A 273,134-nucleotide genomic window follows, 5' to 3' on the forward strand; every position below is an offset into this window, starting at 1 on the left:
GGCCGGTTGGTGGAACTGGCATAGCCACACATGGTAAACAGTGAGAGGAATACACAAGATGTTGGAGAAATAAAAAAGGGTCAGATGGTGAAGGACTTTGTGAGCCATGGTAAAGAGTTTCAATTTTATTCTATAACCAACAATTTATTTGGTTTAATGCATGAGAAAGGTCACTACCACCAGGTTATCACAAATGTAGTAAAGTAGGTCAAGAACAGTAGCTGAGGGACCATGCAAGACTAGCTGACACAGAGGTCAGGAGAAAAAAATGTTGGTCAGGACTAAGTGATAGTACTGAATTTGGAAGGAGGCAGATTAAAGACAATTTTGAGTCAGGCATGATTGTGCACACCTACAATTCCAGGTCTTAGGAGGCGGAAGCTGGGAGATCACCACAAATTGAAAGCTAACCTACTCTACATAGTGAGTTCCAGCCCAACCAGAACTATGCAGAAAGATTCTTTCTCAGAAAAACCTATTTGAGTAATAAAACTGATCGATTAGATGGTCTACTTTGTAAGGAACTAGTCATAAGAGAAGCAGAGGTGGCCTCCGGGTTTCTGACTAGAGAAACTGGCTGAAACGTGGTGCCATTTATTCAACTGAACAACTGATTAAGAGGAGGAAAAAGATGGTAACAAGAGAGGAAGAGGGGAACCTGAAGCTACTCAAAAGGCCAGAAAGAATGAGATGCACAGAGCTGAGAGAAGGGCCTTCAAGCTTTTTTCACAGTCACAAAACGGAAGGTCATTTCCATACACTGTAGCAGGAAGATGAGGAGGTCTGTATACAACTCTTGTTTCTCAGAGAAATATGAAACAAAAGGGACACTCTGAGGCGATACATGCATAGAAACAAGTAGACCTAGAGTGGGGACCAAGAAGAGCGTAGGGAAAAGATTTGAAATAATGTGTTGAAAGTAGAAGAGGTTGGTTGAGTTTTGTGATTTTCTTAAAGGAAATGGTCAGTTGTTCCGGTCAGGCCAGTGCGAGGCAGAGGTTACCTACAGCCAGGGTTGGATTGTTTTGCTAGGAAAATAACTTGGAAAAAACTGAGGTTTGAGAGTGCTGAGAGAATTGCATTTCAAGGCATGATTATAACGGGCTATGGAATCTGGGCTAGCCAAGGAAATATATCCAAGACATGGCCTGCTCAACAGCAGAAAAATGAGGTCAAGGAACAAAGAACTCAGGACAGGAGGATGGTGATCAGAGAATGGAATGTCTGGTGTGTCAGTTCAGGTCCTAGCAGCAGACACCAAGACAGAGGTCATTGTGCAGCAATTGTGTTGAGGGGACACCTGAGAAAGACAAAAGAAAACAAGAGGAGAGAAAAGGGCCTTCATGCCATAAGGCAGGTCTGACTCACCTGTGAAAGGCAAGAGCAAGAGGGGCTACAGACTGAAGCCGGCAGTCCTAAGGAAATTTCCGCCAAGAGTTGAGGGGCCCCCACCCCAAAATAGTTCACTGAGGGACCATGAATGTCACATGAATGTCAAGGCTACCTTGGCTATGACCAGTCACGGGTAATAGCCCAGGAGAAGCACAACCTCGATGTAAACCCAGGGGCAGAGTCCCTGGGAACACAAGAAGGGCTCAGCCAACCAGCCTTCCCCGAGCAGCTTTGAGAGGCACATGATCACCCCCCGAACAATATTCTAGAGAGGATCCAGTTTCTAAAAGGTGACAAGCAAGGACCGACTCCAAAGAGAGGAAGGGTAATTGGAGCTGAAGTTACAGGGAAGAGAAAGCCTAATGTTCGAGTACAATTACAGTCGTGCATGACACGACTCTGCAAGGGCCACCCAAGGGCCAACGAGAATTTGGACAGCAGGAATCTTCAGCAGATGGGCGTGGGAGGTGGAGCTTGATGAGGCCTTGAGGTGAAGAGAACGAAGTTGGCTTCGAAGAACTAATAATGAAAAGAATCTGTGTGGGAACAGGAGGTCATCACAAGAACTACGGAAAAGGAATCGTGTGCGGTGAGATTTTCCAAGAAGCCGGGATTTTGCAGGCGGGCTGAAGAAACGCGTTGCACGCAGCACTGAGAGGCCCGGCGTCCCGAGGGGCAGGGCAGGCGGCGGCAGCGGGGTTCGGCGACGCCGCCGCCGAGGCGACGGTGGACGCGGCGTCTGCGGAGGCGACCCGGGCGCCTGCGGTCCGGCGGTGCGCGCGGCCGCGGGAGCGCGCGGCGGCGGCGGCGGCGGCGGCGTCACGGGGCGGCCGGCTTGCCGAGGGCGCGCGCCGCGTGCTGGCGCTCCCTGGCGGCGCCGCGGAGCTTGGCGCGGCAGCTGGAGGCGGCCTGGCGCGTGGTGACGGCGCCCGCGGGCGGACGCAGGATGGCGGCGCTGCGGGGCGACGGCTTCGCCAGGCTTCGGCCCCCACGGGCGCAGCGGACCCCAGGGAGGAAAGACAAAGACACGCCGGTTAGCAACGAGCGGGAACCGCGCAGCCCGGGGCTGAGGCGCCGCGTCCCCCGCACCCACCAGGTAAAGCTGCGTCCAAGAGCCCGGCACCCCGCGACACCCCGCCGCACCCCGCGACGGGCAGGGTTGCAGTCACCAAACCCGCCGTGAGCTTGACCCAGAAATTCTTTTCACAAATGTTCCCTTAAAGAATAGCTATGAATGCAAATAAAATTTCAAAGAATGTTCAGTGCAACATCCATAATAGAAAACGGGGAAAGGGAAGGTAGGAAAATTGAAAATTTTTCATATCCAGCAATAAAGTATTATAATCCTGCAGTGTGAACTAACTTGCTAATAAAATAATTCTGTGAGATAATACTTAACAATATGGGAAAGTTAGTCAATGACAAAATCCATTTCATCTGCATTTGTAGTGTGAGCGTATGTACTTGTGTAGGATTCAGACAACACAAACTTATAAAATGATGGAGAAAAACCACAACAGTGTGTTGTTATTTTCAGGTAGTAGGCTGAAGATAGTCTTTATTTTCATTTTATTTATGACTCCCAAAATTATACAAGAAGTGTATTCCACTATTAAAATAAAAAATTAATGATGTTTAAATTTTATTCCACTTATGAATTTATAAAGTCCTCTAGGGTAGCAAGGTGGTAGGCATAAGGAGATTTTAAAGAATGGGCTCACTGAGATCGCCTGTCTTCACTCTCAGCTCTGCAGAAATCACAGTATTACAGAGTACTTTATCCCTTACACTTTTAACAGTTAATCAAAATGACTGTCTTTTATAAAACTATACCTTATTATATTCTGGTCATTTCCACTTGAGAAAGAAAGTTTCCTGAGCTTTTGACAGGTTAATTTCAACTTGTAATTTCCTCAGAGTTCAGAACATGGTAAGCCAAAAACCAGAAAAATCTACCATGATTTTGGAACAAACATTTTAGATAACATTTAGATGTTTCAGATTCAGTAGTGGTGCCTGTGCCCGAAAGCACTCAAGCTAAGAAAAGTGAAATACTACAGGAGCTATTGGCTAGCTGTCGGTCGTTCAGGGAATCTGTTTTGCTAAATTATTCCAGGAAACTACAAAAGGGATAATAATATCAATGTGTGCCAGGGCTTTGTTATTAGACAGAAAATCCATTGTAACATAAGCTTCAAAAATATTTTAAACTAAAGCAACCTCAGAGTTGTCAGATGGATTTTATTCGGTGATAAGCAAATCAAAGGTTAGATGTTTATGGGCATGTGCTCTGTTGTTTAAGTTGATGACAGAATTAATCAGACCACCCCGAAGTTTCCTGCCCTCTGAAGGTTTTGGATAGAATTATGCCCAAATTTAGTTAAAAAAAAAATCACATACCAGAAATAAAATTTACAAAGAGAACAAATCCTAAGAAGCCAAACATTTGTGTCAACTTCCTGAACAAAATGAAGGCTGTAAGAACTTTCGAAGAAAGCATTAGGTCTTAAAAATCTAACCATCACCAAATGATGTCGAGTTAGTGACTTTTAATTTTTTTAAATTATTTACTGTTATGTAGTCCAGGGCATGTGGAGGTCCAATAGCAACGCTGGGAGTTGGTTCCCTACTGCCTCCATTGGGTTCCAAAGATTGAAGTCCCGCTGACATGTCAGGCTGGGGAGCAAACACCTTCATCCGTTGAGCTATCTCACCAGCCCTGATTTCAATTTAATTTAACATTCTGGAATGTGTATTATGTCTTAGGGGCTCTGCTCAGACAATAACAGTATAGATGATAGATAGATAGATAGATAGATAGATAGATAGATAGATAGATAGATAGGATAGATAAGATAGATATAGATGATAGATTGATAGATAAGATAGATTAGATAGATAGATAAATAGATGATAGATAAGATAGATATAGATGATAGATAGATAGATAGATAGATAGATAGATAGATAGATAGATAGATAACATAAGGTCCCTATTTCTGAGGATTGTCTAGAAAACTAGTTTCCCAGTATTAGGATGAGTCAGACTCTACACTGCAGACCTGCCAGGGCTTTTCTTCTCATATTCTTCAGATGAACCTTCTCATTTCCTGTCATTCATTCCTTTGCTCGGATTCATAAAAGCATCCCACTGTCTGCATACTAGATGAATCAATAGCTGTTAACCTTTGAGGAGAGCCAAAGACCAGTCTGAGGCTCTGCCTAAAAATGTCATCCTCCAGAAGCTTGCACAGAACCGAACTAGAAACTGACTTCCTGAACACAAACATGTGAGAACAAACAGCTGCTTCCCTTGCATTGCTACTTTTCATATGTGGAAAACTGATGCTTCCGGGGTGGGGGTGTCTGTAATTTAAAAGGTTTTAACTGCTCAGTACTAAGTCTTGATGAGATTTGATTTACTTAATTTAGTTAAATCTGTGATCTGGCCTATATTACAGCAAATATCCTTCATCTTCACCGTCAATTGGGCCATTCCTCCTGAGGCAATACCAGAAACTTTGGCTCACCAAGGTATGTAAAGCCCAAACAGAATGTCATACAGTGTTCTTGCCAGGTTAAGTTAGCCTGTATAATGGGACAACCAAATTCCTCCAAGACGCGTGTTAGAATCAACACACATTATATCTTCTCCCATCAAGTTCAAATAAGTGATCTGCTAAGTCAGAAAATTTCTGTGTGCTACAGAGAAAATATACTCTGTTCTTATTTCTTGGCAAGACCTCTTGAAAAGACAGTGGCTGCTGCTGATATGCAAAGGAATGAGATACAATAATGTGGGCCAGTCCTTTGCTCACCAAACTGGAAAGCCACACTATGTGCCTGGCATCACCGGTGCACCTCTGACCTTCCCCTGAGCCTATGCCTTTCTCCCCTCCATTGGAATATTTCCTTAAGGGGAACTGAAAGCTAGAGCGAATAGTATTTAAGGATGCTGACAGTCTTCTGCTGTGGAATACCCACAGTTCTGAAATGAATTTATTTGCTGATACTAAAACAGACATGAAAACAAAATGGATGCACTGGGAGGCATCAAGTTTCATTCAGTTACATGCTAAAGAAAAACCTACATCAGTTTTCTCTTATAGATCATTATTTTAGAAAATGTGAGCCAAAATATTTTATTCTTTTTCCCTTAAAAAATGTTTCCCTAAGCCGGGCGGTGGTGGCGCACGCCTTTAATCCCAGCACTCGGGAGGCAGAGGCAGGCGGATCTCTGTGAGTTCGAGGCCAGCCTGGGCTACCAAGTGAGTTCCAGGAGAGGCGCAAAGCTACACAGAGAAACCCTGTCTCGAAAAACCAAAAAAAAAATGTTTCCCACCTGTGTGCTTTTCTTGTCACTTAACTCATTAAAGGGGGGAGGGGTCTTCCTACTATTCAAGTTCTCATTTTCTCTCTACATCCTGCCACCCCCTACACACACACACACACAAATTTTCTATAGCGCTTTCTCTACCATTTCCTACTCTATGTTGCTTTTCTTAAAAAACAAAACAAAACCAAAAAAAACCAAGCCAATCCTCCAGATGTGTGGAGAAGCGCATGAACAGCACTTATTGTTGATAGGGTGACTGGCTGGTTCATCTGAATCATCTCTTCTGTACTCACATTCATACAGAAAGTTTTGGTCTGCCTACTGTGTTTGCCAGATCAGCAATGTCGTTGTTGCCTGCTGAATTAACCAACCAATGTGCTATCTCTACGCTTAGAATTCCAACCATTACCTCCCAACACTATGGCCAACTCCTTACTCTAAGACACTGCCTCCATTTTAAAAATAATTCTCTACTATGTAAGAGAATTGAAGCAGAGCTTGAAATAAAAATAAATATGGCTTGATGGAAGTCACAACTAATATCTACTCAAATAAAACATAAAATCAAATATATTATGAAGCCAAGCACTAACATTAAGATCACATATCCCAACAATTAATACTATAGATGGAAGAAACATGAGAATATAGTATTTGGGTACAAGAAACTAAAATTTTAAAGTAATAAATATCTTAAATACAAAATAGTTGTAAAATAATTCAGAGTGAAATGATATTACCCTAATTAGTTTAGAGAGCCAACATTAAGGACAAATTAAGGAAGTAAATGAAAAGAAAGAATTGCAAGAATGAAAATTACTCAGAATTGTTCAGTTGGAACTCCTGCTTCCCCTTGCACAAGCTGGGAAACCCTGTCTGCCCTACTTACCCCATCCCTCCCATGCTGAGAAAACTCTCAAAGTTTTGGAACAAAAAATGGCATTCAAGTGCATGCCCAGGGACCAAGCTGCGCACAGTCCTAGCTCCTGGCTGGCACGTCATCACCTCTTGCCTAAGATCTATAAAACCTCCCTGCCTTAGCCTGGGCATGTGACTTATCTGGGCCTACTTTTGGTACTGGTGAACCTGCCCAGGAGGCACGTCCAATAAACCTCAATTTACCAGTTTTTAATCTAGTCTGATCTGGCCTTTTGCATCAGCAGACACATATCAAAAATATATGATAAAATAGAATAGTTATCTACAGAAGTGACCCAAAAGGCTCTTTCTCACTGCAGGTAACAAAGTGAGGTAGACCCAAAAGCACTTGTGCTTATTAATAGTTACCATTCACTTGCTGGATACCAAACATTAAGCTATGTGTTTTCATATACATTACCTCAAATTTCTTTTTATTGAAGTCAGTTTTGTAAAACTCTAGTTTTAAAAAAATGTGCTCAAGGAGATAATCTATACCTCCATAAGTAAAGAAATCAGGAAAGCAGAAATTGTCAATGCACATGGCCTGGTCTAATATGAGAGGACACCAAAAATTGAAACTGTCTAGTCTGCGTAGCATTTGTGCTCATAAGAGAAAGATGTCACACTAAACTGACTCAATGCTTATCAAGAAACTAAGCTTACACTACCAAAAGAGAAATATAAACACCAACCCAGCCTCAAACCTTTTGATCTATAATAGTGTCCTGACTGCAAGATGTGCTAAGTGCAATGATGGCACAAAGCTTATGTGAGTAACTAAACAATATCTAATTTGACATAAGCCCCAGTCTATGAGATGGAACCCATACCCAGCACTGCTTGTGTGATCAAGAACCTGAGACTAGATAGACAGCCCAGGAACCTAGGTTAAAATTAAATACTTCTGTACTAAAACAAAACAAAAACATGTAGTACTAAAATGACTCCTAATGACATTCTACTATACTCATAGACCAGTGCCTTGCTCAGCCATCATCAGAGAGGGTTCCTCCTGCAGCAGATGGGAACAAATACAGAGACCCACAGCCAGACATTATGCAGAGAATGAGAGACCCTGGAGCACTCAGCCCTAAATGAAATGTCTCCTTCAAATCCTTCCCCTCAGGGCTCAGGGAACCCTGTGGAAGAAGAGTTGGAAAGAGTGTAAGAGCCAGAGGAGATGGAACCAAGGAAACAAGGCCTTCTTAATCAACAGGACTGATGCACATACAAGTTCACAGAGACTAAGGCAGCATGCACAGGGCCTGTATGGGTCCACACCAGATGGGGTCCTACAGCTGAAAGGAGAAGTGAGCATATGCCCTCCTCCATAACCCAGAAGCTATCTCCAACTGATATGCAGTTGCAAATGAAAATTTAATTTTCTCCAAGAGAATCTCACTGAGGAAACAAACTCTTAAGGGTAGGCTGCCTGCCCAGCAGTATATGACCAACAGAAAACAAAATTGAGCAGCATCTTTGCTTATCTCAATGTCATGGAAGAGCTCTTTTATTTTTATTTTTCTCATTTTTTACTCTATAGGTCTTCTGCATATATATATGGCTTCTAGTTTTGTGTTTTTATGGGATTGAGTGTGCAAATGAGTGGGTTTCTGTGTCTGAATCTGCTTTGTGCCTTTTCTTGAGCTTGTTTCTTCTGACCTATTCCAATGTGTTTTTATTTTATCTTATTTTATTATATCTTGTTTTATTATTATCCCTTATAAGCCTGCTTGTTTTCCAGTGGGAAACAGAAAGGGGATGGATCTGGATGAGAGAGGAGTTTGGCAGGAACTGGGAGGGGTAGAGAGAAGAGAAACCATAATCAGGATATATCATATGAAAAAGTGTGTTTTCAATAAAAAAAAATATAAAAAGAAACTGATTATAATTTGCTTTCCCAAATTTGCCTACTGGAGGAAAATGCACTGACTGAATATTAGATGCCACTGTACCCAGTACTTCCTACTGTAAATTAAAGGTCTGGCACTGTGGCATTCACACACCAGCACTTGTGAGGTCAGGTACAGTAAGTGTTCTCTAGCACTAGTCAGTTCTTTAGGGGAGCCAGAGAACAGGTGGCTCGTGGAGACTGAGCATGGATCCCCAGGACCCATGGAAAGTGAGGGCATCCAGAATGCCACCCACAGAAGGCCGGAAACAGGATGATTTCAGGAGCTCACTAGCCAGCCAGCCCAGTCAAGGATGAACTCCCCGGAGTTCATTCAGGAAGAAACTCTCAGAAAATAAAGTGGAAAGCAATTTGGAAAAGCAGCCATTGTCAACCTCCAGCCTCCACATCCGCACATCCATATGTCTAGACCCACATGAACACATTCACACAAATACATCCACATGCCATACACACACACACAGATTGACGAGCAGTGTTACTTCTCACTGGCCCCAAGATTGAACATTTGTACATTACCTTACAAACTTACATAAGTCTAAAAGCAAATGAATTTTTCGAAACCTTCCTACCATTTCCTTCTTAGTTTTTGCTTTGTTATTATTTTGTTTTGTACTAGGGACTGAACCAAGAGCTTCACTTACATTAAGCAAGAGTTCTACCACTAAGCTACATCCCAAGGCTTCTGCCATTTTTTTCCTTTTTTTAAATAGAAAAGTAAATATTCAGATTTCCATTTTTGGTAACTAACAGTAATAGCTGCTGTATAAATTTCTCTAAATATTTTTAACATCAGCATGATTCATTATAAAATAAATCAACAACCATGGCTTCCTTTTCTCTAAAAGAAATGTGAACAGTACATTAAATTAAACAGAAAATGATTTGATATGATATACTAGAAATAAATCATTATTTTAAAGTCTATTCACTTGGCTTAGCAAAAACCAATTGCCTAAATGATATATAAGTGGAAAGTTCATAGACCAAAAAATAAAAATACCTAGATTCTATAATTTTCAGGTATACTTTTGAACATGTCTTTTAAAAAAAGATACCAAAACTGTGAATGATATGGTGCAATTTGCAATGGTTGCATTTCAGCTCTCAAAAGCCCTAGACACTGGTTACTGCCTGCCTCTTGGGGAAAGAAAAAAAAGAGAATGGATGTGGTGGAGAGAAAACTTATCTTCCACAGCACCCTTTCTGCAATGTGCTTTTTCAGATATAATGTTATTACCTAATGAAACAACCCTTACGAGACAGCTTCTTTCTCTTCAGGAACTACACATGACCTGGGCAATCAATTTTCTCCATTTTAAAATGAAGTTACACTAAGTCTCTACATCTCCATGTACATTTCAACAGAATTATGGCTCAACAGGTATACATGAAATGCCAGCTGGCAAAAGAAAACCATAAGCCTTACTTTGTGGCAGCTTACATCATGTAATTATTTACACTTCTGCCTGCAGTTTCCATGAAGGCTGTAAAAAACAGCAGCGTAATCAAGAGTCTGGAAGAAAATTCAGGTTTGCAAACTTAACAATGTTTTCCTTTTTTCTATTCTGTACCAAGTAAATTGTGGGTAAGTGCACATCCAAACTATTGCCTCCAACATACACATCCCAATGAATGAACAAATCATAGATGTACATACAAACAGGCTGACTTCTATGATAGTTTAAAATAAATCCTAAAATAAGAAAATGTTGAAACTCACCCTTTTCGTACCCCAGAATCTCCTAAAACCATTTATAATCTTCTTAAACAGAAGATAATAACAGAAGATATAGCAAAAGTAGCAAAGTATAAAGATAGTATTAAGAACAATAGTGTATGAAGAAGGCACTATAAAGAGACCAAAACTCAGCTGCTTCCTTGCAAGGCAAGAAAATGGGAAGAGGCCTGATGGGTCATTCATTTATAACCATATATGACATTGCTTTAAACTGATGGATAGTCTTGGTCTCCAAGGGCTAGATTTGATTCACAAGGACAGCAAAATTAATATGAATGCAATATTACTAAGAGTAAAAGTGAAATAAACAGAAAGGCAGATACTGGAAGATCAATGGAGGAAGACATCTCTGTGGACTAGAACAGTCAGGAACAGATTTAGAGAAGACAGGCTTTGAAGTCTGTATGATCAGCAGAGGGATGGTGGCACCATGAACAAAGGGAAGAAATTAACAACAGGAATCTCTTCTAATATGATGAAGCAGTAGTAAGATGATGATTCAGTTTATCATGGCTTGCTTCTAAGTAGTAAATTCATTAAAAATGTTCAAAATTATTTTCTCAAATTTTCATTAGAGAATGATGGCATGCTAGTAATAGATTTCAGCTGACTACTAGGGGCTCAAGAAATGGCTCAGTAGTTAAGAGCACTTGCTGCTCTTCCAGATGGGTTTGGGTCCTAGTGCTGCACACACTGAGCAGCTCACAACCACCTGTAAGCCCAGCTCTAGGCCAGTCAACACCCATCATCCAGCCTGATGATACACACATGCATGTGTACATAAAAGCACATACACATAAATACAAATAAAAAAATCTTTTTTAAAGAAACTGACTGTGTAATTCAACTACAAGGTCAGCATGCACCTAGATCCACTTTTTAATAGGGCAGAACCCTAGGCATGAGAAAACTGTACTTACACAGAATGTTTGGCAACCTTTCCCAGTGTTTTCTTGCAGGTACCTCATATTATTTCCTGCCATAACCTTCATACTCAGAAATCAGCTCCACCCAAAAAGCACAAAACCAGGAAATCAAGTGGTGCCAGTTTTCCACTAAAATTATGTACTGGGCCTGCTGAATGAAATAAACTCTGGGTTTTTACTACATGAAAAAGAAAGTCATCTAAATTAATATAAAGCAACAACAAAAACAACAACAATAAAACTCCCTTCTATCTTTGTAATCTGTTGATCTTAAAAAGTAAAGAAAAGAACAATGTATAAACAAGTATGGGCAAAATACACAATACACATTGATGGTGCTCACTGTGAGAGGGACAAAGAGTGGGTGTGCTATTGTTGATTACACACTGATAAACATTGCAAGAAATTTCTCTCTAGAATGTTGGCAGATAGGTGAGAAAGAACAGCATGTATAAAAATGCCATGAAATAAGTGATGTCTTCAAGTCAGAAAATATACTCTAAACTTCAACTCTACGGTTTTTTGTTATATTTTAAACACCTAAGCATACTATTACATTTATAATCATCTCCTAATGCTTTGTTGGAATGTGGGTTGGTATAAGGAAGCCTGGAGGGACAGGATCAGTGTTCACAAAATTAAATGTTTAAAACTATAGTAAAATGTTATAGTTAAAATACAGTCCAGTGGTACAGCAGTCTGCCTTGTTATGTGATGGGGATATCAGGCCTTTATGCTAATATTTAATGATTAAGTCAAAGTTAAAACATAAAAGAAACCATTTTCAAGGCATTAGAACAGAAAATTATAAGCCTCCACCCCCAATTTTCTATAGCTCCTGTAGCTTTACTCTGTCTTCTAATTCATGTCTGTTAGCATTCTATCGCTGAGCTTAAGTTTTAGGGTCACAACTCATCCAAAAAACTTACTCTACTGGGACTTCACACACACAGTCTCCTGGGAATTCTTCCCTTTAAAATTGGATATTTGAAGTCAGTCCCCAGAAGTGGATAGCTCAAGAGGTATGCAGGCTTACAGTTCCTGTATTAAATGAATGGAGTCCATGACACGGAGTGGCTGACTTTTGAAAAGCCACTTGCTGTACCTTCCCGAGGACCTTGGCCTAGGGTAAGCAAGCTCCTTCATGTCTTGGGACAAAAGTATCCATCTGAACTGTTGTATTGTTCAGCGCCAAGATCAAGGCAAGTTTTATTGATAGCTTTTTCCTTCAGAAAGGTGGAACAAGGAAAGAATAGTGAAGTCCAGAGGAATGTATGTGATAATGTATGACCTAATGTATTAGCCCACGTTCTAACATCTAAGAATTCATCAGCCCAAAAGATGCAGCTCTGAAAAATAAAACTAGCATATTTCAGTCACTTGTTCAGCCTTTAATAGCATTTTTTCCTTATACTCTGGCTATGGTTACTAATTAATCATATGTCTTATACCCTACTTAAGTACATATGTATGGTGTATGTTGTATATGAGTTTTAGGAGTATGTGCCCATGCATGCACATGCAATGACCACAGGAGGATGTCAGCTATCTTCCTCTGCTTCTGTCCATCTTATTGCCTTGGGACAGGGTGTCTCATTGAACCAGAAGTTTGCAATTTGCTAGGCTGGCTGGCAGCTACTGGAATCAATCTAGCTATTCCCACTTCACAATACGGGGTTACAGGTACATCCAGCTACTCCTGGCCTTTTCTACATGGGTGCTTGGAATTCAAATTTAGGTCCCTGTGCCCTGCCCCTACTTGATACTGCCTAAGCTGAAACACAGGCCATTCCTGTCCAGTCAGAGGCATAGAGATTGTTCATGGAAAACACCTACAGTTCAAAACTATGGGGTTCAACAACAACAAAAAAAACTTGTTCATTCCAAGAACACCAACATATTGTTTTATTTAAAAAATAAAATATTTCTCTTTAAAGGAGTGGTCTTTTAAAGTAAGTATCAGAGATTTACCTCAAAAGCCCTCTGAATAAAATGCATCAATTAACTCACATTTCATGCTACTGCAATTTATGTACCACTTTTAAGGTAATAACAGAGATAACCAGTTCTTGTTAGACACCATTTCTCAAATGAACCATTAAAATAGAAACAGAGAAGATAGGTGTTACCCTAATCACCAAGGAAACCAAAAGAACGCAAGAGGTAGCAGATACATTGACTCCATTATTCTAACTGGTAATTCTTCAAAACCTGTGGCTTCCACATCTACATCAGTACTAATGGACCCTAAATGTCTGCCCTGGGCAGTCTCTCCTGACCACTAACCTGAATGTTCTGAAGAAGAACCTCAAACTCAACACACTGAAAAGTTAATTCATTCTCTTTCCTCCTCCTGAATTCCCTACCTTGGAGAATTCTGCCCAACCAGAATGCCTGAAACTGGAAATCATCAGGGTTCGTTTCTATCTCCATTGTCCAGAAAATTCCACTCCTGAAATTGTGTTGGCAGCCTTCTTTTTGTCTCATTGCCATTGCCTAAATTTTGCCATTTACATGTTTACAGGGCTGAAGCTCGTTCATAATTAATTTTCCCACCACATACATCTTTTCACTCCACTCCACATCTGTCTCCTCAGTGCTACGAGAAGACCCCATTTAAAATCCTCCAATGGCTACTCCTAATCTTGAAAATGTAATTCAAAATACTTACTGGGTCTATAACATCTCAATTTGGCCACTGTCTAGTCTCATATTCCTTCATTTAATCTAAATGTAGTTTCTAGTCTCTTAATCTAAATCTGGCAATTTTTTTGTGCCTCTTTTAAAACTCAAGGATAAATTTAGGAATTAGAAGTGACTTTCCCGCCGGGCGGTGGTGGCGCATGCCTTTAATCCCAGCACTCGGGAGGCAGAGCCAGGCGGATCTCTGTGAGTTCGAGGCCAGCCTGGGCTACCAAGTGAGTTCCAGAAAAAGGCGCAAAGCTACACAGAGAAACCCTGTCTCGAAAAACCAAAAAAAAAAAAAAAAGAAGTGACTTTCCCAACCCCAGCATGCCTTAAGATTACACCTTGTGTCCTTACAGTGCATTTACTCCTCTCTCACAGCACCTGAGTCCACCACATAGAAAGCTGCGCTCAAAATGTCTATAGATGAATGATACAAAACAGCAAAAGCTGTACAATACGTATCCCATGGAATGGCTTTTGATAGCTGAACAACTAACTGCTGGGGGTGGAGAGTGTTAAGCAAGACATGGTGGCAGATACCTATAATACCAGCATGTGAAAGACTAAGGCAGGAGAATTTGAGTTCAAATCCTGCCTAAGCAACACAGTATGTTCCACCCCAGTCTGGACTATATAACAAGATCCTATCTAAAAATCAAAACAAAGACAATGTAATTCACTTATTACTGTAATACTAACTTCACTGTTGATACTTTAAAGTTTCTTTCACCTTTTACTCATTAAAGTTTAAACAAATTTTTAATCTCTAAAAGGGAAATAAATACCAAACTTCAGACACAACTTGACTGACAAGTAATAAACTCTTTTATTAACGTGATACAAAAGTGTGCATCAGTCAGGAATCTGGGTTAATTGGATCTAGCAAACACCTGTTTGACTACATGCCTAGGATACTACCTATGCATCAGCAGCAAGTAAACAACTTTCTACACCACCCTATGCCCCCACTACACTGCAGTCATAGTGGTAAACTTCTTATCATGTATCATAGTCCCCAAACAAAACTAGTTTTCTTTTTTGCTTCCAGATTTTTTGATGTGTTCAGTATAGAGGTAGACATAGTTTTATAATCTTTAAATAACTAAATTACCTTTGCTGATAAGAATTCAAAAGAACTCAGCTAGGCAGTAGTACCACACACCTTTAATCCCAGCACTCAGTCGGAGGGGGAGGCAGGCGAATCTCTGTGAGTTCAAGGCCAGCCTGGTCTACAGAGTGAGTTCCAGGACAGGCAGCTACACAAAGAAATCCTGTCTAGAAAAACAAAACAAAAAACAAGCAAACAAAAGAAAGGAATTTAAAAGAACCCAATTTCACTGGAGCTGATTATAGGAAGCTGAAAGGATCTGGGCCTATGATTAATGACAGGAAATTTATAACAGTTTTTAAACACACAACAGGCATATTGATCCAAAAATCCAAAGTCAGAAACTTTTTGATTGCCAATAACAACACAAACAGAAAATTCCAAACCTGACCTCATATGATGGATCACAATAAAAATGTAACCACATTAAAAATACTAAGTAAATATCTCCAGGCTATCTGTACAGTGTCAATAAAACCCAAACGAACTTCATTTTTGATGTTAGATCCCATTATTAAGGTATCCTATTGTTTAATATGCAAACATCTAAAATAAAAAAAAAATCCCAAATCTGAGATGCTTCTGGTCTCAAATATTTGAGACAATAACTTGTACACAGCATCACCCACCACCACCAGAAACGACAGTATATAGACAAGGAGAAAGCCCAGGTATCTGTTTCCAGTTTCAGTTTTCCATAGGAAATTCAAGTTCATATCCTGGTTAAACAACCACCCACTAACATAACCCAAGAAACTGGCTTTAGAGAATTCCTTTAAATACCAAACTCCTCTTGCACTTTGAAAGTAAGATATGTATTCACAGTACTGCAGGCATTCTGTAGTGTAAGATACAGCAAATAGTGATTTGTGTCTTTATATAAACTCCTTTACACAAGATGAATAACCTCCCTCTACAGAAAAGTTGAGGTCAACTAAGAATGCCTATTTCTAAAGCAGCAGTTCTCAACCTGTGGGTCATGATCCCTTTGTGGGTCAAAGGACCCTTTCACAGGGGTCACCTAAGACCATTGGAAAACAGTTATTACATTACGATTCATAACAGTAGCAAAATTATAGTTATGAAGTAGTAACAGAAATAATTGTATGGTTGGGGGTCACCACACATGAGGAACTGTGTTAAAGGGTTGCAGTGTCAAGAAGGTTGAGAACCACTGTTCTAAAGAGATCCATCCACAGCTGAAGAGATAGCGCAGTGGTTAAGAGCACTTGATGCTCTTCCAGAGGACTCAGGTTCAGTTCCCAGCACTCACATGGCAGCTCACAACTGTTTGTAATTCCAATTCCAGGAGATCCAGAGCCCTCTTCTGGTCTCCATAGGCACCAAGCATGCACATGGTGCACAGATATACATGCAGCCCAAACACCCAAAAACATAAAATAAAGAGATCTACCCACATTGATTCTTTGTTAGAAAAAAATACATTCTAAATCACAAAGTACTGCTAGCACAAATTTGTGGGATTTTTTTTTAACAACATGGTAAGAATTATCTGAGTGAAATAGTATTCATACTACTCAACCAAAAATGAAAAATCAATTTCACAGATTGTCATTGGAGTCATGCAATCTAAGTATGCAAATGTGTTTAGAACCTAAATTAAGTCATAAATGAAGATAGAAATTAGCAATGCTTCTCTCAATAATAAAGAAATGGTCATGGGATATTTCTGGAGCAGTTTTTCAGCTCACTAAACTCACAGTTTCCATCCAAACCTCATTTCCTGCACAAATCCTACTTAATGATCACATATTGTGTAGCAGATGCCGTACTGGGCATCTAAGACACAGGACAAAAGGATACAGCCCCCTTACATGGCCTTTTCAGTACAGTTAGGGAGACCCCACCACACAGGTAATTGTAAAGCACTGCAGTAATTGCTACAAAGGAAAAAATACAAAGTGGGACACTGAAGAGACATCTACTACTGCCTTGGAGACAGGGAAGGCAAGTCCTCAGAGAGGAGATGGGAAGGTAGTAGATGGTAAGCTCCAAACAAGAGGCCGCAGTGTCTTCTAGAAAGAGTGTGGCCCTGGGCTTCCGACTTTAGAGAGCACCTGGCTCCAGGCTGAGGTGGCCACCATGTAAGCACAAAACGAGCGTCAGAACAGTTTTATCACCTCAGTCATGCTGCTAGTGCAGGTAGGAAACAGGTGACCCCAATCAAGAAAGGGCAGAGCCCAGGACAGGAAGGGCAGGACTGAGATGGAAAGGGAGGAGAGTGGCTGAGAGAAGAATGAAATGGTTTGCAGGGAGAAGTCAGGCAACTCTCATTTCTAAGGTGAATAATCAGGAGGGTATCATTGTAAAAGGGAATATAAAGGGAAATAAAGTTTAAAGGGAAGATAATTCAAACTTTATATGATTAAGAAATATGATATGAAAATATCCTTTAGAACACACAGCTCAAATGAAAGACATGAAAAAGTCTACATTTAAACTTTTTCTTGAAAATAACAAAATGGTATTTTTTTTCAAACTCTAAAATGCTTGGTACAGTCCTCTTGGCACAAAGTAGTAACTCAAGTATACTTAAAAGAATAAAGGAGGAGCTGGAGAGATGGCTCAGTGGTTAGGAGCACTTGTTGCTCTTCTAGAGGACACAGGTTTGATTCTCAGCTAACAACCATCTGTAACTCCAGTTTCAGGGGATCTAACATCCTCTTCTGGCCTCTGCATATACCAAACATGTACATGGCACACAGACAAACTTACAGAAAAAATATATATATATATATAATATATATATATATATATTTTATAAGAATAAATAAATCTCAAAAAATAATTTTTAAACAGACAAAAGACCACATAGATTTAACCAATGAAGTGAATGCATGTGTTCATTCACACTCACTTATTCTGTATGTTCCAAGTTTCACCTACTTGTAGTGATCCCAGAGGGACAAACAAGGCTTGTAAAGGAAGTGCACCTTTTAAAAAGGTCATCATTCAGTCCTTTTGATTCAAGCCTTAGAACTTGAGGAAAAGCTGCTGTCACTATAACAAACTAAATATATTATCTCCTAAGATGCTGAATAAATAAAAGGTACACAATGAATGCCCTGTGTGAGTTCTTTGACCTCAAGAAGTAAAGAATTCCTATACAGACACAATTATTCCAAGCCCCACCTTCAACGCCACCTATCCCAAAAAGATTTCTGGAGAAAATGCACTAGAAAAGTATCTAATGACCAGCTACCTGTCTGATTTTCCTCAGAAATGCAAATTACCTGAATGAGACAAGAGTGACTCTATAGCTGTCTTCACTGAATCGTGATCCTATGGTTAGGAAAGGGTCCACATTTCCTTCACTGCAATGTAGTGTGGGGCAGTGTAATTACTGATTCCCATCTTTGGGGGGAGTAAATGTAAAAGACAAAAGGAAGAAGCCCACTATTATATCAGAAAGGAGAGCACTACAACCAAGATCTATGCGAATGTAAAGAGTTTAGGATCCTGTAATACATACTCTTACCTTACGTTCTCATCCACCCACTTTTTCAACAGTTTTTAACAACTACCTTGTCCCACCTACTGTGCTAAACATGAAAGTGTGGAAGTGTACATCAAACTTACATAAATCTTTTCAGTGGAAAGACACACGTTAAACAAATCAATTCACAATATAAGCATGATTACAAACTCTATTAGAGAACACTAGGAAAAGAAGAGGATATTGAACTTGAAGGAGAGACGTTTTATTGAGAAGCAACATTTAAGCTGATAATGGATGAATAAATAGTCAAGTAATGGACATACAGCACAACCTGTTTTAGGAAGTCAGCTCTGGCAACACACACAGGCAAGGTGGGAAAAGAGGTTGGTTAAAAGACTATTACAAAAGAGAATGTAAGAGACAAGGTCTACACTAAACTACTACTGGGAGAGAGAGCACGAATCAAATGTGAAGCTTTCAGAAGTCAGACAGACACACACTGATCAGTGATGACAGCAAGAGTGTAAGGGGGAAATGTCAAAATACTTTCCAGGATTCTGATTAGCCAGGTAACCGGAAGGGCAGATATGAGAACTATTCAACAGGGAACACACAAAAGAGGAATGAGTTTGAAAGGACGATAAGTTTGATTTATTGCAAAGGTGAGCTGCATTTTATAAAATTCAGTAGTTATAAATTAAAGGTAAATCTTAATTATCAAAAACGTATTAAAAGCATACTCATACAGTGTGCACTTAATTACAGATCAGCAGTCAATATAGCACTTCTCTAAGTTTGAACTTTAACCATTACTTAATAGCAATGACATAAACAGGGAGACTCACACAAAGGATGTAGGTGGAAGCCACACTAACAGACCTCATGGTTGGAGGCTATGTGAATTAGATGATAAAGTGAAAGCCAAGATAGACTGTGGACTACTGGTAAACCAGAAATGAATGATGCTCTGTTCTTTTCTTCCCTTCCTTCAACCATCTCTTAAGAGCTGTTATGTGCCAGGTGTATCACAAAGCATTGGCCACACAAAGACAAGGCAACACTTGCCTGTAAATACGTTCATGCACCTACAGTAACGTTTACCAAGAAAAAGGAGTGGGAACAGTGAGTGGAGAAAGGGAGGAAGAGAGGGAGGGAGGGAGGGAGGGAGGGAGGGAGGGAGGGAGGGAGGGAGGGAGGGCTCCCCTGAGTTCATGACTTAGAATGACACGTTGTTGAATAAGATATTACCAGTCAAGAAGCAAACTATCAAGTGGTTCTGCCAAAACTGGCATCAAACTCCCGCTCCACCACACTCCAGTCCATAAATAACGTTTGCTCTAACTTCATAAACTGCTGTGTGTCTTGGCTTTATCATAGATGTTACATCTGACTTTTCACTAAACAGTTAAGAGTAATGCCTCCTCAAAAGGCAACGAACAGCAAATGGCCAGGAAAGATAACCACAGAAACTAGGTGCTAGAAAGAATTTCCGCAGTAACTTGATAGCAACTTCAGGATCACTACAAGAGTCACAAGTATTTTTGACTATTAAATGAAGCAAAGAAGACCAAGTATATTAAATGCAATACAATGTGAAGTTTTTGTATATACTGTATCATTAATTTATAAAATTCTCACACCAAACCTATGTTGATGATAGTTTCTAAAATTATTGTTTTATAGACAAGAAATTTCAAGTTGATAAGTAACCTGCCCAAACTACAAAACTGTAAATAAATGAGCCAAGACTTGAACTTGAACCCTAGTTTGCAAACTCCATGCTTTAACAATGACATTATTCTCTTTTCACTTAAAGAGCAGAATGGTGCCAGGTACATCACAGACACTATATAGTATCTGTTGTGAAAAGAATGACTAACAGAATGGAAAGCAGCTATCACAGTAAGTCAAATTCCAAAAACACAAACAGAAAAGCAAGAACAATGCCTTTAAAATGTAGGGTTCACTACTCCCTATGGTAGGATGCCTCCCTCAGCCCTGATACAGGAGGGAGGAGCATGGTCCTGCCTCAACTTGATATGCCATGCTTTGTTAACTCCCATGGGAGGCCTTAACCTATCTGAGGAATGGATTGGGGGGCAGAAAGGAGGTGGGGAAGGGAACAGGAGGAGAGGAGAGAGGGGAAACTGTGATTGGTATGTAAAATAAGTAAAGAAGGAAGGGAGGAAGGGAGGGAGGGACGGAGGGAGGGACGGAGGGAGGAACGGAGGAAAAGCAAGAGAGAGAAGCGGAGGGTTCACTAAATTGCCAGCTCAAATTATACAGTGTAACAGAGTGTTTGGCAAATAGTAACAGCTTGTTACAGAACAACCTAAATGCTGCTATAGGAAACACAGGGGCATTTTCCATTAAAATAGCAGGATTTTTATGACTTTACAAAGCCAAAGATGGAAATGCATCAGACACTTCAAAAGGAACTGCAAACGTTGATCAAAGGACTATCTCATATTTTCTTAGTATGGTTAAGACTATTAATGTATTCAAGAACATGGGCTGCCTTTAAACTAAGGTTTTCATGTATATTAGAATCCTTATATTCTAGCACTATCCTTTAAATAATATTCTCATCGAAAGATTCCTTCTATTGAGCTCAGGAGCATGTTTTATGCTACTGACTTTCCTAAGATGATCACATGACAGGACCAGCAGAGAAAAACCTGTCCAAAGACTACTTACTACACTATAGACTAGCCAGCAACCTATGAAGAAACCTACCATGATAGAGAAATTTGCTAAATATACCTAATTCAACCAATCTCACTTTCCCTTAAGAGCCTGACAAGCTACATGAGAAAGGAAAGCAGCTAAAAAGTACAGAAAAGACAGGAAGCAGAAATAATGGGCAACTACAACTATATTGAGAAGACATAGAGTGACATATCTTTTTTAAGTGAGTCTTAGAAGGGCTACAAGAGAAACAATACTTCTTGCTGCCAAGACAGCAACACCCAATCACTAGATTTCCCCCCAATTTTCGTATCACCTACGTAATGGAAATCTAGTGAAGCCAATTTAACTGGATTTTCACAAGACCTGGCCACTTCCTTCTCCCTTATGTGACCCACATAAAACTTACAGAAAAACCTCCTCGCCTTACCAGATACAAGCCAAACAAAATTACGTGCTTGCAACCAAAAAGGAATGAAATATCCTGACAGCTTCTTTACTGAGTGCACATGTACTCGCACACCAGCTTCTAGACACTAGACAAGCCAGGTGGTGGCTGGCGAGCCAAGCCTTCTGATTCCCACATCTATTTTGCAGCATCTGTGGTTTAGATACTGTATTACTGAGCCTTAGTTACCTAGTCTCAGAGTTCAAAAAGGATACTAAACCTTAAAAATTAATGACTTGGGGCTGAGGAAATAGGTAAAGTGTCTAGTGTGCAAGCATGAGGACCGAGTTCAGATCCCCAGCACCTACATAAAAAGTTTGGCATGGCAGCCTGTGTATGTAACTCCAGTGCAGGGGGTGCAAGTTCGGGAAAACGGGTGGAGTCCTCTAATCTTGCTTCAGTCTATCCAAGCATTAAGAACCAGATTCGTGAGAGACCCTGTCTCAAAACATAAAAGTGGGTAGAAATCATGGAAGACACCTGATGTCAACCTCTGGCCTGCATGTGTGCATGCACAAACACACAAACACACACACACACACACACACACACACACACACACACACACACACACACACACACACCCCGGCATGCACACGTGTGCACACACAAAAAAAATTAAAAACTCTTCATTATAAATTCCATACTTCAATATTAACAAGAGCTCCAGAGCAATTACTAGAAACGAAACTATATCCTTTAAAAGCTCCTTGCTTTTATGTGGGCATAAATGCATGTGTGAAGATTTTTGTGGTAAGTGAACTGGTTTTCTTAGAATCAATAAATGTTGATTAGTCAAGGTAGTCAAGCACAGAAATGATAATTAAAAAATATGAAGATAGCCGGGCGGTGGTGGCGTGCGCCTTTAATCCCAGCACTCAGGAGGCAGAGGCAGGCGGATCTCTGTGAGTTCGAGGCCAGCCTGGGCTACCAAGTGAGTTCCAGGAAAGGCGCAAAGCTACACAGAGAAACCCTGTCTTGAAAAACAAAAACAAAAAAAAATATGAAGATATCTTGTGGAAAAGTAAGACCTGCTGGCCTATCTCATACCCTGAATCCTGTCCACACAAAGGATAATGCTAAAATATTCTCAACATGATGCCCATAGATGCCCAGTAGGCAGCACACCATGGAACTCAATATATCTAATAAGCAAAACCTATGAAAATAACTCTCCTACAGAAACTCCTATTTCCCTAACTACCTCTCTGTAAAAATTAGAGGACACTCCTTTCCCTGGCCACCCCCACCCCACCCTGTAATCCAGTTCCTGTGCACGTTGTGCCTAGGGCTTCATTCCTTTTTCTCTTAGAGGTACTCCTTCCTTTCTTACTCCCATTCAGAACCAGAGCTACCAGTCACTACTAGCACATACTGTGACTTCAGGGCTGCTAAGGCACCTTACTACTGAACAAGAATCTCAGTTACTTCTTAAAAATATTTGCAGAGCTGAGAATGTCTGACTAAATGATACAGTTCTGTTTCTCAGAGCTAGTTTATTTTCAATATATTCCCAGATAGTAGGTAGCAAAGTTCCATATTCAAAACCTAAATTATAATGAAAACTACATGCACTTAAAGTACATTCTTACATAGTAATATCTCATCTAAACCTAACATTATTAGATACTCTCAAAGTGTTTCCAGATTATATGGAGCAGTAAAGGCAGAAGCTGGTTATTACTGCTCAAGCATCCAAAACAGGGTTTTTGTTTTTGGAAAGGTGGCTAATTTAACCATATCATTCTATCACTTAAACATTATTTCATTTGCCATAAATATACCTCAGATACTGGACACAAGCATTTGAGTACCAGAATCATCATGAAAGGTAAGCTCAGCACTCAGGAGGCTGAAGGGGATAATCTTGAACCCGAGTCCATACTGGACTAAATAAAATAGCAAGTGTCAGGCCTGCCTAAGGTACACAGTGAGACCCTATCTCAAAACAGAAAGGGCTAAAAAGGCAGTTCAGTGGTAGATGCCTGTGTAACATAGGCCCTGAACTCAATTCCAAGCACCACTACAAAAACAAAAGCAGTCACATTTCTTTAGTTTAAGATCAAAGATTCACCTAGGCCCTCAGAGAAGCAAACTGAACCAACAAAAGCTCCAAGGTTGAAAACAGTTAAAGACTGCCATTGGATGGGCTTGTTTCTTTATCTCTTTATAGCGCATTCACCAGACATTCCCAATTCAGATAAATAGTGTGCCCCTGAACAATCTATTCTTTCCATAAGTGAATGACTTCTTTCAAACAGTACTACATATCTATAAGGCTTGTTTTATTTTTAAAAATTCAACAATGTTATTTAATACTTGTTCCCAGTCAGTAGTTTGCACATGACCAAAAATATTTGTGTGACAGAGCAGATGCCAATGAGATTTTTGAAACAGATGGATGGTTATGGGAGGGCCATAAAAACAAAGCTAAATTTACAATGAACATGCTTTTTAAAACTCCCCAGTATCTTATCAAGAGAATGAAAAAAAAAAAAAAAAACCTGTAAGAAGGATAAGCTACTAACATCTGATTATTAAGTACAAAAGCAATAGATCTAGTGTGTAACAAAGTTCTCTTCCAATGCACAAGTTTCCATCTAAACTTAATTTAGTAGTAATGATAAAGTTCCCAACTGACTATGTCATTCAAGTCTTTTCTAGAAATAACATCTAACATTTATGGTAACATGCCAGGCACTGTTCTCAGAATTTTGCATGTAGCCTTTCTCTTCTGAAAAACCCATTAAGTAAAATACACCGGTTCTATTTTATAGGTGAAATAACCAAGGCAGAGAATGTTAGAGTAGATTTTTTTGCAAAGGTCACAAGGGATATAATTTGTGGACCCAAAATTTTACCAACTACTCTAGCTCGAGCTCATTGTTATAAGCTACCAGTAAGATGACTATGTAGTGAATCACTCTGCATTTGATAAAATGTGCAAATGTTAAGGTTGTGTCAACTAAGGGTGTACACTTTGTTTCCTAGTAGCTATGTGGCATAAATATGTTATTGAACTTTTCCAATCTTCAGTTTTCTTTCTGTAAAATGGGAATAATGAAGAAACAGGTCTTATGTCATAGGTCTATCAGTAGGGTTTAGAGACATTACGTATGTGATGTGTTAACAGAATGCGTGGTATACAAGTACAACATAAATATTATTAGCTATCACTAGGACTTATCTTCATTTTCATAAACTCTTCTTAGAGGTAGTATTTCCTAAAGCGAATCTCCCCAACACTGGGATAATAAAGAGACCTAGAACCACACATGGTAACACACATCTGGACCCCCAGCACTGGGGAGGCTAAGGTAGAAGGATTGTGAATGTGAGGCCAGCACAAGCTACAAGGCAAAACCCAAGAATGTGTTAGGCATTGTAGGAACTTACAGTCAATCCTCTGACATCAAAAATATGCAATCAAACCAACTAATTGCAGAACAGACACAAATACCAAAAACTATCTTTGAGCTTTTTTTCCTAACCAGATGTACCTATGGTTTCTAAGTTTTCCTTTCCTTCTGAAGGTGTGGTAGCAAAAATAGGTGGAGAAGCTTGAAAACTCCCTCCCAAATTCAGTGTGAAACATGGAAGCTTCAGAAGAAAATGAACTGCATGCTCTTATCCTTACCTCCCCCAAATGGTTTAGCTCTCTGGGACTAATGGTCTCTTTTAACCAAACAGAAGGGAAAACACAAGGTAGGAGCTAGAAGCTCAGAAGAAAGAAAGAAAGATGCAAATTAGAGAGGGGAAAATGAATTAGGAAGGGAAAATACTGGTTAGTAAGTTTAAGGAAACATGTTGTTATTGTGCTTCATTTTACCATGTGTCTATTGCCTCGGAAACCAACCAATTGGCTGCTTCTAAGATTGTCTATCCTGACACATTTAGCTCATAAAACCAGAGTATAAAGAAAGGCACAGTGCACAGGAGGACTTTTATCTAAGAGCAGAGCCAACATTATACTATGTATCCTACAGCCTGGCTTTCAATCAGCTCTCAGAACCATGGCTAAATCGTAATCCTCACAGACTGTGGATTCCATTAGAGAAGTAGCTTCTACAACTCCAAAATAAGGATCTAAAACATTCCTGTGGCCACAGCAGGAAACCCAGGAACCTAATTTCTAAATCATAAGGCCATTTCTCTGTCGTTTTCAGTAGCCATGCTATTTGAAGACCTTTTGCAATGTCACACCAGGGAGTGATATTGTGCCTGTTTCCATAAGTATCTGCCACATACCTATAGGATAATCCCCTGTTCTCACAACATAAAGTCATAGCAAACCACACAGCTCTCCACTGCTGCATCCACAGTTTTAAAGCAGAGTAGAATTTGTTGCCTACAAATTAATATAATAAATAATTTCTTTAAAAATGTGAAAGTACTTTTCAGCAGTAAAGCAGCCTGTGCAAACCAAGAGCTCAGTTCATACAAACAAAACTATGTTAAAAATTAATAGAGAATGTTTTTCCAGGGGGTTCTTCTGGATGAACAACAAATCCACCTGTGTATTCACCGTCAGTCTATCCGTCTGATGAACACCTGCTTACTGTCACCCAGACCTCATCCAGTTCTCACCTGCACTATCCAATCCAACCAAGGTGAAGTATAACTGTGTCTGTCACTGTTTCTGTTCTTGACTACCCTTGGGAAGAGAAGGTGTCTTTAGAAAGGAAGATAAAGTCTTGAAAAAATTCCTTTAAAATTTCATAAAGAGGGGTCTATTTCTTTTTTACTAAAATCTGGATCACAAAATATGGACAAGAATTCATTATTTTCAATTTTACAGTAGGAATCAAATATTATCTAAAGCAGTTGTTTAAAATTCCCCTGCCTCTGCTTCCTAATTGCTGGGTTATAGACATGTGACATCATATCTGACTTGGAAAAAACTCTTGATCAAATAGCAGCTAAAGTGGATATAATTTTATAACCAGAGACAGGTCTAAATATAAATGACCAGTTTGGATGACTACTAACTCACTTCACAGTACACTAACAGAAAGTCATATGAACATTTGTTCATATAGACTATGTGCAGAAAAGCTTTGGGCACAATAAACCCAGAAGGTAGACAGATACACAGGTCAGAAAGGAACAGGAAAAGCAAATACTTTCAAATACCCTTATTTGTTCTCCACTGGTCCCAGTTTAGCCTGTTATGTCTACTATAACAAAACACCCCCACCTTAGGCAAGTTCTGACACAGCACTGCTTTTTCCATAATGGCCTAGAAAAAAATCTTCTGAAGACACATACGTTTTCTACTTATAAGGTCCTGTTCTGTGGCGCACGAACTTTAAGGGGGAAACATACTGTAAATAGCCCTGTGAGGGTAGTAAATAACTTCCAATGTTGTCTCCCCCCTCCAACATCAAGCTATTTTTCTTTCCTTCCTACCATAATTAACAAGTCAAACAGACTGGAAAAGGTCAGCAGAGTATGTATTGTGTGTAGGAATGCACAAAAAAATAACACCTTGCAAATGTCAAAAATACAGGTTTAATAATGTGCAACTAATGAAGATGGTTTATAAATTAAATGCCACCTACTACACATTTGGTCCCTAAATATATTATGCTATTAGTCATTAAAGTTAGACCTCTAAGTACAAATTCTCCATCTGTGGAAAAGTTATCTGTTTTTAAATTAAAGAGAAATCATTACTTCTTAAAAATAAAACTATCAGGATATAATTCAAGTGTAGCTGCTCATAGTCACTGAGTAAGTTTGATAATAAAACATTTAAATTTCAACCAATGTACCTGTGTTGAAGCACATTTAGCTGAAATAACTTTTAGTCTGGTTTATTTTCATCACATATAGTACATTTTTCCAACAAAAACATGTACATTCAATATAGAACATTTCCAGCAACAATTACAGTCTTTCTAATTTCCTTTCACAGTATATTTTAGTGCAAAGCACTGAGAAGGGTAAATGTTTTTCTAACTATAGAAGCATTTTATTATGACCTTCTAGATCTTCAACATTTAAAAATTTTTACAAAAAGTATACAGATGGACAGGGTCCATTCTAAGTACAGCTGTGAACCTACATAAAAACATGGTATATTTTCTGCAGTACCTTTTAAAATAATTTGACACAAATTACTGAAAAATAAAATATTCCCTAAAAGTACAAAATATCGATACACAAAACCTGCCCAAAATTTCATAAAGATAAATGTATTTCTTTTTTCCTAAAATCTTGATTACAAAAGATGGACAAGAATTCATTATTTTCAATTTTACAGTAGGAATCAAATATTATCTAAAGTGGTCATTTAAAATTTTTCCTTGGGAGAAAAAAAAATTAGGATGGACACCCCTATCTTCCTTTTCCAGCAACATTTAAAGAAATAAAACTAGAAACACAAGAAGTGGTTGCATATGGATTGTCTGCCCCTATAAAATATTAGTAAGCTATTTATTACCTTCATATAAACATTAGTAAATGTGTGTTCTTTAAAAAAATAGGAACTGAGAAATAAGATCGCATCTATCATTAAAGTGCTTTATATAAAATTTAAAGAAAAATAGGGGAATGTTTAATTTTCATAAAAACTTCTGATGTTTACAAATGATAAATGTAATAATGATCTATGCATAAAATGAACTGGAACTTTCTTTGAAGTATGTATTTTAGAATAAAACTTTCAAACATTTAAGTGCTAAAGAAAAACTCAAATATAAATGGATGCAAAATAATTATAAATATTCAGTAGGCTACTAAATATTCATAATATATTGATACTAATTTGTCTTTTGATCCTAACATACTTTCTACAAAAAAAAATCATATTTACCTATACAATCTAGATAAAATTTTGCATGTAAAGTGAAATAAACTTAAACCACTAAAAATACAAAGTTTCTATCAATTAAAAACTATTATTTTCTTCATGTTGTTGATCATTTTAATCAACAAATTATTTGGAAAGCAAAATTCCCAACATTTTTATAGAAATTGTAGACCATATATACAGGGTCTATGAAGACAATATAGAATATCACAGCTACTCGAAAGTGCTGGAATGGGCATTGCCTTAGAAACTGGTTAGATGGTTACTGTTTTAGTCAGAAATCAGCAGTTACAGTTGAAAATTTATGAAAATGTTCTTTTTTTTCCTCATAGTACCATGTGAAGACGTTTAGTGGTTCTAACAACTTAAAGTCTTTCCACAAAAATGAACTCCAAACCTTTTCGTACATCACTTGAAGTTATCTGAGGAGAAATAGGAATAAATGAACACTTTTGAGTTTACCAGTGAAACCTTGGTCTTAAGTTACACAACAGTAAATGACTTCTAAAGGACGGCTTCATCTCAAGTTTTGCACACAAGTAAAACAATGTGACAATCAAACCACATTAACACCTAGGCACTCAAACTAAAAGACCTTTGCTCTAGAGCCTGTATCTCAAGCGTGTTTAATACTAAGTACATTAAATGTCTCATTGCAAGGGGCAAAGGTGCTGCGAGCAAACCCTAAAATATCTAGACTTAGGAAAAACAAGTATTGGGAGTCTACTCCTTATTTTATATTGCATTTTAAAATCTTTAATTTGTTCCAAAACTTTCTTTAAAAAGTAGAACTGTTCTTTCTTCCAAATGGGGGTTTTGCCTTCCTTTTGCGTTCTCTCTCTCTCTCTTTCTCTCTCTTCTCTCTCTCTCTCTCTCTCTCTCTCTCTCTCTCTTTCTCTCTCTCACACACACACACACACACACACACACCTACTGAACAATACTATGTTGAAATGATCACTGATAAGTTTATTAAACAGAAAGGGAAACAGGAGTGTATGTACCTAAAAAAATCTTTCCCCTATAGATCAAAACTTAAAAACTCACTAACACATACTCCCAAAGAGAAGAAAAAAATTCAAACTTTTGTTTGCTAACTTTTCCCCTTCCTCTGGAAGCTAAAAGTAAATAACAAGTGCTAATTCTTCTAAATTCCATCTGGGGATTTTTTTTTCCTAAGTGCTACACTTCATTTAACCTACAAATTTTTATAATTACAGTGCCTTAAAATGTTTTCCTAAAATTATCTCCTTCATAAATTCATTCTGATATACTTAACTTTCCTACAATGAATTAGGATTAGTAGACTAAATAAAATTAGTAGACTGAGTCAAATTAAACCTGTGCAAGTTAGTTCACCGTGAGATTCTATGTAAACATAGACCAAAATAAATGTACTTTACAACGTTAAAACAAAAGCACTAACCCTGTGTCATCTGCCTAAAACTACATTGCATTGTCCTCTGGAAGGCAAGTTCTGAGATTAACTTTTGTTCCCAAGCTACTAGAATAAAGGTCACTGAGAGATAAAAGCAATAACCATCCCTCTTGCTGTTCCTACTGCTATATGATTTATCAAAGAAAATGTTAAAATGGAACCAGCTATAAATTATGGCCAAATGACTTTTTTTTTTTTTTAAGTTCGATGAGGGGGAGGGGGAACAAAACTCTGTAACTGTTCCTCACCAGACAAGAGCCTTAGATCTTGTACTTCGGCCTTTGGTTTTGTTTCCTTCAGGTGAATTGGTAGCATTTGCCTTATGAGTTTTCTTATGATGTTCAAGGTAAGTCTTTTTGGCAAATGCCTTTCCACATTTATTGCATCTGTGAAGAGAAAAGTTTTTTGTGACTTTCACTTCGATACCGACGTCAGCTACTTCATACTTTTTACTAGGAGAACTGGAAGTGCCATCATGCTTTGAATCACTATGTTTCGCTTCATCCCTTGAAGGGCCTCTTTTTGCCACTTTGTTTAGAACAAAATCAATAGGCTTTTTTATAGCTCTGATTTCTAAACTGGCTGTTATTTTCCCAAGGTAGCGAGATGACTTTTTATGAACCACAGTTATATGTCTTATCACATCACGTTTCCGACGAGTTTCGTAAGTGCAGAGAGGACACTTGTAGAATTTAACATAAATGTTATTTCCATCTGTGTGCAACTCTATGTGTTTAGTCAAGTTCTGCTTGGAAGTAAACTGGCGTTTACAGAGTTTACAGTAAAGTTGCTTAAAGTCAAAGCCAGCTGAAAGTTTTGGTTTCCTGACTTTTTGCTGGCCACCTGCAGCCGAAGGACTAGCTGATTTAGGGCTTTCAGAGTCCTGTTTAACTTTATTTTTCTGTGTTGCCGGTGTGTTCTTTTTCTCATTTGAATGATTTGTTCCCTTTAATTCATTCTGTGGAGAATGGGTAATAGAAGGGAGTGAAGATTCCACAGACTCTGCTGGTTCAACTTTAACTTTTATTTCGGAACTGCTGGCAGTATTATTCGGGCCTTTCTCTCTCTTAGAGTTCGCTCCAGAAAGAGTTATCTTGTGGACAATTTGCATATGTCTCTTAAGCATTATTTGTGAACTATATTTCCTCTTGCAAAGGAGGCATTTGCATGCAGTTAAATTGTATTCAGCCTTTGAAGACTTTTGTTTCCGAGTCTTAAAAGATTTTTTAGGAGAAGCGGAATCCAGGAACAAAGGCTGCCCAGGCTTTGTTGCTATATCAGGAGTAATTGAATCCCTCCTCAGTCCTCGATGAACTTCATCAAAATGCCTCCTTACATTCGCCTTTGTAGCAAATGATTTACAACAAACCGGACAGCTCCTGCTTAATGAAACTAGAACACTCTTACTGCGTCCTTCCAAAGACTGGTTTGGAGCCTTCCGTGTTTCAATGTACTTTTTCAGTTCCTCCATCTTTTTCTTGTGCACTTTCCGAATGTGACGACGGACACCTCGTCTAGAATTGAATTCTTTTCTACAAAGACAACATATCAACTGGTGACCAAGGTCAGAACTATCAGACGTTTCCACGTCAGCCTGGGATTCCTGAGGTTGCTCCTCAGAGGAAGGTGCAGCTTCATCGACAACAGTCTCTACAGGAGGAGGCTCCACGGCTTCCACCACATCTGGATCTGTGTCTGGGACTGCTTTTGGCTGCTCCGTGCTTGTCTCCTGTACTTGCACTTCAGTTTGTTCAGGGGTACTGCTCGACTCTGTGACTTCAGCAGGGTTATCAGTCCTTGAAATATATTGAAACACTGCATTCTGATTGGTTTCTATGGGTTCTAGCTTAATAATATACTCTCTCTTGTCCACTCTTGGATATATGGCTTCTAGGAGATCATTTATGGCTTGGCTTTGCTTATCATTTACATCAGGAAGGTCTGTTAAGGAAAAAAAAAATTGTTTTTAACCTGAAATGATTAACCTATTCTAACCCTCTAATATTTTAAAATATATAATGAAGTTTATCTTTTAGTAGTATGTTTCTTTTTATAGCATTATCTACTTTTCAGCATTTTATGAATATAAAATCTAGCTATTAACTAAATTAAAACTTTGCTTTAATTTATCATCAGATGAGAAAGGTGAAATATGAAGCATTACTTCTACTTCTAAGTTCCCTTATTATAAAATACATAAGCACATGGATAGTCCTAAAGAATAAAAATACTATTACTTATTTATAGTCTGAAAATTTAAGAGAACCAAAGCCAACTCAAGTTCTTACAACCTGGGATGGATAAAATATCAGGAAGGATGCTACCATATATAAATGATTTTTAATACAATATAATAGTATTCTAGCTAATGTAAGTCTAATAAACAATGTAACTTAATTCTACTGGGACAGTTGAACATCTCACAGAAATAAAAAATGTCTGCAAGCCAACATAAATGGCATGAGGTATAAAAACCCAGTCTTAAACCATTTTCTCAACATGACAAAATTTTACTGAAACAACTGGTTAGAAACTATTAGTCTACAAATAGAGCTGGTTTTACTTACTTGTACAATAGCAACCCCCTCTATAGGCAACCAAATAGTCTGCTGCAACAAGACTGGCTGGCATCCCTTATGTTTCCACATACAACTCTAAAATCTAGTTACAAATATAATACTAAATCTAGTAACTATTTAGAAATCAAAACATAATCCATTGTAGTTCTTCTAATCCTCTTTCCCTTTTTCCTCATTTTTCATGGGTGTGTTTGGGTGTGAGTGTGTTTACATATGTGGGTGCTTGCGTGTAGGTATATGTGTGTGTGTGCATATGGAGGCCCAAGGTTGATGCTGGGAATCATCCTCCATCAACATCACCTTATTCATTGAGGCAGGTTCTCTTAATCAAACCTACAACTCCCTAATGTGTCTGCTTGCTTTAGCGATTCCCCTGTTTCCACTTTCTGAGGCTGGACTTACAGGCAGGCTACCATGACCACTCTGTATGTATGGGGGTTTTGGAGACACGAACTCTGACCTCAACCTTGTGTGACAAGAGTCATTCTTTGTTTTTGTAAATAGTAAAGCAGCATGGTAATACTTTCATAAAAGTATATGTAGAACTGCCAAAAGAAAGTACGTGTAGAAATGCCAAGAAGAATGCACAATAATCTGGCAAGTCCATTTATAATTTATACTATGTAAATTACCTCTACATCCTAAATGTAATGAAAAACATCAAGAAATAAAATACTACTTTAATTAAAATGTTAAATTTTTAAACTGATTCCTCTAGAATACCTTTTAATTTATAGCTTAATAATAAAAAGTTCAGTAAGCTCAAATACAAGTATACGGATTGTCTTAAATAATAAAAAATGGCCAGGTAATAGTGGCCCACACCTTTAATCCCAGCCCTTGGCAGGTGGATCTCTGAGTTCGAGGCCAGTCTGGTCTACAGAGCAAGTTCCAAGACAGCCAGGGCTACACAGAGTAACCATGTCTTGAAAAACCAAAAACAAAAATAAAAACAAAAAAAAGAAAGATTTAAACACTAAAAATGTTACTATTTTTAGTCTCAAAGTTTTAGACTGGCAAAACCAACCCAAAGTTTCCATAACCCAGGATGGATAAAACACCATGAAGAATTATCTTATAAATGAGTTTCCATAAAATATAACCATATTCTTCATGTAAAAATTTCTAGACAAATATGAAATATTTATTCAATCTATACCCTATAGCACACTTAACATAGTTTGATAATAATTAAAAAAATACTCCACTGTTCAGTTTTTATATTATATCTCCTTACCAAAAAACTTAAAAATAAAAAAGGTGAGTTGAGAAATGCAAAAGATCCAAAATATATCTATGGTATCAGGCTAATAAGGTAAGTATCTAATTTTTTTTAAGTCCACAAAGTTTAAATCCCTGAACAAGAAAAAATGAAGTTACTTAGTATTACTATGTTTTAAAGAATGAATTAATTCTTTAAAGTAAGAAAATAATAACACTATACATATTACTTATTTATTCATACAAGAAAAGTACATTTAATTCAGTCATTTGGTTCTACAAAGACTATTAGCATGTCACTTGCCTTCATCACAAGAAGTACTAATCCTGTTAGTCTAGATATACTCTAACACTGATTATGTAACATCTAAATAAATTCCACTAAGAACAAATCTGACCTTCAAATTAAGGTCCAGAAAACACTAGAAAAATTAATAAATATTTTTAATGCTCTCTGCGATTCCCAAAATATCAACTAATTTACTCATTCTCTGCTATTTATTGGAGGCATTCTCATTTACTTAAGGAGACTCTAAGTGATCAATCACATTTAGCAACAAGTTGTTAAATTAGAAGAAATATACCATGAAATTGCTCCCTAAAAGACAGCTTAATATTGTTAACTTTCAAATACTAACTAAACTATATGAACCACATAAACATTCAAAAACAATCATCAATATTTCAATACAAATAAATATACTCACAGATATAAATTCACAGATTAGGAAAATCCAAATGGAAAACACTGATATAAAAGTACTATCCAAGGAACTAAATATAACAATGTCAAGTGTTTCATTTTATTCTCCATCACTAAACTATCTATAACTAGAATACCACTTTTGTGCAAAATACATAAAAGCAGTAAAAAAAAAATACTTAACTCTAAAATGCATATAAATAAAACTTACTGTCATCCATTTGGAGACTTGGTGGGCAGTAAAATTTCTTATGGGTAATTAAATTTGGTAATCCTCTAAAGAGACTACGGCATAATTTACATTCAAAAATAGTGTCCACATCTTTTAACAAAATATGTTTAAGTTGTTTGGTTCCTGGAGGGAAAAGAAATACATGAAAGTTAATTCTGACCAGCACTTTTAAATAAGGTATTAACTGTTGATAATTCAAAAACGGTTACTCTGAAAACAAAATACAGAAATAATGTCAATTTCTACCACAGAATATTTATTAACTAATTGATAAAATAAGTTCTAAGCAAATATTATATGATTTGGCAATTTACACAGCCAAAAACAATGCCCTTTTTCTACTTCAGTAGCCAATCAATTCACTGGCTACACCAAGGCAGTAGTTTTGACATCTGATTGAACATTCAAGTGAGGTGAGAATAAAGATATACATGGCCCTTCCTAGAGATTCTAAGTCAGTAAGTCTGGAATAAGGTGAGAAAATGTTTCCCATCACTCTTGAAAATTTTCTGCTAGTTCGGCCAGCTCTTTTCTAAATCTGCAAGTGAAAAATAAGAGGTTTTGGTTTTGGTTTTTATCACATTTCCCAATTCATTAAAGGTCCAAATTCTTATCACAGGATTATTTATGAACATCCTTTTAAAATTCAGTTATAGTACTTTAGGCTCTGGGCCAATACAGAGTTATGTGATAAAGCAGAGAATCTCTTTCCCTACTGAAAGAGAATTTTGAATTTTGCTCAGGCTTCTTGATAGCATTATCAATTTATATATCTCAATCCTTTATCCATGAGAACTCTTACCCCAATTCCAATTACTTATCAATATAGTTACTGTAGTCCAATATCTGTCTTATCCATTGATTATAAATCCTCAAAGCAGCCAACACCAAGCTTACTATATTTATAACCACAAGGTGTTCAGTTCTAATAACAGAGAAATGCTACTGACCTAAGGAACTAAGCATTATGGTGGAAGATCAAAAGACATAGAATAATTGGCAAAAATCATCAACTCTTTAAAGCATCCACAAGGAATAAAGCATAAGATTTTTTGTTGTTACTTCCTACAGGTCTTTGCTATAGTAACTTACTAATTAATAATAAATACCTTAATTTTGTTACTTTCATTGACAAGGTATTCTGCATAATACCCTTAAGAACACTTAAGTGCTGAATGTCCTATCATTTAACACGCATTTGACTGTCTACAAAGCTCTGGTACTACTGAAAAATATAAACTACCTTAACATAGTGAAATTAAAACTGTAAGGTCTGTCACATCCAAAACATTAGATGGAGCTGGTAGAACCCCTCGGAAGAGGAGGAGGAACGATTGTAGGAGCCAGATGGGTGGAGGACACCAGGAAAGCAGAGCCCACAGAATCAACTATGCAGGGCTCACAGGAGCTCAGAGACTGAAGCAGCAGTCAGGAGCCTGCATGGGTCTACTGTAGGTCCTCTGCATTCATACTGTGGTTGTTTAGCTTGGGGTGTTTGTGGAACTTCTAACAGTGGGAGTGGGGTGTCTCTGACTCTTTTGCCTGGGACACTTTTCCTCCTCCTGCGTTGCCTCGTCCAGTCTTGATGTGAGGGTTTGCGCCTAGTCTTACTGCATTTTGTTATACCGTGTTGGGTTGATATCATTGAGAAGCCTGCTCTTTTCTGAAGGGAAAGGAAGGAGCAGTGGATCTGGAGGAGAGGGGGTGGGGGAGGGGGAACTGAGAGGAGAAGAGGAAGGGGAGGCTGCTGTCAAGATGTATTGTGTAGGAGAAGAATAAATAAAAAGAAAAAAGAAAAACATTGTAGGGGCTATAAAAGTTCAATGTGTCTAACCCAATCTTTAGCAATCTATTTTTACTTAGCGCTCTACCACTAAGCTAAATCCCCAACCCCTTATCATTTTAAAGATGGGTCATCTCTCAAAATTCTATTGCAAAATATTGCTTAAAGGGTTATTAGAACATTACTAAGTGTTTAAAGATAACAAGTATGATCCAGTCTAGTTATATTATCTTCAAGAGCTATATAATATCTGCATTTTTGGTTCATCCACCTTGTATCATAGAGCAAAACAAACCAAAACTAGTCATTTCACATTACAAAAGAATTTCATGATAGACAGCTATACTTGGTTCCTAACTAGCCCCAAAATGATTAACAAACTAGATGTGGTAAACCTGGGATTTAAATACTTTGGTTAAACCTCTTTAACAGATGCACGCACATTTAGTTTCACAAAATGTAGCTGAATATAGGACTAGTGGGAAGAAAAAAATGAAAATTATACATACTAATTCTAAATTAAAAGATCCACTATATTCAAAATAGAGATTGAATCTTGCCTTTAAAAATTGTCAACAGAACCTACTGTGGTAAATGCACCAGCAGCATGATATACTGAAGAGGCAGAGGCAAGAGGATCATGAGCAAGGCAATCTGGACTATACCTTTGGGGCTCGAGAGATGGCTCTGCAGTAAAAAGTACCTACTGCCCTTGCAGAAGACCTGGGTTTGGTTCCCACCTCCCATGTGGAGGCTCACAAGCATCCATAAATCCAGTTCCAGGGGATCCAACAACCTCTTTGGCTTCTGTAGGTACCAGGCATGCACATGGTACCAAACATGCATGCAAACAAAACACTTGCACACATAAAATAAAAATAAATAAATCTTTTTTTAAAATAGTCAAAACATTGAAGGAAAAAAGGTTGAAGAAAAACAAAGAAATCTATTTAACTAAAAAAATGCAACTAAAGGGGTTAGAAAGACAGCTCAGTGACTAAGAGCATCTGCTCTTGCAGAGGACCCAAGTTTGGTTCTCACAACTGCCTACAACTCCAGTTCCCCAAGGGTTCTAACACCTCTGGCCCATGCAAGTACCTACACTCATATGTAAACCCACACACACATATACACACACATAGACATAACAATTAAAAAAACTAAGATTTAATTCAACTTTAAATTTAAATAAGTGAATAGCAGCATATTGAAAACATTACCCATCTTATATAAACATGGTTATAATTAATTTAAAAATAGTGAAGTGCAAAAGATTATATCCTTGAATTAAGTAACCACTTCGTTCACTAGGATCTCTCAATCATAGAAAAAGAAAGACATCAATTTCTTAATTAATCCTAGTTAGATAGTTATATTCAGTACCGAGCATATTACTTACTCCCAATAGGCATTTAAAAAATTATCTCCTCTAACCTATCAGTTATAAACACTTTCCTCAAAATGCAAACACACACACACACCAGTTACTGTTGACTCAGGCACACCAATTTCTTTTGGGTCAAAAATACAATAAACCCTTTCTGAATGGAGATGGAGGAGGAGTGGATGGGGCGGGGGATAGAAGGGAGGTGAATGGGAGGAGAGGAAGGAGGGGAAACTGTGGTTGGTATATAAAATAAATTTTAAAAAATTAACAAGAAATACAACAAATGTTCTCTTGCTCCTCTGTCCTTTGTATGCCATCACCCATGTTATTCTTACTATAACGTCTCCTTCCCTAGTCTGATTCACTTATGACACTTCAGATCCAGGTAAGCAGTCACTTCTGCCAGTATGCCTTCTCTGACCTTCCTATAAGACGCTCTCACCTGCACTCTCAGTGCCCCTTACATCTACCCAACTTTCCCCACTATCCTGTACGTAGTTACTGTTCTATGTACCTACTATGCCAAGATACCTAAAGGAAAAGTTCTCTTTGACACTCACTTGTACTACTATCCTCAGGACAATGCCTGAATGACTTTCAGTATAACTTTCTATATATTTATGAGTATCACTGTTTTCAATCTATGTGTAGTTGACTTGATAATCAAAAAGGTTTTCTAATTCCACATACAAACATTTTACAAAGGAAAAGGTAAGATGTGTCTTGTTGCATAAACAGATATTAAAAGATTTCCTCTAGTTTCAGCCACCATTTAAGATGTTATATTTTTCACATCAGAACACAATGGATTTCTTCAAAATCAGCTACCATTTTTCTGATTGCTTTGTCACAGCAGACACAGGCTCTGTCATACTAAAATTCCTCCTCACCCAAGAAACAGGCAGGGTCATCTAGACAGCAACATAAAGTTCGTCTACACTCTGAATCCTGAGAAACAGAGCCATGCTGATTTTCTCTAAACAATTCCTTTTTGAAAAAAATTGCTCTCTTTCTTGCTTAGGTTCTTAAATTAAATTAGAAGTCACTGCTAACTGCTTAATAGATCATCAACCAGAATCTTAAAAAAAAAATGCCAAAGGGTAAGAGTTTCGAAATGGAATACTGGCACATAAATTTATAAGTAGGATAAAATTACTTTAAAACTATACCTACTTGCCGGGCAGTGGTTTGTTTGTTTGTTTGTTTGTTTGTTTAAAGATAATATAACTTTAGATATAAAATATATATCAGAGACTGAAGAGAGTTTCAGGGTTGAGAGTACTTGCTGCTCTTCCAAATGACTACTTTCAGTTCCCAGAATCCATGTCAGGTGGCTCACAACCGCCTATAACTCCAGTTCCAGGGGATTGGATGTCCTCTTCTGGACTCCTCAGACACTGCATTCATGCACACAGGTATACACACACACACACACACACACACACACACACACACACACACACACACAAAGAAAGAAAGATCCCATCAAAGAATAGAGCACTCTCTGTTATATACCTTTCACAGACCTTACTTCCATGCTAAGCTTATCTAGAATTAAAAATACAGCAACATAAATTCAGTCATGGCTTACACTAACTTCAACTAAAGTTACTTCAATCAGAAAAAAAGTACTTTGAGATGATAAAATCTAGGAAGGCAACAGCAAGAACTATTACACAAAATACTTATTTTTCACCAGCATACCACAAATTAACAATTTATTCTTTCCTGGGGAGGGGACGATGAAGTTCCTTACATATAGTAGTATAGTATATTCTATATGTACAGAACCTTTTCTCTATAATTTGATATAATATTTTTATAATACATTTAAATTTTAACATGTCACTTTCATATTAAAGACTAGTTTTGTTTGAATGCTGGACACCTTCCCTCATTTTCCTGTTTCTAACTTTGGGGCATTCTACAGCTTCTTTGCCTCTGTAAGATGACTAAGAGACTAAAAGAATATAATCTCAACTAAATCAGTGTAAATAAATATCTAAAAGATGTTCAGTAAATATCTAAAGGTGTTGTGTGTTTTTTCTTCAAAACTGTGTTTTGAAGGGAGTGAGAGAAGAAGATCAGCCAAACATGTTAAGAAAAAGGAGGGAAGCCTGAGGACATCACATCTCAGGTGTGATCCTACAAGTATTTATTCAGGCATGATAAGACTCCTGGAAGGCATAGGGCATGGAATAGGTAGTACCAGAGGCTAGTATTTGGAGCAAACAGCAGCTTTCAAGTCATCCATCAGGGTTCAGAGTAGAAAATGTAGAGCCACATTTAACTCTACAGTAATTTCAACAACCAAATCTACCCACGAAGCAAAGCTAGACAAGAATGTACATCTGCTACCATTTCTACTGGGAGGAAACAAGAATATGCTTATGCATGGATAAAAGGAAGAGGACACAACTAGGCACCAGTAGTCACTTGTGCAAAGGGGTAGGGGAAGCTTTCTTTTTGCCCTATAAACTGTTATATCCACATTATCATTTCTTCCCCCCCCCAAAAAAAAAACTACTTAAATTTTACAAATCAAGCAGTTAGAAATAATAGATAGCAGAGGTCAGAAAGAATTTTTTATTTAAAGCCAAGAAACTAGTACAAAGCAAACACAAACACTGAAATCTAAAGCAGTAAGAATGGGTTAAAACTGCCCAGGAGTCAATGCAGCACACATGAGCTGGTGAAGATGAGTCAACTTCTTCTCCAGACAGGCCTTTAGGGGTTTCCAGCTTGGGTAGGAATTAGTATCAGCTCAGGGACAGCCCAGTGTGGAAGGAAGGAAGTAAGAAACTCAAAGATGGCACAGGAGTTGAAGACCAACATCTGAGCTTGAAGATGCAGGCAGATCCTACAGCACTCCTATCCAACCTGAGTTAGCCTGTCACTTACTAAGCAGACTCATGGACTTCACAGTTGTACTGTCAAGTACCTATCGGATACACAGCACTACCAGGATAGTTTTTTCAACACAAAGTGTGTGACCTAGATACAGTGGAAAGAGGCTGGAAAGAGATGAGTCACTGAGGGTGTGCTTATAGAAGACTGGGTCAGGGAGGAACTGAATCTCAAGTCAGAATGGACATTAAACCCGTAAGTCATTCTCCTAAGGTTTACCTTAGCCTGAAACACCTTTGTCCTACAAAGAGCTGCTTCAGTAGACTTTAGATTGACTAGATATGTGAGAGATTATTGTCCTGGGGAAATTAAAATTTCTGACTTATGGGACACAATAATGAATTAATTCTCCCTTAATCCAAAATTAATTTCTCTGCACAACTCTGCACATTTCTAAATCACCTCTAATTTAAATTATAGTTATTTTCAGAATTTTTCTATATTAAAAAATAACTCAATGTGTTGGGGAAATTTTTTTTAAAGCACTTTTAGCTAGTTTTATATCAACTGTATGTCAAGTTAAGTCATCTGAGAGGAAGAGAGCCTCAACTGAAAAAATCCCCCAACTAGATTGGTTTCTAGGCCTGTCTGTGGGGCATTTTCCTGAGTGGTGACTGATGAGGGAGGGCCCAGTCTACTGTGGGTGGTGCCATCCCTGGGCAGGTGGGCCTGGGTGCTGTAAGAAAGAAGGCTGAGTAAGCCATGGGAAGCAAGCCAGTAAGCAGCCTTCCTCCATGGCCTCTGCATCAACTCCTGTTCCCAGGTTCCTGCCCTGACTTCTTTCAATGAAGGATTGTGATGTAAAAGTGTAAGATGAAATAAACCCTTTTCCTGACCAAGTTGCTTTTGGTCATAGTGTTTTATCACAGCAATAAAATCTCTAACTAAAACAAACACATTTCAAAAGACAAACAAACAACTATGGAATGACATCGATTCTGATCACCTATCTCACTGCCCCATCTGTAGCTTATGTAGTAAAGAACTGGCAAACACAGACAACCAATGACTGCAGTGCAGGAAGAGAACACTAACTTCATCTCTGGTTTCCTTCTCTAGTGGTTTGAGTGGGAATAGCCCCTGTTGTGGAATACTATTTTAAGATGTGTTCGTTTATGCTGTGGAACATTTGTTTAATGATGTAAAGCTGTGCTGCATTCTTTTATGATGCATTTGTTTAATTCTGTGAAGCTGTGTTACTGTGCCTGTCTAAAACACCTGATTGGTCTAATAAAGATCTGAATGGCCAATAGCCAGTGGGGAGAAAAGATAAGCGGGGCTGGCGGGCAGAGAACAAATAGGAGAAATCTGGGAGGAATAAAGAAGAAACAGCAAGAAAGAAGCAGCGAGAAAAGGAGCCAGCCACAGAGTAAGAGTGAAAGTAAGATTTACAGAAGTAAGAAAAGGAAAAAGCCCAGAGGCAAAAGGTAGATGGGATAATTAAAGTTGAGGAAAGCTGGCAAGCAAATAAGCTAAGCTAAGCCTGGGCATTCAAAGAAATACTAAGTCTCCCTGTGTATTTATTTGGGAGCTGGGTGGCGAGCCCTGCAAAAGAGCAAAAACAACCAACAACAGCCCCTCTAGGCTCATATACTTGGATGCTTGGTCACCAGGGAGTGGCATTATCTAAAAGGATTAGGATTAGGAAGTGTGACCTTGTTGAAAAAAATTTGTCACTGGGGGTGGGCTTTGAGGTTTCAAAAGCCCAACCCAGGCCCAGTGTATCTCTCTCTCTCTCCCTCTCTGACTGTGGACCAGGATGTAGCTCTCAGCTCCTGTTCCAGTATCATGCATACCTCAATTCTCCCTGCAATGATGATAATGAACTAAATCTCTGAAACTGTAAGCCAGCCTTGATAAAGTCTTTTGTAAGAGTTGCCATGGTCATGGTGTCTCTTTACAGCAATAGAACACCTTCCAAAATTAAAAAAAAACACACTAACTTTGTATACATAACCTTCTGAAAAGCATTTTATAAGATAAATCGTTTATGGAGTAATCATAAAATAATACAGTAATAAACTAAGGCAGTAAAAAGTAACCTTAACTCTAAATTTTGAATTTTTTAAAAGAAGCCAAGTTATACTACTAAATGGGAAAAACTATTATTCTCATTTTCATTACAAAGAACAAAAAAATATTTATCTCTGTTTTAAAATTGCTAAAACAAACAGAAATGAACTAATATTCTCTTATGCAAGAAATATAAACCACTCCTAACAAATGAAAGTTGTCTATTCATCATAGGTGACTTTGACTTTAGATTATTCTGTTAATCAAGGATGGGTATCAAAAGTAACAACAACAAATATTCAAAATCAGGTAGACACCTAGCATAAAGATAGTTATAAGACGGGCACTGTGACACTTCTTGTAGTAAAGACAACAGACATAAAAGCCATGTCTAAGTCCACAAAATGGTTCTTGGAGCTCAGAGAAAAAGTTAATCTATTTCTTTGAATCATAAAGTAAAGCAAATGTTTATTTCACTTCTCTACAATTTTTTTCTTTAAAAACAATTTATTAATGTATTTTGTTTGTGTGTGCCTGAGTGTGTGTGTATGTATGTATACATACATATATACATATTACATGTATGAAGTCACCTGCATGAGAAGAGGATGTTGGTTCCCCTGGAATTAAGAGTTACAGGCAGCTATAAAGTGTTACATGGATGCAGAAAACTGAACGTGGGTCTTCTGCAAGGATAATAAGTACTCTTAACCACTGAACCAACTCTCCTATCCCTCCCTATGCTATTTTAAAACAAGGACTTCAAAAAACTTATTATTATTATTATTATTATTATTATTATTATTATTATTATTTTAAATAATGATGAGATCCTACTATCCATTAATTAGGTGCCAATTCATTGTATTTATCTGCTTATTGATGCTTGACTGAACGGTGATGTCCGAACATAAATCTATGAAAAATACATAAAGAGTTGTAAGAATCATAGCAATCTATGATCTCACTGATAACACAGGAGCCCTCACTTCTCAGTCACTTACATGTAATGCATAACACCTATTCTAAAGCACTGAACTGTAACTTTACAAATATAACATAGCCAATTCCTATAATAATCTACAACAAACAGAAGCTTGGGTTTGGACAAGTGGCTGAGAGGTTAAAAGCACTCACTGCTCTTCCAGAGAACCCAGGTTCAATTCCCAAGCACCCACATGGCAGGTCATAACTGTTTATAACTATACTCCAAGGGCTCCAATGCCCTCTTCTGGCTTCTGTGGGCACCAGGCATGCAAGTGGTACAAAGACATACAGGTAGTCAAAACATTCATAAGTGTAAAATAAAATTTTAAAGAAAAGGAATAAAAACTTAATAAACGTATCTAAAGGTATCAGGGCTAGAACAAGTCTTTTTTTCTATCCTGTGCTCTAGTGAAGATAATGAAAACTCTAGAGTTTGGCAGGAGGTAAGCCCTTAAAACAGAAATGATAAGAAATTAATCTAGAATGATATCTCACATAATTTAATATAATTTACACCCAAGTTTATAAAGAACCAGAATAATTGACTGCCTTAAGAAGTAACAGCATTTTATCTTAAAATATACTAGATTCCTCTAAACTATAGTTAAAAAAAAATTTTAATTACTATTTAGTAGGTAGTATTGAAAATTTCCAGACTAGGTCAATATTTATTCATTTGTCTTAAAAATATGACAACTCAAATATACTATAAAGAAAACTAATATACAGGCTTTCTAGATAGTTTTTAATTACTGTGTGATGTCTGAAAAATATAACTAAAATGTTCATACCTGATCGAAAGCACTCAATTATTTGCTGAATACCAGATTTGGATGTCTGTAGTGGTTGCTGTAACAAAGGAGGATCTCCAGGTTCCAGGATATAAACTACATGGGAGACAAACACACACCCCAACCCACAAAAAAGGGTTATTTAAATCACTTTCTATTAAACAATAGTTTGCCACAATCATGTTAATAATGAGAATTATAAGACAAATGAAGCAATGGAGGGAAAACCTCAATCATTCTCAGTATTAAAGACTCAATCAAGGCTAGTTATTAGGTCTGACAGCCAATGCTTACTGCTTTGGCATCAGCAGATACTGTTTGCCTTTTTATTCCCCTTAGAGAACTATATTTAACAAAAACCCTTAAGGCTATGGTGGCTTAACCATACCCAGTAAACCCTTCCAAAAGCCTTAAAAAAAAAAAAAAAAAAAAAAAAAACCTGATGAAGCACCCTGGACAATCATGAGAACAAAACTCAAACCCAACTGCCTAAGAAAGAAATAGACAAGTATAGAATTATAGGCATACAAGACTTCCATTGAAGTACTCTGTAGCACTGTATTAACTGAGAGAAACTTCAAATTTCGAAGTCTCTTTATAGGGACCAAACTAAAAGCTATGAAATAGTCACATAACAGCTGAAAAGCACCAGCCAGCTCTACTGTACTGACAACAAAGGATGTCAGTATTGTTAAATAATAAAAACAGGGTATAGACGATGACCTATTTACATTAATACATATTTATGCAGATACAGAAATAGAGAAATTTAGTTGATATCGGTATGTGTGTAGATGATAAGAGAAAGTTATCTTGGAAGGGTACCAACAGAATTTAGCAAAGGTTTTGTGAGGGTGGTTTACCAAGGATAATGTTCACTTTCTGCCTCACATTTCTATTACTTCAGAGCATAGAAATTAGGCATTTTAGAAATAAAGTAAAAATAACTTTTCCATTTTAAAAATAAAAATTTTCACTTTCATATCTAGTAGCATTATTGCCCCCTCCCCTTTGCAAATTCTCAGATGAGCAGAAAAATGAGATCACGTGACACAAGGTAGCTGAAAAGGACAACTGTGTTTCTATCACTTGTCAAATAGCAGGCTGTAGGGAAGAAAAACTGGCCATTTACTTACTTTTAAGAACATAATGTCCTACCCAACTAATGCCATCATAACTCAGGGACCATTCTCTCTGTGTAGGGGTTGGGGCAGCAAGTTCCCTTCAACTGGATGTGCTACTGCCGCTTGGCATCTTAGGCCTGGAGAGCAATTCCATTTTCGACACAGATAAGCTGAGGCTATGGTGCTAGGCATACAGATGCAGCCCTAGACTCTCCTTCACACTTCAAGTACTCAAGTAAGAGGAACCTCTTCTCAGGACCGTATCATCTCACCAAATAAAATCTTACACACTTCAGGTGCATAAAAAGAATATACACAGACAACTAACTCAGTCTGAGAACAATGACAGTAACTGCAGTAATAAGAAATTTAAGTCTCCGAGGCACACTCCTGCATGTCAATTGTGTGGCTCTTTGATGAGGTATAACTAAGACAGCTAAATGCTCAGATCTCTTTTCCTTGTCTCTAACATGGAGCTAACAAATTACCAAAAAAAAAAAAAAAAAGGGAACTTTGTAATTATTAAATAAGATATGATAAAAATTAATCAAAACACAGCCTGGGATATAGCAAGTGCTCAGTAAACATTCCAGCAACATCAGCAATATCATGTACAACTGTTTTCCTTGCACCAAAAACAATCTTTTCACAAAATGTAAGTCAAATCAACCTTTAAAAGCGACAAGAGCAGAGGTTTATTAGCAGTCTGTTAGTGCTGAATTAGAGGGATTGCTTTTCAGTACTTGTGTATGATAGCAATTAATAACTATAAAGCATAATTAGCTACAAAGAGAGTGAAAATCTATCAACTGCAGAGAACTATGGTTTGGCTTTCTAAGGGACAAGAAGCAGAGAATCAGAGAACAGAAAAAAGAAAAATAACAGAGACGGTAAAGGAGAGCTCTGAGGAGAAAGAGACTTTGTCAGAGTTCCTCATTTGGGGGTGTGCTCCAGAAAACTTTCTGTAATATACCACTTCCATTTCCATGTGACAATATCCAACTTCAGGACTAGAGCAAAGTTTCTTATCAACGACCTCACAACACTTCCACTAGAGCACATACACACCCTGAGACAATATTCTAAATAAGCCTGATGTCTTAGCTCTGTCTGCATGGACACATTTACTTAGTAGACATATCTGTGTAGCTCCCACTGTTAAAATATACTTTTTCATTTGAAATGTGTTTGCAAATATATGTATGTATATGTATCCATCTATATGTATACATGTGTGTATACATCTATATATACATATATATGTGTGTGTATACACACACACACACACACACACACACACACACACACACACACACACATTCTAAAATGTCTTCTTATACAACCTGTTGCCTGTTCCAAGATCAGATGATCAGACTCATCCAGGCTATAAACATTTAAAAAACATTATCTCCCCCAACAAAAAACACCCAAACCCTCAGAACATTTTACTTTACACTCTTCCAAGAGCACCTATCTATTTTTGTAGTTCTTGCCTGCCTTAAAACAAGCTCCTTAAAGACCTTTCTAATTATGATATCCAGGATTTGTTACCAAAATACAGAAGTTGGGGGAGAAGTTGGAGAACAGAAGAGAGAATTGTCGGGGAAAGTGAAGAAAAGATGATGGAAAAGAGATTTTCCATGTACTGATAAATGATTAAGTGCATGACGCTTACATCAGATTCCTTGTACCATTGTACTTTTAACAGCTGAAAACTTCTGTTTAAAAAAATTGTTAAAATGAGAATATGTGTGTGTGTGTGTGTGACTTCTAATGCCACCCCTCACTATAAATTGACCCATTCCATCAAAACATAATGGTCTCTTCAGGAACATTCTCATCTGAGGTCTCACCCTCTGTTCATAATGCAAATGAAGACAGACCACTCATGAAAGCCCATTAAAGAATTTCTCAAACATCACATCATCATCCCTCCATCGGAGGACATCTTAATCACTATTATACCATACTTCTTTCAGATCTGGAAATGTCCTCACTCAGCACAGGCCTCCCCTGAAATAATGACAATGAACTAACCCAAAAGTCAGCAAATGTCTAGCTTTCCATTGAAATAAACATTCCTAAGTATTTAGTTCTACCTAAGGAAGAAAATATTAATAAGCAGTAACTTAATTTTTTTAATTAATGGTATTTACTGATTTCTTATTAATGGGAAAGAAAAAATTCAATCCACATTAAAAAATTAAATTCCAGGAAGCATTTTTAAAGGCATTAAGTCTTTTAAATACTTAATTAACATAAATCATGTTCAGAAATTACCTTATTTATTTGTTTAAATCTATCTCTTCCCACTCAAAAGCTATAAAAAAAGCACGGTCTTCTTCACCATTTATATCCCCATTGCCTTGGGTAACACCTGGCACCTAAGAGGTGCTCAATAATGACTTGTTAAAGAAATGAATGAGCAAACAGTAAATGCTATTCAACTCCAGACTATGTAAGCAATACATCTTCACCTCAGATACACAAGAAGTCAGCATGAAGGGCGCTGACATTAGATGGTCCAGGAGCTGAATAAAAACTAGAGGCAATTGTTCTATTAGGATTACTGACACAACAAAATACAACAGACACAAGGCTGGAGCCAAATGGTTATTGTCATGTTCAGCAATGTTTTCTTAAAAGGAGTTTCTTCCCCTTTATTACTACCATTTTTCCCTTCTCAAAAAAAATTATTTAAAATAAACTATGGTAAAAACCTAAATACATGAGTGTAATTAAAATATTTCAATTAAAAACAAGCCAAAGTAGAAAAAAACATACCAACTCTGGTAACTTTTAAGTAAAAAGTGATAAACACTTGTCTTTGAACCAGAATAAAACAGCCTTTATCTGTAGTAACAGTATGTTTTCCATGATGCCCTTTTAAGTTAAGGCCAAAGTTCTAAGAACCATCAATAGCTTACAAGTACAATGTCTGTCAAATTAGAATTCACTAATATTTTTCGTGAGTCAAAAAGTTTTAATATCATAAATTTAACCGAATCACTTCAACTGAAAAATACCTGAAATATACTTAAGTATTCTAAGTAATTTGCAATACAATAAATTCTATCCCAAACATTTTAGATGTTTTTAAATTTAAAAAAAAAAACTTTTTCCCTTCAAGTGCAATCAATCTTCTTGACCCAAACTAAACATTTGAGCGGGACAGGGCATAAACATTATCCTACGGTTTAAAAAAAAAACCTGCTTGGGAAACTTACTTCAGTGATAAGCAATGTTCATGAAGATGAATGCTAGTACTCCACCACCCATCCAGCTAGCTAGCTTTGCCTTTTCCTTCCGTTTGAAACATTCAGAGCGTGGAGTAAACCACTAACTGAAAGCCTTGAAAAAGGAAAAGAAGCTGACTGATCTTGTGGAAATGATTGACGGTGACACTTGCAGCACTTTCTCTAGGGGACCAAGCAAGGGAGATCTCTAGTTTGTCCCGGCTTTGGGTTTTACGCTGGAGAAACAGACCCCGCGTTAGTTAGGGAAGACTTCTTAAGAGACAACACTGAAGGCAGAGTGGCTCTGATGGAGGAGAGCAAAGACACTGGGCAAGAAAACGGACTTACCTGGTTCACAGCATCCGTGATGATGGTGGTCAGTTTGACAGTATTTGTCCCTCAAAGGCATTTTTAATGGGTACGACCTATTTTCCTCTTCACTGTGAGAAGCTCTTCATTGCGGCTTGGCTGTGGACAGAAGCACAAACCCGTCACCGACCGACCCTGAACTTGGCGGGGTGGCTGTGGCTGCAGTCTCCACAGACCATCCATCCCACCATGCGCTCTCTGCTCTCCCACCCCGGGGCCCCGCACCCTCCGCTCGGAAAAGAAACGGACGCCCGCCGGGCCTCCAAGCCTCAAGTCCCCCGCACAGGTTCATCGCCCTACCCGGAAACGCAGCGTCCGGCGCGCAGCGCAGCGCAGCGCACGGCCAAGGCCTGGATGGCCGCGCAGGCGGCTGCGGCCTCGCCGGCCGGGCCGGGCGGGACCGGGCCGAGCCGAGTCGGGCCGGGCCGGGCCGGGCCGGGCCGGGCGGGCGAGCGCGCGGAGAGCGGGGCGCGACCGGAGCCCCTGCGCGGCCGAGGACCCGCTCGCGCCCTCCCGCCACGCACGTGCGTCGGGGTCTCCCCGGAGCAGGTCGGGTCCGCGCCGCCAAGTGCGCCCAACTTACTCAACTCCCGGGACGGGCGGGCGAGCGGGCGGGCCGCGGCACCAGGCGGGCGCACGACGCGGCGGAGGGCCCCACCTGGCGCAGCCCCGGGCGCACCGCGCGAAGCCGAGCGGGCTGCGGCCCGGCGCGCTCCCCAAGAGTCCCCCGGCGGCGCGGACGCGGAAGCGCTAGAGCTCACCACGTCCCCGGGCCGCGGTGGCGGCTCAAGGCGGCCCTCCGCGCTCGGGGCCGGCGAGCTGGCGGCGCGCGGGCGCAGGCAGTTGACAGGAGGAACCGCCGGGCGCAGCAGCCGAAGGAGCTGGAACCGGAGCGGGCAGGACTGAGGCGCCCCTCGCCAGAGCAACGGCCGCACCGAGCCGGGCTCCCCTCAGCGCCGCTCCACCTGCAACGGTCCCCCGGGGCTTTGGAGAGGGGCGGGGAGCTGCGCGGGTCCCCCACCTGGGGCCTGGCGGGTCGCAGATGCTTCGGGAAACTTTATTGAAGTCAGTCCCGTTCTTCTCGCGGCCGCCCCCCTCCCCGGACAGCCTGAGCGACCGCCGTGGAGAGGGTAGGAAGGGGGAAGCAGAGAAGTCTCCGGCGGCGACAGGGAGCGACTGACTGACCCCGGACGGAGATGGGGCGAGGGCAGGAAGTGACAAGCTCACGGAGTGGGTGGGGGGAGTGTGGCCGGCACGCCCGGCAGCGCGGCGCGCATGCGCTCGGCGGGCAGCCCCGGTGGGGAGGCGACGCGCGCGCGGGGCCGGCCTCGGGGGGGTGGGAGGCTGCGGGGCTGGCGGCGCCGGGGGCGGCGGGCTGGATGGCGGGCCTCGCCGGCGCGCGCCCGTGCGTCCTGCCGCCGCCGCCGGCGGCTGCGGAGCCCCAAGCCCGAAGCTGCGTGCGTCCGGAGGTGTGAGAGCCGCGGACGCGTCCTCCTCCGGGCACGCGCTGTTCTCGCTCGGGCACCAAACTGTTGCTCCGCGCTGCGCGCTTCGGCCAACCCGAACCAGGCAGGCTTGGGAAGGCGACTCAGAGTGTGAGCCCGAAGTCGACGCGATCCGAAAAGGCTGTCAGGTGTTGGCTAGCCAACAGTTGTGTAAATGTGCCTCCTGGAACTTGGGAGACCAGAGTCTCCATCAGGCTCCCAGGAGGAGAACGATTGGTAGGAGATTGGTACTCCTGCAGCGTCCTGATGGTGCAAACCTGAAAGTGAAGTTGGATCCCTTGGCTAGCACGCACTTTGCTTCTTTGGCCCCAGCATCCTGCTTGGAAAATCCCCGAATGTTGAAGATGACCGTCTTCTGTCAAGTCTGCAAACCTCGAGCTGCTTCTCATGGCGAGTAGCTGCTGCCCTTATCTTCCCAACACTGAGAATGGAATTCTTGTCCTTGCTAACTTCAAGTGTGTGACAGCTACTGGTCAGGATAGTTTAAGAGCGCCCATTTGCCCTTATTAAGATTAACGAAAACCACGATTATCTATCTAACTTAAGCTTCCAGTTTGTGAGCTTCCGAAACAGTAAATTTTAGGAAGGTAGTAGGCTCTATTTTTGACATAGTCTTGCTAAGTCACTCAGCTGGCCCGGTACTCACTTGAGTAGTCCAGGTTGACCTTCACCTCAGGATTCTCCTGCCTTTGTTTGTGCTTTCCTTCTTAAAGCTGGGGTTACAGGCTGGCCACCACGCTCAGCTCTGTGTTTGTAAAGAAAATCACCAAAATCCATTTTGAAAATCCCAAAGTTTATAAACAAATGGAGTTTGTAAACAATTAGTGGGATTGTTAAATAGAATGCTTGCAAAGGTCCTGTCCAATTGGAACAGAATAGGATAGAAAAATGATCTGCAGCTACGTAGTATATATTATGTATGATCTGTCCCACTGTCAAGAAACAAATGGAGATTATAGGTCAATATGCTATAAATTGCTACTTCTATGTGATGGTATTATACAACCTCTAAAAATCTTACTTGGGGTTTGGGAAGATGACATTGTCAGTAAAGTGCTTGCAAGCAAGCAAGAAAACCTGAGTTTCTGCGGGACAGAGCGGCAGCAGTGGCGCACGTCTTTAATCCCAGCACTCAGGAGGCAGAGGCAGGCGGATCTCTGAGTTCGAGGCCAGCCTGGGCTATGGGGCGAGTTGCAGGACAGCCAAAGAAAGCTACACAGAGAAATCCTGTCTCAAAAAACAAAAAGAAAAGAAAAATACCACAAGGGTGGAGGGCAGATATGGACGGACTGGGAAATGAGTGTGATTGGGGTACATGATGTGAAATTCACAAAGAATCATTAAAAAAAAATATGGGGAAAAAAAGAAAAAATACCAAGTCTGTAGTGGTAGTGGCAGTGCACCTGCAATCCCTGTGCTGAGGAAACCAATACAGAAGAATCCCGGGGCTTGCTGGCCAGCTGGCATAACCAAACCGCTGAGGCCTGGGTTCAGTTAGAGACCTGAGAGCAATTTAAGACATACAACGTGGACCTTTATCCTGTTCACACACAGTCCGTATATCACATATGCACAAAAATTATCTTGTCCAATATTAGCTGTATGGAACCAAAATGATGTATTTTTTTGAAATGTAATGGAGCTATAATTATAGATGCTTTTGTCTGAAGCATAGAAGATTTTAATAAGAGTTAGCAGTCGAAAGGAAAGCTGTTAACATATCTTACAGTGTTCTGTAAATAGTTAAAATTCCACTCTTTTAAATGGCTATAATTATGTGAAATTATATAAAATAGTAATACAAAATAAATACAAAAATGTACACACCACTCAAAACTGCAATGGAAAAAATGAAAGACAAGACTATCAACATTGGAGATAGTTGAGTGGTAAAATTTAAAGTAAAATATTTTTGTTTCAAAGGATATTTTCCTTAATTTTATACCTTAAGTATTTATCCTATGCATAAAAATAAATACTAAATTTTTCTAAGCCAGGAAAGTATTATGTATGGGAATTTAAATGTTTGCTTTCTGAGTATTAGTTTTAAAACTTGTTTTATGGAGGCTGGAGAGATGGCTCAGTGGTTAAGAGCACTTGTTGCTATTGCAGAGGACCTGGGTTTGGTTCCCAGCACCCACATGGTGACTCACAACTATAACTCCAATTCCAGAGGATCCAATCCCCTTCTGACCTCCAGAAGCACCAGGTACATGTGATGCGAATTACATACAAGCAAGCAAAACACTCATACACATATAAGTGTTTTTAAATTTTTAATAAAAATTATCACTTATAAGTGCAGTGTTACAAATAACTGGTCATCACTAGAAGGTCCTAAAATTGCTAAGTAAATTTTTTAAAAATCTGGAAAATACAGACAAAATTGAGATGTAGATAAAACAGACCCTAAATACTGGGTCATAGAATTTTAAAAATGAAAATAAACCATGGGAATTACATAGTAAACCTTACTTTATACCTAAGAAGACAGAGACCCAGAAATACAAAGTAACCAGACTAACTGCTGTCCAGACCTGGGTAGCTCCCTACTGTAATGACAGTACTAATATCTAAGATGCATTTAGTCCTTAAAATGTTTTCAAGTACTAACTCTTAATGCCATCAGCAATCCAATGATGTTTCCCTCTTCCATTCTATAGTGAAACTGAGGTTAAAAAAAAATAGATTTGCAGCTGACAAGCGGTTGAGCCAACATCTGAAGCAATTTGACATGGGAACTCATGAATTTAGCCACTAATACTCTTCTGTGTTGCCCTCACTATATCATAGCTGTTTGGGATCCATCACATTGTATATGAAGGATGAACCAATAGATCCTGCCAGCTTGAAAGGTGTGATATGTCAAGATACTATGTACACAGTGGGCATAGTGATCCCAGGAGGCAAAGGTAGGAGGAGTTCAAGGCCATTCTTGTCTACATGACAATTTGATGCTAGCTTGAGCTACAAGAGAACCTTTCTCAATAAATATGAAGTCAAAATGGAGTAGCTAAATCATAAGGACTTAGCTGAAATTTCATGGTGCTCTAGAACTTAAAGAAATTTTGGTTACCTAGAATTTTCACTCTACCTTTAGAGACAGTGTTCACAAACCATCCCAGGTATGAATGTGAACTATATCCCAGGGGTCCATATGTTGAACACTTTTTCCCAATTTGGTGACACTGTTTTGGGAGGTGTGAAAACTTTGGGTTTGTCTGGAGGAAGATCACTGGAGATGTAACAGTGAAGGTTATATCTGGTTCAGGTCTCTTTCTCTGTTTGTTCTTTCTGCCTACCATGAGATGAACAGTTCTGCCATATGATTTTGCTTGTGATGTTCAGCCTCACTTTGGGTCCCAGAGCCAACAAAGCCAAGAAGTATGAAGTAGGACCTCTGAAAACATGAGCCACAGGCCCCCTCTGTTTGAGTTATCTCAGATAAATTGTTCACAGAAATGAGAGGTCTAGATAAATTATAACAACCTTAATTTTTTTTTTTGAGACAGAATCTCACTGGCTCAAACTGGTATTACTTCTTAAAAGTCTAGAAGTACATCCTATTGAGTAACCCAAATTCTATTATATGGTTTAAAGTTACTCTTTCTTATTCTCAGTGTTAGAGACTAAGACACATTGACACACGTAATTATTGCATACCAAGCCACCACTGGAGCATCAAGCTATTGTATATGCTCTCAATTTGTATATCAGTAATTTGGGTTAGCCTTGTCTGAGTCACCAAGTTGCTGCTCATCTGGAGGCTTGACTGAATGTATCACACAGCTGGCAGCTAGTGCTGTATGATGACTGGAATCCCTCAGTGTAGCCTTTCATCCTTAAGGTGAGTAGCTTGGACTTCCTCATGCAGTAGCAGCATGCCAAGCCAGTCCAGTGAGAGCTGTAGGACCTCAGGAGTTCTATAACATCATATCCACCACATGCTTTTAGTCAAAGCAGGTCAAAAGTCCAGCATACTGTGTTACATTCCCATAAGCAATATATAAGAGTTCCTGTTTCCCACATCCTCAACAGTGTTTGCTATTGTTTTTAATGATACTCATTTTAATGGGTGAGAGAAAACCTCAGCAGTTTGTGTTTCCATGGTGACTGGATGTTTAGCATTTCTTCATGTAGGGATTGGCCATCTTATATTTTGTCAGTTTGTTAACTGGATTGTTTGAGTTTGGGGTTTGCTTGTTTGTATAGTCTAAACATTAGTTCCCGGTCAGATGTGAAGCTGGAAAAGACTTTTCTCCAGTTCCACGGCTGTCGTTTCACTCTGTTCATCGTTGTCTTCGTTGTACAGAGCTTTTCTAATGCAATCCTATCCTAGTGTAACCACTGCCTCAGCTTTTGGTCCCTTGTTTTGTTTTTGTTTGTTTGCTTTGGTTTGGTTTGGTTTTTGTTTTTGTTTTTTCGAAACAGGGTTTCTCTCTGTAGTTTTGGTGCCCATCCTGGATCTCGCTCTGTAGTATGCTGGGATTAAAGGCATGTGCCACCACTGCCCGGATTGGATCCCTTTTCAAAAAGTTCTTGTCTATACCTGTATTTTGAAGTGTTTTCCTAGAGAAGTTTGATAGTTTCAGATTTCTTATTTTTTAATTTATTTTTGTACAGAGTGAAAAATAAGGATTTAGTTTTATTCTTCTATACGTGCATATCCAATTTTCCCAGGATCGTCTATGGAAGTTCCACAAAAACTAAAAACTATCTTGTGATCCACCTATACCACTCCTGGAAATATATACAAAGGAATATAAGTCAGCATATTATAGAGACATCTGGTCATCAAGTTTCTCATGATACTGTTCATTATGGCTAAGTTACAGAATTAGCCTAGATATCCATCACCAAATGGATTAAGAAAATGTGGTACACATATACAATGGAATGTTATTTAGCTGTAAAGAATGAAATGACAGTTTTAGACTAGAGTGAAACTGGAGATCATTACATGAGATAAGTAAGCTAGATTTATACAGCTAGCACATATTTTCTCATGTATAGAATCTAGATTTAAATATATACACATATAGGGATAGGTATATAGATAGATAGGTGGGTAGGTAGATGGTAGATAGATAGATATAGATAAATAGATAGATAGATAGATATAGAAGATAGATATAGAAGATAGATAGATAGATAGATAGATAGATAGATAGATAGATAGATAGATGATAGAAACTGAAAAATAGAAGTCTAAAGGGAAGGGGACTATGGAAAGAGGATAATGTGTGTGACACAAGCAGAAGATGGAAAGAGGATGGGGTAGGCAATAGGGATGAACAAGAGTAGAGTTTAATAATACATATTTATGAAAATTCCATCATGAAACAGTATTTTATATGATAACAATTTACAGAAGATTGAATGCACATCCTCCAGGTAATGACTCTCACACCACTATGATCTTGATCTGCCACTTGAGGACCACTGGTCCTGAGAACCCCCAAGTAGCCCCCACCTCTGCTACAGTTCCACCCCTGCATACCTCCCTCAAGTAATAATACTCAGTCCTACTTGGACCCTAGCCCTTGACACCTCAGGACCACCTATAAGACACTGTGAGCCTTCTACAGACTTCTGAGGATCTGCAACAAAAATCTACCCCTACAGAAGGTTTTCTCTTGGGCTCACAAGCTGCACCCAGCCCTAGCTGAGCTAGGACTACTTCTGATACCCTATTTGCACATCAGCATTGAGTGGCCCCAAGACTGGAGCAAGCACCATTCAGCTTGTCCATTACCTGACAAGTTGTCATAATAGGAAACATATCAACTCAACAAAGGATAGATAAACCAAGAAACACTACCAGTGGCCTAACTCCAGATGCCTAAGTCTCATCACAAAAACACAGTATGAATAACTAAGACAATATGTCTGCTTTGAAAATACAGTACTCTCATGGTAATGTCCCTAAGCAAAGAAAATTAGATGACTCACAATGTTTTCAAAATAGCAATTATAAATATATTCAAGGAACTCATAGAGGATATGATAAATGCTGAGGTGGACACAATGCAACAAAACAAGATATGAAAATAAAATTTAATAAAATAATTTTTGAAGTGCAACCTAAAATGAAACTTGAAAAATTCAGTAAGTCAAATGAAAAACTCAATGGAGAAATTCACCAACAGAGTGGTCTAAGTGGTCAACAGAATATCAGGACTTGAAGAAATAGAGGAATTGGATCACTCATTCAAAGAAAATGTTAAAAAAATGAATGGAAAATATAAAACCTCTGGAACACTATAAAAAGACCAAAAACTAATTATATATATGGAAAAGAACCCCAGATTAGGTCAAAGGCACAAAATATTTTCAACAAAACTATAGAAGAAATGGTCTCAAATCTAAAGAGATGCATGTCAAGATTCAAAAGGTATACAGGACACCAAATAAAAACTGCACATATCATAAAGTACCCAAAAGACTAAGTATACAGAACAGAGCTTTTAAAGCAACAAGAGCTAAAGACCAAGTCACATGTAAAGGAGAGCCATCAATGTAACAGCTGTTTTTCAATGCATATATAATACAATTTAAAAGCAAGAAGAGCTATGATAGGTATTCTACACATTCTGAAAGGCCATAGATGCCATCTAGACTACTACACCCAGCAAAATTATAGAAGGAGAAATAAAAGCCTTCCATGATTAAAACATTGAAGCAATTTTTGCCCACTAATCCAGCTCTACAAAGGATACTGGAAAGAATAGTTCGGTCTAAAGAGAAGGATAAATATACCCAAGATGGTATTGGGAATAGTCCTAGAGCAGTTAGTCAAAAGAGGTCTAAAAAAATGCACAAAACAACAAAATGATAGGAATTAACATGTTGTTCAATAATAACTCTTAATGGCCTCAATCCTCAGGGGGGACAAAAAGCACAGACTAACAGATTGGATTGGAATATAGAAGTCATCTTTTTGCTCCCAAGAAACACATCTCATATTGATAATAGGCACCACCTTAAGGTAAAATAAAGGGGAGTAAAGGGTGTTCCAAGCAAATGGAACTCTTAATATCTGGCAAGATAGACTTCAAAACTAGTCAGAAGAAATAAGGAAGGTCACTTCATACTCATTTAAGGAAAAAAAACAAAATATTAAAATTCAAACCACAGATGAGCCCAACACAAGTACTCAATACTATTAGATCTAAAAATATATTATGCCAAAGCCAGTGATAGTGATTTCAATAACCTGCTCTTACCAATAGACAGGTCATCTGGGAGAAAAAAGAAATATTGAAGTTAAATGACATAAATCAAGTAGGTCTAACAGACATCAAGTAAGTCTAACAGACATCAACAGATGTCCACCCAAATGCTAAAGAATACATATTCTTTTTAGCAGCCCATAGAACTTTCTCTAAGTTGACAAAGTATTATGATACAAAAACAAGTCTCAATAAATATAGGACAGTTGAAATAACTTTCATTCTGTCTGATCACAATGAAATAAAGCTAAATAGCAACAGCAATAGAAAGCACCAAAATTTAAGGAAATGAAACAATATTCTACTGAATGAATATCGGGTCAAGGATTTTTTAATCAAAAATTTTCGTACAATATATTTGATCATGGTTTCCCCTCCACCAACTCCTCCCACATCATCCCCACCTCCCCACCCACCCAACTCCACTCCCTTTCTTCCTCCTTCCCTCCTCCCCCCGGCCCCCCACAAAAAAGAACTAAAGAAAAAAATGCACACATGGACAGACACACACACACAAAAAAAAAAACATAAAAACACAAAATTGGAAATCATAATATATAAGCAACAGACAAGTAAGACAAGAAATGCCCAAACAAGGGAGTATGAGGTGGAAAGTCTGCAAAAATCCCAATGAATTCATTTTGTGTTGGCCACTACTGCTGAGCATGGGCCAACCTTTAGGTGTGGTCAACATACCCAGTGAGACTACATTGGAGAAAACTATTTTTTTTCTTTCTAAGATATCAATTGAAGAGCGCTTCTTGGTTTATGGATGGTAGTCCATGTCCACTTCCCCCTCTCAGAGCTGGGACCTCATCTGGTTAGAACCTGTGCAGACCCTATACATGCTTCTAGAGGCTCTGTGAGTTCATATGTACATCTTTCCTGTTCCTTGGAGTTATCCATCCCCTCTAGTTCTTATAATCTTTCTGCCTCCTCTTTGGCTTAGCTCCCTGAGCCCTGAAGGGAGAGGTTGGATGAAGACCTCCCACTTAGGACTGAGTGTTCCAAAGTCCCTTACTCTCTGCACTTCATTCAATTGTGGGTCTCTATAGTTCCATCTACTTCAAGAGGAAGCTTTTCTAAGAGTGGCTGAGTGAGGCTCCAATCTATGGATATAGCAGAATGTCATTTTATCATATCACTATGTTCCTTTAGCAGAACAGTAGTATTTGGTTTTCCCCTAGGCCCATGTCCTATCCAGTCTCAGGTTCTAGGCCACACAGTATCAGGCATGGGGTCCATCTCATGAAGTGGGCCCTAAATCAAGAGAGTGGTTGGTTACTCCTACAACATTTGTGCCACTATTGCACTAGCACTTCTTGCAGTCAGGTAACTAGTGTAGATAACCAGGTTTGTACCTTGGTTGATGGTTACGTTTCTCCTTTGGTGTGCAAAGTAACTTTCAGTATCATGAACACTAGTCAGGAGAGGTAAGCCTCTAGATAGGCATCAGTTTAACTTCTCTATGTTCAACAAGATATATGTTATTAGAAGGAAATTTTAAAGTTCCTAAAATTGAGTGAAAATGAAATTACAATATACCAAATCTGTGAGATTATAATGTACTCCTAAGAGAAAACTCTATAGGGCTAACTGCCTATATCAAAAATGTTGAGAGATCTCAAATTAATAATGATGCACTTGAAGACCTTGTTTAAAAAAAAAAGAACAAGCACGAAAATATGTAGATGGGAAGATATATTTATTGGACTGAAATTTTTTTAAAAAATCAATTCAAAGAATTAATGGAACAAATTGTGTCTTTGATAAAATTAAGAAAGTTGACAGAACTTTAGACAAATTAACCAAAAGAAAGAAAAGATCCAAGATAATAAAATTAGAAACGGGAGAGATTACAAAACCATTACTCTCACCCCTGAACTATGGAAATTTCACCTGAAAGGGACAAATTACAACAGACACTGAGGAATTACAAAGACTCATAAGAATATACTTAAAAATCTACATTCTACTAAACTGGAAAATCTGAAAGAAGTGGATAGAGTTATAGATGTATAACCTACCAAAGTTAAATAATGATTAAGTAAATAAGTAAAAAAAATTAATCAACAAGATGGAGCAATATTTTAAAATTTCTCAACTAACAAAAAAGACCAAGGCTAGATGGAGTCATCACAGAGTTACCATTTTCATAGATGAATATACACCGATAATCTACCAATTATTTCACACAATAAAAAAAAGAAAGAAACATTCCAAATTATCTTCACAAAACAAGTATTGTCCTGACAGCCAGACCAGATAAAGACTCCTCCCAAAAAATTATAAGCCAAATCTTTTTGATGATTACAGTAACAAAAATTCTCAATAAAATACATTTAAAAGATCATCTACCACAACTCAGCTTCATCACAGAGATGCAGGGTTCAACATATGTAATACAACAAATGTAATTCATCATATAACATGACTAATGGACACAAACCACATGACCATCTCATTAGATACAGTAAAGGCCTAGAACAAAATACAGCATTGTTTTATGATTTAAAAAAAAGTCTAGAGAATTTAGAGATATAGAGGACACAACATAATAAAGGCAATATACAACAAGCCCACAACCAACATCATGTTGAATGGAGAAAAACAAAGCATTTCCACTAAAATCAGGAACAAGACAAGGATGTCTCATCTCCTCACTCCAGTTCAATATAGCACTTGAAGTTTTAGCTAAAGCAATAAGCCAAATCAAAGGAGAGATAAAGGGGATACAAATAGAAAAGTAAAGTCAACATATTTTTATTTGCTGATGTTATTCTATACATTAAAGACTCTACCAGAAAACTCTTACAGCTGATAAACACATCCAGCAAAATAACAGTATAAAAATTAGCAAACAAGCCAGGTGGTGGTGGTGCACAATTTAATCCCAGCACTCAGGAGGCAGAGCCAGGCAGATCTCTGTGAGTTCGAGGCCAGCCTGGTCTACACTGCAAGATCTAGGACAGACACCAAAATGACACAGAAACCCTGTCTCAAAAAAAAAAAAAAAAAAAAACCAAAAGTCAGTAAGTAGGCTTTCTATATACAAACAATAAATATATCAAGAAAGAAGTCAGGGAAACAATTCCATGTGCAATAGCTTCCAAAAAAGAAATACCTTGGAAAAAAAATCTAACCAAAGAAGTATACAACTTTAAAGCATTGATGAAAGAAAATGAAGACACCAGAAAAATGGAAAGATCTCCCATGCTCATGGATTGATAAGATTCATTTTGTGAAAAGTGGAGCCTACAGATTCAACATAATCCCCATCAAAATTCCAATGCAATTCTTCACAGAAATTGAAAAAATATTCTGAAATTTCGGATTGAGATCCAAAAGATTCAGGATAGTCAAATTAATTCTGAACAGTAAAATCACTCTTGGAGGTATCACTATCCCTTATTTCAAGTTATACAACAGAGTGATAGTAATGAAAATCTAATACTGGCATAAAAGCAGACATAAGGATCAACGGAATAGAATTAAGGACCCAGATACAAAACCACACACCTAAAGCCATCTGATTTTTGACAGAGAGGCCACAAATACACATTAAAAAGAAAAGAACTTCAACAAACAGATGTGGTCAAACAAGATAGCTACATGTAGAAGAATGAAACTAGATCCTTACCTCTCACCCTGGAATTCAATTCTAAATAGATAAAGACTGCAACCTAAGACATAGGTAACATAAATCTGATGAGAAAGTGGGGAATACACTTAAACATACAGGCATAAAAGTGACTTCCTGAACAGGACTCCAGTAGCACATGCATTGAGACCAACAACAGACAAATGGAACTTCATGAAATAAGATCTTCTTATATCAAAGGGCACTATCATTTAAGTGAAGTTACAACATAAAGAATGGGGAAAATCTTTACCAGCTACACAATTGAGAAAAGGTTAGTATCTAGAATATGAAAAAAAAAAAAAACCTAAAAAGCAAAAAAAATCCCTAAGTATTAAGAAAACAAACCAAATAAGAAATGGGGCATGGACAGGCAGTGGTGAAGCATGCCTTTAATCCCAGCACTCAGGAAGCAGAGGCAAGTGGATCGCTGAGTTCAAGCCAGCCTGGTCTACAGAGTGACTTCCAGAACAGCCAATGCTACACAGAGAAACCCTGTCTTGAAAAACCAAAAAAAAAAAAAGAAAGAAAGGAAGGAAGAAATGTGACATGGAACTAAACAGGACTCTTAAAAGAAGAAAAATGAATGACTGAGAAATATTATTTTGAAGATTCAACATCCTTAGCCATCAGAAAATACAAATTAAAATCATTTTAACACTCCTGCCAGGAAAGCAGATAGGTCAACTGCAGGTTTTCACCTGTTCCTCCTCTCCTCCAAATCCAATTCCCCAGTCTCATCCCCAACTCTGTAGCAGATTGCCTGCTGAAGCCTCTCCCTCTTCTGTGACCCCATCTCCAGTGGACCATGCAGATCTTAATCTCAAAGCTCCCTCCCCATTCATCCCATTATCCCAGCTGCTAACTCCAGCAGACATTCCCTAGGAACCTTACACCCAGGTCTGCCAGAGAATCAGGGAGGACAATGAAGAAGGTAGGCAAGCATCAGATCTTCACTCTACCACCTCTCCTCCAAACCCAGTCATCCAGTTTTATCCCCAGCTCTGCAGCAGACTACCTGTTGTGGCCTCTCCTAACTCTGCCCTCATCACAGGGGACTAAGCAGGGCCTGGTGGAACACCCTGCTTTCCTCCCTCCTGTGGATCCACCTCAGTCCTTCCCTTCTAGCCCATACCCAGTCCTAAGTATCAGTTCCCAATACCTAAAAATATATGTTGCTCAGAACACGGAGAGTCAACAAATAGAAGGATCACAGAATTCCTACCAGGCAACACACAGCCACCAAACTTTCCTAAGAACCAGAGAGGGCAACAAAAAACAAAAAACAAAATATCCACCCAACAAAGACAAGACCAGATATCACACCTAGAATCACAGTTATCCCAAACCCAGATACCTAGACACAAGCCTAAAAACACAATAACAGCCAGGACATTCTGTATTCACTAGAGCCCAGCAACCCTACCAAGTATGTCCTAGAATTGCAACATACCTGAAGGACAAAACAAAGACCTTAAAATAGCCTTTATGAATACTATGGAGGTCTGTGAAGAGAAAATGAATAAACACCTTAAAGAAATCTGTGGAAAGACAAACAGTGTAAGGAAATAAATAAATAGTCCAAGACCTGAAAGTGAAAATAAGATCAATAAAGAAAAAAACAAACTAAGGGAAATCTGGAAATGAAAAATTTAGGAACTCAAACAGGAATCTCAGAGGCAAGCCCCACCAACAGAATAGAAGAGGTAGGAGAGAGAATCTCAGGCATTGAAAACACAATGGAAGAAATGGATACCATGGTCAAAGAAAATGTTAAATCAAAATTTTAAAAAATTCTGTCACAAAATATCCAGAAAGTCTGGGACACTATAAAAGATCAAATCTATAAATAATAGGAATAGAGGAAGGAGAAGAAACAGAAGGCAAAGGGCCAGAAAATTCTTTTTTTTAAAAAATCATGGAAGACAATTTCCCCAACCTAAAGAAGGATGTGCCTGTAAGGTACAAGAAGCATACAGAACACCAAACAGACTGGTTCAGAAAAGAAATTGTCCTCAACACATAGTGACCAAAGCATTAAACTTACATAACAAAGAATATTAAAAGCTGCAAGGGAAAAAGGTCAAGTAACATATAAAGGCAGACCTATTAGAATAACACCTGACTTCTCAATGGAGATTCTAAAAGCAAGAAAGGCCTAGACTAATGTTTTTAAGACCCTGAGAGACCACAGATGCAAGCCTAGACTACTATATCCAGCTAAACTTTCAATAACAATAGATGGAGAACACAAAGACATTCCATGATAAAACCAAATATAAGCAATACCTATCTACAAGCCCAGTCCTACAGAAGATGCTAGAAGGAAAATGCTGACCTGAAAAAGTTTACCCATACTCAAGAAAACACAAGGAATAAATAACCCCATACCAGCAAATCAAAAGAGGTAAAACACACACACACACCAAAACAAATTAACAAGAATTAACAAACACTACTCGTTGATATCTCTCAATAGAGATGGTCTCAATTACCTCAATAAAAAGACACAGCCTAGATCTTGCTCCGGACTTCCCTTTTGGAAAACTGGTGAGTGCCCTTCCTTGCCCCAGACCCCATCCCTGGGCACCAGCCACTCCAGGGAAGACCTGCCCAACTTGGCCCCAGGTTCTGGCCACCCGGCAGGTTCCCTGCTAGCCCCACCGGGAAGGATCCCCTTCTCCAAGACCCCTGGCAGGCCCTGCAGTCTCCACGCCCTGCCCCCACGCCCATCCGCCTGAGCCCCAAGCCTCTTCCTGAGACTTAGAGGCCGGCCCCCAGCTCCCATCTTGCTCCGGACTTCCCTTTTGGAAAACTGGTGAGTACCCTTCCTTGCCCCAGACCCCATCCCTGGGCACCAGCCACTCCAGGGAAGACCTGCCCAACTTGGCCCCAGGTTCTGGCCACCGGGCAGGTTCCCTGCTAGCCCCACTGGGAAGGATCCCCTTCTCCAAGACCCCTGGCAGACCCTGCAGTCTCCACGCCCTGCCCCCACTCCCATCCCCCTGAGCCCCAAGCCTCTTCCTGAGACTTAGAGGCCGGCCCCCAGCTCCCATCTTGCTCCGGACTTCCCTTTTGGAATACTGGTCTGGCTGAACCAAGTGTGCGGATAAGGCCAGTAAGGAAGCACAAGGAGATGGGCAGACGTCAAGGCAGAAACATATACAACAAAATGAATAGCAATACAGCATCACCAGGCCCTAGCCCTCCTCCAACACCTAGACCTGAACATCAGAAATTGGAAGAAGCAGAAGAAAACAGCCTTATGAATGACATCATGAAGAAGCTAGAGGCTTGTGTAGAGGAAAAGACAAAAAAATGTGAAGAACGCTGTAAACAACTAGAGGAAAGGGCAAACAAATTAGAAGAAATCAATAAAGTCCTGGAAGAAAACAATAAAATACTGAGAGACAATCAAGAAAAATCAATGAAACAAATGAAGGAAACAGTCCAAGACCTGAAAAGGGAAATAGAAAAAATGAAGAAGACACAAACAGAGGGAATGCTGTAATAGAAAATCTGAGAAAACGATTGGGAACTTCAGATGCAAGTATAATCAACAGAATGCAAGAGATGGAAGAGAGGATCTCTAGCGTTGAAGATACAGTAGAAGAAATACATTCATCAGTCAAAGAAAACACTAAAGCCAACAAAGTCATGAACCAAAATGTCCAAGAAATTTGGGACACCATGAAAAGACCAAACCTAAGAATAATAGGGGTCGAAGAAGGAGAAGAATACCAACTCAAGGGCACAGAAAATATATTCAACAAGATCATAGAAGAAAACTTTCCCAACTTAAAGAAGGAAATGCCTATGAAGATACAAGAAGCTTATAGAACACCAAACAGACTAGACCCCCAAAAAAAGTCCCCTCGCCACATAATAGTTAAACAACTAAACGTACAGAATAAAGAAAGAATATTAAGAGCAGCAAAGGAAAAAGGCCAAGTGACATATAAAGGCAAACCCATCAGAATAACACCCGATTTCTCAATGGAGACTTTGAAAGCCAGAAGAACCTGGACAGATGTAATGCAGACACTAAGAGACCATGGATGTCAGCCTAGACTAATATACCCAGCAAAACTTTCAATCACCATAGATGGAGTGAACAAGACATTCCATGACAAAGCCAGATTTAAACAATACTTATCCACAAACCCAGCCCTACAGAAAGCACTAGAAGGAAAATTCCAACCTAAGGAAGTCAGATACACCCTCGAAAACACAGGCAACAGATAAAGCCACAGCAGTAAACCCCAACGTATAGAAGTACCCACACATCACCACCAAAAAATAACAGGAATGAACAATCACTGGTCATTAATTTCCCTCAATATCAATGGACTTAATTCACCTATAAAAAGACATAGGCTTACAGAATGGATACGAAAGCAGGACCCATCTTTCTGCTGCATACAAGAAACACATCTCAAATTCGAAGATAGACACTACCTAAAAATAAAAGGCTGGGAAAAGACTTTCCAATCAAACGGTCTTAAGAAACAAGCGGGTGTAGCCATCCTGATATCCAGCAAAATAGACTTCAAACTAAAATCAATCAAAAGAGATCAAGAAGGGCATTACATACTCATCACAGGAAAGATCCACCAAGATGAAGTCTCAATTCTGAATATTTATGCCCCAAACACAAGGGCACCCACATATGTAAAAGAAACATTACTAAAGCTTAAATCACATATAAAACCCCACACATTAATAGTGGGAGACCTCAACACCCCACTTTCACCACTGGACAGATCTCCCAAATTGAAACTTAACAGAGAAATAAAGGACTTAACTGATGTCATGACTCAAATGGACTTAATCGATATCTACAGAACATTCCATCCTAACAAAAAAGAATATACCTTCTTCTCAGCACCCCATGGAACCTTCTCTAAAATTGACCACATACTTGGCCACAAAACAAATCTAAACAGATACAAAAGAATTGGAATAACCTCCTGTGTTCTATCAGACCACCATGGTCTAAAGTTGGATTTCAACAACAACAAAAACTACAGAAAACCTGCAATCTCATGGAAACTGAATAATACCCAACTGAATCACCAATGGGTTAAGGAAGAAATAAAGAAAGAAATTAAAGACTTCCTAGAGATCAATGAAAATGAAGACACCACATATCCAAATTTATGGGACACTATGAAAGCAGTACTAAGAGGGAAATTCATAGCACTAAATGCCCACATAAATAAGTTGGAGAAATCTCACACTAGAGACTTAACAGCATACCTGAAAGCTCTAGAACAAGAAGAAGCACAGTCTCCCAGGAAAAATAGACGCCAGGAAATTATCAAAGTGAGAGCTGAAATCAATAAAATAGAAACAAAGAGAACAATACAAAAAATTAATGAAACAAAGAGTTGGTTCTTTGAGAAAATCAACAAGATAGACAAGCCCTTATCCAAACTAACCAAAAGACAGAGAGAGAGCATCCAAATCAACAAAATCAGAAATGAAAAGGGGGACATAACAACAGACATTGAGGAAATCCAGAGAATCATCAGGTCATACTTCAAAAACCTCTATTCGACAAAACTGGAAAACCTAAAAGAAATGGATAACTTTCTGGATAGGTACCACATACCTAAGTTAAATCAAGACCAGATAAACTATTTAAATAGTCCAATAACCCCTAACGAAATAGAAACAGTCATTAAAAGTCTCCCAACCAAAAAAAGCCCAGGACCAGATGGTTTCAGCGCAGAATTCTACCAGATCTTCAAAGAAGAGTTAATACCAATACTCTCTAAATTGTTCCACACAATAGAAACAGAAGGAACATTACCAAACTCCTTCTACGAGGCTACAATTACCCTAATTCCTAAACCAAACAAGGATACAACAAAGAAAGAGAACTACAGACCGATCTCCCTCATGAACATTGATGCAAAAATACTCAATAAAATATTGGCAAACAGACTCCAAGAACACATCAAAACAATTATCCACCATGATCAAGTAGGATTCATTCCAGGGATGCAAGGGTGGTTCAACATACGAAAGTCCGTCAATATAATACACCATATAAACAAACTCAAAGAAAAAAACCATATGATCATCTCACTGGATGCAGAAAAGGCATTTGACAAAATCCAACACCCCTTCATGATAAAGGTATTAGAGCGATCAGGAATACAGGGAACATACCTAAACATAATAAAGGCAATTTACAGCAAGCCAACAGCCAACATCAAATTAAATGGAGAGAAACTCAAAGCGATTCCACTAAAATCAGGAACGAGGCAAGGCTGTCCACTCTCCCCATACTTATTCAATATAGTACTTGAAGTTCTAGCCAGAGCAATAAGACAACATAAGGAGATTAAGGGGATACAAATTGGAAAGGAAGAAGTCAAGCTTTCCCTATTTGCAGATGACATGATAGTATACTTGAGCGACCCCAAAGATTCCACCAAGGAACTGATACAGCTTATAAACACCTTCAGCAACATAGCAGGATACAAGATCAACTCAAAAAAATCAGTAGCCCTCCTATATACAATGGACAAAGAAGTGGAGAAGGAAATCAGAGATACATCACCCTTTACTATAGCCACAAATGACATAAAATACCTTGGGGTAACACTAACCAAGCAAGTGAAGGACCTATATGACAAGAACTTTAAGTCCCTGAAAAAAGAAATTGAAGAAGATGTCAGAAAATGGAAAGATCTCCCATGCTCATGGATAGGCAGGACTAACATAGTAAAAATGGCAATCTTACCAAAAGCAATCTACAGATTCAATGCAATCCCCATCAAAATACCAACACAATTCTTCACAGACCTGGAAAGAATAATACTCAAATTCATATGGAAAAGCAAAAAACCCAGGATAGCCAAAGGAATCCTGTACAATAACACAACTTCTGGAGGCATCACGATCCCTGACTTCAAGCTCTACTATAGAGCTACAGTAATAAAAACAGCTTGGTACTGGCATAGAAACCGACATGTGGACCAATGGAATCGAATTGAAGACCCTGACATTAATCCGCACACCTATGAACATATAATTTTTGACAAAGAAGCCAAAAGTGCACAATGGAAAAAAGAAAGCATCTTCAACAAATGGTGCTGGCAAAACTGGATATCAACATGTAGAAGGCTGCAAATAGATCCATATCTATCACCGTGCACAAAACTTAAGTCCAAGTGGATCAAGGACCTCAACATAAATCCAGCTACTCTGAACCTGCTAGAAGAGAAAGTAGCAAGTAGTCTTGAACGCATTGGCATTGGAGACTACTTCCTAAATAGAACACCAGTAGCACAGACTCTGAGACAAACAATCAATCAATGGGACCTCTTGAAACTGAGAAGCTTTTGTAGAGCAAAGGACACGGTCAACAAGGCAAAGCGACAGCCTACAGAATGGGAAAAGATCTTCACCAACCCCACATCTGACAGAGGACTGATATCCAGAATATATAAGGAACTCAAGAAATTAGACATCAAAATGCCCAACAGTCCAATTAAGAAATGGGCTATAGAACTAAACAGAGAATTCTCAACAGAGGAAACTCAAATGGCCGAAAGACATTTAAGGAATTGCTCAACATCCCTAATCATCAGGGAAATGCAAATCAAAACAACTCTGAGATACCACCTTACGCCTGTCAGAATGGCTAAGATCAAAAACACTGAAGACACCTTATGCTGGAGAGGATGTGGAGCTAGGGGAACTCTCCTCCACTGCTGGTGGGAATGCAAGCTTGTACAACCACTTTGGAAATCAATATGGCGCTTTCTTAGAAAATTGGGAATCAATCTCCCCCAAGATCCAGCTATACCACTCTTGGGCATATACCCAAGAAATGCTCAACCACACCATAAGAGCACTTGTTCAGCTATGTTCATATCAGCATTGTTTGTAATAGCCAGAACATGGAAACAACCCAGATGCCCTTCAACTGAAGAATGGATAAACAAAATGTGGTACATATACACAATGGAATACTACTCAGCAGAAAAAAACAATGGCATCATGAGGTTTGCAGACAAATGGATGGATCTAGAAAAAAATCATCCTGAGTGAGGTAACCCAGACTCAGAAAGACAAACATGGTATGTACTCACTCATAGCAGGATACTAGACATGAAACAAGGATGAATTGTCTGCTACTCACATCACCAGGGAGGCTACCCGGAAAACAGGACCCCAAGAAAGACACAGGGATCGCCCAATGACAGAGAAATGGAATGAGATCTACATGAACAGCCTGGACATGAGTGGGGGTAATGAAAGGCGAGGGTCGAGGGAAAGAGAGCTTGGGGGAGCGGGAGATCCCAGCTGGATCAACAACAGAGAGGGAGAACAAGGAATAGGAGACCATGGTAAATGAAGACCACATGAGAACAGGAAGAAGCAAAGTGCTAGAGAGGCCCACAGAAATCCACAAAGATACCCACACAACAGACTGCCGGCAATGGTCGAGAGACAGCCCGAACTGACCTACTCTGGTGATGGGATGGCCAAACACCCTAATTGTTGTGCTAGAAACCTCATCCAACTACTGAGGGATCTGGATGCAGAGATCCATGACTAGGCCCTGGATGGATCTCTGGGAGTCCAATCAATGAGAATGAGGAGGGTTTATATGAGCGAGAATTGTTGAGACCAAGGTTGGATAAAGCACAGGGACAAATAGCCAAATGAATGGAAACACATGAACTATGAACCAATGGCTGAGGGGTCCACACTGGATCAGGCCCTCCGAATGGGTGAGACAGTTGATTGGCTTGATCTGTTTGGGAGGCATCCAGGCAGTGGGACCAGATCTTGTGCTCATTGCATGAGTTGGCTGTTTGAAACCTGGGGCCTATGCAGGATTGTTTGGCTTGGCCTGGGAGGAGGGGACTAGACCTACCTGGACTGAGTCTACCAGGTTGACCTCAGTCTGTGGGGAAGGCTTTGCCCTGGAGGAGATGGGAATGGGGGGGGGGGGCGTTGGGGGGAAGGTGAGGGGGACGGGAGGGGGGGAGAACAAGGGAATCCGTGACTGATATGTAGAACTGAATTGTATTGCAAAATAAATTAAAATAAATTAAAAAAAAAAGAAAAAAGAAAAAAAGACACAGCCTAACAAAATGGGTGTGAAAACAGGAACCATTCTTCTGCTACACCTAACATGAAGGATAGACATCATCTCATTGAAAAAGATATTCCAAGAAAATAGACCTAAGAAACAAGCTGATTTAGCCATTTTAATACCTGATAAAATAGACTTCAAACCAAAACTAATCATAACATTGCATACACATTCAAGGAAAAATTCACCAAAAGGACTCACCTGGAACTCTCTCTGTAGACCAGACTAGCCTTGAACTCACAGAGATCTGCCTCCTGAGTGCTGGGATTAAAGGCGTGTGCCATCACTGTTCAGCATGAAAATGCAACTCTTAACATGTATGTAACAAACACAAGGGCACTTAAGTTTATAAAATCAAAATACTACAGCTTAAATCACGTATTGACCCTCCTACATTGATAGTGGGAGACTTCAATACCCCGCTCTCACCAATAGACAGGTCATCCAGACAAAAACTAAACAGAGAAATGCTGGAGATAACTGACATTATAAACCAAATGGGCCTAACAGATATCTACAGAACATTTTACAAAAACACAAAATAAAATACCACCATCTCAGCACTTCTTGGAACTTTCTCCAAAATTAACTACATACAAACCAAGTCTCAACACATAAAAGAAAATTGAAATAACACACACACTGCATCCTATCTGACCACCATGGATAAAAGCTAGATATAAACAAAAACAGAAATCTTACAAACTCATGAAAACTGAAAAACTCTATACTGAATGAAAAACAGGTCAAGGCAGAAATTAAAGACTAGAACTGAATGAAAATTAATGCACAACATACTCAAACTTAAAGGACACAGTAAAGGTAATTCTAAGAGGCAAGTTCATAGGATTAAGTGCCTACATAAAAAAGTCAGAGAATTCACACTAACAGCACACATGAAAGCTTGAGAATAAAAAGAAATCACACCCAATGGAGTAAATGGAAATAAATAATCAAACTGAGGGCTGAAATCAATAAATAGAAACAAATAAAATAAGAATCAATGAAAATAAGGAATTGGTTCTTTAAAAAAAAAAACCAATAAGGTTGACAAACCCTTACCCAAATTAACTAAAAGGCAGAGAGAGAATATCCAAATTTACAAAATTAGAAATGAAGGGGAACATAGCAACAGACACTGAGGAAATTCACAGACTCTTAAGTACATGCTTTAAAAACCTGTGCTCCACCAAATTGGAAAAGCTAAAAGAAATGGATCATTTTCTCAATACATACCACTTACCAAAATTAAATCAAGATCAGATAAACAAATTAAAGAAACTTGTAATGCTTGGTGAAAGAGAAACAGTCATTAAAAGTCTTCTAGTCAAAAAAAAAAAAAAAAAAAAAAAAGCCCAGAGCCAAATGGTTTCAGCACAAAATTCTACCAGACTTTTAAAGAAGATTTAATGCCAATACCTCAAATTATTCCACAAAATAGAAACAGAAAGGACATTACCAAATTTGTTTTATGAGGCCAAGGTTACCCTAATATCCAAATCACATAGAGACCCAAGGAAGAAGGAGAAATACAGGCCAGTTTCCCTTATGAACTAGATGCAAAAATACTCAATAAAATATTTGCAAACCAAATGCAAGAACACTTCATAAAGATCATTCACCATTATCAAGTAGGCTTTATCTCAGAGAGTCAGGGATAGTTCAACATAAATAAATCAACAAATGTATTCCACCATATAAATAAACTGAAAGACAAAAAAACACATGATCATCTCATTAGATGCAGAAAAGGCCTTTGGCAAAATCAACACCCCTTCATAATAAAAGCCCTAGAGAGATTGATACAAGGGACATACTTCAATACAGTAAAAGCAGTTTATAGCAAACCTATAGCCAACATCAAATTAAATGGAGAGAAACTCAAAGCAATTCTACTAAAATCAGGAACAAGACAAGGTTATCCATTCTCTCCATACCTATTCAATATAGTACTTGAAATCTTAACTAGAACAATAAGACAACTAAATGAAATCAAGCAGAGGGGAATGGAAAGTAAGAAGTCAAAGTATCCTTATTTGTAGATGATAAGATGGTATACATTAAATGACCCTAAAAATTTCACTAGGAAATTACTACAGCTGATAAATACTTTCAGCAAAGTATCTGGATACAAAATTAACTCAAAAAATCAGTAGCCCTCCTATATACACATGATGAACTGAGAAATCAAGGAAACACCTTTCACAATAGACTCAAATAATATAAAATATTTTGACCAAGCAAGTTAAAGACTAATATGATTAAAACAACAACAAAAAAAAACTTTTAAGACATTGAAGAAAGAAATAGAAGAAGACATTAGAAAATGGGAAGATCTGTCATGCTTAGTAATCTATAGGGGCAATATACTAAAAATGGTGATCCTGCCAAAAGCAATCTACATATTCAAAACAATCACCATCAAAATTCCAACACAGTTCTTCACAGATCGTGAAAGTATAATTTTCTGCTTCATATGCAAACACCAAAAATCCAGGTGTTTGAAACAATCCTGAATAATAAAGAAACTGCTAGAGATCACCATCCTCAATTTCAAGATGTACTACAAAGTTAAAGTAATAAAAACAGCATGGCATTGGCATAAAAACAGACATGTTGATCAATGGAATCTAACTGAAGACTCAGACACAAATCAACACACCTATGAACACCTATTTTATATATATATAAAATATTTATTTATTTATTTATTTATTTAATTTTGTATACAGTGTTCTGCCTGCATGCCAGAAGAGGGCGCCAGTTCTCATTAGATGGTTGGGAGCCACCATGTGGTTGCTGGGAATTGAACTCAGGACCTCTGTAAGAACAGCCAGTGCTCTTAACCACTGAGCCATCTCTCCAGCCCTATTTTTTTTTTTTTTATAAAGAAGCCAGGCATATACACTGGGGGGGAAAAAACAGCATCTTTAACAATTGGTGCTGATCAAATTGAAAGTCTGCATGTAGAAGAATGCAAATAGATCCATACTTATCACCCTGTATAAAACTCAATTCAAATGGTTCAAAGACCTCAACTTAAGGCCCAATATACTGAATCTGAAGAAGAGAAAGTGAGAAATAGCTTTGAACTCATTGGCATAAGGACAGGACTTTCTGAACAGAACACCAATAGCGTGGGCACTAAGATCAACAATTAATAAATTAGACCTCATGAAACTAAAAAGCTTGTGCATGGCAAAGGACATCATCATTCAGACAAAGCAGCAGCCTGCAGAATGGGGAAAGAGTTTTTACTAACTGTACATCTGATAGAGAGCTAATATCCAAAATATATAAAGAACTCAAAAAACTAGATATCAAGAAAATAAATAATTTTAAAAAGGGCACAGATCTAAGCAGGGAATTCTCAAAAGAGGAAAGACATGTGGCTGAGAAACACTTAAAGAAGTGTTCAAAATCCTTAGCCATCAAGGAAATACAAATCAAAACTACTGTGAGATTTCTCTTACACTTATCAGAATGGCTAAGATAACAAAGTGAATGATAGCTCATTCTGGAAATGATGTGGAGTAAGGGGAACATTCATTCACTGCTGGTGGGACTGCAAACTTGTACAGCCACTGTGAAAATCAGTGTGGTGGTTCTTCAAGAAGCTAGAATTAGATTTACCTTAAAGATCCAGCTAAACCACTGTTGGGTATATACCCAAAGAACACTTCATCCTACCACAGAGGCACTTGTTCAACTGTGTTCATTGCTGCTCTAATAGTCAGAAATTGGAAATAACATAGATGTTCCTTAAGAGGTGAATGAATAAAAAATGCAGTGGGTTTACACAATGCAACATTACTCAGTTATTAAAAAATGAAATTTGGCTGGGTGTGGTGGCGCACGCCTTTAATCCCAGCACTCAGGAGGCAGAGCCAGGTGAATCTCTGTGAGTTTGAGACCAGCCTGGTCTACAGAGCAAGATCCAGGCCAGACACCAAAACTACACAGAGAAACCCTGTCTCAAAAAACGAAAAAAAAAAATGAAATTTGCAGGAAACTAATGGAACTTAAAAAAAAAAATCATCCTAAATGAGGTAACTCAGACACAGAAAGAAAAATATGTTATGTATTTACTTTTATGTAGAAATTAGCTGTTAAGTCAGTGATAACCAAGTTACAATCTGTAAAACCAAAGAGGTTATGTACAGAGTAAGGGAGTAGGGGACAGATAGATCTTCCTAGGGAAGATAAATACAATAGGTTTTTCTAGATAGATGGGGAAGGGATTGGAATGGGAGAATCAAGTGAGGAGGGGGAAGGAAGAAGGAGATGAGGGAGAGAGTATAGAGAGACAGCTGAAATTAAGGGCCATTTCTGGGGTAGTATGGTAACCTAATATAGTAGAACCTTCCTAAAATATATACATATATGAAGGCAATCTAAATGAAATCACCAAATGGTGGAGGTGACAGAGGCCCAACTGGCCATCTCTTGTCCCCAAATGAAGTTTTCAGAACTGAGAATGTGTTACATCTAATTGAATTGTTGGCCAAATGGGTCCCATGAGATTCCCCCAAACAACCCAGTCTGATGTCAAGCCTATAGGTTACTCTCTACAAATTGATTGCCAGGCCTTATTGTTGAAGACACCTATACACAACTCATTGAACACGGAGAAGTCAATCTGGTACCTACATAAAGCCTTCATGTTACATTCTAGCAGGAAGGAACTCTGCACACTTACAGAAAATAAACATGAACACCAATCAGCCACAAATCTTTTGATCTAAAATAGTGTCCTGCCTATAAGATATGCTAGAGCAATGATTTCACAAAGCTTGTGAGAGTAACCAACCAACATCTGATTGGATTTAAGACCCGCTCCATGAGGTAGAACCCATACCCATCACTGCTTAGGTGACCAAGAATATGAGATAAGGTAGGCCAGGGATCTAGGGGGAACCAATTACTACTGTTCTGCTAAAGAGACATAGCCATAAAATGACATTTTGCTATACTCATAGATCACTGTCTTGAGCAGCTATGACCAGTGAAATTTCCACAAGTAGATGGGTGTAGGGTCTTCACCCACCTGAATGAGGATGGACTGGGTCCAAGGAAAGGTAAGTGCACCACTGCTCACCTGTTCCCCAGCTTCCCTTTTGTCCCAGAGACAATCAGACACTGCAGGGAATCAAGTCAAGCAGGAACACATTTATTACTAAGCAGTGAGCATCTTTTAAAGTAGAAAACCGCAGAACCCTAGGAGGGGGTAGAAGGAACCAACCAGTCATTTTAAAGGTCGCCCTATACTCATTCCTTTGTCCACAAGCTGTTTATGTGTTAACATCATCTTGCCTGATTTTTGTATCCAGTCTAATCTCAGTGTAAACAACTTAGGCTCCACCTGTCCAACTTCCTCTCAGCGCCATCATTGTGGCCCATGTGTCCCACAGACTCCCCCTCTTTTTGTTATTAAGCAGGCCCACCTTATTCTAAGGTTCAGGCTCAAGGCACCTCTTTATGAAACTCACCCGTTTGGCATCTTTTTTTTTTAAAGGTATGCCTAGAATATATGGGGAGTCTTCGGTGCTGAGCTTGTCATAATGGGTGTGGAGAGTCATGAGCTGGATTTCCTGAGTCTTAGTCCTTATGAGTCTAACCAATCTATTTAATATGCAGGGCCCAAAGGTACAGATCAGGGTGAGTGGTCATGGGCAGCCTTGGTTGTAGGGGCTCCACCAGCTGTGAACCCTGTATCAGCTGAATTGACCTCTGGATAGAATAGAGTAGTCCCTGATTATACCCTTTTTGATATAGCCAAAGTCCCCACATCCTGCCAACTTCCCAATTGGTAACCCTCCTCCCCTCCTCTGTGAAGGTCACTTTAACAGGGTTACATAGATATGAAGTACATCAGCCTTGTAGGGGATTTGTAGCAAGTTGGGGGAGCAGGACCCGTTGAACAATGATGGGCCCCTTATGTTTGATCCATGAGCCCATCCTAGTCATTTCACATCCGCATTGGGCACAATAATGGGTTTCTGTGCCACCACATTTGGAAACATCTATGGTAGTTTGATTACTTCCAGGGCATACATAAAAGTCAGTGTCTCTTAAGGCTGCCTTCTTCAGAACATGAGAGCAGCCTGGATGTTGAAGGTTTGACACTGTGGCAGATTACATCCTTGTGGGCCCCTGTACTTGGGCCATCCTTTATGAAGGCCCCAATGTCCCAGATTCATCTGGCCAGGTCACAAAGGTCAAAATAAAGATTGGGCCACCAGGTCTGTGGGACGACTTCCCTCGTGGTGCTGTTGAGGGTCTCTGCATTGCCAGCACTGATCACTGCCCAAGTCACCCACTGAGGTTGGTGTGGGTCCCTCTGGGCTGCAGCCGGAGCCAGGAAGAGCAGGATGACCACCAGCTGTAGTACCACCATCCTGAGAGACTTAGCCTTGGCAGAGATGTTACTTTTTGGGCCCCATGTTGGGCGCCAGAAGTAGGGTCTTAGCCCACCCGAACGAGGATGAACTGGGAGGAAAGGTAAGTACACCACTGCTCACCTGTTCCCCAGCTTCCCTTTTGTCCCAGAGACAGTCAGACCCACAGGGAGTCAAGTCAAGCAGGAACTCATTTATTATTAAGCAGTAAGCATTTTTAAAGCAGAAAACTGCAGAACCCTAGGAGGGGGTGGAAGGAACCAACCAATCATTTTAAAGGTCACCCTATACTCATTCCTTTGTCCACAAGCTGTTTATGTGTTGACAACATCTTGCCTGATTTGTGTATCCAATCTAATCTCAGCATAAACAACTTAGGCTCCACCTGTCCAACCTCCTCTTGGTGCCATCATTGCAGCCCATGTGCCCCACAAATGGGAACAAACACAGAGACCTACAGACATACAATATATGTAGAGAGAGATCTTGGAACACTCAACCCTAAAATGTATGTCTCCATCAAATCCTTCCCCTCAGGGTTCAGGGAACTCTGTTGAAGAGTTGGAAAGAGTGAAAAGTGCTAGAGGAAATGGAGAACATCAAGGAAATTTGGCCCTCTAAATCATATGATCAATGCACATATGAGCTCACAGACAGAGAACGCATGTACATGACCTGCACGGGCCTGCCCCAAATGAGGTTCTAGAGCTAAAAGGAGAAATGGACACATGCCCCCATTTCTAACCCTGAGGCTATGTCTAATTGATAACCACCTGCAAATTAAAATTTAGTTTTCTCCAAGGGAGACACTGGGGAAATAAACTACTCTTAAGGCTAGGCTGCATGCCCAGCAGTAAATGAGGAACTTAATGGCACCTTTGGAGGTTCCTTGTCTCACAATGGCATGTCAGGGCTTTTTTTCTTATCTTTTTATTTTATTTATATGTTTTTTTCTCTTTTTTTAACCTACAGGTCATTTGTGTATACATTATAGCTTCCAGTTTAGTGTTTCTGTGGGATTCCTGAGTGTGTGAATGAGTGGACCTCTGAGTCTCTATCTGTTTCTTGGGCCTTTTCTTGTGTTCTTTTCCTTCTGTTTGTTTTTGTCCTATTCTAGTGTGTTAGTTTTTGTTATATCTTATTATATTTTCTTTTATTATTATCCCTTAGAAGCGTATTTGTTTTCTAGTGAGAGACAGAAGGGGGTGGATCCATATGGAAGGGGGTGTAGAGGGTAACTGGGAAGTATAGAGGGAGGGAAACCATAAGCAGGAGCTATTCTGTGAGGAAAACAAAAATCTGTTTTCAATAAAAGGAAACAGTAAATAAATAAATACACTTTGAGATGTCATCTAACCCCAGTCAGGATGTCTAAAATTAAAAGAACAAAATGGCAGCAAAGCTGCTATTGATATGGAAAAGGGGATATTATGCACTTTTGGTAGAAATGTAATTGTTGCAGCCATTATAGAACTCAATGTGGGTGTCCCTCAAAAAGCTAGAAAATCTACCAAATGATTCAACTATAACACTGTTGGCATGTATATCCAAAGCACTCTATTTCCTACTATACAGATAGTTGTTCATCCATGTTCATTGTTGCTCTATTCACAATAGCCAGGAAATGGAAACAGCCCCGTTGTCCATCAACTTATGAATGGATAATAAAAGTGGGTATATTTACACAATAGAATGTTACTTAGCTGTTAAGAAAAATGAAATGTGCAGGTAAATTTAGAGCTAGAAATTATTCTTAGTGAAATACCCTAGACCAGAAAGACAAATATCTCATGTTCTCTCTCATATGTGTAAACCAGTTTGAATCTTTAGATATATGTGTTTAAATTGGAGTACCCATAGAATTCAGGAAATGGGGAGCAATAGGATGGTTGAAGGGAGGGGAGACAGAACCTAAGTGGCATGAAGGGGGAATGGGGAATAATAGAGCAAGAAGAAATAAGTGGGGTGGGGGATAGCAGTACAGGGTAAAAAAGAAAATATGAGGAGGGATAACTAAAACCAAGGACCTTTGAAATGCCATATATAAACCTACTACTGTAGAAGCTTCCCAAAATATGAACATATACATATATGAAAAGAATTTAAATGAAGTAACACTATAACAAGGAGTATAATACCCCTCATAGACACTATAGGCTATCAAATTTAAAGTTCAATGCCAGAAATGAGTTACCTCTTTTAGAATTGTTGGTCTGTTGGGTCTATAACTCATACATTACAGGCCATTACTCTTGGTTGCCCTCCAGAACTTGACAGTAAGACCCTGTTGATGAAGATACCACATACTTGAGTCATACAGTGTGGAGAAATCAAGCTGGTACTGACCTAGAAGCTTTATCTCTACTGGCCAGCTTTCAGTGATAGACAGTATTGTGTGTGCCACCAGGGGGAAAAAAGTAATCATCACTCTTATCTACCTATCAACTCTGAAAGCTACAATAACAACTTCCCTGGAAAAAGAGGCCCTCTGATGCAATAGTGGCATGAATATTATGGGAGTAACCAGCTATTTTCAGATATATTTAAGGCCCACTCCACAAAATAGTACTCATTCCTGCCACTGTCAGTGGGGACAAGAACCTGTGGCTAGGTAAGTTATATGACCAGAGGGAGAACCTGCTACTTTATTCTGCTAAATGGACACAGTCTTAAAACAACTTCTAAGATTTATTATATCCATAAACTCATGTATGTCTCAACCTCATCAGAGAAGCTTCTTTTTGCAGTGGAGAGCAATTAACACAGAGGCCCAGATGGGTCAATATGCAGAGAATAAGAGACTGTGGAATGCACAGCCATAAATGGGATATCATTCCCCCTTTCTGCAATAACCTCTGAGCCTCTCCCCCAAGGCTCAGAGGTTATTGCAGAAATGGGGAATCAAAAATTCTAAGAGACAGAGAAATGTAGATGGCTACAGCAGAACAGTGTTTTCTGGACACAACAGGGCTGCTGCACATATGAACTAGAATAATTGTGACAATCTGCACAAAATTGAGCAAGCCAAAATCCCAGCATGGACAGAGGATGGGGCTCATGAATTCTTACCTCCTGGCTGAAGAGCTATTGGCAGTAAATGGCTTCTGGACAAGGAAGAGAAACATTTCTTCAAGGATGAGACCCCTGAGAAGCTACCCATGCTCCACTAGATATCCCTACACCCATGTACATACTGGCAGCATTAAGTGTGCTTAGTGTATTCTAAAAATATATACATAAAATTGGGAGGGAAAATAGCGGTTGGAGGTTATCAGCGAGGACATGGAGGGGAGAGAATAGGGAATGCACTTGACCAAAATGTGTTATATGCATGTAAGAAATTCACAAACATTAAAAATTGACAATTGTTATAATGGAGTTTTCACAAGTACCTCTATCATAATCTAATCATAATGATGGCAAATTCATCACCAGATTCAGACAATATTCTTGTATTTTTCTCTCTGAACCCTCACAAAGATACTGAGTTAGATAGTATCCATTTATAAATAAGGAAACACCATGTCTGAGCTAGCATTAAATCCCAAATTCAGAGTCTGTGCTTCAAGTTACCTGTAATCTGATGGTCCTAAAATTTTAGCTACAGCTCAAGACTTGCCCTTGGAGCCAATGAGATGTGTTTCTAAATGCCCATGAAACAGACTATGTGCACTTCCCCAGGCATCTCAAAATAAGCACAACCAAAACTAAGTTTATCTTCTCACCAAACCTGTTCTTCCCCTTCCATATTTTAATAATAGTGTTGCTATCCATTCAGCCACTTAAGGCCAAGTTCTGACTCCAGGGAATATTGTAAGGCTGTAAAAGCAATGAAAACTACTGATACAAGATCTCTCTCCTACTAACCCCTGACATCTAACCTGGAAAGCTCTTGGTTATAAAAATAAAATTCCCTGTCCAAATATGCACCATCATTTTTGTTACCCGAATTTCATTTCTAGGCCACTGAAATAACCACCTCTTTGGTCCTGGTAACCACCAATCACTCTAATATTCCATCAGTCAACACACACAATTATAGTCCAAAGGAGTCTAATGTTACTGCCCTAATTTTTTTTTTTGACAGGATCTCACAATTTATTCCAGGCTGGCCTCCAACTCACAATCCTCTTGCCTTGGGCTCCCAAGTATAATTACACCTGGTTTCAAAAAATCCCTCTTGACTGCCAACTGCATACATAGTTAAGGGAGATATTGACAAGAAGCATTAGTTTAAAATGGCAATTGTTTTAGAGGCAGTGAAACTTGGGAGTTCTATCTTCACCCCAAGGTTTTGTTTTATTTTTGGTTTTTGGTTTTGTTCTTTATTCTAAGCAGGTGAAGCTTTTCTTAAGCTTCAGTGGCCTCAGCTAATTTTAGGATCATGAGAAATCAGTTAATGAAGAAACTCCCACAGAGCTAGACCACAGTACACACCATATGATGCTGCACCTTGTACTCCCTCAAGTTCACATGCTCAGTCCTCCAAATGCACGAGGTGTCTTATCCTTTGGAGAACTTGAAGCAACATTTAAACTGGATAGGAAAGGAATATGGGACGCAGAATTTTAGAGGAAGAAATATGATAGAGGTATTAGTTACGTGATTGTTTCTGTTTAAGTTGTACCACTAACATTTTTTCAATGCATGCACATTTAAACAATTAATAAATGGGAGCTCATGGAACTGAAAAGCTGTGTGGAAAGGACACCATCATTCAAACAAAATGGCAGGCCACAGAATGGAATGAAGATTTTTTTACTAACTACAAATCTGATAGAGGCATAGCTAATAATCCAAAATATGTAAAGAACTAAAAAACTGGACATCAAGAAACCACCCAATTTTTAAAAATGGGGGACAGATCAAAACAGAATTCTCACAGGGGGAAATACAAATGGATGAGAAGCACTTCAAGGAATGTTTCATATCCTTAGTCATCTGGGAAATGCATATCAAAACTACTTTGAGATTTCATCTTTTACTAGTCAGAATGACCAAGATCAATAAAACAAATTACAGCTCATGCTGAGAGGCTGTGGGGTAAGGGGATACTCATCCATTGGGAATGCAACCTTGTACAGCCACTGCTGAAATCAGTGTGGCAAATCCAGAGAGTTAGGAAAATATCTACCTAAAGCCACTGTTGAGCATATACCCAAAGAACACTTCATCCAACCACAGAGATACTTGCTCAACCATGTCCATTACTGTTCTATTCATAATAGCCAAAAATTGGAAATAGCCTAGAAAAATAAAGAAAATATGGTACATTTACAAAATGGAGTATTAGCCGTTGAAAAAGTGGTGTGGTGGTGCATGCCTTCTCAGGAGGCAGAAGCAGGTGGATCTACATGAGTTCAAAGCCATCCTGGTCTACAAAGCAAGTTCTAGGACAGCCAGAGCTTGCTTCGAGAAACCAAAAGAAAAGGAGAAGGAAGAGGGGGAGAGATAGGAAGAAGGAGAAGAAGAAGAAGAAGGAGGAGGAGGAGGAGGAGGAGGAGGAGGAGGAGGAGGAGGAGGAGGAGAAGGAGAAGAAGAAGAAGAAGAAGAAGAAGAAGAAGAAGAAGAAGAAGAAGAAGAAGAAGAAGAAGAAGAAGAAGAAGAAGAAGAAGAAAGGGGGTGGGAGGGGAAGGGGAAGGAGAGAGAGGAGAGGGAGGGGGAGGGTGAAGGAGGAGGAGGAGAAGAAGAAGAAGAAAAAGAAGAAAAGAAGAAGAAGAAGAAGAAGAAGAAGAAGAAGAAGAAGAAGAAGAAGAAGAAGAAGAAGAAGAAGAAGAAGAATGAAATCCACAAGTAAATGAATAGAGCTAGAAAAAAATTATCCTGAGTGAGGTAACCCAGACCTAAAAGGACAAATATGCAAACATGGTATATATTTGTTTATATGTATATGCTAGCTGTTAAAGACTTCAATAAGCAAGCTATATTCCATATAGTCACAGAGGTTAGGTATAGGGTAAGGGAATATGGAGGAGGCATGGATTTCCCTAGGAAGGGGAAATCGAATAGACAGTTATGGATGAACTGGGGTAGGATCAGGAGGATCAAACTGGAAGGAGGGGGAGAGGGAGGCAAGGGAGGAAATACAAGAAGAGACAGCTAAAACTAAGGGCCACTGGAGGGTTTATATGGAAATCTAATACAGTAGAACCTTCCTAAAATATATACACGTATGAAGGTGATCTAAATGAAATTGCCAAATAATGGGACAGAGCCCCAACTGGAAATCTCTCACCATCAAATGAAGTTTCCAGTGCTGGGAATGTGTTACATCTACTCAAGTTGTGGGTCAAAGGGTTCCCATGGAAACCCCCAAACAACTAGGCTGTTGCCAAGGCTATTGGTTGCTCTCCACAAACTGACAGTAAGGCCTGAAAACAACACCTACACAACTCACTGAACACAGAGAAGTCAAGCTGGTGCCTACCTAGAGCCTTCACCCCTATGAACTAGTGTTTATGCTACTGGAAGGTCCTCGGCATGCTATTAAAAGAGAAAGGTAAACACCAGCCCAGCAACAAACCCCTCAATCGACAATGATGACCTACCTTCAGATTGTGCTACTGCAAGAGGCACATGAGACTTCCGAGAGTAACCATTAGCCATTGGATCTAAGGCCCACTCAGGTGGACCCATCAATAACACTGCTCAGGTGGCCAAGAATCTGAGAGCAGAGAGGCCAGGGGCCTAGGGGGACAAAGACTACTGTTCTCCTAAAGAAATGTAGCCATAAAATGACTACTGATGACATTCTACTATACTCATAGATCAGTGCCTTGATCAGCTATCATCAACAAAGCTTCCTTCTGCAGGAGATGGGAACAAATACAGAGACTCACCACCAGACAATGAGCAGAGTGAGAGACCTTGGAACACTCAGTCCCAGATGAGATGTCTCCATAAAATCCCTCCCCTCAAGTCTCAGGGAACCCTACCAAAGAGGAGGAAGTAAGAGTGTAAGAGTCAGAGGGGCTGGAGGATACTGAGGAAGCAAGGTCTTCTAAACACAGCAGGACCAATGGACATATGAACTCACAGAGACTGAGGCAGCATGTATATGGCCTTCAGGGGTTTATGCCAGATGGGTCCCAGTGCTGAGAGGGGAAGTGGACACAAGCCCACATCCCTAACCCAGAGATATCTCCAACCGATAACTGCTCGCAAATGAAAAATTAGGCTTCACCAAAAGCGTCTCACTGTATACAAACCACTCTTAAGGCCCCCTGCCCAGCAGCAGATGCCCAACACAAAAACAGCTTGATGGCATCTGGGATATACTTTGTCTCATAATGTTTTGTCAGGGCATTTTTTGTTTTTACCTTGCAGATCTTTTGCATATATATTTTGATTTCCAGTTTTGCATTTTTCTGAGATTCCTGTATGTACAAACGTGTATATCTCTATGTCTATGTGTTTCTGGTGTTTTTTTCTTTGGTTTGTTGTTTATTTGTTTGTTTTGACATATTCTGGTTTTTTTTCTTTTATGTTATTTTATTTTATTATTATTCCTTAGATACCTGTTTGCTTTCTAACAAGAGAAAGAAACTCCCCCGAGATTCTCCCCACCTCCTCTCCAGGATTAAGATGGGAGGGGAGGTGGGGAGAATCTCGGGGGAGTTGGGGGAGGTGAAACTATAATCAGAAAAAAAATTATGAAAAAATCTATTTTCAATGAAAGAAAAATAGAAACTTTAGAAGGTTGGGCCTGGCTGGAGGAAGCCAGTGATTGGGAGTGTACCTTTCTCTCTGCCATGAGGTAGCCTCACTGCCACAGTGTTCTGCTTCAGCATAGGCCCCGAATCCCTGGAGCCAAGGTCTATGATCTGTCAACCACAGTGACAATGGACCCCTCACTCCACACCTCCCATTGAGACTTCAAACCCAAGAGCTCTTCCCCCGGCCCTGTCTAGGAGGTTGCATTCTATCATTCATTTCCCTAAGTCTTTACTGAAAGGAGGATGTTATTTGCTCTTATGTAACAGCATGGTCCACAAATTTAGAAAACTTAACATTGATGTAGAGCTGTTATTCAACCTACCATCCGTATCGTAATCATCATGTTGCCTCTTACCATGTTTCAGGCTTTGCTGACATTCTTGTTTTTCTTTTGATGTAAGGCCCAACTTGGGCATGCTGTTAGTACATCTACTATCCTTTAAGCCATACCAGTTCTTTGGCCTTTCTTGGTCTTTGTGACATTTGAAAGAATTAAAACAAATTGTTTTATAGGATGAGTCACTTTAGATTCATGGTTCTTCAAGACTAGATTGAATTCATGCACTTTTAATAAAGTGGAAGATAGATCTTTCTCGGGTTGTCACATGCAGAAGCAATATGATATCTATTTGATATTAATCTTGAGCACTGGCTCTAAGGCAGTGGTTCTCAACCTTTCTAATGTTCCTCACGTTGTGGTGATCCCCAAACATAAAATTATTTTGCTACTACTTCATAACTGTAATTTTGCTGTTATGAATAGTAATGTAAATATCTGATATGCAGGATATCTAATATGCAACTCTTGTAGGGAGCATGTGTTGTGAAATATTCCCTTACACTGTATGAGGATATGTCACTGTAATTGGTTTAATAGAAAGCTAAATGGCCAATAGCTAGGCAGGCTTTTGGGGACAGAGAGAACACTGGGAAGAAGGTGAGGTCACCAGCCAGATGGAGAGGAAGCAGCATGGAGAGTACAGAGTAAAGGTAACTGAGCCACATAAAAGAACGTAGATTAAAAGATATGGGCTAATTAAAGTTATAAGAACTAGTTAGGAGCAAACCTAAGCTATCGGCTGAGATTTTATAATTAATAATAAGTCTCCATGTCATTATTTGGGAGCCAACAGTCCCAATGAAAAAGTCCAACTAAAGTCAGGACCCACACATTGAGAACCACTGCTCTAAGGGATTGTTCACTCTTCCACACTACACACTTACTATTTTTTCCCTTTTGTTATTACTGTGCAATTTGTTAGAAGGAGCAATGCTTTTAGAAAGTTCTTTTTAAAGTGCTTGTCATGATGCCACTTAGTTTTTAATAATTATCTGTGTCAAAGAAGTTAAAAAAGAATGAACAGTGACTGAATTAAATGTGTAATATTATAAGAAATCAATGTTACATCATAGAATCGGAAATTTTTTCCAGTTAATTCATATAATATGAAGTTAGAAAAGTTTACATCTACCATAGGGATTAAGTCATTATCAACAAATCCATTTTATCAACATTTACTAAGTGTCATATTTCAAATGCCATGACCAGACTGGGAGTATATTAAGGGATAAGAAAGTCTCTTCAGTAAATAAAACTCCCTTAGTGTCTGTGTACTAGATCCTACAACTATATCCATAGATAAGGAGGTTCTTGTTCATAGAGATTCTGATACAATGGTTGAGGGACTCCCAGCCTAAAAATGAAGGTGAGAAAAATTGCATGTTTTTGTGATAATCACATGGCATAGGAACAAGAAAGATGATTAAAGCCGTGGAACACAGAAGGTACTTAAGAGGTTGGTCATGAAGACAGAAGAGGCAGAGAAGGAAATGTGCAAAACTGGCCTTTCAATCCACTTGAATCAAAAAAGAGATAATAATAGGTGATGAAGACAATGTGTTATTTCTTTCAAAGTAAATACTATGTTAGCAAGATGTGTTTTGTAGATACCTGACTAATAATCCTAGCTATTGTTATAAATTAGAGGGTAGTTCATCCCAGTACATAACTTGGAAATGCTGTGACTCAAGTCGAATGGGCAATCACTACACAGGTTTGGACCCCGTGTCATCAAAAGGTGTTGGAGTTTTTCATCCATTCTCCAGTTGCTCCTCCTCATGGGCAAAGAGATCTGTTTGCACAGTGGAAGTTCAAGGGTGTGGAACACAATGAAGTTGGCTCTCACACGCATGGACTTGTTACTCTAATTTCTTTTGTTTGTTTGTTTGTTTGTTTGTTTGTTTGTTTGTTTGAGACAGGGTTTCTCTGTGTAGCTTTGCGCCTTTCCTGGAACTCACTTGGTAGCCCAGGCTGGCCTTGAACTCACAGAGATCCGCCTGGCTCTGCCTCCCAAGTGCTGGGATTAAAGGCGTGCGCCACCACCGCCCGGCTTTTTACTCTAATTTCTTTATCATCTTGATGGATCTTCCTTAGAAAGTGGAAAGGGTGTCTTTCCACAGTCTTGTAAAGTCAAGAATTCAAAATCCGTAGAACTGAATTGTATTGTAAAATAAAATAAAAAAATTTCAAAATCCATACCCGTGTCTCAGGTCTCAAGTCCAGAAGAACACATTGACTATAATAAAATCACAATTTTCAACAAAACTCTCCACTAACAGAACATTTCACTTTGATGATGAATGGTTGTGGGCATCACATTTCTCTGTTTTTAAAAATTCCTATAAATGGCACACTGATTTACAAAATGACCATATTTTCATCTTTTAAATTTAAAAATTTTTTCTCATTCAAACTCCCTTCTTCCAATTAAGATTACGTCTGAGAAAGTTCTAGAATAAGAGCATAGGAATATATTTTATATGTAGTCAGGGGCTCGCAGAGCATTTCTTCCACCTGAAAGTCATTAGCTATTGACAGTCAACATCCTTTTCATACCGCAATGTCAGTGTTGCTATTGTCCTCTACAGAGTGAAAGATGAGGTCAGTGAAGGATTTTGAAGGAGATCAGGGAAGCCTGGTAGGAGAAAGCCCCCTAAAACCATTGTCCAGATCCTTGGAAGTCTTATGCACTGAGTATTACTTGGAATTGAATTATCCCCTAAGTTCCTGTTTTGAATGCTTATATCCCAATGCGTGGCAATATTTTAGGAAACAGGAACCTTTAGGAGGCAAGACCTGGCTGGGAAAAGCAAGTTACTGGGGGCAGGCCTTTGACATCACAGCCCCAGACCCAGCTCCTGTTTCTGAAAACTCCTCCATGCCTTCTCTGCCAGGACAGACTGAAACTTATAAAACCAGCAGCCAAGATCAACCCTCCCTCCTTTAGGTTGTTTCTGACAGGTGTTTTGGTCAAACTTCTGAAGGCAAAAGTAGCTAATATTGTCAGTCAGCATCAGATCACCCAGAGACACCCAGCTGGGGGGCTGGAGGCGGCACCCACTATTTTCAATGCTGCTCCAAAACTCTCCTCGGCACCTGGCTGGGGAACGCCTACATGAAGTACTACTCCATTTTCTAAAGTTGATGCCTTTGCCCTGAACAAATTGCTCTGACATTCAGTGATTTTTTTTTTATGATCTTATTCTTGGGAGAGCTGCCAGAGCTCTGGGTAACCAGGTTTCATCTATACAACAAGAACAAAGTTGTTTCCTTTCTTTCTCTCTCAGAAGTGAAACAAGTACTGTAGGATGTTCAAAAATCTCCCACAGCATTAGTTCACTTTTCTTAATCTCTTGTTAGACTAAGAACTACACAACACTGTAGTTGAGGTGAGAAAAGGCATCATTGAAACCCTTCAAAGCTTGTTCTTCCTCATTTAAAACACACAACCCAGCAGAGAAACGAAGATGCATTCGGGTACATGCAGGATGTATGTAATATGTAAGATGAAGGAGTAGAGTTTGTTAAACTGGAATGCTCCATTTGAAAATATTGGAAGCACACCTTGCTCTGTATTTATCTAGCTGGCTCTTAGGATTTTGCTTAAAGAAAAAGAAGAAATCGTGTCTTCTGGGAAGTAAAGGAAAGCCAACAATCTACGACCTGCTAATTCATCCCTGAATTTCCTTTGTGCTAACAAGACAGAAAAAAAAAAATCCAAGAAATACAAGGAGGGGACAGGAGGAAAAGAAAACTAAGACTTAATGAGTCATTTTTATGCCAGACAGCAGGCTGGACACATTAGATCCAGAATCCACATGTAAGCAAAAGGAAAACTATTACCAGGCTTTATTTTAACCTTCACATGACCTCTGAGCATGTGATCAAAGGAAATAGGCACTCTCTTCCGTAGTTTGCCCTGAGATCTAGAAAAGAATCATTTTCCCCAACCTGAGCTGTCTCACGCTGGCACGTCTATGAGACAGAGTTGGAGACTAGTAGGAGCTGTCAGTACACTATCAGGAAAAACAGTCTTGGACCCCCGTGGCAGATGCAAATGACTACACATAAACCACACCTAAAATTCTGGCGAGCATGTGTGTGCCACACACTTTTTAAAGGGTATGGACAGGAACACAGTCCCCCCAAAGGGAGCTCAGAAAAGGGCAGACAGGAAACTATGCTCTACTTACAACATAAAATGGGGAGATGGTATTAACTTCAAATACATATGGGGGTGATTGATGGAAAAGGAAACAGGTATGTTTTAAGTACATAGTCTTGCTCTAGTGTGAGAAGCCTAGAAAGATAAAGTTTAATAAAATAAATGCTTAACTAAACTGAAATAAAATTGATCGGACTGTCATGGGAGGTAGTAAGTTCCCCTTCACTTGAAATCTTGGACTATGTCCTTAGCAAACTATTGTAAAGATAAGGTGGGAGGTTGTGGGGGAAAAAACATTGAAGTTCTGTCTAACCCCGGAATTATATAAAAATGGAAGGGGTAGATTGATATCAAATCTTAATCCAAATTTCCAGGATTCTAAACTCAAAAGCAGAAATACAGTAATTCTGAACAAGCTTGTCTCACACAAACTGTGCAGTAAGGAGTGATTTACATTTGGTTTTTTTTTTTTTTTTTACTTGCTGGTTTCTTCTGTAAACTGAGACACAAACCAATAATTTCGCCTATTGATGCGTACAGCACTGGGATCAGGCATTGGGATTATATCCTCTGTGGGTATCAAATACTCCATGTAAGCATGGCCATTCATCTGGGTAACGTATTTATTAAACGTCTGCTACATGACAGTCATAGGACTACACACTCCAAAAAGGGACGGAGGCTCCACCTCCCAGAACGTATGATCTATGATTCTTGCTTGCTCTCCATAGATTATATCGAGGCTGCTGTTGTCATGTTTTTGTTAACCTACTTTCTGATTAAAAGCACCAAACTAATTTTTTTTTATAAAAGGATGAAGCAATATTCTTCCATGAGACGTTCAGCCGAAAAATGATAGTTATCAGCTTAGAGGAATCCAATTCACAGAATTTGAGAAACCATATTTATTTAGAACAAAAATATATTACTACTTACACTTCTGGAGTTAATTTGAATATGTAAGTCATTCTTTTTTATGTTTAATATAATCAGCATTAATTTGCATTGACTTCATTCATTAAAAGAATACAATTGAGATCAACCTGGTAGACTCAGTCCAGGCAGGTCCAGTCCCCTCCTCCCAGGCTGAGCCAAGCGACCCTGCATAGGCCCCAGGTTTCAAACAGCCAACTCATGCACTGAGCACAGGACCCAGTCCTACTGCCTGGATGCCTCCCAAACAGATCAAGCCAATCAGCTGTCTCACCTATTCAGAGGGCCTGATCCAGTTGGGGGCCCCTCAGCCATTGGTTCATAGTTCATGTGTTTCCATTCGTTTGGCTATTTGTCCCTGTGCTTTATCCAACCTTGATCTCAACAATTCTCGCTCATATAAACCCTCCTATTTCTCGACAATTGGACTCCCGGAGCTCCACCCGGGGCCTGGCCGTGGATCTTTGCATCCAGTTCCCTCAGTCATTGGATGGGGTTTCTAGCATGACAAATAGGGTGTTTGGCCATCCTATCACCAGAGTAGGTCAGTTCAGGCTGTCTCTCGACCATTGCCAGCAGTCTATTGTGGGGAGATGGGAATGGGGTTGGGCTGGGGGAAAGGGGAGGGGGGCGGGAGGGGGGAGAACAAGGGAATCCGTGGTTGATATGTAGAATTAAATTATATTGTAAAATAAAATTAAAATTAAAAAAAGAATACAATTGGTTAAAGGACTAAACATCATTACGAAAGCTGAATTGCTGCCTTTTGGCAACTTCAGATGGGCAGAGAATGTCTAGACTAGGAATAGAAACATTTCTGGGCATTATATCTCCTTCTTACACATACCAGTAACTTGATTTGCTGTAAAACAATTGAGTTGTTATGCAGTTGAGTTGGAATTTTAGCAGTAGGATTTAGGTTAAGACCTATAAAAAAAATTCAAGGTTATGTTATGTTATTGGTTGCCTGACACTATCAAACATAATGTACTAGAGTTCAAGGCCAGCCTGGTCTCCAAAGCGAGTTCCAGGAAAGGCGCTAAACTACACAGAGAAACCCTGTCTTGAAAAACCAAAAAATAAAAAAAATAAAAAAAAATAATGTACTAAAGAGTCCAAAGGGGACTGGGATGGTGATCAGTGGAAGAGTGCTGCCCTAGTATGTGCAAGGTCCTGGATTCAATCCCCAGCAGAGAGAGATGGTGGTGATGGGTGGAGCGGGGAGGGAGAATGATCTTAGGTAAGCATTCCTGTATTCTTCCTGGGACCCATTCCGAATCCTCCTGAGGTAAAAATGACTCTTTCACTCTTTTTCCTGATTATCGTTTCACAAGCAACTATTCACTGCTTGGTGCATAGAAAACAGTCAGTGGACGTTTTTGGTGAACAAATGAATAGGCATTGTCAAGAATGAACTAAACTGACCTTACAAGGACAAAAGAGGATCCATTTCTTTCCTTAACTCATTTAGCAGATGCAAATTACTACAGATCAGCTAAGTACTAGGTGTTAGATACTGTAATGTATCTAAGAATCATCAAAACCACTATAATACTAGCCTTCAAGGAGTTTATAGTCTGATTGGAGAGATTAATTCAAACAATGCCATTAAAATGCAAATTTAATGTGCATAATATGTTAAGTGGTCTGATAAGAGATGGAGCCTATGAAAGTTATAGCAGGGATTTGACCTTGACAGGAAAGATAGGGGAGGCTTCTTTAAGGAAATAACAAGGAAGTACACTAAAAGAAAGTGAGGCAGAAGGTCCCAGGAAGAAGTTCTGGCAGGTGCAAAGGTCTTCATGTAAGAGTGAGGGTCGGTGTGACTGCTGCACAGCGTTCACATGTGACATGAGGTTGGAAGGCCCCGGAGGCCACGTAAAGAGAACTTTAATCTTAAGATTGGATTTAAAAAATGAAATGAAAGGAGGAGGTCATGGGTGTTCCTGAAGTATGGAGAAGACTTTTATTGTAGATGTAAGGGAGAAAGCAGGCAGAGGGAAGAGTCCAGGCTGAACACAGTCAGCAGACTAAGCTGGACCATGTGGGGGTGGGGGAGAATGAGAGAGACACCACAGCCCAAGAGGCTGGCCAGGCCAAGAGGCCGAGAGACTGGCTTAGCCAAAATGACTGAGCTGTATAGGGACCTAGGGGGAGTGAGGTGGAAGCATCTGGGCGGGAGAAGTTTAGTGTAGGGAGTGGGGTATGCCAGCCGTACCCTGTAACAGACAGGGACTGAGGGATGCTGGGAGAACCTGGAGGCCAGGTCCACTGTGATATGTTAAACAGGCACCACAGTTAGCCATTTGTCCCAGGTTTGAGACCTAACAAAGATCCAAATAGTAGCAGCAGAGTGTGTAACACACACACACACACACACACACACACCACTCTTCATTCAAAAGTGTACATTAGATGTAGCATCATTTTGTTATGTGCCTATATGTTCATATGTATTTATCTCTCTTCATTGCAATATCATTGGCATACAATTAAGTTCACTTTTTGAGATGAACGATCTAGTGGGCTTTATTACATTTACTAAATTGTGTGAGCATCCACAGCCTAACTGCGTAAACTTCTAACTATCCCCCCAAAGAAATCCATACCCCTTAGCAGTCGCTCTTCCTCTCCTCCTCCAGGAGGAGAAAGTCAGGAAATCATTAACCTGCTTCAGCTTTCCTCTATGGAGTTGCCTACCCTGGAATTTCATAAAAATCATAGACATGACCGTTCCTCTTTTTTTTTACTCACATTTTCTGTTTTGTTTTGTTTTGGTTTTTATTAAGTTAATTCCTTGACAATTCTGTGCATATATATAATGCATTCTGGTTACTCTCTCCTCCACACTTTCACTTCTCTCCCTCCCATTCCTATTAACCCCCAATCTGCCCTACCTGTGCCTTTTCCAGATTCATGACTTTATTATTATGTGGCTATTGGTTTAACCAGAGCCATATATGTGGATGGCCATTGGATTAAGACTATCTATTGGAGGCTAGTGAGGTCACCAGTCAGTACACCACTGAAGACTTGCCCTTTCCTTGAAATAGTTCAGCGGTGAGGGGCTAGCCCCTGAATTCGTCCTCCATCTTTGTCTGGCTGTTAATGGACCCGTTCTTGTCATTCGCAGTAGATAGTTCATGATTGCAAATGGCTGTGTATGTCCAGAAGATGGCGTTCCACTACCCTCCTCCATACTTGTAGCTCTTATTTAGTCTTCCTACCACCTCTTCTGCAGTGTTCCCTGAGCCCTGGATGGGATGGTTTTGTTTCTGGCTTCTTCAACTTAGTATAATGCTTTCAAGGTTCATGCAGGCTACAACATACACTTTATTTCTGCTGAACGACAAATACTATCTTATGGTTTCAATATAGACCATATTTTATTTATCCTTTGTTGGACATTTGAGTTGTTTCTAGTTATAGACTACTATAAATAATGTTAGCATGAACCTTTTTTGCAAGTTTCTTTTAGAATATATATTTTAATCTTTCTTGAGTGTATTCCAAGCAGTAGAATCCTGGGCCAGCTAACATTCTACTACTGTTCACTATTAATATGTGTAGGAGATGAACTTCTAACCTGTCCTTCATTGTGCCCAGAAATTTGTGAGGAAGGATGAAGATTCAGTGCATGTGGTCATCACTCAACCTTCTCTGAGCTCACTGGTGCATTGATCACACACACCCCATACAGCCATTTGCCCACATTGTCCACTGCAGCTGACAACACTAAACTCAGCATCCACGTCACTTAAGAACTGAGAGAATCAGGTTGTACACTACACCCCTCTTAGATTGACCACACAGCACTACCCTTTCGGTGGGTGTGGCATTGCCCTGCCCTGAAGCTCCCTCTCTGTATCTACACAGTAAATCAAGGAGTAATCCATCCACGTTGGGGGCTCCTCCTCCTTAACTAATACATTTGTGTATAATGAGAAAATCAAAGGGAAGGCCAGCAGCTCTCTTCTTTCCTGTGGAGTTTGAAAGCTTTAGAATAAAGAGAGGAGAACTTGTTCAAAAATTGTCCATCCTACTTTCTGTCCTCATCTTTCTGGTCCATCAAAATGGGTGGATTTCTCTTTTTCAATTTTCTTACTATGGGCAGTTCTGAAATGGTAAGAGGAGCGGTTAGTTGTCACAATGGTGGATGAAGTATGGTCAGCATTCATTTGAACAGGATAGGTGACATGAGATGTCTCTCTTTGCTTGGACCATCTCTCACAATATTCTGCTCTGATTTCTTTAGTAACAGCTTTATTGACATACAAGTCACAAACCATAAAATTCACCTACTTAAAGAATTATTCAAGAGCTTTTATCTGTTCATTTTATGCATATTTAATAGGACGTACATTGGCTTTAACATAGATATTGCAATTCTCCCAAATGTGGCAATAGGTTTTCAACATTAAAATGCCTTGAGTAGCCAGTCCTGGAGCTTACACCTTTAATACTAAGCAGATATTTGTGAGTTTGAGGCCAACCTGGTCTACATAATGAGTTCCAGAACATCCTGAGCCAAGTAATGAGATCCTGTCTCAAGGAAGAAAAAAAAAAAAAGCCTTAAGGTTTTTTTTTTTTCTCATTGTTATTTGTGATGTTGTATTTTATTGAGTATTTGTCTTAGGGTTTCTATTACCATGAAGAGACACCATGACCATGGCAACTCTTATAAAGGGAAACATTTAATTGGGTCTCACAAGTTCAGAGGTAGGAAGCACAGTGGGACGCACGCAGACATGGTGCTGGAGAAGGAACAGAGAGTTCTACATCTGGATCCACAGGCATCAGTAAGAGAAAGAGACACTGGGCCTGGCTTGAGTATTTTCAACTTCAAAGCCCACCCCACACCCCAGTACACTTCCTCCAACAAGGCCACACCTCCTAAAAGTGCCACTCCCTTTGAGCCTATGGGGGCCATTTTTATTCACACCATCACAGTATTACTTTTATTTATTTATTTATTTGTTTGTTTGTTTGTTTGTTTGTTTGGTGGTGGTACACACGTGCCATGGTACTTAAGTGGAGGTCAGAAGACAACCTGTGGGAGCTGGCTCTCTCCTTCCATCTTGTAGATCTTAGGGACCAAACTGAGATCATCAGGCTTGGCAGCGCCAATGCCCTTATCCACTAAGCCACCTCTTCAACTCTCTTCCAGCTTTTTTAAAAATACATTATCAATAGTCATCTCACTATGCAATATAACAGCATAACTTTTTGTTCCTAACAATAACTATATCACTGTATAAATCTTTCCTCATCCCTCCCTACCCTCAAAGGCTTTTAGTATATTCAGAGTTATGCAACTATTGCCAATCTTAGAACATTTAACCCTGTGCCTTTTTAACATCCACTCCCCACTTTTCCTCAACTCCCTATCCTTAGGCAATCAAAAATCTGTTTTCTGTAGCTATGGATTTGCCTATTATGTGCATTTCACATAAAAGGAATCATCCAGTGTGTCTCTGGCTTCTTTCACTTAACACAATGCTGTTAATGTTCATCGATGTAGTATCATATTGAAGTACTTATTTAAAGTCTGAATAATACACTATTTTACCGGTATACCTCTAAATTTACACCTGCTATAGACACTTAGGTTGTTTCCATTTGGGGGTATTATGAGTTAAGTTGCTAATGAGCATTAGTATAGAAGTTTTGTGTGGACAAATAGTCTTGTTTTTCCTGGATATATATCTAGGCGTGTAATTTGGGGGTCACATGGTAACTCTACAATTAAGATTTTTAGGGGAAATTATTGTTCAGTTTTACTGTATCATTTTACAATCCTGCTAGAAGTGTATGAAGGTTTCAGTTTTGAAGCATTGCCAATACTTGTTATTGTCTTTTTATGATAGCCATCCTCGGTGGTGGAAAATAGTATCCCTTTGTGGTCTGATCTGCATTTCCCAGATGGCTAATAAGGTTGGGCATCTTTCCATGTTGGTTTGCCATTTGTATATCTTTTTGTTGTTGCGGTGGTGGTGGAAGTGGTGGTGAGCATGCTTATGTATGTGTGTGTTCACGTGTGTGTGTGTGTGTGTGTGTGTGTGTGTGTGTGTGTGTGTGTGTGTGAGAGAGAGAGAGAGAGGGGGGGGGGGGGGTGGGGAGGGAGAGGGAGAGAGGAAGGAAAGGTTGGCTCCAGGGGTCTTGCTCAGTCCTTCTTGACTCTATTTACTGAGGCGGTGTCTGTTTCAGAACCCAAGTTCCCCCATTCAGCTGGTCTAGCTATCGGTTCGCTCTGGAGACCCCCGTCCCTGCATCCCACGGGCTGGAATTACAGGTAGGCCATCACACCCCCAGCTGGCATTGATGTCAGTTTGGGGAATCTAAACTATATGCTCAGAGGACACAGCAAGACGTTATCCTCTGAGCCATCTTCCCAGCCTCCCATTTGTGCATCTTTGTTGGAGAATTACCAGGCCTGTCTCTGGAATACACCATTAAACTTTCCTACAGGTAAAGACATTCCTTACCACCATCTAAGCCTAGCATCTAACACCAGTCCACATAGAAGGATCATGTGCACGGCTACATATACAATGAATTCGAGGGATGCAAGAACTGTGTGAACAGTATCAATTACACCTTGTTTTATTTGGAAGAACTGTTCATTACTTAAAAACATCACACATCATCAGCGATGGGCAAATGTCCTTGTGGTATTTGAATTGCTAGTGCAGCATCTTTCTTATCAGTGTGCTCTTGTCCCCTTGTCACACACAAACGTCCCCGACAGAACTCAAGACTCCTTTCTAACACATGCAGAAACATAGACATCTCACTGAATGGCAACAATGAGTCATTTTTAAAATACTCAGTCATTGCCAACTCAAATATTTCAATGTTGTTTGATGTTACATAAGATTAAGTGACTTGTGGTGTAAAAGTTACATATTAAAATTACATAATTTTAATGGTCTATTGTTTTTGAACCGTATTTCAATCCTGTCCCCAGAAACCTGCCAAATAGTCCTCTTGGTTCCACCTTCTGATACTATTTTGCTTTTCAGTCAGCCCTCTTCTTAGCCTAGTCAAGGATTTAATATCTAAAATCTTTTCAGATACCAAAAATTGGACATAGTAGGATTTTAAGAGAAGAGATGCATCTTCTGCTTATGCTATTTTATCACATTTTTCCAGTGTCATAATAAAGGGACTTAGTTTCCAGTGTACTAAAAAGAAAGAGCAAGTTCATTTGTATGAATACTGTACTTCCCCATTTCCCCTCCTCGGCTCCCTGTCATTTCTCTCGGCCATTATCCATGCTTCAATTACGGTTATTTCCTCTTTCTCATCACATTCAAATAAGTATGATCTATTATTGCACACCCTAATTCTAGCTGGTATTTTTATTTCCACCCATACTTCTCCTCTTTCATTTTCTTGTACTTCTTATACAAAGCAGTTTCTTCCCTTAAATTTAAGTTTTCCACACATAAGACAGACACACCTGACTTCTTCATTATGTGTTCTGGTAGGAACATGCCTGGGCACTTACACATTGAAAGACTCATTATTTTGTAATATATTACTTTCTTCTTGGTTCTCTTTTTTATTGGGTTTAGGTTATTATATTGGTTTTGGGAATTATATGTGGAGATAATTTGTATTATCTGTGACTTTCACTTGAGGGTAATAAAAGATTCTTCATAACACATTCATTATAGAAGTAGGCCAGAAGGTCTAGGCGGCAAGAGCCACATCAGTCGACTTCACATTTTCCTCATGCTCTCATGCGAGGGAAGGACACCTTCTCTGCTGTGGCAGGTTCCATGGTCTCGGGTGAGTGGGCTGGGTTCCCAGTATTTCAAGGGAATCTAGATAATCTTCGATAACACAAGCCAGGTATTAAGATTAATAAAGTCAGGTAACTACCCTCCCATCCCCAGCACAGTAAGGCCCTGGCTCAACTTCAAAGGCTAAAACAGAAGTCAAAACTTCAGAGATATGTTGAAATATATGTTATCAATGACTGCTAACTAAAAGGGCTTAATCCAGGTAGGAAGTAATTTAATCGTCTGATTCTATAAACTCCAGTGTATTAGTCATGGTTCTCTAGAGGAACAGACTTATTACACACACACACACACACACACACACACACACACACACACACACACACACACATATACATATATATGTATACATATGTAGAAAGGAGATTTATTAAAATGGCTTACAGGCTGTGGTCCATTAGTCCAACAACAGCTGCTTACCAATGAGGAGGGTCCAAGAATCCAGCTGTTGTTCAGTCCACAAACCTAGATGTCTCAGCTGGTCTTCAGTATATTCTGGAATCCTGAAGAAGTAGGCTCTAATGCTGGTGAAGGCATTGACTTGCTAGTGAGTTCCTTGACTTAATGGAAGCATGGCTTCAGTCGTCACCTGGTATTCCCCCTGTGTACTCATGTGTCCCAACTCCCCTTTGTATCAAGACATTGGTCACAGTGGCCTAGGGACACACCTTATGATTTCACCTTTAGTCTGTAATTATTCTGTAATGACCCTTTTTCTAAACAAAGTCGCATTCTGAGGACTAGGGGTTAGGAACTGAAAATAAAAAATTTGAGGAAGGGAACACAATTCAATCCATACATGACACATTCCTTTTTGCTGTAGCAATAATGCTTGTTGCCTGTGAAATCATGGCTGTGGGAAGAGAAGGGAAGTAAAACAGTGGCCTCCAATGGTAGCATAGCAACAACTTCTGCTTTCACTCTCTAGTCCTTCCATTTATCTAGTGAAGAAGAAAGCTGATCAGCATTTTTGTAAGAGCTCATATAATACCACTTGAAATTTAACTACTTGTGAATGAACTGACAAAATTACCAACCAATCTGCATCTTCAAAAATAGTATCACTTTTTAAAAATTTAGACATCCTTATTTTCTTTTTTAATAGTTACATGATGTATTTCAAAATAGCTAGAAGAGCTCAAAATTCCCCTCACATGAAATGATTAATAAGTAGAGTTGGAAATACTTAGTGTCCCCACTGGATTAATACATACAGTATATAACAACTATATATGCGCCAAATTACCATAATGTGCCCCATAAAACATAAGATTAAAAATAAAGTATGCTGCTACTTTTAATACATAAGTAATATGTCTATAATTAGCAAAGTCTGTATGTAAGTGTACCACATGCCTGATACCTATAGAGGCCAGAAGAGGACATTGGATCTCCTAGAACTAGAGTTACAGATGATTATGAATCACCATGTGGCTTCTGGGAACCAAATCCAAGTCCTCCTCTAGAGCAATAAGCACTCTCAACCACTGAGCCATCTCTCAGTCCCTGCTCCTTCATTTTTGAGCACGTAAGCTCTGCTACTATGCACCTCCACCACTTTCTTCTGGATTGCGAATTTTTAAAGCCAAATCCAATGCAAGCAAAGTTGTAAAATAAAGGAGAATTGCCTTCTGGCTGTTCCTTTCCCTACCTGCCCTGCTCTATCCCCCTGCCTAGCATGCTTAAAGCCTTGTCCTGTGCTCTGTCTGCCCTTTCTGGCCGTACCCTTGGGTACCCTAACTTACCTGCTTAAGCCTTGATGTGTGGTCCTACTTGTCTCTACTGCTCAGGAATTATTATTAGGAGTTCACATAGAGAAGTCAGTCAGTTCTATATTTCTCTGGCATTAGACTCTTTAAGATGTTTTATTTGGTTGTGTGTAATAAAACTAACTAATTGACCCATGCTAATGTGGCATACAAGACAAAGAAAGAAGTCACCCAAGATCCTTCTAAACCATCCAGGAAAATGACTGTTGGAGACAAAAAAGGAAAGTAAGAGACCAGTTTGGGGTGTGTGGTGGTTTGAAACAAAATGGCCCCCAAAGGGTGAGGCACCATTAGAACATGTGGCCCTGCTGGAGGGAGTGTCACTGTGGGGATGGGCTTTGAGGTTTCTCAAGCTTCTCTCAGTGTGACTCTCAGACCATTTTCCTGCAGTGCCTGCAAGATGTAGGACTCTCAACTACTTCTCCAGCACCAGGTCTGCCTGCACTCTGCCATGCTCTCTGCCATGATGATAACAGACTGAACCTCTGAACTGTGTCTCTGAGCTGGAGTCTCTTCACAGCAACAAAAACCCTAACTAAGATGGGGGGGTCTTATAATTTGTCTAATCAAGCCTAACAGCTTTTGTTGGGACTTTTAGGAAAGGCGAACTAAATGAACTAATGAACCTAGGGTCTAAAGCAAATGTAGATCCCTATACCCAACTTTATAACTCCCAGGAGACAGGCAACCACCCAAAGGATTGTAACCTCCTTAATAAGCTCTGTGCCTTGTCTTCCCCCCCCCCCCCGACAAATGCACCATGATGCTATAATTCTAAAACGGAGATGACTGACATCTTATCCTGTCTTGAGACAATATACGGCATGCATCAGACTCTGGCCCTCCTTGCAACTAACCCAGGACCCTTGTTTGGGCAGGAGGCAACAATGATATTCTCCTGAAGCAACCTGGTTGCTGACCCAAGCAGACAGTGGCAAAGGTCATTTGTGGAGGCAAGGTGGACCCAGGGCACCAAGATACAGAGAGCTGCAAAACCTAACAAGGGATGACAGAGAGACACAGGGAAGACGCTTCGTGTATCAGCACTCTACATCCCCAAGACATTGTTCCACCAAACTTACTGTTAGAAGTTTCAAGACAGCAGCCACAGAGCATGAAACCCCAAACATGGAGGCCCTGTAGAGAAGGGAGTAATATTCTCACCCATGTAGATATTTACAGAGTTCCTTCAACCACGTGACATTTAAAATGACAATAAAACATCCTGCAAAAAGCATAAAGTCTAGATGAGAAAAGCCACATTTGTCCTGAATTTCAGGCTTGCTACCTGAAAGTTGTTATCATTAAATTTTTCAAAATCACGCTATTATCAGTAAGACAGTCTCGTATTAGAAGATCTACTACAAGGGTTAAACAAGCAAGAGCAGTGTGACAGAGCCCATGACTTGTCTGCTGGCTCCAGTCACCTCACTTTACAGGGTTACAGCAGGTCTCCTCTTCCTACTCACAGGTAGGTGGAGCCGTATGACCAAGTTCTTTCTCAGAAAATGTAAGCAGAAGTGACGTCTGCCAGGCCCAGAAAAATCTCCTGCAGCCCTTTCTCTGCACATTGATGAACTCCAGATGATAAAGAGAGCCTGGAACAGAAAATCCAGAAACATGGGAGCCACAATACATAAATAGAAGTCAGGGAATCTATTATTTAGATTAGAAAGATCATTAAAACTTTATGTGACCAGCCTCTATTTAAAATTCAGTATTTCCTACCATTATCAAGATAGATACCCAAGGCAATATATGAACAGAAACCAACTTTTTCACAATAAAAATCACCAGTATTGTCATATTTTAGTATACTTATTACAGATACATATTTCAAGATACAATGTATTCTCATCAGTTCTTGGTATTGCAATACCTATTAGACCTATTGCTAGTTCTTAATATTTAAGGAGTTAGTAGAAAGTACATACTAACATAACATAAAAATAGTTCTTTTAATACTTTAATAACAAAGTTTCAGATTTTCATTATATAATCTTACATATATTTTATGCTTTTGTAAATGTTATTCAAAGAAGAAAGTTCGGTGCTCGACAAGACCTCCTAAAGTGGCCTATAACAGACACAATAAACTTCAGAAAACCTGAGGGTTATGCTAAGATCTATACTATCATGGAAAGGGCAAATCTGCAGAGACAGAGCTTGGGAAGAGAGAAAGCAGATTACTACAAAGAGTGACCTCATTTTGTATCTCAAATGTAAGTGGTTCCACAAGAGTCTAGATTTTTCAAAAACTGACTTGTACATCTAAAAAAGGAAAGATTTTATTGTATAAAAACTACAACCAAGTAAATATGACTTTTAAAAAAAGCTGCTATGGGATGGCAAGGATTGCAGAGTGACAAGAATGAAGTCGTTGTCACAATGGTGACGTGAAGGAGGATCATCCACCGACCTGGAGCATTGCGTCTGACAGATGTAACTGCAGCTATGTATCCACTATAGCCACTCGACAGGGAGACCCCTGCCTCAGACCTTCTACTCAATCCCTACTGTAATTGCAGAGGGGAAACAGTGTGAAGGAAATATGACTAAGGGACCTAAGACAGCATCCACACTCCACTCAGTACAAACCACTTCTTTAGTTCATACCATCACCACCATCAATCCCAAAGTTACCATCACCAGAGTCACCATCACCACTACCAACAACAACCAGCAGCAGTTCCACAGCTACCATCCCCACGATCACTACCACCATTACCATTGTCCCATCACCACCACAAACACCACCAGCAGCTACTCCACTGCCACCATAACCACGTGGCTTCACTACCACCATTCTGTAGCAGCCCTTTCACTGCCACCGCCACCACCACCACCACCACCACCATCACCAACCTTCAGCAGCCCCACCACTGCTACTACCACTAACACCAGCAATACTTCTACTACCACCATAAACACTATCCATATCATCACCATCACCACCAGCACCATCTAACTGGAGTCAAGGGCTTTACCTGTTACGTGTAGTGTAGGAGCAGAGATTTGGGTCAAGTATGAGTTTAACATTTAGATTTAATACATTTTTATTCCTATCCCAAGCTGGTAGGAAATAGTATTGAGTCTTACCACATGGTTGAGAGACTCTTCTAATAATGTGTGTGCCTTCAGAGTTGTGAGGATTATACCCCATGCATCACAGCAGCCTATTTATGCCAAGCAGAGTACAATCTGAAAACAACTGAACCACTTCCTGTTTATAACCACAGTGATTTGAGACTTTTTGACAGAGTGAACAATAACTAGAAAATTCCCTGAACACCAAGTTCATCCCAAGCACTAAGCTTGGCATGTGTTTAAACATAATCTCCTTCACACCTAGGCGATGTGTTACCTTGAGCCGAGGTAAGTGGATGCATTCCTCCAACTCCAGTGGCAGAGTTACTGGTTTACCAATAGACTGTGTCCACATATGTCTTAACATTTGCTGACCTGGCAGTCACTAATTCCTTATGCATGAAGATCACGAGGCAGAAAAAGAGGTTCAGTGAATCACGGAGCACTGCCAGGCAACAGCCCACCAGGGCATTAACTTGTTGGTTAATGGGTGTCCACAGCAGGAAGCATGGAATGTGAAAACTGTTTCTTGTCACTAATGCCCTTGGTCGTAGCTGAACGGTGTGCATTTGCAGTCCTGAGGCATATCAGAGCCAAAAGCTAAGTCACAACCAATTGCTTCCCGTGGGTTTTGGTGGTCACAGCGGTGAAATTTGGGGGCGGGGGTGTTTGTTTACTTGCTTGCTTGTTTGGCTTTGTTGCCTTGCATAGGCAAAAGTTCATCATGAAGTGATTCACCAAGGCAGAAACTAAAAACCAAAAGCTAAAGATAAATTCGTCATGTTTTTCAATTAAACCCAGAGCAGGGAAAAGTCGAGGAAATGCATCTTAGCCGCTGTTACAAGCTGCTCGGCTCCCTCATTCATCCACTGAAGGTCAGACTCCCAGTGTCTCAGAATGGGATTCAATTCAGAGAGAGTTCTTCAAGAATAGATTAACTTAAAATAAAGTTACTTGTATGCATGTGTTCAGGGCTGACCATTTGGCGTTGGATAACTGAGTGGTGTGCTCGTCCCCAGGGAAGAACATTTCTCCTGCTCTCAATATTCCTTAGTTGTCTGTAGTGCTTTGTATAGGATTGAGGCCTCATGGGCTTTCCACCACCCACTTTAGCATGTCTATTGCCCTGAAAGCATACATACAAGTAATATTATATAGACTGAGCAGGTTTATGTACTTAGAAATATATATGTATATACATATGGATATGAAAACAATGAAGAAAGAGGGCATGAATTTGAAAGAGAGCAAGGAGGAATATATGGAAAGGTTTATAAAGAGGAAAGGGAAGGGGGAAATAATGTAATTATATTATAATGTCAAGAAAAATTATTTATATAATAAAATAAAAGTGAAAACTCCAACTTAATAAATCAAGATATATTTGTACAGTAATTGATGTAATAAAGGGGAATGAATATCCCCAAGAGAAAATGAAGTTCCCAAATGGGGCCCTGATCCAGGAAGATTGGTATCCCTATAGGAAGGAGAAGCTAGACACAAACAATACACACCAAGAAAGTCATATGAAGAGACTACAGGGTTGGTAGGGAGCCAGAAGGGAGGCCTCAGCAGAAAACATACCCCTGACACCTTGGTTTCAGATTTAGAACTCCCAGAAATGTGAGACAATTTATTTCTGTGGTTTGGGCCACCTAGTGCAGCCCTAGCAAACTGACAGGGCCATCGTTATTTTTCAACAATCTCTTTAACATTAAATTGTATCGTTACAGAGCAGAAGTGTACAAGCATGCATTATTCAGCCCAATCCTTCCTTTTATTTATAGTAATAAGAACTAGTAGTATTGAATGCCAAGCAATACAGACACTGTGGGGGGCATATATTTAGATCCACCCTCTTCTGGATTTATTGTCATCTCTAGTTTTATAGATTCATAGGCCCTACAGACACCGAAACCTGGTATTCAAAATAAGTACTGCTTGACCCCAAACTGCTGATCTTTTTTTTTTTTTTGGTTTTTTGAGACAGGGTTTCTCTGTGTAGCTTTGCGCCTTTCCTGGGACTCACTTGGTAGCCCAGGCTGGCCTCGAACTCACAGAGATCCGCCTGGCTCTGCCTCCCGAGTGCTGGGATTAAAGGCGTGCGCCACCACCGCCCGGCCAAACTGCTGATCTTTTAATCACTGCCCTGGAAGGACTTGGGCAGTTTGCCTAAAATCAGCAACTGAGTCACTACAGACTACAAAAGGAATGGAAGTTACTTGACTCCAAAATTCAAATTCCATCCCAAGTACTATGAAAACATTTTGAAACACAAATGTTTAAAGTTACCAGCCGGTGTGTACTTATCTAGCCAAGCTCTGAGACCCACTGAATCAGCCTCCTGTTTTATAGTATTTGATGGCTAACATTATGTTTTAAGTTTAAATTACTGTGCTTAAGAGATCTATAAAACAAAAATGCCTCAAACCTGAAAGCTCCATTTGTCCAAAGACAGTTAAGTCCCCCAGAATACTGGGAGCTGTTGTCCATGTAAGATAACAAGCCACGTGTTTTTGCTTCTGTAAACAAGCTTAGTTGCCCCAACTGCACAGGATTGTGCTTGATCACACACAGGCAGGCGGTACCTTGGAATGTATGCTTGCCCCTGATTAGACGAAGGCAGAAAGCATGTAGCCTTGTGGGTTTAGCCTTTATAAGGCCCTGACTACTGTAATTTGGCACCATACTCTGGGAATTCCAGGTCCAGTGTCCATGGTCCTGGCCAGTTTTTAATAAAGCTTGCTTCAAATTTGGTTCAAAAATTGTTGTAGTGGTCTTAGTCTCATCCACTGGGATTAACAAATATACTTATAAACACAGTTCATAAGGCATCATTTATAAAATGAGTGTGGTTTCTGAGGACCATGAACATCTGGAGCTGGGTACTTATGGATAGAAGAAGGTGAAGATCCCCCAGGTGCTTAGTTTGAAGAAGAAAACACTAAGAAATCACGTCTAGAACACACGAAATGATTATCACCACACCTGCCGATTGCACCGTAAATCCTGCTGTTTTCCGTTGGTTTCCCCTTCATTCACAACTGGAATCCCAAATCATACCTAAATGTGTTTATTCTGGGAGCAACACATTTTGTACAGATGATTTTTTACATTTTTAAAATTTAACACATAGTAGTAATTGAACATGTCTTTTGGATGCAGTGTGGCATCTCAATGCACATATATCATGCATAATGATCGGATCTGGACAACTGGCAGAATGTTCTAAATGCTTTTACAGGCAGTCTGTATACAAGTGGGGAAGCGTGCCCTTAGCAGGTTTTCTTCTGAAAGAGCCGCTGTGCCTTCTCTGTGCACTTGGGGCTTTCACTTGATCTCACAGCCACTCTAGAACTGGCTGCAGATGTTCTCGTTAAAAACCAGTGTAAAAGTTCATTTGTAAACTCCTTGATAAAAACCTACAACTTATCACTGCAATGTGAAATATCACACATGGAAGATGCTGAATTATAAGCATGAAACTCTTTTTTTCAGTGATGGGAGAAAATGCTTCTGAGACACTGTGTCATATGTTAGGGGTTCTCCAAATGTGATCCTTAGGGCCACATGGATGCAGATAGGACAAGAAAGTGCTAGGTCGTACCAAGTGAGAAATGGGTCAACCCATGAGCCAGTGAGATGGCTCAGCCAGGGAAAGGTTCTGCCTGTCAAACATGAGAACCCGGATTCAGTCCTGGGAGCCGCATGGTGGAAGGTGAAACCAACTCCTACAGGTTGTCCTCTGACCTCCACACGCACACACATAAATAAACAGATAAGCTCCAGGGCAGGACTACACAGAGGGACTCTGCCTCAAAAAATAAATAAATAAGTAAAATTTTAAAATTAAAAAAAAAATGGCAATCACTGTTCTAAGACCTCCAGCAGATTTGGGGACAGACAAACACATACACACACACACACACACACACACACACACACACACACACACACACACACATTTTAGAACCACTGTCTGATTAGTACTAGAAATGCTAATGTCTTTAAATGCTGAATTCCAAAATCTTTTATAAAGAACATGATTTAAAATGGAAAATTTTCAGAATGATCCAAACTCTTAAATCTTGTTCCATCAATGGCACACTCTCACCTTTTGCCTATCTATGACTATTTTGACCTCTTAGATGTCTTAAAATGTGTGTTGGGGGGGGGGGAATATGTCAGCATTGACCGGAAATGATCTTTTGATTAAATAAATGTATAATTATAAATTATGGTGCTGTCTTAGGGTTTTGTTTTGTTTCTGTTTTTGGTTTTTGGTTGTTTTTTTATTATGTTTGTTTTGTTTTTGAGACAGAGTTTTTCTGTGTAGCCCTGGCTGTTGTGGAACTTACTAGGTAGACCAGGCTGGCCTCCAACTCGGAGATCCACCTGCCTCTGCTTCCTGAGTGTTGTGATTAAAGGCATGCGCCACCATGCCCTGGCCTGTTTTAGGATTTCTATTGTTGTGATAAACACCACAACCAACAGCAACTTAGGGAGGAAAGGACTTAATCATACTCTTCCACTTAACAGTCCATCACTGAGGGAAGTCAGGGCAGGAACTCAGGCAAGAACCTGGAAGCAGGAACTGATGTAGAGCCCATGGAGGGTGCTGCTTACTGGTTGGCTCCTCAAGGCTTCCTTAGCTTGCTTTCTTATACACCCAGGATCACCTGCCCAGGGGCGGCACCACCCACAGAGATCTGGGCCCTCCCACATCAATTACTAATTAAGAAAATGCCCCCACAGGTCAATCTTATAGAGGTATTTTCTTAATTATTTCATTGAAAATAGATTTTTTTCAATGTATTCTGACATATTGAATACAGTATATACACATACTGTAGAATATAATCTGATAGTGGTTCCCCTCCCTCAACTCCTCAACTCCTCATCTGCCCCATCCCACCCACCCAAATCCACGCCCTTTCTCTCTCTCTCTCTCTCTCTCTCTCTCTCTCTCTCTCTCTCTCTCTCTCTCTCTCTCTCTCTCTCTCTCTCTCTCTCCATCCTGGAGTTGGGGGGAGGGCAGAAGCCAACCACAGGTCTGCCCGATGGGCACCACTACCATGAACAGGTATATGGTGGGGAAATGCGAGAGAAGCTGAGTGGTTTTTTGCACTGTAGAGAGAAGTAGATCTGAAGACACAAAGACGGTGAAGAACAAGCTGATATGGATGGCCTACGCTGCCACCTGGGGCCACGTGATACCCGGCCTATGCTGCAGCCAAGGGCCGTGTCTAGGTTTATGGCCCTACAGCAGCTGGGATCTGTGTTGATGCCCATGGGTCGTGTTACCACCAGGGGCCATGGAAGAGCTGGCCTGAGGTGGCCTGGGCACCAGAGAACTGGTCCTGCTCCTTGCTGGACACCTCAGCAGAAGAGCTTTTCCCCCACCAGCTGGTCCCAATGGCATGGGTATGGGAGAGCCGGCCCCGACTTTCAACGGCCCTCAGAGAACTGTCCCCCACCTCACTGGCCACCACCAGGGAAAGAAGAGCTGGCCCAGCATGCAGGAGAGCTGGCCCCGATAGCATTGGCACTAGCGAGCTGGACCTGACCTCTCCTGAGTGGGGCAGTCCCAGTGGAGGCCCAGACTGACCAACTCACTACCACTCAGGCCACATCCAGGGCTTTGGGTTGGTCCACCCCAACAACTACCCCATCTATGACCTGCTAGAGCACAGAAAGGGACTGGTCCTTCTGAACCATAGCTGCGGAATCTCCACGACTCACAGTTATAGCAGGATATCCGAGAGAAGTTTCCGTGAGGGTCCAGTGTTGATGATGTACCAGAATCCAGAGGCCTGAACCAGACCAAGGACTCATTGCAGTGAATATCTGGAAGCAAAGCTGTTTGAGCAAAAGCTGCTTGACACACTGCAGCTCCCAAGGCCACTCAGACACATGAATATGTGATGGAGAGGCAGGGAAGATGGAGGAGCGAAATGTTCTTGTTTGTTGTTTGCTTTGTTTTGTGTTTCTTTTATTTTGGTGGGGAGGCTACGAGAGTGGAGGGTGGACTTGGAAGGACTGAGAAATGAGTGAGGGTGGCATGGACAATGTGAAGTTCAAAAAAAATCGATTTTTAAAAATGAGGAAGAAACCGGGCGGTGGTGGCGCACGCCTTTAATCCCAGCACTCGGGAGGCAGAGCCAGGCGGATCTCTGTGAGTTCGAGGCCAGCCTGGGCTACCAAGTGAGTCCCAGGAAAGGCGCAAAGCTACACAGAGAAACCCTGTCTCGAAAAACCAAAAAAAAAAAAAAAAAAAAAAAAAAATGAGGAAGAAAAAACCAACCAGGCGTCTAAAAATAACAATAATAATATAAAATAAAATAAAAACCAGAATAGAATAAAACAAATAAACAGGAGAAAAAGGAGACATAGAAAAAGCATGAGAAACACATTTAGATGCAGAGACACACATTCACACACACAGAAATCCCATAGAAACACAAAACCGGGAACCATAATATATAAGCAAAAGACTTGTAAGATTTAAAAAAAAAAATAACCAAAGCATTATGAGACAAATAAACCCTCTAAAAATACCATTGATTTCCTTTTCTGTTGGCAATCTACTGCTAGGCATGTGGCCTCCCTTTAAGAGTGGTTTGTATATGACCCCATTGGGGGAAAACTAATTCTCATTTTCGAGCAGATATCAATTGGAGATTGCTTCTGGGTTAGGGATGGCGGCTTGTGTCCACTTCCCCTCACAGCACTGGGACCACATCTGTTGCAGACATGTGCAGGCCCTGTGCATGCTGCCTCAGTCTCTGTACAGCAGTCCTGATGTGTCTAGAAGGCCCTGTTCCTTGGGATCTCTCCATCTCATTGGTCTTACAGTCTTTCCATGGAGGTAGTTTCTTAATTAAGAATCCTTCCCAGGCCGGGCGGTGGTGGCGCACGCCTTTAATCCCAGTACTCGGGAGGCAGAGCCAGGCGGATCTCTGTGAGTTCGAGGCCAGCCTGGACTACAGAGTGAGTTCCAGGAAAGGCGCAACACTACACAGAAAAACCCTGTCTCGAAAAACCAAAAAAAAAAAAAAAAAAAAAAAAGAATCCTTCCCAAATGAAATCTTATCAGTTTGACATAAAACCAATATAAATACTTTTTTTAAATGTTTTTATTTTCATCCTCCTCTGAAAAAGTAGGGGAAAATTTTTCTATGAAAATATCCTTTGGAAGCTTTCTCTACTCCAAGTGTTCTAAAAGCTATGAGAGGCTAATGGGGCAGGGGGTTGATTGTGACCAAAGTATGTTATGAGCATCTACAAAAAAACACAGTGAAACATATCATTTTTGTGACTAATATATGCTAGTTCTTAAACATAAGTTAATAACATGAAAAATGTTAACAGTGCTTATCTCTGAGCAAAAGAATCAAGAGTCCAATTTCATGATTTATTTGTACATTTTAGGGAGAAAATTAAGGTGAGGTTAAATAAGCATTGACGTTGTATCAAATCCAATAGAAGGTCATCATTCATGATTGCTACGGCAAGATCCAGTTAACAGGCAAAGAATTGTGCTTTCGGAACATTTACATAGAAAGCATTTTTAACAAACAGGACTGAACACGGCTATTTTTTCCATTACCTTTCTCTTTTGCCTTCTAATAGGTAGCAGATGGACTGACTTAAGTGGGAAATAGACAGGAGCTGTTCCAGAGAAGGAGTCCAAACAGATTTCTTTTAATTGTAACAGAGTTCTTCTAAACGTTGAAACATTTCCCACTCTGAGTAAAGAGTGTTCTGGAATCCACAGAGGAATGCTTTCTGTAATACCCCTGCATATAGCCCTCACCGTGCCTGATGGCCCTCCATTCCACGGGCTGCTCTTCTTTGGTTGACTGGCAGTTACGTTGTAATAAAAAAGGATTCCTATTTTAGCTGTTCTCTGTTCATTGCCGTGACTGAGTGCAGGTTTTTATTTTCTTCACTTGAAATCTTTAAAACATGTTTTCTTTAACATCAAGCTACTGTTTTCATTTTTTAAATGCTCTTCACTTAGATTTCTTTTAGGTACTTCCTGTGAGTTTTATGAGTCCCCGTCCTTTCTAGTGTTGTGTCTGTCATCTTTGAAAGCAATGAAGCACGGCCGTTTATGAGGTTGGCTTGTACCAATCTAGTGAGCGCAAAGAAAGCTTAGCATTCTATTTCTCTACAATTTCCTACCCAGAAAATGACTCTGTATGTGAGTTTGCTAGACTAGCATTTGAAATCCCAAATATAGTCATCTTTTCCCTTACGCTCATTTTTGTCATTTCCCAAATACCGAGCTATTGTCTTCCCACCATGATTTAGTGAAGTGTAATACAGAAGGAGGCAAAAGCCCTTGGAGAAGCCCCAAGTTCTGCTGCTTACTGATTCCATGAATCACTTAACTTCTTTGAACCCAATTTCCTCAACTGTAAAACGGGAGTAACATTAACTACAATCCCAGAGGTTATAAAAATAACAGTGTTGCAGTAAAATCTCAGAGTGATTTTTTTCCTTCATTGTTTTCTGCTCTCACACAAGGTAGCATGGAGTAACCAATAGAAACAGGAAAGGGAGCAATTGAAAGGAAAAAAGTCTGTCTTCCAAATAGATCTTAAAATTTGCCCTTGTCACATTCTTACTTCCACATCCACACCCCATGTTTCCATAGCCACGACTTTTTCAGTTTGCAGCCTTTCTATGGGTGCTTTGCCTGGAGTGTTTTCAACTAGGTCTAAAAAGAGTTCTGTACTCAAAGTCTCTTGCTGGGGTAGAGGTAGTGGTATAAATCCAAAGGTTGGGGGTGGGGGAAGCATAGGGCTGGAAAGCCGGCTCAGTGAGTTAAGATTCTTATAGCCCAGCTGCCCAGCTGAGCTCAAGACCTGGAACCTGTATGGTAGGAGAGAAAGAAGCAATTCCTACAAGTAGTCCTCTGACCTTTGTAAGTGAATGCACATGCCCCAATATGTGTACACATATACAGATAGGCAAACTTACACACAGATATTGTACAAACACAATAGGTTGATAGATAGAAGATAGATAGATAGATGGATGGATGGATGGATGGATGGATGGATGGATAGATAGATAGATAGATAGATAGATAGATAGATAGATAGATAGATAGATAGATAGATGATAGATAGACAATTTCAAAAACATAGCCAAAGCCACCATTGGTGTGATGAGTCTAGTTCCCCAGAAGTCAGTAGCATGTTCTTTCCTCAGACTAGGCTGGGATAGACAGGAACTCTGAGATAAGGATAGAACAGATGGGTGGCCTCCTAGGTGTCCAGATAGAAACAGGGTCACTTAGTCACATGGAAGGTGAGGAACATGTGGACTTTATGGAATGTGTGAATGGCAGGGTCCCAGAACAACTTTGTGGACTTCGGCAAGTCTGATAAGAACACACATCAAGAGCACTCTGAATCTTGGAGTAAGCAGAGAAACAGAACAAATGCAGTAGTTCGGGGCTGGAGAGATGGCTCAGAGGTTAAGAACACTGGCTGTTCTTCCAGAGGTCCTGAGTTCAATTCCCAGCAACCACATGGTGGCTCACAACCATCTACAATGAGATCTGGTGCCCTCTTCTGGCCTGTAGGCTGAACACTCACTGTATACATGATAAATAAAATCTTTAAAAAAAAAAAAGCAGTAGTTCTAAGTCGCTAGCAGGAATTTGAGATGAGTTTCACAATAACAGGAAGTTGGTGGGTAAGTGCAAGCCCAGGGTGCAATGCAGTTTAGTGGCTAGTCTCCCTACCTCATTGTGCCAATAATGACAGCCTATCTGGGGCTGGAGAGATGGCTCAGCATGTAAGCGTGTCTGCTGCTCTTGCAGAGGACCAGGGTTTGGATCTCAGCACACCCACACCATCTGTAACTTCAGTTTCACAGATCTGACCTCTTCAAGGCACACACACAGTGCATAAACATACGTGCTGGCCACCCTCAAACACACAAAATGAAAACAAATCTTTAAAGCATGTATCCATTGAAGATACTTGAGCTGCTTCCCAATCCCTTAAAAAGATCTTCCCGATGCTTCACATAATACATTATTTTATACTAACTGTGAACAACAGTGGTTGAAAAAAATGGCATTCCATCCAAAGAAGAAGGAGAAGGAGAAAAGGAGGAGGAGGAGGAGGAGGAGGAGGAGGAGGAAGAAATAAACAAGAGGAGGAGAAGGAGAAGGAGAAGGAGAAGGAGAAGGAGAAGGAGAAGGAGAAGGAGAAGGAGAAGGAGAAGGAGAAGGAGAAGGAGAAGGAGAAGGAGAAGGAGAAGGAGAAGAAGAAGGAGAAGAAGAAGAAGAAGAAGAAGAAGAAGAAGAAGAAGAAGAAGAAGAAGAAGAAGAAGAAGAAGAAGAAGTTGTTGTTCAATCTCCAAGACCCACAAGGTGGAAGGAGAGAACTGACTCCCAAAAGTTGTCTATTACATGTGTGCTGTGGCATACACACACACACACACACACACACACACACACACACACACACACACACACACACACAATGTACCAATATTAAAAATAAAGCAGTATGCACTATTACACAAGATGTTTACCCTGAAATTACTAAATAAGAGAAGTTATGCCCTTAGTATATCCTGTTAATAAGAAGCCAAAAGTCATAAGGGAGAGTTTGTCTTATTTTGATTTAGCTTATTTTTTTTGTTGTTGTTGTTTTTGTTTTTTAGTTTTTCGAGATAGGGTTTCTCAGTGTAGTTTTGGTGCCTTTCCTGGAACTCGCTCAGTAGAACAGGCTGGCCTCGAACTCACAGAGATCCGCCTGGCCCTGCTGGGATTAAAAGTGTGTACCACCACCGCCCGGCTTAGCTTATTTTTCTTTCACAACTTCATACACATATATGATGTTCTTTAATCACAGCCCCTTCTCCTTCTGTCCCCTCCCCCACCTATCAAGTTGCTTCTTCTCCCCAGGTCCCCACTTTGAGGTCTTGTCTCATGTCTGACCCACTACATTTAACTGGAGTTTCCTGTGTGGGCATGGGTGGGGGACTCTTACTTGTTCAAGAGGAATTACAGAATAATTGCAGCTAATGAATGTAGACAAAAATAGAACAGGGCAAACTGCCATCTTCATCAAGTGTGGAGAACTAGATATTCAATACTAAGATATCCAGTTCTAAGATTTCACCAAACAGGTACCCTGCCTGTTACTAAAGGAGAGCAACTGAGGGGCATGCCTGCTCCATGTCACCTGTAGAAGCAAGGGTTATTGTTTCTAGTGAACAACCTACTCACATGTCCTGCCGAACATGGACCAGCAGGAGGTACTCAGCATCACCTACAAACAGTCCTCACCAAAACATTATCCTAATACAACTAAGGCCATACAGCAAACTAACTCCCACTTCATAGGAAATGCAAGAAACAGAAGACTCGGTCAATGTCTCTTTGTAAAAACAATCACCTACCAGAACGTGGGACATTCTATAAGGCTAGACTTAAAAAAAAAAAAAAAAAAAAAAAAAAAAAAAAAAAAACAGTGTTTTGAGAAGAATCTAAAGAAATATAATAACCCAATGGTCATCCTTCACTGTATCTTGATTTTTAAAAACATACTTATTTCTTGGGCTGGCCAGATAGCTTTGTGGGTAAATGCACTGGTCACCAAGTGTGACAACCTGAGCTGACTGTCCAGGACCCACATGGAGGACAGAGAACTCCACTCCTGAAAGTTGTCTTCTGCATTCCACACAAGTGCTATGGCATGTGTGCCCCTCCCCACACACGAACACAAAATCAATAAAATATCGCTAAAAGAGTATTTTTTAAGTAGCTGTATTGAAAAGATACTTGGGGGAAATCTGGAACATTTTAAATATGGTCTGGATATTTTGTTATGTAGAGGAGTGATTAATTTTGATCATAATGTTTTGTTTTCAAAGTTAAATAGCTTGATTCAATTTCCCAAAAGACACAGGGAGAGAGGGCTGAAGAGATGGCTCAAGATTAAGAGCACTCGCTGTTCTTGCTGAACACCAGTGTGCAGTTCCCAGCACCCACATACAGCTCAGAACCGTCTGTAACTCAAATCCCAGGGAATCTGACGCCCTCTTTGGGCCTCGCTGGTACCAAGCACATATGTTGTGCATATTCATACATGCAGGCAAAACACTCATATGCATAAAATAAATAAATTTTTAAGAGACAGAAAGAATGAGAAATGGAGACGCAGTGGGGTTCAGAGGCACAGGGACAGACAAGTCCCGTACTGCGCAGCCCCAACGCCTTGCATCCCGTGCAGCGCACACGCACCCCTCATGCTCTTTCTATTTCCCTGTGTGTCCAAAGTTTCCATTATTAAAAGTTGAAAGCAACATACAGAAAGAAAGACTAAAACCAAATACACCGAATACTGATAATAGTTAACTTCAACATAATTATAAGAAATTATATTGATATAAAAAAACAATATTCTGTCTTAAAATACTATTCCTTGTGGCAGACAAACTACTATCATTTCAACTTTTTTTATACTGGGGGTTTTTAATGAAGTTATATTTTTGATAGCTCATACCTTTCCACTAATCAGAGAATAAATATCATCAGTATAAGAGAAAATTTTACAATAAATGCCAGGATGCTGAGTCTATAAATAGAGATATTATACTTTTCAGAAGTCCAATTTAAGTTACATCAACACAAAGCTCATGTTTAATTTTAAAATTTTAAAGTATATATGAAGAAAGGCAAGAAACCAAAAAAGGCAAATAACTTGTTGGTAGCCACTGGAACCATGCATGGTTAAGGAATCTCCATCTGTGCATCATGTATGCCCCAGCAAAGGAGCCAGCCAAAGTTTACAGTGGTTGCATGGGCAAAATGCTTCCTACACAAGCGTGAGAGCTGGGCATGAAGGCTCAAGTCTGTAACCCCAGTGACAGTGGGACACACCCAGGTGGATTCTGGGGGCTGCTGGCCAACCAGTTTAGACCAGATGGCAACAGTCAGTCTAGCTGGAACTGGGAATTTATTGAGACACCCTGCCTTGAAAACTAAGATGAAGAACAAGAAGATGTTAGGTGCTGATCTCTCTCCTCCACACCTGCCCACATGGGTAAGTGCACTCCCACACACACATTCATAACACAGGCACTGACTGGCACATGCACACACACACACACACACATGCACACACATACACACACACACGTACACAGAGAGAGAGAGGAAGAGGGAGGGAGAGAGAGAGAGATTTAGGTTTTATAGAAAATACATTTTTTATAATTGGATTATATTCAGAAAAGTGAATAAAAGGAAATGTGAGCTTGGATAAAATTGTCTATAAACAAAGAAAATGTCTTAAGCCTGTCCATTGAAAGCTGTTGTAATATAGGCTGCTGTTGATTTGGTTCTGACTATTTAATAATAGTTTGCAAGAGGAAGTTCAAGGCACATTAAATCACATAGAAAGTACTATCTTGGCACAGCAATAGGAGTATTACAAAGACAGGCTAGCCCAGACACAAACTGCGCATGTGGTACACTTGTAACCATGACTTTTTTTAAATCTTGAAAAGGTTCAATCCAGTGCCCCTAGAGGAATTCCTCCTTGCATGGTTTCTCAATAGTAGAGAAGCCTGGAAAGCAGCAGAGGACAAGGAGAGTCAGCAGAGGAGAACGCTGGAAGAGTGCAGAGTGGTAAAGGACGCAAATCTGTTCGTTCCTGATGACGGAAGTGATAAGCAGGTCAGCTGATTTGGACTGGGTAGGAAAGCAAAGACAACCTTTCCTCGCTCTGCTGAGACCTGTGGAACATTCAAATGGAGCACACGAGAAACCTGTTTAGCCATGGATCTGGCCATGCCTATTAAAAGGAGTCTTCAGAGCCTCATTAGCACACACACACACACACACACACACACACACACACACACACACAGATAACCTGCTGAGATGACAGAACCAAGAGTTAAAGTCACAAAATAGGTGTTAATGTCAGGAAGAAAGGGAAAGCCTTCAGCTTAGAGCTAAAGATAACGGGATTAAGTAAATTAAGACTCTAAAAATTGTAGAGAAAATCATGTAAAGGGTGTCACTGGAATATCTCTTATATTTGACTTTACAAGTAGTACATGACTTAATAGTTCTAGTGTTTCCGTCCTAGTGACAAATGCAGGTTAATGCTCTTCCCCCATCGACAGGGAGTAGAATAAGCTACTTAAATGCCTTAAGATACAGAATAGAGCCTCCGTGCCCATATGTCACTGCAGGGGGGAATCATCAGGGCCAGTAAGATGGTTCTGCATATAGGAGTGCTCGTCACCAAGCCCCCACGGGTGCCACCATTTCCCCTACAACACAGTACAAAATGAGCCTGGCCTTCAGTGCCTCATCAGATAACTACTGCTGCCCAGGCGAGCCCCTCTCTAAGCACACTCCCTTCCGCTGACTTAGATACCTGTGTCCCCAGGGTTTCAGCATCACAGCTGGCTGGTGCTCAGTCTCTGGGTTCCTGTCCCCAGACAAAACAAAATGTAAAGGGTATCTTTGCAGTCCCACTAACTGATATTTTCCAGTTATAGACAGGGGAGAGGTTGGAGGCTCCTGCGGGGCCACGGTCATTTGCTGTCTATTCTTTACTCCCACAGCATCCTGACTAATGTTCCACCCCTAGCAAGCAGCCTCCTATCTCGCCAGCCATTTTTCTCTGGAAGCCCCTCTGCTCAGGTGCCTATCTTCCGCATGGAACAGGTATCTTCACAACTCTCCTCTAATCCTCCCCTCCAAACTAGAAGGAAAGGAAAGACATATTCCTCCTCCTCTCCACACCTCTCAGAATTCTACATGTGCCAGGAATGTGTTCATCTCAACAACTCACAGCCAGTTTAAAATGCACACAGGGACTGATAAAACAGAAAACGATGCCACTACCATTCGATAAGGACATATGGAACAGACGGACATGTAGACAAAAAATGAGAGCATGACCAGAGCTGTTGATCAGGGATAGAGCACCTGCCCATTATGTGCAAGGCCTTGGTTTCATCTTCAGCGTGAAAGAAAAGAAAAACCAGAAATCTAGGGAGCATATACATTCATTTGCCAGTGATATTTACTTTTGATGGGTTGTGTTGTATTTGGAGTTGGAGACTTACAAAACTAGTGTGCTCATAAGTTACTTGTATAAGTAAAAATAATGCATAGTCTTTAGAACAGTTGGGTAATGTTTTAGACAAAGAACTATACCCTCATATTTCAATCAAAATGTCTAAGTTCACCTCGGGAAAATCCTTGCCCAGCACTTTTCTAACATTTTAATTCCTTAGACAACATGGCAGTACCTCTGGCTTAAACACAGTGGTCTATGCTGGATGTGGGAGCAGGAAGCCAATGGTTAACAGACAGCAAAGCTACTAAGCCCACTAAGATCACTCTGGAAATAGCTGTGAATAGAAGGTCAAGCTGGGGAGGCCATTTACTCCCAAGGGAAACAAGTACTGAGAAACGAGCAGTATCTGCTCCTGTTGTCTGGACCTGCTACGCCATCTCCCTGCTTCCTTGTCTGTTGCTGTGATGAAGATTAAAATGTGTTTATCTCATTTAGCAACAAATAGGATCACTGATGCTACTGCATGAATGTGATCCTCAAAATCATCTGTTGAATCTCTATTTCTAAGTATGATATTAGAAGGTGGAAGCTTTGGGAGTTTATGAAGAGAGAAGCCTTTGAGTGGGATCAATGCCACTATAGGAGAGAGATACAACTCTCTCTAATCATCTGTCTTGCTCTCTCACTCTCACTCTGAAGGCAGCTCTCTATAAGCCAAGGGAAATGCCTTCACTGAGCACCCAATGATGGAGACTGTGACAAATACAGTTTGTTGATTGAGCCAACCTGTGGCATTCTTGCTACAGTTTCCCAGACTGACTAGAACACTGTGTGGCCCTGGTTCCAGCAAGATCAGTAAAGAGTAAGGACAGAAAAGGGGAAACAGAAAAATGGAGAATGAATATTATCCTGGCTAGTTTTGTGTCAGCTTGAGTCATCAGAAAGGAAGAAGCCTCAGTGGAGGAAAGGCCTCCATGAGATCCAGCTGTAAGACATTTTCTCAATTAGTGATCAATGAGGGAGGGCCTCAGGTGGGTGGTGCCATCCCTGGGCTGGTGGTCCTGGATTCTATAAGAAAGCAGGCTGAGCAAGCCATGAGAAGCAAGCCAGTATGCAGCACCCCTCCATGGCCTGTGCATCAGCTCCTGCCTCCAGGTTCCAGCCCTGCTTTGAATGCCTTTTCTGACTTCCTCCAATGATGGACCATGATTTGGAAGTATAAGCAGAATAAACCTTTTCCTCCCCAAATTGTTTTTTGGTCATGGTGTTCCACTGCAGCAATTGCAACCCTAAGATAGATATTGAGTGAGGAAAGTGGAGACAAGCATGGATCTATAAAGCCTACTGGTGACAGCCAGGACAGAAACAGAAGCAGCCATGGTGATAAAGAAGACTTTGCACAAGTTTTCTGGCCGGGCGGTGGTGGCGCATGCCTTTAATCCCAGCACTCGGAAGGCAGAGGCAGGTGGATCTCTGTGAGTTCGAGGCCAGCCTGGGCTACAGAGAGAGTTCCAGGAAAGGCACTAAAACTATACAGAGAAACCCTGTCTCGGGAAAAAAAAAAAAACAGACTTTGCACAATTTTTCAATCCCATGGACACTGAAATGTGTTTCAATTCCAGCAATAAGGATTTGGGGAGAGACTGAACACAAGCCAGCAGCAGCATCCCTCTGTAAGAGGCATTCTGCAGGATCACAAGTATCTTCCTTCTCATGAAGTCAGAACTCCCCTCTGTTCTTCCTCCCTGGCTTGCAACAGCATTTATTGAAGTTGGCCATCCCTGTCTGGAAATTGGCCCTTAGACTTCTGAGATTTTCTTCCTAGTTTCTTTGCCAGCTCCTGTTCCACTGCCTGATGATGCTTATTCCCTAAGGTGATATACATCTCTGACCTGTGAGATTTTCTGTCCACACTCTCGGTCACCCACAGCTTTGTTGCCATCAAAGTACAAATCCTACCTCCCAGCCCAAGCTTCTACTGGTGTACTGTTACATTTCCAACTTTCCATAGGATACCTCCCTGCTTGTTGTTATCTGGCCTAAATAAAAACTTTTTGATTTCTTACTCAAAGAAACTCTCTTCTCAAATCTTGCCTAATTCTATAAACAAACAGCATGCTTCCAAAAACATTTTTTCATAAAGTTTGTCAACATCTCTGATTTTCTTCAGGTAAATTATTGGATGGCCTCAGCAAGGTGGCACAAGCTTGTAATACTAGCATTCAAGAGGTGGGTACAGAAGCATTAAAAGTTCAAGGCCAGCATCAGCAAGTTTGAGGGCATCCTGGCCTCCATAGAAAGACCTTGTCTCAAAACAAACTAAGAATTAGTATTGGCAGTTGTACTAGGTCAAGATATAGAAGAGTGCTTTTAAGATTCTACTTTTTATCAAGCCTAGCTAGTAGTTCTTACAAAACTAGGAGACAAGCTCTTGGGGCATGTTAATCTGCTTTGCTTAATGCTACAACCCAGGCACCTAGTTCCTGGCATAAAGAATACCCTTAATAAATATTTGCAGAATGAATGATTGAATAACATGTGAATACATCAATACCTCCCTTATGAACTTCTGGAAAAGGCCTGTTCCCCTGTCTTATTAAGGAGGGTCGAAAGTTCCTTAGTACTTGACAAAGATCTATTGAGCATAAAAGTGAAATTTGGACAGGCACACCCAGGCATCCTGCATTGAGATTCAAGAGACAGAAGAATTGCAGCAGCTGCTTGGGGACAATGACCCTCAAGATGACTGCTCTAATCTGTTCTCATTGTTCCCAGCTTGTTTAGTAGAGTCAATGCAACCCCAATAACCAACCTAGAGGTATTTTCTGTAGAAATTCACATATTATACAGTAAAACTACAGTAACCACGACAGACTGGAAGTAACTAACAATAGACATAAATCAAGGAAACAGAATGGAGACTCCAAAAATAGATACAGACACATATGGCCCATTGATTTTCATCAGAGGTGCCAAGATGATTTAATATGGAAATGATGACCTTTACAAATGGTGCTGTAAAATTGAATATCCATATGGAAAATAAAAATGAACTTCCACCCTATGTCACACCATTATATATATATATATATATAAATGAATGTTAGATGGATTAGAAACCTAAATATAAAGCTGAAACTATGCAACTTCTATAAGAAGCAAAGAAGTCTGACTGACCTTCTGCTAGAAAAAGATTTTTAGTAAGATACAAAAACACAATTTTTCAAAGAAAAAGCTTATGGTTCTATAAAAAATTAATTTAAAAAATCACTGATGGGAATGGGCAAAAATAAGCCACCAACTCAAAAACATGTTCAAAATATTCGAGTCTGATAAGAAACTATGTCTAGAATAAATATAACTCATAAAAAAAAGTAACAAAATGAACAATATAATTCTTAAAAACACCAAAAGATACAAATAGAAATTACACAAGATAAAATGACTTTGAAGATTTTCAACTCACGTCTCAGTTGGTAAATCATGAGCTATTACTGCGCAAGTCCTAGGAAAGCCCAAGTTACAGACTGATAACTATTGGGACAATACTGGAAAAACAACTTTCATAGTTTTCCAGTAAGGAATCAAATTGATTCTGCCAATAGGGAGAACAAATTGCCAGTTCTTTATAATATCAAACACATTTATCACACAATACAGCACATCTCCTCCCCCTCATTTGCTCAAGAGAAATGAAAGCAAAAATCAACAGAAAGATTTATTCTTCAATGTACAGAGTACTCATTCATAGAAGCCCTAAATTGTAAGCAATCTGAGTATTCACCGACTGTAATGGGTAAGAGTTGTACTGGATCTGCACAAAGGAACAGCAGCATTAAAGGGCAAATAAAAAACCTAGTAGTACAGGCAATGAAAATCAAAAGTATTAAGTTCAATGAAAAAGAGCCAGTGAAGCTCACCGACTCAGTAGCATGTGTGAGGCCCTAGTCTGATCTCCACCACCTGTGGGAGGGGGACAGGAAATAAGGCAGCCAAAAGTCTCCACGAGTGTGAAATTCTAGAAATATATACTGTTATAGAAAGCGCAGTGGTCATTACCACGGACCAAGCAGTACAGTATTAGTGGGGACATGTGGAGACTTTTTAATAAGATTATTCTATAGTTTGGTTGTGGTGGCTTTTATATACCTTTTCTCAAAAGCCATTGAGTTGTCTCCTTAAAATGGGTGAGTTTTATTGCATGCAATTGATACCTCAATAAAGTTGGAACACCCCTTGGCAACACTGCTTTCTTTCTCATTTTTAAAAATAGGAGCCAAAAAGAATGGCAGGATGCTGATATTTTGATGGAGACAGGGAAATGCCTTTCATAAAAATGGGGCAGATGTTGAAAGCGATTTCCCCTCGGTGAAGAGGCACAAGGTTTTCTTCTCCAGAGAGTAGAGCTCGAATTGATCTTCTGAAATGCTAATATCAAGAGGCGAATGCATAGAAAGCACGGTTTGTAGGTGAGCCTTGAAGCTTGCTCGCCACTGTGTGTCAAGTGAAGGAAGATGAACTGCTGGATGATTTTACACTGTGTGACTAAGGGCAGCTAATACATTTTCAGAAGGGCAATTCAGACCTGCATTAGTAATAGTATTGGGGCCAAGTTATTTTCTTAGGATACTTAATACATCTCTAAAATCATTGATAACTACTATAGACTTGAGTTTGTTAATTTATGGCTAAAAATCTTAGAACTAAATGTAGTACTAACAGATGAAGCAACACTGTATCTGAAGTTCGTTTTTAAATTGTGCATTGGAGCAGGAGTGGGAACAGCTGGGGCTCTGAATAAAGCACAGTTGGACATGGATGGATGACTGCTGAAGCTGAGTGATGAGTACTAACTTTTCTATTTTCTCTGTTTTGTGTATGTTTGAACATTTCCACAATAAAGACTACTATGGGTTGTGCTTTGAGGTCTCATGGGGAAAACTTGCCATGTAAGTGTGACCTAAAATCGCCCTAAACTTTGCTGCATAGCCCACAAGGAGTGACAGGGGCTTGAAGATCTGTTTCTCAAAGTGCCACATTCAACAGAAGGACATGGGGTGCGTCCACCAGCATTGCTCATCCACTCCAACTCAAGGGCCTCTCCTGAGGATTTGCTCTCATTGGGTGGAACATTCAGTAGATGTCACTGAGCAGAGGAGATGTTCAAAGTCAAACAGATACGGTTTTAAGGTTGTAAATGAATTTGTCTCTCTGCTATTTGAGCTAGGACCCCCGGAAGAAACGGGGGCTTTAAGAGACCATGTTGAATGTCTCCAAAGGAATGACTCAGTAGAATGTCAGGAGGCCTGATGATCAGAAGTTCTTTGGGAGCAACTGACCTAAAACTAGCAGACAGGGAGAATCACCACATCTTCACCAAGACTTTATGAATTATAAGCCCAAGGGAAACCAGGGTCAGACAGAACATAGAGCACAAAATTATTTGATCTTGTATATTGATTGCCAACCCTTAAAAAATACTTCGATATTGTTTTTAAAGATGAGAAAGAATAACATTATTTTCTTAGAAATTCTATGAAAATAAGAGGCCCAAATGAGAATATTGTGGGTATGGAGAAACTACTAATTCATAGGTGTGTGAATATGGGCTTTTCCAATAAATATCAACATAATAGAACTAGAAGAGACCAGATCTAACTCCAAGGAGAGGAAATAACCTGTCATAAGGGTGCCTTATCTGGAAAAGGGGAAGGTGTTCATACACAGCCTAAATGACAAGTAATAAAATGCAATTAAAGTGAAGTAAGATACTTCAGAGAAAAATCCTCAATGTTTTGAGGCTGCTACCATGGAAGTCCCCTAAACTTTCACAATCTACCCATCGATGTTACTTCAGTGGCCGAGTTCCACAAATCACCTCATGTAATTAAAGCCCATGAGTCACTGTTAGAGTGACTTAGTGCTTACAAAGGCCAGGGGTTCCCCTTCCTGGAATATGAGACTATAGTTTCACCAGAAGAAAGCCAACGGAGCATTGAGCCATCCCAGACAACATCTCTAAACACCAGCTTTTCTAGCTGTCTAAAGCTATGCAGCAGGCTACCCCAGAACACGGTGACTTGAGACAATATCCACTGTGTTGTAGTCCACTGTTTTTCAGGTCACAAATTTGAGAATGGCTGTTAGGTGACTCCTCTGCCCCGTGTAGCATCAACTAGGTGGTGTGCTACTTGGCTGGCAACTGGGCTGGGCAGGAGGGTCCAAAGTGGCTTTGCAGGCAGCAATGTCTTAGTGGAAATGGAAAGGCCTACATTCACGCATCTCCTTCAGTATGTATCTCAAGACTCTCTACATGTGTTCTCCAGTGACTTCTTATCTGATGGCTGGCTTATTTTTTTTCTTCTTTTATTTTTTTTTTACTATTTTTTATTATTTAAAACAATGTTTAAGTATATTTTGATCATATTGTCCCCCTCCAGTCCTTTCAGATCCTCTCCCTGTCACTACCCACCCAACTTTCTTTCTCAAAAAGCAAACAAAAAACCAATATGATAAGAAAACAAAACTACACCCAAAATTTAAAAAAAAAAACTGTAATCAAATAAAAGTACACACACACACCAAAAAACAAAAAAACAAAAACAAACAAACAAAAAAAAAAACCTGTGGAGTCAATTATGTTAGACTCGGTGTCATTGTATTGGAGAAAACTGGTTTTCCCTCTCCCAGCAGGTACAAGGGACAGTTCAGTTGTTAACCTTTATCCTAGTGCCTAGGTTTTCACTCATTCACTTGGTTTTTTAAATATGACAAAATAAAATATAGTAAGAGAAACACCGTCACATTGAAGTTGGACATGACAAACCTACAGAAAGAAGAGAGCCCAAGAGAAGGCACAAGAATCAGAGACCCACTCGTTTGCACACTCAGGAATCCCATAGAAACACTAAACTGGAAGCCATCTTATATATGCAGAGGACCTGGTACAGACCCATGCAGGCCCTGTGCATGCTGCCTCAGTCCCTGTGAGTTCATATGAGCTTTGATCATGTTAATTTAACAGACCTTGTTTTCTTGGCATCCTCCATCCCCTCTGGCTCTTATATGCTTTCTACCTTCTCCACAACAGAGATCTGAGCTGAGAGGAGGTATTTGATGGAGACTTCCCTTTTAGGGCTGAGTGTTCCAAGGTCTCTAACTCTACATCTTGTGCAGCTATGGGTCTCTGTGTTTGTTCCCTTCTGCAGGAGGAAGCTTCTCTGATGATGGTTGAATAAGGCACTGATTTATGAGTATAGCGAATATCATTAGCAGTCATATGATCACTACTTTTTTTTTCTTTTTTTAGACTGCTATTATCCAGTTTTACCCTAGGTACCTGGACTATCTGGTCTCAGGTTCATTCTTGGTCATCCAAGCAGTGTCAGGTATGGGCTCCATCTCGTAAAATGGGCCTTAAGTTAAAGTTATTGGTTGGTTAATCCCACAAACTTTGTGCCACCATTGCCCTAGCTTATCTTGTAAGCAGTATACCATTGTAAATAAAGGGTTTGTTGCTGGCTTGGTGTTTATGTTTCTCTTTTGAAAGTGTGCAGGGTACTTACCTTCCTGTACCAAAGATGCTGGAATATAGGGGTAAAAGCTCTATCTAGGCATTGGCTTGACATCTCCAGGTTCAACGAGTTGTGTAGATGTTGTCTTCAGCAATGGGGCTTTGCTGTCAGTTTGTGGAGAGCAACCTATAGTCTTGGCAACAGCCTAGATTATTTGGGGATTCCTATTGGGCCCCTTTGGCCAACAGCTCAGGTGTAACCCAATCCCAGTCCTGGAAGCTTCCTTTGATGACAAGAAGTGGACAGTTGGGACTCTGTCTCCCACATTATTTGGCAATTTCATTTAGATCCCCTTCATTATGTATATGTTTCGGGAAGTTTCAGCTATATTAAGTTTCCATACTACCCCTCAAATGTCCCTTAATTTTAACTGTCTCTTCCTATGTTCCCTCCCACAATCCCCTCTCACCTCACCTCCCAACTTGATCCTCCCATTTCAGTCTCTCTCCCCCATCCATCTATTACTATCTATCCTATTTCCCTTTCCTAATGGTATCTATCTGTTCCCTCCAGTCCTTTACTCTATGCAACTTTCTGTGGTTCTATGGATTGTAGCTTGGTTATCGTTAACTTCACAGCTAATATTCACATACTAGGAAATACATACCATATTCATCTTTTGAATCTAGGATACCTCACTCAGGATGATTTTTTAGCAGCTGAGTAATGCTCCATTGTATAAATTTTTTAAATCTCTTCTTCTGTTGAGGGATATCTAGGTTGTTTCCAATTTCTGGCTATTAAGAATAGAGCAACAATGAATATGGTTGAGCAAGTGTCTTTTTGGTAGGACAAAAACTCCTTTGAGTATAAGCCCAAAATTGATATAGCTGGACATTGGGGTAGATCAATTCCCATCTTCCTGAAAAACCACCACACTGATTTCCATAGTGGCTGAACAAGTTTGTACTCCCACCAGCAATGGAGGAGTGTTCCTCTTACTCCACAACCTCACCAGAATGAGCTGTCTCTTGTTTTGCTGATCTTAGCCATTCTGACAGATGTAAAATAAAATCTCAAAGTAGTTTTGATTTGCATTTCCCTGATGGCTAAGGATGTTGAACATTTTCTCAAATGTTTCTCAACCTTTTGAGTTTCCCCTATTGAGAATTCTCTGTTTAGATCTGTACCCCATTTTTTAATTGGGTTATTTGTTTTCTTGATATCTAGTTTCTTGAGTTCCTTAAATATTTTTTTATTTTAGCCCTCTAGGATAGCTAAAACAATCCTGAATTTAAAAAAAAAAATTGCTCAAGCCAGGCGGTGGTAGCACATGCCTTTAATCCCAGCACTCAGGAGGCAGAGCCAGATGGATCTCTGTGAGTTCGAGGCCAGCCTGGGCTACAGAGTAAGATCGAGGGCAGGCTCCAAAGCTACACAGAGAAACCTTGTCTCAAAAAAAAAAAAAAAAAAAACTGCTCGAGGTATCAATTTCAATTTCAATTTGTTCAACAAAGTAATACAAATAAAAACAGCATAGTATTGTCACAAAAATAGACATGTTGTTTACCGGAATCAATTGAAGACCTAGATATAAATCAACACACCTACAGAGATCTGATTTTTTTTTTTTTATAAAGAGGCCAGAAATACACACTGGAAAAAAGACAGCATCTCCAACAAAAGGTGTTGGTCAAACTGGATGGTTGCATTTAGAGGAATCCAAATAGATCCATACTTATCACCCTGAACAAAACTCAACTCCAAATGGACCGAAATCCTCCACGTAAGGCCAGATACACTGAACCTGATAAAAGAGAAAGTGCGGAATAGCCTTGAACCCATTGGCACGGGCAAAGACTTTACACAGAACAAGGACAGCACAGGCACTAAGATCAACAACTAATAAATGGGATCTCATGAAACGGAGAGGCTTCTGCACAGCAAGGACACCATCATTTGGACAAAGTGGCAGCCTAGGGAACGGGCAAACATTTTCATCAACTGTACATCTGGCAGAGGACTGATGGCGAGTTATCATCAGAGGGTCAAGTACTGATGAAGCTGTCCAGTGCCTGTTTAAAACAAGATTGATTTATTTTTATTTTATGTGTGTAAGTATTTTGTCTGCAGACTGTATGTGTGCCTGGTGCCAGAGGAAGCCAAAAGAGGACACCAGTCCCTCGTGCTAAAATTAAGGATGGTTATAAGCTACCATGTGGATGCTGGGAACCATGCCTTTGTCCTCTGCAAAGACAGCAAGAGGTCTTAACTGCTGAGTCATCTCTGCAGCCCAGCAATCCAATCTCTTAAAGACTCAATTCAGAATAGACACTGTGTTGTACTGTACTGACCAAAGCTATCCAGGCTAGTTCAGTTTCAAGGAAATGAGAACTGAATCTCTCAAAGGGAGAAGTATAACCAAGAGTGGTGGAGCTCACTTTCAATTCCAGAACTCAAGAGGCAGGGCAGGCAGATCTCTGTGATTTCAAGACTACCTTGGGCGACAAAAAGATTTCTAAGACAACCGGGACTACACAGTGAGACCCTGTCTCAAAAACAAAAACAAAATAAGAGCTATCAAAGGGAAAAGTGTCAGAGAACTTGAGACCCTGTTTATTCACCTCAATTATCTCAACAACAACAACAAAAACTTGTAGTAACTGAAAGATATTCCTGTCTGCCTTAAGGAAAACCAGAAGTAAGTTTTCTGGGACCAAATGTTTCTTGGATAAAAAAGATAAAGTTCTACATATCCCAACATTACTATTCTTAACCAGACCAACAGAATATTCCCAGGAACATACAGAGGTGACTTTTTTCCTCAGTTTGCCCATATGTGTATGAGTAGTGCAAGGCATGCATGAATCATTAAGAAATACATATTTTTCAGGTGCATATGTTGAAATATTAAGCTCTAAAGAGATGAAGTTATTAATTCAGGATTTGGGGAAGTACTTAATAATTTAGGATTTGGGGAAGTACTTGGGTAAGGCAGTCAGAACCTTCATGAACAGGATTAGTGCAAGAGACTGACCATCATTCCTTCTCTTATGTGAGTATACACAGAAACACACACACACACACACACACACACACACACACACACACACACACACACACAAACTACCATCTGTGAACTAGAAAGTAGACCCTCACTAGATACCAAGACACCTTAATCTTCTTGGCCTCTGGCGCTTTAAGAAGTCTCTGTTGTTTATAAACTGACCAGTATATGGTGGACTTTGTAGCAGGTGAATGAGCTAATGTGGGTATCTTTTAATACACTGAATTGTTTGATCATAAGAACTCCGTAAGTAGAGAATATGAAGCCAGGGTCACATGCTAATTCCTAGATTTAGACTCAGGTTCACTTTAATCCCAAAAACTTTTGTTACAGCTCGTGCTGGTGAGGATGTGGAACAAGGGGAACACTCCTCCACTGTTGGTGGGAGTGCAAACTTGTACAACCACTTTGGAAATCAATATGGTGGTTTCTCAGAAAATTGGGAATCAACCTATCTCAAAACCCAGCTAACCACTCTGGGCATATACCCAAAGGATGCTCTACCATACCACAAGGACACTTGTTCAGTTATGTTCATAGCAGCTTTATTTGTAATAGTCAGAAACTGGAAACAACCTAAATGTCCATCAACTGAAGAATAGATAAAGAAAATGTGGTACATTTACATAAGGGACTATTACTCATCTGTTAAAAACAATGACATCATGAAATTTGCCAGCAAATAGATGGAACTAGAAAATATCATCCTGAGTGAGGTAACTCAGATCCAGAAAGACAAACATGGTGTGTACTCACAGGTATAAAGTAAAGGATAACCGTGCTATAATCCACAGACCAGAGAAGCTAAGTAACAAAGAAGGCTCAAGAGGGGACACATGAATCTCACTGTGAAGGGGAAATAGAATAGACATCATAGGTGGATGGGGGAGGGGTCTAGATTAGGAGGTGGGCATGGGAACAGGAGGAATCTGGTGAGAGGAGAATGGAGGGAGGGAGTACTGAGAAAGACAAGCGGAATCAGGGACATCTCTGGGACAAGCTAGAAACCTAGTGCAATGGAAACTCCCAGGAATCTATGAGTGCGACCCCAGCTAAGACTCCTAGCAATAGAGAGATACGGAGCCTGAACTGGCCATCTCCTGGAACCAGGCAAGATTTCCAGTGGAGGGATTGGGATCCCAACACAGCCACATAACCTTTGACCTACAATTTGGCCTGCCTAAAAGATATGCTGGGATAAAGGCAGAAATTATGGGAGTGGCCAATGAATGACTGGACCAGCTTGAGTGGAGGGTCAGGACCCAGAGGCTGGACAGCCTAGAGACCTAGGATAGAACCAAGCATGACTGACAAAAAAAGAAAAGTCAATGAAATGATTCATAATGATATTCTGCTACACTCATAGATCGTTGCCTACCCCAATTGTCATCAGAGAGGCTTCACCAGGCAATTGATGAAAACAGTGCAGAGACCCACAGCCAAACATTAGGTGGACCTCGGAGAATCCTGTGGAAGAGGGGAAGGAAGGATTATGGGAACCAGAGGAGCCAAGGACACCACAAGAAAACCCATAGAATCAACTGACTTGGACTCATAGGGGCTCACAGAGACTGGACCACTAATCAGACAGCTTGCATGGGTCTGACCCAGGCCCTCTGCACATATGTTATAGTTATGCAGCTTGGTCTTCTTGTGGGACTCCTAGTAGTGGGAGCAGGGCCAGTCACTGACTCTGTTACCTGCTTTCGGGACCCTTTCCTTCTACTGGGTTACCTCATCCAGCCTTAATAGGAGAGGTGGTGCCTAGTCTTCCTGCAACTTGATATGCCACGGCTGGCTGATATACACGGGAGGCCTGGCCTTTTCTAAAGAGAAAGGAGGGGGAGTGGATGTGGAGGGGAGAAGGGAATTTGTGGGGAGGGACTCAGAGGAGAAGAAGGAGGAAGGAGACACTATGATCAAGCTAGTAATTAATTAATTAGAAATAAATACATAAAAAAAAGAATCACAGGAAAAAGGAAATGTAGAATAAGCATTAATGTCAGGCAACAAGGCCTCTCGTATGGAGTAGATGGAGATGAAATTGTAAGCAATGACAGTTAATCTGGAATACCTTTAATAGAAAGTAAACCTGTGGGGCTAGGCAGAGGCTGTAGAAACTCGAGGATCTGAGTTCAAATCACCAGCACCTACATAAAAGCTGGGCATGACCACATGTATAGGTAACCGTAGCACTGAGAATGAGGGGCAGAGACAGTTGAATCCTGGGAACTGACTGGCCATCCAATCTAGCCAAAATGGAAAGTTCCAGATCAATGAGAGACTTTCTCAGAAAATAAAGTAAAAAAAGTGAGTGAGGAAGATATAAAAAATAACCTGACCTCTGACCTCCACACCCATCCAAGCAGATTAGTACACATGTTTATACTATCGGGTGGGTGGGCTGAACTAAAATGAGGCCATGACTGTCCTAAGTGTGCTTGAGGAGAAGGTTTTATTGTAGATGTGAGGGAGAGTATGGCCAGAAGCATCTGAAGGGTCTAGACAGAACTGGGTCATGAGAAGAGAAGGAGTAGGAGGGAGAGAGGGACAGAGGAAGAGAAGGAACAGGGAAAGCACTCGAGAGGGGACCAGGAGTCAAAAGAGTGTGTGGAAACCAAGAGAGTGTAGCCAAAATGGCGAGTTCATAAAGAATCAGAGGCTGGGGAAGGGAAGCAAAGCCCTGCCCCTGGGCTGGAGAGGTTTAGAGTTGGGGGTAGGGTGAGAAGTGCTGCCAGGAGCCACAGGTACTGAGTGAGACTTGTCCCAGGTTTCCTTGGGACCTGACAGGGGATAGAAAGTATATCTTGTGTGATCCAGTATTCCCATTACTAGATAATTCCCTGGAGACTCTCATGAACATGTACACAGGGAATCATGTACAGCATATTACACCCACTGTTACTAACACTGAAGAAACTAAAACCAACATAAATGTCAATCAATAGAAGCACAGATAGCAAAGTGGAAGTATCACATATTGGCATAATATTCAACAATGAAAATGAAAGACCTGAACAGCATGCATCAATAATGATGGATCTCAGATATACAAAGAAGTAAGACACAAATAAATACCGAAGTCTGTTTCCATAATATAAAACAGTGTATTTGGTTAAAATACAACATAAGGATAAAACTATGAGTAAGATAACATAGTACAAAATTTAACCAGGAGGTAAGGAGTATAAATGACAGGAATATAAACTGTCATAAATAAATAAATAAATAAATATATATATATATATATATATATTTAAATTCAGAATATACATAAACATAGAAGTCCAGACCATATTGACTTTTGGTTTCTTGACTTGGGTGACATATTGGTGACTCTTCATGCTATGACCAAATGCCTAACAAGAAGCCACTTATCAGATGGTTTACCTTGGCAGCTAGTTTGAGAGTGCAGTCACGGTAGGGAAGGCAGGATGACAGGAAGATCAAGCTCCCGGTCACATTGTGTCCACCATCAGAAAGTGGAGAGATATGAGTGCTGGTATCCAGCTTGCTTTCTCCTTTGTCCCTTTTTATTTCATCTGGGACCCAGCCCACAGGTGGTGCTACCCACATTCAAAATGTGTCTCCCCTCCTCAGTTAAACATCTGGAAACAGCCTCAAGGACACACTCACAGGTGTGTCTCCTAGGTGGTTCAAACCCCAGTGGAGCCGACAATGGAGATTGATCCTCATGGGTGACCATTCATTTCCTGGCTTCTCATCTAACTAAAAACTGGTCCTCTGTACTGTTAACGCCCTCACTTCTTCTCCCACATCTCAGTGGTAAGTGTTCCCTGTCACCTGCTCTCCCATTACTCATCTCAACGTGACCAGCAAGGCAAACCACAACTTGATTGACTATCTCCTCCCGCACAGTCCAGCTAACACTGAAAGCCCTGGGCAGTTTGCTTTAACAGGCACTCAAAAACCTGTTACACAAAATGACAGGTTATCCTTTTGCTATTGAATTTCCATAAAAGAACATTGTGGTTTTTAACGTACAAAGATGAAATATGTTATCTCAAAGAAGAAATATATTAGCCGGGCAGTGGTGGTGCATGCCTTTAATCCCAGCACTTGGGAGGCAGAGGCAGGCGGATCTCTGTGAGTTCGAGGCCAGCCTGGTCTACAGAGTGAGATCCAGGGCAGGCGCAAAGCTTACACAGAGAAACTCTGTCTCAAAAAAACAACAAAAAAGAAAGAAAGAAAGAAATATATTATCTCATTTTCTTTTGAGTTCCATAATCACCACCATGTGCCCCAGTGAGACATGTTGCTTCAAAAGCAACAGATTCATCATACCTGTTGAGAAAGAGTCACCACGGTCTCCATTGTGACCCACTGTCTATATTAGCCATTTGCAAAGAACCACAAAACCATGTGGCACCTGATATAAGAAGATCACTGTAATGAAGAGAAAGGGAAATTTTACTGCCCCAGGAGAAAAGACAAATTCATTAGGAGAGTCATAAATGAGGGGCTTGGGATGACTCGGCAGGAAATAGCACGTGGTGGGAGGAGAGAACTAACTTTTGGAAGCCACATGTGTCTGCCACATGTGTGTCATGGCATGTGTGCATGCACAGGCACACAGGCACACACATGCACACACTCACACTCTCATATGCACACATGCACACACACAAAAATAAGCAAACAAATGTAATTTTTGAGTGATAAATGATTTTAAACAGTACATTCTGTTTTACTATAAAGATATGTTTACAACAAATAAACCTTAAAAAATCCCCCCAAATTATTAAAGATTTCTTCTTCCAAAGGCAGAAAAGTCCAAGTAATACCTATTTTATTTCCTGCTTCTTGGCACAAAAGCAGAGAAGAAAGGTTTCTGAGGGAGTCTTTACCTTTAACAATAACAGTGTCGAAATCACTGGAGGAAAAGAACTTGAAATTGCAATCCATCTCCCTCCTATTATTTTAACATTATTTCACTACTGTTATTTTAACAGGCAACATCTTAAATCAAAACAGTAAATTAAAACACATTCTCGGAAGGGAACATTTTCTCCCAGACTACAATGAGATGGTAAGCCATGCACACAGTAAGAAAGGCCATGCTTTCAGAGTAAGGTGGGAGGAAATTATTTCCCCCAAGTCATGAGGCTTTTTTTTTTTTTAATGGTAGAGCTGTCTCTCTTTAAGTTTTTAAACACAAGTTCTTGCTATGTTTCCTGGGCTGGTCTCAAACTCCTGAACTCAGTGGCCTTCAGCCTGTTTCCCAAGTGATTTGGATAACAGGTACATGTGCCTGGTTTTTTTCTAATTTTAAAAATAATCCATTCCATGGCCATATAACCTTCTACTAAACATCCTTAAAATAATTATCTTCAATGTAAATGATGAAATGAGGGTAATATAATGTGAATTTATCTTTACTTTTATTTATATTTTATTTATATTTATTTATATTTAATGACAATAACATTATCATTTGACTTTAATACTAGATTAGGATAGTTTTCTTCATAAAGGGGTACTTTTAGAGTCTTTTCTAGCCAATATTATAAAATTACTTGTATCATTTGAGGGCCAAGCATTGAGTCTCTAATTATTAAAATATTCATACAAAGTCAATATTATACCCATTTGTGCATGAGGGCATTGAGGCTTAGAGAAGTTGAACCCTGATCAACACTGAATCACCAAAAAATGACCTGACAGATATTTGAACCATGTTCCACCATTGGTTCTTGTGGGGGCCCACAGAGAACCCAGCTTGTGGCTTGTTTCCATCTTGACTCAAGGTCAGAACCTGTCCTCCGCCCTGCAAGGATGCATAATAGGATGTTTTGGCCAAAGGCGTGGTTACCAGGTGTCTTATACTTCAAGGCCTAATTCCAGGATGCTTTGCTGTAAGGTGTGGTTACCAGATGTCTTGAGTACTAAGAAGGTGTTTACACTTGATTGTATTTTGTACCTTGAATTGTGATGTCCTTAAAAGGGGGAGGTCTTTTTGCCCCCCACCAAAGCTTTGGATATATAAAGGCTGTAAGTAATAAACTCAGGTGTCTGTGGTTTAAACCCAGAGCCCTCCCAAATCTATCCTGTGTCTGTCTTTTTCTTCATCTACGTCTACACTTCATAGCTATCATTTCCCAATTCCACACTCCTCGCTTCAAAACCGTTCAACAAGTTGAGCTGCCAGTTAAAATACAGTTTATGGGTTGGGCCAATGGCACTGTGGGTAAACCCCTTTCTGTACAAGCATGAGGAGCAGAGTTTAGATCCCAGGCACCCATCTAAATGCCAGGCGGGCATAAGATCTGCCTGTAATTCCAGCGCTCAGGGGCAGAGACAGTAGATCTTTGGGACAAGCTGGCTAACACAGCTACCACAGAACATAATCTCTGGGTTCAACTAAGAAACTCTTCCTCGAGACAGCCTACAGAATGGGAAAAGATCTTCACCAACCCCACATCTAACAGAGGACTGATATCCAGAATTTATAAGGAACTCAAGAAATTAGACATAAAAATGCCCAACAATCCAATTAAGAAATGGGCTATAGAGCTAAACAGAGAATTCTCAACAGAGGAAACTCAAATGACTGAAAGACATTTAAGGAATTGCTCAACATCCTTAGTCATCAGGGAAATGCAAATCAAAACAACTCTGAGATACCACCTTATGCCTGTCAGAATGGCTAAGATCAAAAACACTGAAGACACCTTATGCTGGAGAGGATGTGGAGCTAGGGGAACTCTCCTCCACTGCTGGTGGGAATGCAAGCTTGTACAACCACTTTGGAAATCAATATGGCACTTTCTTAGAAAATTGGGAATCCATCTCCCACAAGACCCAGCTATACCACTCTTGGGCATATACCCAAGGAATGATCAACCACACCACAAGAGCACTTGTTCAGCTATGTTCATATCAGCATTGTTTGTAATAGCCAGAACATGGAAACAACCTAGATGCCCTTCAACTGAAGAATGGATAAACAAAATGTGGTACATATACACAATGGAATACTACTCAGCAGAGAAAAACAATGACATCATGAGGTTTGCAGACAAATGAATGGATCTAGAAAAAATCATCCTGAGTGAGGTAACCCAGACTCACAAAGACAAACATGGTATGTACTCACTCATAGGAGGATACTAGATGTGGAACAAGGATGACTGGACTGCTACTCACATCACCAGGGAGGCTACCTGGAAAACAGGACCCCAAGAAAGACACGGGGATCGCCCAATGACAGAGAAATGGAATGAGATCTACATGAGCAGCCTGGACATGAGTGGGGGTAATGAAGGGCGAGGGTCGAGGGAAAGAGAGCTTGGGGGAGCGGGAGATCCCAGCTGGATCAACAACAGAGAGGGAGAACAAGGAATAGGAGACCATGGTAAATGAAGACCACATGAGAATAGGAAGAAGCAAAGTGCTAGAGAGGCCCAGAGAAATCCACAAAGATACCCCCACAACAGACTGCTGGCAATGGTCGAGATACAGCCTGAACTGACCTACTCTGGTGATGGGATGGCCAAACACCCTAATTGTCGTGCTAGAAACCCCATCCAACTACTGAGGGATCTGGATGCAGAGATCCACGGCTAGGCCCCGGGTGGATCTCTGGGAGTCCAATTAGTGAGAATGAGGAGGGTTTATATGAGCGAGAATTGAATTGTTGAGACCAAGGTTGGATAAAGCACAGGGACAAATGGCCAAACGAATGGAAACACATGAACTATGAACCAATGGCTGAGGGGTCACCAACTGGATCAGGCCCTCTGAATGGGTGAGACAGTTGATTGGCTTGATCTGTTTGGGAGGCATCCAGGTGGTGGGACCGGGTCCTGTGCTCATTGCATGAGTTGGCTGTTTGAAACCTGGGGCCTATGCAGGATCGCTTGGCTCAGCCTGGGAGGAGGGGACTGGACCTACCTGGACTGAGTCTACCAGGCTGATCTCAGTCCGCGGGGAAGGCTTTGCCCTGGAGGAGGTGGGAATGGGGGGTGGGCTGGGGGGAAGGTGAGGGGGGGCGGGAGGGGGAAGAACGGGGGAATCCGTGGCTGATATGTAGAACTGAATTGTATTGCAAAATAAAAATAAAAAAATTAAATAAAAAAAATATTGAAAGAAAAAAAAAAAGAAAGAAAGAAACTCTTCCTCACTGGCCCAAATGGCAGGGGCCTAGGAGAGCTGGCTCCACCCCTTGCCTGAGGGGGCGGCCCCAGTGGCCTAAACCGACCAGCTCAGCTGCCACCCAGACCCACATCCTGGAGCTTGGGTTGGCCCTCCCTAACGACTACCCCATCTATGACCTGCTGGAGCAAGTGAAGGAAGGAGTCCTGCTAAACGGACTGCCGGACTGCTGCAGGATCTCCATAACCCGGGGCAATAGCAGGACGTCAGACAGGAGTCTCTGGGAGGGTCCAGTGACAATGGTGTGCTAGAGGCCTTAAACCAGACCAACGACTCACTATAATAAAGTTTGCTGGTGGGGCTGATTGGACAAAAGGGTGTCCTGCGCGACACACCACCGCTCCCGACGCCACTAGGATGGATGAAGATACATTGGAAAGACTGAGGAGTGAGGTGGGGGGTTGTTTGTTTGTTTGTTTTGTTTTTAATTAGTTGGGAGGGGGAGTTCCTTTTGGGAGAGACACTGCAGGGGTGAGGGACGGATGTGGAAAGACAGGGAGATGATGGGGTTCAAGTGCATGATGTGAAACTTCCAAAGAATCAATAAAGAACTATGTTATGAAAAAGAGAGAAAGCCGGGCGGTGGTGGCGCACACCTTTAATCCCAGCACTTGGGAGGCAGAGCCAGGCGGATCTCTGTGAGTTCGAGGCCAGCCTGGTCTACAGACAGAGATCCAGGACAGGCACCAAAACTACACAGACAAACCCTGTCTTGAAAAAGAAAAAAAAAAGGAAGAAAAGAAAAGAAAAAGAAAGAGAGAGAGAGAGAGCAAAAGAGACTCTCCCGCTCAATGAATAATGTAGAAAACCACTGAGGAAGACTCAGTCCTCCACACACAAACACACAGTACACATGCAACTGCATGTGCATGTGTGCCCACATATATGTAAATACGTATACATGCAAGCATGCACCCACATACATATACACATGCAAAAAGAAGTTTGTAGGCTCTGAGAACTTTAGCACAGCAGTGACTGCTGTGGTTGAGACAGTTTACAATGTTCTCAAATACTATCATTCTGTTCCTTCATAAAGGGGTGCTTTTAAGCCGGGCGGTGGTGGCGCACGCCTTTAATCCCAGCACTCGGGAGGCAGAGGCAGGCGAATCTCTGTGAGTTCCAGGCCAGCCTGGTCTACAGAGCGAGATCCAGGAAAGGTGCAAAGCTACACAGAGAAACCCTGTCTCGAAAAACCAAAAAAAAAAAAAAGGGGGGGGGGGTGCTTTTAAAACTGCTCTTTACCTGTTCTGTTTAAACCTTCAGAATCCTATGGAAATGAGATATGGTTGGGAAATGATGGGATCACCTACATCCTCTAATAGACCAGCAGATTACAATTCGAAATTTTGAAGTCAGTGGCTTTGAAATACTCACATGCAGTGAGTAGCAACACTGTGAGCTGTAGAAACTGCAGTTCTCACAGCTGAAGAGAGGAAAGGAGTGCCCAGCAGAGTGGCACACGTCTGAAATCCATCCCTCAGAGACTGACATGGCATGCTGTCATGTTCCAGACAGTTACTTCTGTTTGCAGACCTCTGGACATCCCCAATTCTGGATGCTGGGTTTGAACAGCTCTGCTGGACCCCATTTAGATGGAGACACTGAGCTGTACAATAGACGCTCCTGCTATGTGTCTCTCTTACCTCTGAGTCCTACACCAATATATGTGGCATTTGCTAATGACTCATTCTAAATGGCAGCTCAACGTTTCCTTCTGCTTACTTCTCTTCACGAATAGCTGATTCAAGCAGAGACCAGAGTCAATACAATTGAGCTATGGGATTATGGAGTAAAGTTTCCAGTCAAAGTCTCTTGTGTTGGTACAGCTAGCTGCCTTGAGTCTATTACATTAGTCACACACTGGGTTTTTTTTTGTTTGCTTGTCTTTTGTCACCAGCTTAGACTTCAGCAACAGGTTATGACTAAAACTCCTTGAGGGAAGGGACAACCGTGCATGCCCTTGTCCATGGTTCTGAACCCTTAAGTGTGCTGAGTCGCTTCAGGCATAGTTTGTTCACATTTTGATGGATCAGGAAAGAGAGTAGACTGAAACCAGAAGCAGAGGCAGGTTATAAACTTGAAAGGCCAGTTACCAGTGTTATAACTGTCAGTCAGTTTCTATACTCCCCCTAAACAATGCTACCATCTAGAGTCAAGGTGTTTAAACATATGAGCCTGTAGGGGGCATTTCAGATCGAAACCACCATAAGTGTCTATTAACCACAATGCCATGGCTTCCTCGACATAATGTATGGCACCTTCTGCAATTCTGAACCAAAGTAAAGTTTTTCCCCCTTGGGCAGCTCTGTCAAGTATTTTGTCATAGTGATGAGAAAAGGAACTAATACAAACAGGTGTCATAGCTCCAGCTGTCAACTTGATACAACCCAGAGTCACCTGGGAACTGGGACCCTGAACTGAGGAATTGCCTAGATCAGATTGTTCTGCGACCATGTCTGTGAGGCATTTTCTTAATTGTTAATTGCTATAGGAGGGCTCAGCCCACTGTGGGCAGTGCCATCTCTAGGCAGGTGGGCCTAGGCTTATAAGAAAGGTAGTTGAACAAGCCAGAGGTAACAAGCCAGAAAGCAGTGTTCCTCCATTGGTCTCTGCCTTGAGTTTCTGATTAAGCTTCCATTGATGATGGATTATTACCTGTAAGCTAAAACAAACCCTTTTCTCTCCAAGTTGCTTTTGGTCATGGCAACAGAAAAAAAACTAGAACAGATAAGCACCTAAATTCTAACTTTAGTTCATTCAAATTTAAATAGCCACATGTGTACTAGATGAGGCAGCACATGCTACATCATCGGCACTAAGCTGTTTACTAAAGCTGCAAATTCCTGGGCATCATGCCAAATGTGCTAAACTCACAATCTCTGGGGTAAGGCCAGCCAGGGATGCGCATTTCTATACTTAGTGACATTAGAAAGCCATTATCCTGCTGGGCATTTGCCACCACCTTCCAGAGCACCTCACTGTCCACACTGACACCTACTGCTGTCATCTGTGATCCTACTTAACAGGGTGAACGGCCTCTGCCTCTAGGGCAGTACTACATTCAAACCTGAGATGCAGTGTGTCAGCATGGTTGCTGGATTTCCACATCCTCCTGCTTCCTAAGATTCCTTTAGGACCATCTTTAAGGGCATTTGGGACAGGTAAATGTTAAGTATTTGTATAACTCGCCTGAACTTCAGTCCAAATTCATATGCAGAATGTTTGTTCTCCACCCCATTACGTTTGTTCACTTATTTTGTGTTTGGTCTTGGTTTCTGCCTCCCTTGGGTCCTTGCATCGACCTTAATCTCTTTCAGCAAGCACCTGTTCTCATTAGCTGGGCCTCAGATGGGTTGCCAATTCCATAGTCTCCATCCATAGTCAGGGTACAGGAGAAGCAGTCTGACATTAGTCCTCTTGCCTTCTGAATTAAGCTCACACAGACTGTATCTCCTGACACTGACGAGTGACTAATATACTGCATAGGTTGATATATTCTTGATGTACCAAGTGAGCCTCAGCTACTCTAGCTGAGTTTCATATCTTCTGGACCAATGTTTTCCGCTCTCAAGTGATCACGACACTTAAGTTCCAGTACACAACACCAGAGCTTGCATGGAGCCAACCAGAGCTAAGTATTTTAATTTAATAATTAAATTCAGAAGTAAAATTAGACAATTATTTCTAAGACTATAAACTCAATATGCCCTAGTGTTTTCAGGCTCTATGTCCCTCTTTATTCCTACCCCATTCATATATATGCACACAACATTTATATAATACTTTAAGAATCATTTTCCACCGGGTGGTGGTGGCACACACCTGTAATCCCAGTACTCGGGAGGCAGAAGCAGGTGGATCTCTGTGAGCTCAAGGCCAGCCTGGGCTACAGAGTGAGTTCCAGGACAGGCTCCAAAGCTACACAGAGAAACCCTTACTTGAAAAAGAAGAAGAAGAAGAAGAAGAAGAAGAAGAAGAAGAAGAAGAAGAAGAAGAAGAAGAAGAATCATTTTCCATGCTTTGTCAGATGTGACGGACAGATTGTTTATATGTGCACCCTTATGGTCCCATGTAAACCAAGCTTTTTCTATGTAATGTAGTTTCCTTCCTCGTTGACTTTGGACTTGGCCATGTGACTTGCTTTGGCTCTTGAGGCAGCAAATGTGACACAAGCAGAAGCACGGCAAGCTCCTGTCCACTGGAGCCTACCTTCCTGTCGCTATCACTGTCTGCCATGTATTCTAGTTCACTTTCTGCCTCTGGGATAAGATACTGTGGCTAACAGCAACTTAGAGGAGAAAGGCATTTATTTCATCTTACACTTCTAGGTTACAGTTCACTATTGGGGGTCATCGGGGCAAGATCTCAAGAGAGGAACCTGAAGCAGAAACCCTGGAAGAGTGCTGTTTGCTGACCCATGCATATCTCTCTTATACTGCCCAGTACCACCTGCCCATGGCTGTGCCCTCCTCCTACATCAATGAATGATCTAGACAATCATTGGCAGACATGCCCACAGACCACCCTGATCTAGACAATCCCACAACTGAGGCTTCTCTTAGATGACCCTAGGCTGCATCAGTTGACAATTAAGGTTAACCAGGACACCATGTGAGCAAGCTACTCTATGGTGCTGAAGCACCCAAAGAGATCTGAGATGTTCTGTGGACAGTCCAACTGGCTCCTATACAAAAGTAAGGCCATCTGGAATTGTCTCACTCCAGGAAAAATTCCAGACAACTGTATCTGCATGGATGTGCCTCCCTGAGGGAGGGGTTGTTGCACAGAACCACCCAGCTAAACTCAATCCAAATTGTGAGCAAATGAACCATTGTATCAAGGTTTGAGATTGTTCGTTACTTTGCAACAGAAAATCAATACACAGAATGGCTCTGAGAAACATTATTATTATTCCCAATTTATGAGTTAGAGACAAGTGTTTTAGAGTGATTTGGTTCATTTATCTAAGCCAAAGACAGCAAAAAAGTACCTAGAACTTCAGTTTCTTCAACACCTCTGCTACACCAAGCTACATAAATACAACACTGGCATTTAGCTACTTAACTGTCAATGATTGCAATTTATCCCAAATCACCTTGGTAGATCTAGATACTAAATTCCCGCACAATAGTCCTTATCAGCTCTCTGTTGGCCAACCTGTGAGATTGTGTCTCCTAGGAGTGTCAGAAGCTACACATTAGAATTCTCACCAACATGGCTACCTAAACATGAACTAAACAAGAATAATAATAGACATGCTAATGTGGATGTGGGAAAGCCCAAGAGGACTCAATCCTACACAAAGAACGATAGTCGATTAAGAGAGGGAGAAACAGTCTTCCCCAGGGAGGAGCACACCAACTGGTTATCCACCACCAAATGTTCAACCCTGAAAATATGCATGCACATAATGTTCTATATTAAGGAGAATATATATATATATATATATATATATATATATATATATATATATATATATATATACACACACACATAGCAACAATTGATGAAAAAAGAGGCCATGAATTTGAAGGAGAGCAAGGAGGGTTTGGAGAGAGGAAAGGGAAGAGGGAAATAATGTAATTATATTGCAACCTAAAGAAATAATTTTTTAAAAAAGTGTTCATTTCTAAATGTTACTTCATGGATGATAATAAAATAGTAAGACATAAGGGCTGCAGAGATAGTTCCACTAGTGAACCATGGGGACCTGAGTTTAATACCCAGAATCCACATAAAAATGCTCAGCATGGTGGTAATCCCAGCACCAGGAAGACAGAGACCCTGGTTCTTAATGAGCAGCCAATCTAGTCTGATTGATGAGCTCCATGCCAATGAGGACTCCTTTCTCAAAGGAGGTGAACAATCCTCCTGAGGATGACACCTCAGGTTGTCCTCTGGCCTCCATGCACATGTACACACACAAACACATACAAAATCTCTCTCTCTCTCTCTCTCTCTCTCTCTCTCTCTCTCTCTCTCTCTCTCTCTCAAAAATATCAAGAAAGCGTTTAGCAATAAATGAACCAGTCATCAATTCATTTGGAATGTGTGCCACTCTTAGTGTGATAGCGAGACGACGTTATGAAAACCTGCTCATCCCTAGGATTCAAAGGATGGAGATAAAATCCACAAACTCACACACAAGCTTTCTCTGAGTGTGTTAGTGCTCCTGCAGCCCTCTGCACACATCACAGAGTGAGTCGTCACACAGTTGTCTCAAGAGCCTACAGTGTCTTGCTGGTTTTGTTTCAGAACTCATGTGCCCACATAACTTCACTCAGGCAAAGAAAGCAGTGTGGACTGGCAGGGGAACACCGCGTGGCCATCGAACGCAGAGTTTAACTTCTCAGGGCCCATTGTTCTCCTCTGTAGAAGATGGCGAGATAAAGCCTGGCTTCCTACTTCACAGAGCTGTAAGCATGAAAGATGTAAACAGGCTTTGAAGAAGTTAAAAGTGCTGTGTGAAGCAAGGTGCCCTGTGCCTGGTGGTTGAGTATAAAGAGGCAGAGCCACTGTGGTGTGGCGGCAGCAGAGACTGTGCCACCTAGCCACAGGGCTGCCGATGTCTCACATGAGAGCAAAGGCATTGAAAACACAAAAGACCTGGCAGGGAGCAGAAATGAAAAGACATGCTATTTGAAAAATGATCACAGTCTGAGCTCCTCACATAAGAAAATAATATTTGGGGGGAAAAAATGTTGTGTTAAATTTAAATTACTCTTGGGTGACTTCAAACTATGCCATTTGCATTTAGCTCGTGCTTAATTATATCCAAGAAGAGTTCTTCTAATTCTCTTTCATGATAATTATCCCACAAATTTTGACTTTGTTCTACTTACAAAGACTTATGCACAAGGTTAACGATAATGAATCAATCGTTTCCTCTTTCTTGATATCTACTTCTTGAATAACAGTTTTCTTTCTTCCACATAACACAAAGCTCCCAAATACCAGCTACATGACAGCCATATAATTTTTCCAAATGCTTTTATGATCTCTGTGCATATATCTGCACACACAAAAATCTCTGAAAAAAAAGAGCATCTAATATCATCCTTTGTAATCTACAGGAGGCTGGTTCCAGGATACCCTCTCCTTCCACAGACACCAAAATCTGCAGCTATCAAAGCCCGTGTATAAAACAGCATAATACCATAGACTGGCATAGTATTTGCACAGAATCGAGGCACATTCTCCTGTATACTTTAAATCATCTTTATATTGCTTTTTGTGTTTGCAATGCTAAGGACCAAACAAATGGCCCCGTACAGCCGGGCGGTGGTGGCGCACGCCTTTAATCCCAGCACTTGGGAGGCAGAGCCAGGCAGATCTCTGTGAGTTCGAGGCCAGCCTGGGCTACCAAGTGAGTTCCAGGAAAAGGCACAAAGCTACACAGAGAAACCCTGTCTCGAAAAAAAAAAAAAATGGCCTTGTACATAGTAGGCAAGTGCTGTATCACTGAGCTACGTCTCTTTAGATTGCTCCATACCTTTTAGATTGCTTATGACAACTAATACAATGTCAGGTAAATAGTTTCTATAGTGAATTGTTTAGGGAATGGTGACAAGAAAAATGTCTTCACATGTTCAGTTACATTATAGGCACGACTGACTGGATTTATGATCCAAACTGAAGGATAACAAAAGCCGACTATATATTCAAGTCAATCGATTGCATTCTTTTATGTATGTGGGGGTTTGGTATATTGTTTCTGGTGTTTTCTTGTGCCTTCACTTCAATGGTTTTGGTATTTGTAGAGAAACATACTTACAAGAGCCTGTACATGCAAGAACGGCAGATGAAAGACAGGAGCTTTAAGAAAGGTTTAAAAGGTTCAGAGTGGCAAAGGAAGAGATCACATGCTGTTGATACAAGGTTTCAAAAAGATGCTTTCAAAATCAGCTCCAAATGGAAGTAGAAACAGAAATTCAAGGAAGGGCAGGACCACAGAGCTAATCAGAGAAGTGAAGCTGCCTTTTCCTATAGGGAGAACAGTTCTGCTTTTGGTTCTCCCAGCACTCGGAAGCCACAGGATAGAATCTCTGTTGCAGACCATCTAGATGACAAGACTATGTTGCTGGAGCAAACTGCTATGGGGGGGGGGGGCAACAACTCCTCTCTGATGGTATTTGAAGGCCATTCCACAGAAGGTGGCCTGTTAAAGCGTATGACTGGTGATGTCACTGGCCCTAGTGAGGAATGCACTATTTATTCTATAGTTAACGTGATATAACATCAAACTGCCTTCTAAATATTTATGTTTATGGCCACAGACGAAGGCTACTGTCCTACTTCACCAGGGAAGTCTTGGCTATGAGTGGTGGTGAATGCAGAGAACTCACGCTGTTCAAGGTACTGAGAATAAATGATAGCTAAGTTCTCAGCCTTCAACAAGACATCCTCTAGGGATCAGGGAACATTGTAGAAGGCTGAGCAGATTGTAGGAGCCAGGAGGTGGGGAGAAGGGCTTCACAATGGTGTCTTCTGGGCATGGCACAGCTATTGCCGCCCTGAACACGGAACAGCGGCAGTTCCCTGCACTGGGCCTGCAAACCATCAGAGTGGATGGTAGACGGGCTCCTGGGACCCTGTGCCTATGAACTATTGACTGTCGGGAGATTCTGGGAGAGAATGGTCTTTGCTTCTGTTGTATACCCACCGGGAAGCCCACCAAGAATGGATGGCTCTAAATCACAGTCACACACAGGGCCAGGTTAAACTCAGTAGGTCACCCAAAAAACAAAAAGATGTGAATGTGGGAAAGAAATTTGCAGTGGGGGAATTAAGAGGGGTGGGAGGCGAGCATAGTTAGAATGTATTTTATACATTACGAAAATGTCAAAGAACACATTTAACTAATCAGAAAAAGACAGAGCCTAGGAGTCGCCCAAGGGGGAGGCATATTAGAGATCTCCCTTCTCAAAATCAAGATTGTACAAGAGTACACCTCCAATGTAAGAATGAAGAAAACATTCTTCCATATGAGGAGGATTGCAAGTTCAAAAGCAGCCTGGACCACACAGCAAGCTCCAAGCCAGCCTGAGCTATACACTGTAAAACCTAGTTTTAAGAAAACAAAAAAGAGGGCTGGAGAGATGGCTCAGTGGTTAAGAGCACTGACTGTTCTTCCAGAGGTCCTGAGTTCAACTCCCAGCAACCACATGGAGGCTCTCAACCATTTCTGGCACTTATAATAAATAGCTTTAAAAAAAAAAAAAGAAAACAAAAAAGATAGCTTAAAGTTGTGCTGGGCTGAAAGATTAGAACACAGTACTGGATCCATGTTCACTTTCTGATAATGCTGCTGTTCTGTCTTGGGAAGCACATGCAATTTCTAGTCTGCTGATAGTGGCCTCAGTTCCTTCAGTGACAGACACAATTACTAGACCCATCCCAGAAATGGAGCAGAGCTGCATCACCTACAACAGCCAAAACTCAGATCCCCCTCAGGCTCCTGACAAGAAGTTTATGTAACATGCTGCTGAGACTTCAGTTGTTTTACTATAACAGGAAATATATATAATATTAAAATTACACCATTTCATGAAGAGTTATTTAATATCATAAAAGTCAGCTGATACACATTACTACATGAAGATAGTAAACTATGGTGGATGTCTAAGTAGGTCCACAAAAAAATTGATAAAATTTAGTATCCAGTTGTGAATTTTAAAATTAATTAGGACTAGAAGATGCTCTGGGAGATGTGGACCTATTATGAAGCTGGAGCAGATAAGATGTAGTGGTATTTATACAGGAATAGTCAAAAGGAGCAAATGTGAGGGTCCAGATAGCATGTATTCACATGTGAATAGTTTATACTCAGGACTGGGGCCATGGAAGATCCATTAAGAAAAAAACATGTAGGCTATCAGTAAATAGTGATGATGCAGGCATCCAAATAAAAAAAACTAAATTGTATCCCTATCATATCATACATAAGATTTAATACTCAGTGTATAAAAGATCTAAATAAATAGGAAAAACAAACCCTCAAAAATCATAAAAAAAGATTGTCCTGTGGTCTCAAAGTAGAGAAGTCCTCCATTATAAGACCTTAAAAGTGTCATCTGTGAGAGTAGAGATTATAAAATGATGAGGCATTGAATAGGAACTTCTGATCACCCAGACATGGAATAAAAATGCCACATGTCTTCTTCACTCATATATGGATCCTAGTAGCAAATCTTTAGATTTGTGTCTAAGAGTACCTGTAAAAGTCAGAAACTAAGCCGGGCGGTGGTGGCGCATGCCTTTAATCCCAGCACTCGGGAGGCAGAGCCAGGCGGATCTCTGTGAGTTCGAGGCCAGCCTGGTCTCCAAAGCGAGTTCCAGGAAAGGCGCAAAGCTACACAGAGAAACCCTGTCTCGAAAAACCAAAAAAAAAAAAAAAAAGTCAGAAACTAGAAAGGGGGCCATGGGTGGAGGACTGTCATGGAGTGGGGGGGGGGGGGTAGTAGAACACAAGTGGTGTGAAAGGGAAAAGGGAAAAGTAGGGGAGAACTTTAAGTTGGGAAGGGGATAGGAAGGTGGAGCAGAGAGATGGGGAAAGGTGATTAACACATGATAACTGAAAAAAAACATATGGAAACCTATTGTTTTATAAACTTCACACACACACACACACACACACACACAACCAAGAAGCCACATATTGCCAAATAAAAAGCACTATGCCAGATGTCCATAAGATTGTTGGTCAGGAGGACTTCAGATACTCCCAAAACAACAGAGGCTATTGCTCCTGTTGCCCACTAGAACTCAATAACACCTTATTGCAGAAGACATACACATTTTGGTCACAGGACATGAAAAAATCAAGTTGGTACTGACCAGGAGGTTTCCTCCCTTTTAGCTGGCTTTCATAGTACCAAAAGGAGCTATGTAAGCTGCTGGCAGAAAAAATATCATAAAGTCTTACCCAGCTGTGAACTCTTCAATTTATAATAACAACTGCCCTGACAAGGTATGTCCAGGGCTGCAACAATGGCATGAATGTTATGGGGTAACCAATTGCTTTGTGATTGATTTAAGGCCCACTACATAGGAGGAAATCCATGTCCAGTACTATAAATCTGACCAAGGACCCATGTCTGAAGAGCCTATTATGAGTAAAACTACTACTATTCTTTTACTAAGTGGATATAGCATCAAAATGGTCTTTAAAGATATAGATATTTACCCACAGACTAGTGCAGCTCTCAGTTCTCATTAGGGAAGCTTCTTTGTGCAGTAGGTAGCAGTTAACATAAATACACATAATTGGCCAGAGTCCAAAAACAGTTGTCTGTGGAGTGCTCAAACATAAATAGTGCTATATCACACACCCTCTCCACCAAGACTAGAGACCATCATGGAAGAGGGGGTGAAGAGATTGGTTACAAGAGTCAGAAGGTTGGAAGGACTGGCAAACAACAGAGTCCCTTGAATATGGCAGGGCCACTGCACTCATGAACTTACAACAGCTATGATTGTCTATAAAGATCTGAACAAGCCCAAACCAGTCTACATTCCAGCTTGGAGAGGTGAAGAGGCTCATGAGGCCCCACCCCTGGTAGAGGAACTCTTAACAATTGATGGCCACTAGGGGAAGAAAAATCAATTCTCTTTAGGGGTATGGTATCTTATAAGTCACCATACTCCAGTGGATGTCCCCACACCCAACATATACCCAGCACAAATACGACTCAGAGAGATATTTTTTTAAAAGGAAGATATGGAGTGTGGAGAGGGGGTGTGAGGTATAAAGAGTAGATCTGGGAGGAGTTGGAGGAATGAGGAGTGAACATGATCAAAACATATTGTATGCACATATTAAATTCTCAAAGAATTAATAAAAAACGTTAGATTTTAACAAAAAGCTTATAATCATCAAAAGGCAGCATAAAAAAAGATTTGATAGGGTAGACAAAATTTGTGACATGTACAACCAGCAAAGGACAAGTATCTAAAATACATGAAGAACTATACTTTTGAAAGAAGAACTAAAATTGAGACAAAGCATAATTAGGATAAGAAAAATTCCAACTAGCAACATGCAGAATAATCATAGCTTTTGTTTTTATTTAGAACCATGGAACTGTTGCACTCAATAAATTCTCAGGTTCAAGAAGAGTTGCCCATGCTCCATGGAAAGAAAGCCCATTTCACAGTAACCCATATATTTAAAAAAAAAAAAATTGACCTGTTAAGTTAAAGAAAGATCTCCCCCCCCCCACCGCCCCCCGCTGGAGAGATGGCTCAGTGGTTTAGAACACTGACTCTTCCTCCAGAGGACCTGGGTTCAATTCCCAGCACCCACATGGCAACTCACACCTATCTGTAATTCCAGTTCCAGGGCTTCTGATACCCTCACACAGACATGCAGGCAAAACACCAATGAGCATTAAAGAAAAATACATTATCCTTTAAAAAAAGAAGAAAGACACACTGAATTCCAGCTGTGGAAGGAAACCCACTTCATGTTTGGAGTCATGTAACTTTCTCTCCTCGTTATAGGCCAGATTCAACTGGATACTGAGTGTGTTTTGCAAATTAAAAAGAAAATCACCTGCGGCAACTCTCCAGTACAGACGTATCAGAGACTCAGTGATGCTACCAGTTGCTAAGGAAAGAGTTCTGCACCCCGCCCTTGATCATCAGAGGGCATCACTTTGAAGCCAGCAAAGACCTCCGGGACCAACCTAACACTTTTGAAGGCACGTGACTTCAACCAGGACTCCTGTGTTGAGAAGCAGGAAAGAGGAATTAAGGCAGAGAACAGAACTACCACACTGTATCATGAAAGGAGAAAGTGAGGGCTAAGGCTGTTTTAAGTTTAAGTTACTGTGCTTAGGGTTTCTATAAAACAAAAATGCCTCTAACTTGTAAGCCTCGTTTGCCCAAGGACAGATAACTTCCTGGAATGATGGAGGCTATTCATGTAAGATATCAAGCCAAGTGTTTTCACCTCTGTAAACAAGCTTGGTTGCCCTAACTGCACAGGATGTGCTTGATCACATGTAAGCAGGAACTATGTCATGATGTATGTTGTCCCTGATTGGATGAAGGTAGGAAGTACATAGCTTTGTGAATTTTGCCATTATAAACCCCTGACTAAGCCGGGTGGTGATGGCACACGCCTTTAATCCCAGCACTCCAGAGGCAGAGCCAGATGGATCTCTGTCAGTTCGAGGCCAGCCTGGTCTACAGAGCAAGATCAGGACAGGCACCAAAACTACGTGGAGAAACCCTGTCTGGAAAGGCCAAAAAAAAAAAAAAAAAAAAAACCCTGACTAATGTAATTCGCTGTTATACTCTGAGAATCCCAGGTTTGAACCTGGCCAGTGTCCATGATCCTGGCCAATATTTGATAAAGCTTGCTTCAAATTTGGCTCAAAAATTGTGGTAGCAGTCTTATTCTTGATGGTTGGATTTTAAAAAGCTCGTAGGCCTTCATCCAGTAACTGATGGAATTAGAGGCAGAGATCCACAATCATGCACCAGGCCAAGCTACAGGAGTCCAGTCGAAGAGAGATTATATGAGCAAGGGGGGGGGGGGCAAGATCATGATAGGGAAATCTACAGAGACAACTGAACCAAGCTCAAAGGAACTCACAAACTTTAGACCAACAGCTGTGGAACCTGCATGAGACCGGACTAGACCCTCTGCATTCGGAACACAGTTGTATAACTGGGTCTGTTTGAGGGGCCCCTGGCAGTGTGATCAGGATCTATCCCTGGTGCATGAGCAGCCTTTCTGGATCCCATTACCTATGGCCGGACACCTTGCTCACTGCTGATAAAGTGGGGAGGGGCTTAGTCCTGCCTCAATTGAATGTACTGGGCTTAGCTGTCCCCCCATGGGAGAACTTACTCTGTTGGAGGAGGGAATATGGGGGCAGGGGAGGAAGGGGAGGATGAGAGGGGAGTCTATGGTTGGTATGTAAAATAAATGAATGAATGAATGAATATATATATATATATATATATATATATACTCATAGAATCATACAGAAAGGTGGAAAATCCTGCTCAAACATAGGCAAGAAATTGCTTGGTCTCCAAAATCAATAAGTTTCCTGCTTGTTTCTCCGAGTTGCCTTTTCCAGGAGCCAAAATCCAAAGACATGAGTCCAGCTGGCCAAGCTTAGGTTGTGGGCCTTCTCTTACTGAGCAAGAGCGTTCACTGATGAGAAAAAAAAAACTCATGAAAGAAATACCCAACGTTCCCTCTCCTTCCATGTGGGGAGGTAGAGTGCCTGTCATTTGCCATTCTTCCATGAGTCCACACAAGACAATCAACCAAACCACGTGCTGCATGAGAGAGAAAGGGTGTGCGATACAGACTCCTGCAACAGCTCAGCAAGCTCAGGAAGGAAAAAAAAACAAGCAAAAAGAAATAAGTAGTAAATAGGTCAAGGGAGTGAATCATATACACATTTTAAGAACATAACTATAAAGCTCAAAAAGAACAACGGAAAAATATTAATACATATATAATACCAGTTTGCTAAAGTGACTGATAAAAAAAGCAATAAATTTCACACACACAGCAATAACCAATTGAGGAAAAAAGAATTAGGTGGTTAGGGAAGTGCAGGGGCAGAGGGTGGAAGAGCTGAGGGGTGAACATGACCAGAATACATTCTGTAAATTCTCAAATAATTAATAAAAATATTTTTAAAGAAAGAAAGGGATTTTAAGATGCACTTGCTTTGTGATTAGGAGGACCTGAGTTCAGATCCTAGCATCTGTGTGACAAACCAAGTATCCTGCACAGGATGGTGACCCAGCTCTAAGATGGCAGAAACAGGAAGATTTCAGGGGGTTCACTGGCGTCCAGCTTAGCTGGGGGGAAAAATGTAAGAACCAGATGTAAAGGGAGGCCCTGCCTCAAAGAATAAAGTAATGGAAGAGGATACTGGACATCTTCTGGCTTTCATGTGCACAAGCAGGCTCCCTCACACACATGTACACATGTACACACACACACACACACACACACACACACACACACACACACACACTCACTCAAATAAGCAAATCTTTAAAAATAATTTTAAATGTTTTAAAAAGAAAAATGTAAGAAAAATAGCAAAACCTAGGCAATATCCAGAAATGATCCTAACAAGAAAGGCACAGACATCAAACTTCAGACTCCCCTAGAGGCAAAGAAAATGAACAGAATGCCTTCGTTTTGGCTGCCCAGGGTTTTGTTAGTTCCAGCAGAGTCTCAGATCTTTCTTAAGAATCAAGGCTGTGCCGGGTGGTGGTGGCGCATGCCTTTAATCCCAGCACTTGGGAGGCAGAGCCAGGCGGATCTCTGTGAGTTCGAGGCCAGCCTGGGCTACCAAGTGAGTTCCAGGAGAGGCGCAAAGCTACACAGAGAAACCCTGTCTCAAAAAACCAAAAAAAAAAAAAAGAATCAAGACTGTAACTCATTACCCTAGTCCTTGCCCTGAGAGATCTTCACAAAGCAGCAGGCTGCTGGTTGTACTCTGGATCATTGATTCAGATTTGGATGATTCCTAAGTTGAGTGTTACAGAACGTTATGGGCACTGAAAGATTGGGAGCCCAGGAAAGGACCAGAGCAGATGGCTGTTATCTGGGAGACGTTCTAGGTATATGAGAATGGGTATATGCTATGTACATGTGTCAACCGCCCAACAGAAAAATCACCTCTCTTCATCCCAGGAGCCCAAGTGATTATATGCCTTTAATCTCTGCAAAGGGTCATTTATCTTGTCTCCTTTTAGGTCTAATATTCCTGTGCCCTGGGCATGTAATAAATTTTGTGTGTACTCTTTTCTGTTATAAAGAAATAGAAATACATAAAACTCCTAGAAATGAAAATATGTCATTTTTCTAAAGCGTCCCTGAAGAAGTTCTAAGTGAACAAAGAAATAAACCAAACTTCTGAATGGGGAAACTGCACATCGAAAGTCACCTAGTTACTCTGTTCCATACAGCCTTCGTCAAAACAGAAGCGTGAATCTTCACAAACCTATGATCTTTTGTGAAGTTCACCCAGAAGAGAACGTGTGGAAGAATACGTTTGAGAAAGAGTGGAGCAGGATTGGCCACACAAGGTTTCAAAGCCTCTGATTATTACAAGTTGTACCTCTCAGGAGGCTGAGGCAGGAGGTCACAGGACCAAAGCCAGTCTGGGTTACACAGTGAAAGTCTGGGAAGGAAGGAGGGAGGGAGGGAGGAAGGGGGAAGGAAGGGAGAGAGAAGGGAAGGGGAAGAAAATAAAGAAGTGAAGAAAAGAAAATAAACACAATATATTCAGCAAAAAGAAAAAGAAATCCCTACCTTCTGACAGGATCAGATGGTAGGGATACTTGGCTGACCATTTGAAAACAAAATTAGATCTCTATGTCTTGTGTTTAAAAAATACATAGTTTAAAGATTTGAATGTAGAAATGAAACCTTAAAAGCATCCTAGGAGAATATGATAATTTAAATGTAATCCTAGAGTGAACTGTTTTCATCAGACCCAGTGGCTGTGTACTAATGACTTGACTATAAAACATCAAACTTTCATATACTGCAAAGTTCTTTTGGGAGATTTTTAAGACCGGAAGGAAGCTGTCTGTAACAGCTCCTAAAATTCACTAAGGATTCCACCATTTAAAAGCAGGCAGAGGGTAAAAGAAGTGTTTTACAAAAACCTTTCACATTATAAATGTGAGAAGATTCTATTGGTATTAATCAAATAAATGCAACAAAAATGCAAATTTTGCATGCTTTTACAATTAGATTTGCAGATGTTAAGTATTCGTGATTAATATAAGAACATCAGAAAACAGTCCGTGAAAATGTGAATTGGCTACAGCTTTTTGGAAAACAACTTGGCAGTAGCTTTTGAAAGTTTAGATGTATGTACTCTTTGACTCAAAATTCCACATTTTAATATCAATCCAAGAGAAATATGTTCTCAATTATAGTAAAATATCTCTGTACAAAATTTTTCATACCAGTGATTTAATGGCCAGAAAGTGGAAGAAAGGAAAATTAAATCCATACTATGTAAAATTGTGCAACAGCTTAAAAGAATTATGTGACCGTGAATATTCTGATATGGAAAGTGTGGGAGATACATTAAGAGAAAGTAGGAACTTCAGTAAACAATATGATCCTACTAATGTGAAAACCTAATCTTATGTTTTTGTTTTTGTACCAACAGGTATCTGTAAACACATAGGAAAGGCACACCAGTTTGCTGCTGGTGACTCTTTCTGGGAAGGGGCTTACTTCTGGGGTTCAGTGCTGTAGAATAATCCTTCTGTACACTGTGTGAATATATGTCGCTATGACTGGTTCAATAAACAAGCTGACTGGCCAATAGCTGAACAGGATAAAGTTAGGCAGGAAAGCCAAACTGAGAATGATAGGATGAGGAAGGATGGAGTCTGAGGAGTCACTGGCAAACGCAGAGAAGCAAGATGAGAATGCTGTACTGAGAAAAGGTACCAAGCCATGTGGCTAAACATAGATAAGAATTATGGGTTAATTTAAGTGTGAAAGGTAGTTAGCAATAAGCCTGAGCTATCAGCCAAGCATTTATAATTAATAGAAGCCTCTGTGTGGTAATTTGGGAAGTGGCTGCCAGGTATTTGGGAACAGGCTGTCAGGACAGGAAATGTCTGATTACAGTTTAGGACAAGAAACCCAGCTATAGCAGGTGAGTCCAAGACCATCCTGGCAGAGAACATGACAACAGACAGGAAGACATGCTGGAGCAGTAGCTGAGAGTGTAGATAAGGATACTTATCTACAAGTAGGAGGCAAATAATGTTGTGGGCTTTTGAAACCTCAAAGCCCACCCCCACTGACATACCTCCTGCAACAAGGCCACACTTCTTAATCCTTCCCAAACACTTCCATGTACTGGGGACAAAGTAATCAAATATATGAACCCATGGGAGGCATTCTCATTCAAACCACCACACAAACATTTTTATTTTACATTAAGAAATACATTTTATATTATGACCCATAACACACACACACACACACACACACACACACACAACTAGCACAAAAGATTCATAAAATAATAATTATACTGATTTTTGAGATGAATGTTTTCTATTCTGTTTTATTTAACAATCTTTGAAAGTCTATAACTAGGGGAGGGGAGACTCTCAACAGACTGGGTAGAGAAGAAATGCACCACCACACAATAAAGGCCAGAGATGCAAAGTCACAGCTAACATCATCCTCACCTGTGTTAGTTTTCTAGTCACTAGGACAGAATGCCTGACACACTACTTAGGAGACCTCGGTGTTCCGGAGGTCTCAGTTTACCATGACACAGAAAGTATGGTGGAGCAGAGCTGTGTAATTCATGGAAGATAAGAAGCAGCGTGAAGACAAGACAAAGACACACATCCAGGGAGCTCCTTTCTCTACTCAGGCCCTACCTTCCACAGTTCCACTGCCGCCCAATAACATACTCAGATTTTGATCTATCAATGGATCCATCATGGGAAATGTCTTGTGGAGGGGAGGGGGAGGTGGCTCAGTCGATTCGGTGCTTGCTGCACAAGCATGAGGCCTTGAGTTTGGATTCTCAGCACCCGTGTGAAAAGCTGCACATAATGACACATGCCTGCAACGCTACCCAGGGGAAGCAGAGACAGAAGGATCCTCAGAGTTTGCAGGCCAGACAGTCTAGCCAAACTGGTGAGCTCCAGGTTCAGTGAAGGACTGTCTCAAAATAAGGTGGAAAGGGCCTGAAGAGATGGCTCAGCAGATAAGAGCGAATACTGCTCTTGCAGAAGACCTGAGTTTGGTTCCCAGCACCCACACCGGGCAGCTTTTACCACCTATAACTCCAGCTCCAAGAGATTCATACGGTCTTCTTACCTCTATAAGCACTAGCATCCACATGCGCGCGCACACACACACACACACACACACACACACACACACACGATAATAAAATTAATTATTTAGAAAACATAAGGTCGATCTGCCTTTGCCTCCCTTTCATCCCTCTCCATCCGAGGCCAGCGGAGCCCACAGGGGTTTTCTTGCCAGTGCCCGGAGGAGGACGGAGCCCGCGATGCTGGTGGCACTAAGACCCGCATGGCTGTGCGGGCGCAGGGCTCGCCCGTCACGTCACCTCCCATTCTAGGAAGGGATTGAGCAAGATCAAGGCGAAAAGGAGAACCCCATGCGGGAGCTTTGCATCGGCAAGCTCTGCCTCAGTATCTGTGTTGGGGAGAGCGGAGACAGACCCAGGCCGCCAAGGTGTTGGAGCAGCTCACAGGCCAGACACCTGTGTTTTCCAAAGCTAGATACACTGTCAGGTCCTTTGGCATCCGGAGAAATGAGAAGATTGCTGTTCACTGCACTGTCCGTGGAGCCAAGGCAGAGGAGATTCTGGAGAAAGGCCTAAAGGTACGGGAGCATGAGTTGCAGAAAAATAACTTCTCAGATGCTGGAAACTTTGGCTTTGGGATTCAAGAACACATTGACCTGGGCATCAAATATGACCCAAGCATTGGGATCTACGGCCTGGACTTCTATGTGGTGCTGGGTAGACCAGGTTTCAGCATGGCAGACAAGAAGCGCAGGACAGGCTGCATTGGGGCCAAGCACAGAATCAGCAAAGAGGAGGTCATGCACTGGTTCCAGCAGAAGTATGATGGGATCATCCTTCCTGGCAAATAAATTTTATCCAAAAGGCCAATAAAATTTTCTCAAAAATGCAAAAAATAAATAAATAAATAAATAAATAAATAAATAAATAAATAAATAAAAAACATAAGGTCAAGAGCAACGGAAGAAGGAGCCCAGCGTTAATTTCTGATTTACATGCACACATGTATGCGCACATGCACATATACATGCACACACACATGCACACATTAAATGTCCTTTGGAGATCCAGGTCTTTGCTGCAGGGAAACTCAAGGCCTCTTAAGTACCTAAGCCTCTATCATTCTGTTCATATTACCCATTTTTTTTTTATTTATTTTAGTTTTTTAAGACATAGCCTTGGCTGTCCTAGAACTTGCTCTGTAGACCAGGCTGGCCTCAAATTCACAGAGATCCTGCCTCTGCCTCTCAAATGCTGGAATTAAAGGTGTGCGCCACCACACTCTGTGGTGATACTTTGTGCTCTAACAAATAAAACTTGCCTGGAAATCAGAGTACAGACCTAGCCACTAGAGGCCAGGCAGTGGTGGCACACACCTTTAATCCCAGCACTTGAGATCTCATGCCTTTGATTCCCAGCACTTGGGAGGAGGAAACAGGAAGTGATATGGCTGGGCAGAAAGAGGGAGTGATAAAGCAGAGTGAAGACAGGAACTCAGCCCTTTCGGTCTGAGGATTTAGGAGAGGTAGGAAGTCTCTCTAGTTGTTAGCTCCTTTACTTCTCTGGTCTTTCATCATTTACCCCAATATCTGACTCTGGGTTTTTATTATTAAGACCAATTAGAATTCATGCTACAACTTATCAATTTTTATGGGCTCTGAGAATCCAACATTCCAAGTAGAAAGGATTTGTATTAGGGAGAGACTCGAGATTTTATGAAACTAAAATATCTAAGAGAAAAATTTCCTCCATCACAGTCTTAAATTCTAGCTTTTAGTGTTGTTCTTTCTGTTAAACATATACCCCACACTACTTCCAACATTCCTTGGCCCAGCACCCATTTCCCACACACCTGATATCTTATAACATGTAAAATCCGGCTCCTTCCAGAAATGGAGTACATTCAATTATGAAAGCTCTACCTTTAATCATAAGGCTTCTTTGATAGCAGTGGTATTTGCATCTAATTCATTCACTTGCTTCATCTCAAAGTCCCACTCTGTCTAGTGTGTGATCAGATGAGAAAAGCCATGCCAGCCAGAGTGGAATTCACAAAAGGTCACTTACACAGTTTGCACTAATTTTCATCCTGCTATGCCTTGACATTTCCTAGGAGAGCAAGTTTAAGAGAGAAATCTCACATTAAGTCACAGACAGAGTTATAGAGTACAAAGTCACTTCATTCCCTAACACATGGGACAAATCACTGGAGTGGGATCACTGGATTCACCTTTGCTCTCCACTCAGAAGTCACACTACTGCTGGGGACTTTGGTTACCTAGCTCCTCATCCAAGATGGCCTGACTTAGGGTCATTTGGCTATTAGTTATTCAAAAAGTAAGTCTGAGCCGGGCGGTGGTGGCGCACGCCTTTAATTCCAGCACTCGGGAGGCAGAGCCAGGCGGATCTCTGTGAGTTCGAGGCCAGCCTGGGCTACCAAGTGAGTTCCAGGAGAGGCGCAAAGCTACACAGAGAAACCCTGTCTCGAAAAAACCAAAAAAAAAAAAAAAAAAAAAAAAAAAAAAAAGTAAGTCTGTGAAAGGCAGAACTCAGAAAGTCAAGGCTCAGGAGAGAAATCACAAGTTCAAGGCCAGCCTGAGACATAGAGTGAGACCCTACCTCAAAACAATAATGTATTCTGTGGTGTCTGAAACTGTTACAAGATTTGATGGTGCTTAGTGGATGGAGGTTGAATCCTCTTACTAAAACATATTTGGGAAATTTCCTTCTCCACGTCTATTCCTCTAGGTCATATATCTCTGCCATTTTCTCCACGAATAACATGAACCACAAATATGACTTCCTTGAATAAAATTGTCTCTTCTTCCCCCTTCAGACTTTATCCTTCACCTTTTCCTGCTCCCAAAGTGCTGTTTGGTGCCTTCTATATTCTAGTACTTGACATAGACTTCAGTACCTTCCATGTGTCCTACTGTGAATATTTCAGAAACATGGCCAGTGCATCTTCATATTTCTTAAGCTAGCCACAGTGCTCAACACATGGATAGTAAGCGGTGTTTTGTTGAATGAGTGATTCTTTTTTATGCAGTCATTTATCACTTTGGATCAGTCTTTCTTTTTCTACTTTGAATGTCTCTCCCATTGCCCAAGGAATTCAATTGCATTCCTTCCCTTGACATGTTTTTATTTTCTTTTTATTTATATGTATTAATTACACATATTATGGGATTCATTGTGCCACTTCAACACATGCTCACAGTATGACTGGATCCAATCCTGCCCTCCCCTATTCTTCCTGTAGTAATCACTATTCTCTGTTCACTCAGGTTGATGATTTTCTGGCTTCCACGTATGACAAAGATCAGGCAGCATTATCTTTCTGGACTGTTTTAACTAACTCTGAACTGCTTAACATGACGTCTTCCAGCTCCCCCTAAATTCACTGTAGATGACAGGCTTCCATTTTCCTTCATGAGTAAACAGAATTTTGTCGCATGTGTATAATACTTCTTCATTCACTTCCCATTGTGACATCTTACTTCCCTATTCCTTTGCAGCTAGGCACTGCATAAATACACTCCCTTGCCATTCTAACTCAAAGAAGGTAGGGTAAACAGACGCAAAAGAAAAAGGAAATAGAAATCCAGTTCCCTATCTATTAGGGGCCATATGGTTTAAATGGCAGCTACATCTCTTCATTCTGAAATTCTCCAGAGACATGTTTTTAAATTTCAATACTGAGAGAAGTTTAAAATGCTGAGATTATTTCAAAAGAATAAATACTGAAAATGTGTGAACTGCATAATAATTAATGGTTAATATTTAATGAACGTTTAATCTGGGTCGGCTCTTGTTCTAAGTAAATTTAATTTTACTTTCTTAATAGTCTTGATATTTGGCAAGATAGATCTCTCATCCTGGTCTTCAAGAGTACCGTGGCCGCTTGCCTTGCCAGCTCTTTCTTAGAAATTTTATAAGCATCTCTGCAGGGTCCACAAAACACTCTCTATTGAGCATTTAACTACATTGAATTTGTAAATCTTGGGGAAACAGCAATTTCTCATAACATAGAGTCTTTGTCTACAATGATATTGTATATCTCTACTCATTTAAGCCTTAATATCATTATGTAAAATTTTATAGTTTACTTCAAAAGGATTATATTTATCATTTGGTGGAATTATTCTTAAGTATCCTTTGTCATAATTGTAAATGGAATGTTCTTTCTTGCATTTTCTATTTGTTGATGCAAATAGTTTATATGCCACCTTCTTATTAATTCTATGAGAAACCTAGATTCTTTCAACTTTCTAGGTGAGTGCTCATGTGACCTGCAAATAATAACTTTTTGATTCTTGTTTATTTCTTATATTACTGAAAATCAAAATATCCATGAGAGCTGACAATAGTGGATCTCTGCACCTCTTCTGAGTCTGAAAAAGAAGGTTGCACCTGTCAAAAATCAACTGGTTGTAAATGTTGGGGTTTGCTTTCTCTGTTTGGATCTGTTGATGGGTCTACTGTGTTTACGCCATGACTGTGTTACTTTGGTTATCATGGCTCTCTGTTTGGATCCATTCATGTCTACTGTGTTCACGCCATGACTGTGTTACTTTGGCTATCATGACTTTGCAGTATATTTTAAAACCAAAGTGTATAATGGTTCCAGCTTTTTATTTTTTTATCAATATTACTTTGACTTCCTGAGATATTGTATGCGCATACAAATTTTATGATTTTTTTTACCATGTACACATATACACATAAATACATAGATAGGCCTGGGATGTAAGTATTTACTTAACCTACACAATGTCCCAGGTTCAATCCTCAGTACCATCACCAAAATAATACAATAAAACAAATATATATGTATATATGCACATACACAAGTTTACTCCAATCCTCTCTCATTGTGAATTGTTGTCATGAAGATTTATATCTTTTTATATTACATATCTCTTCACAAATTATTATAACTATCCTTACATTAATACATTTTTACTTTTTAATAATTTTGTTTTGAGACATAATCTCATGTAGCCTAGGTTGGACTTGAAGTCACTATGTAGCCAAGCATATCCTTGAACTGAGTAATACACCCAATTTATGTGGTGCAAAGGATCAAATCCAAGGCCCCCCACGTGTTAGGCAAGCACTTTACCAACTGAACTATATTCCAGCCTGTTTCAACTTTTAATCTTCATACTAAGACATGATTTGCATGCCACTAACACAGAATTAGAGCATTCTGAGTTTCACTGTGTGAGTACTTTAATCAGTGAATGTGGGGTTTCGTGTTTCTTTGTTCCTAGTTAGCATCCTCTGTTTTTGGCTTGGGTTGCTCTCTGTATCTTGCTTGTAGAACTATCTTGGTGGCAATGATCACCTCAGGTTCTGTTTGTCTTGAAAAGTCTCCTTCATTATTGAATGAAATAAATTTATAGCTCTTAAAACATCAATCTGTTTCAGTATGTATTAAGTGGCGGGGGGTGGTGAATAAGTAGATATGCACAATCCATAATCTTTAACTGTCCCAGACTTGGAACTTCTTCATGTTTAAATTCAATCAACAACAGCCCCCTCCTTCCAAATATCCCCCTGACTAATAAAAGCAGCCCTCCTGATGTAAATGCTACTGTTGTCTGTATTTTAACCCTAGCATTTAATTCCTACAAATAAAATGTTATCAGTTTATGTGAGTATGATTTGTCAGATATTCAGTTTGGGTTTTTGTTTGGTTGGTTGGTGGGTTTGGTTTTTTGTTTGCTTGTTTGTTTGTTTGCTCGGCAGATCTTCTAACTCACACCTCACTTCTGAAGGCGAATTCTCTTGTTGCTTTTGAGACCAGTACTCTCAAAATGGGGTTTATGAACCAATAGGGTCCCTAAGATCCTCTCAGGAGCCCCCAGATCAAAGCCACTTCATACAACTACCAAGATGCTATTTGTCTTTTTCACTGTGCTGGCACCTACTTGATGGTCTAACAGCAAAGGTGGCCAGAAGTTCTGGCGCCTGAACACAAACCAAGGCAGTGAGTGGCACCGAACCGTGCATGCTAACAGTCACTGTGTTCCTCCTCACTGCTGCACATTCACAGTAAGACGCCGGTTTCGGCTAACAATGCACTTGCTGAAGCAGAAAAAAATAATTTTATTGAATCTTGACCTTTGAGCGATGTCTTTTTAATATTCTCTGCGACCAAATGAGAAGCACAAAAAACACCTCTGCTGAATACCAATGTAGGATGGTTGTCTCGAGGAAAAGCCCTGATGTGATTGAGTAGTGAGCTGACGTAACCGGCTTTTTCAAGGAACCCCATCTTTACTTAAAAGACTGACTGGCAGGTGAACTGTGGCTATTCAGACTGGGATAATTGGCAGACATTTTCTCAAAATCAAATGAAGCCTGCCCCTTTAAGTGAAACAACTGACAGAATGTGTTGCCAATGAGAAGATTCAAAGTTTTCAAGCAAAACTCAGAATTTTAGAAAACCTGTGTGTGTTGCCATGATGCCCTAGCCCCCCAGTACGTGGGCTTTCGTCAGAAGCTCACCTGCGGCCTCAGTAACTACAGCTCCAGTGCCACCAGCTGAAAGATGTGCAGAACTGGAGAACCAATGTTTCCGAAACAGAAGAAGAGCTGGACATGATGATACAGACCTGTAATCCCAGCACTCAGCACTTGTGAGGCAGAGACAGGGAGATCTTGAGTTCAAGATCAGCCTGGGCTATATAGGGATACCATTCTGAACAACCACAACAAGGAAATATAAAATTGCTGCAATTTTACAAATGGATAGATTAGTAAAACAATAGATTAGACAATTCATGAGAAAGGGGAAAATAGATAAATTTAAAGAAATCACCCATGATGCAGTATAAAAACAGGAGGAGGTAGAAAATAGGAAAGGGAACTTATCACCGGCAATTTGGTTCTGTTTGGAAAGCTAATTGTTTTGTACCTCTCTGTTATTTTAGATAATTCCTTGTTACTCTGTCATTCCTGGGGATAGCTGGATGTTTCTTTAAACTTTTCCTATATCATCACGTAATGATCTGTATCCAATAAGTCTAGAAGTCTATTCGCATTAGGGCTCTGTGACCTCTGTCACGGTGACACAGAGCCCTTAATGTCTGCCATTCTGGCGACCTTTGATCGTAAATTTCTGTTTAGCAGATTTTTTTTTTTTTTGGTTTTTTGAGACAGGGTTTCTCTGTGTAGCTTTGCGCCTCTCCTGGAACTCACTTGGTAGCCCAGGCTGGCCTCGAACTCACAGAGATCCGCCTGGCTCTGCCTCCCGAGTGCTGGGATTAAAGGCGTGCGCCACCACCGCCCGGCTTGTTTAGCAGATCTTAACCTACAGTGATCCTGAGGAACTGAGAATCCTTCCTCCACAACAAGTCCACCGTTGCTTCCTGGGGGCGAGGCTGGGGGGAGATGCCGGCAAGGGGCACACTTGGAAAGATTGCTTATTGCATTTCCTTTCCCAATTTCAATCTTCAATATCTCCCCCCCCCCCCCCCCCCCCCCCCGCTCAACACTTTTAGACATCTTCCTCCTTTCCTACAATCCTAGTACCACATTTAATATTTCAATGTTACTCAAGCAAATATCATAATATAATTAAATTACAACTTTATGTGTGCCTCCCACTGTTCCATTCAACTTTATTTAGAAGTGGTAATAATGTTTCCTAGAGACTGGATGAAAAACAGCCTTGATTCAGAAACTAGAACTTCCAATTCTAGAAAGTAATTATAACTTTGGACTCTTAACCCTCCTCCTCTCCCTGCGAGCTTCTTCAGGCTGCACACCCACAATGAGAGAAAGGGTCTTGCAGACTTCCTTCCTAGTTCGTTAACACATACTTCTCTCCTCCCCCACCCCCTTCCTTCTCTGGCTGATGTTTTGATGGGGAGGGGCAGTGTCAAATCAGGAAGACAGAAAAAGGACAGGAGCAAAGTATGCCCACATGAACCCCCTCGATCAGAGAGCAGTGAGTTCCTCAAAGCTCACTAGCCACTAGACTTCTTCCTCCTGCAACCTTTAGCCCAGGTGGATGCAATTATAGCCTCTGTGATCATTCACGATTCCCCACTTGGCCTTTTATGTCAGTGACACCTAACAACCTGTTTTCTGGCACTTTCTCACTCCTTCCAGATGGCAAGTCCCCCACGTTCATACAATGAAGCAGAGCTCTCTCCCTCTCCCTTCCCCTCCTCCTCCCTCCCCTCCCTCTCCCCCTCCCTCTCCTCTTTCCCTCCATCTTCACCTCCTCTCCCTCTCCCCCTCCCTTTCTCTCGCCCTCTCCCCGACTCAATAGAGTGGCTAGTCAGCTCTCCTTATCCTCTAGACTCCCAACACCAGAGTCATACTACTCCCTGCACACATCACATCTCTCCAGATGTTGTAAAGTCCTCCCCGTGTGCAGAGAGGAAAAGCAAGACATCACTGTCCCTTGAAAGTTCCCCTCCCCTCTGAATACTTCCTTTCTTTCCACTGCTGACCCTTTTCTGACTGCTGACCTACTAGACCATAACGCCTGTTCTCCCAGTTCTCACCCTCTCTGGTAACTACCGCCTTGGTAGCTCGAACTCAAGGGGAAGACTTCCAGCCACGGTGCTGTTTCTCGTTATGAGCACGCCTTGACCGGGCTCTGGCTGTGTATCTAGTTCCAGCAAACATAAGGGAAATTAACTTGTTCAGATTTCATCAATATCGGATAAAATGCTTTAAAACAAGGCTGCAGGTTTTAAGTCATATGTTGAAAGCCCAGAGCTGTGAGGAATGATGTGGACACACCCATAAGTCAATGTCCGTTTTGGGAAATAATTGCTGCATTGTATTATAGCAAAGGTCTGATGTCTTCATTATGCATTGCGCTTCATGTACCATATTACATGGGTATGTCCAAGCCCATTTTTACCTCATTTGGATGCACATGAGGCTATTTATTCCTCCAGATACACATTGTGTAATTATTTTCCGCTCTAGTAAATGAATAGCTTAATTAGCACCTTAATTTGATTTTAAAGGCTGAAAAATATAAATAATAGTGCACTCTCTTTAGAAAAAGTATCCTAAGTAATCATACTTTCTGTCTCTTCCTTAAATACATAAACTTTAAAAAAAATTCATACAAAAGTAGAAAGAAGAAAGCAACAGCCCCTCAAAGCTCTTTTGGGCAATTAGGAGGCATTGGCTTGTTTACATTAGAGAAAGCACAAAGGTGGCTGAACACAGGCCAGGATAATTAGCAGCGCAGGCCTCATTTGAATTATGCGCCACTTTAATGCATTTTAAAACAACGACTTGCAGTCCCGTTTTATCCTTGGAAGAAAATCGATAGCTTTTCTACTAGGTATGACCAGAAAAAACAGATCTGTTTCCTGCTTTCTTGGAAAAAAAATGTATCTTCGCAGCTTTGTAGGCCTAGTTTTTATAATAACTAAAGCATAAGTAATAATCATCACATTTTTATTTATATAATGCTTGAACATGAAAATGGGGCATTCTTCTATGTAGAACTCCACCATATGATCACCATATTGTTTCTGCAAGCCTGCTAACATGTTGACTTTAAGGATCATTTAATATGATCAGTAATAAGAGGATAAAGGCTACAACCACCCAAGCGACTCCCTCAAAACAAAGTCAGGCCATGAATTTTACACATTTTCTTCTAAATTTAGGTTCTTTGGTTTTTGATCACAAAGTACTGACGAGCAAGAAAGAAGTGAGTGTCTAAGCGTGCTTTGTGTCCTAGGAGACAAACAGGGAGGAAAGGGACCATTTCTGCTTTTGAAAATATAAATGCAGAAAACTGGGTCTGCAGAACAGCAGACCCTTTGATCTGAAAGCTGTAATCCAGACCAGTGCGAGCCCTCCATTAACATGTTGAACACACACAGCTCAGCTGTGTCTCACAGTAGCCTTTACTCAGACCTCAGAACATGTGAAAATCATGAACACAACCTCTCACGTCCAGTCTGCTCTAGCCCCCAGCAAGATGCCATGTGAGGACAGAAAATACCAATGAGGCATAGAAGATTCCTGTCTATTGCAAGGCATGGCTGGTGCTTAGGTAATTATCATGGCAAGGTAGAGAGTGAAAAAAAATGCTTACAGTAGAATCAAAGCACTAGGGTTATTCCCAGAAGGGAGCCACTCCTTCTGCAGGGAAGGACCAGGAAAGTCCAAAACCACCCTCAAACAACCAAATAAAGCCAAGAAAGTGAACAGGCCTCGAGAAGAGCCTTAGGGTCCCCAGTGTACGTATGTCACACTCGCTCATCATGCAGACACAGTTCCACTTCTTTTGTAGAACCTGTTTGCATAAGCCATATATAATACATTAATTAGGGCCTGTCAGTCTCAGAAATGTGTACCAGCAGGAGTTAGTGACGCCAGGTCAAAATGTGTGTTTGGGAAATCTAAAAAGACAATGGAGACACCCTGGGTAAGTAGTAGCTGGCCTCACACATGCATTATTTGGGGCTTCCTTAGCACTCTGGTCATCTTAGATTGGATATTTAAGAACAGTGAGCAAGTCCTACCAGATCTGAGCATGAAGTGGTGAGGGGAAGGAGTCCACAAACCTAAGACCTTCCTGTGAATTCTCTTAGACAGACAGAAAGGAGCAACTAGCAAGACCAAAAGGGAAAGTATTGCCAGCTTACCCTGAGCTTTCTGCCTTCTATGTGTACCTTTACTTCCTCTTTGTTTTGAAAGCACAGTGGCTAATAATTATAAAGTGATCTTTATCTTTGGAGGCTTATTCCCTTTGGTAGATTACCTATAATCAAGCTATAGTTGTGAACACTGGCTATTCTACCACAGTCCTTGAAAATATACATTTGTCATTTCCAAGATGTAGTATGTAGTCATAACATTCAGATTATTTTATTACATTTCTGACAATCAAATAGAGTGTATAAAATGTTCTCTTTAGAAGTAATAATTTTTTCCAAAAGTATAAAGATCTGATTATGTATTTTTAAATAGCTCTACCAGTGCATGTAGCTGCTAGTTTGTGAGCTGATTTAATTTGACATGTGAAAATTAATGAATATTCTATCTTTGATCTATGCATGCAATTTCATTGATTTTAGCAGAATCTGTCTTCAAGGGCAATAGTAGAATCTCTCCATAATTATCTTTATCAGTACAGTACTATATTTATTACAAAAGTCATTCCGCTTTCTATACTGACTTTTTTGAAGTTCAGAGTACATACATTATATTCCATTGGCTGAGTTCATTCTAGATGCAGAAATGAAGTCCATCATGAAGCTTGTCTTAGTCACTGTTCTATTGGGGTGAAGACACACCATGACCAAGGCAACTCTTATGAAAGAAAGCATTTAATTGGGGACTTGATTATAGTTTCAGAGGCTTAACCCATTATCATGGCTGGGAGCACTGCAGTGTGCATGGTACTGGTGCAGTAGCTGAGAGTTACATCCTGGTCCACAGGCTGAGGGAGGGAGGGAGGGAGGGAGGGAGGGAGGGAGGGAGGGAGGAGAGAGAGAGAGAGAGAGAGAGAGAGAGAGAGAGAGAGAGAGAGACACTAACTCTGGACTTGGCATGGGCTTTTGAAACCTCAACATCCACCCCCCAGTGACATGCTCCCTAACAAGGCCACACCTCTTAATCCTTCTCATCCTTTTAAGTAGTGCCACTCCCTAGTGACTAAGCATCCAAATATATGAGTCTATGGGAGCCATTCTTATTCAAACCACCACACTTGGTAAATAAGATAACCAGAACAAAGGTTTATTTGAATTGATAACAGTGAACATTCCTGAGTATTTTAGGGGTAGATAAAATAGACATTTGTGTTTCTTTACTATATAACCCAGATGAGCCAAAGGCATCTGACTCTTGTATCCTCTGACCTGTTGCTACCATTTAGTGTTAATACTGACATGAATTAATGTATATAAATCTTATGGTTTAGTCTCAACCTTCAAGAAAATAATTTTAAGCTTTTCTTTTTTCCTAATCCCATTCCAAAACTCACTCTACCACTGACCTCAACCCCAGTGCAACAATATGATGTGGAACCTAATTAGATGCTTAGCCACTGAAAAGTGCACTTCCAACTTCCCACTTCTCAAAACAGAAAGTAATGAAAATATGAAGAAAATAAAACCAGCTCACAGAACCTTTTCAAATAAAGCATCAGTTGCCATTACTCAAGCCCACAGCAAAACAAATTGAGTAGGATTTCTCATAGGTTCCAAACGTAACAGAATGTTTCCCGATTATTTTTCTTTAGGAAAGATCTGCAAAGTCAGGTATTTCTTGTCATATGTACACATGAGAAAAGAGCCCAGCACTATGCTCCAGAAACATCAGATATATTTCCAGCTTCTTTTTACTGTTAAAACCTGCCATCAGACAGTTTATCTGCACAGTAGATGTCTACTTGGACACCAAGTGACAGTCTTACTAAATGTGTGACACTATAAACATAATCTCTAAGTACTAAAGACACAGGGTTTTTTTTTTAATTAAAAGCATCTATTCCATCAGCAAATGTCACTAAAAAAAAATGAATCATGAAATTCAATGTAAACATAAAACTATAAAATTCTCAGAAACAAAAAATGTAGAAGAAAAGCTTGAACCTAGGCTAGAAAAGAAGTTCTTAGACATGGCATAAAAGACATGATCCATACAAGGAAAACCTGACAAACCAGGCCTCGTTGATTAATTTGACTTAATTAATTTGATGTTAATGAACTATGCCTGTGTGCTGTAACAGTGAGTTCTAGTATCTATCCCAGGCTGGCCTGGAACTCCCTAAGTAACCCAGGCTGGCCACAAATTCATAATCTATCTCCCTCAACTTTCTGAGGCCTGCAATTACAGGCACGAACCACCTTGCCCAAGTAAGTTAAGGACTTTTGCTGTGCAGGACACTGGATGAGAAGGGTGAGAAGTGAGTTTCAGAGTAGGAGAAAGTATTTTCAAGTTATCTATCTGACAAAAGATTAGTAGTCAAACATATAATGAATTCTCCAAACTTAACACTAGAAGTGAACAATTAGAAAATGGGCAAAGCCAACCAGGCAGTGGTGGCACACAGCTTTGATCCCAGCACTCTGAGGGCAGAAACAAACAGATCTCTGTGAGTTTGAGGCCAGCCTGATCTACAGAATGAGTTCCAGGACAGCCAGGGCAGTAACATGGAGAAACTCTATCTCAAAAAAGAAAAAGAAAGTGGGTAAAGTCATGAACATATATTTCATGAAATATATGTTCGTGAAAATTATATACAGGTACTAAATTAACACAGAAAAAGTTATTCAAGACCATTAGCCATCTGGAAGTTAGAGATTAGAACAACTCACGCCGGGCGGTGGTGGTGGTGGTGGTGGTGGTGGTGGTGGTGGTGGTGGTGGTGGTGGTGGCACACGCCTTTAATCCAGCATTCAGGAGGCAGAGGCAGGCAGATTTCTGTGAGTTCGAGGCCAGCCTGGGCTACAGAGTGAGTTCCAGGACAGGCGCCAAAGCTACACAAAGAAACCCTGTCTGGAAAAACCAAAAAGAACAACCCACAGTAAGATGCCACTACAAACCTGCTCAGAAAAGGGGAAACGAAAACTAGCAGCGACATGAAATACCAGTGAAGGGGCAGGAACATGGATCACTCATACTGATGATGAAAACAGTCCCTCTGGAAAGCAACTTGCCAGTATGGCAGACTGCAGGATGGCCCTCAAAGATGTCTACTTATGGTTTCATGAACTTTTGAAAGTGCTGCCTTATATGGCCAAAAAATTAAAAAATAAAGACTTTGCCAGTGTAGTTGAGTTAAAATGTGAAGAGACAGAGCCAGGCGGATCTCTGTGAGTTCGAGGCCAGCCTGGGCTACCAAGTGAGTTCCAGGAAAAGGCGCAAAGCTGCACAGAGAAACCCTGTCTCGAAAAACCAAAAAAAAAAAAAAAAATGTGAAGAGAGAGAGATGATCCTGCATTATCTAGGTGCATGCAGCACAGTCACCGAGGGTCTCTGAAGGAGAAGAAGGGAAGTTAGAGAGGCAAGGATGCCACAAACCTCACGTTAAAGACAGAAGGCCGACACAGGAATCAAGCCACTCAACATCCTAGCATTGCATGGGCAGGGATGTGGGAGCCCCACCCCTAACCAGGGAGCTGCAGTTGATGATTTTTTTTAACTCTTTGTGGGCCCGCCATCCAGATCCCAAATGAATACATGGAGACTTGTTCTTATTTATGAATGCCCGGCCTTAGCTTGACTTGTTTCTAGCCAACTTTTCTAACTTAAATTATCCCATTCCTCTTTAACCTTTTGCCTCTGGCCTTTTTACCTCTCTTTATTCTATATTCTTGCTTCCTTCTTACTCCGTGGCTGGCTGAGTGGCTGGGTGGCTAGCCCCTGGCATCCTCCTCTCCTTCTCCTTTTCTTACTCCTCCCTCTTCTTCTTTCAAACCTAGATTTCTCCTCCTATTTATTCTCTCTACCTGGTAGCCCCACCTATTTCTCTCTTCTGCCTAGCTATTGGTCATTCAGCTCTCTATTAAACCAATCAGGTGTTTTAGACAGGCAAAGTAACATAGCTTTACAGAGCTAAACAAATGCAACATAAAAGAATGCAACACATCTTTGCATCATTAAACAAATATTCCACAGCATAAACAAATGTAACACATCTTAAACTAATATTCACAATAAGGAGCTATGGACAGTTAGTGTCTTATGGGGGAAGGAGTGTCAATTTTCTTTAAGGGTATGGCTCCTGGTAGGTTGACTATACTCCATGGATGACTCTACACCCAGAAGTGTACAGGCAGCACAAATAATTCAATGGGTTATTTTTAAAGAGAATATAACTGGGTATAGTAGCTCATACCTTTAATCCCAGCACCCAGGAGGCAGAGGCAGGTGGATCTCTGTGAGTTCAAGGCCAGCCTGGTCTACATAATGAGTTCCAGCATAGCCAAGGCTATATAGAGAGACCCTATCTGAGAGAGAGAGAGAGAGAGAGAGAGAGAGAGAGAGAGAGAGAGAGAGAGAGAGAGAGAGAGAGAGAATACATGAAATTGGGGAGATATTGAAGGGGCATATGGGTGGATGTGGGAGGAATTATAGGGATAATATAGTCAGAATACATTGTTTGAAATTCTCAAAGAATTAATAAAATATTTTTAAAAGAAAAAAAGATGTATTCATTATTGTTAAGCTTGTTTTATTCATTTCCTTCTACTGCTTGTTTGCGTTTTCATCAATTTCTTTAAGGGATTTATTCATTTCTTCATGAAGGACCTTTATCATATTTATAAAGGCTGTTTTAATGTCTTTTTTTTTTTTTGTGTTTCAGCTGTGTTGGAATGCTCAGGCCCTGTTGTGGCAGGTTTACTGGGCTCTAGTGGAGACAGAGTGTCCTGTCTGTTATTGAGTGTGCTTTTACACTGGCATCTAAGCATCTGGAAGTGGGAAGATTGTAATTCTGGGTGATGGTATCTGGTCTTGTCTTTGTTGGGTGGGTGTTTCGTTCCTTGCTTTCTGTTGTCCTCTCTGGTTCTTAGGACAGTGTGGTGACTGTAGGAAATTCTTCTGAGATCCAGATAGATGTGGCCACTAGGAGTTTCAGGTAAAATGTGTTTCTGGGTATCGGAAGCTGACACTTAGAGTGAGTTTGGGCTAGTGGGGACTGAAGTCCACAGGACGAAGTAAATCAGGGTGTTCCACCAGGATCTGCTCAGTCCCCTGGAAATGGGAGCAGAGAATGAGGAGAGGCCAGTGCACATGGTCTGCTACAGAGCTGGGCATGAGACTGGGGGTGGACTTGGAGGAACGAAGGGAGAGGTTAATCTGCAATTAGCCTACCTGCTTCACTGGCCAGAGTGACTGGGTAGATTTTTAAGTATTTTCACCATAAAAAGAATTAAGTATGTGAAGTAATTCATGTATTGAGTAGTTAAATATAGCCATTATACAATATATATTATATTTCAAAATCTGTTATATGCCATGAATATACATATATATATATATATATATATATATATATATATATGACTTTTCAACTGTTAACTTGGACAGATTATTTTAAAGACACTTAGCACTAACACTATACTAGGCATGTGCTCTCCCACTGAACTACATCCCCAGCTTCTCTTCCTTTTAACAGATGTTTATATTCCTCATACACTCAAATACTGCAAGCATTTTAGCAGAACTACTTTTGTACCTACTATAGTAAGTATTTACGTATTGATACTGATTTTTGTTGGTTTTTTTCAAGACAGGCTTTCTGTATCCCTGGCTGTTCTGGAACGTGCTCTGTGGACCACGCTAGCCTTGAGTGCAAATTTTTCTAGTATAAGAAAGCAACTCCTACATCAGTTGTGATTTCATATGCTAAAATTCTGCTATCATCTTTGCTATGTCCAGTTCTGATGCCCTCGTACTCTTTCTCTAGAAGGATGGTTAAGGGTTCTGGCTCTCCAATCAGATTATTTGGGTCATATACCAACTCTGGTCTTCATGATTTATGTGTGCCTAAGTCCTCCATGACCTAGGTTCCTCAACTTAGAAACTGGGTGAAAAATATTTATTTAAAAGGGTCATATTGTAATTAAATGAGTTAATGTGCACATAGAAAGTCCTAACTCTTAAGTAAACACTCAGTAAATATACTTAACCATTACTTGTGCTATTTCTTTCTCCCTAGAGGGTATGCTATGACTGCATACAGACAGGATTCAATATCCTACGTGGAGAAGCTGTAGGACACAGCCAGTCGTTGATGAAGGTACATCCATCCTTGTGATGGCATGAACCTTGTTGTCAACCAATGACTAACTCCTGGGAATATCCACATTCCCTGAGAAATCATTTATCATCTCCTTTCCTTTCTTTATGCACTTTCCCTCTACATTCCTGCCACACAAGACAATCTCTTCAGTTAGGCTGGATTCAGAGTGTCTCCAAATAAATAAGTTACTGCTTTAAAACTTAGAAGACATAGTTTGTGTGTAGAATAATAGAAAAAACAAAGAGTTGAAAAGTTTTTTTTTTTAAAGTTGGAACTTTTAATTTAAAAAAACGCAAAAATAAAAAACATAAAATGTACTATTTTAAAAATTATTTAGGCGCTGGGAGGTGGTGGTGCACGCCTTTAATCCCAGCACTCGGGAGGCAGAGGCAGGCGGATCTCTGTGAGTTCGAGGCCAGCCTGGTCTCCAAAGTGAGTTCCAGGAAAGGTACAAAGCTACACAGAGAAACCCTGTCTCGAAAAACCAAAAAAAAAAAATTATTTAGGCATTTTATTCCATAAAAAAGTACTTGGTTTTGTTAGATCTGTTTTATAATCATTGCTGTTTTTATTTTAGACAATGTATGAGAGGTAGAGAAGATACCATTAGCTAGTCAGTTCTTAGAGATTTCAAACATCTTTATCCAATGCTAGTTCACCCTAAAACATCTTCCATGTCTCACTGTTTACCCAGTTACCATGATTTAAGCCCACTGCCTACATTACCATTCATACAACCTTCTGTTAAACCAGTCTCTACCTCTAGCTTCTACTTAAAAATCAGATTCTGCAGGCCCCATCACCTTCCTAGAATACTAATCTGTTTATGTCATATCACTGCTACTCTATGATTCCCCCCATTTCTACACAGCCAATACTAGACACCTTAGCATCAATTTTAAGATCATACACTACACAAGTTCATATTTGCTCATATTTCATCTGACTGAAATTACACACACACACACACACACACACACACACATTTTCTACACAAACAGTGATCTTACTTTGGCTCAACAGAAAGTTTGTAGGTTGAGCCAGTGTGGCAGCGCACACCTATAATCCCAGCACTAGAGAGACAGGGGAAGGAACATCACTGCAATTTTGAGGTCCTCTTGGTCTACACAGAAAGCTCCAAATCAGCTCCAGCACACAGAAATACCCTGTCTCGATGTTTTAAAAGAAAGAAAGTCTGTGGGTTGAATTCGTTGACTGTGATCCTCTAGCAGTCATAAATGACAGCCATCAACTGTGATCCACACCTAGCCACAAATCTAACAAACCTAAGAATAAAGAGGTTGTCAGTTTCCCCAATGCACCTCCTTGCTGCAAGAATACTCCACTCCCACTTCCAAAAGAAACAATCTATTGATGGCTACTGCTCAAAGCAGACTGGGCAATATTGATTACAATGACCACTCATGTTGACCTTTAACTGCTGGGATTCAACCTTGAACTTTCTTTACTTTGTGTCTCTAGTTTTGACTTTCTGCATCATAAATCAGATCTGGGTACATCTTCCATGACTGCTAATTACTGGATTTTCTAGGAATCTTATAGCAAAATTACTGGTGCCAAATATGTTCCCTTGTAAGGTTAAGATCAGTCTTCAGTGTCTACCTTCCAGGCTTTTGATTTCATCTTAGGCTCAGCCATTACGAGGAATAATGATGCAAAATAACTAATTCCATCCAACAAAACAGCAATGCTATGCTGTTATCATTCACCTTGTATGTTGGTAGAGTTGCCTTCCTTATACCATAGGCATACCATACCTATGCTACTACATGTAGCAATTTCATAGTCATCATGGATAAGTTGTAACCATGATCAAACCCATCCAACAGGCGAGGAAGTCATTCTTATTTCTAGACTGTAAGTACCTAAACTGAATCCTGAAGATCAGAATTATTTTTCTCCAGTTCCAGTAGTACTCTAGGAAAATTTTTACTCAAAATAATCGTTGGTCATATCTAAGAAACCAGATGACAAGCAAGGCTAAATCACTACTTATGAAAATGTGGAGAAAAAGGGACTGTGTCATACCCAACCCCAATTGATACATCTGCAATGAACCCCTACACCTAAGGCTCAAGGAAAATAACAGAAACTTGGGAAGAATGACTGTCAAAGCCAAAAGTTTAGTATAGCTGTGGTGAGATGGGTGTTTGCTACATGTGACAGGGAAGCTGCACCCATCAACTCTGAACAATATGATTGCCTGAACAAGACCAGCATAATGACACTAGTTGACATGCCAATGTGGACAGGGGAAATTCCGTATGGTTCCACCCCTAAATGAAGAGCTAGAGGTGGGCAAGGCCTGATGGGAAAGTGAGAATCCTCCTCCAGGAAGGAGCTCCCACATAGGCTGTCCAATCCCAAGTGGTCAGTCCAAATATAAATAGACTCAGTAGGTTATATACATAGATGTGTTCATATATATAATATGCATGCAGATATATGCAACAAAAATAATTAAATAACAGATCATGACTTTGGGAGGGGGATGAGGGAGGAGTTGGGGGAAGGGCAGGAGTGACGCAGATACAGTACTCATGTATGAAGCTCTCAAAAAAATTGTTAAATTTTCAAAACACACAGGATGGGTGGGCAGATGTAGGTTCTCAGAAGCAAGGCTGTCTGTCCTTGACCTTCACTCCTGTCCCATCCCCCTCATCACCTGTCCTTTCACCAGACAGTTTCTGAGTCTCTCGGCAACTCTCTCAGATCCACAGTGAAAGGCCTGAGAGAAGTTAGACTGGGCTGCAGAGCATTCCATCTGCAGGGCTATTCTATTTCAATTAAAAGTTGAAAGTCCAAGTTGGGTAATGGTCTGAAAAACAGCAGGTGGGTGAGATGCATAACTGCTTCTAATAGTACGTCCTTTGGGTCACAGAACCAGGCTCTGTGAAAAACAATAAGGAATTAACTGCTTTACCCATTCTTAATCTTCTCGGAACTGCCAATACCAACCCCCCACCACCACCACCCCCCAAAAAAGAACTGGGCCCAGGGCTCTGTGACTCTTGGCCGTGGGGTGAGAGACTGGAGCACACCATACACCAGCTGCACTTAGATCAGCACAAGGCACAATGGAGGCTAATGGAAACACTAACTAGATATTTATTATCAGACAGTCTTACCTAAGTGTTATTCTTCTGCAGTTTGTTGCAAAGAGATGAAACTTCTAGAATATAGAAGAAGCTATTCTCTGGATGTGAAGAGGCTTGCATTATAATGTGTTTATGTTGACACTTTTTAAGGGGGAGAGACATCTAACAAAATCCATGCGATAAATCAAAGTGTAAAGTATAACATGAGAAGAAACTCCCAAACCCTGCTGTGTACTGTATCCCAACACTGACATCTGTTGGCTGAAAATGTACTGGATCCTCCTTGGCTAGTCCACTCCCTCTTCCTCTGAGGCCAGAGGACAGCTCCTTCTGAATGATGCAAACATCTCACCATCTAAGATATGGCATGTTCTTCATTCTGAATCCATCACAAACTCATAGTCATGACTTCTCACATTACCCTTTAATTTTTATGAAATTAGGTTTTTTAATGTCAATTTGGTTTCTTTTTGTTTTGTTTTGTTTTTGTTTTTGTTTTTGTTTTGTTTTTCCGAAAAACATTTGTATTTGAAGGGTGGAAAATTAGAAACTCTTTTACAAATTTATATAATTTTTTTTTATTTCACAGTTAACTCAATTTCACACATCAGCCAGAGATTCCCCTGTCTTCCCTCCTCCCACCCCAACCCTCCCCCTCAATCCACCTTCATTCCCACCTCCTCCTAGGCAAGGTCTCCCCTGGGGAGTCAACCCAGCCTGGTAGACTCAGCCGAGGCAGGTCCAGTCTCCTCCTCCCTACACCAAGCTGAGCAAAGTGTCCCAGCATAGGCCCCAGGCTCCAAAGAGCCAGCTCATGCACCAAGGACAGGTCCGACTCCACTGCCTGGGGGCCTCCCAAACAGTTCATGCTAATCAACTGTCTCCCTTATCCAGAGGGCCTGGTCCAGTTCCATGGGGGCTCCTCAGCCATTGGTTCACAGTTTATGTGTTTCCACTAGTTTGGCTGTTTGTCCCTGTGCTTTTTCCACTCATGGTCTCAATATCTCTCACTCATGCAAACCCTCCTCTCTCTTGTCGATTGGACTTCCGGAGCTCCACCTGGGGCTCGGCCATGGATCTTTGCATCCACTTCCATCAGACCCTGGATGGGAGTTCTATCATGACAGCCAAGGTATTCAGCCATCTGATCACCAGAGCAGGTCAGTTCAGGCACTCTCTCAATCATTGCCGGTAGTCTACAGTGGAGGTATCTTTGTGGATTTCTGGGGACCTCTCTAGCACTCTGCTTCTTCCTGTTCCCCTGGGGTCTTCATTCATCATGGTATCTCTCTCCCCATTCTCCCCCTCTGCTTCTGATCAAGCTGGGACCTCCTGCTCCCCTAAGCTCTCTTTCCCCCGACCTTTGCCCTCCATTACCCCCTCCACCCCCAGTTTGCTCTTATAGATCTCATCCACTTCTCTGTCGTTGGGAGATCCCTGTGTCTTTCTTGGGGTCCTGTACTAGGTAGCCTCCCTGGAATTCTGAGTTGCAGTCTGGTTAACCTTTGCTTTAGATCTAGTATCCACTTATGAGTGAGTATACAAATTGGAAAGGAAGAAGTCAAGCTTTCACTATTTGCAGATGACATGATAGTATACATAAGTGACCCCAAAAATTCGACCAGGGAACTCATACAGCTTATAAACACCTTCAGCAATGTAGCAGGATACAAGATTAACTCAAAAAAAAATCAGTAGCCCTCCTATATACAAATGACAAACAGGCTAAGAAAGAAATCAGAGATACATCACCCTTTACAATAGCCACAAATAATATAAAATACCTTGGGGTGACTCTTACTAAACAAGTAAAGGATCAGTATGACAAGAACTTCAAGTCCCTGAAGAAAGAAATTGAAGAAGATGTCAGAAAATGGAAAGATCTCCCATGCTCATGAATAGGTAGGATTAACATAGTAAAAATGGCAATCTTACCAAAAGCAATCTACAGATTCAATGCAATCCCCATCAAAATCCCAAAACAATTCTTCACAGACCTGAAAGAACAATACTCAATTTCATATGGCAAAACAAAAAACCCAGGATAGCCAAAAGAATCCTGTACAATAAAACAACCTCTGGAGGCATCACGATCCCTGACTTCAAGCTCTACTATAGAGCTACAGTAATAAAAACAGTTTGGTACTGGCATAAAAACCGACATGTGGACCAATGGAACCGAACTGAAGACCCTCACATTAATCTGCACACCTATGAACATACGATTTTCGGCAAAGAAGTCAAAACTATACAATGGAAAAAAGAAAGCATCTTCAACAAATGGTGTTGGCATAATTGGATGTCAACATGTAGAAGGCTGCAAATAGATCCATATCTGCCACCGTGCACAAAACTTAAGTCCAAGTGGATCAAAGACCTCAACATAAATCCAGTTACTCTGAACCTGATAGAAGAGAAAGTAGGAAGTAATCTTGAATGCATTGGCACCGGAGATCACTTCCTAAATATAACACCAGTAGCACAGACACTGAGAACAACAATTAATAAATGGGACCTCTTGAAACTCAGAAGCTTTTTTAGGGCGAAGGATACGATCAACAAGACAAGACAAAATGACAGCCTACAGAATGGGAAAAGATCTTCACCAACCCCACATCTGACAGAGGGTTGATATCCAGAACATATAAAGAACTCAAGAAATTAGACATCAAAATACCCAACAGTCCAATTAAAAAATGGACTACAGAGCTAAACAGAAAATTCTTAACAGAGGAAGCTCAAATGGCTGAAAGACATTTAAGGAATTGTTCAACATCCTTAGTCATCAGGGAAATGCAAATCAAAATGACTTTGAGATACCACCTTATACCCGTCAGAATGGCTAAGATCAAAAACACTGAAGACAGCTTATGTTGGGAAAGGATGCAGAGCAAGGGGAACACTCCTCCACTGTTGGTGGGAATGCAAACTTGTACAGCCACTTTGGAAATCAATATGGCACTTTCTTAGAAAATTGGGAATCACCCTCCCTCAAGACCCAGCTATACCACTCTTGGGCATATACCCAAGGAATGCTCAATCATACCACAAGGACACATGCTCAACTATGTTCATAGCAGCATTATTTGTAATAGCCAGAACCTGGAAACAACCTAGATGCCCCTCAACTGAAGAATGGATAAATAAAATGTGGTACATATACACAATGGAGTACTACTCAGCAGAGAAAAACAATGACATCATGAGGTTTGCAGGTAAATGGATGGAACTAGAAAAAAATCATCCTGAGTGAGGTAACCCAGACTCAGAAAGACAAACATGGTTTGTTTTTGTTTCTTTGAGACAGGGTTTTTCTATGTAAGCCTCGTTGTCCTGGAACTCACTCTATAAACCAGGCTGACCTCTGAACTCAGAGATCCACCTGCCTCTGCTTCCCGAGTGTTGGGATTAAAACCACCCAGATCATTTTGGTTTCTAAACCACACCAAATTCCTCTGTAGATAACAGCCATTAATCTAGCATATGGTACACAAATAAGAACTATAATTTTGCAGACAAAAATTTGAAATGCAAATAAATAAGAAGGAAGATTGCACCCATGTTTAGACATATCACCTCCTCGGGTGAATGCTTCCTGCCGTTGGCACTGCTTACCACTGTCTCCTCCTGTCTCACACTGAACCCCCACTCTTGGCTCAGTTCATTATATATTTCTCTCTTCTTTGTAATCCTAGGCTTCTCTTTGTCTTCTGTCATTTACTTGGAGAGCTACAGACTCCCTATCCAGTGCTCCACAGATCTAGCATTCAGTGCCTAAGTAATGCTTAATCTCCCACAAACCGAGACTCACAAACTGAAACCTTCAGTCTTTGACCTTCTGTCATTTCTCCCAGTCAATATCTCTTAATGTTTCAAAGACTTGGCATAAAAAGAATGACTTTTTCAGTCCCTTCTGCATTATGGTGATTGTATAACCCTCTCAGTATCCATAGCTTAAACATTCTAGAAACAAAAGAATCATCTCCCATCTCCTCTTTCTTCTACCAAATGGAGTGTCACCCACCCGGTTCCTCCCTGGTGTTGTGGCTGGTTCCTAACTCTATTCCACAAACTCCCCAATCAATGTGTACAACAAGAGGCTGGTCTCTGATCCCTGTCTGGACAAAGACAACAGGCAGTCACTCCCTCCCATGACACCCTCATTACCTATTGTTGATGACTCCCCAATCCCTGTCTGCAGTCCAATCCTCTCCCCTACTTTAGACTTTCATAACCCAGGCAATTATTAACCATTCTCACTTGGCTATGCCCCAAGTACCTGAAAATCCATAGAATCCAAGCCACACTTCTGTCCTCAGACAGTCCATGGTGGTGTATACCTGTAATCCCAGCACTTGGAGGGATAGAGACAAAAGGATCAGGAATTCAAATCCAGTCTTGCCTGTAGACAAACTTGAAAACAGCAATACAAAACAAAACAATATGAAATCCTGAATCCAAAACAAAAACAAAAACTTCTATTCTCCCTCTATCTCCTACACCCCTGGCTCCAACTCCCTTCCTTATCTGTGTAAATTAAAAGATGACCCAGGAATCAGTCACAGCTGCTATTTGTCCCTCAGTCATTTTATCTAATCAATCATAAGATGGATCCTGGGTTATCATTTATTTCATCCCACTCTCACCTACCCAATTACAGCACAGCCTGGTCTCTAGCCAACTAAGATTTGTCTAACTCTTCTCTAATATGGAATTGATGTGCAGGCACTGTCCCAGATGTCCAGTCAAGAACTATGTCTAGGTCCCTAGTCCCTGGGGTGAGAAGTAGACAGACAATAGCCCTTCCCCTGTGGAATGTCAACAGATATTGCTCGTGTTGCTTGGCATTACGAAGCTAGTGACCTCCCTCAGACTCATTCTTCATCACTAACTGAATGAGAGGACTCTTTAGTCTTAGAGGACCGTGGGGCCATGAGGTAGGAGACAAGATTTATGAAAGAGAACTTGGAAGACTGACTGTCACACTCACATTGAACCATGGCACAACATCAAACAAGTTTCCACTGCATCAGCCCACTGAGAATTCTGGGCTTATCTGTTACAGATTCTGACATGCCTAGTTCAGGCTATCACTGTCTCTCCCTCACATTATTGTAGGTAGCTCCTAGCTGATGTTTGCACTTATGAGTCTTGTCTGTGTCCTACCCAGTTTTACTTCCGTGAAGACAGAGGCTGCTCTGTCTTGTTCAAAGTGCACCCCATCACATAGCATAGTGCCTACTCTGCAATAAGATTAACTAGGTTCCTTTCCCAATCACTCCCTTGCTCTGACACTCCACTCTTAGTTTTTGTTACCTAACACCGCCCATACACACACACACACACACACACACACACACACACACACACACACACACACACACACACAGTGGGCTTGAGCCCTCCTTCTTACCCTCATTGATGATATTCTGCTAAATCCCACCTCTCCCTTTCATTCCCACCAAGTCCTCCCTTCTTTCATGTTGCTTATGGAGTGTCTCCCATACATGTTCCATGACCTCAACTGATTTTTTTCTAACACTTAGTGATCCTGTTTTCTTACCCATTTACCTTGTTGGAGCCTTCTCTATTTGCATGGTGTTTAGTGTATTTCTCTCCAAATTTCTTCGCTATGTGATAGACTTCTTGAGGGAAGGTTCACAGATCATATTCTCCTCCCCATCCTCTCCAGAAGGTGTGTTGCAGGGGCAGGGGGTGCTGTACACATAGATGTGCAGGTATGCAGGCAAAAACATGTACTCATGAATGTGTTCAGAGGCCAGATCAACCTTGGGCGCTGTTCCTTAGATCAATCATGCACTTTGTTCTTGCTGTTGTTAGATTTGTTTTAATTTATTGGTTTGAGTATTTGCCCAGATGGATGAGTGTGCACTACATGTGTGCCTGGTGCCTGTGGGGGTCAGAAAAGGGCAACCTATCTATGCCCTGGAACTAGAAATACAGATGGTTGTGAGACATCTGGGTACTGGAAAGCAAATCCAGGTCCTCTGCAAGAGCAACAAGTTCTCCTAACAATTGAGGCATCACTTGAGAAACCGTTTTGTTTTGGGTTTTGTTTTTTGATTTTTAGTTGTTTGTTGTTGTTGTTGTTACTATTATTATTATTATTATTATCATCCTTCTCCTTCTCTTCTTCCTCTTCCTCCCCTTCTTCTTCTTCTTCTTCTCCTTCTTCTTCTTCTTCTTCTTCTTCTTCTCCTTCTTCTTCTTCTTCTTCTTCTTCTTCTTCTTCTTCTTCTTCTTCTTCTTCTCCTTCTTCTTCTTCTCCTTCTTCTTCTTCTCCTTCTTCTTCTTCTTCTTCTTCTTCTTCTTCTTCTTCTTCTTCTTCTTCTTCTTCTTCTTCTTCTTCTTCTTCTCTTCCTCTTCTTCTTCAAGACAGGATCTCTCACTGGAACCTAAGGCTCACCATTTAGGCTAGACTGGCTGGCCAGAGAGCCCCAGGTATTCTCTTGTCTCCTCTTTGCCTGAACTAGGGGTATTCCACCAAATGTTGCACCAAGAGTGTTCCACCAAACCTAGCATTTCACATGGGTGCTGTGATGGAATTCAGGTCCTCAAGCTTACTCAACAAGCACCTTATGGACTGAACTATCTCCCCAGCTCCCACAAATCATTCACAGCCCTTCCTTGAATGCTACTCACTAAATTCAATAACGTACTTTGCATAATACTGTATATAACATCTGGACTGCCTCTGGACCCAACATTTGTTTTTTTAGTATGTCTCAGTTTGAGAGATTTTAGTGACAACAATCCATAAGCCAAAAATGGAAAGCATAGCATTTACAAAGAAAGCTATCTTTGCATTACATCTTTTTATTTAAATATTGTACTTTAAGTCTTTGTTGTATTCATTTATTTATCATAAGTGCTATTGGAAGTTAGAGAACAACTTACAGAAGTCTCTTCTCTCCTTCCACCATGGGACTGGCAGCAAGATACTTAACCTGCTGAGTCATCTCACTAGCCCCTTATATTACATCTTCTAAGGCTACATAGTTTTCCATAGAAAAGAAACAGTCTTAGAGCTTGAAATAAGCAATTAGGTAAAATGTATAATTACTATTAATAACTTAATAACAATTTAATGTGTGTTAAATCAGTGTCTGACACATAGGAAATGCTCTGTAAACATCTCATTTAATTCCAACAACAACACTATAAATTGTTCATCTTGTTGTCCTGAATTTTATCAACTTCCCTGAGCTTTCTTTCTTACAAAGACCATCACTTAGGATGGGAATACTGGCAAGGTCTTGCAAACACGGTGGGTTTGGTGAGCATATCAGAACATAGCTGAAGGAGAGGCTCTGTAGGATCAGCCTCAGGGAAGAGGGTGTCTGCTTGGATCTTCCAGGGAAATTCTGTTCCTGATACAGCCATTACCAGAAAGCTACTCCATATGCTCTGCTCACCACACAGCCTGTTCATCAGTGTCTGACACTGGGCCTGCCCATTTACCATGTGTTGCCTTAACCACAAGGTTGTGTATCCAACATCCCTGGGATGCTGACCCCAAGAACAGCCTAGAACCCAAATCTCTCCTCAAACCATTCAAGTTAGCTGTCCTCCAAGAGACTTGACCAGGCACTCTACTTAATTTGTCAAGGCTTTCAAGCACGCCTCACTCTGCTTTTGGAAAACTATTTTTCATTTATAAGCTGTACGTTATTACTTTGTGTGCAGACATCATCGATATTGTGCTGCACAAAAATAATTGATTAGTCATGAGTGACAGAGTAATTGGCACTACCCTGGTTATTCAGCTATTTTTATGCATTATAATTACCAGCTTCAGCACACCAGACAGAATTTAATGTTCTTGAAAATTAATATTATTGGAAGACTTTATATAGAAGAATGTAATGTTCTTACATTAAAAGCTTGTCAAACACTAGTAGAGTCTCATATTGTTGGGTATTTATCAGCACTTTGTTTTAGTCATTTCAAATCCCTTTATCAAGCTACAGAACCTATAGAACACAACAAGTCAATACAGCTGAATTCTAGTGACTGTATGTATAGTCTGCATTAGTATTTTCATTAGTATCATTGCATGTTTAATGCTTGCTTGAAGCCTAGACTCTTTTATATACTAACTTGTATTATTGCTATAAGTTTCTTGAAAGTAAACAGATATTTACATATGACCCTACTAAGTGTCTGATATGCCGTGGCTGCATGAAATATAGTAAATAAACAGAACAATGTACAGTGGTGATAATGACTAAAGACACACTAATACAATTCTTTCTCTGCCCTGAAGCCTAGCTGTGTTACAGAACAAAGACCCTCCCAGGATGTGATGGTGTAGAGCTCAATGTGGCTCATAAACTAAGCTCATCCTACCAGGGTGATGAGACCAGGCCAGGATATCTTTAGTCATGATGGATAAGTAAGTGTCTCCAAATGTTTACCCCATCTTGAATTTGATTTGCTCTTTGTTGCCTTGTGTAATTGTGTATAGTGTGATGTGGGTTTGATGAGTATGCCAAAATGTATTCTCATCTGTTATGTGCATCTTGTCTCTTTAAAGGTTCAGAATCCAGTGTCACTTATCTGACTGTCTTTCCCATTCCCTATCGCTCACACTTCTGATCCCCCAGGCTGTGTAAGCCAAGAGGCCTCATAAGGCACATGCCCGGGACCCTCCTCACTGTCTGTCATACTCTTTTCTTCATTTGACCTCATCCTTGACTCCAATCTCTTTTCTTTTCATTCCTCAGCAGTTTGCCAGTGCATAGGACTACAGCACATATGGAACTACATTTATAGAGCTACAACACATAGAGTGGTTCCAGTCTCTGTGCTGTGGATATCGCTCTGTATAAATAAACACTGATTGGCCGGGAGCCAGACAGGAAGTATAGGTGGGACTAACAGAGAGGAGACTTGAGGGAACAGGAAGGGAGAGGGAGAGACTGCCTGTGGCCAGGACAAGCAAGATGTAAGGTACCAGTAAGCCACGAGCCACGTGCAAAGTATAGATTAATAAAAATGGGCTAAATATAAGAGTAAGGGCTAGACAAAGATAGGCCTGAGCTAATGGCCAAGCAGTTTAAATAATGTAAGCGCCTGTGTGTTTATTTTATAAGTGGGCTCCAGGACTGGCGGGACTTGGCGGTACCAGGAGAGAAAAACTCTCCAGCTACCTCTCTGTTCCTAAAGCATGATGTAGATGACTGCATTTTTAAATTTTCCACTTCCTTTTAACATTTGCTTCCTTTAAAATGTTAAATTTATTCCCATGACTTAGAAAAACTTTCCCACACGTTAGCAAAAGTTACTTAATTAAAGAACTATTCCCTGCCCCCATTATGATTGCTTAATAGGTGTGAATTAAACAATCACAGATATTTATCATTACTGACTGTAGGAACACTAAATTCAGAAAGAAAAAAAAACAGTAAGAATCTATCTTAACTTTGGAGTCAAAACTCTAATATTTTTTACAACCAGTTTAAGACATAAATACAATTAAAGTAATCCGTCATAAATTGTCTAATGTACATCAGCCAAAATGGCTTTCTTCCAACCTGATTAACTCTTCAGATTTGCACAGAAAAAAAAAAAACATACAAACGAGCAAACAAAAAACATTTACTTCATAGCATATACAAACATGAACTCAAGACAGGTTATAGACCTGAATTTTAAAACTAAAACTATAAACTACTTTCAAAAAACCTAAAAATAGGGCTGGGGAGGTAGCTCGGCAAAGTGCTTGCTGCAGTGTTAAGGTCCTAAGTTTGATCCCCACATAAAAAAAAACTAAGCCGGGCGGTGGTGGCGCACGCCTTTAATCCCAGCACTCGGGAGGCAGAGCCAGGCGGATCTCTGTGAGTTCGAGGCCAGCCTGGTCTCCAAAGCGAGTTCCAGGAAAGGCGCAAAGTTACACAGAGAAACCCTGTCTCGAAAAACCAAAAAAAAAAAAACAAGAAAAAAAAAAAAACTAAAAGCGCTGGTGCAATTGCAATCCTAGTGTTGGAGAGACTGAGACAGGAGGATCCCTGGGCTGGCTAGTCAGCCTAGCCGACAGCAAGCCCTGCCCCCGCCCATCAATCAGAGACCCTGTCTGAAAAACAAGATGGACTGCACTTGAGAAATGACACTCAAGACTGATCTCTGGCACACACACACACACACACACACACACACACACACACACACACATTTGCATACATACACATGTACCCACATCTGCACACACACATGCTCAGAAACAGGAACAAATCTTTGTAATCTTATGCTAGACTATTTTTTCTTAGAGAGACTATAAAAAGCACAGTCTACAAAAGAAAAAAAAATAGACAAACTAGATATCATCAACATGAAAGTCTGTGTTTTAAAGGATACCATAAAGACAATGGAAGGACAATGCATAGAATGAGAGGGATGTTCGCATGTCATATATCTGACAAGGTCCCCGGTATCCAGAGTAAGTTAAAATAAAATCCTACAACTCATCCAAGTTTAAAATGGGAGCAAAATGAAATAGTATTTCTCTAAAGATGATATACAAATGACCAACTAGCACCTGAAAAGGTGTTCAGTACCACTTGTCATTGGAAACACACATCAAAGCCACTATTATACATCACTTCACATCCACAAGAATGACCATAGCCCATAACATGGGCAATCATAAGCAAAACTCTTCCTACCACCAAGCATTGACAAAGAAACAGTATCATTTACAACACCCTCCAAATGGAAATAACCTATTTTCTGATTGATGAATAGGTAAAGAAAGTGTGTTAGAGAGTCATACAACAGAATAAGTCAACTTTAAAAAAAAAAAAAAAAGACAGCCGAGTCATTACTATCACATGGGTGAAACTTGAAATATACACTAAGTGAGAGAAGCTATATGCAAAATCCCATATACTGTGTTACTCCATGTATCTAAAATGAGCAGAACAAGCAAACACAGAAGAGGCAGGAAGTAGTGTGGTGGCTTCTGAAGGATGGAGAAGAAGGGAACAGAAATTGCTAACAAATCTGGGTTTTGTTTGGGAGTCGTACAGATTTAGAAAATTGGGGTGACTGTACAACTCTGTAAATATACTAAAAACAACTGAATTGTATACTTTTATTCTCTTGCAGTGTTGGAGACTGAGTCCAGGGTCTTATATGTGTAAGCACACTTCTTACCACTGAGCGACATCCTCAGTACTTAGAATTTCACTTTGAAAAGGTAAGCACTCCTGGAGCTGATTGGGGGGGGGGGGGGGAGGCTGGAGGGGTGGGAGGAGGGAGGACAGGGGAATCCGTGGCTGATATGTAAAATGACTAGAAAATCTCTTACATTAAAGAAAGAAAGAAAGAAAGAGAGAGAGAGAGAAAGAAAGAAAGACCAGAAAGAAAGAAAGAAAGAAAGAAAGAAAGAAAGAAAGAAAGAAAGAAAGAAAGAAAGAAAGAAAGAAAGAAAGAAAGAAAGAAAGAAAGAAAGAAAGAAAGAAAGAAAAAGAAAGAAAGAAAGAAAGAAAGGCAAGCACTATGGTTCTGTAAAGTCTACCTCAGTATGGACTTAAGTTTCCTTGTGAATGCTTGGTAATAGGGAGATCTTTGTGTTGTAAGGCTGATGGTTCCAGGGACAGAGACAGGGGGCATGGGAGTTCCTAAGACAGGGACATGATAGACTATCACCCTAGTGCACAGGTTTCTTCACCCAAAGCTTCATTCTGTCTTTCCCCTCTTTTCTCCACTTTCAGAAAATCAGCAGTGTGTCGTTGTTACTTTAGATGAATTAGCTTCTCCTGACCTTATTATATCTTCCAGAGTATACCCCCAGAGAAGTCATAACCTAGACAGCAAGTACACATATTGGCATCAGCAAGACTACTATTTTCGGCTGGTCAGTGGTGGCACACGTTTTTAATCCCAGCACTCAGGAGGCAGAGGCAAGTGGATCTCTGTGAGGTCAAGGCCAGCCTGGTCTACAGTGTGAGTTCCAGAACAGGCTCCAAAGCTTCACAGAGAAACCTTGTTTCAGGGGCGGGAAATGTGTGTGTGTGTGTGTGTGTGTGTGTGTGTGTGTGTGTGTGTGTGTGTGTGTGTGTGTGTGTAGTGATGGTGGTGGTGATGTTATACAACCTTGTAGGGTCTCATTTATCACCACTGTAGGGAGGTTGGTGACAACTGTACTCACTTCATAGATTATAATGAAACCATCTACATAGCCCTTACTGGGGTCCCTGACAGGGAGTAAGCACAGTGTAACTACAGCTATCATTCTGCCAAAGACTTCTTCCAAGAGAATTACAGTTTCAGCAGTACACATTTAAAAGATGATAACGAATGTGGAATAAGTTGACACAATACAGAGCTTGAAATAATAAATATTGAAAAAGTCCTGTTCTCGACACACACTTCCAGTGTGGAACTGGGTATTTCTTCTGCCAATTGCCTGATGTCTCAGACAAAACAAGTGTCCAATAAAGTTTGATATGGTGTCTCGGTTATCCCCAAACACACAGGTAGTTTCTCTCAATAGTGTGGCTAGATTCTGGCCATAATTCTTTCTCTGATCATGCTTATGGTTCCCCCTGGTGGGTCACAAATTTAATGGATGTGCTCATATAAGACCAGGACAAACCACAGCCACGATCGCTCCTCTCTCTGTACCTGTGTTCTGAGGCAAAGAGAAGACATATTGATGATGGCCATGGGGGTTTTCCCAGCTAATTTTGAATGCATGTGCTAGACATCCTATGGCTTAGATCACCAAGAAGACATGATTGTCATCATTTGCAAAATGACAAAATTGTAGGGGTATCTCCACTGTCTGTTTTGACTGGCTGATTTCTAGCTCTAGGGGTGCCTTCCCTGTTTTTCAGGCAGCAATTTTTCTGCAAGTTAATTACCAACCATTAGTTCCCCCACAGAGCCAGCCAGCAATCTGTGTTAAAAGAGGAAAATCCTCTCTCTTACCTCTTACCCTCAGTGCAGCGACCAGTTATTGCAGAAAATAGAGAAATAAAATAAAACAAAAGGAGAGCCTCAATAATAATAATAATAATAATCCCAGCAGAAACAATAAACTCCCTTGGTTGTGAGATAATGAGGCTGCCTATTATTTTCAAATGACTACATGTCATACCAAAAAAATAGCAGTCTGAAATTAAACTGAAGGCCACTCAAACCCCTCTGAGCCCATGAACATGTCATAAAATAATTTTCAAATGCCATGGTGGTCATAGGTCAGACTATCTGTAGTGAATTTGCAACCTAGAGCAGGAGATAGCAGATATACTCCAGATAATTCCTCTGAAATGCACTGGAGTTCCTGCAGCCAGACTGTCCTTCATCTTCAAAGATGCCCACAGGAAAATGACAACCAGTTAATCTAAACAAATGACTCATTATACTGAAACAAAATCCCAAATAAATGAAAATGATTCAATTCAAAAATTACTCCATATTACCAGTAAATTATACAAACCTCATCAAAACAGTTAAGATGCAAATGATATTTGGAATAGCATTACTCCATCTTAATCTTGTTCTGCCATCTGTGAGATCCTACAGTTAATGGATCCTACTGCGACTTTACCATTTTCCACACTAGAATATTGAACATAGGCCCACAGGCTTTGTGGCATTGCCCTTCATGAATAAATTGATTCAGAAAAGAGAATCAAAGTGAATTCCAGAAATGCGGGGGTCCTCTCAAAACTAAAAATGTTTAGCGTTCAAATGAGTGACCTACTATAAAAACTCTAAACGTTGCCATGCTTTTTCAGATGGGAGCAGCAAAGCCAACTGCAGTGAATTTTGCTAAGTTTTATGACTTTGGACAATCTAACTTCTCTGTGCCTTCCTTTCCTCATCACTAAAATGAAGAGAGGATCAACACCTGTTGATTGTAAGGGGAGTTTTATGAGTTAATATGAACAAGAACGCTTAGAAGAGGATCCCCACACAGTGGACACTATTGCTATTGTTCCGATGGCACTGGATGTGGGGACTCCATCGTGGTGCCATTTTCACATGACCAACAGCATGAGCCCCTTGGGTTAGCACTTCAGGATGCTTGGACCAGAGATACAGCATAATTAATCATCTAAGCCAACCAACAAGCTGTCCTGTTAGCAATATAGTAAGTAGCTGATTTGTCCCCATTTCTCCAGGCACCTCCAACCCCTGAATATCTGGGGACCTGGGAAGAGCCCGCTCTGTTCAGCCAACACTAGTTAAGGGACACTATTAGGAAGCAACGGACAGAACACTCCTTTGTGGGAATGTGTGATGCCTAAAAGCCTACAATGACGTTTACACGACACCGTTGACAAGAAAGCCCTTCAACATCTGATTGGAGTTCAGAATCACTCTTGTAGCATCACTTTTCACTTTTCTAAGAGATGCAAGCACAGGGGGATGACAGATTGAGTGCATGTCAGCTGGATCCTGGAAGCAGACAGACCTTCTAACACCAAATCTGTGGCGTATGTTTTCCTACGGCTTGTGTTTTCTACTTTTCAATTTTTCCCATTTGCGGAGCCTCTTTTTCTGTGTCCTGTGGATGTTGCTTTTACCCAGCACTCCACCCCATCACGCAGGCTGATTCCTCACTGAATGTGCCAATCCTACATCGATGCAGACCTAGTAAGCCCGGCATACTGGAGTCCAACGTTGTCACCTCCGAGAATCCTTGTGTTGTCTTTTTCTACAACCTGCATGGTTTTGAAAGGTTTATCTACTGAAACACAGTTAACCCCTTCCTTGCCAAAGGACATATGGGTTGTTTCCAGTTTTTAGTTATCATAAATAAAGCTGCTACAGACACACACGTATGGGGGTTAATATCATTTAGTGTCTCTGTGATCAATGTCCAAGAGTGTGATTTCTAGAACATCTGATAGCTGCATGTTCACTTTTGCAAGAAGCTGACAAACTCTTTTCTGTAATGACTATACCTGCCGTAGTTTCACTAGCAAGGTATGAGTGACGCGTCTTTCACAGACATATTATCTGTTGCGCTATGATACCACCCAGGAGTGACGCATTTTTCTCTGCATCATAGCCAGCATTTGGCATTGTCATTACTTTTCATTTCATTCATGTAAGGCGTGGCTATCTCATTGAGATTTGTATTTACTTAACAGCTAGGAATGCTGGCCATCTTTTCATGTGTTTTATTAACTTTCTGTATACCTTCATCAATAAAATGTCTGCCCATGTCTTTTGCCTATTTTCAAATTGCGTTGTCTTTTTTAAAATTCTGTGTGTGTGTGTGTGTGTGTGTGTGTGTGTGTGTGTGTGTGTGTGTGTGTGTGTGTGTGTTGTATGCATGTGTGTGCATGTGTACCTGCCTGTGTGGAGAACAGAAGTTGGCATTGAGTGCCTTCCTCTATGGATTGCCACCTTGTGTTTTGAGACAGTCTCTCCCTGAACCAGTAGCCCATCATTTTGACTGACTGACTAGCCAGTAATCCTCGGAGGTCCTCCTATCTCTGACTCCCCAGCTCTGGGATTACAGGTGTGTACCACCAAGGCCGGCATTTATGTGAGTGCTGGGAATCCAAGTTCAGGTCCTCGTGCTTGCTGTGTGAACAAGCATATTATACACTGAAGCATGTCTCCAGCCCTTAAAGTTCTTTATATGTTCTCTCTGCCAGTCTCCACATAAATATACAACTTGAAAATGTTGTCTCCTAGCCTGCGTCCTCTCTTCATCCTTTAGTGGACACTTTCTCAAAACAAAAGGTTTTTATTTAGTGCTGGGCCACTTATCAGTGTTTCCTTTTCTCGATCTGCTTGGCGTGTCAAACTTAACATGCCCACAATAGAGTTTGAAGCCAGTCTGGTCTACAGAGTGAGTTCCAGGACAGCCAAAGCTACAAAAACAAAAACAAAAACAACCTGTCTTGAATGTTTTGAAAAACCAAAAAAAAAAAAAAAAAGGGGGGGGAAAGAAAAAGGAAAAAAAGAAAGGAAAGAGGGGAAAGCCTACAATAAGATTCAGTGCACTTGAAGGAGGATGACTGACTCATCTGGGGTTTCCAGGACTGACTGCCAGACTTTAGCGCTGAAAATCCTTCATCCTAGAAGATCCTTCAGACCAAGACACACAGCACAGTTGACTGCCCCAACTAGAACCAGACTTTTTCCTGCCTCACTTTTACAACTCCACACAAACAATAAAGGAGTAGACACATCCTTTGACAGCACCAGGATGCAATGCCCCTGTGAGTATGTTGAGTGACATACTGTTATGTTCAGACACACATACATGGTGACTTTGGCATTCTCTCCATCATTATGGTGAGCATGGTGCGCCAGAAAAGCAAGCATCTAGAGAAAGAAAATTTCACTGGCACGCTCATCCCCCTGCTCGAAGATCTTTGGAGTTTGTACCAGAGGCAGCTCTTCTCAGAGTTCCCACTCACATCTAGTTTATATCCTTTGGGCCATAGGTCCTCAGTGCTGGCTACATACTGCACTCAAAATGCTAATGAGTAGGACTCATCCAAATCATGGAAATTTTATTCTCTGGGAGGGAGAGGGGACCCAGGCATTTGTTACTGTTTTTAAAAAGTCCTCCGAGGAGTCCAACAATGGGTTGCAGCACTGAGTCCCGCTGTTCTAGACTCTGAGATATCAATTGTTGGAGGGTAGGGATGAGCTCCACCTGCCCCCCGAGCCCTTAGCACCTAGTGCAAGGGTCACCTATAGTACACAGATTGTATATATGTATGTGCGTTTGTTTGTATGCAGATATGTAATGTAATTTTAATGAGTGAGTAGGGGCTGGGAAGATGGCTCTGTCACTGAAGTACTGGGTGTGCACACATCATCAGAACCTGAGTTTGATCCCAACACTCATGAAAAAAGAAAGCCTGTAATCCCAGCACCAGGGAGGTAAAGATAAAGGAATCTCCAAAGTTTACTAGCCAGCAGTCTAGATGAAATGGCTCAGTAATAGAGTCTATATCAAATCAATAAGGTGAAAGGCCATTGAGGAAGACATCTAATGTCAACCTATGGCCTCTACTCAACACATTCAAGTGTACACACACACACACACACACACACACACACACACACACACAAAGATGTACATACACATACACAAAATAGATATATATAGATACACACACACACACACACACACACACACACACACACACACACACAAAATGAGTGAATAAAAGAGAAAAGATCAACAATTGGGACCAAATATTCTTTGTCTCTCTTGCTGGAAATTAAAGAATCAAAGCAAGTAATAAGATAAACTAGGGCTGCCCCCAAGCCCTTTCTAATCTGCCAAGCTTTTGGAATTCAGAGACTGACACACTACCTCGTTTCATCAATGGGCATTCTTACCCCATCCTTTTATAGAGCTATACCCCATCCCCAGGTGAGCTAGAACCTAGAGCTCCTAACAGCAGCGACCTGAAGAGGAAGCTTGTTCGATGTGTGGGATTTCCAGGCCTCATTCCAGACTGGATGACTCAAAATGTACACAGCAACAAGATCTCCAGGTCGCCATTTGGTCGTTAAAGTTTGAGAAGCAGTGCGCAGCCCAGCTGTCAAGAAGCCATGGCAGGAGAGTCACTCTAAGTGTGAGAAGCAGAGAGACGCTTTCCATGAAAGAGGCGGAAGGAGTAGAGCCACACACTGAGGCCAAAGCAGGAGCTCTTCAGTCCTAAGCCTCCAAGGCGTCTTAGGACTTGACTCTCCAGTCTAAGCTGATACATGAACAATAGAACCCACGCAGGACAGGAGGATAACCCATAGGCACCACAGACTGTTTTTATCCCTGAAGGACTGGCTGGGGGCAGGGCCAAGAACAGGTACTAGATATCATCCTGTGACAGACTGAAAGGTGGCAGGCTCTGAGTTAGCTACCATCCGAGGCAAGCTCTCCAGAGTTGCTCCCAGGAGGCCTTGTGGGTGGGTCTCCTCACTCCTACCCTCACGTGGCCAGAGTTCGGGGATTCCCACATGACGTGGTCTGTGCTGGGCCATCCCCTCTCAGTACTAAGGTCCCTTAGAAGCCTGGGCTTGCTCCCGCCTGACGTTTTAGTTCATACATTGGCACCCTCACTCGAATTTCCAACTGGCAGCTCTTTATTTCTAAAAGAAACTTCTTGCGGTTCGGAGATGAAAAGGGAGGGTTGTGGTCCTCTTTTATTTAGCAGGAGAACTTACACCTATAAGGAAACAATTCTTTGCATTTGTCTCATTTCTGGTGTTGCTGATGTATCCTTTCCCGCAGAGACGATTACCCGTGGATAGCAGTCATCCACATACAACTCCCAAACCAGGCTAGCCATCAGGCACAAGGGAAAATCCAAGAAATTCCGCCCGGGCCCTGCTCTGCCCTCCACCTTCACCTGAGTACAATCAAAAACACTTGCTAGCATCAGAGCAGACCACCTCAGCTAGAAACTGCACAAACAGTATTTTGCCCTTGGTGAAACTGCTTGAACTATTTTCTGTTTTACAGCATCTCACACACACACATACACGCACAAAAAAAAAAATTAAATTTTTGTGCCTTGACTATAGTTCCAGGCAGTTTTTGCAATGTGCATCAGGAGGAGACTGATTAATGTGAATGTTTTAGCTGTGGTTTTTGTTTGTGTATAAACTTTTGTTAAAACAAGTACGGCAGAAGAAATGACCTTTATGTAGACACCTATTAAGGCACTAAAAGGCTTGGCTACATTCATCTGAGACTCGTACACATAACGAGGGGACAATAAGGGGATCAGCAGCTGCAGGGGTTGAATTGAATTCTTCAACAATAGAAAAGTTTTTCAGACCCAAATACCAGCAATCAAAGAGAATTTTTGCAGATAATCCGAGAGAAAGAAAATAAGAGGAGGGGGGGAAAGCTAGCCAACTTTGTACCCGTTAGCATAAGGTTGCCATCTGAAACATGTCAGCTTAGGGGCAGTCCCTACCTCCATTCTTCGGCCCAACTGCAGTATTCAAAACTGTTTCCCCAAATAATCCCAGATGGCATGCCACAAAATTTCAATTCATTTTAAAAGCTTTCTTTGCTGTTATTATGTGATTGAAAGTACGAAAGCAGCTTGCCATTCTCATGGCACTATTTGCATTGGCTATTATCCCCTAAAATCCCTTTTAAACAGCTACATTGTCAGCCCATAGGCCTCATTTAGAACTACAAAAAGGCCCAGATTAATTCGATCAAAGAAAGAGCCAAGTACAAAATGCACTTTTCAAACTGTATCAGAGTATGTTCGCTTTACAGATCGCTTCGGGGCAAGAACCGCGGGGAGAAAAAGAAAGAACTGAAATAAAGGTTGGTTACGAAGTGAAATAACTCGGTTTGGCTCCCTGTCTGATTTATCTGAGCATCTTAAGGCGAAATCTCCAATTAAAAATTCTTCCAGGGAAATATATTTGAATATAAATGCGGAAACAGACACCCACAAATTGCAGCATCGCAAGCGCGCCGCGGGCTTTCAGCCACCATTCTTCCGCGGCAGTTTGAAGCCTTGCAGGGGTAATCCGGTTGGTAAAAGGCAGTTCGGAGCTCTCGTATTCTACATTAAAACCAGGCCGTTCGCAAATTTAAAAAAAAAAAAAAAAATCTATCTGACTTTTTGCATTCGATCCCAGAGGAAATGTTCGACGTCACCCCCAGAAAAGAAAGTGCAAGAAAACAAAGAAAAAGAAAAAAAGGTCTGACATTTCTTTCCACAAAACAAAACAGACTCAAACGCAGGTGGAATTCCGGGATTATCCGCAGGCGGCCGAGGCTGCCTGGTAGCCTCTGGGTTTGCGGGTTTTAGTCTCACCTGGGGGTCTGGAGGGTGGGGAGCACGCTGCGACGAGCCGGGCTGGAGTTTGGGGCTCTTAGGGACGCTCCATTAGTTTCTTAGGCAGGGTCAGCCGCGTGGTCCCGCTGGAGAAAGCGCAGGCTCCCGGGACTCAGCGCCGGGAGCTGTCCCCGCTCAGCCGCGGCTTTTGTGCACGCAGAACATTTTATAGAGGAGCGAACGGCTGCACAAAGGTAGGCCGTGCGCAGCAAGATGTGCGATTTGCCTCTTCAGAGACCCAGCAGGGCTGAAAACACCAGCAGCTGCAGCAAATGGGAGTGACCCGCAGCAGCGCGCAGCCAGCGACGGTTTTAGTCGGTTGTTTGGGCTGAGTCTTTTGCTGTGGGCGACCTGGGCTGTCTGCTGTTCAAAGCCACCCTGGAAACAAAAGACCATCATGCCTCTCTAATGACATAAAACATGGGTTTAGAAAAGTCACGCTCCCCGACGGGTTCCAACCATAATCCAGTGGTCCTCTGGATTCTTAGTCACATGCTTGCCTAGAAATCTGCAGACTTAACAAATTACTCAGATCTTTTATAGGTGTTCAATATCCCCTACAATCAAACCCTCATAATGGTCCCAAGAATCCCCGAAAGCAGCGGTTCGAGACCCCTTTGGGGGTTGGAGGACCCTTTCGCGGGGAGGTTGCATATTAGGTATCCTGCGTAACAGATACTTACATAACATAATATATTCATAACAAAATCACAGTTATGAAGTAGCAATGAAAATAAGTTTATGGTTGGGGGTCACCTCAACCTGAGGAACTGTAATTAAAGGGTCACAGCGTAAAGAAGGCTAACTGCCCTAGAGAAACCAAACATGTATAGCAAAACTTGGAAGCGTTACCCTTCCTCCCGCTGCAGGAAGCAGGAAGCCAGGGAAAGAAGCAGATGGTGGGTCCAGCACAATGATACACGCCTGTAATCTCACCACTGGGAGGCAGAGGCAGGAGGATCACTGCAAGTTTGAGGCCAGTTTTAGTTACATCGTGAGTTCCGGTACAGCCTGAGCTATATAGTAAGACACTGTCTCAAAAATCTAAAAACGTAAGTGGGAGGTGGGGGAGGAGGTGGGGAGGAGGTGGGGAGGAGGAAGAGGAGGAATGGGATTTGGAGGTGTTGAGGCAACGGCTCAGTGGTTAAGAGTGATGGCTGCTTTGGATCCAATTCCCAGCACCCACCTGACTGCTCCCAGCCATCTGTAGCTCCACAGTCCCAGAGTAGCAATGGCCTCTTCTGTCTTCCTGAGGGCACTGCAAGCAGTACACAAACATTCACATTCATACACACACACACACACACACACACACACCAATAAAAAATGATTTAAAAGAAATGGAAACAGGAGGATCGGGAGTTCAAAGCCAGCTTCTTCTGCAGAGAATTGGAGGCTAGCCTGGGCTGCACAAGACCTGGAGAGAGAGAGAGAGAGAGAGAGAGAACATACACAAGAAGGGAGAGAAAGAATCAAGTTGCTGTGCTGTTGGGCCTGGTGATACACATCTTTAATCCCGAAAGTCAGGAGGCAGAAGTAGGTGGATCTCTGTGAGTTCAAAGCCAGCCTGGTCTACATAGTGAGTTCCAGGCCAGCCAGGGCTACATGGTGAGACCTTGTCTCAAAATAAAACAAACAAAAAAGGAATCAGGTAGTTTTCAGGAAAGAAAAACATTTTATTTCCTTCCAAAATCCCTCACATTGTTTATCTGGACTTTTCCTGATTATAGCAACACGGTACAAAGAAAACTGGTTCTGAGTTTTTGAGACCTATATAAAAATGTTAAAGTTCTATAAACCTAACCTTGCCAGTGAAATGGGAAAAGACAACCATATTTATTTATTCATTATGTCAGCCAGAGAAAACACACCTGAAGCTATTTCTAATGAATTCTAACCGACTGTTCAATCTCTGGAATGAAAATAGTCTCTGTGACTTTTACGCAGATCTCACTGGGGCCCTGGCTGAAAACACCATGACTCCCTTTCACACTATGTATTTGCATGATAAGGAGTCAAGAGTAACCTAAATGAGGCAGCAGGATCAAAATGTCTGTCAGCTTCTCCTCACTACTTCTCCAGGTGACATCAGGTGACACTGTTAAAGGCACACCCAAGTAAGTTTATTTCTTGGTGTTTGAGTGTGTGTTTAGCAGACAGGGGGGATAAGGAAGAGCATCCCTGGTCCTACATGGGATTTTGAAGGTCTGTGCCTTGCCTCCTGGAGGCACTAGTAACCACTATGCTGCAGAGATGACTCAGTTTCAGTGTGACTGATGTAAAACTTTCAGCCACATTAGACATGACTAACTGAACCAGAATCCAAATCCTCTGTAAGGATACATTCCCTGAGCCATGCGCCCAAACTATTGGTGCCTTATAAACCACCTCTCTGTTTTCTTTAGACCAGTGGTAAAAGACTTTTAAGTCTTTTAAAAAATTGTTTGACTAGGTCTGGAGAGATCACTCAGGGGTTAAGAATACTGGCTGCTCTTCCAGAGAACCTGGTTCCTGTTCCCAGCACCAATATGGTGGCTCACAACCATCTGTAACTCCAGCTCCAGGAGATTTTCTGCCCTCTTCTGGCCTCTTCAGGCACTGCATGAACATGGTGCACAGACATACATGTAAGCCCAACACTCATGTGCACAAAATAAAATAAATCTAAAAAAAAAAAAAATAGAGAATTTCATACGTGTTTCTAAAGTGTTTTGATCAGGTATATCCCCCATTCTCTCCCCTCCAGTCCCTTCCATAAGCCCCTTACCACCTTTCCCTCCAACGTCGTGTTTAAGCCAATGAATCACTTAGTGCTGCTGGTATGTGCGTGGGTATAGAACCATCGACTGATGCATGGGCAGCCATTCAGGGGGTGCATCCCTGAAGGAAACTCACTCTCCCTCCCTCGGCAGTCATCGATTGGTTTTCAGATGGGGCAGGACTTCCTGAGCCACTGATCGGTGTAAGCTAGGATTTCTCTGCATGTCTCATACATGTAGTCATAGCCTCTGTGAGTTTATGTGTACCAGGGTCCTGTCATGTCTAGAAAGGGCATTTCGCTGCAGATATCCTCACCTCTGGATTTTATAATCCTTCTGCCTCCTCTTCCACCGTGAATTCTGAGCCTCAGGCGGCTCAAAATTCATCCCAGTTAGGGCTAAGCACTCTGCAGTCTCTATGGTCTGCATGCTGACCAATTGTGGGCCTTGGTATCAAACACCATCCGCTGCAAAAAGACGCTTCTCTGATGAAGGTTGAGAAATGTACTAACCTTCTGTCAGATGTATAATATTTTGAAAAAGGGAAATGGGAAAGAAAATGCCCTTTACCAAGATCTATTATGTATTAAATACAATATTTTTATGTATTGTCTAATGTGCCATAATAAGTAAGATAGTAATTGAATGCAGTAAAAAGAAAACTCACTGATCATGTTACAAGGAGGATAAGGAAAAAAAAAGAAATGGGAAACCCACCAAGTCTGCTAAAACTGAGCACCTAGTGTAGATTCCTTAACAATGTATTGTTCATAGCTGTAGAAGTGTGAAGTCCATGATCAAGGCATGTCTGGTGACTTGTCTGTAGCTGAATTTCTAAGTGGTCTTATTAAATAAAAAACACGGAGCCAAATATAGGGGTGAAAGCCTTAGATCAGGAAAACAGGGAAAGCCACCAGCCAACCTTACCTCACCAACTCTGCAGCTTCCAAATGCAAGTTACGTCCTGTCTACCCTTGCCTTTATTGACTTGCTATTCTGCCCTCTCATTGACTGTCTTAGCCCAACTACCTCACTTCCTCTTCCTACACACCTCTGTCACTTTCTGTCTGTCTGTACAGACTCCCAGGCCTTGATGGTTGGTACTGGGATTAAAGGCATGTGTCGCCACGTTTGGCTCTGTTCCCTAGTGTGGCCTTGAACACACAGAGATCCTGCCTGCTAAGTGACAGGATTAAGGGCCTGTGCTGCCTGACTTCTTGTTTTCTTTCTTTATTTGTATTTTTTTTTTTCGAGACAGGGTTTCTCTATGTAGCTTTGCGCCTTTCCTGGAACTCGCTCTGAAGACCAGGCTAGCCTCAAACTCACAGAGATCCGTCTGGCTCTGCGTCCCGAGTGCTGGGATTAAAGGCATGTGCCACCACCGCCCGGACTTCTTGTTTTCTTAAAATGGCTGGGCTTGTCCCCCTGATCTCCAGGCAAGCTTTATTTATTAACATACAAATAAAATATCACCACATTTCAGCACAGATAAAATATCACAGTTGTCCCTTTCTGGTTTACAGATAGCTCCTTCTCACTTGTACCCTCCATGGCAGAAACCCATGGAAAGGGAGCTGGCTCCATACTACCCGTGGGGCCACATTCTCATGACCTAATTACCTCCCAAAGACCCTGCCTTTTAATACATTGAAAGTTAGCATTTCCATAAATTTGACAAGTCATACAACTTAGCCCAAAATAGCCCAATAGGTTAAAACAAAGGGCACGCTCGAAAAACCAAAAAAAAAAAAAAAAAAAAACAAAGGGCACGGCTGAACATACTAACATCAATTAGATGACCAGTTCCGAGGAAGAGAACTGGAGATGTTGGTGGCTAATGGTCCAGAGTAAATGAAAGATTCCTTGAGGCCAGGAGCTACATTTCCCTACCTTTGTACCAGCATTTAGCCCACACCCTTACATGTCCAAGGCTAGAAGAAAAGATGTACTGTTGGCTGAATAGAAACTCTGGAAGTTCCTCCAATGTCTCATACGGGGACCTCAATCATCTTTGTAGGACTACTTTTACCAACAATGTTCAGCATTTATTCCTACAATCCATCCAGCAGATGAAAAGTAAAAGAGAACTTGCTAAGATCCAATTCCCCTCACCTTGCTCTCAGAGGAAGCCCCTTCAGGGACAGCCTGGGTACCAGCCCCCTCGTGGAGAAACAGTCATTTGACCAGTGTGTGGTGGCCCAATCTAGTGTGTCAGAATTCCATCTGCCAGCCGCCCTTTTCCAAAAGCAGCAATAACAAACGCTGCTGTGGGAATTACATTTTTCAGATGATTAGGTTATACAGCAGACTAATCACTTCTGCTTTTATGAAGAGCGAAGTGCGCTGCACTGTCCTTAGAGACTGTCAACCAAATAATGTAAGCAGGGCTGTTTATGTAAGTCCCTAATTGCTGATGAGATTTGGACAGTAAGGAAGCGTTAATGGTCTTTTCTGTCATATTTATTTTGTAATGTGATGACTTCTGTGGGCCTCTTCCTTCTAATTACATAAAATAACTAAAGTATTCTGTTAAGGAAAACATGGTAACTAAATAGTGAAGAGTCAAAACCCACCTAATTAAGACATGACTGCCAGAGATGAGGCCAGAGCTACTTAGGGGCACCATTATAATCATTACTGGATGTCTCAAAGTGCCGTACACCAATGTACCAGGGGAAATAGCCAGGGTTAGCCATGCAGGCATCTTCATCAGCGCGCGCTGGAGTCTCATGTCTGTCAAAACCTCACTGTCTTTAGCAACGGAATGCTGGAATTAGATAATTTCATACGTTTGAAACTGGATCTTATTATCTAAGTTCTTATTCTATCTGCCTCTCAGCTCCCAAGCTCACCTCTGGCTCCATAAATACTGTTAAGCTTTTAAGGAAAGTGGCCCTTTGGGCTAGACTGGAGCTCCACAGTAGAAAGTGACTATTACACCCCAAACTCTGAAAAATAAAATAGGAAACCTAAACCACTGCACGTTTTTTGTTTTGTTTTGTTCTTGTCTGTGATTTCATAGACAAGTTTGCTGACTCTGATCTCAGGGAGCAGCTGGAGTAAGGAGAGTTGGCTCTAAAACACAAGGACCTAACAAAAGGTTCTAGATGCATTTGCCCCTGGAAGACACTAAGAGCAGAACCTAGAGTGCATCGTCACTGAAGGGAAGGGCAGAACCTGATGGAGGGTCCAGGATGGGGGCCAGAACGAACTAACTTTCTACCCATTGAGAGACTTCCAGGGGCTTGGCATGAGGATGAGGCAAGGTGGCCAAAAAGAGTGACCCCTGTGTCGTGCCTGCAAACTGAATGGAAAAGACACAAAAGGATCTGGAAGGTGCTGTTGAATATATTATATTTCTTCTATAGTGTATATTTTGTAACCTAAAATCTGTCTGTAGCATGGTAAAGTTGGTAGAGACAAGCTTTCATAGACTGTTGATTGGTTAATGCCTGGGTTGCCACCAGTCATAATTCTTCAGATAGCTTTCATTCTCCTTTATTTCTCTCCCAAAACTGCTCAGTATCAATCTTTTGAATCAATAAAGCCTCTAGCCAGACACGGTAGCTCATGCATATAATCTTAGCACTTGGAAAGCTAAGAGGTTGGTTGCAGGAGGGTTGCTGCAAGTTTGAAGTCAGCTTGGGTAACGAAGTGAGGCCTTGCCCTGTAGTAAAAAAAAAGGGGGGGGAGGGTTGGAGATTTAGCTCAGTGGTAGAGCACTTGCCTAGCAAGCACAAGGCCCTGGGTTGGGTCCTCAGCTGGGGGGGGGGGGGGGCAAAGCAAGCAAACAATACACAAAAAAATAAAAAACTAAAAAGATGTGGGACATCATTGCCTCAAGAAACAGACAAAAAAGAACTGTGTGACTTTTTCACTTTGAAACAGGGGATTCTGTGACTCCAGCCAAAGGAGATGATGATAAGGAAAAGGCTTAGAGCAAACGGAGTCAGAAGTCACTGGCACCCCAGGCAGGAACTCTGCACTAACTGCAGGAAACTAGAGCCCAGGGAAAACTCTGAACTGGAGCAGAAATGGGAGGCACACCGCTAAAGTTGAAGAAACTGGACAGTTACCTGAGACAGTTGCAGGGTGTAAAGAGAAGGCCAAATATAGGACCTAAATAAGCATCAGGGTCTAGTGCATGTGACGATATTGCACGGGGGACCCTGGCTGGCCACATGTGAGGGAAAACATGCTGGGCAGATACAGCAGTGGACCACGGATGGCAGTGCTGCATCCGTGCACACAGAAATGCGTTATTGTAATAAAGAGATGAAGGGAAAGATAGGAGGAAGAAGGAAAGACAGAAAGAAGAGAGGAAGAGAGGGCTGGAGGGTGCACACCTCATGGGTATGGAGAGAAGGAGAGTGGATGAGAGAGAAGAAGGGAGGGTTGTTTTTTTATATCAGGCTTTTACATCAGGAAATTCATTTATCTGGAGCTCATTTGACCTCTGTGAAGTGGACCCAATGATTTCTTTTGATCCTGTGAAGTTTATATGAATTTTATGTAAAAGGATATAAAACTATGGGAGGCAGAGGCCGGTGGATCTCTGTGAGTTTGAGGCCAGCCTGGTCTACAAAGCAAGTTCCAGGAAAGGCGCAAAGCTACACAGAGAAACCCTGTCTCAAAAAAACAAAACAAAACAAAACAAAACAAAACAAAAAACAGAAGAAAATAAAATAAAATAAACTTTTAGATAAATTAGTACTATCAATCAGTACTGAAATCCAAATCATAGAAAAGCAGATAATAAGTATCTAGGCTCATACCTTTGAGTCCTAGCAAAAATTACAGATTTGGGTTAAAAAGAATGTATAATTTTTACTTAGAGAGAGTCAGGTACAGATTAGGCAGAGATATCTTTGGCTTGATGAGAAGTTTAATATTTAGAAGACAATCAAGGAAAATTAAAAATCCCGAGCTCGTGACCCAAACTGCATCAGAACTCTATTAATATTAAAATCTGAAATTTTAAAAACTTAATATAATGATACCTCCTGCATATGGTTCTGCTGATGCCCCAGAGGGGAGCACATACATCTCTGGGCCCCACCCACATGAGCAGCTGAGGAGGAACAAATGCCAGGCCATGACTGGACCTCTGTCCCACCCAGATGTCTCAAGTGCCAGGTGCCCCACACATGCTGAAGCCACTGACAGGAAGTAGCTTTTTTGCTGCCCTTAATAAAGATGGCAGTAAGGTCATGGTCATATGACCTGTCTGTTTTGACCTTGTTTAAGATGGTGCCTCACCACTTGGGGATGCACACCAAGGTCCCACGGGTGGAACAGGAGGTCCTGGCAATAGAGTTAAGTGACAGAGAGAAAAGATTTAAGAGAATTACAGACAAGGAGAAGAATTAGAGGCAAAGAGAACAAGGTTTGCGTGGCAAGCAATTTTAAAGGGTGTACATGCCACAGGAAGGAACCTGGTGACAGATGATGACATAATTGCTTAGCAGAGACTGGAGGACCATGGGGAGTGGGTGGGCGATGAGGAGGAAGCTGGGATAGGAGGTGGTAGGCACATTTTCCACAGTGAGGTAAAAAGGTCCAGCAGACTGACCTCAAGCATCCCAGAGGGTCAGCAAGGGCCAACAAACCAAGCAAGACAGCTAATGGACCGTCGTACCAAAGGCTATGGGCCATGGAATAGAGTGGGCACAGGCTATGCCATCACATAGGGACAAGGGCTGGGGCTATGAGCCCAAAAGACACATGGTTCTGGTACCAGTGAGAGACCATGGTCGAAACGAGAGGAATCCTCACTCGTGGGAACTGACAGAAGGGAAGGGAGGAATCTTACCGATCAGGTAGGGTAAAGCCCCCAGGATGCTCCAGTCGGAAATATAGGGCAATATAGGATCCCAGAGCTTGTCAGACTGCCGACAGGCAGGAGAAAGCTGCGGGGTTGCCTGCTGACGTCATGGCACCAATGTTATGATATTGCACTGCGGTACCCTGGGGAAGTCTTTTAGGAGGGCTCTGCGCTCCTTCAGACACAAGATTTCACAAAGAAATTCCCTGTAGGGGAAGCCCTCACTGTGGGGATAGAAGGTGGCAGTACTTACTTATTGCCTAAATTAATTACTAATTAATTTTTGGCCATGTCAAGACTCACAGATGGAAGCACCACCTTCCGGCCTGGCACACATCTAGGCACTGGGAACCCCGATAAACGCAGGTCCTAGTAAGGTCAGTTAGCTTAGTATTTACGGCACACCCTCCTCCTCCAACAGTCTCACCAAATGTATGCATTTTCAAGGGCTGCCGTAATAAAGGACTACAGAACGAGCTACTTAAAGCAGCAAAGACTTAGACCTCCATAGTTCTAGAGGCCATAGGTGCAAAATGAAGGAGTAAGTGGAGCCATGCTCCACCTGTAGGTTCCAAAGAGGAATCCTCCGGCCTCCTCCTGGCTCTGATGGCTCCTGCTGTCCCTTGACTTCTAAAGTCTCCTCAAACAAATCAATTGTGCTGTGGGTTACAGGGAGGTGCCTCTCGTGTGAGGATAACTCACACCTAAGGAGTGTGAGCCCTGCTGGTTCTCTGTATTAGCCTGGTAACCATTTTTAGCTCCATGATACCTAGGGTCAGCCTCTGTCAGAAGGGGGAGGAAGAAAGACTTGGTGTGTGGAGAAGAAAGTAAAGACCTCTAGAGAAAGAACAGCGTGTGTTGGGAGGTGGTCTTGAGTATGTGGAGGGGGTGGTCCTGATCATGGGGGAGGTAGTTCTTGGCATGTGGGGGTTCCTGAGTATGTGGGGGGTAGTCCTGAGGGGGGGGTCCTTCTTCATGCTCCATAATAGTCATCAACCTTTTTGCCTCCTTAATTCTCTTAGTATTCTCAGTGACTCTGTTAAGATATGTTTCCCATACAATTCACCCATTTGAAATGTCTAGTTTAGTGGGTTTTGAAAGTTGTTCCGCAATCACCAACTATGGTGGCTTGAATGAGAATGGCCCTCATAGGCTCATACATTTCAATGTTTGGTTCCCAGGAAGTGGGACTGTTTGGGAAGGATTAGGAGATGTGGCCTTGTTGAAAGAGGTGTGTCAGTGAGGGGACAGCCTTTGAAGTTTCAAGAGCCCAAGCCAAGCCCAGTACCCCTCTCTCTGACTGCTGCCTGTGGATTAGATGTAAACTCTCAGCTACTTCTCCAGCACCATGCCTGCCTGCCTGCTGCCATACTCCCACCACGATGATCATGGGCTAACCCTCTGAAGCTGCAAGCAAGCCCCCAATTAAAATGCCTTCTTTGAGCTATCCCTGCCTCTCACCAGCTGCAGCACTCAGCAGCGTGACCCCCATACCTCGCCTGGGCAACACAGTAGAGCTGGCCCTGGTGATCTAGGTGTGAGTTAGCTGCCCCCACAAGGCATGAGAACAGAGAACTGGCCCTGCCCCTTGTTGCTTACTGCATAGGGTGAGCTAGCCAGGGTGGTGCTGGAGAGCTCACCCTGGTGTTGAAGATGAGGGAGAGCTGGCAGACTGACCAACCCAGCACCCAGAACCCAGGCCCAGAACCAGGGCCATAAGTTGTCCCATCCTAACATCCACCCCATCTAAGATCTGCTGGAGCACAAGAAGGGGCCAGTCCTGCAGATCCAAAACTGTAGGACCTCCATGACACAGAGCAACAGGATATCCAAGAGAAATCCCAGTGAGGGCCTAGTATCAACAGTACAGCAAAAGCCAGAGGCCTCGAACCGGACCAATGACTCATTGCAATGAACACTTGCAAGTAAAGATGTATGGACTAAAAATAAATAAATAAATGCTTTCTTTTATAAGTAGCTTTGACCATGGTGTCTCCTCATAGCAATAGAACAGTGACTATGACACCATCTAATATCCAGAAGGTCTGTACTGCTCTAAAAGTAAGCCTTGTACCCACCCACAGTCATCCCCCAGTGTTTTCTCCTTCCCAGCCCCTAGCAACTACTAATCTATTTCTTCATCTGTAGACTTGTCTATTCCAAACATTTCATGTAGGAGGAACCACAAACTGTGTGGCCATTTGTGAGTGGCTTCTTTGACTTCCTACAGTATTTTCAAGGTCTGTCCATGTTGTAGCATATATCAGTACTTCAGTTTTTTTTTGTTTTTTTGCTTTTTTTTAAGATTTATTTATTTATTATGTATACAGTGTTCTGTTTACATGCATGCTTGCAGGCCAGAAGAAGGCACCAAATCTCATTACAGATGGTTGTGAGCCACCATGTGGTTGCTGGGAATTGAACTCAGGACCTCTGGAAGAGCAGCCAGTGCTCTTAACCACTGAGCCATCTCTCCAGCCCTTCCTCTTGTTTTTGTTTTGTAACTACCTGTGGGTAGTTTGCCTGCATATACGTCTAGGCACTATGTGCATGCAGTATCCACAGAGGACATAAGAGGGCATCAGATCCCCCTCAGACTGGAGTTACAGATGACTGTGAGCCACCATGTGGGTGCTGGGAAATGAACCTGGGTCCTTTGGGAGAACAGCCAGTGCATTTGGGTTGTCAGCCTATTTGCTGACATTTGCACAGATTTGTGGGCTCAGAATAAACCTCAGAAGGTATAGGAGAATCACCATCCTTCTCACTTTGGAGCAATGAGAATTCCCATTCTTCACCATCAGTCAGAGCTTTATTACAGGGAACTTTTATTTTCTATCAAAGTTTCTTTGGAGTCACTAGGTGTTGCTGCTCTCCTATGAAAAATAATCTTACATTTCCGTAGTTCCCAACACAAGTGCAAGATCTTTTTTTATTGTTTTTACCTAAGTTCTTTCCAAATAGAAAATTTATAAAACATATCCTGTGGCAGTCAGAACTCCAGCTTCCACGCTTCACATACACACAGATGTCAGTGCCCTAATTCCCAGAAGGTGTGACTTGGGCGACAAGGCGAGGAAAACTGAACACTGCTCAGCGGCTGACTTTTAAAATAGGGAAAGTCGGGTATGGTGGCTCACATCTGTAGTTCCAGCTACTTGGAAGACTGAGGCAGGAGGATTATCAAGCCTAGGAGTTTGGGGTCAACCCAGACAACATGGCAAGATCTTGTTTAAAAAAAAACAAATAACTCGACCAAAAAGGATAAGAAGATTGTCTGGATATCTGGGCATGGCTAATGTAATTAGGATCCTTAAGAGTGAAAAGGAGGCAAAAAGATAGGGGGAAGATTGTGAGGGTGGTTCAGTGAGGTGCTTGCCTTGTGAGCACGCCTGGGAGTGTAAATCTGTTCAAAAGCTAGTGGCCTGCAAGGTCACAGGCCCCCAAGAAAGGACCTGTTTACTGTTGTTTTGCTAAAATGACATGATAACGAACTGTCTTCTAGTTACCCTTGTACTCACAGACTAGCCCTGCTCTCAGCCTTGGTAGAGAAGTTTCTTTTTGCAGTGGGCAGGAGTTAATACAGTCTCATAACTGGTTAAAGTGCTGACAGTGAGTGACTGTTGAGTGTCCAGCCCTAACCCAGGCATCTATATCACCCACGTACCCCAACGCTCAAGGAACATCATGGAAGAGGAGGCAGGAAGAATGTAAGAACTGGAGAATGGGAAGGAGCATGGCAAAATAGTCTTCTGGATATGACATGGTTGTGGTTAGCATGCACCCACAGTAGCTGTGGTTACCTTCATAAAACCTGCACAAGACTGGGCTGCACAGCGGATGGGAGAAGGGTTCATGAGGTCCTGTGCCTCCCTGAGGAGCTACTGGCAATTCATGGTTGCTAGGGGTAGGGAAGTCACCAGTGCTCCAGAGAATACCCTCCTACCCATGCTTATGTAGACAGTCCTATTTAAACTCAGTGGGACACACATGCACACTTGTGCATACATACATGCATAAACACACACACACACACACACACACACACACACACACACACACACACACACACACACACACAGGAAGGGAACCAAGGGAAGAAGGGTTAGACAGGATAATATGGGGTGAGAAGGACTAAAATTCATCACATACATGAAACTGTCAAAGAATTTTTAATGAAGTATAATAAACTAAATTGAGAAAGAACACAACTATACTTTTCAAAAAGAACTTAGAGGTAAAAAGAAAAAGGATAATATAATGAAGGATAAATATACATCATATGCTTAAAATACATCACACTAATGTATGAAACAGTAAAATAAATTATCTCAAACTACTTCCTTGCTGTGGACATTCTGGCTTTGTGTCTGGGGTTCAAGGACAACTGTCAGCTGTTGTGTCTCATGCATGTCACTGTCACAGGAATAGGACAGTGAACAGCGGTGGTATTTCTGCACAAGCAGGAAGAGCTCCACAGCAATGCTGCAATTTTGAAAAACAATTTTTTTTTTTTAGTTTTTTTTTTTAGTTTTTTCAAGACAGGGTTTCTCTATGTAGTCCTGGCTGTCCTGGAACTCACTCTGTAGATCAGGCTGGACTCAAACTCACAGAGTTCCTCCTGCCTCTGCCTCCCAAGTGCTGGGATTAAAGGCATGTGCCACCACCACTCAGCCTAAAAAAATGTTTTTTATTCCTTTCCTTGTGTTTGCCTTTTTTTTTTTTCAAGTTCTTTCTCTGACTGCCAGGACACCTGTGTTTTTATCTTTCTCTTTAATCAATCTCACTTTGTTTCTGTCACTATTTATTCTGTCTTTCATTGTTCTGAAACACAGGTAAACCTCTTTATCATCAAAAACAAGGTGTGTGTGGGGGTACTCCTGGTTAAATGAAAGCATCATGACAATAAATACAACATGATCCTAGACATAATTCTATAGTAGGGGGATATACAAAGAATGTTTCAGCCTAATTAATAAACTGGAATGCAGATGGTAGATTATGGTATTGCACAGATGTTAAATTTACTATACTTGATGACCATAGTATTCTAAGGAAATAGCCTTGTTCTTGTGAAATCTTGATGCTGTCAAGGGTAATGATTGTAATACATATGTGCAACTCTCAATGGTTCAGAAAAGTGTGAAATAGAAGGAAACTGTTTTAAGATTTGTATTTATTGGGGACTAGAGAGATGTCTGGGTGACAAAGAGCTCTAAGTTTGGTTCCTGGGACCCACATCAGGCAGCTCACAGCCACCTCTAACACCAGCTCCACAGCACCTGATGTCCTCTTTTGGTCTGTGCAGGCCACCACATGTATAAACACACACACACACACACACACACACACACACACACACACACACACACACTAAATAAATAAATGGATAGATAATTTTTAAAGATTTATAATTATTTTAAGTGTGTGTGTGTGTGTGTGTGTGTGTGTGTGTGTGTGTGTGTTTTGGGGGTGCAGGTGCCTGTGGAGTCCAGAAGTGTGTGTTAGATCCCCTGGAGTCAGAATTACAGGCAGTTGTGAGCCACCCAACATGGGTGCTGGGAACTGAACTCAGATCCTCTGTAAGAGCACTACATGCTTTTAATGGCTGAGCCATATTAATAAAATCTTAATAATGGGTGAATTCGGGTAAAGGATATATGAGTGCACTTTTTAACTATTTGGGAATCTTTGTAGTTAGTGTGAAATTACTTTTATATATTTACTTATTTTATTATATGTTTACGTGTGTATAAGCACATGCATGCCACAGTATGTGTGTAGAAGTCAGGGGATAACTTTGGGGAGTAAGTTCTCTCCTTCTACCCTCATGTGAATTCTAAGGATCAAACTCAGGTCATCAGGCTTGGAGCAAAGGGCCTTTAACCAGCTGAGCCATCTCGGCAGCCCCTAGTGAGAAAATAATTTTTAAGATTTTCTCTAGTGCTAAAAACTCTGTATGATACCCATCTATAAGTAATGTAAACTACTTAACCCGTAGGACAATACTGGGCCCCAAATCTTTCTCCTCCTAACTGCAGAGTTCCACATAATATTTTTAATTCATGTCTACATGTATCGACTCTGGTGTGCTCCCAATTTAGCATGCCCCATCTTGAGGGCATCTTGTCTCCTCTGCTGTAGGTACTGTCCCCTCTTGCTCCTTATGTTGGGTCCCAGAAGTCAAACACCTTTGCCGTGACCTGGGGAACAAGGGAGACACGGCATCTCCTGGTTCCCGTCAGAGCCATGCCGGGACAATGGAGGTGTCGCATGCCACCCACTCTCCCACTTAACTCTGTTTCCAGCTCTAACCTCCAAGAGAAATTTGACTTCCTCTGGCACCTGAGTTGCAAGAGAAATTGATGTTGTTTTTAGCATACTGCTTTCTGCAGTTCAGGAAGCTGAACCAAATGGAGACCAGAACAAATGTCAGATGAGCCCATGTGCTGAACCTGCTACACATACCCTGCTCATCCCCACCACTGCAGCTCATCCATGTAGATAAGAGCAGCAGATCCTGGCCCTTGGACTCCACCCATGCTTCACATAGTTCCCCGATTCCTCACAGACTGAGCTCGGCGTCTTGAGTCTCCCTGTACTTCTCCACAGTGAACTATGGTCATTACTTTTGAACCTATGTCCTGTGCTTAACACTGGCCAGATGCATTTCTAGTGCAGTTCCTAGGATAGGAGTTCTGTCTTCTTTTTAAATGGACAGATAAACAGTGATCTGACCTGATGTTCCAGGGTGCACATGTGGGCTAGTTAATCGTGGTACATAAACACAGCACACACAGGTGGGCATTTCTGAGTAAGTCACCCTTAGCTGGCTGAATCAGTAGCACTATCCAGTCTCTCCCCCTTTCCTTCTTGAATTTCTGTAAGAGAGCTAGAAGTACTGAAGAGGAAAAAGGAGACTCTCACATCCATGGAGCCTTATAGCTGCAGCTGTTCCCTCCCCCTGTGCCTAGTCTGCCCTATTAGCCCAAGACCATGGTGCGCCAACCTATCATGTATCTGATGATCCATTCACAAGCCACGCAGCCCCTGCTCATCACCTGCCAAGAGCCTCTACTTCACTTTGTTAAGTCTCATTTGCGATCACGCCAATCTATCCTGTGTGTTTCTTGGTTTCCTCTTCTGATGAGCAAGGAGAAATGTGATTAGACAAGCTCTACCATTCCTTTCAGCTCTAACATCATGCACTTTCTTAAACATGACCGTCTTCCACAAAGCTAAATGGGTTTATATAGTCCAGGTTTCCAGGTCATGACTTTTTCCTCTGTAAGATGTACTTTGCACAACCTAAGCCGTGTGATGAAAGTTGCTCATTGCTCATAGCCAGTCTCATCCTAAAGTTTCTGTTCTTCCCTGCCTCCTCACACTCATATGACCCATTGGTCATCTGCCTATCCGTGTGCTGCATTTGGAGCTGGAATGAGAAAGAAGATGGACCGCACAGTCAGTATGACTCATAACAGGGTACAAAATCCACTCTGGTTGGTGACCCGGCTGGTTCCCTCCACCCCTTGGCCAAGTTGGTCACTACAACTGTGAAGATCACAGAGTTATCTCTCTGACTTGCACACATCCAGATATGACCCAAGTCATGAGTGGGATAGGGCTTCTAACGTAAGTGATGAATGGGAAGGCAACCATGTATCTCCAAAGGATGGCCCACTAATTACTGAAAACCCTGTTCCCTTCCATGCCTGGGGGACTCACTGGCTACCAGCATCCACAAATATTGGCAGGATGGCAGACAGTTCACCAGAATAGCTCACCAAAAGACTGTACCACTCTCTGCTATTACCTATCAGGCATGCATATCTTGGGTTTTATTTGCCCTAGACACTGAGTGCTAGCTTGAAGGATTGAATCATTTCAAAATGCCCATTTTTGATGACTAAAGCCTAAGTATCAGAGAGAGGACAAAATTCTGCTAAGAACTTTACTATAACCATAAGAGGTCATTTTTTTTTAAAGTTCTTTAAGATCTAAAAGTGGAGGTGCCTTTCCTCCTACTCAGCCTCCAAGTACAAGGACATCATCATGATGAGAAGCATATTGTTCATCAGAGTAAGACCCGAGGCCCTAAGTTTGGGTTTGCACTTGAACCTTAGCAGTTGCCATAGCCTATATATATTCTCCTCTTCTCAGGGGTCTTCCTGCTAAAGAAGGGAACTCACTGATGGGACCAGGTCTAGGTCCCTAACTCCTCTAACCACCGAAGGAGGCGATTATACCTGAAGTCAATTCTAGCCACACTCCTCAAGACCAAAGGGAACAAAGCCTATCTACTAATGTGTCTAGGAACGCAGCCCCCAGGGCAGGTGGAGAGCAAGGCCAGGAAAACTGAATCTCTCCCTCTGAAGGCACGAGATCAGTGCTGTGTAGTCTCTTGTACATTCATTCGTTTATTTATCAGACACCATATACTAGGCTAGAAAAATTCTCAGGGCATAAAAAACAAAAACTGGGGTATGAAATGTGACCTTGAGGAATTTGCTGATAGACTCACCAAAGAACCAAGCATCCAGGCATGCATGTGAGGGTTGTCTCAATTAGACTAGGTTCTGGGCATGCCTGTGAGAGACTGTACTGACTAGGTTATTGAGGTAGGAAGAGTCACCCTCAATGTGGGTGATGTTTAAAGAGTGTGTGAAAAGGAGAAAGCTAGCTGAACTCCAGCATTCCTCTTCCCATGCTTCCTGACCGAGGTGCAATGTGACCCACGGCCCTCTCCTGCCCCTGTGACTTCTCTGTCATGATGGACCACAACCTGTAACTATGAGCCAAAAAGAAGTCTTCCTTCCTTAACTTGCTTTTGTCCATGTACTTTATCATAGCACCAGAGAAGTAACTAATCCAGCAGCCAAGACAGAAGTCTACTGAAAACAGACAAGAGCTATGTGTGGTGGCACACACCTCCAGTCCCAGGACTTGCTATGGGTTTGACGCTAGCCAGGGTATGTAGAAAAACTCTGTCTCAGTAAATAAACAAACATTTTGGGGAAAACATATCAGGCTTGGTGGTGCATGCTTATAATCCCATCACTGAGGAGATGGAGGCAAGATCAGGAGTTCAAAGTCATCCTTGGCTACTTAAAAAGTTCTAGACCAGCCTGATTTATCTGAGATGCTGTCTTAGGAGACAAAACCAAGGAGAAAGGAAGGAAGGAAGGAAGGAAGGAAGGAAGGAAGGAAGGAAGGAAGGAAGGAAGGAAGGAAGGAAGGGGAAAAAGAAGGAAGGAATGGAGGAAGGGAGGGAGGGAAGGAGGAAGGAAGAAGAAAAGAAAGTTCCCTTTATGTTGAAAGGTCAGCATGAACAAAACACTAAGGACTTGGAGGATGAAAGCACTGAGCATCTCTGGGGATCAGAAAAGTCAGCATGTGGGGACCAGCATTTCAGCTGAGTTTTAAAGGATAGGGTCATACTTGGAAGCTTGAGGTGTGGAAAAAGACATCGAAGGAGAGAGTGTATCTAGGATCCTACATTGGAAATTTTTTTAATTAACCTGTAGGTGATCTAGAAACTCAAAACCACCACCAAATTAGTTTGGCCCCAGATTCATCTCACATCCCATCTGACTGAGGCTCTCTGTAGGAACACATTCCAGAAAGACACACAGAACATGAGACCAGGATGACCACAAGGACCTGAGATAGCCTATTCTCAGGGCTCATCATTGGGGCCCGACAGCTGTTAAACTACAGGTAAAACAGGGGGTCCACTCAAACCCCCCAGAACACAGTGACCTTACACAGCCTCAGTTAATATAAAATGCATCTGCATGAAAAACTCATGTTCCTGTAAAGCAGTGTGTTTAGATTTGTTCTCTTGAATACAAGAAAGATACCTATCGGTCTCTTGGCAGAGGACCACAGGGACGGACAGATCTGCCTTGGATTGGAGCTGGTCTCCTTGCTCAAGCCAAAGGATAAGGTTTTCCTTTATGGGGGTTCCCTTCGGTGTCCCCTATATCAGCCTTCTCACTACCATGACTAAAATATTTGACACAGTTAAGATTTATTTTGGTTCATGGTTTCAAGGGGTTTGGTCCACGGTCACTTGGCCGTGTGCACTTACTTGTTCAGAGCACCCTGGCAACAAGAACACATAGCAGAGCACAGCTGTTCACAGGAAGCAGAGAAAAGAGACTACGGAGGGGCCAGGGAAAGATAGCACCCCCAAGGATATGCCCCGTGACCTACTTCCTAAAAATAGGGGCCCTCTCCTAACTTTCACCACCTCCTTACGTCATAGTATGACTCCACCAACAGATGAATCTATTCAGTAAGCCCATGCCTCTGAGACCCAGCTGTCTCTAGAAACACCATTACAGACATGCCCTGTCATGTGCCTTATGAATCTCCTAAACATCACTGCACCGTCTGTCAGCTGTCCAATATTTAAATTACCCAAGAGATATGGGTTCCCCAGAAAAACAGAATGACACTACTCAAGTTCACGTTTGAATCTATGTCATAATTTACTTTTTTTTTTCCTACTTCTGTGTCATAAAAGATGCGGGCTGGAGAGATGGCTCAGCCGTTAAAGGCTAGGCTCACAACCAAAAATATAAAAGATGCAAAGGTAATTTATTTGGGAATGAATAATTACATTCTTCACACAGAGAGCCATGGAGTCCTATGGTATGGGGGCCTCTGGCACATTGCAAGTGGGTGGGATACAACACACATATGGCTAATGTGTTGCGGAAACACAAGGGGACACCGGCTGTTCAGAAGTGGGGTTTCACATCCTTGAGGTGATTTTGAGTGCTCTTCATGACTTAGATCACAGGTCAGCCTCCAGATGGAGTTTAAATGGGGTCACTTTGTCAGCTCAAAACTGAAGATGAAATCACTTCATTCTCTGCGTGTGTGTGTGTGTGTGTGTGTGTGTGTGTGTGTGTGTGTACCCTCATGGGTGTGTGTATGTGCACACGTGTTCATGTTTAGGTTGGCCTGAATTGAATGCCCAAGTCGGATGCTCTGACCTCTCACTTACTGTGTAGTATGGATCAGACTGCCCCACTGTTCTTGGCTTCAATTTCCATCTATCTAGTAGATAGCTCTTGGCCATTAGAAAGGGTGGTGTCAGCATTCATAAGAAATTACAAGCAGAAGTCTGTGTGTCTATTTGTTTGTAGAGAAAGAAATGTAGCATATAGACCAAACTATATAGTTATGTGGCCCAGTCTGGCCTTGAACTCAATTTTCCGGTGTTGAGATTACAGAGGTGTGTAATTTCCTTTGGGCATAATCTGAGGCTGGATTCCAAGATTAGACTTCTTTCCCTGCTTTGTTTATCTTCCTGGCCTTTAAGTACAGTATGTAGCAAGTAGGGGTGGAGGGGTTGTGTGTGTGTGTGGGGGGGGGGGGTGTAACTACATTATCCCTTTTATTTCAGTCTTGGTACAGGTAGATTTCCACTCAGAATTCTTTTTTCTTCGTTATATTGAAGGTCTGGTGCCCTGGTCTCTTACCTTTTTCATTGTTGAGAAGTCAGCTGTCATTCAAACGTAAGTCCACCAGAGAGACTGGCCCCTCTCGACGGCCATTTCCTCTACCTTCTGCACAAGTCACATCTTTTATCCTTGGTGCTCTAAAATCTATGTCATAATTTTCAAAGTGATCCCACACAAAACTCAACTCTAAATAGATCAAAGACCTTAACATGAATGAAACCAGATATCCCAAAACTGTTAGAGGAAAAAGTAGGGAGTGTGCTTCAACTAAGAGACAGACACAGGTAAAGACTTTGTGAATAGGGTCTGGGAGCAATATCAACAGCCAACAAATGGGATCTCATGGAATTAAAAACCTCTGCACAGCAAGGAAGCTGTCAATCAGGCCCATAGGATGGGAGAAAATCTTTATCAACTCCACCCCTGACAGAGGTTTAGTGTCTACACTATACAAGGAACTCAAAAAAAAAAAAAAAAAAAAATGAACAAGAAAACAGAAGAGCCTAATGTTTAAAGTGGGCTATAAAGAAGGAATAGAAATGGTCAGCAAACACTTTTTAAAAATTGTTCAACATTGAGCTAGGCATGGTGGCATATGCTTTTCATTTCAGCACTGAGGAGGCAGAGACAGGAGGATCTCTGTGATTTCAAGGACAGCGTGGAATACATAATGAGTTCCAGGACAGCCAAGGCTACATAGACAGATCCTGTCTTTAAAAAAATAAATCATTCAGCATCCTTAGTCACCAGGGCTCAGGGAACAAGGCTCAGGAGAGGGCAGGAACAATTCAAGAGCTGCAAGACAGGGCGAAGTCTGTGAAACGCCGCCTTCTAGGCACAGCACAGCTATTACAGTCATGACCTCCTAGTGGCTAGTTACTGGCGCCAGGCTTGCACAAGACCGGCCCTGCCGACAGTTAGCCATAGGTGAGGGAGGTAAGGACACTACTTACTGCTGAGCTATGACAAACTCCAGGAGGCACGGAATCATTGTTTTCTGATATAAGCATATCCAGTTCCACCTACAGCTGGGCCCAGGAGATCTAATGGAGAGTTTCAAACCCAGGGTCACACCGATGGCCCTGGTTAAACTCAGTGGGTCACAAAACAAAACCAAGTCATGAATGCAGGCAAGAGATATTTATGGAAGGGGGACTGGTGAGTGAGGGGGGTGCAAAGAGAGAGCTAGGGGGGCATGACCAGAATGAATCATATACATGTGAATCTGCCAAAGAACAAAATTAATTTTTAAAAAATGGAGAAAGGGAGAAGGAATAGAGTCCAGACCTTATCTTAAAAGCCAGCACCAGGACTATCACTGTGAAACCCAGCACTGGGCGAAGCCCCACAAGCCCAGGTTAAAGCCTGTGAACTGAACTGAGCAGCCAGCACAGCCTTGGCCCGGCAACCACTGCTCCTCAACCTCTCCAAGCTGTGATGCAGGAAGCAGCGGGCAGAGCAAGACAGCATCCTCTTAGAGCAGAGTGTGAAAGCTGGCACAGGGCTGTTGTCCCGAAGCTTAACCAGGCCTGCCAGAGTACGATCCAGAACCTGATGAAAACGGAACGCCACACACACACACACACGCACACGCACACGCACACGCACACGCACACGCACACAAAGATCCAGAACCGATTAAAACAGAAAGTCACACACACACACACACACACACACACACACACACACACACACGCACACACACTAAGATCCAGAACCTGATTAAAACGGAAAGTCACACACACACACACACACACACACACACACACACACACACACACGCACGCACACACACTAAGATCCAGAACCTGATTAAAACGGAAAGTCACACACACACACACACACACACACACACACACACACGCACGCACGCACACACACTAAGATCCAGAACCTGATTAAAACGGAAAGTCACACACACACACACACACACACACACACACACACACACACACGCACACACACGCACACACACACACTAAGATCCAGAACCTGATTAAAACGGAAAGTCACACACACACACACATACACGTGCACCAGTGCTCACAGATGAGCCAATAGACCAATGCTGGCATGGAAAGATGGATTCATTTCAACCTACATCATTGCTAGCTGTGGAGTGGGCCTCAAGAACCCCTTCAGAGTGTATAGGCCCCTGGAACTGAGAAGCTATGATGCAATCCAGTTTACCGCCAGTCTTGGTGGCCAAGGGGTTATCTCTATCACCCAGCCCCAAACCTGGGGGAATAAAAGCTGTTCTAAGCCCAGTGTTCACAGATTAAACCCCTCCAAACCTGTCCTGGGACGTGGCAAGGATGGGACTCACAGGACAGACTCCTGTGTGTGTCGACATAATCACAAGATGTGGTATAGGCTCTGACATACAGGGTTACTCTGTGTAACAGTCCTGGCTGTCCTGGAACTAACTCTGTAGACCAGGCTGGCCTTGAACTCACAGAGATCTGCCTGCTTCTGCCTCCCAAATGCTGAGATTAAAGGTGTGCACTACCACTTGGTGCTAAAAACCTGTAAAATAAAAAACACAAACAAAAACAAACAAAGACTCTTAACTTAAAACCTGAAATGGGCCGGGCGGTGGTGGCACTCACCTTTAATCCCAGCACTTGAGAGGCAGAGGCAGGTGGATCTCTGTGAGTTCGAGACCAGCCTGATCTACAGAGCGAGTTCCAGAACCCTGTCTTGGCAGAAAAAAAAAAAAAAAAAAAAAAAAAAAAAAACCTGAAATGCTTTAAGGCAAACAGGGAAAGTACTTCGGGATACAGTTATTGACAAGATCTTTTTAACTAGAACCCCAACAGCACAGAAAAGAATCATAAGAATTGGCAAATGAGAGTACAAATTAAAACGCTTCTGAACAGCAAAAGAAACTATCAACAGAGTGAAAAGACAGCCTACAGAAAGGGAGAAAATCTTTGCCAGCCACACTTAAGACAAGGGTTAATATATAGAATATTATGTATCAAGAACTACAAAAATCAAATAGAAATCCCTCCCCCAACCCCCCCCCAGAAAAAAAAAACCACTGCCAACCAAACAGCAACAGAGAGAACACCATCAAGTCAGCTGCTCGTGACATCCGGCAGAAACTGAATGGGGATGCTACGGCAGTCTGCTCCATTTCCTGGCTGAGCTTTCCTCCCATGCCCAAGCTTCCCACTTCTCCTCACCGTGAGCACTTTTATACTACAGGACAAACAACAGTAACCTGTTACAAATACTTTACCTTGTAGTGTCCTCAGGGTACAGTGTTTTTACTCTTGGGCCGTTAGGCTGTTCTTCTCCCTCTCTATCAACCAATAAATGAGCCAGTAGCAAATTATCAGCAGCCATGTGGCGTGGCACACACCTTTGATCCCAGCACTCTGGAGGCAGAGGCAGGTGGATCTCCGAGTTCAAGGCTAGCCTGATCTATATCGTGAGCTCCAAGACAGCTACAACTACAAAGAGAGACCCTGTCCCAAAAGAAAGAGACAAGGGGGGGGCGGGATTTTTTAATGTTTGAATGGATGTACTCTCCACAGATGGATAGTTCTCCTTCCAGAAGCCGTGGATTATTAAATGAAAATCCAAGTGCCGGATGTAGGACATCTATCTACAAGTTATTGGCTAGGGAGGTCTGAGAGGTTCCCCCCAAACAATATAGGCTATTGCCATTTCTCTTGGTTATCCACCCAAACTTGATGGTCAGACCCAGTTGCTGAGGATATTGCATAGTTTGGTCACAGGACAGAGAATCTAAGCTGGAAATGAGCTGGAAGTATCCTTTGAGATGGCTAGCCTTCATAGCGTCAGAGGGTGTTATGCAGGCCCCTGGGGGAGAAAAGTCATTAGCAGTCTTATTCAGATATGAATGCTATGAGCTACAATAATACTCTGCCAGAGAAGATGTGCTCCCCAGTGCTACAGTGGCCTGATTGTTATGGGGGTAACCAACCTCCTTCTGGTTAAAGCTGAGGCCCATGTCACAGGGTACCGGGTTCTGTAAACTCGATCAAGAGTCTGTGGTCAGAGGTCTCAGGGAGAAACCTACTACTATTGTTTAGCTAGATGATGCTGTCAAACTGCCTTCTAAATAGTCCTGTTCATACCTATAGCTTAGTGCTGTGCCCAGCTATCATCAGAGAAGCTTCTTATTGCATCAGGTAGTGATTAATTCAGAAACTCCTAAATGGCCAAAGTACTTGGCAAGAACTAATTAAGGGGCTGGAGAGATAGCTCAGTGGTTAAGAGCAATTGCTGCTCTTCTCAAGTATCGGGGTTCAATTCCCGGCAACCACTTGGAAACTTACGATCGTCTGTAACTCCTGTCCCAGAGGATTTGACAACCTCTTCTGACCCCTGGGGGCACCAGGCATGCATGTGAAACATGGACAAACTTGCAGGCAAAACATGCATACATATAAAATCAAAGTTTTGGGGTTTTGCTTTTTAATTAAAAAAAAAGAGAGAGAGAGAGAAACTTCTCAGATGGTGGAGGTGAATGCCTTTAATCCCATCACTCAGGAGGCAGAGGCAACCAGATGTCTGTGAGTTCAAGGCCAGTCTGGTCTACAGAGCAAGTTCCACAGAGAAACTCTGTCTCAAAAAAAAAAAAAAAAAAAAAACCAGAGAGAGAGAGACTCTAATTAAACTCCCTGGGCATCTCACTCACACACACACACACACACACACACACACACACACACACACACACACACACACACAAAGTGAACGCTGGAGGGCACTTGCTGAGCATTCCAGTGGAAGAGGGAGGGGTGAGGGAGGAGGATTTGCAGCTGTAGCAAAAATGAGTAACTTTCATTATATAAATGTGTGAAGTGGACAAACGAAAAAATTTTAAGCACAGCAAATACTAGTTCTGGAAAAGCAACTGTAGCTATGGATCTTTCTATCATTTCCAGAACCACCTAGAAATAACAGCAATCACAGGATATCCTACATTTAGAGGGAGCAAGGTAAAGAAATGAAGGAAGTCTATTATTAAAGAAATGAAGGAAGTCGTGATATCCTGAGATAACTTTGCAGGGAATCATGAATCCTGATTTAAGGATAAAGAAGCATTCTTAAACAGATTACTTCTAGAGTATGAAGCAGTAATTATGGAAGCATCAAGCCCACACACTAAACTCATTAGAAAACTTTTTCCATTGCAGCTGCGCATACACACACACACACACACACACACACACAGTCCCAAGCTAAGAAATTTGTTATATGTGAGGTAGTTAAAACCCTGAGGTATTCCTCTCTGGAGTCAAGCTCGTGGATTGACATAATGAAATATGGATTCAAGCTCAGAGATCAGTATAAGGAACTATGTATCTAGCTTTTTCATTCACCATTTACATTCACACTCTACTTGTGTCCAGATGTAGAGACACCACCATTAAGGAAACACAGCTCAAGTCATTCAGGTTTAATGACCATTGGTATTACCATAAAGATAGACTTCTGTTCCATTCAAGTCTGCTCACATAGATAATCGGGTTACCTCCACCCATCCAAAACATTGTTAATCAAAGCCTTCTGCAACCAAACAAACCTTCACAAAACAGATCTCAGTAATAAAAATAGCAAAAAGATATATATCAATGGTCAAACATTGGTCTTTCAGGTCCAAAGGTCCTTATAACCACAAGGGCAGACTAAGCAGAGAAAAGAATTGGGCAACTGATACTGCTTTGACCCAAGTTTTCTGAGAGCTATCTTTCCTTAAAAGAATGGAATTAACCTTTGCCAAGACCCACAGGGCAGAAAGTATGTCAGCTGAACTTCGCTTTTCCTGTGAGGGTCATAACAGTCTTTTGGAATCTGCAGCAGATTACCTTCTCTTTCCTGTCCCTGCAAAAGCAAACACATCTGGGAACAAACCATGGCAGGAATTCCTTGTACCCAAGGGGGCCCCTGGCTTACTGTCTGAACACCCTGAAAGAAGCTAGGGTCTCATTTCTTAATACAAGTTCAATGTTGATGGAAAGACAGTAAAGTCATTCACTTAGACTCGTGGGCTGACCTTAGGCAGATAGCTTAAGCAAGAGATGTTATTTTAATCCTGTCCTGGCCCAAATCAGATCACTTGGGAAATCTCTAAGCTCACATCAGAGCTCAGGACCCTCTCTAGGATGGTCACAAGTGGTGGGCTGGTTCCTGGAACCAGGGTTCCAAGTTCAGGGATGAACTCACTATTCCACAGCCCTTTGGACAAACCGTTACTATTTCTAGTTTCCTGGTCTCTTTCTAGCTTGATTTTATGTCCCCAGAAAAATTAGGACAAAAGTGGGCCAGACTCTGACTGACAAGGAATACACACATAGTTGTTGTGTATGTTCCAAAGTCAGCTGAACTCCTCTGGGAGTCACATTTACTCCTAGCTCGGAGCTAGGAGCGTAACAAAGCATCTTATTTCTAAAGATTCTCATCGCTTCCCTAACTTGCACCTCTTAGCCCCAGCCTCTCTCCCTAACCTACTCCACACACACACCACCAGAAGACGCTGTCTCAACACTTGCAGTATCCCTAGAGCCCAAGGATAATGTTGCATTAATGGCACTTGGCAGAAAATCCCACCCTAGTTTGAACTGCTCTGAGTTCAACACAGTGAAGAAATACATGAGAATTCCAGAGAAGAGGCAGTAGAAATCCGAGCCTGCCCTTCCCACATAAGAGGCACAGAGACTTCAGGAGTTGGAAAAAGGTATCATCTCTTGCCAGAAGGCCACCAGCTCCCGCCACTTGGGAGCCGCTTTATCTCTTGTTTCTCCTCGGGACTGAAGTGTAAGATCGTGAGGATGGCGGTGAGCGTCTGCTGGCGGCCCAGGCTGTCTGGCAAGGTAAGGAAGCGGTAGATGATGTTCTTGAGATACTCCAGGTTGGCTCCTTCCCTGCTCTGGTCCCTGATGTTCTTCTCGATGTGGCTCTGAAGGGCTCCGACCTCCTCTCGGTGCCGCTCCTCCTCTTCCAGCAGCCTCTCCTGCAGCTGGTGGGTCTCCACCTCCAGCCTGTGTTTCTGCTTCCTCAGGGATGTGATCTCCACCTCCTTTCGGGCCAGCTGCTCAGCATAAAGGAAGAAAGTGGGCTCATTGGCTGCAGCGAGCTGCAGGGCCTGGGTCAGGCTTTCTGGGGACGCTGTGTCGGCCGCGTCCCCAAGACCTCCGCCACCCACACCACCCACACCACCCACTCCACCCACAGGGCTTCTGCGTCCTGGCAACCCAGAGGACAAGGCCACAGAACGCAGTTGCTCCAGCTCCAAGTCCTTCTCAGCCAGCACAGCCAGGGCCCGGTCCCGCTGCTTATGCAGCTCCTCCTCCAGTTTGAGTGTGCGGTCCCTGAAGTCCAGCTGGCTGTGCTCCAGCTCCTGCCGATGGAGCTGCTGCAGCCGGGCCAGCTCCTGCTTCCAGTGCTCGGCCTCCTGCTGGTGCTGGCTTTCAAGCTCCTCACAGGACAGCCGCAGGGAGATATACTTCTCCTTCAGCTCAGCAAGCTGTTCCTGCGCTGCCTCCAGCTCCTTCGCCAAGTTCCCATCTTTGGTATTCTTGCTCTTAAGCACGACCTGGGCTCTCATCTTGTAACGCTCAAACTCCTCCTTCAGTTGCTTCAGCTCCTGTTGGTAGTAGAGCGCAGTAGCCTTTTCCCCGTCCGCAGCCTCTGAGCTGGGCATTATCTCAGGGTCACAGAGCTTCTCCACATCCAGGGTCACCTGGCTTTTCCTAGCTGCAACCTGCAGTAGCCTCTTGAGCTTCTCCATCTTATCCTTCAAGACATTGATATCCAGATTGGATTCATCCCCGTGGCTGTCGAGCGAGGGCCGGCTAGAGGTGGCAAGGGCCAGTGTTTTGTTCTCCAGGTCCAGCTGCAGAATCCGCTCCTTCAGCTTCTGGATGGCCAGCTGGTCTTTCTGTTTGGCTTTCTCATAGGTGCCCAGCAGTTCAGACACCTCAGAGATTTGATGTTCCAGGGCTGCTACCCTTTGCTCTTCGACCTGGGACTGCTGGCGAAGCTGGTCCTCTGCAAGGGCTGTCTGCAAAGCAAAGGACAGGTGACAGTGCATCCAGGGAAGTCACAAAACCCTAGGGTCACCTGGGTGTGGAGGAGCAAGGCAGAGAAGTGAAGGGTCACAGGTGAGGGTGGCCTGGAACCACAGGGAAGTGGGATTTTCTCTTGTTATTGTTTCCTTTTTTTCCCCCTGAGACAGGGTTTCTCTGTGTAACCGCTCTGGCTGTCCTGGAACTCTCTTTGTAGACCAGGCTGTCCTCAGACTCACAGAGATCCGCCTGCCTCTGCCTCCCGAGTGCTGGGATTAAAGGCGTGCGCCCCCACCGCCCGGCTGGGAACTGGGGATTTTTAACTGACGTTCCTTTGCATATGTGTTATTTCTATGATAGTTTTCCATATTTTCATCGAGCTTGAATACAAAGTACGTTCCTGCTAAAGGTGTACTTCCCAATTGTTTAAAGAAGTTATGTAACACTCTTTCCCTTTCCCAACATGCCTGGAAATTCAAAACCAAGTTGGATTCCTCTCTACATTGGAAAAAAAAAAAAAAAAAAAACACTATGAAACAGTAGTTTTCTAAAACTGCAAACCTCGGCCGAAGGCATACACAAGACATTTTTTTTTTCTGGGAAAATCCCCTTTGCTTCCTTCAGTCCTTCTACCTATAAGCATGCACTTTTCAAGATACACAACCTTTCACTACATAGCTGTCCCAATATTGTCTCAAACCGCACAACTGTAAGGGCCAGCATCCAGAGGCCTAGATAAGGCTATCTGGCTTAGACCCAGAAATACTCAGAATCTCCTCTTCCTGTTGTGAGGACACTACCCAAAACGAGATTTCCTAGGCTCACGGGTGGAATTTTTCAGTTGGCATCAAACATCAGAATGCATGATGGGAATGTGGAACCAGATTGCAAACCCGGAACTCAAGAGGCTAACAAGCACCAGGCAATCCTTGACAAGAGCAACACGCTATCTTAGGTGGGAAGAAGGGTGCCTTTAATGCCAGCACTTGGCAGGGAAAAGCAGGCAGTTCTCTGTGAGTTCAAGGCCAGACTGGATTACACGGTGAGACCCTGCCTTATGAAACATACATACAGAGAGAGAGAGAGAGAGACAGAGACAGAGAGAGAGAGAGAGAGAGAGAGAGAGAGAGAGAGAGAGAGAGAGAGAGAGAGAGAGATCCATTCTAATGGACAAAAGAAAAAGAATAAAATCCTAGTATTTCCTAGGTAAGTTAAAACGATTGCTTGAAGGATATGAGAATAATTACCTTCCTCATTTCTTGCTGCAACTGAGCCTGGAAATGGCTTTTAAGACGGGCCGCCTCTTGCTGAAGCTCTTGCAGCCGGGGGTCTGGTCGGTTCTTCTCATCTCGAATGGCTTGCAGCTCACCTTTCAGTTCCTCTACCTCACGGGTCAGCTGCTTGGTCTGCAATTCAAACCCTTCTATCTGATCAGCTGCATACGCCCGCCCGGCCAGGGCTTCCCTGGTCTCTTCTAACCGAAGTTCCAGGTCCTGGCGCTGAGTCCGTTCCTCCTGCAACAGCTTCTGGAGCTCACGCAGCATCACGGCATGGTCACTCTGCTCCTGGGCACGATCATGCTGCTGTGTGATCAGTCGGGCTTTGGTTTCTGCTATCTGCTCCTGCAAACCCTTCAGTTCTCCCTCCAGACGGTCCCTCTCTTCCTCTGCCTTTTTATTGGCATCCTCTAAGTCCTGCTTCATCTTCTTCTTGTCCGCCAGGTAAGATGCCTCCATGCGGGACTTTTCCTGGGTGACTGTGGCCAAGGAGCTAGTCAAAGTAGCCAACTGAGTCTTCAGCTGATGTAGTCTTTTGTCCACCTCACTACCTGCAGATGGCCCATCCCCACTGCTGCTACTAACACCACTCTCTGACCCACTGGCCTCTTCGGCCTTTGCAGGGAGTGGTCCACGGGCCATTCTGTCATCGTCGACCCCGAACTCACCCTTGATACTCGTGAGACTGGCTGCAGTATCCAAGCTAGTGGCCGTTCCGGTGCTATCCTCACTGTGAGTGGAGCACCGATCATCCACAGAGTCAGGAAACGTGAGACCTGGAGGCTGCGCACCTGCAAGGCCTACATCCGCCTCGTGGGATACCGACAGTACCTTGATGCTGGCCTCCAGGGCCTCTTTCTCCTTCAGCAGACTTTTGTAGGCGCGGACCACATCCTTGAGCCTTGCCTGGTACTGGAGAAGCTGCTTTTTCTGTGTCTCTATGGTCTCCAGCAGGTCTTTTTTGCTTGGGCCGCCCCCGAAATTCATCCCAAACTTCTCCATGGGGGTTCTGGAGTGGGTTGCTCCACGTCAGCGTTCTGGCAGCCCTGGACAGAGCAGCAATAACATCTAGAAGTGAAGCGGAGAGGACCGTCTGGCCGCAGGGCGCACCCCCAGCTGTCCGGGCGGGTTGAGGGGCCGCAGTGGCCAAGCAAAAGCGTTGCAGAGCCTGGCGGAAGGGGGAAGCCGGTTCCAACCTGGGGGCGGGGCAACGCTGGCCCAGCAGACGCGCTCAGCCACGACTCTCCAATACCGGCCCAGAGGCCGCTCCGCCCCAGCCGCTCCGCTGGCCACCGCAACCCAGGCCCGCCCACCTCGGCCCAGGATCGGCCCAGGGTTTACACTAAGCTCGGGTCCATCACGATTTCCTAACAACCCTGGCCGCCGACAGCAGCGCTTCCGGGTCCACTGGAAGTGACGGCGGCCAAACGCCACAGACCCCGCCTCCAGTGTGCGCGAGGTGGGCGGGGCTTCCGCCGCCAGGGAGTGGGGACGGCCTGGGGAGGGAGTACCCCGCCGGGAGAGTTGGGAAAAGCAAAGTCCACAACACCTGAGCCGTGGTTGGGAAGGTGCCTAACTTGGCCCTCAAACTACCACCAGCGAGCGACAGGGGGCGACGTCGCACTGCGTTTGCCCCCAAATCCCCGGTTGAAAGAAGCATACAACTATTTGGGGCAAGGTGCAACATGTCCCCAAAAAGCAACAGGGCTCACACTAGGAAAACTAGCCCAGCACCTAGCGAACATAAAGCATAATGGTTCCCTTCCTTAGTTCTGCTTTTAGAGGGGCACGATATAAGGTCCCTCTTTAATAACAGCATATGCTAGGGGTCTCACAAGAGTTTTTGCTTTTCAGTCTTTGCAAAATTCTGTTCAGAGGATATCATTAGCACCAATTTACAGTTGTGGGAACATACAGTACAGAAGGGTAACTTGTCCAGTGTCACTCAGTTACTAAGTTTAGGAATACTATCTCAGTCCACTTCTCAACATATTAAGTGCTATGCCAGATGGCACGCTAAAGAAACATGGCCTTGCCCCCAAGAAACCTGTAACAGCAAGGAACCAGACTCGCAAACAAGTAGAACCTGTCCTCACACTAGCATGTACGGGTGTAGTCGAATGGTATAAAAGAGACGGGGCACCTGTCTAGAGGAAGGGCAGAGACTCTTAGGGAAAGCATTTTGGGGTTTGAAGAATGAGTAAAGACTGCCAAGTAAATTCCGATGTGGGAAACTAGTATCAAGGAAAGTGGAAAAGTTTGCAAGGACCAAGAATCATTCCTAAACAGTAGCCTAGGGCGTGGGAGAGGAGCGGATACTGATGAGGCTGGAACAAAGGGTAGGACCCCACTTAAAGGCATTTAGATTTCATCCTGGGTGACAAGACATTAAATGATTTCAATCGCAAGAGGACAGCATCGAGACTCTCGTGGGGCCTGTAAGATGGCTCAGCAGTAAAGGTACCTTCCACCAAGCCCTGACATGAGTTCTATCAGAACCCACATGGTCGAAGGAGAGAACATATTCCCACAGGTTGTCCTCTGACTTCTACACACCCCCACGCACAAACTCGAAATACAAGTGGGGAGGGCCTAAAAAACAAAAAAAGGCTCCCGTGACATTGTGAAGGTACCAAGGGGGCAGGAAGCCTATGAGGAGTCTCACTCATAAAAAGAGAGATAGGCCGGGCGGTGGTGGCGCACGCCTTTAATCCCAGCACTCGGGAGGCAGAGCCAGGCGGATCTCTGTGAGTTCCAGGAAAGGCGCAAAGCTACACAGAGAAACCCTGTCTCGAAAAACCAAAAAAAAAAAAAAAAAAAAGAGAGAGATACTAGTAAAATAGGAATGAAGAAAGTATTTCTGTTCTAAGAATCTACTCGCGAGGCCAAGGCAGGTGCATCTCTGTGAGTTCGAGATTAGGCTGGTCTACATAGCAAGTTCCAGGCCACCCAAGGCTACATAGACATAGTGGGCATCTCCAAACAAAAGAGAAGATGCTACTCTGAGAACCTTTTCAATGCATTTTTCGTCCCTGCCAGAGCCTTCTTAGGAATGGAAGTCTATGACTGAAGAATAAAGCAAAATCCTGCAGTCCCAGAACAATTCCCAGAACAATTCCCTTCCCAATCTCTGAGGCCCAGGCAAGGATGCCAGGCTGCCAGGCCTCGCTAGACTTCAGTTCTTCCGCAAACGCGCCTGGGGGCGGGGCCGAGGCGGGCCCGGAGGGGCGGGGCCACGTGACGTCGGGCGGGCCCGGACGCGCGGAGGCGGCGGCGGCGGCGGCGGCGGCGGCGCCTCCTCCTTCTGCTGTTGCGCCCCATCCCCCCGCGGCCGGCCGGCTCCAGCCCTCACCCCGCGTCCCTGCCCGCACCCCCGCCCCGGGCCCCACCATGGGCCTCACGGTGTCCGCGCTCTTTTCGCGGATCTTCGGGAAGAAGCAGATGCGGATCCTCATGGGTGAGGCAGATCGAGCGCGCGGCCCGGATGGGGCGCCGGCCCCGCCGCAGCCCTCCCGCCCCCGCGTCCCTCCAGCCCCGCTCACCTGGTACCCTGACCCCGAGACACCCCTCCACCAAAGCCTCTGGGGCTGCGCTCTTGTGCAGGCCAGGATCTGCGGTGTCGGCCCCGGGCCTGAAACCCGGAGCTGGGGCCTGGGTGGGGTGACGCTTCCTCCGCCCCAGCCCGGCTGCTAAAGAAGGGAGGATTCCGCCCTTGGAAACGACTTTTCAAAGGAACGCGGCCTTCCTCCTGGGCCCCTCACCTCCCAAGCCCCTCTCGCCCCTCGGCCACTTGAGGGGCAGGAGTTGGCACTCGCCACCCAGACTGTCCTCAAGGCCCGGAAGGTGGAGAACAGCTCGCACCTGGAGGCTCTCCCGCTCTCCGCCCCCATCACCATCAGCTGGCCAGTCCTCTCCCTTTCCCTGGTCTCTAGGGGGCTCCCTCGCTCCCGTCTCCATTCTGTGCCCCTCTCCGTTGCAGTTGGCTTGGATGCGGCTGGCAAGACTACCATCCTGTACAAACTGAAGTTGGGGGAGATTGTCACCACCATCCCCACCATAGGTGAGTCCAGGACCGAGGCAAGGGTTTGCGGGAATGTCGCGTCGGGCCATCTCCCGGTCTGCTCCCAGTTCTGCTGAGGCCCTTATCTGTTCCTGACCCTGACACCAGATACATCTACTTGAGAAGTGGGTCACGGTATCTCTATGTGCCTGCTGGTGCCTGAGGCGTGGACCATAAGCCTAGCATATCTGTTGACCTCCGGTCCTTCTGGATTCTATTCCCTTTGGCCTTGGTCATTGCCCTCTGGGTTTGTGTGCCTGTAGAGATCTGGATGGGTTTTTTGTTTTGATTTGGTTTGGTTTTGTGCTATTTTTCAAGACAGGGTCTCTCTGTGTGGCTTTGGCTGCCCTGGATCTCACTCTGTAGACCAGGCTGGCCTCCAACTCACCTAGATCCTTCAGCCTCTGCCTCTTGAGTGCTGGGATTAAAGTCGTTCGCCACCACAGCCCGGCTGATCCGAGTGGTTTTAGTGAGTTCCTTAAGGGACTTTTTTTTTTTTTTCTCTCTCTCTCAAAAAAAAAAATTATCTGCAGGCTTCAATGTGGAAACAGTGGAATATAAGAACATCTGTTTCACAGTCTGGGATGTCGGAGGCCAGGACAAAATTCGGCCTCTGTGGCGGCACTATTTCCAGAACACTCAGGTGGAGTGGAGATGGAGGGTGGAGGGCAGCCCCTGGGAGAGGGTTCCAAGGACCAGGACTGAACTGCTGGCCGAGCTCTGGGCCCTCACCGCGCTCCCCTTTGCTTAGCTAGGTTTTACTTCTTAAGAACTCACCCTCATCTTATTCCAGGAAGCAGGGTTCTAGGACCACACTGTCTCATGTAGCTCTCAAACAGAACATCTTTTACCTTGCTTCCTCTAATTTGTGGTGGTCCCTGAAGGCCCTTAATAGAAAGCTACTAGATGAGAAAGATTGGCACAAGGGAAGACAGAGAGTAGGCCAGGCTAGGGCTGGCCATAGGTGGGAGTGAGCCCTCCTGCTTCCCTTCTTCCTGCCCAGGGCCTCATCTTTGTGGTAGACAGTAATGACCGAGAGCGGGTCCAGGAGTCTGCTGATGAACTCCAGAAGATGGTGAGTATCCGGATCTGGGAACTGGGCCCTTGGCTTGGGGACAGCGTTCTCTGGGGTGGTATGGAAGTCCAGTACTCTGGGCAGGGAATATGAGGTTTTCTTTGTGGTCCTGGGTAAGTTGCATCTCACCCAGTTTGAACAGGTCTTTTTCATTTAAATACTTTTCTAAGTCTAAGGAGTTGGGAAGGGGTTACCTATGGTAAAGAGAAACAGCCTCTCACATTCCTTGGTTTTTTTGGAATTTTTGTCATTTTCACTTAGAGCCAAGTTCTTAAATTATAAGGCTTTTTGGAGGTAAAATTTAGGGATTTTGTGCTTGCTTATAACTGTCTTGTGTTCAGCAGTAAAGTGCACAGTACACTGTTGTTCCTACCAAGAACCTGGCAGGTAGAAAGGGGAACTCCCCTGCAATGTAGTCAGCAGGGAGCCTAGGACTCCTTGGAACCGTGGGTCCCGCCCTGTCTCCTGCCCTCTCAGCTGCAGGAGGATGAGCTCCGGGATGCTGTGCTGCTAGTGTTTGCCAACAAGCAGGACATGCCCAACGCCATGCCTGTGAGCGAGCTGACAGACAAGCTGGGGCTTCAGCACTTGCGTAGCCGCACGGTAAGGGTCTTGTTCCCTTTGCACTGGGTCCAGCCTTCCCTCGGGAGCCCAGGCTGGACAGAGGTGTAAAGGTACCCCCTTTGCTTCCCTGGTGCTGATTTATTGTCTCTTTCTTCCTACAGTGGTACGTCCAGGCTACCTGTGCCACCCAAGGCACAGGCCTGTACGACGGCCTGGACTGGCTGTCCCACGAGCTGTCAAAGCGTTAGCCAGCCAGGGGCAGGCCCCTGCTGCCCGGAAGCTCCCGCGTGCATCCCGGGATGACCAGACTCCCGGACTCCTCAGGCAGTGCCCTTCTTTCCCACTCTTCCTCCCCACAGACAGGCCTCTGCTCCTGCTCCTGCCTGCATGTTCTCTCTTGTCGTTGGAGCCCGGAGCCTTGCTCTCTGGGCGCAGAGGGCTCTGCTCTCCTGCCTGCTGGGACCTGTGGAAGGGCTTCCTGGCCAAGGCCCCCTCTTCCAGGGGAGGAGCAGGGATCTGGATTTGATTTCATTTTTTTTTTTTTTCTTTTCTGTTTTGGGTGTACCCTTGGGGCCAGGTTTGGGGGGAGGAAACTGAGGGCTCCGGGTGGTGCTATGACGTGGAACTGGATATTGAGTAATAAATTTGCTGTGGTTTGTACCCCGCGTTGTCTGTAGCCTGGAAGTTGGGAAGCTGAGTTACTCTGGGTACAAAAAGACGATATGGGAGAGGCTCAAAGCCGCTGACGTTGTGAGGTCAACACACATAAGCCCTTTTCTTCCTCGGCTTCTTCCTGTAGTGTTTTCAGGGGAGGAAATGCATTTCTTCCTCACTTCTGGGGACTGTTATTTAAGGGGGTGAATCCACCTTTCTCATTCCACAAACCACAGAGTCTGCTTCCTACCTCTTATCTAGCTACTTAGCCGTTCTTCATGGTAGCTTTGTACACAGGGGAGAAATGGACATTAAAAAGACAGGTCCCAAGACACTCTTAAGAAAAATGATCCATCTGGTCCGAAGCCTTCCCCAACAACATGCATGTTTAAAATTACCCGGAGGATTCCACACTGGGCAGCATCTATGGCCTTATTTTCCAGAACACGGGTGGTGCCTTTGCTGGGAACCACTGGGAAGACCCCATCTATGCAGAATCAAGAAGGACATGTAAAAGACCAGGGCTCTGGGCTGTTCCACAAGCAAGACTGCCTGTTTCCCTGTGGATCCCAACACAGTTTAAACAAGACCTCTTGTCCCACCATTTCTTTTCATGTAGCTCTTTTCATAATTTCAGTTTGTCTAGGTTCTAGGCTGAGCTTTTCTCCTTGAGCATTGCAGGAAGTGATCCAGCAGAGCCTTTTGGGGGTTAGGGGTGGGGCTGGTATCCTTTCCGGCAGATCTGGCTTTCTGCCCAGCCAGTTCACCTGTAACACAGCTGAGGTTGTTGAAGCCCAGTGCTGAAGTTCCCTGCACCTAGGCCTTGCTTTGTGAGCCTTTAAAGTCAGAAGAGCAATTTCATCCTCAGTGGTTATGTGTCCATTTCCCTCACCTTCGCTGCAAAGTAATTTCCAAAACAGCTTGACCTTGTCTTCCCAAGGTCCCTAAAGACGAATAGATTTAAAAAAAAAAAAAAAAAGGAAAGGAAAGGAAGGAAGGAAGGGAACTTGAGCCAGAGAGCCAAGCAGAACCCCCTTGTTAAGGAAACAGGTTGATTCCTATCTTGTTAGTAAGAAAGGGAGGGATGGGCCCAAAGCCACAGTTTGTAGTACTGATTCCCAGTTTAATCCTACCTCATTGCTTGGAGTCCAAAGCTCTGGACCCACTTCCTTTGGCCCATGGATTGATGCTACCAGGCCAGTGCCCTTTCCCCACTGTGGTGGGATAAGAGGCAACCTTTACAGTCATAATGCTCCCGGGTCACAGAGGTGCTGGGCCTTAGGCCAGACCTCTGCCTGGGAAGTTTCCTCTGGGAACGGCTTCTGGTGGGTACTACAGGCCTTATTCCGGGCCATATGGCCTGTAGGACTTCACCACTGGGGGGAAGGCTGGGCCGGACAGAGTCATCACCTGTGGCACTGGCCCCATGGCTGAGGTGGAGTGGATACACAGACATCCAAAGACCGAGGACCTAAGGGTTGGGCTCATCAGCTGGGCAGGAACCTACCTCACCTTTGAAGCATTTAAGAGTACAGTCACAGCCACTGCAAAGAGTTTGTGCAGGAGACAGGTAACAAGGCGAACCTGGACTAGAACCAGTTTTCTGAGTGGCGTGTGTGTGTGTGTGTGTGTGTGTGTGTGTGTGTGTGTGTGTGTGTGTTGCATTCCCATCCCCATCACTGCCATAGTCTCTGCTGTTGCCAAGCCAACACACTTCTACTCCAGGCTTCGGCTGATGGGTCTTCATGGCTCCACCTTTCAAAATCGTTTCCCTGAGATGGAGTGTCAGCGCTGGCCTGGCTGCTTGCCTTCAAAGTTTCCTACACTCCATCCTAGCAGTTTGGTAGTGTCACAAAGCAGACAGGTGGGGAGTCCAGACTGGAAGGCAGGACCAGGCATCCAAAAGAAGCTGGGCCATACTACAAGACCCATGTTTCTGATCTGGAGAAAGCAATGAACTATTTTAAAGTGCTTGCTGACTTGGTCTCTGTTTTAGAGAGAAAACAGCAGCAAAGTCTTCTCCTTTACAACCAAATTCATCACAGTGGAGCTGACAATTGTATCTCAACATCTATACCTACAGTCAGGATGCTCTCTTGCACTTCCCCTTTGGAGAAGTGCTATCCAGGGTCTGCAGAAAGGGTGAAAGAAACAAAGCAAAGCAAAGCTTGTTTTCTTTTAGGTATTCAAGGATGGGAGCAAGGGAAAGAGGAAGGTTTTGCTTCTCTGAGGTGGGAATCGAGGATTTCTCATGGGTCCTGTGTGTGTGTGTGTGTGTGTGTGTGTGTGTGTGTGTGTGTGTGTGTGTGTGTGTGTATGTGTGTGTGTGTACACAAGCATATCCGTGAGGGCAGAGGACAACTTTCCAGAATCTGTTCTCTCCTTCCACCTTGAGGTTATCTCTTGGTTTTGCCTACACTGTGTGCTCTAGGCTATGTGGCCCATGAGCTTCCAGAAGATTCTCCTGTCTTTATCTCCCATCTTGCCATAGGAGTGCTAGGATTACAGACAGTTGCCACTCTGTCTAGCTTTTTTTTTTTAATTATTACATTTTCTTTATTCGTGTGTGTGTGTGTGTGTGTGTGTGTGTGTGTGTGTGTGTGTGTGTGTGTGTGTTCATGCACATAGCTATACCATGGCACACATGCAGAGGTCAGAGGACAACTTGCAGGGGTCAGTTCTCTCCTTCCACCAAGTGGGACCCAGGGATCAAACTCAGGCCATCAGGCTTGGCAGCGAGCACCTTTACCCACTGAACCAGCTCACCTGATTGCATCTGGCTTTTTAAATGTGGGTTCTGGAGACAGACCTCAAGCTGTCAGATTTTTGAGGCAAGTGCTTTTATACTGAGCTATCTCTCTGGCCCCCATTGGATCTTAAGAAGTCCTATAACTCTAGAGGCGGACAGCCCATAAGACCTTTTTGTTGTTGTTGTATTTTGTTTGTTTTGAGACAGGCTCCCACTATGTATCCCTGGCCGATGTAGAACTGGCTATGCAGACCAGGCTGGCCTTGAACTCACCAAGCTCTGCCTGCCTCTGCCTCCTGAGTGCTGGAATTAAAGGCATGCACCACTACCACCCCTAGCCTAGAAATCTTTTCAATTATGTTAATTGAGCAAGTAGAAATGTTCATGGCAAGGAGAAACCAAGGCAGGTATGGAAGGCAGGGTGACTAGTCTTGTTGGAGGTGCTGATGGTACCAAGGTTCTTGGTTTTCAGTTGTTGACTCGGTAGCACTCACTTCCCCTCCTCCCAACACCTCCAGACCTGGGAGCTCCTGGTGAGCAATGAACATGGTGCGCAGGCCGTGGTCCGACTGAAGAACTTGCAGGGCCTCTACCTGCTGTGTGAAGCCGATGGTACTGTGTGCTATGGCAGGCCAAGGACCAGCCACCATGGGTGCTTCCTGCTCCGTTTCCACCGAAATGGCAAATGGACCCTCCAGTGCATTATCTCTGGTCGCTATCTGGAGTCCGATGGTGAGGATGTATTCTGCAACTCCAGGGTTCTCTCAGCTTACCATATGTGGACCCCTCGACCGGCCCTGCATATCCATGTGATCCTCTACAGCCCCGCCTACCGCAGCTATGCCCGAGCAGACCACTCTGTGGGCCGAATCTGGGTAGACGCAGCAGTCCCCTGCCTAGAGGAATGTGGTTTCCTGTTACATTTCCAAGATGGATGCTACCACCTGGAGACTTCTACACACCATTTCTTGTCTCATGTAGACCGACTGGTCCCTCAACGCTCATCACAAACGGCTTTTTACATGCAAGTGCGGCCTAGAGGGCTTGTGGCACTGTGTGATGGAGAAGGAGGCACACTGTATCCTCAGGGCACACATCTACTCCTGGGCCTGGGCTCCAATCCTACGAGGGGGGAGGAGTGGTTCATCCTACAACATTTCCCAACCTGGGTCAGCCTGAGGTCAAGGACGCGGAGGTTCATCTCAGTCATGTATGGCAAGTACTGGGTCCAATACCACCATCCCTGTGGGGTGGGGTGGGGGTGAGGGGTTGTGGAGGGGAGGCTAGGTACTAAAACGGAGAAACTGTTCAGGATGTGTTCTAGTTTTCTTCCTGTTTCTGTGATTAAAAGATGCCATGCTCAAAAGCAACTTGGGGAGGAAAAGGTTTTTGTTTTGTTTAACTTCCACCTGACAGGGCAGCACCGAGGGAGTAAGGAAAGGAACTCAAGCAGAATCCCGGAGAAACAGCGCTTCCTAGCTTGCTTTTTTTTTTTTTCTTCTGGAGCTGAGGACCGAACCCAGGGCCTTGCGCTTAGCTAGGCAAGTGCTCTACCACTGAGCTAAATCCCCAACCCCCCTAGCTTGCTTTCATGACTGGCCCAGTTTGCTTTCTTATACCACCCAGGACTATTTATTTGCCCAGGGGTGGTAGTGCCCATGGTGGGCTGGGCCCTGGGCCCTTCCACATCAATTATCAATCAAGAAAACGCTCCCAACAGACTTGTCTACAGGACAACCTGATGGAGGCAACCCTTCAATTAAGATTCCCCATTTCCAGATGACTCCAGCTTGTGTCAACAAAATACTAACTAGCACAGGACAAGCAAGACACTTTGAACCTAGTCATAAGAAAGATCCTGGGCCCCCAAGGAGACTTCTCAAGAGGCAGATTAACAGATAAAGATATGGCTTTAAGGGAAAGTTGCCTGGACTTCTCTAGATTAGTATGATCTATCATAAGGTTGAGGAAGGAAAATACAGGGAACCCCACAACAAGCATGGAGAAGGGGATGGGACTGAGCTAAAAAACTGCTTGTGTGCACTTCCTCTCTAGATGCTGAGGTGTGTGCTGCCTCTGAGCGCTTGACCCCAATGTCCTTGTTCCAGTATGAATGTGACAATGAGAGTCTTACCTTACAACTTCGTTCAGCCAATGGCTACTACCTGGCCCAGGTGAGACTTTGGTTTTCAATGCAAGAAACTGTAAACACTGAGCTCTCCCTGTCTAGACATACTTTCTCCTCCCCCAGTGTGTATGGCCAGATAAGATTAGGTGAGCTGTAGAGGCCCGACCCAACAAACATTCATTTTCCTCCACTGGGCCCTCTTTCCTTCAAGAAAAAAAGTACTGTGGCATAGTTGAAACAAATGTAAATGATATGATATATATGTAGTATATATTGTGTGTAGATATATGAATGATGCTGTATGGATAAATTGACCTACTTTAAGTGTAAAATTCAACGTGCTTCAACAAATGTATATAACCATGCAACCATACCATAGCCATACCACAAGTTAGAGAATAGTTTGGCCACCATCGAATTCCTGACTCCTCTTCACGGTCCATTTTCCTCCATCCTTGATCTTCTCATACCACTGGTCTTTGCTTGTTCTGCCATTATATGTCGGATGTGCCTGCTCTAGAATTTCATCTAAATGAACTCTTATGGTATATATGCTATACTTCTTTTGAAGAGCAGAATTTTACTAAGATCCACCCATGTTGTTGTATATATCAGTAGTTCATCAACTGTGCAGTCTCTCATACTGTTCACAAGCATAAACATGATTTGGCTGTCCATTCGGTTGTTGTTAAATACTTGGTCTATTATGAATAAAATTGCTATGAACATTTGTGTAAGAAGTTTTTTGTAGACTTTTAATTTCGTATATCTTAGGTAAACACCTAGGAATGGAATTACTGGGTCATACGGTAGATCTGTGTTAACCGCCTCAAGAAAGTGTTCAGCAGTTTTCAGCAGGGTGTGACGCTGCATGCCTGTAATCCCAGCACTTGGGGAGGCATAAGCAAGTAGATCAGGACAGGTAGATCAAGAGTTCAAATCCAGCCTTGGTTATATATTCTTTGAGGCCAAGCTAAACTACATAAAGAAAAGTAAGGACAGAAATATCAGTTTTCCAACGTGACTATACCTTTTATGTTTTTCCAGCAGGGTGGGCGGGTTCTAATGGTTGCCTGACCTTACCAGCCACCCAGCACGTATATTGCCTATCTTTTTCATTGTAGCTACACTAGGGACTGTGTAACATGTATGTGTGTATGAGATCTTCATATGCTCTAAATTCAAGTCCTTTGCCAAAGCTATGTGCTGTACATGCTTTCTCCAACCTATGCCTGGCCTTTTCATTTTCTCTTTTATTTATTTGTTTATTTTTGGTTTTTAGAGTCAGGGCCTCACTATGTAGCCCTGGCTGTCCTAGAACTCACTATGCAGACCAGCCTGGCCTCAAACTCACAAGGATTCTCTTGCCTCTGCTGGAATTAAAGGGATGTGCCACCATACTCAGAGGCCTTTGCATTTTTAAATGACATTTTTGAGAAGCATTTTTTGTTTATAAATTCCAATTTGCCAAATATTTAGATGTTTAATCCTTTTCCATCCCAATAAATCACTGTTCAACCCCCAAGATGCAAAGTATTTTTCTCATGTCCTCTAGATGGTTTATAATATAATTTTCACTTTAAACACTTAAAAAATTATTTTGGTGTCAGGGTTGAAGTTTGTTTCTCCCTTTATGATATCCTGGCCCCATCATTTTACACTTTTCACTGGGTTACACAGAAGACAGATGGAGAGGGGAGAGCTGAGGTCACAAAATTATTTTTGTGGAGATTTTTTTTTTTTTCGTTTTTGCTTTACAAAGAGATTTTTTGAGGAGCTGGAGAGATGGCTCAGTGGTTAAGAGCACTGGCTGCTCTTCCAGAGGACCTGGGTTCAGTTCCCAGCACCTACCTGGTGGCTCACAACCATCTGTAATTCCAGTTCCAGGGGATCTGACGCCATCTCTGGGCTCCATGGGCACCAGGCAGGTGGAGCATAGAAATATAAGTAAAACATTCATCCAAATAAATAAATGTAGAAAGGGTATTTTTTTAAAAAAAAGAGATTTTTGAAAGCATAAGGCATAGTCTAGACAATTACAGAGGCTGGGGAAGGGGAGGATAGGGGAATGGGGCCCGGTACTAACACTGATGGGGAAAAATCTGAGGTTGTTAACCTTACTCCTGGTCCCTGGTCCCCACGTTTTCTCCAGAGGCGCCACAAGTCCGTTATAGCCGATGGGCACCCCCTGGAGTCTGACACCTTCTTCCGTGTGCACTGGAATTGTGGCAAAATCATCCTGCAGTCCTCCAATGGGCGTTTCCTGAGCATCATATCCAATGGCCTGCTGATGGCAAATGCCACCATCCCAGGTGAGCGGAGTCTCCTCCCAGGCTAGCCCAAGCCCGGGATGCTGTGAGAGGAAGGTTTCACATAGGTTGTTGCATATGCATGGGGAGAGAAAGAGGGTGAACATGGAGGTCAGAAGACCTCAGGAGTCAACTCTCTGTTTGTTTCCCCCTCTCATTGTGGGTCCCAGGGATGGAACTCGGTTTGTTAGGCTTCTGCGGCAAGTGCTTTCTTGAGTCATTTTTTTTTTTTTTAAGGTTTTGGAAGCAATGAGTTGACATCAGGTTTGAGTGTGTGTTATCTGTTCAATTGCTGGAACAGATCCTCTTTGAGCTTCGGTTTTAAAGTTTGTGACAGACTTCTCTTCTGTTGCTTCACAGGATTGCAGTGGGGATTAAACAGATTAACACATCCCAAAGAAAGAATATTTAGATTTCTTGTGCTCTGTGCTCTGCTGAGTGCCCTGGCAAACATTTCACAAGCACCTAGTGTAAGACCTGGCACACAGCATGTGCTCAGTAAAGGTTAAAAGACAGACAGCATTCTGGGGCTAGAGTGATTGGCAGCTTGGTGAGCAAAACACTTGCTATACCAGTGTGAAGACCTGAGTTGTGATCCCCAGCACCCACATGAAAAGCTGGGTGTGGTGTGGGTACCTATCACCTCGACGCTGGAGAGGAGGGGACAGAGACTAAAGAATTGTTGAGGCTTGCTGCTGCCGACCTTTATGAAAAACGCTGAGTTATAGGTTCAGTCAGAAGCCCTACCTCAAGGGGATAAGGTAGGGAGGGATGGAGCGGGACACCTGACCCTCCTCTGGCCTCCGTGCACACACACACACACACACACACACACACACACACACACACACACACACACCACAACAAGCTTGCAGAAAAATACTGGCATCATCCTTGGGCACCTTTAGTGCTCCTTTCTTCCCTCTGGGAAAACACTTGAGAGAGCCAGCCTATCCAGATAACACCTTCCTGTTTCTTTTAGGTCCAAATGAGGAACTGGGGATTCGATTTGCCAATCGCCCCTTTCTCATCTTAAGAGGTCGGTATGGGTATGTGGGCTCCTGCTCAGACCATGACCTGATGCAGTGCAATAGAGACCAGCCTGACTGCATTCACCTACTGCCCTGCCACCAGGGCATCTATCACTTTCAAGGTGAGTGATTCCTTCTCCCACCCAGAGACCCGTATCCAGCTCAGCCTTAGCCCCTGGCTGTACTTAGGGATCTGCCACTCCAGACACTGCTCCTCATAAAAACAGGGTTTCAGTTTGTTTCCATACTTCAAGGTTCCAGGGTGGGTTAGCAGAATAGGAATTGGTGAGGTTCCCAGGGGTTCTGCTGCATTTCTCTAGAAGGAATCTAGATCTACCATCGCAGGCAGGATATGATCCCCTGGGAGATGGGGAGGATAGCAGACTTCAGGGGACTCCCCTTGGAGGTTTCATGCTTAGAAAACTGCTTTCCAAACGGCGGACCAACCCTAGCTCTTCCCTCCCCAGCACAGGGTGGATCCTTCTGGTCAATAACATCTTTTGGCACCTTCCGCCCTTGGGGAAAATTCGCCCTCAACTTCTGTATAGAACTTCAGGGGAGCAACTTGCTCACGGTGCTGGCGCCCAACGGCTTCTACATCCGAGCCGACCGAAGTGGCACACTCTTGGCAGACAGCGGAGACATTACCAAAGAATGTATCTGGGAATTTTAGGTAAGGGAGAGCGGTGTCAGTCAGGGAAGCGGGAGGTGAGGCACAAGAGGAGAATGGCGGTGGGTGGGGAGGTTGTGGGGCGAAGACCAAAATGCAGTAATGGGCTGGCTTCAGTCCAGGAGCTGACCAACTCCAGGCATTTATTCCAAACCTGCACCATTCCTTGCACGCTTCTAAACCTGGTCTTGCTAGGGAGGGAAGAAAAGCATCACGCATCGTGTCTGGGCTTCTTACTGTTATGCCGCACTGACTTGTGGGTCTTCAAGCAGGCCCGAGTGCCCTGTCTCCTTTAAGATGCAGAATTTTACCCTATTTTTTTTTTTGCAGGGGGGGAACGGGTGACTTTGAGAATGTATGTAGATAGGGAGGGGCACTTCCGTCCTTACCCCTTGGTTTATCTCCAGCCCCGATGCTTCTCTGAAATGCCAACCTCCTTTCTCTCCAAATTGACTTGATTTCAACCTTCCAGTCCCTCTAAATCAGTGTGACTGATTCCTGTCCGTAGTCCTCCCCTTCTAAGGCAATTTTCTTCTGCCATATCGTCCTCCCAGCCTGATCCTACTGTCCTTCCAGATGGTCAGAGTCAAAGCCTCGGTACTGCCTCTCTGAACCCCCTTCAGGCTGCCTTTCTCAAACAGTGCACATTCTTGGGTGCTTCCCCGCTGCCACCGAAGTCCCTTGAGCACACTCTCTTACGATTACCACCACCAGTCTAGATACTGCTGTCATCGCTCCTCAGGAACAGTCCCTGTCCCCAGATTCAATCCCCTCCAGTCTCTTCTGCACCCAAAGGTTTTTGGTTTATTTTGGTTTTGGTTTTGGTTTGTTTTGGCTTTTTTTGTTGTTTGTTTTTCGGAACAGAGTTTCTCTGTGTGTAGCTCTAGCTGTCCTGGAACTCACTGTAGCCCAGGCTGGCCTCAAACTCACAGAGCTCCTCCTGCCTCTGCCTCCCAAGTGCTGGGATTAAAGGCGTGGGCCACCACTGCCTGGCCTGCACATCAAGTTTATTTTAACATGCTACCTCCATTTCACAATTCTCTGTTCAGAACTTCAGGAGACTTGTTTTCTTCAGTCCACCCTTTCACAGGCCCCATTTTCCTGCCTTGGAAAGTCAAATGAACTTTACAGAAAGTATTTCCCGTTTGCTGTGTTCCTGCTATTATTGTTGTCATGTAGCCCAGGCTGGCCCTTGACTTACTCTGTAGTCAGGGATGGCTTTGAATTCAGGATCCTCCCTGCTTCAACCTACTGAGTGCTGATTACAGGCAAGCTCTACCATGGCTGGTTTTCCATGATGTCTGAGATGGAACCCATGGATTCATGAATGCTAGGCAAGAATTCTTCTAGCTAGAACTGTGACCTTGGCAAAAATGCTTTCACATTTCAAGACCTCTGTTTCCTTGTATGTAAAGTGGAAGAAATCTACACCATAGGAATTATCAAGGCTAAAAACCAATCAGAAACTAACTATATAGACCCTCGGTATATTTCAGTTTTCTGCATATTCTCTACACAGCCACCTTACTGTGCACAAACTGAGAAAAAATAAAATGAAATCTCATTAGGCTTCAACTCTTGTATCTATTTCATGAAGAGTTTGGTTTGACATAAATTTCTCAGGCTCTTCCCAAACCCCACATTCTAATAGACAATGTACTATAGTGCATAAGAGCTCAGTCTCTAGACTCAAAGCCTGTCCCTTGAAGGTGAAGTAAGAATAAGGTTTTGACCTTGGAGGGCATTGTAAGCTTTACGTAAATAGTAAATGCCCTGTGAGAGCTGGCATCTACTACATTCTTATTCTATCAGAAGTCAGTAACTCAGGTCAACTTCTTAGTAAACAGGGGCTTGTGCTTAACATGCTGGGAGGCCCTGGGTTCAGTGCCAGCATTAAACAAGACAAGACAAATACATAAAAAGACAAGTTCTTAATATATGCTTTCCCGTTAACTACACAGCCTTTCTCTGAACTCTGATGGGGGTTTTATTTTTCCTATAAATGAACCTCACACTTATTTAATGTTTCTCCTCATCCAGAAAGGGATAGATTACTTTATCCCCTCTCCTCTCACAGAATTGCTGAAGGTCCATTTCCTCTTCCTTTTCCAGGTCAATGGGATGCCGCCTGCCAAACTCTAAATCATCCAGGCCTCCAGGAACAGAACAGGAGACCCAGAGTCAAGATCCAAGAGAAGAATATGTGTTGCACAATTTTTCCTACTGAGTTTAGCGAAACACCTGTTTCAAGAGACAATACATCACAACAGGCCACCCCCAGATCCGTATGTGTGTCTGACTCAGGCACATAATGTATGTCTGATTTGGGAGACATGGGATCTGGAATATCCCATTTTCTCTCATTGTAGAAAGTGCATGTACATATGAATGACATGATAATGGAAGGGAGACGATGAGGAATAAGGAGAGACCTAAATGGAGGGGGAAAGGAAAAACGGAGGGTAAATGACAGGAAAGAAAGACAGATGTTGCAAGTTTTCTCTCATATGTGGAATTTGGGTTTAAATATACACACCAGCCGGGCCGTGGTGGCACACAATTTTAATCCCAGCACTTGGGAGGCAGAGGCAGGTGATCTCTGTGAGTTTGAGGCCAGCCTGGTCTACAAAGTGAGTTCCAGGACAGCTAGGACTTTTATACAGAGAAACCCTGTCTCAAAACATACATAAATAAATAAATAGGGCTGGAGAGATGGCTCAGAGGTTAAGAGCACTGGCTGCTCTTCCAGAGGTCCTGAGTTCAATTCCCAGCAACCACATGGTAGCTCACAACCATCTGTAATGAGATCTGGTGCCCTCTTCTGGCCTGCAGTCATACATGCTGGATACATAATAATAATAAATAAATCTTTTTAAAAAATTAAATAAATAAATAAATACACATACACATGCATATATATGTCTATATTTGAAAACAGAAGGAGAAGGAAAGGGACCATTGAAAAAGTGGAAAGATATGAGGAGGGGAGTGCAAGTGAAGGGGAGCAGGATAAATTGTGTGTGTGTGTGTGTGTGTGTGTGTGTGTATAATACTGTCAAAATAAAACACATTATTTAGCTGGATGTGGTGATGTATACCTGTAGTCCAGTACTCAGGAGGCTAATAAAGTTCCAGGCCAATTTAGGCTACACAGTGGGAACCTGTAAAAACCATACACACATCCACACACACTACAATACAAGCCACACAAGCATTATTTTGAATACTAGCTAAAAATAAGAATAAAAAAGAAGGCCAGAAGACTGTCTTCCCATGATGCTATAAGTTCTACCCAAGAAGAAGGAGCCTGATGGTTACCACAGGCTCCCCATGCCCCAGCCCAAATTAATAAACTTTTCCCAGTGGCCCCCTGAAGAACCAGCCTTGCCTTGAAGGATTCCGAATGCAGATGTGACTTGTAAATGTCTTTTAGACTCTTCTCTGAGGAAGACGGTTTCTCCTGCTCTCAGCATTCCTCGGTTGCCTGAAGTTCTTTGTCTAGGGTTGAGGCCCCTTGAGATTTCCCCTTCCTTGTCAGCATGTTTGTTGGTTATCCAATACCAAGTGGTCAGACACAAAATTATATAAATCCAAGTAACATTATATGGGCTGAGTGGGATGTATGTATGTATGTATGTATGTATGTATATATGGATGGATGGATGGATGGATGTGTGTATGTAACAACAATTAAAAAGAGGCCATAATGCCTGGAAATCATGTACAAAAAACCTAGCTAACCACCCTGGGCTATTGAAATTAGGGATCTTGGAGGATAACCTATAACCACTACTTTACTAAATCAGCATAATCCCTAACTACATTCTAAATATTCTTATAGCCAAAAATAGTTATAACTCTCACCCCTAAGACTCAAGGATCATTAGGAGGAAGAAAGAGTCTAAGAGCCAGAGGAATGGGGAGTTGGCTGTGAGACTGTTAGAAATGTCAGAAGCTTTACTCATGAAGTCTCTTACCAACATGGCTGTCTAAACATGACCTGAAAAAGGATGATGCCAATGGATATACTAACATGGATGGGGAAATCTCAGGAGGCCTCAACAAAAAACTACAGGTAACTAAGGGCTGCTGAGAGCTGCAGAAATAGTCTCCTCTGGGGAAGAGCACACTAACTGGTTATCTAATACCAAATGATCTTCTGTGAAAATATGTACATGAAAGTAACATTTTACAGACTCGGAGTAGGTTGTATTTATATATCTAGGAATACACACAAACAAAACAAAATAATAATAAAAAAACCCAGCAATTAAAGATTAAAGAGGCCAGAAATTTGAAGAGCAAAGGAGGAGGTACTTGGGAGAGTTTAGAGATAGAAGGAGAAAGGGAAATGATGTAATTATATTAATTTCAAAATATTTAAAATAAAAAATGTTGTACCCATTCTTGTGTTTACATAAAAGGTGCTATGAATTTGAGAGGGGACACATGGGAGAGGTTGGAGGGAGGAGAGTGTGGCCCAGCCCCCTTCAGTCCAGGTAAGTCTCTCTCACCCGCTGTACTGAGGCCACTTGGTCCCAAGTAAACACAGAGGCTTATATTGTTTACAAACCGTGTGGCCTACGGCAGACTTCTTGCCAGCTATCTCTTATAACCTAACTCAATCCATAACTATTAATCTATGTATCACCACATGTTCCGTGGCTTTACCTATGTCCCATTACATGTTGCTCCTTTGGCGGCTGGCTCACATCTCTCTAGACTCTGCCTTTCTTTTTCCTGTCTCTCCTTGGATTTCCTCCTGCCTCTAAGCTGCTTTGCCATAGGTCAAAGCAGCTTATTTATTAACCAATGGGAACAACATATGTTCATAGTGTACAGAAAGACATCCCCCAGCACTTCCCCTTTTCTATCTAATCAAAAAGTTTTATATAGTAATATAGTAAAATTATATGTCATAGAACAGTTATCAAGCAAGAATTATAGTTACAATATCTAGACAATTTGTATTTGGCAAAATTAAAGAAAATATTTTATCTATCCTATATTTGTGAGTCTAAAGTTTCATATCTAATTTTTTTATTATAACCAAGGAAAATTGTAACTATCTAGTCTTCAACTCCATCAAAGACCTCAGAAGGATATAATATTACCTAAGTAAACAGGAAGTGCATTGCAAGTAACTTCCAAAAATCTAGAATGACAGAGACAGCCAAAGTTCCTCTGCGATGTTGAGGCATCCATCTTCAATTTATAGGCCTAGAGTTTCTCAGTTGTTTCTCCCTGTGCCCTGCAGAATGTCTGGCAATCTCCTCTGCAAATCAGGAACCTGAAGGACCATCTCTCCTTGTTTTGGCAGAATTCAGTGCTCACCTTCCTATGGGTCCTGCATGTCCAGTTTTTAGAACATATTGTCAAGCAGTCCAGGCAAAAGCAGTTTCTTGCCAAAATGGCTAACTTTTGCCATAAAGAAAGCAATCTTATGGAGTTTCTTCAATGCCCATCATCTTCTCTGAAGTAGATTGGTGTTGCCAGGAGTAGACATGTCTCAATGTCCAGAAAAGTCAAGTTCTTAAAACATATTCTGCCTTATTCTGTAGGTCTTTGAAGTGTTTGAAGATTACCTACCTAATTGAAATATATCTGTGTATACCTAGAAAACTTAACTAACATGACTATAAGTGTGATTATCATATATGACTGATTATTAATCTGTATTTCTTAATTATACATTACAATTTTAAATGAGCTGCACAAACATAATACCTTAAATAAGAGTAGAAATATATATACAGTATAACAAAATTAACTTTAAATTTGTATCAATAAATTAAAATCTATAGCAAATGTAAAACATTTTAAACAAGTTGTTGCTCTTTAAAAGTAGATTCAATAATCTACCCTTTTATCCTATCATATCTATAATATCCCATTTTCTTCTTTAGAAAGAGATTGCATTTATAATCAACCCCCTTTAAATAAAAATAAACATTTATAAACAATATTTTGGGAATTTGGGCATAGCTTCTCATACTACTTCCTGCTGGTTGGGGGTGCTGGTAATCTTGTGGGGATCGTGAGAAAATTAAGAATTATAGTTAAATTTGGCTGTCATAGTTTGTGACAGCCTTTCAGGTCAATATGGTCAATATGATCAAACCATATTAGCATGGAATCAATCCATAGGTTCTCATCTTCTGTGGAAACAAAAGCAGAACCTCTATTCCAAAGCAATGTATCCTTAGACACAAATTTTGAAGTCAAGATACCTTTAAAATATATATACTGGCTTAACTTAGCAGCCTTTACAATCAATTGTCTTTCTGCAGTTAAAAATCCCAAAGACAATATAATCCAGACTCTCTGTGTGATTTCCATCTTTATGTGGCTTATTTTTAATACTACTTTTACTGTCTCTTTAAAGACTTTATTTTTTAAATTATGTATTTCTTTATATAACTATCCTCCTTTTCCTCTCTCTTCCAAGCCTATATACACTTTAATACATAATATAAACAATTTAGAGACTTATTCCATATGAATCTGTCTTTGTGTACCTATAATCCTTTTCTGATCAATGTTTTAAACTGCAGCATGGCTAGGACTGCAGTGGTGGCTTTGGCTGCTGACTCTGGCCACTTCAGCTTCCCAATATGGTGGAGGTACCCAGAAGAGTCATGCTTACCCTGCCAACTCTGGGGTCCGTACTGCCACCAGGTGGCATGCAGCTGGCCCATAAACCTTTTTTGTTTGTTTGTTTGTACTAGCAAAAGATAAATCCACCGTACAGTGATCTGCACAGCTTGGAGACACTTCTGTGTACCGTGGCAGGAATCCACCATACTGTAGCTCAAGCCCACATGCTGCAACTTGTATGAGACACAACTAGGAACCTGTTTTTTTTTTTTGTTGTTGTTGTTGTTTTTCCGAGACAGGATTTCTCTGTGTAGCGCCTTTCCTGGAACTCACTCTGTAGACCAGGCTGGCCTCGAACTCACAGAGATTCACCTGCCTCTGCCTCCCAAGTGCTGGGATTAAAGGCATGCACCACCACTGCCCGGCTTTGGAACCTGTTTTTAAGCTCCATTTTAGAATCTTTTTTTAAAGCTTTCTCAGGTTTTGGGTGGAAACTCTTGCCCCACATTGGGTGCCAAATGTAGCCAGAAGTTTTCTCCGGTCCTGCCTGGCCCCACAGTCCTGCAGCCACTTATAAAATAATCACTCAGAAGTTTAATATTATTTACAAACTGTATGGTCTATGGCCGGCCATAGACCTCTTGCTAGCTAGCTCTTATATCTTAAATTAACCCATTTCTATTAATCTATGTTTTGCCATGTGTTCTGTGGCTTACCGGTCTGCTAGCATGTTGGTCCTTGGATGGAAGACTGGTGTCTCTCCAGCCTCCACTTTTCTCTTTCCTGTCTTTCTCCTTTTCTGCATGCCTCTAAGCTGCCTTGCCATAGGCCAAAGCAGCTTATTTATTAACCAATGGGAATAACATATTTTCACTGAATTTGTCAAATCCAAATGGACTAGACATTGTTGATGTATTTATTGCCTGTATATATTGTGTATTACTGTATTTATTGTATAGAGTTTTTCTTATATTAGTTATAATTTTTTTATCTTAGACAAAAAGGGAGAAATGTGGTGATAATTTGTTTGTGCACCCCAATAAAGCTTATCTGGGGAACAGAGGAAAAAGCCAGCCACTATATTAAATATAGAGGTCAGGCAGTGGTAGCACATGCCTTTAGTTTTAGCATTTGGGAGACAGATATTTATCTAGATCCCTGTGAGTTCAAGGCCACACTGGGAACAGAGCCAGGCATTGTGGCACACGTCTTTAATCCCAGTGCTAGTTAACCATAGAGGTCTGGAGGTCTGGACAGAGAGACAGGAAGTGATAGAAATGAGCAGAAAAAGGAAGTGATGTAGCTGAGCAGAGAGAGGAAGTAAGATGACAGAGCACAGAAATCCATATAAAGTGTGAGTATTCAGGAAGTAGCTCTCTTTTGGTTGAGGATTTCCTAGCGGTAAGAACGTGACTGGCTTCTTTCTGCTTTTCTGATCTCTCAGTTTTCACCCCAATATCTGGCTCCGGGTTTTTTATTAATAAGACCATTTAGCAATTCGTCTTACAGGAAAGGGTAGAAATAATGTAGTCATATTACAATTTCAAAAAAAAAAAGAATATTATAAAAATACCTTTAGGTTTAGAACAAGAACGAAAGAATGTCCACCTTATGAACATGGGTACTGGTGTTAACATCTATGTCCATACAGCCCTCCCTTTCACCTCCCTGGCTGTTCACCAGGCCTCCTTGAACTATCCTTAGCTTTGATGCAGTGAAGGAAGGAGCAGAGTAATTCCCTCACCATTTCTCACCTCTACAGGGAGCTGGAGTACTTGGTCTGAGGGCCCATAACTCATTGCAGCAGAGCTCAGCCTCAACTCAACTGTGACTGGTGTCTACTGTTCTTCCATTAAAGCAGGACTTCCAGATGATGTATGTCTACTGTTCTCCATTAAAGCAGGACTTCCAGATGTATGTCTACTGTTCTCCATTAAAGCAGGACTTCCAGATGTATGTCTACTGTTCTCCATTAAAGCAGGACTTCCAGATGTGTGTCTACTGTTCTCCATTAAAGCAGGACTTCCAGATGTATGTCTACTGTTCTCCATTAAAGCAGGACTTCCAGATGTATGTCTACTGTTCTTCATTAAAGCAGGACTTCCAGATGTATGTCTACTGTTCTCCATTAAAGCAGGACGTCCAGATGTATGCCTGTCTTGAACTGTCTTCATGACTTTATCTACCTACCGCTTGTCCTGTTAACATTTTAATTCACATAGATTTTTTTTTTTCCAGAGCTGAGGACCAAACCCAGGGCCTTGTGCTTGCTAGGCAAGCGCTCTACCGCTGAGCTAAATCCCCAACCCCTCACATAGATTCTTAAACACATTCGTTTAAAAAGGAATATTTTTATCACTATCATAAAATAAAACCCAAATCACTTGCCGTAAATACAAAGTGACTACAAAAATAAGCACAATGAAAGAACAAAGCAATGCTGTGAAATCCTAGTTAAGATTTCCCCTCCCAGCCCAAGCTGAGCGCTAGTCTTTCCTTTTGTTAAGGTTAGCAACTGTTTAACTGTTTATGCTCCCACCCTGACCCCTGTTGCCACCCTCTGCCTCTCAGAAGAGGAAGGATTTGTTGGGAATTTGCAGCATATACCTATAATTCTAGTACTTGGAAGGTTGAAGCAAGCAGGAGGATCATGAATTCAAAGCCAGGCTGGAATTACAAGGGAAGAGAGAGAGGGGGAGAAAGGAAAGAGAGAAAGAATTTAGAGGCAATGAATGGACCCACGTGGTACTTTCTCCTGATACAATCAGGATTGAAAGTGTTCAAAAAGTTATTATTTAGCATAACAAGCTGCCTCCTAAAACCAGCATCCACGTCCCCAACTTTGGGCAAATTGCCCCATATGACAATAAATGCTTACTCTTAAAGTCCTCTGATGAGAAAAGCTAAAATAAAAACATGAACAATACTCAATTTGGAGAGAGGAAATGGCCTTAGGTTTCAGTATTTCTTCTCAAGATCCCTGAAAGAATTAATTTTTTTTTAATTCAGTGTTAAATAGAAAGTGCTAGAGAGTAGGAGGCCTCTTTTCCAAGAGGGCATTAAACACTGACACCAGGAAGAGAGTGGGCCTGCAGCCCCAGCAACCTGAAGGGATGAAGCAGGAGAATTACTTGAGCTCAAGAGTTGGAGGCTGTCCTGGGCATTGTGAGACTCTGCTGCAAAACAGGGCTTATCTAAAGAGATGAGACATCTTGCAGGTCATTTAACACAAAAGCCCTTCCTCAGCATTCTGTAGACACATATACACACACAAAACTGAGGGAATGCGTGTGCATGGGTGTACACAGTCATGTGCAGACATGAGCACGCACACAATCTGATGTCCAGTTCCCCACAAGTGACCCTTCATCCTTTGCTCGTTTGCTCATTCGTGGGCCTCCGCTGAAATAAGGCAGCTCCCACGGTCGCTGACGTCAGGCCTGTGGCTGAAGCCAGTGGCTGTTCTCCAACTGTGCCGCGCATTGTCTTCTCACAGCCTCGCCTGCTTTCCTGGGCCGCCCTATCAAGCAGATCTCCAGCTCAAAAGCGGAGGAGTCAGTCGGGAGGGGCAGGCTGTGTTGCATTAGTCATCAAATGGCATCCAGGGCTGTTGGTGGAAATGCTCCCTAATCTGTTCTGACCCACATGTGGTATTGGAAACGTGGCTGGTTCAGTGGTGGCTAATTGTTCATTTTAATGGGAATTACATATAAATAGATGTGTGGTTGCTCACTAGTTCCTGAACCGCCAGCTTTGGGGGATTTGCTAATAAGACTAGTTGAAAGACAAGCTCTAAATCAGTGCCTACTCCAGGGGGGTCAAGCATGCTCCCACCCTGACCCCTGTCGCCACCCTCTGCCTCTCAGAAGAGGAAGGATTTGTTGGGAATTTGCAGCATATACCTATAATTCCAGTACTTGGAAGGTTGAAGCAAGCAGAAGGATCATGAATTCAAAGCCAGGCTGGAATTACAAGGGAAGAGAGAGAGGGGGAGAAAGGAAAGAGAGAAAGAATTTAGAAACACAAGCCAATCTTCCTTTCCAAATATCCCCATACTCAACTTCTTTTCTCTAGCTTCTTCCCTCTTCCCACAGCCCAAGATTACCTAGGAGAAGCCTGCAGCTTTCTTTGCAGACAGACTTGAGAAGATCTGGGACTCAAGTGTGCCCCTGGAACTTGTATAAACATGAGAGCAGAATCTCAAAATGTCATTTCCATTCTGCTGCTCTGTCAAAAATACACACACAATTAGGAAATTGATGTTTACTTGTTTAGACCAAAGAACTATAGTAAATTATCTTGGCAGGTGTGGTGGCACACACCTTTAATCCCAGTAGTTGGGAGGCAGAGGCAGGCAGATCTCTATGAGTCTGAGGCTAGCCTGGTCTACATAGTGAGTTCCAGGACAGCTAGAACTACATAGTGAGACCCTGAATCAAAACAAACAAACAAACAAAAACAAATAAATAAGAGAACGATAGTAAACTTTCTTAGGTGTGGCTATTATGGTTAGTTATGTAAGTAACATCTCATTTACATGTTTTCTTCAAACCTGCACTGAGGACTTGAGTGAAATGCTGTGATGTAATATGATGTATGCATATGTAACCCCAATACCTAAATAGATCAATAGGTACATATATATCTACATACATGGAATTGATAGACTCATTGCTATATAGATAAATATTGCTCAATGCAATGCATGTATATATAAATTAGGAGATAGATGATAGGTGATAGACAGACAGATAGATAGATAGATAGATAGATAGATAGATAGATAGATAGACAGATAGATAGATAGATAGATAGGGGCACATTGGTGTTCGTGAAAAAAGAATAATAGCAAGAACTATTGCTAACTTTAGAAAAGTTTTATTACTGCCAAATGGAGGCCTCTTATAGCCAGTGTGAGTAATGAGTTGATGCTGCTTCTCTTGGCCCTCCAATTAGATGATACACAGGAGGGCTTGTGAGGCAGGGCCAGGCAAATTCCATACATGAAGAAGAAGCCACAGGAAGGAGGGAGTGGCAGTCTGCGTGGGGGAAATAATAGCGTTAGATCCTACCTGTCTCTGGGTCTCTCGCCTTAGCCCAAGTCTTACAACAGTGGAGCACCAGATAGGCCAGGGCTGAAGTGTCACCAAGACTCGTGACAGGGCCAGTGGTAGGAAGAGCAAAGGTGGCGAAGGGGTGGGTAACACCATGCAAGACTCTGTGGAGCTTGGGCTTTTCCCCACATTAATGTACTCACTGTGGGTGTGTATGTGTGCATTCAAATGCATGCCTGCATGTGTACAAGCAGGGGAACTTGGGCTTTCCCCATACCCACATTCATTTATCTACCATTTATGTGTTCAAATGCCTGCATGGACACAGCATGTGCAAAGCACACATGTGGAGGCCAGAGGACAACTTATGGGAGTCGATTATCTCCTACCATGTGAGTTTCTGGGATCAGACTCGGGTCATCAGACTCAGTAGCAAGTGTTTTTACTTGCTGAGCTATCTCACTGGCACCCGAGTTTGGCTTCTCAGTCCTACCAGCCTCTCACAGTCACTGAAGAGGAGGGCTGAGATATACTTACCTAAGAGTATAGACATTCAGATCTCAATACCACTTCCTTTGCCTTCTGTAGGTATCAGAGCTACTATGGACTCCCCAGCTTTAAGAGCCACACAAGGAATGAGGGAAGCTGTTTTGAGAGATTCCTTTGGTATCCTCAACTGGAGAGCCACACCCTCCCACAGAAAAGGTGAAGAATACCCACAACACCCATCCCCACACCCTCCAGGATCTGCACTGGACTCTGGGCACACACGCCCTGTTCTCAATTCTTACCCCAGCAGGACTGGAGACGGGCTTGGGATGGGGTGTCGCTGGCACACCTGTCTGGTGCCGTTCCCCAGCACAGCTGACAGAAGGAAGGACTCAATGGTTCCAGCACAGGCAGGGCTGCTGGGGGCACACTGCCAGAGGACTGCTAGAGAAAGCAAAGTTGAGGGTCTTCTCAACTGCTAGTGAGTCTTCCTACTCAGAAAGCCTGGGAACCAAGACTGAATGGCCCTCAAGACCCCTGCACCACCCCCCACCCCCAGGCTGTGTCCTACACTCCAGAGGATGCCATTCATGTGGGAGACCAGGGGATAACACTGTGTAGAAATCCACTGTGAAGGCCTTGGCTACCCATGGATTTTACCCATGCTTCACCAGAAATAGGAAAGGCCATGAGTTCTTCAGTCTTCCCAGTTCATAAACACCCCTCTCCTCTCAAGTACCTGAGCAGAGGTGATCCCTGGGGGAACTCTTGGCACCATCAGATCCTGAGAAGCACCTACAAGATGAGGGTGGATCCACTCAGAGGGAGAAATAGGCATGGGGACCTGGGGTATGGTAAAAGACAAAGGTTCCAGGAAAGGTAGCATCTTCTTACAGAGTTTGGAAGAGACAGATGTCACAAACTAGGCTGTCTTCTTCCCAAAATGGGCCTTAGGAAACTAGAAATAATAAAGTTCAAAGGATGATCCTAGGGACTGAGCAGCCCTTAAGAACAGGGTCTATGTACGCCCAGGATCTAGTACAGAGCCAGGCACATGAGGGTTGCTAGGTAAATGTGGATGGATACATGGATGGATGGATGGATGGATGGATGGATGGATGGATGGATGGATGGATGGATGGATGGATGGGTGGGTGGATGGATGGATGAATGGGTGGATGGTGGGTGGGTGGGTGGATGGATGGGTGGATGGATGGATGGATGGATGAATGGATGGGTGGATAGGTGGGTGGGATGGATGGATGGATGGATATGAGTGGACTGATGGATGGATGCATGGGTAGATGGATGAGTGGATGGATGGATGGATGGATGGATGGATGGATGGATGGATGGATGGATATGAGTGGACAGATGGATGGATTGATGGATGGATGCATGGGTAGATGGATGAGTGGATGGATGGATGGATGGGTGGGTGGGTGGGTGGGTGGGTGGGTGGGTGGATATGCACAGAAATCACCTGGCAGCTGTGTTTCCCACTTCAGCTTCTCTTGCCTGCGCCATTTGGCTCTTCTGTTGGAAAACCAGACCTGAGAGAGAGCAGGGACTGTATCACTGGCAGTGTTTTCAGCCACCTGGCACCAGCTGCTCTCACCATGTGTCCCAGGCCTGGACTCAGAAAGTAGAGCCTTCCTCCACCCTGACATCCTCTCTCCCTGCTCTGGCCTTTGCTCTCTGTCTCCTTCCTTACTTGAAGACTTGAGTGGGGGAAGAGGAGGGCAGTCAACAGAAAAGCAGTGACAATTTCATCTCTCTTTTTTTTTTAAACAAGTTTTTTCTTTTCATCCTCTTGCTGTCATCTCTACCTTAGCAGACCCAAAGCCCTGGCCAGTACATCCTTCTCCTTTACAGTTTCCTCACACTGTGTTACAGAACTCACTCACCCTCACCGTGTCCTCAGGCAGAGAGGTGGCAGCAGCTAGCTTCCCGCGGGCCACTGAATCCGGATACTGCCCACGCTGGAACTCTGTAGAGACAGAGGTTCCCACAGCAAGGGTAAGGGAGGGAGCAAGGCATGGTCTTTTGTCAATCCCCACTCCCCACCTCTTAAAACCCTAAACAACCCTCCTTCCCACGGTCAAGTCACCCACAACCTGTACCCTTCAGCCTTTGCCCACAAGTCTCAAGGCTGTAGCCTTATTGCCATACCAAGGACCTTCTGCTCCACTATCTACCCCAGCCCAGCACCTTTCTCCAGGGCCTCAGCTTGGCCTGGGGAGAAGATAGTCCGATTCCTGTGGCTGATCCCTGGATGGGGACCTCGGGGAGCCTCACAGCTACCGTGGGGACCAGGAAGAGCTGGAGCCAAAACAGCTGCAGAGGAGGACGATGTCTTATGGCATTTGTGATGTTGACTTTTCTGTTACATGGGGTCTGTCACTAGACAACAACACAGGCATAGAGGCAGAACGTGGCTAGAGGAGAACGCAGCTCCTTGGCAGTGACTATACAATGTGCTCAGTATCTTGGTGCTACTTAGGGAAAACAGCTGTTCCATGCTTGATTGACCCCATAGAATATAGACGACGTTCTGAGACACTAAACAGGAAGCAGAGGAAGGGTGTGAAAGGCCCAGTCTAGCCTTGCCCTTAGCAGTTGGTGTCAATCCAGGAGTTAAGGGATTTAGGTTCTGTTCCAAGACACGCCAACAACTGGCTGATGCCCGAGCAAGTAACTTCATTTCCCTGAACTTCCATATTCTACCAGGAGAGAATAGAGTCATCTGCTAGTCCCTCTTTAAGGGAGTGTTGGGAGGGTGATTGAAAAAAGAGTGAGAATTCCTCAGGATGGGCAGAAAGAAGAGCTATAAAATGCTAAGAATTTGGCTCTGGTTATCTCCGCTGGCGACTCTAATACCCACCTGGTAGTCTGAGTTGTGTCCAGTGCAACTTCTGGTCTTCCTGTAGTGCCCGAAGGACTCGGTTGATAGAGGACACCTGGGGGTAATTGGGTTCACATTGGGAAAATGGTGTGTACACCCAGGACTGCATCCTGAAGATTCTTTGCCCTTTACTCACCGTTCCAAAGACTAGCTTCCCCTTCCCCATACTTCCTCCTCAGTTCCCTGGCCATCACCACTTTTCAGAAGAGAAATGTATGAGATACCAAAATTGTCAAGAAAAAGGGATCTTCTCCCCAGTCTACTGGCAAGCCCCAGAGTAGGGAGAGGGCACTTACACTGGGAGCCTTGTCCTGGGTGCAAAGCCCTTCAGCACAAAGCTGGCGTTGGATCTCCCAGGCAAAGAGTGCTGGACACTCGTCCTTGAGCTGAGCGATTCGAGCTACCACAGCCGGTGTGGCCAGACGTGGCTTGCTTCCCCCAATACCTTTGGGTTCCAAGACACCCGTGCGGTAGTAACGTCCTAGGATCTTGCTCACGCAGCCATTAGATACCTGAGTCAGGTGAGAAGCAAGAACTGGACACAGAAAACATGATAGGTAGAAGGAAGCTGAACATTCCTGGGACAGAAGGAAGCTACAAGGCGAAGCTACATGGCTTACTGAACCAAGCCATGGAGTTGAGAGGCTAAGCTTGTCTTTGAGCACCTAAAACTCCCCTTCCCAACCTCCAAGAGGGTCTTCTAGGAGGAGATCCTTGGGCTTCAGCTCCAAACTGCTGCCTTAAGAGAGGTCCTTGGTGCCTGGTTCTTTGTCTCCATCACCGGATAAAGGGTTTAGCACTACCTTAAGGCTCCGTGAGATGTCACAGGGTCGCATCCCACTCATTGCTAGCTGCACAATCTGCTGCCGAGTGTCCAGAGGAAGAGGCCGACCATTCACAAAGAGTCCCCCCAGCTGATTCACACTGCTGATTCCTGAGTATTAGAGATAAGCTTCAGCACACTGCATTCATCCTGGTCCTCACCCACCCTTGCAGAAGGTCATGGGTTTTCCATCCTGGTCTGCTACCATATAATATGTCTTTCTCTGAGACTGTGCCCACCTTTCCCCAGGGTCCTCAAAACAAGCCACTTTCTTTAAGAGCTGGTTATGTCCTAATCCAAAGGAAGCAGAGTAAAGCAGGGAGGGGGCAACTGGAGAAAACTATGCCCAGAGCATTGGCTAAGGACAAACGAAATTGTGTTGTTGGGAGTCAAGATCTGGGGGCAGTATTGTATCTCTGAACCCTTCTATATTCTTCCAGCTTCTCCCAGACCTCTCACCGTTCTGCTGCATGCTTCACACTGGTCCTCCTCACAGAAAGACAGGAAGCCAACTGGCAGGCTGAAAGGGGGAGCTCCTAGAAGTTTCCCTCCTGATCTGGTTCTGCAACAATATTGGGTTATTTAAGTGTGGTCTCTTGAAATGGTCAAGGGATGGAATGTTTGTGACAGGGTCAGCAGGCTGGCTAACACTAAAATATTAAAATTGTTAGGTTCTTATGTGATGAACATCACAGGGTCAGCTGAGGGCTGGATCTTTCCTAGTAAGGAGGCTGGGGGTGAGTAGGACCAACTTCCCACGTATCTATTAAAGAGGGGTTGGGAGGTGGAAGGGACCGTTCTTCTCATTACTTGGGCTTTCTCTCCCCGAAGTGGACAACTTGACATCTGACCAGTCATAAGCCTTCTCAGTGCCTGATTGACACACTTGAGCCAAAGATTCTGGTTCTCAAGTTCAGGTTTCACTATCAGGAAGTCCTGGATTCAGTTCTCAAAACTACCATCAAAGGCTTCCTTCAAAGCACTTAAAGAAAGCCTTACCCTAGTTGTTTTTGTTTGTTTGTTTTGTTTTTTGTTTGTTGGTTGGTTTTTTATCTCCTCCAGGAAGCTCTAGGGTAAATTTGGGGCTCAGCTCTACCCTCAGACTGGAATCTGGTCCCACACACTGGAGAGAGATCCATAAAGCCTGAGGTGATGGCTTCTACTAGAAGACACACCTCAGAGCAGCTTCTGAAGTTGCTGGAGCTGTTGAGTTTTTTGAAGAAGTCTAGCTACCATAGTGAAGCTTCATTTTCAATGCCGCCTTCCAGGCATTGTATATATTACTAACATTTCCTGACAGCATTTGGAAAGGAAGGAATGCTGTCTGCTTATTGGGAGCAGAAGCCATCTTGAGCACAAGAGAGTCTGCGCAGCAACAGCCAGTCATGACTTTTCTGCTTTCAATAGCAACTAGAAGGAGTTGAAGCTGTCTCCTTTCATGCCTGGAGTCTTGGCGGAGCCATAGGTAACTCCAGGGAACAGCTTATCCATGGAACTTTCCTGAAATAACCATACTGCCTTGGCTCAGTTAAACAGCAATTACTTAGCAAACAGGGGTATCAGGCATGAGCACGTTGCTGTTTTGGGATGAAGTGAGGGGGAAAAAGGGGGACAGAGGCTAGAAAGTCAGCCACACCTGAGTCCTTTCCTTTAAATGGAGATCACAATGCAATAGGAAGAGGAAATCAGCAGGAAGGAAACACCAACGAACCCAGAGCCCATTGGCTTCAGTAATTAAGGTGGCTTTTATTCCTTTATGCTTAGGCATCGAGAGAAATACCCCTTCAGTCTCTCAGCATTCCAGAAACTCAGTAAGAAAGTCGAATTCTGCCCCCAAAGAAAACAGAGGCACAGACTAAGATTAACATAAATCAAGACCCCCTCAGAGAATAAAACTCAAGGTTCCGAAACCAGCTCCTGAGCAGAAGTGAAAAATTCTGGCTCCGAAGCATGGAATTCTCTCTCTCTGTTCCCACCCCTGTTTCATACTTGGGCAACTGCCATTTAAGAAATGGGGAGGGAAGGTTGAGCTGGGGATGCAGAGGGCAGGGGATGAGGGCTTAGACTATCAGCTAAACCAGGGTCAAAGTTACTGTGGAACACAGGTTCAATATTCTCATCTAAAAGACCTCCAAACCAAAATGAATCACACCCTAACTCACAAAAGGAGACCCTATTTCCAACAGCCTCCCACACATTCCCAGTATTTGTGGTAACTTGTCAGAAAAAATACCTTATACTCATTAGAGGAGAAAGCGGGTTAAGGAGTTTAAGGGGCAGGAAGGTGAGTAACTGTAAAGACAGGAGGGAGAAAGAAAGCTGAGTTTGGCCACACAAAGGGATGGAGACAGTATGGGAGACAGAGCAGACAATGAGCATGCTGGTGAGCTAAGCTACCTGGGTGGAGGAGAGGAGGTGGGAGCTCCAGTGAGAGGTCTCAGGCTCCTGTGCAGGCTCCAAGGGTTGGTGGTGATCTGGTCTGATGACAACCTCCACTCTGCTCTGCTTCAGTCCAGCCAGGGGGTCCAGAGCTACACAGAGCCTGTGCTCAGGAACAGAGGGCAGCCTTCTGGGAGTAGCCAGTGATGTCACAGGCCATGAGCAGAGGAGGAGGAGGGAAGTGTGTATGGGGCTGGCTGACAATGGCCCTGAGGCAGGGCAACCCAGAACCAGTGACCCACTGTGTCCCTCTGTGGGGCTTCAGAGTCCACCTTGTGTCCACTTACCATGAAGGAAATAGAGAGCCGTTCTCAGACTGGTTCTCTCAACACAGAGTGTACCCAAGCATGGGCTAGTATTCCTGAAAAGAATGGGGAACACGGAAGAATGGGGAATGAGGAACCTCAGACTATGTTCCCAAAGTTTCACATGCATAGAAATACAAAAGAACATTCCAGAAGTACCTATATAGGTTCCCAGCCATAATGCATATGTCAGAGCTTTTGAGTCAACCCCAAGGTCATATGTGTATTATTGTAAAAGATAAATGGCATATAGCCTGGTCGAGGACAGACCAAGGAGAGTGGATGGAGAAGAGTGTGTCGCACATGTCAGTTCTCTCCAGGGAGGATTCTCACCGACTCTCCAGATGTCCCTTGACTGAAATGACACAAAGGATGAGTCCTTGCTTGGAAGGGCCATCAAGGACCTGGGAACACTGGCAGTGCTAGGCATGGTGGGTGTCTGAGGATGATTAGAAATGCATGTGGTGTTTCTAAGGACACACACACACACACACATACACACACACACACACACACACACACACACACACACGATTCTTCCCTCTTTTATCTCTGGATGTTTTCAGACTCCATTTTACTTGGGATTAGGTACTTTTAGATTAAATAAAAAGAAAAAAAAAGATACTGCTGTTCCCACAAAAGACACCATAGATTGTCTGGGCCATTGCTGGGGTGAGGAAACCAGAGGTTGGGTAGGTTGTTCCTTGGGAGTGGGTTGCTGGAAGTGAACATTCTTGAGTGCTTGGGAGTCTTGCCGCTGTTGCAGTTGTGGGCAGATCCTTCTAAGGTTGTGGAGGAGCAGATGTGGAAAGCCATTTGGGTCCACTTTATATCTCAGATTCTGTAACTCAGTCCCAAAAGTGGTGTTCAAATAAGCAGCCCCAATTTATTAAGGCATTAAGACTAGACCTAGGCGTCATAGGAAAGAATAGTAGATCTCACTGATAAATGCTTTGGTTTGCTTGGGTTTGTTTCAGAAGTGGGTATCGTACATGAACCTGGAGCTTGGAGTTGCAAACTCTTGTCTTCCAAGGCCAAATGTATCACAGAAATGGGTCCTCAGTCTTAGCCTGACACATACTCCACTCCTCTTCCAGTCTGCTCCAGCATCTTCAGGCTGGGTTGGAGCGCTGGAGCAGAGGGAAGACGGCAACAGATGGTTTCAGCACCACGGGCAGGACAGCACATGCCCCAGGGCAGGGAGAGCCCTTCCTCCAGGGGCGGCTGGGGGCTGCTGGTCACTCTACTTAGCGATGCCCGGTGAAAGAAGGTCCCCAAGAAGGCACAGGGCAGCCCTGCTCTCAGTCCCCCTCTCCTGCCGTATTCCTTTCTCTGGATCTGCCCTTGCATCTTGGAGCTCAAGGCTCATGTCCTGACTGGCTTTTCTATAGACAGCTGCATGAGGGTGCAGGTAGGGGTGTCAGGGGGGAGAAAGGACAAGCCCTAGCAGATGGTGGTGGCAGAGATTTCCCCCATAAACTACCCTCTCGCTTAGTCTTTACAACAGGCTCTCGGGTCTGAACAAACAGAAGCTTTCGACCCAGAGGTGATAGGGAGAGGAAAATAAGGGGAAAGGGCCCTGGCGGGGGGCCTAGCAAGCCCAAAGGCTCAGTCACTCAGCCCTCTGCCTAACGCGCCAGACTGTTTGAGGAGCAAATATCTGCCCTCACTGTCTGACTCTCTCAGCTGCCCCCACCGTGTTTGGGGCTAATTGTCCCTCATTAGCTGAGCCCAGCCCCCAGGCTGTTGCCAGCCCCCGCCATCTGCTCACAATTATACATTAACTCAGAGGTCTTGTCACAAGCCAGCCAGGCTGTGCGCCCCTCTCCTGGGTCAGCCAAGGCCATTCCAGCTCCTTCCTCACCTGGATGTAGAGAGCCTGGACCGTTGGCTCCTGCCTTTGGGGAGCTCCTGGTCTAGGGGCCTGTGACTGTGGTAAACGTTCTATTCTTAATAGAGATGGCTGGAGTTCCTCCCTGCTTTCCTCGCGAGGCTAAAAGGCGAGCTAACCCGTGCGTAAAGCTGGAGAGGGCAGGGCGCGGCTGGCGCACAGGCCCGCTGACTTTGTCTGGCACCTCCCCGGGAGCTCTTGGCACCTGTCGGAGGCGGTGATGCCAGTGCCAGGCTGTTTCACCCCTCTCTCTGGTGCCTTTGTGTAGGCTGGTGGTCCTCATCTTCCCCCTCTAAAGACAGCCTCATCTCCTGCCAGCCCTCAGCTTTCCAGAGCGCACGCGCCACCTATCCAAAATCATTCTCCTGCAGCCGGCACCTCCCACTTTCAAGTTCAAGCGGTTCCTCTGTTGCAAAAATATGGGAGTTCTTCGAATTCCCTGGATATTCCCGAGCGCAGAAGTCACGCTAAAGTTGCGTCCTCCACCCCACAAAGTTTCATACAGTCATTCTACTCCCCCAGACCTGATTTTCCTCCAGTGTCAGACTCTGCCTGCCTGCAACCCCCTTTGCTCTCCAGCTCAACTTCTACAAGGCCCAGGTCCTTCCTCTGCTCCCCGCAGAAAGACAGAGAAAAGCGCACTTTGCATCCCGCTTTGGAGTAGGAGCGCAGGAAAAATCCTTTTCTCTGCTCTTTTGCACAACAAGCCCCTTATCTCTGAGCTCAAGCCTGACCCAAGTTTGTTACAAAACTAGGGTAGGTCAGCTGTAAGTCTATACTTCCCTAAGACAGACCTCCCAACAGACTCGGAAAGTTCAGAGAGAATAGAGCTACTGGAGACAAGACAAGGAAGCCCACTGGGTGTGAATGGATAGATCTGGAGTTATCCAGCCAAACACTGTGCCTGCAATCACAGTGAGACTGAACCCAAGGGTGACATTGTTCCAGCCACCAGCCCTGCAAACTGGAGTTCCCTGGGAATTGCTAAGGCTGCCCTCACCTGGCTCTGCCTTCTTCGCCTGGCACTGAGTCCCTACAACCACAAACAGCCAGTTGTCTGTTTTACTAAACAGTGTGCCTGACAGAAAAATGCTGAAGACAGTGCAGAGAATTGGCATACACTCCATCCAGTTTCCACACCGGCATTTTACAGTAACACAGTACATGCATTGTAATTAATAGACAATATTGATGTTGTTGCTTGCTGAAGTCCGCACTCAATTCTGATCTCCCCACTTCTTCGCTGATGTCCCCATCTCAGTCCCAGGATCCCTTCCAGGAGACCACTGGACATTTGTCATCATGTCCCCTTCAGTTCCTCCTGGCTATTTCTCAGATTCCTTCTGTTTTTAATAACTGGGATGGTTTCAAAGAATCAAGTGTTTTATAAACCACTCCTTGACTGAAAGAGCTTCTAGCTTAATTCTCCACTATGTAAAACCATAAAATCACACATATTTATGGGAGATCATGTGATGTCGGATACATGCATCCATTGTGTGATTTTTAAAAGTGAGCTTAAATATATCTACTTCCTCAAAACTTAATATTTCTTCATGGTGAAAACGTTCACAAGTTAGGAAGAAGGGTATCTGTGATTGGTATGTAAAATGAATAAAAAATTTCTTAATAAAAAAAGAAAAAAAATGTTCACAATCCTCTCTTCTAGCTTTTTTGAAATATACTTTACATTATATATACATTACTGTGCAATGGAAGTGCTCTAGACCTTCCTAACTAACTGTAACCGGGTCCCCTTGATCAACCGCTCCTCATTCATTCCTTTCCTGGGACTTTCCACTGTTTAGTTGTTGTTTTTTGAGACAGACTCTTATGTAGCCCAGGCTGGCCACAGATTCAAATACAGCTGAAAATGACCTTGAACCTCTGGTTCTCCTGCCTCCACCTCTCCAGTGGTGAGATTTACAGGTATATATCACCACAGCTAGTTCTCACATGCGTGTCACTGATGGGTTTGGGAGATGCAGACCAACGTGGTACAGTACCTCTTCTGTCACCCAGACTAAGGATACCTAGGCTAGCATGGCTTGTAGCTGTTGAGGTTGACCTTGATCGTCTAGCTGAAGTGGTGTGTGTCAGTCAGTTTTGTCCACTTAGGTTACGTCTCCTGCATCCCATACTGTAATTTTCTGAAGGAAGATGTTGTGTGGAAGTCATATTTAAAGGATGGGGAGTTACAGTCACTTACTTGAGAACAGTGTCCGCATAGTCAAGTTGGATTTCTCCTGTGAAAATTTGTCTCCTCTCTTATTTATGTGCCTGATAATTTATTTGTTGGATATTATTCGTGATGTAAGGTTCTTTAGGTATCAATATAGATGTATTTACTCTTTGGGGTATAACTAGATGTACTACATAATTTTGTGGCTTCATTGCTTCAGGGCTGGCCATCGGTCCCTCATCCCTTCAGCACGCACTCACTGGCCAAACCCACAGAGAGTTTGTGTGATTCTTGTTTGGGGGTGGTTGTGACAGTGCTTCCTTACTTTCTGACACTCGAAAGATACTCCAGGCTTATCTTATCTGTTTCCCTCTCCTAGAACCAGCTGTTTCTTCAAGGATCTCTGGTCCTTTTATTGGACAATGGTATGAGAAACCAGAATCTGGGCACTAGGATGTTAGCTTCTAATGGGATGTCAGTGCTTCTAGTTTCTGTCAGTTGACTGACAGAACAAGGAAATATATGTATGTTTCCATATGTAAGCAATTGAATCTATAGTAAAATAAACATGATGTTGCTAACTGTAATCCGTTAGTACAGGAACCATTTCTGTTTCTCCTCAGTTTGGGTGTAAAACATAACCCACCATCTACTTAATCATTTTTCCAGTTTCAGTACACATCATTGCTGTGTCAGAATGCTTAACGCAACCATCACTGGGTAGCATCTTATCACCCAGAGTACAATGCTTATTTACATTTGTTTATTTCAGTGCTGGAGCTTTTATTTTTTCTAGGAACCTCCTTATGCTAGATAATTTCTCCATCAGCATCTCCAGCCTCTGTATTGATTCTGTTACCTTTCATTGTTTTAGACTCCTCTCCCACCCAGAGTTACCTGAAGTAGCAACTTTGTTGCTATCCCCTTCTGTGGGCTTGTTCATAGATGGATGTCCGGTGCAGCTGGTTTGCTTTGACACATTCTGTATTCCTGTTTGGTCCCTCTGACCTCTCACCTGAGTGTTTCCGAGTTGCACAATTAGGGTTTGCTCTTATGCTGTAACATTCTGTAGATCCCAGATGAGCAGTATTGTGTGTCCACAATTATATCATCCTACAGAATTGTAGATTTGCTACCTAAGAATTATTGTCGTTCCAAGTTCAACCTATCGCTGGGCAGTGGTGGTGGTGCACACCTTTAATCCCAGCACTGGGGCGTGGGGGGGGTGGAGGGGGGCGGGCAGAGGCAGGTGGATCTCTGTGAGTTCAAGGCCAGCCTGGGCTACAGAGTGAGTTCCAGGAAAGGCGCAAAGCTACATAGAGAAACCCTGTCTCGAAAAACCAAAAAAAAAAAAAAAAAAAAAAAAGGACCAAGTTCAACCCCTGGTAAACACTGAACTTTTTATCATTATTGTAGTTTTGCTTCTTCCAGAATATCACACAATGGAATATGTCACCTTTTCAGTTAGCAAATATCTGTCTAAGATTCATCCATGTTTATTCATGTCCTATTGTGCTTTTGTTTTTACTGCTTAATACTATGCTATTGTATAGATGAACCATAGTTTACCTGTTCACCAATGAGGGACATTGTATAGTTTGAGCAATTGTAAATCAGGATAGTGTAAACATTTATGTGAAGGTTTTAGTATACACACAAATTTCCTACACACTAGGAACACAAATGCTCAATTACATGTGAGACTGTTTTTAATTTTGAAAAAATCTGCTGAACTATATTCTAGTTATTCTAATGTTTCCACACCATTTGACATCCCTAGAAACCGCAGAAGACAGCTCCTATTGCTTTGTATCCTTGCCAGCAATTCCTATGGTCTGTTTTGATGTCTGGTGTTTTTTGTTTTTTTTTGTTTGTTTGTTTGTTTTTTTTTTCAGATAGGGGCTCTCTATTTTGTAGCTCTGGCTGTCCTGGAACACACTTCCTAGACCACGCTGAACTTAAACTCACAGAGATCCATCTGGTTCTTCCACCCCATTGCTAGGATTAAAGGCATTCACTACCAAGCCCAGCTTATGTGGTAATTTTTTTCTTTTGTTGTATTGTTTTGGCTATTTATTTATTTATTTATTTATTTATTTATTTATTTATTCGAGACAGGATCTCACTGTGTAACCCTGGAACTCAGAGATCTGCCTGACTCGGTCTCCTGAGTGCATATGATACCACATCTGGCTGTTGCTTTTTTGAAACAGGATCTAATGAAGTCCAGGTTTTCTTGGAACTCACTAGTAGCCAACAATGACCTAGAGCTCCTAAGTCTCTTGCTCCCAAGTGCTACGACTACAGGCATCCACTACCACGTGCCAGTTAGACATTTTATAGTTTTGCACTTAACATTTAGGTTCATGACCAATTTTGAAGTGACGTTTGTGAAATGTGTAGTCTCCTTTCTTTCTTTCTTTCTTTCCTTATTTATTTGTTTATTTACTTATTTATTTTAGTTTTTCTAGACAGGATTTCTCTGTGTAGCCCTGGCTGTCCTGGAACTCACTCTGTAGACCAGGCTGGCCTCAAACTCACAGAGATCCACCTGCCTCTGCCTCCCAAGTGCTGGGATTAAAATGTGTGCACTACCACTGCCGGGCTCCTATCTTCATCTTTAATATGTCCTAATTGCTCAAATTTGTTTAAAAGACTATCCTTTCTCCATTGTGTTTCCTTTGCTCCTTGATCAAGAGTATTTGACTGTGGGCTGGAGAGATGGCTCAGCAGTCAAGACACTTGTTCTTGCAGAGAATCTGGGTTTCATTCCCAGCATCCCCATGGTGACTCATAACCATCCATAACTCCAGTTCCAGGGGATCCACTGCCCTCTTCCGACCTCTGTGGGTACCAGTCACACACATGATACACAGACACACATGAGAGTAAAACATTCATACACATAAAATAAATCTAAAACTTTGAAAAGGAATATTTGACAGTACTGGTACGGATTTATTTATCTCTGTGGTGTTGAATTTATCTATACCACCGTGCTTTCACTAATACTACGCTGTATTGTAGCTTTAAAGTAAGTCTTAAGTTGAGGAATGTGAATTATCCAACTTTATTCTTCTCCACTGCTATTATGTTGAATAATCTATGCCTTTTTAACTTTTTAAAAATTAAATGTGTGGTCAGACATGGTGGCACACTTCAGAAGGCAGGCAGATCTCTGAGTTTGAGCCCAGCCTGGTCTACAGGGTGAGTCCTAGGACAGCCAGGGCTACACAGAGAAACCCTGTATTGAGAAACCAAAATAAATTAATTAAATAAAAGATAAATGTGTTCAGAGAAGAATAAGTTAAAAATAAATAAAAAATTAAGCATGTGTGATATTTTATGTTTTAAAGCAGGTTCAGGTTCACAACAGAGTTGGGATAAGGGCACAAAGATCCTTTTTACATTTGCATCTACATAAACACATCCTCCTCTGTTGTCAATATCTCCCACCAGAATGGTACATTTAATACAACGGATGAGCCTGTGGACATTTTGGAGATTTTTTTTTTTTATCACTGAGAAACTTCACCTTCAACTTAGTTGTCTGAGGGTGGTGGTTGTTGCTCTTTGTCATGAAGGGGTATTGGCTTTTGTTAAATGCTTTTCCTATATCAATTGATATAATAATATGGTTTCGTCTTTGTTAGCCTGCTGATGTGGTAGATTACATTAATGGACTTTTAAATATTTAACCAGCATTGCCTCATTGGATTAAATCCCACTTGGTCACGGTGTATAGCTCTCTGCACTGCTGGGTTCAATTTGTCCACATTTTGCTAAGGATTTTAATATATTTGTTCATACACATGTCTGCACATTTCCTTTCCTACAATATTTTTTCTCTCAACATTAGGGTAGTGCTGACCTCATTTATTTGAGTTAGAAAGTGTTCCCTCGGATAGTCAGGTCTGAGGATGGGGCAGGGCTTATCAAGATGTGACTCCAGTTGACATATACCAAGATCATATCCTGGAACAGTATCTAGGACAGTGTGGTCACTTCTTGACCCAGCACATCTCAGTTTTTAGCCCAGACCAGCTGTGCCAACTGCATGATCATGGATTGACTAATGGTTACTTCAGCAAATAATTACTGAACCCATACCAGGCTGGGAAGAGCAGTGAATGAGAAAGAATGAGACACTTAGAAGGCCTTCTGCCTTGCATCTTTTTTCTCATGTTCCACTGAATAACTTTCTATAGTTTATCATTCCAATATCTATAAAATGAGCCAAGCATGGTGACGCACACCTTTAACCCCAGCACTCAGGAGGCAAGGGCAAGTGGATCTCTGTGAGTTCAAGACCAGTCTGGTCTATGAAGCAAGACCCTCTCTCAAAAAACAACAAAAGACGGAAAGACTATGGCTGCCTCATTGGGACTGTTGTATTACATAAGCTAACTCATATAATAACATTTTATGGGTTTGCTATTATTATCGTCATTACCATTATGCATCGATAGTTTAATATTGCTATGTACTGACTGAGTTTAATAGTTACAATCTAGTCTAAGAGATTCTCAGGCCAACCTCCCTGCCCTAACTCTGTAGTCCTGTTGTTTCTGGCTCTCAACTTCTTCAGTCGACCCTTGTGATCTCTGCGTTCACTGGCCTAGCTTATGAAATCCCTTTGTTGACCCAGAGTTACCTTGCTTAGCACCCTTTGTTGACCCAGAGTTACCTTGCTTAGCAAACAGTTGGGTGGCTTTTGAAATTACAAAAAGTTGCACTTTAAGACACCCCTCCGTCTCTGTTTCTCTCTCTCTCTCTCTCTCTCTCTCTCTCTCTCTCTCTCTCTCTCTCTCTCATGTGTGATATTTATGTGAGCACAGACACACGTGTGCTACAACTTGAATGTGGAGGTCAGAAGACAAGCTTGGGTGTTGGTCCCAGCCTTCCGCCTTGTTTGAGATGGGATCTCTTCGTCTACTGCGGTGTGTGCTAGGCCAACTGGACTGTGAGCTCGCAGCCATTCTCCTGCCTTTGCCGCCCACTTTGCTGTCGTGGTGCTGTGGTGCTGTATGGTTGCAGGGGCATCCTGCGGTGTCCAGGTTTATGTGGGCTCAGAGGATCTCAACTTAGATCTTCATGTTTTCCTGGCAAGGGCTACCCATTGAATCATCTCCTCAGCCCCACATTTGCATCTATAAGAAGGAAGGAGATGAGGAACACAGTCTATTGATGATCCGAAGGTTTTTGTCTATGTGCTCTCCGAAGATTGTGGACTTTTGGCCTAGGTTACAGTGATAGTGGATTCTACTTGTTCTCTTTGGTCATCACTGAGCATAAGCTTATAATCTGCAGTCTGGAGTACTCTAGCTTGGCTAACCTTCCACTGCATAACCAGACCCAACGGAAATGAGAAGGAAAACTCCCTCCCTCCTGATAAGGATCCTAACTCTGTCCCAGAAATCCAGGGCTCTTCACCTTCACTGTGTCCACAAAGGTCCCCAAAACAACACCTGCTCAGCCTGACTGAGGCTGTGCACTACCTAGAGAGCGAGCTATGTAAAGATAGGCAATTATAAATAAAGTCTTATTACTATCTTTGGCTTGGGCACCATTAAACACAATAATCAGATTTGAATGACCCATTGCCACGGATTTCATTACCAGCCCAGATGGCATCCCTCAACCCTAATCCTCAGCTCGTCTCCTCTTTAGCAGTCCTCAGATGTTCTTGATTCTACATCAAATCAGCTCTTGGCGGTCAGTTGACTCCTCACTGGAAGTCAACATTTTAAGCTCTGGCTAAATTTCGCATCACTCCACCGCCCCATCCCCAACCCCAACCCCAACCCCCACCCGCCGCAAGACAGACGGCCAATGTTGAAGGGAAGCTACTTTTTTTTAATCTCTGACTTTTGTTCCCTCCTCCCCACCTCACCCCCCCACCCCCACCCCCGCTTTGCCCACTAATACGCTGGATTCTTTCTAGTCTCCAGCCCTTTGCATTCTTTCTCTTAGCTCTTTTGCTTGTTGTTTGTTTGTTTTTAATTTCTCACAATTGAGTGTGTAGTTAGAAATGCTGCGACTGAACACTACTTGGAGACAAAGCTGCTTGACCTCAGCCTCCGGGTTCAGTCAGTCACCCCGGAGTGTGGCCGGTAGAGGCTGGCGCCGCGGGTCAGCTCCCGGGCGCCCCCTGCAGTCTTCCTGCAATTCACAGTGACAGCAGGAGGGTAAGATCAGCATCCTCACTCCATTCCTCTTGCACACCTCCCCTGCCAGCAAGAGTGACCTCAAGAAAGGCAGCTGGCACCCAAATAGAGGTGACAAAGGAGTCGCATGAGAGATATGACAACAAACAGAGCCTTGAGACATCTTTTTTTCCCCCCAAAGACCCCATTCCTTGCCACATGTCTGACTTTCTCTAGAGAAGGAATTGAAAAGTTGCTCTGGACTCCAGCAGTGTGGCCTCCTTTGGGTTATAAGCATAGTCAGAGGAAGCCGAGTCTGGGAATAATGGATCTCTTAAGAAAACAGGAATGTATTTCAAAACAAGCACTTAAAAGATAGGTTAAATTGTCTAGTATAATTGCCCCAAGAAGCTAATCTTAGTAACCCAGGGAGAGGAGTGATGATGTTGGATGAGGAGGAAAGAATGTGAATTTTTACCTCTGGAGTTTTCTTTCCTTTTTAATTATGGCAATCACGTCAAACTGACCATTTTAGCTACTTCTAAGGGTACAATTGAGTGGCATTAAGTGTAGTCACAATGTTATAAGAATACCACCACTCTTTATTGCTACAACTTTTTCATTATCTCAAACAGAAATGTGTGTCCTTCAAGCAGCAGCTACCTCCACTTTGAACTGGTGGCGGCACTGAGTCTAGTTTCTGTCTCTGTGAATTTGTCAATTTTAGTTCCAATACATAAGTGGCATTATATGATATTTGTCGGGGATCAAATTCAGGTCCTTGCTCATACTAGACAAGTGCTCTTCTTCCACTGAGGCACATCCCCAGTCCACTGTGATAGTTTCTAGAGCGAAGTTCTCACACATTTCTACTTCCCTCCTCTTTCATCACCCCAATCTCAATAAACAATGAACACTCTTTGAAACTTTTGGTGAGCTTTGGAGAGGAAGGGAGATGTCGACGTATGAGACTTGGGCAATAATGAAGATGTAACTCTAGGCAGATGAAGAATGAAATCAAGTCTGTAGATGCTGGTCTTTGAAGCAAGGAAATATCTGTAGAAATCATGGTTCACACATCTCCAGTACAAGGGAGAGGACAGGCCGGAGAAATTCATCACTCAGTTCACAGAAATGCCATACACTTCCACTCCGCAATGGTGGTGGGCAGCTCTCCCCAACAGGAGAGGTTTTCTGAACTGGTGGGAACTTCCCTTGAACTTGGGTCTGGTTAAAAAGGTAAAAGAGAGCCAGGCAGTGGTGGCGCACGCCTTTGATCCCAGCATTCGAGAGGCAAAGGCAGGTGAATCTCCCTGAGTTGGAGGCCAGTCTGATCTACATAGTAAGTTCCAGGATAGCCAGAGCTACACAGAAAAACCCTGTCTTAAAACAAAACAAAACAAAACAAAACAAAAACAACAAAAACCAAAACCCAAAACAAAACAAAAAAGGTGAAAGAGGGGGCTGGAAAGATTGCTCAAGGGTTAAGAGCAGTGGCTGTTCTTCCAGAGGACCTGGGTTCAATTCCCAGCGTCCACATGGCCTCTCAGAATTGTCTGTGGCTCCAGTTTCAGGGGTTCTGACACCCTCACACAGACATACATGGAACAAAGTACCAATGCACATAAAGTAAAAATAAAATAAATTTTATATATATATATATATATATATATATATATATATATATATAAAGTTCATCAAAGGAATCGGAAAACACTAGCTACATAGCATATTGTCTATGCTGGAAACTGACTGCTCTCAAAAAAAAAAAAAAAGATAAACGAGATAGGGACAAAATAGAGAAATTAAGATGCCCTCCAAAAACCTGTCCAGTTTCTATGTTCTCTCCTAATGCATTTTTATTTTTTGGGAGATCTTTAAGTTGAAGTCTTGAAAATGCAGGGTGGTATCATCCTTGTTCAGGTCTTGTAAAGCAGCCATGTTGTTGAGACTTCATCATTAAAATTAAAAAGGGCTGGTGAGATGGTGCAGCAGGCTTAGAGCGTTTGCTGGGCAAGCCTGATGACCTGAGCTCAATCCTCGGAAACCACGGAAAGATGGAGAGAGAGAAGAGATTTTACAAATTTGTCCTCTGACCCCCACATACGTGCCATGGCATGTATACATGCAGGTGCTCGTGTGTGTGCACACACACCATACACACAATAATTATAAATGTAAAATATCGTTTAAAGTTTAACAGAGGAGGAAATAAAAGGGAGAATGATAAAGTAGGAGGAAGGAACGTGTGGGAACGAGACGAAGGAAAGGCACGGGAAACCTCGTGACTTCCGTGGCTGCGCGTGCTTTGCCTCAACAAGAGTGGGAGGCACCAGTGCCACGTGAGCAGAAGGGAGAACATTGCCTAAAAGTACTGGGATGTAGGCTCTCCTCTGGCACTTTTTTTTTTCAGTCCCTATTTGAGACCTCAACTTACTAATTATTAAAGTGACTCCAGTCCATCTTTTCATTTTTAATGATAAGAAATGAATTAGTTAGCCAACGTTGCCATAACAAAGGATGTAGCTTAAACAATATGAATTTGTCTTGTCCCAGTTCTGGAGGCCAGCAGTCTGAGCTCCAGATGTCTGAAAGGCTATGGTTCCTCTGCAGGCACAAGGGAAATGTCTGCTCCAGGCCTGTCTTCGAGAGTCTGGTCGTTTCTTCACTCTGGCAGCACAACTCCAAATCCTCCACGGTGTTCTGCCTGCGCATAAATCTCTCCACTTGTAGCTTTTACTTAACAGCAGCATTCACAATGGAGTGGAGATCTACTTTGTGCTGGTATGAGTTCATTTAACTAGCTATATCGACACACAGTCGTCTCCAAATACAAACATGTCAGGAAGTACTCGGACTGAAAACTTCAGCTTATGCTTTTAGGAAAGATACAATTTAATCCACAGCAGGAATGATTCCACTGTTTTTTTGTTTGTTTCGTTGGTTCGTTTTCGAGACAGCATTTCTCTGTGTGAAGCTCTGGCTGTCCTGGAACTAGCTCTGTAGACCAAGCTGGCCTTGAACTCACAGAGACCCGCCTGCCTCTGACTCTCCAGTACTGGGATTAAAGGCGTGTGCTGCCTCCGCTGCTGCTACAGCCGCCATAGCCGCCACCATCACCCGGCAATTCCATTGTCTAGATTAGCACCTTTTCTATAGCCACCCCTTAACACTGAGGCCTACAGAGGGACAGCCAGGCCCTTCCGAGCCCTAAGAACAGAGTGTCTTCTGTTCTATACTGCCTTGCCTGGCACCCAAAGAGAAACTCTGCACTGCTTCCTGGACGGGGTCTGTAAGTGAGCACCCAGCAAGGAAATACTCGCCCTGGCTTCCGCCAACACGTCATCTCTGTTTTCATCTTCACTAGAAAGTCCTTCTCTGTGGTCCGTTCAATAGAGCCCATCCTACTCTTACCTGGTCATTATGTGATGGTCATTTTAGGTCTCAGCTTAGGTTCAGCTTGTCTCTTCCTGACAGTTCTAAGACCCAGGGGAAGGAGGAGACCAGAGCTGGCCAGAATCTACCTGACTGTCACAGTCCTCAAGTTGTTTGATGCCTTCCAGAATGGACGAGTCCGGGTGGAACAAGAGCCATGAGCCAGAGTAATGGGGTCCTGCCTGGGTACCCAGCCAACAAGGCCCCTCCTGGGAAATCAGAGGACAGTGTTTGGTTACCAAGGACCTGAAAAAGAAGACCGCCCCCGCCCTGCCCCACAAAGGGGACAGGGCCTTGAAAATGAAGATGGAATTGAGATCAACAAGGGCTATTAAGACAAATTATCTTTCTTTAAAAAATTTAAAGTAGCCAGGCAGTGGTGGCGCACGCCTTTAATCCCAGCACTCGGGAGGCAGAGCCAGGCGGATCTCTATGAGTTCAAGGCCAGCCTGGGCTACCAAGTGAGTTCCAGGAAAGGCACAAAGCTACACAGAGAAACCCTGTCTCAAAAAACAAAACAAAACAACAACAACAAAAAACCAAAAAAACCCCAAACAAACAAACAAAAAATGTAAAGTATTTTAAGTGTGTGGATGTTTTGATTGTATGTATGTCTATGTACCATGTACATGCCTGGAGTCTGTGGAGGCTAGAAGAGAATGTCAGATCTCCTGGAACTGAAATTCTAGATGGCTGTGAGTGGCCATGTGCGTGCTGGAAATGGAACCCAGATCCTCTGGAAGAGCAGTCAGTGCTCTTAATGGATGAGCCTCCTCTCCAGCACAAATAATCTTTCTTAATTATTCTCAGGGCCTTTGAAGCTTTTGAAGATACTGACAGCTCTGTCTTAACCTAAGAAGGAAGTTCTGAGAGTTCGTCTAATTGTTAATTTATAGGGTTGAACTCTCTTAACAGAAAATGACAATAAAGTTGAGTAAACAGGAAAATGTATTCCAAGTGCTCAACACAAGTTTCTGCAGGAGAG

General features: G+C 42.1%; 5 protein-coding genes, 1 long non-coding RNA gene and 1 pseudogene across 10 annotated transcripts; 4 read left to right on the top strand and 3 right to left on the bottom strand.

Moving 5' to 3' along the window:
• Positions 1 to 2,211: 2,211 nt before the first annotated feature.
• Znf800 (zinc finger protein 800) lies at positions 2,212 to 195,583 on the bottom strand. Of its 5 annotated transcripts, none has more exons than XM_052719524.1 (6): positions 195,241 to 195,583; positions 49,184 to 49,303; positions 44,476 to 44,571; positions 34,587 to 34,730; positions 30,121 to 31,813; positions 2,212 to 2,371 (listed from the first exon to the last, which is right to left on the bottom strand). In XM_052719524.1, the coding sequence occupies exons 2-6, from the start codon at positions 49,242 to 49,244 to the stop codon at positions 2,212 to 2,214; spliced, it is 2,154 nt and encodes a 717-aa protein (XP_052575484.1). In that variant the 5' UTR covers positions 49,245 to 49,303; positions 195,241 to 195,583. The 5 variants fall into 5 exon arrangements, with proteins under 5 accessions (XP_052575484.1, XP_052575482.1, XP_052575483.1 ...); XM_052719522.1 differs by lacking the exon at positions 195,241 to 195,583 and adding an exon at positions 50,226 to 50,415; XM_052719523.1 differs by lacking the exon at positions 195,241 to 195,583 and adding an exon at positions 49,966 to 50,219.
• LOC128098417 (uncharacterized) lies at positions 2,257 to 43,606 on the top strand. The gene is made up of 4 exons (XR_008214254.1): positions 2,257 to 2,488; positions 4,854 to 4,926; positions 26,104 to 26,230; positions 36,970 to 43,606. It is a non-coding gene; the product is annotated as an uncharacterized LOC128098417 (long non-coding RNA).
• On the top strand, positions 155,894 to 156,450 carry LOC128098416 (60S ribosomal protein L11-like; annotated as a pseudogene).
• A 25,160-nt stretch (positions 195,584 to 220,743) lies between the features above and the next one.
• Gcc1 (GRIP and coiled-coil domain containing 1) lies at positions 220,744 to 228,616 on the bottom strand. The gene is made up of 3 exons (XM_052720679.1): positions 228,186 to 228,616; positions 224,614 to 225,689; positions 220,744 to 223,362 (listed from the first exon to the last, which is right to left on the bottom strand). Exons 2-3 carry the CDS (start codon positions 225,643 to 225,645, stop codon positions 222,040 to 222,042), a joined length of 2,355 nt encoding a protein of 784 aa, XP_052576639.1. The 5' UTR covers positions 225,646 to 225,689; positions 228,186 to 228,616; the 3' UTR covers positions 220,744 to 222,039.
• Positions 227,922 to 231,002, top strand: Arf5 (ADP ribosylation factor 5). The gene is made up of 6 exons (XM_052720680.1): positions 227,922 to 228,100; positions 228,623 to 228,703; positions 229,237 to 229,346; positions 229,707 to 229,778; positions 230,256 to 230,381; positions 230,504 to 231,002. Exons 1-6 carry the CDS (start codon positions 228,034 to 228,036, stop codon positions 230,588 to 230,590), a joined length of 543 nt encoding a protein of 180 aa, XP_052576640.1. The 5' UTR covers positions 227,922 to 228,033; the 3' UTR covers positions 230,591 to 231,002.
• Positions 231,003 to 232,200: 1,198 nt separating this feature from the next.
• Fscn3 (fascin actin-bundling protein 3) lies at positions 232,201 to 239,886 on the top strand. Its single transcript, XM_052722103.1, has 6 exons — positions 232,201 to 232,566; positions 234,264 to 234,960; positions 235,801 to 235,919; positions 238,026 to 238,185; positions 239,165 to 239,335; positions 239,681 to 239,886. The coding sequence occupies exons 1-6, from the start codon at positions 232,423 to 232,425 to the stop codon at positions 239,884 to 239,886; spliced, it is 1,497 nt and encodes a 498-aa protein (XP_052578063.1). The 5' UTR covers positions 232,201 to 232,422.
• An 11,496-nt stretch (positions 239,887 to 251,382) lies between these two features.
• Positions 251,383 to 256,223, bottom strand: Pax4 (paired box 4). The gene is made up of 10 exons (XM_052720229.1): positions 256,211 to 256,223; positions 255,732 to 255,862; positions 255,225 to 255,440; positions 254,908 to 254,983; positions 254,235 to 254,360; positions 253,931 to 254,013; positions 253,507 to 253,576; positions 252,763 to 252,818; positions 252,326 to 252,467; positions 251,383 to 251,519 (listed from the first exon to the last, which is right to left on the bottom strand). Exons 1-10 carry the CDS (start codon positions 256,221 to 256,223, stop codon positions 251,383 to 251,385), a joined length of 1,050 nt encoding a protein of 349 aa, XP_052576189.1.
• Between the last annotated feature and the right edge of the window lie 16,911 nt (positions 256,224 to 273,134).

The sequence above is a fragment of the Peromyscus californicus genome, unplaced genomic scaffold, assembly GCF_007827085.1.
Source record: "Peromyscus californicus insignis strain IS unplaced genomic scaffold, ASM782708v3 Scaffold_6__1_contigs__length_162567912, whole genome shotgun sequence".
NCBI lineage: Eukaryota > Metazoa > Chordata > Mammalia > Rodentia > Cricetidae > Peromyscus > Peromyscus californicus.

Coding starts and splice junctions, on each gene's coding strand:
- Fscn3 (XM_052722103.1), top strand. CDS start 232,423: ATGGCTGAGGTGGAGTGGATACACAGACATCCAAAGACCGAGGACCTA. Junction 232,567..234,263: donor AGAGTTTGTGCAGGAGACAG/GTAACAAGGCGA, acceptor CAACACCTCCAG/ACCTGGGAGCTCCTGGTGAG. Junction 234,961..235,800: donor GTTCATCTCAGTCATGTATG/GCAAGTACTGGG, acceptor CTTCCTCTCTAG/ATGCTGAGGTGTGTGCTGCC.
- Pax4 (XM_052720229.1), bottom strand. Junction 254,361..254,907: donor GACACAACTCAGACTACCAG/GTGGGTATTAGA, acceptor CCTCCTCTGCAG/CTGTTTTGGCTCCAGCTCTT. Junction 251,520..252,325: donor CCGTCTCCAGTCCTGCTGGG/GTAAGAATTGAG, acceptor TCCCCCACGCAG/ACTGCCACTCCCTCCTTCCT.
- Znf800 (XM_052719524.1), bottom strand. CDS start 49,244: ATGCCTTTGAGGGACAAATACTGTCAAACTGACCACCATCATCACGGA. Junction 44,572..49,183: donor TCACGGATGCTGTGAACCAG/GTAAGTCCGTTT, acceptor TCTCCCATGTAG/TTTATATCCTGGAACCTGGA. Junction 2,372..30,120: donor AGATCTAAGGCTCTTGTCTG/GTGAGGAACAGT, acceptor TGGGGGCCGAAG/CCTGGCGAAGCCGTCGCCCC.
- Gcc1 (XM_052720679.1), bottom strand. CDS start 225,645: ATGGAGAAGTTTGGGATGAATTTCGGGGGCGGCCCAAGCAAAAAAGAC. Junction 223,363..224,613: donor TGCAGCAAGAAATGAGGAAG/GTAATTATTCTC, acceptor TTTGCTTTGCAG/ACAGCCCTTGCAGAGGACCA.
- Arf5 (XM_052720680.1), top strand. CDS start 228,034: ATGGGCCTCACGGTGTCCGCGCTCTTTTCGCGGATCTTCGGGAAGAAG. Junction 228,704..229,236: donor CACCACCATCCCCACCATAG/GTGAGTCCAGGA, acceptor AATTATCTGCAG/GCTTCAATGTGGAAACAGTG. Junction 230,382..230,503: donor AGCACTTGCGTAGCCGCACG/GTAAGGGTCTTG, acceptor TTCTTCCTACAG/TGGTACGTCCAGGCTACCTG.